The 285321-nt window shown below is 43.7% G+C and overlaps 11 protein-coding genes and 1 pseudogene across 58 annotated transcripts in view; 7 read left to right on the top strand and 5 right to left on the bottom strand.

Moving 5' to 3' along the window:
• TREM1 (triggering receptor expressed on myeloid cells 1) overlaps positions 1-13048 on the top strand; it is a 13311-nt gene extending 263 nt beyond the window's left edge. Inside the window, exons 2-4 of one of the 2 annotated variants that reach the window (XM_007972633.3) lie at positions 3711-4064; positions 5293-5485; positions 10418-13048. In XM_007972633.3, coding sequence (XP_007970824.1) covers positions 3711-4064; positions 5293-5485; positions 10418-10523 — 653 coding nt within the window. In that variant the 3' untranslated portion in view covers positions 10524-13048. The other variant, XM_007972634.3, reaches the window with a different exon arrangement.
• A 28080-nt stretch (positions 13049-41128) lies between these two features.
• Positions 41129-51993, bottom strand: LOC119623506 (trem-like transcript 4 protein). The gene is given in 7 exon segments (XM_073006181.1): positions 41129-41183; positions 41185-41223; positions 47746-47806; positions 48297-48347; positions 48806-49136; positions 49361-49534; positions 51958-51993. Coding segments are annotated over 7 exon segments (747 nt in total).
• Positions 51994-59117: 7124 nt separating this feature from the next.
• Positions 59118-69937, top strand: LOC119626746 (trem-like transcript 4 protein; annotated as a pseudogene).
• Positions 69938-77354: 7417 nt separating this feature from the next.
• Positions 77355-89366, top strand: TREML2 (triggering receptor expressed on myeloid cells like 2). Of its 2 annotated transcripts, none has more exons than XM_007972636.3 (5): positions 77355-78113; positions 80633-80953; positions 84227-84635; positions 86194-86309; positions 86604-89366. In XM_007972636.3, the coding sequence occupies exons 1-5, from the start codon at positions 77864-77866 to the stop codon at positions 86681-86683; spliced, it is 1176 nt and encodes a 391-aa protein (XP_007970827.3). In that variant the 5' UTR covers positions 77355-77863; the 3' UTR covers positions 86684-89366. The 2 variants fall into 2 exon arrangements, with proteins under 2 accessions (XP_007970827.3, XP_072862057.1); XM_073005956.1 differs by having other exon boundaries at positions 78032-78113; positions 79898-80953.
• Positions 89367-122477: 33111 nt separating this feature from the next.
• On the top strand, positions 122478-127349 carry TREM2 (triggering receptor expressed on myeloid cells 2). 2 transcript variants are annotated; one of them, XR_493039.3, is made up of 5 exons: positions 122478-122782; positions 124233-124583; positions 125962-126052; positions 126756-126989; positions 127083-127188. XR_493039.3 is itself a non-coding variant. In XM_007972638.3 (5 exons), the coding sequence occupies exons 1-5, from the start codon at positions 122653-122655 to the stop codon at positions 127097-127099; spliced, it is 783 nt and encodes a 260-aa protein (XP_007970829.1). In that variant the 5' UTR covers positions 122502-122652; the 3' UTR covers positions 127100-127349. The 2 variants fall into 2 exon arrangements, 1 of the variants encoding a protein (XP_007970829.1); XM_007972638.3 differs by having other exon boundaries at positions 122502-122782; positions 126796-126989; positions 127083-127349.
• Positions 127350-131535: 4186 nt separating this feature from the next.
• On the top strand, positions 131536-136658 carry TREML1 (triggering receptor expressed on myeloid cells like 1). 2 transcript variants are annotated; one of them, XM_007972640.2, is made up of 6 exons: positions 131536-131654; positions 131810-132142; positions 134538-134640; positions 135014-135102; positions 135608-135660; positions 136003-136658. In XM_007972640.2, the coding sequence occupies exons 1-6, from the start codon at positions 131612-131614 to the stop codon at positions 136315-136317; spliced, it is 936 nt and encodes a 311-aa protein (XP_007970831.1). In that variant the 5' UTR covers positions 131536-131611; the 3' UTR covers positions 136318-136658. The 2 variants fall into 2 exon arrangements, with proteins under 2 accessions (XP_007970831.1, XP_007970834.1); XM_007972643.2 differs by lacking the exon at positions 135608-135660.
• An 8768-nt stretch (positions 136659-145426) lies between these two features.
• LOC103221530 (adenylate cyclase type 10-like) lies at positions 145427-185388 on the bottom strand. 24 transcript variants are annotated; one of them, XR_493041.3, is made up of 32 exons: positions 184193-185388; positions 183261-183365; positions 180256-180294; positions 179372-179515; positions 176932-177137; positions 176582-176672; positions 176404-176492; positions 175589-175780; positions 174493-174614; positions 168128-168204; positions 167845-168034; positions 167329-167384; positions 166402-166585; positions 166050-166239; positions 164753-164839; positions 163268-163539; positions 162600-162733; positions 161775-161903; positions 159996-160268; positions 158705-159040; positions 155928-155991; positions 153831-154050; positions 153346-153471; positions 151609-151781; positions 150928-151084; positions 148732-148936; positions 148546-148642; positions 147927-148045; positions 147543-147660; positions 146931-147129; positions 146053-146402; positions 145427-145657 (listed from the first exon to the last, which is right to left on the bottom strand). XR_493041.3 is itself a non-coding variant. In XM_007972664.3 (32 exons), exons 1-31 carry the CDS (start codon positions 184728-184730, stop codon positions 146211-146213), a joined length of 5124 nt encoding a protein of 1707 aa, XP_007970855.3. In that variant the 5' UTR covers positions 184731-185388; the 3' UTR covers positions 145427-145657; positions 146189-146210. The 24 variants fall into 24 exon arrangements, 17 of the variants coding, with proteins under 17 accessions (XP_007970855.3, XP_007970854.3, XP_007970856.3 ...); XM_007972664.3 differs by having other exon boundaries at positions 146189-146402; XR_012089153.1 differs by lacking the exon at positions 147927-148045.
• A 2014-nt stretch (positions 185389-187402) lies between these two features.
• NFYA (nuclear transcription factor Y subunit alpha) lies at positions 187403-212423 on the bottom strand. 13 transcript variants are annotated; one of them, XM_073005950.1, is made up of 10 exons: positions 212243-212423; positions 206170-206305; positions 204423-204503; positions 201448-201594; positions 195676-195807; positions 195159-195264; positions 193771-193919; positions 192385-192558; positions 190964-191065; positions 187403-188011 (listed from the first exon to the last, which is right to left on the bottom strand). In XM_073005950.1, the coding sequence occupies exons 2-10, from the start codon at positions 206242-206244 to the stop codon at positions 187958-187960; spliced, it is 1020 nt and encodes a 339-aa protein (XP_072862051.1). In that variant the 5' UTR covers positions 206245-206305; positions 212243-212423; the 3' UTR covers positions 187403-187957. The 13 variants fall into 13 exon arrangements, with proteins under 13 accessions (XP_072862051.1, XP_037861988.1, XP_037861987.1 ...); XM_038006060.2 differs by having other exon boundaries at positions 193771-193898; positions 204420-204506; positions 212243-212416; XM_038006059.2 differs by having other exon boundaries at positions 204420-204506; positions 212243-212413.
• Positions 212424-212512: 89 nt separating this feature from the next.
• OARD1 (O-acyl-ADP-ribose deacylase 1) lies at positions 212513-221411 on the top strand. 9 transcript variants are annotated; one of them, XM_007972648.3, is made up of 6 exons: positions 212715-212994; positions 213642-213721; positions 214008-214152; positions 215144-215202; positions 216268-216380; positions 217773-220446. In XM_007972648.3, the coding sequence occupies exons 2-6, from the start codon at positions 213683-213685 to the stop codon at positions 217873-217875; spliced, it is 459 nt and encodes a 152-aa protein (XP_007970839.1). In that variant the 5' UTR covers positions 212715-212994; positions 213642-213682; the 3' UTR covers positions 217876-220446. The 9 variants fall into 9 exon arrangements, with proteins under 9 accessions (XP_072862056.1, XP_072862055.1, XP_072862054.1 ...); XM_007972646.3 differs by having other exon boundaries at positions 212726-213010; XM_007972647.3 differs by having other exon boundaries at positions 212727-213095.
• A 2086-nt stretch (positions 221412-223497) lies between these two features.
• On the bottom strand, positions 223498-231915 carry APOBEC2 (apolipoprotein B mRNA editing enzyme catalytic subunit 2). Its single transcript, XM_007972645.3, has 2 exons — positions 231712-231915; positions 223498-224041 (listed from the first exon to the last, which is right to left on the bottom strand). Exons 1-2 carry the CDS (start codon positions 231840-231842, stop codon positions 223498-223500), a joined length of 675 nt encoding a protein of 224 aa, XP_007970836.1. The 5' UTR covers positions 231843-231915.
• A 9216-nt stretch (positions 231916-241131) lies between these two features.
• Positions 241132-243982, bottom strand: TSPO2 (translocator protein 2). Its single transcript, XM_007972684.3, has 4 exons — positions 243947-243982; positions 242354-242546; positions 241824-241965; positions 241132-241582 (listed from the first exon to the last, which is right to left on the bottom strand). Exons 2-4 carry the CDS (start codon positions 242524-242526, stop codon positions 241385-241387), a joined length of 513 nt encoding a protein of 170 aa, XP_007970875.1. The 5' UTR covers positions 242527-242546; positions 243947-243982; the 3' UTR covers positions 241132-241384.
• Positions 243983-246183: 2201 nt separating this feature from the next.
• On the top strand, positions 246184-258532 carry UNC5CL (unc-5 family C-terminal like). Its single transcript, XM_007972683.3, has 9 exons — positions 246184-246236; positions 250292-250737; positions 251247-251547; positions 252280-252542; positions 253289-253390; positions 253677-253744; positions 254673-254773; positions 254926-255039; positions 256822-258532. Exons 2-9 carry the CDS (start codon positions 250353-250355, stop codon positions 257042-257044), a joined length of 1557 nt encoding a protein of 518 aa, XP_007970874.3. The 5' UTR covers positions 246184-246236; positions 250292-250352; the 3' UTR covers positions 257045-258532.
• The last annotated feature ends 26789 nt before the right edge of the window (positions 258533-285321 follow it).

Genomic DNA, 285321 nt, shown 5'->3' with positions numbered 1-285321 from the left:
ACCCAGAATCGGGAGAACGTGCAGTGTCTGCCCACAAAAGTAAAAGAAGGAGAGAGTCAGGGAAACAAGATGTCTGTGCATGTCGATGTTGTCAGAGACAGGCAAAGTCTGGCATGGGAATAATGATAGAGTAGATCTCATCATGGCATGATCTACAATGAGTTTATTTGATGTTGAAATTTTTTTCTTATATTCCATCATGATGTTGGATGTTATATTCCATTTGATGTTGACAGTCCGTGAAACCCAAAAGGCAGTATTGATTTAACAAATATTTCCCAGGGGTCTACTATGGGCCAGCAAATATACTACTGCTGAGGACACAGATGTGACCAGAAGAGGCTGGTGCTCATTTTGGTGGGGGTGATCATCCCAGCTCTCCATGGCACGCTGGGATTGGAGGGCACAGTTGCTGAGGCTCAGCAGAGCCGGCCCATGCCCCAGCTCTTCCATGTGTCTCGTCTAATGATCTGCACAGCTCATACCTGCACCCAAACCAGAAGCATGTGAGGCTTTATTCACTCCTCCTCCTAATCCTTATATTTAGGAGGAAGGATTATGATATTATCATAATCCTTATGCATAACAGGAGGAAAGTGTCAATATGAGTTAAAAACGAGGCTTGCCTTAGGAAGGCATGAAAAATCAGGGAGAGTTATTCTCTTGGGCCCTCTACTTTGAGCAAAGTCATGGACAACTGCCTTGTAGAGTCCATGCTCAGATGTTGCTCTGGGGCTTCTTGGAGCTGGGGTGATAATCTAGATGGGTAGAAGGGAGTTAAGTCCTCATGGACAAGTGTATTTCCTTGTGTTTGGTTCATGTTTTTCTGAAGGAGAACTGGGAGACAGCAGAGGGCTGAAGGTTATGTACTTGTGTGAGAGAAAACCAGTGGTATATATTTTATTGTGCCCTGTGGGGATAGGTTAGGGGTCAACCTGAATGCTCCTTGCAACTGGATGCTTATTTACGCTTGGGCCAGGACTGCTTTAATCCCTATCAGACTGTGTTGGGCCATGTAGCTCAGTGCTTTAGATGGAACCAGAGTCCTTGGGTTTGAATCCTGGCTCTAGCACTTAACTATGGTGAGACTTTGGGCAAATCACTTAATCTCTCTGTGCCTCAGTTTCCTTATCTATAAAATGGGGAGAATAATGGTGTCAACTTTTTACATTACAAAGATTAAATAAGATAGTCTTTGAAAACCCTTAGCACATAATACTTAATAGGTAGTATTTGCTATCCTTTTAATTAACATATTCAAAGGAATTCCCTTCTTGCAATGCTGCACAGACAGCTCAGCAGCCTTCGTTTCTTACTGTCTCCTTCCTTCTGCGAGAGACAGGCAAGTTTGCAAACTCAGTCACCTGTAGCTCCCACCTTCCCTGGGGAGCTGGCAAATAAAGGAGATTGATCTGTAACATTAACTTCGGAGGTTAGGGCTTCAGTGGTGACAACTTGAGGATGGAGTCTATGTGTCTTCCAAAGAGCCCAGCACAGTGCCTGTGATAGAGAAGTCTCTCAGCCACAGTCTGATGAGTGAGTGAACAAATGAGGGAACCAGGCGTGGTTTCAGACAACACTCAGCTTCTGCTCAGCTGCCTCTTGGAGGGGCACTCCTGACCGGAGTTTGTGGGAGTTGCCCAGGAGGCCTGTTTGCAAGGTTTCCTTAGAAACTGGAGTCTGCTCCCAGAAGAACTGACTTTCAAGCCTGGTTTCACCTTTAAAATCCTTGTGAGTCCCTGAGTGGAGTCTTCCTAAGGTCAGGCAGATCTGTTGGCCTATCCTGGGGTGGGTGTGCCAGGGGGCTCCATGAAAGGGGCAGTGCTTGTCATTTTTCACCAGGCCTGCAAGGACCTAAGTGTGTGGTATTAATAACAGCAGTACTAGTGTTACTTTGACCCTCACAGTAAACCCAGCAGCACTGTCCAGCCTGTTATTTGGTGCTCCATGGGGGAAGGTACCCTAGGCCTGAGTGGGTAAGCTACAGTTTCTCAGCAACTTAGAGAGCCCCGGGTGTCCAGCTGAAATACGGACCTTGGTCTTCTAACTTCTGCTCTGCTTGGCCTCCCATCAGCAAGGCTCCCTTGGACAAGGCCAGATGAGCATTCTCAATTCTAGATGGTTAACCCGGTTCAGCCTCCAAGAATGTGGTGGAAACCATTGTCACTGTAACCCAGGGGTTCTCAAACCTGGCACTATTGACATTTGGGGTGGGATGATTCTTTGTTGTGGGGGCTGTCCTGTGCACTGTAGGATGCTTAGCCTGGTATCCACTAGATGTTAGTAGCACCCACCTCTCTCCCTGGTTATAACAACCAAAAATGTCTAGATATTGTCCAGGGTTTCAGGGAGAGTTGTGGCAGGGAGCAAAAATTGCTCCCCAGTGGAGAACCACTGCTATGACTCTGTGACATCAAAAATAGGAGGGGGCATTTCTTGGCTCAGGTAACTGGGAAGTACAAGGGGTGCTCCTCTGGAGCACAGCTGAGTCCATGACTCAGATAACGTGGGTTTTTATTTTTCTCTCTCTTTCTCTCTCTTCCCTCCACTCTCCCCTCTCTCCCTTCCTCTCACTCACTTTCTGCTTATTTAGCCATTCTCAGGCAGCCTATTCCCACAAGGAAGAAAGTTTCACATAATAAAGTTTCACATCTCACTGACCTGTGAATCCTAGCAAGAAGCGTTTCTCTTAATGGTTACAGCAGTCTCAGGGAGGATTCTGATTGGTCCAGCTCACCCACGTGCTCCTTCCTAAACCAATCAGCCTGGCAAGGCCCAGGCTGGAGTGCAGTGTTGTGATCTCGGCTCACTGTAACCTCCTCCTCCTGGGTTCAAGTGATTCTCCCACCTCAGCCTCCCATGTATCTGGGACTACAGGTGTGCACCAGCATGCCTGGCTAATTTTTTGTATTTTTAGTAGAGGCGGGGTTTCACCATGCTGGCCAGGCTGGTCTCAAACTCTTGACCTCAGGTGATCTGACCTCCTCATCCTCCCAAAGTGTGGGATTACAAGCATGAGCTACCGCACCTGACCCCGAGATAGGGTACTTGGATTGGCAAAACCTGTGTCCTGTGCCCATCCTTGAGAATGTGGGCAGCCCCAACAGTAGAGCCACACAGGATCGTTCCCTTGGAAAGGGGGGCTCTGCTACCCAAAGGGAGAAAGGAGTGCCAGGCAGTCAGATATCCATGCCCATCATGCCCTCCAGACAGCTTCCTCACTGTTTGTCCAAAGGTCTTTTGAACTGATGTCCTTGCCCTGACTTAGGTGAAGTTCCTCAAGCTGTCCTTGGAGCCACTCTCTTCTAGCACTGTGTCTTTGCATTCACTTTTTATGTCGTACACCCTTGTAATTGTTCCCTCCCACCACGCTGCAGCCACTTGTGGTCTTAGCACAATGTCCCATGTTCTGTCTCCAGTTGGGCAGTTTCTTCCTCTCAAAGTCAGTCTTCCTGTGATCATTTATGAAATTTGATCCTCATGTACCATATGAAGTCTCATTCTTATAGTAAAAAACCTACTCACAGTGGAAAGATCTGAGGTCTAGTGCTGGCTTGCAGGGCAAGTTGTATTTTCTCTGGAGGCCTCAAGAACCTTGTGTGAAATATGGGTGTTTGGACAAGAAAAACAGGGGGCTCCTCTCCTTTTTCCCCACCCAGAGAGAGAGAAATAATTCCTCACAGAACCCGATTCTCTTTCCCTGCTTATAGAACTCCAAGCTGCAACTGAATTAACTGAGGAAAAGTATGAACACAAAGAGGGGCAGACCCTGGAGGTAAAATGTGACTACACACTAGAGAAGTATGCCAACAGCAGGAAAGCTTGGCAGAAAATGGAGGGAAAGATGCCCAAGATCCTGGCAAAAACAGAGAGGCCTTCAGAGAATTCCCATCGAGTCCAAGTTGGGAGGATCACACTAGAAGACTACCCTGATCATGGTTTACTGCAGGTCCGAATGACCAACCTTCAAGTGGAAGACTCTGGACTGTATCAGTGTGTGATCTACCAGCCTCCCAAGGAATCTCTCATGCTGTTTGATCCCATCTGCTTGGTGGTGACCAAGGGTGAGTGGCCTGGGATTGGTGGGGACAGGAAGGCCAGGTGAGGAAAGGGGCGGTGGTGGTAGCATCAGCAGAGCTGGGGTTCAGAATTCCTAGCAGGCTGTCTTCCTCCCAGAAGCTCCTTGTCTCTCATCTGAGGTCCAATAGTAAGTAGAACCTTCCATGTATGAGATTCTCCTTGGATAGCAGAGCCTAATTTGGGGTGCTATGGTAGGAATTGGGGTACAATTAAGGTGAGTGATAGATTTGGGATAATTTAGTCCCATTCTTTGTTCTCCACTTAGAAGTCATGTCCTGACTCCCCCTCCCAAGGATGCATTTGGTGGCATGCCTGTGTACCTCTGAAGCAGCCCCTCTCAGATCTTTCTGTGGGCACAGACCACCTGGAGATCTTATTTCCAATGCAGACTCCAACTGAATAGGTACAGGGTGGGACCCAAGAGTCTGTATCTCTATTGATCTCCCAGGTGATGCCAGTGCTGATGGTCCATGGCTCCCATTTTCGGGGAGCAAGTCTCCAGAGCTCATACACAACTCTATCTCACTGGATAGGAGAGGCCGGTTTACTTACCTGTCCCCTATTAATTTCAGAACTGCTTGCGGGAAGCACCTGTGACTTCCTGGGTTCTGCACCCTTAGCAAATAATGTAGTTTCTGACACGAAGTAGGCTCTCAGTAGATGTTACATTAAGGAATGAATTATAGAAGACAGAGGAAAGGGAGGCAGGTTCAAGTTCCCAGCACCTGGGGAATTCTAAGCCTGAGGAAGACAAGGTGCATACATAATATATTAATAAAAGAAAACTTTTAAAGCAATATGCCATAAGCCAGGTGAATGAAAGGCAGAGTGAATCAAGTAAGCCTGGAATTATTCTTGGAGAAGGTGGGGGCACATGAACTGGTGAAGAACAGAAGGCAAGTGCATTTCCAACAATACGAATGGCAAAAAATTCCTTTCTTCTCTCTTTCTGCTCTCCCTCACTTCCTGCCCTTTTTTTCTTCTTTCCTTTTTTCAATCTCTGACTCAGGTTGACTCCACAGTATTTCTTTGGTTTTAGCAAAAGAAAACTTTGCATTTGGGCCATGCTTATTTCCCTCCTCAGCTTCATTTACCATACCACCTACCCGTCCATCAACTCATCCACCTTTTCATCCATACATCCATTCACCCACCCATCCACCCCTTCATCATTCATCTGTCCACCCATCCATCCAATGTGTCTTCTTGCAGGTTCTTCAGGTACCCCTGGTTCCAGTGAGAATTCTACCCAGAATGTGTATAGGATTCCTCTTACCACTGCTAAGGCCTTGGGCCCACGCTATACCAGCCCCAGAACCGTGACCCAAGCTCCACCCGAGTCAACTGTCGTTGTCTCCACTCGTGGCTCTGAAATCAACCTTACAAATGTGACAGATATCATCAGGTATGGTTTTCAGGCCCTGGGCCCCTGGTTTGGACACTGAGCCCTTTTTCCCCAGTCCGTGTGCTGAGAGGATGTGAAAGTGAGGGAAAGGGGAGGGTGGGGCAGGAGCTGACTTGAGTCACGTTAGTCTGGGTAGAAATGTCCAGGGGAAGAAGGAAGTGGTGATGGAGAATAGGGGAGGCTCTCAGCCAGGCTGTCCTTCTCCCTAGTTCACCTTCCTTGTTTCCTTGCAACCTGAGTATTAAGGAGAGGGAAATGGCATCTTCCCCAAATTCCAATGGAGCTCGTCCAACTCTAGGGGTCTGATGGGTAGTGGGAAAGCACTCTGAGTGAAGGGCCCTGGATCTAGTGTTGGCCTGACTAACTGTGACTCTGGGTGAGTCAGGAACCCTCTCTGGCTTTAGCTTCCTTGACAATTCAGTAGGCATGCTAGAAACCCAGAGCTGGAAGACATTGTCCACCTAACAGCTCTCAGCAGGAGCTGGAGCTGGGGCTAAATGCAGTATTGGTTTTTGCCTTATTGTTTTTTAAATAATATTGTTGCATGTGTCCAATTATAGATCAATAGAATTAGAATTTTTGCAGATGAGGTCCATCTCAGTATTTTTAATAAGATCTTTAGGAGACTTCTAATGTGTAGGCAAACTTAAGAACCACTAACTTAGCAATTTCACTCCTCTTTACAGTTATTACATGTTGATTTATATTAGAATGTGTTTATCATTAAATATTGAAATATCAGGGAGGAAATATTCTTTCACATTACCACTAGTCTAACATGGCTTTTTTCTCATATTCTCTTCTAGTCTTTATTTATGTTTATACATATTTTAATATGGCAGTAGGTCTAATTATACCTGTTTTTTTTCTTTTCCATGCTGAAATTATTCTTTGATGCTGCTACCTAAATTCCATAAATATAATTTCAATAAGTGCGTATTTTTCTATCAATTGTGAAAGCCATAACTTACATAGTCATTGGCCTGTTCTTAGACATTGATATAGTGTTGATAACTCTGAGATAAACATTTTTTTTGCAGATGTATTTTTCTTCTTTTAAATAATTAACTCAAATGAAATTTCCATGAGATAATTTAAACACTGATATCATTTTGTATACAAATAGCATCTACCAATGGTCTTCCAAAGGATTGGAAACAATTTGCAGTGTGATTCATTATGCATAAATAAAGCAGTGTCACTGCAGGCTTACAGACATGGATTTAGTCTTTTAAATCATTAAATAGTGTGAGTTAAATCACATTCCTGCTAAAATGAATGTGAACTGGTGCCTGCCCTAATTTCTCTGTGAGTGTAGACTCCACCTCCATATGGGTAGTAGCAGTGCCTTTTTTTCCCATTACATTGTTTGGGGAACAGAGTGTTCATTAAACCTTTGTGGAATAAATCAAACGAACGATCCACTAGGAGTCAATTCTTTTTTCTCTACTTTCATTTTGCAATACGTAAGTTAAGAGTACATGACCTTTGCCCATATTCCTACTTTTACGGGAAGGAGGGCCTTAAGTGTAAGCTGTCCAGGTTCTGAGCCTTTTAAACAAAGAATTGGACAAGATGCACAAAGTAACAAAGGAAGGAAGCAGTGAAAGCAGGAATTTATTTAAGCAAGAAAGTGCTCCCCAGGGTAGAAGTGGCCCCAAGCAAGCGGCTCAAGGGCCAGGTCACAAAGTTTTCTGGGTTTTAAGTACTCCACATGAGGTTCCTCTCAGTTACCCGTTATCTGTATAAAGCATTTGGTTTGTGGCTACCTAAAGGCTGAGGTGAATTGGCGCCCTCTGCGGATAAAGGGATGGTCGTTTGTGATTGGCACATGACCAATCCAAGGCACTCTCCCTTTCCATCTGAGACGTGGTGGAAGGGGGAAGGCTGTGGGGAGAGTTGCCTTTGATCCTTTGCTGCTGGGGAATGGGGAGATGGGGTTTTTCCTTTTGGTTTAGCTTTAGAAAATTTGTGTTAATTGGCCTTAGGTTCCCTGACCCCAGCACCAGGAGTTTTCCTTTTGATCCAGTTTTGGGAAATCAGCACGAATCTGTTCTAGATTCCTTGCTCCCAGACCTTGGTGTTGCTCCTTGATTCAGCATGAATTGGTCTTATGTTTCTGTCTCCAGACCCTATTCTTCTGCCTCGCTACTAGAGACTGCATCTCTCTTTTACCTGTTAACTTTATCGTCTAATATGAACTATCCTTTCAGCAAAAGTCCAGTCTGGAATCCACTCTAGCTGTTTGAAAAGAAGCAGCTTTTTTTCTTTCCCTTCCTTCTTTCCTTCCTTCCTTCCTTCCTTCCTTCCTTCCTTCCTTCCTTCCTTCCTTCCTTCCTTCCTTTCCCTCCTTCCTTTCCTTTCCTTTCCTTTCCTTTCCTTTCCTTTCCTTTCCTTTCCTTTCCTTTCCTTTCCTTTCCTTTCCTTTCCTTTCCTTTCCTTTCCTCTCCTCTCCTCTCCTCTCCTCTCCTCTCCTCTCCTCTGCTCTCCTCTCCTCTCCTTTTCTTTCCTTTATTTTTTTTGTTTGAGACAGGGTCTCACTCTGTCAACCAGGCTGGGGTGGAGTGGCGCAATCATGGCTCAATGTAGCCTCAACCTCCTCCCACCTTTGCCTCCCAAGTAGCTGGGACCACAGATGCATACCATCAGGACAGCTAATACTTTTTATTGTTTTTGTAGAGATGGGGGTCTCCCTGTGTTACCCAGGCTGATCTTGAATTCTTGGGATCAAGTGATCCTCCCACCTCGGCCTCTCAAAGTGCTGGGATTACAAGTGTGAACCACCACATCCAGCCAGGAAAAGAAGGAATTTAATGCAGGGAATTGTTTGCCCAGGTGATGGAAGAGCTGAGACACTAATGTGGGGATGGAGAGGCACTGCAGATGTAGCCACTATCACCTTATCTCTAGGTAGGTTCCCCAGAAGCAAGCCAGTCTTGTTAAAATGTTTTAGGACTAGGCATCGTGGCTCACATTTATAATCCCAGCACTTTGGGAGGCTGAGGTGGGAGAATCACTTGAGCCCAGGAATTTGAGATTAGCCTGGGCAACTTAGCAAGACCCTGTCTTTACACAAAAATAAAAAAATTGGCAGGGCATGGTGGCATGCACCCATGGTCCCAGCTACTTGGGAGGCTGAGGCAGGAGGATCACTTGAGCCTGGAAGATCGAGGTTTCAGTGAGCTGTGATCAAGCCATTGTACTCCAGCCTGGGCAACAGAGCAAGATCCTGCTCTCTCTCTCTAAAACAAAATGACAAAAAGAAAAATGTTTTAGGAAGTGATTTCTGGCAAAGCCATTGAGGAAGTGGGACCAGGAAGGGAAGGAAGGCAAGCAAGGTTGTCATAACCAAGGAGTATCTCACAGGATAACTCTGGCTCAGTCTTGTAAAGGAGCTCTGGGGACTCCTGGGTCACATTTGGAGTTGTCCCTGTAAGGGGCAGTAACTGAGCAAGGGAAACTCTAACCAAGGCCAAACACATGAATTCCTGGCCCTTCAGGGGGTTAGTAGCTTGTGTGCAGCCTCGAAAGAAATGCAGGTGGTGGCCTGTTGGGAGTGGACATGCCCCGCGAGTTCAGCGTAGGAAAATGGTACAGCACTCAGAGTGGATAAGGCAGAGCACCCGCAGGAGGGACTTGGGGAGGAGGTGCAGTGAGCAGAGCCCAGAAGCCAGGACATTCAGGTTGCAGCACTGGAATCAGGGCAGATGCTGAGGATGCTGAGTGGGCCACAATCATGTGAGGGGTCAGAGAGATGCTGGCTCCCTGTGCCTTGCCGCCTGTCTCTCTGCCCCATCCCTGCCCCCGTCTCTGCCCCCTGTCCCCTACCAGTTGCTGAACTTGACCAGGCAGCCTTGGGAATGTAGTCCCCTGTGCTACAAGTCAGGGCCCTTGACTGGGGGTGGATTTCGGGCAAATAGGCAGTTTTCTGCTTTCTAGCTCCTTTATGCTGTTTCCCTCTTTGCTAGTTTGTGCATGTGGTTTTAAGTTTTGTATACGTGGATGTGTTGATTTTAAATCAGTTGCTTTGCTTTATTCCTTAATGTGTCTTATTCTATTTCCTGGTGACTTTTCTTGGATTGTTTTTTAATTTTATTTAAATGTTTAATCCAGGGGGAAGATTTAGTCTGCCACATGCTGTAAACGGTAGAAAAGGCTACTCCGTTATCATGTTGCTGTCCAGATACTGCAAGACTATTTACTAAATGATCCTCCTGCCTCTCCAAGTAGCTGGGACCATGGGTGCATGCTACCATATCCGGCTTATCCACTGGACCTCTGATTTCCTTAGACGTTACGTTCCCACATGGCACTGGCTCTGCACCTGGCCTTTTTGTTCCATTGCCATCTGTCTGTCCCTGTTTCTTACCATGCCACATCCTTGTGCTCTCATCTGCTTGCATGTCTGCTGATGGAACTGGCCAAGTGCCCTCACTCCTTTGCATCTTTTTATTATGATACCTATTGATGTTTACCCAGAACCCTTAAAATCATTTCACCAAAATCTATAAAATTCATGATGAGATTTTCACTAGGGTTGGATTCTTCTCGGTTTATAGGTGAGGAAACTGAGCTAAAGAGGTGAGATGACTATCCCAGTAGGCAGGGTATGGTGCTGAGAATAGAGAGCGGGTTTCCTAGCTGGGGTCCCCTCTCCCTGCCACATCACAAGGAGGAGGATGGGCTGATCAGCCTGACAGTCTCCCAACAGTGCCTCTCCTGGACAGGGACCTATACTCTCCACTGAATTATTTCTAATCAGTAGTTTTTGGCAGTGAGACAGACCGAAAAGCACAGGGTCAGGCAGTGTGGGAAAGGTGCAGCACGGACCTAAGCAGAGGGGAGTGGGACATGAAGACATTTTCTAGAGGGAACACGTGCATGTGGGGGAGCCTTTGCCAGCAGTAGCGATCAGTCTCCTCTCTCCCGCAGGGTTCCTGTGTTCAATATTGTCATTATCGTGGCTGGTGGATTCCTGAGTAAAAGCCTGGTCTTCTCTGTCCTGTTTGCTGTCACGCTGAGGTCATTTGGACCCTAAACCCACGAACCCACGAGAACGTCCTCTGACTTCCAGCCATATCCATCTGGCAGTTGTGCCAAGGGAGGAGGGAGGAGGTAAAAGGCGGGGAGTTAATAACATGAATTAAATCTGTAATCACAGGCTACTTCTAAAGTCAGCGTCTCACCTTCCTGCTCACTGCCCTCATTTCTCTAATAACCTTGGGTGGGCATTTCCGCCACAGAAAAGAAGTTACAGCCTCAAACATGCCTGGTCCTTCATTCCACCAGCCACTTGGGGTTTGCATGAAGTACAGACAGGTCAATGTTTTTCACTGTAATTCTCTTGTGGGGGCTGTGACATGCAGAAGGCACACCTGATACTTCTGCTCAGTTTTGCCCTGGACCATACAATTTTGGCCTGACCTGGACAGAGCTCCCATTACAGAAGCATCCTGCTCGTCCTATGCTGGGACTTCCTCTTTCTAGCATCAGACACTTGGGTTTCATGCTTATATGTGGTTCTTTCCAACACTCCCAGAAAAGGGTGTTGAAGATTGTGGAGCATGGAGAAATAAGACATCATGGTGAGAAAGTGCATCCTTCTCAGAGAAAAGAGTTAAACCGAGTATCTTGTCCTGAGGAAATACTGGCAGGCTGAGATGGGATCCCTAGGAGAGCATCAATGGACAGTGTCAGACATCTTGTGTGCATTTATCGCTGGAGCCTGAAAATAGCCCCATGAAGGCAGAAATGTATGTGACTGGAAGGAGGCCACATGAGTAAGTCACCGCCCACTGGCAAGAGTGAAAACTGAAGAGCTTCTTACCTGAAGGACCCCAAAGCCATATGGAATAGAATGACCAGGAGTTCTGCCTGTGTCTAAACGCCTCTTTCCTGTATCACACAAGGGGCAGGGATGGTGGGGTAAAAGCTCTCCCCACCGGGGAGGCTTCTGGAGTCTGTCCCCATGTGCTCGCCTAGTTCCCCACTCTGCCCTCCTCCTCCTCTCAGTCTGCTCCTGGAGCACCTGCTTCAGTTTCCATGCTCTCTCCAGTGCCCTCCTCTGTGAAGTAGGTAGGTGTTCAGGCCACCACGGAGAAAATCTCTGTGGGAGATTTTCTTGCAATCTCCCACAGATTTCAATCAGGATTTTGTTATTTCCCACCGTTCGAGATTCCCTTTAAGGGAAACGGGCCTCATGGATGGGGAAAGGATGGTGGGTCCTTCCAGCCCAATTTAGTGATGTCCAGGGCAGATAGTATCCTCAATTCCCAAGAGCAATCACACTTTTCTACACATACAGTGTGTCTCATGTCAGGTAAATGTATTTTCACAATGAGCTGCACTCCTGTGGAAACAATTCTCTGCACGCGGAGGTCCAGCTCCCAGCCTGCTCCATCACATAGGTACTTCCCCATTCCTCTGAACGCTGCTCTGTCAGAACCTGCCCAGGTAACAGTAATGACCCTAGAGAGATGATTTCTGAACCCCAATTTTGGGCCCATTAGAAGATGTGTGGGGGGGATTTATTTCATCCTGATGCTCTGGTGACAATCTTTGCAGAGGCACTAGATCCGGAAGCTGTTAATCTCTGCATTTATTTTCTTACCTAAAAGAATCAAGCAGCTCAGAGGCAGTGACTGTGCAGGATGCAGTGTTTGTATGCTGAGCTTGCTGGTCTGGAACCTGCACTTTAGCAATCCCATTGTTGCTCCTGTTTATGAAGTTGACAAAGTGCCAGGGCAAGGGAGTATTATCATTAAATGTACTCCAGGAGAGGCGGAACACACGAGGGCGGTGTTTCTCAGAGGTCTTTAGACCACCTGCATCAGATTCTCCTGGAGCATAAAGCAAATGCTTAGAGTCCAGGGCCCCTGCAGACCTTCTGTATCCTAGTATACAGCTCCCTCTTAGTGAATCTCAAGCTTGTTTCCAAGAAGTCATTACAGTCCTTCCAAAAGCCCATGACACATTCCTAGAGATTCATCCAGATGTAACCCACTGCATGGTCCAGTTCATGCCTGTGTGCTTAACTTATTATAGATCAAGTGTTATTTAAGTCCAACATATCAAACGTGCCTGAAATACTATATGCATTAAATTGGAAGACAAATGGCCATACTGGATACTCTCCCATTTGCACTTACAGGCCACACCACGCTCCATCCTCCCCATCCGGCCTGGGAACCTGACCAATGTGGCTAAACCAGCAGGCTCCTTGGCTGCCAGTTTCTGGCTGGTTGAACCAATGGGAAACATGAAAGGAGAGCCAAGGGTGGGGAGAGAGTCAGATCAGGGTTTCTGTCCTCAGGGCTCCCTCCCTGGGAGGTGGTGGCAGGAGTGGCTGCATTCCTCTCTGAAGCCTCCTTCAAGCCCCTCACCAAACAGTTCCCATCTCCATCTTCTCTTCTGTAGCCCCCTGCTCCATCTTCTCTTCTGTAGGCCCAGTGGTGGGAATGGCCCACCACTGTTGCCAGCCTTAGCATACTGAAGCACCCCTTACTGCATTCCCTAAATTCTATGCACATGTTTATTAAATACTCCTCAATTACGCAGTTTCAATGAGCCACCGGTGTCTTGCTGTTACCTTGACTGATACAATAGTGTTGTGTGGTTAATGACACAGACCTTGGAGGAAAACAATATCTGGGTTTGAATCCCTGCTCTGCATCCTTGCAGGGTGTCTGATCCTGGGTGACTCAGTTAACCTTCTGGGCCTCAATATTCCTCCTTGCCTTAATGGGCATGATGGTGCCTAACCATGCCAGTGATGATTCTGGACGCTAACAACAGAATCCAACTCTGGCTATCTAAAACAGCAAGGGAATTCTAGAGGGATATCAGTAACTCAGAGTTGATGAGAGGCTGGGGGATTGGGTTTGGAAAATGGGCAGAAGCCAAGAGAGAATGGACAGCAGAGGCCACACGAGACAGTCTGGCCATGTTGCCATCAATGCCACTGCCCCGGACACTGGAGGCCACCATGCTATTCCTAGACTCTGAATCCTAAAATTGCCTCTGAGTAAGTCATCTCCAACTGGCTCTGCATTTGTGTCTCATCTGCAGATCTGAGGTCCTGGGCAGAATCATGCATGTGGCCAGGCTTGGGTCAAGTCACGTGCCTGCAGCATAGCTGCCGGGAGAAGGGTGGGAGGAATAGCTGCTTCCGTCCTCAATAGAAGGGAAAGCAGGGCTCTGCATCTGTGTGAAACTCACACACTGGAGCCTGTACCCCCAAAAGAAAAAGGTGTTTGGTGCTGGAGAGTCACAAGATGACATGCCTCCATTATACCAGCTCCCAACGTTGACAGGATCCAAGGAGATGCCTGAGTAAAGCACCTGGCACACAGTAGGACTTCAATCCATGGTGGTTACTGCTATTACTGTTATAACTGTGGTCTCCATGCCTGTGCCTGGACAGGGTAGCTCAGGGAAGCCCATACCTGGTACTCAGGCAAAGGCCCTGAGCCCCCAAGACATGCTGCAGGGCCCATCTTACCTATACGCAGCTCTTGCAGACATGGTCAGCTTGGACTCTTTGCCTCAGAACCACCTAAGCTGTTGTTAAAATACAGATTCCTGGGCCCCTTCGCAGATCTGCCAAGTCAGAATGTCTGGGGGTGGAGCCTGGGTGTGTACGTGTGCTACACGTCCTGAGTAAAGCCATGTGCCTGTGCTTGGGAACCATGGGGCAGGCTGATATTAAAGAGGGTGGGTTCAGCAGAAAGGCTTGAACCCAGCCTTGTGGGGTGAACAGTATTTGTTTGCACAGTACCATTTCACAGGGAGACTGGGGTGCAGGCTTATGGGTTGTAGGGGTCAGTGGTCAGTGATGAGGAGGTTGGTGGCCTGAGGGAGTGAGTGACGCAGTGGGGACCTCGGGTGGGTGGGTCTAGACTCACCATGGTGCAAAAAGGGAAGCAACTGAGTGTTCCCATCAGGACTGTGACATCATGATGGCAGGAAGGAAGCTGTCACAAGGGTGGTTAGCCTGCCTCTCTTCTGCATTTTCCTGAGCTGTTCCCCCAGTCACATTTCCTCCAAGGTTTCTCAACTATAAAGTAACTGCCCAGCCTCGTGGGGAGATGGTGACCATGTATGTGGGGCAACATCCTGTAGCAAGTAGAAGAGGCCCTGGCCCAGCCGGCAGACAACACATCTAGGTGGCAGATAGAGTGGAGGGGGCAGGGCTCGGGGGGTGGCCCTGGTGGCTGCTGCTGCTGCTCCTGCTGCTGCTGGTGCAGGTAAGGAGAGTGGGTAAGCAGGCTGGGCAAGAGGGCACCAGGGAGAGGGATGTAGACAGCCCAGCATAAGTGCCCACTAGTGGGAGTTTCCTCTCATATCTTTGGGATGGACTGGAATGGGATCAGGTAATGTGGTACAGATGGGAAAGGGAAAGGAAGGCAATGCATGCAGACTGTGCTAGTCCATCCTGACTCAGGAGGGACTGGGAGATGAAATAGATGCTGGAGGTTCCTCTACTGCATCTTGAAGTTGAGAGAATTAGGTGGATCCAGCCAAGCAATTCCCCAGCACTGTGCTGATATCCTGGGAGATGTAAAGAAAAGCAAGGCAAAGTCTCCCCTTAAAAAAGCATGCACTCACTGTGCAGAGGAGGCATTAGTAGAGCATAAGGTAAATAACAGCAAAAAGACAGGTAGTAACATGAAAACAAAACTTCTGTTGAAGTCACTAGCAAGACAACGAAGGGAGTGTGGAGAAGAGGGTAAGAGTTCTGGAATCAGACAGGGCTGGGGCAACAAATCCCATCTCAGCCACACTCTACGTATGTGACCTTGAGTAAGGTTTGTAACCTCTATTAGGCTCAGTTTCCTCATTTGTAAATGGAACTGACTCACAGGTATGTATTTGTAGGTGGTACCTACTTCAGAGAGTTGTCTTAGTAATTAAACAGTGGATGGATGGAAAGCCCTTGGCTCAGTATTTAGGGCCTAATAAGTGCTTAATTTTTTTTTTTTTTTTTTTTTTTTAGATGGAATCTCACTCTGTCACCAGGCTGGAGTGCACTGGCGTGATCACGGCTCACCACAACCTGACTCCCTGGTTCAAGCGATTCTCCTGCCTCAGCCTCCTGAGGAGCTGGGATTACAGGCATGCACCACCATACCTAGCTAATATTTGTATTTTTAGTAGAGACAGGGTTTCACCATGTTGGCCAGGATAGTCTCGCCTCGGCCTTCCAAAGTGCTGGGATTACAGGCATGAGCCACCGCCCCAGCCATGCTTAAAAATTTTATGATGGGAGATGATGATGATGGAACCAGGTGTAGGGTGATCCGTGACATTGAGGGTGAAGAAGAGAGAGACTAGTGCTAGCTACAACTGTTCAGGTTGACTCCCCTCTGGGACCAAATGGGAATATCCCTTCCATTTGGGAGAAGAGAGAAGAGTGGGAAGAGCATGTGTCTTGGGGACACCCGGAGTTAATACAAAGAGCTGTGTGAGGCCAAGTGCTATGGCTCACACCTATAATCCCAACACTTCGGGAGACTGAGGTCAGAGGATGGCTTGAGCCCAGGAGTTCGAGACCAATCTGGGAAACATAGTGAGATCCCTGTTTCTATAAAGAACAAAAAGTTAGCTGGGCATGGTGGCACAAGCCTGTAGTCCCAGCTACTTGGTGGGGGCTGAGATGGGAGGATCACTTGAACCCAAGAGGTCAAGACTGCAGTGATTGCACCACTGCACTCCAGCCTGTGTGACAGAGCAAGACTCTGTCTCAAAAAACAAAGGCAAAGACAAAAGAACTGTATACCAGAAAGCAAAAGGCATGCCTGGGCCACCACAAGTGGAATAGAAAATGGATGGTAAATCTGGTGAAGTTATTTTGTACCTTTTTATGATGAACATTTTCCAGTCTACGAAATGTAGAAAGAGTAGTTACTGTCAATTCATTATCTAGATTCAAACTTCAACCATGATACATATTTGCCTCATTTGCTCCATACAGGTAGGAATCTTTCTGACATATTATACATACATATAATATTATATATATAAAATATCATATCATATATATATAAAATATATCATATATATAATATATAATGTATATATGCAAACAGACACATATATGATTGCAGAACCTTTTAAAAATAATCACAGAAATACTTAATCACTCCTACATGCTTGACGGAGGAGCTAGGAATACTCTTCGTCTGTGGTCCTGTGTCTGTGTTGTTGTCTGAGACTGGGGATGCAGAGGTGAGGGAAGAAATCATGTTTGCTCAGCGAAGTGCTTGACTCTTCATTCCCGGATTCCAAGCTGTAGGTGACATGGAGGAGCAAATGTGCCTTCTAGAAGGACAGACTCTGACCGTGGTCTGTTCTTACATCATGAAATATGCCTCCAGCCTGAAGGCCTGGCAGTGGGGGTGGAGCAAGGTTCCCCTGGAGACTCTGGTGCTCACGGAGATAAGAAACAAAGACCTAAACTGGGCCTGGGCCAGGAGGCACCTGCTGGAGGATTATCCCACGGAAGCCATAATCAGGGTCATGGTGATAGGGCTCTGGAGGCAGGACTTGAGGCTGTATCAGTGCATGACCCACCTGTCTCCTCAGAACCCCTTTGTTCTGCACTATTGGATTTGGCTGGTATTGGTGCAAAGGTGAGCAGCTGCAGGGCCCAGGTCAGCGAAGGGTCTCCTTAGGCACAGCCAATGAGCTGGACCCCATTTGCCCATTCATGAGGGGCTGTTTGGAGAGACAGCACAGAGCAATGGGAAAAGTTCCAGGCCTCAGATCAGGGGACCTGGGTCTTCCATTCTCTTGCTTTGTGACTTTTTTGAGAAAGTCAGTAGCTTCTCTCTGGGCCTGCATTTTCTCACCTGTAAGACAAGGATGTTGGACTAGGTGACATAAAAAATTATCTTACTCTGTGGCAGAGGGCTGCTAGAGAAACTGGTTAATTGAACATGTGCTATGGGCCAAGCACGTACCTTTTTAATCTCTTTACTCTGAAATAAGTGCTGCTGTCTTCACTGCAGAAGAGAAGACGCAAAGAGGTTAAGTTACTCACTATATCATTCTGCAGATAAGTGGTGCAGCTGTGACTTACAGGGATCCATCTGATTGCCTGGTGACTCAATGAAATGGGCCCCATTTGGCCAATGAAAAGCTTCATTGAGGCCAATGAAAGTCTTCTCAGGGATTTCAATAGCAGTAGATGAGGCACAGTTATTAGAGAGGAAAATGAAGGACATTTTGGTGACCTTCAGTTGCTTCTCATTGGTGGAAACACTGCCAGTTCCCCCTCCTTTGTTAGCAAGCCTGCCTGCCTACATGGGGAGGTAGAACTGGGATGGTGGAGCTCAGTGGTTTTGCCTCAAGTTTTTCTATAAAACTATTTTAAAGCTAGTGAATTTGAGAGGCCTCCATTAGCACAGGACATTGCTCTTCTGCTATTTGAATATATGCTAATCTGAATATGTGAATATCAGGACAGGCTGGGGCTGAAGTTGAACTTCATAGCATCTGCAAATAAACAGTTGACCAAGCAAAGGGACAGAGCCATGGGCAGGATGGTTGGAATCTACTGAACCCATATAATAGAATACAATAATTTCCCAGTTCTTGAGAAACATCCAAGGATACCCGGTCACTGACAGGCTGATTACAAATTAATGACGCAAATTGGTCAAGCGGTTCCATCACCCACTGCTCCTGACTCAGGAACATTTTAGTAATTTGGTCTTAGCGTCTCTTTGTTACATAAATACTAAAACTTCAGTCCTTTGCAAAGGTAAGGGCAGCCATCACAGGGCAATAGAAAATTCTGGATTCTTGGTCCCTCTCTGCCTTGATCATACTTAGTGACCTTGGGGAAGCGCCTCACCCTTTTTTAGGCCTCAGCAAACCCCTGGCAGTGGGGCTTCCCCTCTGTGACATTCAGTGGCTCCAACGTTTTGGGTTTGTGGATCTTTATTGAGTTCAGGGAAACAAAGGCCTATATTTCACATGTAGCAAAGTTGGCCCAGTCCAGGCACCAGTGGATGGCTTAGTCCTTGTGGTCTGAATCCATCATTGGAGTTCTGCCCAGTTCTTTAACTTAAGTCTTAAAAAAGACAAGAGAAATGGTTGAGAAAGACTGAGCTCATACTATTAAATGAGAACTGTATCAAGTTTAATAAGTATACACTTAAACATAATTATCTTCATTGAACTATAAAACAAGCAGTGCTGTTTTGATAGCAGCTTCATATTTCTTCTCTCCAGGAACTGGAGAAAACTTGAGGCTAATCTAGCCAGAAAAGCAGCATCCCGTACAGATTGTTCCTGTCTGTCTCCTGTGTGGGCTGCCTGACCCAATCATTTCCCCCGCTTAAATTTGCAGGGAAAAAGCATTGCATTTGGCATCAGAAGGCCGGATGTGGAATCCCATCCTCCCCCACCACTGCACACTGGGCACTTTCGGATAAGTCAGTTCCTCTCCCAGGCTGGAACTCAATCCTTGCATTCATGTTATAAAGGAAAACCTACGTCCTGAAAGATGGCAAGGTCAACTGTAAACAAACAAAAATGCAAACATGCTGTTTTTTTCCACAAAAGATCTTCATGTAACCAAACTGAATTGATAGACTCCTTATTTCACAGCCCACAATCATCAAAGGAAACACTACCACTCATTTGGTTTCATGTGTTTTTTTAATGTGTATTTTTATGTATAGAGATGGAGTCTTGCTATGTTACCCAGGCTGGTCTTGAACTCCTGGGCTCAAGTGATCTTCCCTCCTTGGCCTCTCAAAGTGCTGAGATTATAGCCATGAACTACCACTGTTAGTTTAATATATATATATTTTTTAATCTTTACTACCTTCATCCTGAGCTCCACTCCCTACCCTTCCCTCATAGGCATCTTCTTAATAATTATATTTTGTATTTTCCGTGTTTATTTGTATGCATGTAGATTCTTGAAAATATATAGAATCGATTTTGTGTGCTTTTGTTTTTTTACACATTTCACTCTGTTGTAGAAAAAAATCTGCAATTAAACTGAAACTTCCGCATTATCTATTGCACTCTCTTCTTCATGTTATCTGGTAATCATTTTGTGAGAGGAGTCTAACTTTCACAAATGCAGGTTATTGATAGACAAGCAAACTCTGCCCTGTCTTCCTTCCCCTGCTGAGAGGGAAAAGCAAACCCCAAACTGATATGCTTCCACATACAATTCATTTCAACGTTCCTTTACTTCATATACATTGGTGCTTTTTGACTTCCATTTTTAAACTGGCATAACATCTTCTCAAATAAATTATGTATTGAGTATGAGTTAAATAAAATTTTTAACATGTATTTATTTTTGTCTCTCATGGTTTAAGTTTTATTTTTTTTGAAAATTATAACTCCAGTTATATGTTTTCAGACGGCATTGTTGCTTCTGCGACTATCCCTTATTGCTATATGTAAACCTAAATCTTCAATTTTTTGGCTGCTAGGTAGGATTTCATATAATGTAGGGGCAGTATTGGATTTCATTTTTCCATTCCTCCTAGTGATGGGAACATACGTTGCTTCAGCTCTTTACTACCACAAAACAACACAAGCATACAAACAGAAAAACAAACAAAAAACCTCAAAATAAACATTTCTATTAATGCTCTTGAAGGAGCCATGTAAGAATGTTTTAGAGTACATGTGAAGTTGGCATTAAGCCAAATAGAAAATAAGAACAAAATAGAGGGTTTAGGAACATACCCACACATGGACAGTCACTAAAGGGCCTCTGCAATTTAGTGTGGAAAAGACATTGTTTCTATCAAAGGGTAATGATCAGTTGGATACCTACCCAGAAAAAAAATAGGTTTTTAACTCTTTCACACTGCAAGTGAAATTAATTGAAAATGTATCATAGACCTAAATATAAAAGGTGAAAACAATATAGTTTCTGGAAGAAAATGTAGAAAAAAAATGACCTTGGAGAAGGCAAATATTTTCTAAATAGGACGTAAAAAATAGCATAATAGAGCATAAGTCAGGGATGGAACAATGGGTATGGGATATCCACATGTTTATGCCACATACAGGCTCCAGATTGTTCTCCAGAATGCTGGGTCATGTTGCATTCCCCCTAGCAGGGCTCAAGGATCCCTCTAGTGCCATCCACCTTCCATGTGCTCACTATTCAGATGAGTTCAAAGTGACAGTTCCATGTTTCTAAATTAGTATTTCTCTAACTAACAGGATCAAACATCTATTTATGAGTTTCTTGGGTATATGGTTTTTTACTGCAATGTGTAACCTATTTCTAACCATTTTCTATTGGCTTCCTTCCGCTTGTTGATTTTTAATAAGCCCTTGGTTAGTTTAGATGTTGAAATTATTTGTATAAATTCATGGGACACAAATGCAATTTCATTACATGCATGAATTGCATAGTGTCCAAGTAAGGGTTTTTAGGGTATCCATCACCAGAATGATGTATATTATACCATTAAGCAGTTTATCATCACCCACCCCACTCCCACCCCTTTACTCTTCTGAGTCTCTATTGTCTATTATTCCACTCTCTATGTTCATGTGTACACATATTTTAGCTCCAGCTTGTGAGTGAAAATATGCAGTATTTGTCTTTCTGACTTGTTCCACTTAAGCTAATGGCTTCCAGTTCCATCCATGTTGCTGCAAAATACATGATTTCATTATTTTTATGGCTGAATAGTATTCCATTGTATATATATATCATATTTTCTTTATCCAGCCATCCATTGATGGGACACTTCGGTTGATTCCATATCTTTGCTATTGTGAATAGTGCAGATAAACACACAAGTGCAGGTGTCCCTTTGACATATTGATTTATTTTTCTTTTGTTAGGTATACAGTTGGGATTGCTGGATCGAATGATAGTTCTATTTTTAATTCTTTGAGAAATTTATTTTTTGTAGTGGCTGTACTAACTTACATTCCCACCAACAGTGTATAAGAGCTCCATTTTCTCTGCATCTTTGCCAACATCTGTTGCTTTTTGACTTTTTAATAATAGCCATTCTGATTGTTGTAAAATGTCTGTTCATGCCCTTTGCCCATGTTTTAATGAGATTATTTGGGTTTAATTGTTTTTGTTTTTGTTGCTGTTGAATTGCTTGAGTTCCTTGTATATTCTGGATATTAGTCCCTTGCTAGAGGTATAGTTTGCAAATATTTTCTCCCATTCTAAAGTGTTGCTCACCTTTGTTTGTTTACTTATTTATTTATTTTGCTGTGCAGAAGCTTTTAAGTCTCCTTTGTTTTGTTTTCGTTGTCACTGTTTTTGACGTCTTAGTCATAAATTCTTTGCCTAAAGTCCAGAAGAGTTTTCCCTAGGTTTTCTTCTGTTATTTTTATAATGTCAAGTCTTACATTTAAGTTTTTAATCCATCTTGAGTTATTTTTGTATATGGTGAGAGACAGGGGGCCAATTTCATTCTTTTGCATAGGGACATTCAATTTTCCCAGTACCATTTATTTATAAGGGTGTCCTTTCCCCAATGTATGTTCATGTCAACTTTGTCAAAAATGAATCGGCCACAAATATGTGGCTTTATTTCCAAGTTCTCTATTCTGTTCCACTGATCTACATGCCTATTTTTATACCAGTGCCAGATTGTTTTGGTTACTATCATTATATTAGTGTTGTAATATAAATGGAAGTCAGGTAACACCATGCCTCCAGCTTTGTTCTTTTTGCTTAGAATTGTTTTGGCTATTTGGGTTCTTTTTGGTTTCCATGTGAATTTTAGGATTATGTTTTTCTAATTCTGTGAAAAATGATATTGATATTTTTTATAAAGATTGCATTGAATCTGTAAATTGCTTCGGGCAGTATGGTCATTTTATTTATTTATTTATTTATTTAGAGATGGAGTCTCACTCTGTCACCCAGATTGGAGTGCAGTGGCGCAATCTCAGCTCACTGCAACCTCTGCCTCCTGGGTTCAAGCAATTCCCCTGTCTCAGCCTCCCAAGTAGCTGGGATTACAGGCACACACCACCACGCCTGAATAATTTTGGTATTTTTAGTAGAGACAGGGTTTCACCATATTGGTCAGGCTGGTCTCAAACTCATGACTTCAGGTGATCCACCCACCTCAGACTCCAAAAGTATTGGGATTAAAGGCATGAGCCACCATGCCCAGCCTATTTATTTTTATTTTTAATAGTAATCCTATTAACTGAAGTATGGTCGTTGTAATGATATTACTTTTTTTGATCCATGAGCATGAAATGTTTTTCCATTTGTTTTTGTCATCTACAATTTCTTTCATCAGTGTTTTGTAGATCTTTCACCTCCTTGGTTAAATATATTCCTACATATTTAAATTTGTTTGAAACTATTGTATATGGGATTGCCTTCTTTATTTTATTCTCAACTAGATCATTATTGGTGTACAGAAACACTACTGGTTTTTGTACATTTATTTTGCATCCTGCAACTTTACTAAATTCATTGATCAAATCTGAGAGTTTTGTGGTGAAGTCTTTAGGTTTTTCCCAATATAAGATCATGTGATCAGCAAATAGGAGTAATTTGACTCCCTCCTTTCAAATTTGGATGTCTTTTATTTCTTTATCTTACCCAATTGCTCTGGTCAGGACTTCCAGTACTATGTTGAATAGGATTGGTGAAAGTAGACGTCCTTGTCTTGTTCCAGGTCTTAGAGGAAGTGCTTTCAACTTTTCCCCATTCAGTCTGTTGGCTGTGAGTTTGTCATACATGGCTCTTGTTATTTTGAAGTATGTTCCTTTGATGCCTAGTTTGTTGAGGGTTTTTAATTATGAAGGGATGCTGAATTTTTTTGAATGCTTTTTCTATGTCTATTGAGATGAGAATACATTTTTTGTCCTTAATTCTGTTTAATTCACATATATTGCTTTGCATTGTGGAACCATCCTTGCATTCCTAGTATAAAACACATTTAATCATTGTGTTTTTTTTTTTTGATGTACTGTTGGTTTTTGTTTGCTAGTGTTTTGTTGAGAAATTTTGTGTCTATGTTTATCAGGAATATTGGTATGTAGTCTTCTTTTCTTTGTCGTGTCCTTGTCTGGTTTTGGTATCAGATTTATATTGGTCTCATAGAATGAGTTATGAAGAATTCTCTCCTCATTGATTTTTTTGGAAGTTTTTTTTTTGAGGAGGATTAGTAGAATTGAGCTATGAATCTATCTGGTCCTGAGCTTTTCTTTTTTTTTTTCTTTTATTCTTTTGTCTTTGAGATGGAATTTTGCTCTTGTTGCCCAGGCTAGAGTGCAATGGCATGATCTCTGTTAGGTAGAAACCTAACAGCTTTCACTTGTTTCTAAAATTTTTTAAATTTCTAATTTAATTTCTTCATTGGTCCAGTGATTTTTTTTCAGGAGTATGTTGTTTAATTTCCATGTATTTGTGTAGTTTCCAAAGTTCCTCTTGGTATTGATTTCTAGTTTTATTCCACTGTGATCCTAGAAGATACTTTATATAATTTCTATTTTGAAAAACTTATTCCACTGTGATATGGAATAAATTTTGATGATCATAGAAGATACTTGATATGATTTCTGTTTTTAAAAATTTGTTGAGATTTATTTTGTAGCCTACTCTATGGTCTATCTTGGAGAAGGTTCCAAGGGCTGATGAAAAGAATGTATATTCTGCAGTTATTGGGTAGAATGTTCTCTAGATATCTGTTAAGTTGATTTGTTCTAACATCCAATTATGTCCAATGTTTCTTTGTTGATTTTAGATCATTTTGTGGATAATCTGTCTAATACTGTGAGTGGGGTGTTGAAGGCCTTCATTATTATTGTATTGCTGTCTATCTCTTTAGGTCTAATAATATTTGTTTTATGAATCTAGGTGCTCCAGTGTTGGGTGCATATATATTCAGAATTGTTATATCCTCTTGCTGAATCAATCCTTTTATCACTATATAATAACCTTATTTGTCTTTTTATGTTGTTTTTCATTTAAAGTCTGTTTTATATTACATAAGTATAGCTACTCCTGATCACTTTTGGTTTCCGTTTGCTGGAATATCTTTTTCCACCCTTTGCTTTCAGTCTATATGTGTCTTTATCGGTAATGTGAGTTTCTTGTAACCAGCATATAGTTGAATCACATTTAAAAAAATTAATTCAGCCAATCTATATCATTTAAGTGGAGCATTTAGTGCATTTACATTTAAAGTTAATGTTGATATGTGGGGTTTTGTTTCTGTCATATTGCTAATTATTTTCTAGTTGTTCTATCAAGTCTTTGTTTTTTTCTTTTTCTCTCGTTGATTGTCTTTGTGGTTTGGTGAAATACTGTAGTAGTGTCATTTGATTCCTTTCTCTACCTTCTTTATGTAATTGCTTTACTAGTGAGTTTTATACTTTCATGTGTTTTCGTGATGGTTAATATCAGCTTTTCACTTCCAAGTTTAGGATTGCTTTGGGTATTTCATGTAGGACTGTTCTAGTGGTGATGAAGTCCCTCAGCATTTATTTGTCTGGGAAAGACTTTATTTCTCCTTCATTTACAAAGCTTAATCTAGCTGGATGTAGAATTCTTGGTTACCAGTTTTTTAAAAATTTCTATCAGCACTTTGAATATGTCATCCCATTTTCTTTTGGCCAGGAAGGTTTCTGCTGAGAAATCCACTGATAGACTGATGGGGGTTCTTCTATAAGTGATTAGACATCTTTCTCTTACTGATTTTAGAATTTTTTCTTTCACTTTGACTTTAGACAGTTTGATTTCAATATGCTGTGGCAAACTTTTTATATTGTATTTGCCTGGGGATTGTTGAGCCTCCTCTAAATAGATGTCTAAATCTTTTGCTAGACTTGAAAAGTTTTCATCTATTATTTCATTAGATAGTTTTATTAAGCTTTTGGATCTCTCTTCATCCCTGGGAATACTGATAATTTGTAAGTTCGGTCACCTTATGTAATCCCAAATGTTCAATGGCTTTATTCATTTTGTTTCTTTATTCACGTCTGACTGGATTATTTCAAAATACCTGCCTTCAAGTTCAGAAATTATTTCTTCTGCCTGGCATAGTGTATTATTGAAGATTTTGAGTGTATTTTGTATTCCCTTCAACGAATTTTTTAGTTTTAGACTTTCTGTTTTTTTTTAAGATAGATATTTATGCTTTGGTAAATTTCTCATTCATATCCTGAATTAATTTTCTGAGTGCTTTGCATCGAGTTTGATTTCTTTTGCATCTTTTGCATCTTGAGTTTCCTTAAGATCAATATTTTGTTTTGTATTTTAAAATTAAATTAAATTAAATTTCAATAGTTTTGGGGGAACAGGTGATTTTTGGTTACATTGACAAGTTATTCAGTGGTAATTTCTGAGATTTTGGTGCACCTGTCATCCGAGTAGTGTATACTGTATCCAATGTATAGTCTTTTATCCTTCACACCCTTTCATCCTTCTCCCTGGGCCCCCAAAGTCCATTATATCATCCTTATGCCTTTGTGTCCTCATAGCTTAGCTCCCACTTGTAAGTGAGAATATACAATATTTGGTTTTCCATTCCTGAGTTGCTTCACTTAGAATAATGGTCTCCAAATTCATCCTGGTGAGTCTGCAAATGACATTATTTCATTCCTTTTTAAGGCTGAATAGTATTCTATTGTGTGTGTGTGTGTGTGTGTGTGTGTGTGTGTGTGTGTGTATGCACACACACCTACATACCACATTTTCTTTATCCATTTGTTGGTTGATGGGCAATTAGGCTGGTTCCATATTTTTGCAATTGCTAATTGTGCTGCTATAAACCTGTGGTGTATGTAACATTGGTGTATTTTGAGGTTTTGTTTTGAGACTTAGAGCTCCTTTTGGCAGTTCTTGTAGTGCTGACTTAGTAGTGGCAAATTCAGCATTTGTTTGTCTGAAAAAGGCTTTATCTCTCCTTCATTTATGAAGCTAGTTTTGCTGAACACAAAATTTTTCACTGATAATCATTTTGTTTCAGGAGGCTAAAGATGGAACCCCAACCTCTTCTGGCCTGTAAGGTTTCTGTTGATAAATCTGCTATTAATCTGATGGGTTTTCTTTTGTAGGTTACCCGATGCTTTTGTCTTATAGCTCTTAAGATTCTTCCTTCATCTTGACTTTAGATAATCTGATGACCATGTGCCTAGGTGATGATCTTTTGGAGATGAATTTCCCAGGTGTCTTTTGAGCTTCTTGTATTTGGATGTCTAGATCTCTAGCAAGGCCACGGAAATTTTCCTCAATTATTGCCTCAAATAAGTTTTCCCAGCTTTTAGATTTCTCTTCTTCCTCAGGAACACAAATTATTCTTAGGTTTGGCTGCTTAACATAATTCCAAATTTCCTGGAGAATTTGTTCATTTTTTAAAAAATTCATTTCTCTTTGTCTTTATCTGGATTAATTCAAAAGCCTTGCCTTCAAGCTCTGAAGTTCTTTCTTCTACTTGTTCTAGTCTATTGTTGAAATTTTCCATTGCATTTTGTATTTCTCTAAGTATGTACGTAATTTCCAGAAGTTGTGATTGTTTTTTCTTTATGATAACTATTTCTCTGGAGAATTTTTCACCCATATCCTGTATTTTAAAAAAAGATTATTTAAGTTGTTTTTCACCTTTCTGTGGCAGCTCCTTGAGGAGTTTAATAATCAACCTTCTGAATTCTTTATCTGGCAATTCAGAGATTTCTTCTTAATTTGGATCCATTGCTGGGTAGTTGGTGTGATCTTCTGGGGATGTTATAGAACCCTGTTTTGTCATATTACTAGAATTACTTTTCTGGTTCCTTCTCATTTGGCTAGACTATTTCAATGGAAAGATCTGGAACTCAAGGCCTGCTGTTCAGCTGTTCAGATTCTCTTGTTTCACAGGGTGATACCTTGATGTGGTGCTCTCTCTGTTCTCCTAAGGATGAGGCTTCCTTAGAACCAGACTGCAGTGATTGTTATTGCTCTTCTGGTTGTAGCCATCCAGTGGGACTACCAGGCCCTGGGTTGGTGCTGGAGAATGTCTGCAAAGAGTCCTGCAATGGGACCCACCTTCAGGTCTCCCAACACTTGGTCTGGTAGAGGTGAAAGGGGAGTGAAGTAAACTCTGTGAGAGTCTTTGGTTGTAGATATGTTTAGTGTGCTGGCTTTGTCAAATGCTGGTTATGCTAGCAGTGAAGTTATCATGTGGTGTATTAGCCCATTTTCATACTGCTGATAAAGATATACCTGAGACTGGGAAGAAAAAGAGGTTTAATGGATTCACAGTTCCACATGGCTGGGGAGGGGTCACAATCATGGCGGAAGGCAAGGAGGAGCAATCATGTCTTACATGGATGGTGGCAGGCCAAGAGAGAGAACTTGTGCAGGGAAACTCCCCTTTATAAAACCATCAGATCTCATGAGACTTATTCACTATCATGAGAACAGCATGGGAAAGACCTGCCACCACAATTCAATTCCCAGACCCACTTAACTCTGCCACCATTGGCCTGAGAATCACCCCATCATCCTTCACAGTGGCTATGTCAAGCTCTGCCCAAGGAGAGTCTGAGCCCAGACTCAGGACTTTTGGCTAGCCAGGATATTGCAGGCAGTGGAATTCCACCACCCGATGGTATTTGTCTATGTGCTCTGGTAGCTAACAAAAAAGAAACTCTTGGGAGCTTTATGGCCCCACCCAACACCAAAGAAACCAAAATACTTATCTTGTCCAACTCAGGACATACTTGGATCCCCCTGCTAATACCACAGATGGGGCTCTCTTGAAAGCCCAACCTCTTGTTTGGAGGCCAACCAACACAAGCCATCAGAGCAACTCATGACAGAACAACCCTGATCCCAAGAAAGAGAAGCCTGGATTCTGCACTCTGTCTTGGGGTGGGAGGTAGGATGAAGCTGGGCACAACTGGGTCAGGAAAGCCTATACTCAGACCCTCCAATGGTGAGTGCATGCACCAGCTACTACAGGGGGATGGAGCAGTACTCAGGCCCCTGCAAAAATGCTTGAGTGAGGGGCAACCATTGTTGCACTGAGGTCCTGCCACAGGGAGTGTGGGGGTGGTCCCAGTAGCCACAGATTTGGCAACTGGTTGAGGATTTGCATTCCTCTTATGCCCTAGTCCTGGTGGGGCTCCCTCCCATATCCTGGCTGTCATAGTAAACCCAGTTACAGTCAGATCAAGCAGTTTGCACCTGGCCTGTAACTTAGCCCTGAGCTATAGGAGGCCCTGCCCAGCTCAGTCAAGTCACTGAAGCAAATCTCGTCCTGCTCAGGTTTTGGGGAGGAGGTGTACCCTGTTTCAGCATTGAAGCTAAAGTCCACACTATGCTTACTTCTTAGTCCTGTTTGTGGGAACCTATTCCCCACTCAAGCCCTGGTTCTGCAGGCTGCAGCCTGAGTTCCCCTAATGCCTAAGACTGCCATCACTTGTTCCCAGGACCACACACAATTTTTTAAGAGCAAGGATCAAGAATGGCAGTTTCTTAAGTCTCAGGAAGGGTGTGAAACCCAGGGCATGCTTCCTCCATAGGGAAGTTTCTTCTCACAGTCTCCCAGCAGCTCCGTAAGTTAGATTCAGGGATTGGAGAGTCAAGGTGCTCTCCCATGTCCTGGATTGTATGATTCCCCAGTGGGAAAGTGGATCACAGAAAGACTCTCACTCCTAGCACTTTGGGAGGCTGAGACGGGTGGATCACAAGGTCAGGAGATTGAGACCATCCTGGCTAACATGGTGAAACCCCATCTTTACTAAAAAATACAAAAAACTAGCCGGGTGAGGTGGCGGGTGCCTGTAGTCCCAGCTACTCAGGAGACTGAGACAGGAGAATGGCGTGAACCCGGGAGGCGGAGCTTGCAGTGAGCTGAGATCCGGCCACTGCACTCCAGCCTGGGCGACAGAGTGAGACTCTGTCTCCAAAAAAAAAAAAAAAAAAAAAAAAAAAAAACCTCTCACTCACTCTCTCCCATTTGGAAGGGTCTCTTCTGGTTCCCAGCTGGTCCCAACTACACAAGCTTCCTGTTTTCTTTCTATTTTCTTTGATTTTGGACTTTTCTTTTGCTTTTCTGTTGAACTCTCAAGTTCCCTCTTGGATATTGTATTCAAAGTGTGATTGTCTACACACTATTTGGTTCTTCTAAGCGTATGAAGTGTGGTTAAAATCTTCCAGGCAGCCATCTTGGAAAAAAACTAGATATTATTCTATGTTAGAAATTGCAAATATCTTGTCTCAGTCTGTCATTTGTCACTTGTCGAGCTCATACAAGACAAGGCTGCGCCAAAGCCAAGTCCTGACTGATTTGACTGCTAATAATGCAATTAGCCACTTTTTTTTTTTTTTTCCCGAGAAGGAGTCTCGCTCTGTCACCAGGCTGGAGTGCAGTGGTGCAATGTCAGCAATGAGCCACTTTTACTTTCAGTCAGTTTATTATTTACATAGACAACAAGGGAAAGATTAGGCAAAGGTGCCAGCCTCTCGTGGCTCTTGTCCCACACCCCAAAACAAAAGAGGCCAGACAACTGCAATATGAATTGTGGGACATTCCACTGCTGAGGAGTCCACTCTAGAGGCAGATAAGTGGTTTCATAACCTGTAGCCCTATGCTGAGGTATGGGACAGAGCCTCTGGCCTCATCAGAACTCAGGAGGGCAAGAGGAACTGTCTTTCAGGGGAGACAGAGAAGTTACCGGGCCATGGTTCTCACAAGCCTCCATCCTTTTATGTTCTAGGAGAGTCGCAGGCATTCTGCCATGCTTCAAATTACCTGTACTTCATGTGCCTGCCAGTGTGACCTATGTGGCATATGCAAGGTTGTCAAGGCAATATCATGGAGCTGTTCCCCTAAGTTGCTTTAGTCCACAATATATTTTGTCAGAGAAAGAAATTTTTTTTTTGGGAATAGAAACTGTCTATACCCACATTCAGTCTTGACACTGAGAACTGAAATCACACCTTTGCTGTCTACATTAACATAACTTTACTATTCGGGTGTCTGTGTGAATATTACTTTACTGGGAGTTTTCTTGTCCAGGAAAATGGTTTGCTTGTTCATTACAGGAACTTCCTGAAAGATTCATTACCTCTTTAATGGAAAGCATTAAAAGGTAGTTGGCAACCTAAGATTCTTTGAATCCCCCACTTTCAAAATCCTCATCTTATTGTTTCTACCAATCCAGTACTATTCGATCGTGATCCTTACTTAATCATAGCCCAGCCCTTGCTTTGAAAGACCTACCTTAAATCAAACTGCTCAATAAGTCCTAATCTTGCCTTAAAACACTCCCAAAGTTTTGTCAAGGTGGCTATTTACATTTAAATTAATAAATGATAAATAGAAATTCAGTCCCTCACTCTCACTTGTCTCAGGTCAGATGCTCAATTATCACGCATGGCTAGTGGCTACCCATGTTGGACAGGGAGAGAGAACATTCCACCATCATAGGAAATGCTGCTTTATAGACTTTTGCCTCAACATAGTCAACTAAAAAGCATTCAGTTCCTTGTTATAAATTTAGCTTCTTATTAATACAGATTAAACATTTTATAGCACAATGTGCTTTTATATTTAAGTAGCTTGGATCATAGTTTCCATTTAATTAAAGCAGATTTTCCTCTTAAAGGGAAAAAAATCGCATTAATTTTTTTTATTTCAAAAGAAAGAGTTTTTATTCTTTCTCCTTCCTCAGTCTGTTTGTCCTTTCCTCTCTGAGTTTTTTTCTGAAGTGTTTTAAAAAAATACTGAGATGGGCTTTTTTTCCAGAAATTCTGATTCTATTGGTCTGTGTATGAGAACATACACATCAGTATTTTTTTTAAACTAACCAAACAAGGTAAAAACCAATATTGCATTTAGTCCTAACATGTGGCTCCTGCTGAGAGCTGTTAGGTGAGCAATGTCTTCCAGCTGTGGGTTTCTAGCATGCCTACTGAATTGTCAAGGAAGGTAAAGCCAGAGAGGGTTCCTGACTCACCCAAAGTCAGGCCGACACTAGATCCAGGGCCCCTCACTCAGAGTGCTTTCCCACTACTCATCAGGCCCCTGGGGTTGGATGAGCTCCATTGGAATTTGGGGAAGATGCCATCTCCCTCTCCTTAATACTCAGGTTGCAAGAAAACAAGGAAGGTGACTTAGGGAGAATGACAGCCTGACTGACAGCCTCCCCTGTTCTCCATCACCACCTCCTTCTTCCCCTGGACATTTCTACCCAGACTAATGTGACTCAAGTCTGCTCCTGCCCCACCCTCCCCTTTCCCTCACTCCCACATCCTCTTAGCACATGGACTGGGGAACAAAGGGCTTGGTGTCCAAACCCAGGGCTCAGAGGCTGGGAAATCATAGTTGATGACATTTGCCACATTTAATGTTGATGTGGGCAGGAGTGGAGACATCAGCAGTTGACTTGGGTGGAGGCTGGGTCACGGTTCTTGGGCTGCTATACAGTGGGCTCAGGACCTTAGTGCTAGTAGGAAGAACTGTGGGAATCTGAGGCATGTTTTGGGTAGGATTAACATTGGAGAAAGGGGTACCTAAGAGACCTGTGAAAAGGCACATTGGATGAATGGATGGATGGATAAGTGGGTGATTTAATGGATAAACTATTTGGAAGTGGGTGGATGGATGAATGGGTAGGTGGATAAATAGATGGATGAGTGGAGGGATGGATAGGATGTAGGAAGAATAAGTAGATGAAAAGATGGATGAGTGGGTGAATAGGTAGGTGTTAGGGTAAATGGAGATTAGGAAGGAAATGGATACAGCCAAGAAGCAGGGTTTTCTTTTGCTATAACCTAGGAATAGTGTATGATCAGCCTAGGTTAGAGTCAGGAAGAAGAAAAGGAGGAAAGGAGGGAGGGAGGAAAGGCAGAAAGGGGAAGAAAAAATAAATATTCATGCTATTCACTTTATTGGATTGCACTTGCCTGCTATTCTTCATCAATCCATATGCCCCCAACTTCTTCAGGAATAAATCCTTGATTATTTTACCTTATATTATTCATTCTACCTTGTATTCACCTATGCCTGTGGCATATTGCTTTATAAGTTATCTTTTATTCATGTATTCCATATGTACTTTGTTTTCCTTAGGCTTAGAATTCCCCTGGTGCTAGGAATTTAAACTTCCTCCCTCTTTTCTCTTTCATTATTCTTCCATCTACCATATTTCTCTAATGCCACCTACCACCTTGCATCATAACCCTTCCTCACATGCTGTTTCTCTGGCCCAACTGTGGGCTCCTCCAGCTCAGGATGGGATCTCAAGGCTTTTGAGTCCCCATCCAGGGCCTAGCTTAGCCCTTTGCCCTCCAGGGAATGGGCATTGAGCCAAAGCTTGGGCATTGAAGACTGAGAAGCTTATTGGGGTCCTCTAGGTGCCCATTTGACCAAGTCGCTGGGCACACTCAGCAGTAGGGAAAAAGCACCACTGTTTCTGACCATCACAGAAAAAGGCAGGAGAGCTTGGCAACTCTAATTTCAGGAGGAATGCCCAGGGGTCTAAGGATTAGTGGTGACCCCTAACTTCTCATTTTGAAGCTTAATGACTCTCAAAGGATAAGGGCAGGTCCAGGGAGAGGACCCAGGTCCCCTGAGCCCCTGGCTACTACACTTCCCAGCCTCACACCCTAAGTGTCATGTCAGCCTCATTGTTTAGCTGTCTCCTGTGTCACATTTCTCCCCTGCAACTCCATTACTCAGTGATCTTTCTTGACTACAGCCCTTTGAGAGGATGCTGGGAGTTAGGGCCAAGGGTAGTATGTCTGGAATGGACCATTAAGCCCTTTGTGCTTGAGCATGGGGAAGCTTTAAACTTATTCCAAATAAATTGAGTGAATAAAACACAGCACAGACAGTGCCAAGTTTGAACCTCATCTCAGCCACCCGCTAGCTCTGGGACCCCAGACAAGCTCAGAGTCACATTGGGTTTTCAGGTCTCATTATCTTCATCTGTAAAATGGTGACAATAGTGCCATGAATAGTGCCATAAAGGCACTTTGAAAACACTGCAGTGCAACATGTCCATTGATGGATTATTATCCTTATTATCTCTGATGTTAGTGGAGTGTGGGGCAGGGAGGACTCCCTCCACCCATCCCAGTGCCCCTGCAGCCCACTCACCTGGAGACACATCCAGCTGGATGCCCATCAAGGGGTACAGGGTCCCAGAGGTGTTGTGCATGCACCAGTATCGGCCTGAGTCCTGGAGCCTGAGGGCCACCATGGTGATGTTGACCACCTTGGCCTGGGCATTGTCCTGCAGCAAGTAGCGGGGCCCTTTCACCCAGACTTGGGCAAAGCCAATCTCACACTTCTTCTTCCTGACTTTGCACCAAACCTTGCCATCCATGCGGCTTTTGTAGCCCTTATAGGAACACTGCACAGACAGTCTCCCCTTCAAGGAGCCTCACTTTTGTGTATACGCTGTCAGCAGAGGGGCCTGCGGAGACAAGACTTGTTGAATAAACTCTGGCAAGAGGAGAGGAAGAAGGCATCATGAAGGTTGAAGATCATGGTGAAGGGCGAGGTGGATATTGTGCTGCTGTCATGAAAACCACAGACTGATGGGGAAACATAGCCCCATCCTCAGGGAGCTTTCCCCAGCCTGAAGGGAGGTAAATGGGCCCTGAAAACAGCTAGTTCCCAGTATAACGGGGGACACACAGGCCCCCCTCTCAGGGAGCTTTCAGTCCGATGGAGGAGGCAGGTATATCCTTCAGGGAGCCCCAGGTCTAATGGAGGATACGCAGCACTTACACTCGGAGCTCCCTCAGACACAGCCCCTTTCCTCATGGTATTTTCTAGTCTGATGGGAGAGTGACAAGCTCTGTCTTCAGGGATTCCCAGGAAATTCATTTTTGTTTTGTTTTGTTTTTGAGACGGAGTCTCGCTCTGTCACCCAGGCTAGAGTGCAGTGGCGTGATCTCAGCTCACTGTAGCCTCCACCTCCTGGGTTCAAACGATTCTCCTGACTCAGCCTCCCGAGTAGCTGAGACTACAGGTGCCTGCCACCACACTTGGCTAATTTTTTGTATTTTTAGTGGAGATGGGATTTCGCCGTATTAGCCAGGATGGTCTCGATCTCCTGACCTCATGATCTGCCCTTCTCGGCCTCCCAAAGTGCTGGGATTACAGGCGTGAGCCACCATGCCCAGCCATATTCACTCTTGTAAATAACCTCTTACAGATTTACTTGAAATCTTTTTTGGTTTCCCATAAAGTTTGGGTTGTGGGAGGGGTTCCTATACTCTCACACATGGATGTGAGTGCACATACACTCACACTTACACACAGTCTTGCTTTCTCTCTCTCTCACACACACACGCCTATGCACACAGTCTCACATACCCTCCAGCCGCCTCTCCTTTTCCCTATCCATGCGTCTCCTTTATCCCTCTCCCTGCCTCTTCTTCTGTCATCTCTACTCATCACCAGCTCCCTCTAGAGTCCTAGTCTCTTGGGCAGGCTTCCTAAAGCCACCACAGTGCTTTCCCTCACCCACCTCATCTCAAGAGCCCCTTCCTCCCCTGCCTCCAGCCTTTGTCAGCACGCAGGAAAGCCCCATCAACTTCCCCCTGCTCAACCCTGTCTCGCCTGTGCTGCTTCCAGCTCCAGTGGAAATGACCCAGCACTTTGCCCAAGACCACACCCTTCACTTACCCCAAGGCCTAGAATCAGAAGCATTGATTTCTGATGTCCAGTACCTGTGCCATCTGCTCCTTCAGTGTGTGGGGACCCAGCTGGACCCCCATGGTTATGTATGCTCCCCCTACTCACCAGTGCCACGTTTCTACTCCTTAGATGAGACTGTCAAAAAGTAAACTCAGGCACAATAAAATTTTAAACAGATTATTTGAGCAAACAACAATTCATGAATCAGGCAGCTCCAAGCAGAAGAGGTTGAGGAGCTCCACTGGAGGAATGCAAGGGGAAGACTCCTGCAGGACAAGTAAAGTGAAGAAAATATTTAATTGGTTACAGTTATACAGTTCCCTTATTTGGCCTATCCTGTTGGAAAGACCCTAATTATCTACATAAGCTTGTTGGCTTCTTCTGACTGGTTGAGCTTAAGTTCTGTTCTTCCTTAATGTACACATTTACAAGAAATAGCTCAAGTTAAGTTTCACTGATGTTTGCAAATCAAGCAACGTTGAGGTCACTTATGAGGCCTGTTTTTTTTTTTTTTTTTTTTTTTTTTTTTTTTTTTTCTGCAGGGACTCTTCAGGCCTGGTCTCCATTTTCATTCATTTTAACAGGACTCAGAGTAAAAAGTCCTCAAGCTTTCACGGCCACAATCTTAAACTGACCTTGGACCCCCCAAGCTCCAAGCAAAGTCTATCTCGGCTGACCCTAAGCTTTTATAGTCTCTCAACTCATTCACTCACTTATTCATTCATTCATTTGTTCATTCCCACAACCTCATTGCTATGCATGGGGCTAGGTAGGCACTGGGGGCACAGGAATGAGACATAGTTGTCACCTGAGACCTCTCAGCTCACAGGTGTGTTTTGTTTTCCTTCTTCACCCTTCCTTTTTCCCATCCAGTCCTCAGAACTTCTGGAGCTCCCAGAGTTCAGAGGTCATCTCCCTCCCCAACACACACAGTATGTTCCTTCATCCCTTCCCCCATTAGAACAGTAAGTTGCTTTGGGGGCTTCATGCGCTTGCAATCCATGCTTCTATGAAACTGATACACTGAGCCAGGGATCGTCGAAACAGTGACCCTTGGGATCACTGTGCTGATAAGGGTACAAGGAATCAAACACTCATTCACTGATTGAGGAAGTATGCACAGGATTCAACCTTTCTTAAGAGAAATTTGGAAGCACTGGTCAAAGTCATTAAAGATATGTATACATTAGACTTTTATGTCCAAAATGACTTAACACAACAGTGTATTTTGTCTTTACATTTATTTTTCCCATTAAAAAATTAAGGTCTAATTTACATACAGTACTATTCACCCTTTTTAATGAACAGTTCTGAGAGTTCCAGGTATCCAATGCCATAATCAAGAGAGAAGGGTGCCATCATCCCAAAAGCTTTCTTGGATCAGTAACTTTATGTCTTTGACTAAATTTGAGAAGCTCAGACATTTCTTTGAATAATTTTTTAGTCCCACACTTTTTCTCCTTTGCTGCTGGGACTCTGATGATGCAAAAGTTAGCTCTTGTGGCAATGCTGCACAGATAGCTGAGGTTTTGTTCAATTATTTTCAGTCTGTTTTCTCTCTGTTCAGTCTGAGTAAATTTATTGATCTGTCTTTTAGTTCACTAATTATATCCTCTCATTTCTACTACCCTATGGTGTCCATCTAGTGAGCTTTTAATTTTAGTTATTACAGTTTTTAGTTCCCAAATATCGTTTTGTTATTCTGCTACTGATTTCTAGTTTAATTCCAAAAAACTCTACTGAGTTTGTTCTTTTCTTGTTTGTTTTCTTTATGACTTACTTTGGACACAGATTAGTTTTAAAATTTTAATTTTGGAAAATCTCTCAGCCTTTTTTCTCTATGATTTCTGTCTCTCTTATATTGGCTGCTTATGCCCATCCTTACTAGAATTGAATCCTTAGTTATTTCTTTTAGTTATTTAATATTTTCTCATTTAACACTTAATTCTTTGATCTATTTAAAATTTATTTTAGATTATAGTATGAAAAGAGGGTAGCATTTAATTTTTTCCAAATAGTTAAACATATGCTGTTTTCATTGTTAAATAAACTCATTGATGTGAATGGCTATCTTTGTGATATAGTAAGTGTATCTATATATTTGGACGGTTTATGGCAAACTCATCAACTCTATTTACCTCTGGGGCTTCCTTAGGTGGTGAAATCTGTAGTAATTCACTGATCCTCAAAAAAAAAAAAAAAAAAAGGGGGGGGTGGGAAGGGAATAAAAGATGAGAACAAAAGAAAAATTACCAAATGCTATAAAAGATAACAAATTGAACAAATTTCTTATAGAGAAACAAATTGAATAATCTATTACAGAGAAAGCAGAACCAGTGGGAGAACAATGATTTAAAGAAGCATAGTAGATATTCTCAGAGCATAGTAGACATTCTCAGGACAATATTAGAGGCATACAACAGGAGCAAGCAATAATGAAGAAGAAAAAATTAGAAACATTGATTAAGAAAATGATCATTGTTGAAAGAAAACTCTGAATGCAATGACTAGCTGAAGAATGAGTACATAAGGGAAAGAGTCAAGGAGAGCTCCCTAAAGGCAGTAGGAAGGAATAAGGTGATAGAAAGTGTAAGAAAAACATTAAGAGGTATGGAGGATAGAAATAGAAATGTCAATATCTCCTCAAAGAAGTCCCTAAAGGAGAAAAAGGAGTAAATGGAGTAGAAGAACTACTTGAAAAAAATAATACCAAGGATTTTTCCGAATTAAACAAATATGTAAGACATCAGATTGAATGTGTTCAGAGAGTTCCAAATAGAATGGATAATCAAGCTTTTGGCTTCCCGCTCCCTCCCTCTTTCCTCGTTTTGTCGCTGGGCTTCCCAAACACCCTTTGACTCTTCTCCCCCTTTTCCGCCCACCTGCGTGCCTGCAGGAGCCTGGGACCTCCTCGTGGGGGTCCGCCGCTGCAGCACCACGGGCTGTTGGGGCAGCCAGGGGCCACCGCTGGCCTCTATGGTCATACCACCCTCAACGCGCCCGAGGCATGACCCAGGCAGGGTCGGCCTGGTTAGTACGTGGATGGGATTCCGCCTGGGAATACCAGGTGATGTAGGCTTTTGGCTCTCTGCTCCTTCCCTCTTTCTGCCTTTTATTGCCGGGCTTCCCAACCACTCCCTGACTCTTATCCCACTTTTTCGTCCCCCCCAAAAAAAAGAAAAAGAAAAAGAAAAAGAAAACCGGATAATTACCCCACATTAAACGCATTATAATAAAAATTTCAAAAAGAAAATTATAAAATGTTCCAGAGATAAAATTGGTCAGTAAAGATGAATAACTATCAGATTATTATCAGACAGTTCCATAGCAACACTATGAAGATACGAAAACAATAAAAGATGTTCAAAATTTTAAAGAAAGATACACTTTTTTTAGATGTTAGCTTATGACACAGAATTTACCACCTGCTTGAAAACTGTGATTAAGGGAATTATGACAATTTTGAGGCCAAGGATGTTAAGAAAAAATATTTAAAAGTTATAGCTAAATGCTAGCTCTTAGCATCTGATTAAAGAAGACCTATTTTTATTTAGTCCATTTTTATCCCACTACCAATGTTCTTTAAGTGAAGCTCAATATTTCCATACTACAAGTGAACTTTTCCCAACCCACTGCAGTTGTAAAAGTTCAATAAATCAAGAAAGGATTGGGGTCAGCCACATACGACTGAAAACCAAATAGCAGTGGCTTCAAGACACAATTGTTTAATTTCAGGTATCATTTTAATTATGAAAATTTCCAAGCATACACAAAAGTAGAGAGAATCATATATCTAGCCCCACGTAGCATCACTCAGCTACATTTATTTTTGCCGTCCATTTTTTTTTTTCAATTGGCAATACCATTCCAAGGGTTGTGCTATGTGCTTCACATAGACTCAAAGAAAACACATAATCGCTAGTGTCTAGATTCTTGGTTCAGGTAACACAAGCTGGCAGTATTAATTAGATGTCTGAGATTCTACAACCCAGCTGATGCCACTTGTGTATAAGTCCTAAAGGAAGTCTCACATGATTCCACAAGAAAACCTGAAGGAGGGTATTCATCACAGCATTATTTACGATATAAAGAAATGAAGGCAAAAAAGCACATGCACCCTGGGTTCGGAATGATGCACTATGGGATATGAACACAATGTAATAAGCACTGAAAAAAAGTGGGCTGTGTATATGCACCCAGTAAGGAGTAAGACAAGCATATGAAAAAGGTCTATCACGATTTCTTCTAAGTTTAAACATAGTCACAGAAAAAAAATACTGCATGTTTTATAAGAATACATTCAAATTTAAAGTTACATGCCAAACGCATTAGAGTGGTTGCTTCAGAGAGGAAGGCAAGTGGAAATAAGGAATGAGGATTAAAAAAATAAAGAAACAAAGCAAAAGTGATGCCTCTCACAGATAGGTGATGATCATGTGGCAGGAGCTGAGATATACATGAAGAGACTTTTGTTTGATGCCCCGTCCCCAAAAGAGCAAAAGAAAATGGCACTCTATTTATAGTGGTCTTTTTCAGGGCTGGCATTCAGCTGCTATGCACCAGTACCTCAAATTGGTCGTTCATGGTGGACCCCCATTCTGAGTGGTCAATCCCAGTCTCACAAGATGTTAGTTGGAAAATGACCGTACCTATTCTTGCTTCATAAATGTGTGCTCCTCTTCTGTTCCCTAAAACATTTATCTTTCACCCACCGTCAATTATCGTTAGTTCAACTTGATTTTCTCTTTTAGGCTATGAATCTCACATGTTAAGCAAACAGAATTTGGGCCCCAGATTATCAGATTCCATTTATAGATGAATGTTCTGGGTCCTGTTTTAGGCTACTGAGTCGCCTGCTCATGTCATTTTAACTCATCTTATTTTTTCTTTTACTTCTAGATCTTCTTCAGCTTTCAGTCTGCTGATTACAGCCTTTCTTAGTTTCAATTTTATCATTTATTTTTAAGTCATTTCTCTCTCATTTAGGATATCTGAGGTGGGAGGGGAGGAAGGTGAGGGGATACACCTGCTTTCTTGCTCAGCTGCCCCTGACACATTCCAGTTCAGAGGCTGAATTTAATTAAGCACAAGAGGAAATTCACAGGACTCTCGGGCAGACCACAGGCAACAAACAGGGAAAATGTGAGGGATCCTGGAGACCTGCCGGGGCGGGACTGAGAGAACCACAGAGTGCTGGAAAGGAGACCAGACGCTGCTGAAGATGCTGAGCTGGGCGTTGACCCGGATGCAGAAACCCCCGCCCCAAATCTTCCCAATGGCAGAAGGCAGGGCAGCGGAAGTAGATCTAAGAGGGTTCAGGGCAGGGGTGAGCGGTCGCCACCGGGGAGATAGGGAGCTGAAAGTTCTCCCCAACAGGCTTAGTGCTGGCCTTTCCTCACGGGGAGGTGGGACCTGATGCTTAGGGCAGCTCCCAATAGCTGGGCAGGGGAAGAACTGGAGTTAATCCTGGATCCAAGCTGTGGCTCATGCACCCAAGGGTCCTGGGACAAGACTGTGCTGGGACAATCAGAAACCTCCGTCACTGCTGTCCTCAGACGGGGCAAGAGGGGGAAAGTCATGAATGGAAGTGATGTTTTTCTGATCCTTTGTCTCACCCTGTCCCTGTTACCTGTTACTCCTTTTCCCGCCCCTCACCCCACTTCTCCCAGTCCCCTGCTTCCTTCCCTTTCCTTTCCTGTCTCCTAAACCTTCTACTCAGGCACTCTCAGCTTTGTCCTCCTGGTCTTTTTCCTCTTAGGACAAAGAAAGAGGCAGAGCCCTGGGATGGGACTCCCAGAAAGCCTCTGTCTCTTTCTAAGGTCTGCGTCTGCAGGAAGGCAGAGATTGCAAGGAAACATATTTAAATTGTTCCCAGCTGTCATTTTTCCTGGCTCTGTGATCTGGCTGCTTCTTCCTAGCCATCTTTCTAGGAACAGAATCCGGCCCCAGCTCCATTGCCCCCCAGACCAAATCCAGGCCCCTCTCACCTGTGGCACCTGCAGGTCAGAAACACAAACAGGACTCACAGCATCAGGCCCTTGGCCATGAGGAGTCCACACAGCACAGAGACCAGCAAACGGGCCACCTGAGCCAAGGCAGGCAGGGACACTTGATTTCCTGCAGGGAAGAAGGAGAAAGGAGGATGGACTTGGGCCAGGATGTCACCACCTCCTGCGGTGTCCCTAAGCCAGGCAGGCCCTTTGTGGCTGGAGCTGTTTGTAGAAGGGCTCACCCTGAACTGACTATGACACAGGGGCATGGGGCAGGAGCCACAGAGGTATCTGGGACTGAGAGGGGATCTGGTCAGAAGGAACTTCAAAGTCTTGAATGGAGAAAAAAGCTGGCCAGGGGAAGAACAAGGGATTAGAGTTCAGGTAAGGGGAGGGATAGAGCCCGGGGAGCAGGAACTCTCCCTAACCAGGTCAGGTAGGACCGGACCATCAGGAGCCTCTTAGGAATCAGAGCCAAGTGCATCTTCAAGACAAACCAAGATATCACACCTGAGGGAGTGAGGCCTAGAGACTGCACAGGACCTGACCAGACCCTTAGGAGCAGTGACAGCACAGACCTAGACCTCCTGTCTGTTGGTCCCAGGGGTCCTCCCTGGTCCCCTCTGTGTAGTCCCCACTCCTGGCCTGCCTAGCTCTGATTCTAGGAATACCCTGTCCCAGCAAATCTGCTTTTCTCTTGTAGCCTCAGTAACTTTCTGCTTCAGTGTTACTTAATATATAATAAAGTCAGTGACCTCTTTTTATTTTCACTTTTTCATGGTTGACTTAGCTACTCATGTATATTCTTTTTTTCATATAATTTTAGAGTAAATTTTTCAAGTTCTTTACAAAAGTAAACAAGTTGTGTTTGGGATTACATTTAAAGATATTTTAATTTGGGAGAAAGTGACATCTTTACAATGTTATTGCCTCTTCCAAAGTCATGGATTATTTCTATTTATTCAGATCACGTGTCATTTTTTAGCATTTTGTAGTTTTCTCCAAATAGGTCGTGGTTAAATTAATTCTTTCTAGAAACTTTATAGACTTTGTGACTATAATGAGAACTATCTTATTTTTCTAAATGATTATTCCTCATAGCAATCTATTTGTAATGTATGTCAGTTGATTTTGTCTCTGGCAGCCTTGCTAAACTCTCTTGTGACATCTAATGGTTTGTTGTTTCTCATTCTTTTTCTGGGTAGATGATCCCATCATCTGCAAGTCATGACAGTTTTTCCTCTTCTTGTCTAATCTTCTTTCTTGTAACCTGTTTTCCTTTCCTTCAAGCATTGATCAGAACCTCTAATATTTTAGAAGACATTTATGGTAGCTGTGAAAATCCTTAATTTGAGTTTATACCTCCAATAAGTAATCTTTATTGTAATCATTGGTGTACAATCTTTACCAAGTTTTCTGTTTTTATTTCTATTTTATTAAGAGCTTTTTCATATAACATAAATGTGCTGAATATTCCCAAATGCTTTTTGTGCAGCAGTTGACTTTTTTCCTGTAGTTTATGAATTTGGTTGACTTATATTAATAGATTTTATAAAGTTGAACAATCCTTTTTGTTCTGTGATAAAACTCTCCTCGGTTATAATCAGTCTTCTTTTCAATGCACTCTTGAGTTCAGTTAGCTAATGGTAATTTGGGGATTGACCCCATGTGCATCAGATAAATGAACCTGTAATGTAATTTTTTTGTGTCGCCTTTCATTAGTTCTGAGATTTTGATGACGCTAACCTCTTCAAATGACCTGGGCTGTTTTTGCTTCTTTTCTATTTTCTGCAACATCTAGTATGAGATATAAACCAAATGTTTCTTTAAAAATTGGGTTACCTGAAAACCATGTGAGTCTTGAATTTTCTGTGGGGATGGGTCTCATCAACCATTTCAGTTTTCCTATTTATTAATCTATTGAAATCTGTTTCTTCTTGTGTTAATCTTGGCAGTTCATATTGTTATGAAATTGTGTGCTTCTAGGATTTAAAACAACAAGATTTTATTCGGGATTTATTTATTTTAAAATCTCTGTAGAATGAGTGTGTGGTTATTTTCTTCTTTTTCTTTGATTTGTTGTTTATTCATTATCTTCTTTTATCTTCTTTTGTCTTGGCAAGAACATGTCTATCTTAGTACACTTTTAAATAATGAATTATGAATTTATTTGGTCTCCTTTCTCAATCGTTCGATTGCATGATTCTTTGGGCTTGCTCTGAAGCTCACGTTCCATCTTCTTGAGATGCTTCCTTAGCTCATTAATTTGAATGCTTTCATGTTTTCCAACAAATGTATTCAAAGGTACTGATTACTCCCTAATATTGTATGCCTCATACTTTTTGATATATAGTGGTCATATTATAAAAATATATTTTATTGCATACTTAAACATTCATATATGAATGTATTAGTAAATAGTTTGAAAAGTGCTATTTTATCTTTACTTCTCTTATGCATTCCTAATGTCATTGCGTTAGGTTTGGAGAATATATTCTGTGTCATACTGATTCTTTAGAATTTCTTCACACTTCTTATATGTCCTCATACAAGGTGTCCTTTTGTAAATACATTCCATGTATTTGAAAGAATGTATACCATCTGTTTTTATTATATAGAGGGTTATAAACATATATATGTGTACTTATACACTATTTATATTTGTGACTACTGTATTTTATAAAACATACATAATATATGGAATCTGGCTGCAGAGCAGAAGGGTAGTGGCTGGTGAGCAAGGGAAGCCTCATAGTATTTACAGCCTCCCCATCGCACTCATCACTGCCTGAGCTCCGCCTCCTGTTAGATTAGTGGTGCTTTAGATTCTTATAGTAGCGTGAACCCTATTATATATTATTAAACTATTTAAAACAATGTTTATATAGTTTAGAACATTTTTCAATCTGTAACTACATTTTTATATATTTGAAAATATATGTTTAAAAGTATAGTTTATATGTGTCCTATATTATTATAAATATCTCATAAAATATGTAACATATTGATAAATATATGATGGTATTATACTGGAATTTATTAGTTATTTGGCTTAAAACTTAAACCCCCGTATTTAGTTTTGTCTCATTGGTCTTTGATCCTCTGAGAGGTATGTGAGCCTTCAACTACAATGGCTAATAATTTACTTCTCCTTGCACTTCTGATATTGTTGCTTGATATATTTCATGGCCAAAATGTAAGCATGTACACATTTATGATGGGTCTATTTTCATATTCAAGTGCATCTTTCATCAGTATATATTACATATCTTTGTCTTTTTTATAAACAAACGTTATAGACATAATATTTTACCTTATATTCTATTTTACTCAATATTAAGAGTGCCAGAACAGTTTTTGTTTCCTAATAGTCAAATATATTTTTCTAACTTTTAACCTTTTAAAATCTTTTTGTGTGTGTATCTCTTATAGATAGTATAACATTGCAATTTTTTAAAACTCCAAATGTCCCTGTCCTTATTTTGTGAATTTAATCCACTTAAATTTATTGGAATTGCATTTATGTTAGGACATAATTCTACCTTTTTATTTCACTTTTTCCATTTATTGTGCTTTATTTTAAAAAAATTCGATTCCAGTTTTCCTTTGGCTAGAGTTTTATTTTGCTGGATGAAAGGGTATACATTCTCTTGACTTAACCTGAAGACTCTTATCCACATTGGTTTAGTACAGTTGCTACACTGAGCGTATCAATATCTACATATTGCCTCTCATGAGACAAGTACCCAACCATCCTTTCATGGGCTTCTGGTCTCTCCTTCTCACCCCATGTTGGTATTGTCTAGAACGGGGTCCCCAACCCCTGAGTCACAGACCAGTACCAGTTCCTGGCCTGTTAGAAATCTGGCTGCACAGCAGGAGGGTAGTGGCTGGTGAGCAAGGGGAGCCTCATAGTATTTACAGCCTCCCCATCTCACTCAACACTGCCTGAGCTCCGCTTCCTGTTAGATTAGTGGTGGCTTTAGATTCTTGTAGTAGCATGAACCCTATTATGAACGGGGCATGTGAGGGTTCTAAGTTGCATGTTCCTTAGGAAAATCAAATGCCTGATCATCTGCCACTGTTTCCCATCACCCCCAGATAGGACTGTCTAGTTGCAGGAAAACAAGCTCAGAGCTCCCACAGACTCTACATTATGGTGAGTTGTATAATTATTTCATTATATATTAAAATGTAATAATAATATAAATAAAGTGCACAATAAATGTAATGCGCTTGAGTCATCCCGAAACCACCGCCCACCTCCAAGTCTGTGGAAAAATTGTCTTCTGCGAAGCCAATCTCTGGTGCCATAAAGGTTAGGGACTGCTGGTCTAGAATGTTATTTTTCAATGACCATGAATGTATTTTCTCTTGTTCTTCATTTTGCTCTTAGCTGCCATTTCTATGAATTAAAAAAGATAAAAATAAACTTTCCCAAGATGCTGGGCACACTTACTCCCTCACTTCTAGCAGTGTCTCCATTGTTTATTTTTCATCCTAGCTGAGTCCTTCCTCCAGGACTGTTTTCAATGGGGATCTCTGCATGTGGCAAACCTTCTGAGGCCTTGAGAATCCAGAGATTTTATGATTTCACATTGGAGTGACAATTTGGCTGAATACAAAACACTGGATACAAAGTTTTTCTTTAGTACTTTAGAAATATTACTCAATGGTCTTCTTTTCTCTAGTGTTCCTCTTAAGAAGTCTAATTCGTATTCCTTTGTAGGTGATCTGAAAGCGTTCAGACATTTTCCTTTGCTTTTTAAGTTCTTCCGTTTTAATGGGTGTAGAGGTATTTTTTTGTGTGTGTTGGCTGTTTTCCCCTATTTGGCAATGTACGAATCTTTTCAATTTGAGGTCTTTTCTTCTATAATTTTGAAAAACTTTCCTAGATTCCTTCTTCAAATATTTCTTTCTTTCATCCTGTATTTCCCACAGGGGTTCTTGATACCCATACATTAGTACATCTACTCTTTTCCTTCATGTCTCCTGACTTCTCTTTGATTTTTAAATGTCCAGTTCTTTCCAGGAACTTCTGTGAGAATTCCTCAACTTCCTACAGCTCACTGGCCAGCCACGGCCATCCTTCATCACATATATTGTGGTCTATAATATTTTTCACAACTATGATTAGCATTTGGCTCTTTTTTTCCAATGGATCGTCCTCATGATCCACATAGGTCATGTTTCCCTTCACCCCTTTAGCCAGACTGATCACAGGTACTTAAGTTCCTGGGGAATGGGCAGTTCCCATAGTTCTGCTTCACAGGTTTCTATTGTTGGGTGTGTTGCCGTTCTTTTAAGGTAGTGCGTCTACTAAGAAACCTAGGTATTTTGGCTTGTGAATTCAGATTCCACTGGGCGTATTAGATACGGATCTGGTAATGGGGAAGAATGGAAGACTAAATCCTCTAGCCGTTGAGGATTAAAAATGAGAGGAAAAAGCCCTAAAGCAACAGTCTCCAACCTTTTTGGCACCTGGGAACTGTTTTGTGGAAGACAAATTTTCCACAGACCTGAGAGTTGGGATGATTTCAGGATGATTAAAGCACATTATATTTATTGTGCACTTTATTTCTATTATTATTATGTTGTAACATATAATGAAATAATTATACAACTCAACGTAATGTAGAATCTGTGGGAGCCCTGAACTTGATTTCCTACAACTGGATGGTCCCATCTGGGAGTGATGGGAGATAGTGACAGATCATTAGCCATTCAATTACCATAAGGAGCATGCAACTTAGAACCCTCGCATGCACAGTTCATAACAGGGTTCATGCTACTATGAGATTCTAATGCTGACACTGATTTGACAGGAGGCGGAGCTCAGGCGTAATGCAAGCTGTGGAAAGAGGCTGTAATTCAGATGAACTCCAGTGGTTCGCCACTCACTCCCTAATATATGGCCCAATTTCTAACAGGCTTGGGGACCACTGCCCTAGAGCACAAGACCCCAGGGACCCCCATTAGCTGCCATGCTTGTTCTCTGGTTAGGGTTTCACCTTCAAACTCCCTAAGAGAGAGTCTGTTTGTAATCCACCCGTGCTGTTTGCAGGAGGAGAGGGCTAGGGAGCAAATGCTCTGGCAGTTGGTTGTCTATTTTCATCAGTCGCTCATGGCTTTTGCTGTGCTCCATGGTCCCCTAGAGCACCTGTGACCTAGTCTATTGCAGCCTATTCCTACAGTGAAGGGGAGGCTGTGATGGCCTCAAAACCCATGACTATAGGGATAGAAGCAGAATTTAAGAGTATTCCTCTCATCTTTCTCTGGCTGACTTCTCCAGCCACCATCTGCCCCAGGCTGCAGTCACTCTATTCACACTCACCCTTCAACACACCAGCACAGCCTCCAGTTTCCACCTTTTCTGGGTTCCATTTTGTCTCATTGCAGAAATCCATGTTGAACTGTCTTTTCCATGGTTCCTCCACAATTAACAACCTGCATCCTCTTCCCCTTTCCTCTCTTCCAAACTTGGAGTCATGGCCTGGGGGCTCCACCGCTGTAAACTATGCCCCAACCCACCCAACCCACCAGAGAAGGATCCTTGCGTGCCCTGGACCTGATTTGAAGGTTCAGGAGCTAATCAGGTCCTCCCTCCCCAAGACCTCCCTCCCTCCCATTGTTAAAACCTCTGACCTACCTGGTCTCAGAGCCCTTGATGGAGGGATGGCCAGAGGTCCCCTCTGGAGAATTGATCAGAACTAAGGAGGACACAAAGAAGACAGTGGCTGCCCAGGGGACCAGAATAAAGAATGGGATTGGGTCCCAAAAGTGTGAGAGGAAGGGGAGAGGGACCAGAGGCAGCTCCTAAGGGTCCCTCAGGCTAAGGGTAACTGAGGCCTGAAATCTCCATATCCGGCTAAAGTTAAGTCTGGCAGTGTCCTCTCCATGCTGGTGGGAGGCCAGTGGCAGGAGGGCTGGGACACATGTGTGCAAGGTGTCCCATATAGACTCCCCTCTAGGGACACCTGCCCATCATCGTGAGAACATAGCGATCTTCTGATCACATCAGATAGTGCATGTTTCTCTCCCTGGGAGTCAGTGGGCCCTGAAGGTAGCTTCCCACCAGCCCAGGCCCCAGGAGATCAGTCCTCAGAGGCAGTCCTCCCTGGTTTCCCCTTCCCTGAATCTGAGGCTCCCAAGCTGCCTGGTGACCCTTCTAATCTCCCCCTACTGAGGCCTCCAACCTACCTGTGCTTGTTGCGAGCCAGGGAAAGGTCCACATAGGAGATGTTGTTGGGGCTAAAGAAAAAAGCAGACAATGACTCTCCAGGGGCCCAGAAGAGAGTGGGGTCTACCCCATACATGAGAGGAGGTAGGGGCCCAGAGCCAGACCCTCAGGATGTCTTAGGCCGGGAGTGTCCTGTGCCTCAGATCTGCATAACAGAGCTGTGGGTGTGTGTGTGAAAAGAAGAGTTGTGGGTGTGCCTGTGTAACACAAAGAGAGATGCAGAATGACAGAGAGACTGTGTCTCTGTCCAGGGATCTCTGGGGGTATCTTCCCAACAGTTGAGGCCAGGATGTGCCGGGTGAAGGAGAGGTGAGAGTCCATGTCTAGGGACAGAATCTTTGCTCCCCTCGGGTCAGAGCAGAAGACCTGGCAGGATGGGGGATGATAGAGGCATGGGAGGGGGTGCATGACATTTCCTTCAGGTCCCTGGGGGGTGGCACAGAGGTATTTCCTCAAGAAAAGTGCTCACCTGAAGACACCACCAGATCGATATCTCTAAGAACGGTGATGACTTTTTTGGAAGTGCTGTAAATTCCACACCAGTAGAATCCCGAGTCGTTCTGTGTCAGCTGAATCATGGTGATGTTAAAGAAGCCAGCGTCGGGCTCATCCCAGATTGTGTAACCAGACTTCTGAACTGCTGTCCGGGGCTTGGAGCTGGTGACAAGTATGGTACACCAATCTGGAGATGTCTGCTGACACCAGGTCTTGGACTGATAGGGTCCTGTCTTGGGTGAGTACTGGCATTGCAGGAGGAGGGTCTGTCCTGGGTGTTTGTGAAGTTCTTCAGGCACGGCGCCCTTTACCCAGGAACCTGCTGAAAGATACCGAGGTCAGAGCTCTGAAGGGACCCAACCTCCCCCATCACAGGCTCGGGAAGGGGAGAGGGAACTACTTCTGATGCCCACACATGGAAGAGGGCCCCTAAATTCTGTCCTGTGGTCACAGAGCCACGCTGCTTCCCTGCCCCACTCATTCTTCATCCTACTCCTTATACCCCCTGCCCTCTTTCCTTCCATGTCACCTGAGGCCAGGAGCAGCAGCAGCACAGGTGGAAGCAGCAGGTGTGGACTCTCCCAGGCCATTCCAGCCCAAATCTGTTTCTGACAGTGGAGGAGAGGATAAAAAAGGGAGTCCCCTCAGGAGAGGGAGTCAGATGCTCTGCCTGATTCTGCCCCAGGTTCCCAGTGTCTCTCATCTGGGAAAATTGAGGAAGGTCAATGCCTTGACCGAAATGGTCGGCCTGGGAGGGCAGGCTCTGCAGACCAGGGGAGGAGGGGCAGCCAGGCCTGGACAGCAGCCATCTGCTACAGGGTCTGTCTCTGGGCCTGGTCACCTCAGCCCTCCTGTGTTGCTCTGCTGCCTTTCACTGAACTTCTCCCCGCGTCTGCTGCTTTATGCCTTCCAGCCCATCATACTGCTCCTCTGTTGCTAGGGGCAGCTCTCAGGATGGCCAAGAATAAAGCTGGTGAATAAAGCTGGGTCATCCCTCCTTCCTTCTCTCTATGCACTTCCTATAGGTGGTCAGGGCACTTGGAGGCATAACCAGACCCCTGAGTCCTTCTGGTCTCAACCATGGTGGATTGATGATGAGTTTTGATCCTGGGACATTTTGTAGAGGGCAAATTTTAATCCCAGGAATTATAAGATGTACCCTGGAAATGGTGGGGCCAGGAGAGCAGGGAGGAAAGAGAGTGCTGGTCAGGGATATTTGGAGGGGAAGGCAGGCAGGAGTGGATCAGTTATGGGAGCTTGGGATCATCTCAATCAGTGCTTGTTGGATGAATACATGAGTGGATGAAAGAATAACGTGTGTGTAAAATGTACAGTAGAAGAAAATGGCCAAAGTGAGAACTATCTAGCAACAAAATCAAGTGGTACTGGATTACCACCCAATGTGTATATTAAAACTCTAGGAGTCCATGCTGATGTAAGTAAATGACTGAATAAAGAACTGCGGGAGAATAGACAAATATCCCATGTATAAGGATTCTGCTGTGTTCAGAATGTTGGTGTTCCTCCACCTCGTATATTCAAACTTAATTTTCATGTGCTAGCGTTAGGAGGTGGGATCTTGTGGGAAAATCTGGTCATGAGGGTGTCACCCTCGAGAATGAGATTAATGCCCTTATACCAGAGACTTCAGGAAGCAGATTTGCCGTGTCTGCCATGTGAGGACAGTGTTCACACCTTCAGTCAACTGAGGTTACTGCAAGAAAGCACCACCTTGGAAGCAGAGAGCAGCCCTCAGCAGACACCAAATCCACTGACACCTTGATCGTTGACTTTCCAGCCCCCAGAACTTTGAGAAAGAGATTTCTATTATGTATAAAGTCCCCAGTCTAAGGCATCTTCTCATAGCAGCCTGAAGGAACTGAGAGAGATTGCAAACAACTCTTATAGGTTCTGCTCTCTAGGGGGAGCATAAATTCCCACTGCTAAAGCGTGGGCTGTGCAGGTGACTTTCCTCCAGAGGACAGCATGGGGAAGGAGGAGAAGAGTAACTGTACAGTGGAGAAACTTCACACTTACTGTGGCAGCCAGGCAACCAAGATGCAGACCCACAGGGATAACTCTGGTTGTTAGAATGTGTCACTGACTTGATGTGATGACAGGGTAATTAGCTGTGCAGACTCCTTCCCCAAAGCCACTAGCCCCAGGAGAAAAACATCAAACAAATTCCACATGAGGGACATTCTACAAAATACCTGAGCAGCATTCCTCTAAACTGTCAAGGCCATCAAAACTAAGAAATAATTCCCAGAAACTGCCATGGATAAGAGGAGCCTAAGCATACATGAAGACTAAAAGCAATGTGGTGTCCTAGGTGGGATCCTGGAGCACAGAAAGTACATGAGGTAAAAGCCAGGGAAATCTGAATGAAGGAAGGACTTCAATTAATAAAATCTACCACAGAAACAGAGTAGAATAGCATTAGCAGAGGCTGGGGATTGGACAGACTGGGTAGGTATTGTTGAAGAAACACAATTTAAGTTAGACAGAAAAATAAGTTCAAGAGATCTATTGCACAGTATGGTGAGTGCAGTCATAACTATGAATTGTACACTTGAAAATGACAGAGAGTAGATTTTAAATGTTCTCACCACAAAAAAATTAAGTGTATGTGGTATTGCTTGATTTAGTAATTTCACAGTTAATATACACATCAAGCTATCCTACCATGCACTATAAATGCATGAGTTCTACTCATCAATTTTGTAAAATTATAGTAATGTATCAATATCAACTCATTAATTGTGAGATATGTAGCATACTAGTGGACTAGATTAATAGTAGAAGACATTGAACATAGCACATCAGGGATGTGTGCAATACCTACACAATTCTTCAGTGAATCTGAAAGCATTCTAAGTGTAAAAGATTAATTTTAATATGTATAGAAACGATTTACCCAAAGCATATGAATAATCGCTTGATACATAACAAACAGCAAAGTTTTAAGAAATCTTAGTATGGTTAGGTGTAAAGCACAGTGACTGCAATGACTGTAACTATTCAAGGGATTCGTTCATCCCAGGTCTGCTTGCCGCTCTGCACAGTGGCCATGGATATGTCCCTGTAGGTGTGGAATTCACAGGGCTGGTTTTTCCTTAGTGTTACATCAGCGAGCTCTCCCTCGGTGCGTTCAGTCTTCATGGTGTCTTGTTGAGATAATTGGATCACTTCAACACCCTAAAATGGGCAGGAATTCCGGTCTTCTGAAGACCCACTTGTTCCTGGTCCTGCTGTGGAATGGAGCCCCCAGGAGCCCCAGGAAGAAGGACAAGAGGCAGGAGGAGGTGAGAACCTGGAGTTTCTGAGGAAGAGGACCAGGAGGCCTGCAGCCCAACCTGTCATTAGGCATGGGGAGGATAGTCAAGTAAGAGGGAAAAAAAGGAGCAGAGATCTCCAGCTACTTCCTGCACGTGGCCTTGTGCTCTCGTCACTGTCTGACCTAGCAGCTCAGCTACTTTGTCTAACTGGACTTCTCGGCTCAGGAAAAGGCCTCTGCCTGCATTAAGGTCTTAGAGTCGATGTTTACCACCGTCTCTAGCTTCCTACATGTCTAGACGCCATGGCCCCAGCACTGCCTGCCATGCGGGTCCTGCCTCAGACTGTGCTGGTGCTTGGCCCCCTTCCCAGTAAACTAACCTCACATGAGTGGGGTCACATGGCAGCTCCTCTTGCTGAAGCTAATGTAGATGACTCCAGCCTGCACATCCCCATGCCCATGAGTACTTAGTGGCTGACTGCACGCTATGGCTCCTGAACCTGTGCCATGTTGTACTGCTACCCTACAGTGCACACTCTTCCTTTCCAGCCACACTGTCCATTCCCTGTGGGCCAGGACAGCTTCTCTCACTTCCAGAGCCCTGCCTTGCTCATCCCTGTGGTGTTGTCCCTGCGTTTTTGTTGGTCTGATATGGAAGGGGCCACAGAGCACATCTCCAGCCTCCTTCCCTTTTCACTGTGGAGTTTGAGTTGGAGAGTGCGGCACGGACATGCCCAAGATTTCACAGAGAATGTCACAGCTGTGCTGGGCATTTGAACCTGGTCCTCGAAGACATACCCAATGCATACCCACTGCGGAGCTGCTCCATCCACCCTGACTTCAGGCAGTATGTCCTTAAGGTTTCTGGAATATACTATCCCAAAATATGCCACTTCAGCATAAGGATGATTTTGAGCTGAAGACAAGTGTGAACCAGCAGGTCCAAGCAAAATTCTCTGCCCTCCCCATATCTGCCTATAATCAGAGCATAAAATTCCGTTTTTGGATGTGTCCCCCACTTCTGGAGTAGAACAGCACTCATAAAAGATGGAGAGTCAACACTGAGAGGAGTTTGCATAAACATCTTGCTAAATTAGCCCTTGTCTGTCATTAGTTCCCCCCACAGATTTCCTAGTCACTTCCAAAGATAGGTTGCCCCTTGAAGCCCAGTTCCCCTTTTCAATTGTAAAATGGTCTATGAACCCCTGGTTCTAACTGTTTATTTGAGTTTCATTTCTTTCCTGTGAACTCCCATGCACATAAATCTTAATAAAAATTGTATGCTTTTCCTCCTATTGATCTGCCTTTTGTTAGTTTAATTCACAGGCTCTGAGATGAAGATCCTAAGAAGGTAGAGGATGTTTTGCCTCCCTGACAGTGCCCATCATCTGTCCAAATGGCCTGCACTGGTAGGCCCAAAGATATGACCCTTATGGAGGAGACTCAGGGGATAAAGGACAAAGAGCCTGAGGTGCCCACACACACACACACACACACACACACACACACACACAAAGAAGAAGAAGAAAAATAGCAAGTCTTTCCTTGAGACAAAAGATCAAAAATACAATTTTTTTCCCTTTCAGAGGAAAAACTACTTTAAAGAAATAAAAACTACCAGCCAAAGCACTCAGGAAGTGTCAAAGCATGTTGTGCTATAAGATGTTTAATCTGTATTAATAAGAAGATAAATTTATAGTAAGGAGCTGAATGCTTTATTAGCTGGCCAGTTATACTGAGGCAGAAGTCTATGCCTCAATGAAGCATGCCATCCTATATGTAGCAGTAACATCCTATATAATTTTCTGTGATGGTGGAAATGTTCTCGCTCCCCGTCCATCATTGTAGCCAGTAGCCATGCAGTTGTTGAGCATCTGTCATGTGGCAAGTGTAACTGAGGGACTGAATGTTTATTTTTTATTCAATTTTCATTAATTTACTCTTTACTTTTTATTTGTTTTTGTTATTGACACCTAATAATTGTACATATTTGTGGGAATACATAGTGTTTTGATACACATAATGTAGAGTTTTCAGATCAGGATAATTAGCATATCCATCATCTCAAACATTTATCATTTCTCTGTGTTGAGAATATTCAATATCCTCTATTTGAGAATATATAATATATTATTGTAACTATAGTCATGCAACCGTGGTATAGAACACCATACGCTTCCTCTCTAGCTGTAATTTTGTATCCTTGAACAAATCTCTGCCTATCCCCCTTACCCTTTTCCTTACCATTGTCAGCCTCTAGTAACCTCTGTTCTACTCTTTACTCCATGAGATCAGCATTTTTAGCTTCCACATCTGAGTAAGAACATGCTGCGTTTTACTTTCTGTTCCTCCCTATTTCATTTAACATAATGCCTTCCAGGCTCATCCATATTACTGCAAATGACAGATTTGTTCATCTTTTGTATGGTCTTTTGCATCTCAATTTCCTTCAGTTCAGCTCTGATTTTGGTTATTTCTTGTCTTCTGCTATCTTTGGGGATGGTTTGCTTTTATTTTTCTAGTGTATCTAGGTAGGATGTTAGGTTGTAAATTTGAGATCCTTCTAACTGTTTGATGTTGGTGTTTAGCACTATAAACTTCTTTCTTAACAATGCTTTAGCTGGTTTAACATATCAGCAATTCTGGTATATCTTTGTTATCATTAGATTTAAAGACTTCCCTAGTTTCTGCATCAATTTCATTGATTACCCAAAAGTCATTCAAGAGCAGGTTGTTGAATTTCCATGAAATTGTATGGTTTTGAGTGATGTTATTAGTATTGATTTCTATTTTTATTGCCCTGTGGTCTGAGAGTGTGGCTGGTATAATTTCAGTTTTTTTGAATTTGCTGATAATTGTTTTAAGTTCAATTGTGTGGTCAGTTTTACAGTATGCACCATGGGCAGATGAGAAGAATGTATACTGTGTTGTTTTGGGGTAGAGAGTTCTGTATATATCTGTTAGGTCCATTTGGTCAAATGTTAAATTCAGGTCTCAAATATCTTTGTTAGTTTTCTGCCTCAATAATCTGTCTAATACTATCAGTAGGGTGTTTAAGTCTCCCACTATTACTGTATGGTTATCTAAATCTGCTTATAGGTCTCTAAGAATTTCTCTTAAGAATCTGGGTGTTCCTATGTTGGCCACATATATATTTAGGCTGGAACTGAACCCTTTACCATTAGCTAATGGCCATTTTTGTCTTTGTTGATTGTTGTTGGTTTAAAGTCTCTTTTGTCTGAAATTAGAATAGCAACCACTGCTTTTTTTGTTTTCCATTTGCTTGGTAGAGTTTTCTCCATCTCTTTACTTTGAGCCTATGGGTATCATTGCATGTGAGATGGGTCTCTTAAAGACAGCATACAGTTGGGTCTTGCTTCTTTATCCAACTTGCCACTCTGAACAGACATTTCTTAAAAGAAGACATACAGATGGTCGATAAATAAACAAAAAATGACTTGACATCACTAATCATTAGGGAAATGCAAATCATAACCATAATATGATATCTTCTCTGTCAGGTTAGAATGGCTATTATCAAAAAATAAACAAATAAAAAAATTTTAAAAATAACAAATGCTAACAAGAATGTGGAGAAAAGGAACTCTTTATACACTGTTGATTGGAATGTATACTAGTACAGACTCTGTGGATAAAAGTATGGAGGTAACACAAAAATCTACAAATGGAACTACCATATGATCTAGCAATCCCACTACTGAGTAAGTACCCAAAGGAAGGGAAATCAGTATACTGAAGCAACATCTACACCACCACATTTATTGCAGGACTAGTCACAATAGCCAAGATAGGGAATCAACCCAAATGAAAAATGAATGGATAAAGAAAATGTGGCATAAATGTGCAATGAAATACTATTCAGCCATAAAAGAATAAAATCCATCATTTGCAGTAATATGGATGAGCCTGGAAGGTATTATGTTAAATGAAATAGGGAGTAACAGAAAGTAAAATGCAGCATATTGTCACTCAACATGTGAAAGCTAAAAATGCTGATTTCTTGGAGTAAAGAATAGAATAGAGGTTACTAGAGGCTGAGAATGGTGAGGAAAAGGGTAAGGGGGTTAGGCAGAGATTTGTTAAAGGATACAAAATTACATCTAGAGAGGAAGAATAAGGTCTAGTGTTCTATACCACTGTTGAATGACTAGTTACAATAATATATATTTTAAAATAGCTAGAGAGAAAATATTGAATGCTCTCAACACAAAGAAATGATAAATGTTTGAGATGATTAATGTGCTAATTAACCTGATCTGATCACGCTACATTGTATGTATCAAAACATCACTACATACTCCATAAATATGTACAATAATCATGTCTTAATTACAAAAAAAAGTAAAAAGTAAAGAGTAAATTAATCAGAGTTGAATAAGAAACATTCAGTCCCTCAGTCACACTTGCCACATGACATGTGCTCAACAATCACACATGGTTACTGGCTATGATGACTGACAGGGAGAGAGAACATTTCCACTATCACAGAAAATTATGTAGGATGATGCTTCTTCATAGACTTTTGCTTCAACAAAACTGGTCAGCTAACAAAGTGTTCAGTTCCTCATTACAAATTTAGCTTCTTATTGATACAGATTAAACATCTTATAGTACAATATGCTTTGACACCTAAGTATTTTGGCTGATAGTTTCCATTTATTTAAAGCTGTTTTTTGTATGAAAGAGAAAAAACATCACATTTTAAATATTTATTCTCAAGGAAAGAGTTTCTATGTTTTTAGTGCTTCAGTCCCATTGCCCTTTACCCTGAATCTCCTCCACGAGGGTCTTGTCTTTGGCCTGCCAGTGCAGGCCATTTGGATGGATGATGGGCACTGTCAGGGAGGCAAAACTTCCTCTGCCTTCTTAGGATCTTCATCTGAGAGCCCAAGATCAACTTCTCCACCTGGAAGGCAGTTGGGGTGTCAGGCACAATGTGACTTGTGGCCACACCATGAACTCATATGGAACTTGTCTGGCTTGGGATCTTGTGCCTAGAAATAGCCTGAGGTGGCTCAGGAAGCAGAGAAAGGGTGCCAGACCATTCTCTGGCAGGGAACAGGACCTAAGGCTCCAGGACTGGAAGGAGACAAAGGGGCACCCTCACTGGAGGGGCATCAGTGTCTCCACTTAGACCCAACTCTTTCCCTGTGAGGTTCCATGTTTTCCCGTCAGCAAAGTTGCTGCCCCAGTATTTGGTACCTGCTTCTTCCAGAGAAATAAAGTTAGTTTCTATTTCATGTTTTAAAAAAAATCTATTCTCTTTGTCATTTTCAAGTGTATAATTCATAGTTATAAACTCCAGTCACCATACAGTACGATAGATCTCTTTATTTTTTCTGTCTAACTTAAATTGTGTTTCTTCAACAATACCTACCCAGTCTGTCCAATCCCCCGCCTCTGCTAATGCTATTCTACTCTGTTTCTGTGGTAGATTTTATTAATTGAAGTCCTTCCTTCATTCAGATTTCCCTGGCTTTTACCTCGTGTACTTTCTGTGCTCCAGGATCCCACCTAGGACACCACATTGCTTTTAGTCTTCATGTCTGCTTAGGCTCCTCTTATCCATGGCAGTTTCTGAGAATTATTTCTTAGTTTTGATGGCCTTGACAGTTTAGAGGAATACTGCTCAGGTATTTTGTAGAATGTCCCTCATGTGGAATTTGTTTGATGTTTTTCTCCTGGGGCTAGTGGCTTTGGGGAAGGAGTCTGCACAGCTAATTACCCTGTCATCACATCAAGTCAATGACACATTCTAACAACCAGAGTTATCCCTGTGGGTCTGCATCTTGGTTGCCTGGCTGCCACAGTAAGCGTGAGGTTTCTCCACTGTACAGCTACTCTTCTCCTCCTTCCCCATGCTGTCCTCTGGAGGAAAGTCACCTGCACAGCCCACGCTTTAGCAGTGGGAATTTATGCTCCCCCTTGAGAGCAGAACCTATAAGAGTTGTTTGCAATCTCTCAGTTCCTTCAGGCTGCTATGAGAAGATGCCTTAGACTGGGGACTTTATACATAATAGAAATCTCTTCCTCAAAGTTCTGGGGGCTGGGAAGTCAACGATCAAGGTGTCAGTGGATTTGGTGTCTGCTGAGGGCTGCTCTCTGCTTCCAAGGTGGCACTTTCTTGCGTATCCTCAGTTGGCTGAAGATATGAACACTGTCCTCACATGGCAGACAGGGCAAATCTGCTTCCTGCAATCTCTGGTATAAGGACATTAATTGCATTCTTGAGGGTGATGCCCTCATGACTTAAGAATTTCCCACAAGGTCCCACCTCTTGCTGCTATTACATGGAAATTAAGTTTGAACATATGAAGAGGGGGAACACCAACATTCTGAACATGGCAGAATCCTTATGCATGGGATATTTGTCTATTCTCTCCCAGTTCTTTATTCAGCCATTTACTTACATCAGCATGGACTAGAAATTTATTTTACAAACTGCGTAGTAACCCAGTATCACTTGATTTTGTTGCTAGATAGCTCTCATTTTGGCCATTTTCTTCCTCTACACGTTTTATAGACATGTTGAAATGACAGGGTTTTTCATTTCTCCTCTTTCATCCACTCATGTATTCATCCAACAAGCACTGGTTGAGATGATCCCGAGCTCCCATAACTGATCCATTCCTGCCTGCCTTCCCCTCCAAATATCCCTGACCAGCACTCTCTTTCCTCCCTGTTCTCCTGGCCCCACCATTTCTAGGGAACATCTTATAATTCCTGGGATTAAAATCTGCCCTCTACAAAATGTCCCAGGGTCAAAACTCATCATCGACCCACCATGGTTGAGACCAGAAGGACTCAGGAGCCTGGTCATGCCTCCAAGGGCCCTGACCACTTATAGGAAGTGCATAGAGAGAAAGAAAGAGGGATGACCCCAGTTTTATTTGCCAGCTTTATGCTTGGCTATGCTGAGAGCTGCACCCCGCAACAGAGAAGCAGTATGATGGGCTGAAAGGAGTAAAGCAGCAGACACGGGGAGAAGTTCAGCAAAAGGTGGCAGAGCAACGCAGCAGGGCTGAGGTGACCAGGCCCAGAGACAGACCCTGTAGCTGGTGGCCCCGGTCAAGGCCTGGTTGCCCTCCTCCCCTGGTCTGCAGAGCCCACCCTCCCAGGCCGACCAATTCCCCAGCAAGGCATTGACCTTCCTCAGTTTCCCAGCTGAGAGACACTGGGAACCTGGGGCAGAATCAGGCTCAGTGTCTGCCTCCTTCTCCTGAGAGGACTCCCCTTTTTCTCCTCTCCACTATCAGAAACAGATTTGGGCTGGGATGTCCTGGGGGCAGTCCACACCTGCTACTCCCACCTGTGCTGCTGCTGCTCCTGGCCTCAGGTGACATGGAGGGAAAGAGGGCAGGGTGTGTAAGGAGTGGGATGAAGAATGAGTGGGGCAGGGAGCAGCGTGGCTCTGTGACCACAGGAAAGAATTTAGGGGCCCTCTTCTAGGTGTGAGCATCAGAAGTAGTTCCCTCTCCCCTTCCCCAGACTGTGATGGGAGAGGTTGGATCCCTCCAGAGCTCTGACCTAGGTTTCCTTCTGCAGGTTCCTGGGTAAAGGGCGCCATGCCTGAAGAAATTCACAAACACTCAAGACAGACCCTTTTCCTGCAATGCCAGTACTCACCCAAGAGAGGGTCCTATTAGCCCAAATCCTGCTGTCAGGAGACATCTCCGAGGGTCCTATTAGCCCAAATCCTGGTGTCAGGAGATATCTCCAAATCTGTGTTCCTTACTGGTCACCAGCTCCAAGCCACGGACAGCAGTCCAGAAGTCTCGTTACACAATCTTGGACAAGCCCAATGCTAGCTTCTTCAAAATCACCATGATTCAGCTGAAGGAGGACTCGGGATCCTACTGGTGTGAAATCTACAACACTTTCAAAAACTTCATCACTTTTCTTAGAGATGTCAGCCTGGAGGTGTTTCCAAGTGAGCTCTTTTCTTGAGGAAATAACTCTGTGCCCCCCGCACCCACCGGGACCTGAAGGAAATGTCATGCACCCACTCCCATGCCTCCATCATCCCCCATCCTGCCAGGTCTTCTGCTCTGGTCTGAGGGGAGCAAAGATCCTGTCCCCAGTCATGGACTCTCACCTCTCCTTCACTCGGCACATCCTGGCCTCAATTGTTGGGAAGATACCCCCAGAGATCCCTGGACAGAGACACAGTCTCTCTGTCATTCTGCGTTTCTCTTTGTCTTACACAGGCACACCGACAACTCTTCTTTTCACACACACACACTAACACACACACAGCAACAGCTCTGTCACGCAGATCTTAGGCATAGGACACTCCTGGCCTAAGACATCCTGAAGGTCTGGCTCTGGGTCCCTACCTCCTCTCATGTATGGGGTAGACCCTGCTGTCTTCTGGGCTCCTAGAGAGTCATTATTTGCTGTCTTTTTTCTTTAGCCCCAATGTCTCCTATGTGAACCGTCCTCTGGCTCCCAACAAGCACAGGTAGGTTGGAGGCCTCGGTGTGGGGAGATTAGAGGGGTCACCAGGCAGCTTGGGAGCCTCAGATTCACGGAAGGGGAAACCAGGGAGGACTACCTCTGAGGATTGATCTCTTGGGGCCTGGGTCAGTGGGAAGCTACCTTCAGGGCCCACTGACTCCCAGGAAGAGAAATATGCACTATCTGATGTGATCAGAAGATCGCCATGTTCTCGCGATGCTGGGCGGGTGTCCCCAGAGGGGAGTCCACATGGAACACCTCGCACACGTGTCCTCCTGCCCCTGGCCTCCCATCAACATGGAGAAGACAGTGCCAGACTTAACTTTAGCTGGGTATGGAGACCTCAGGCCTCAGTTCAGGTTTTAACAATGGGAGGGAGGTCTTGGGAAGGGAGGGCCTGATTAGCTTCTGAACCCTGAAATCAGGTCCAGGGCACCCAAGGATCCTTCTCTGGTGGGTTGGGGCATAGGTTACAGCTGTGGAGCCCTGAGGCCATGACTCCAAGTTTGGTAGAGAGGAAAGGGGAAGAGGATGCAGGTTGTTAATTGTGGAGGAACCACGGAAAAGACAGTTCAACATGGATTTCTGCAATGAGACAAAATGGAACCCAGAAAAGGTGGAAACTGGAGGCCGTGTTGGTGTGTTGAAGGGTGAGTGTGAATAGAGTGACTGCAGCCTGGAGAAGATGGTGGCTGGAGAAGTCAGCCAGAGAAAGATGAGAGGAATACTCTTAAATTCTGCTTTTATCCCTGTAGTCATGGGTTTTGAGGCCATCACGGCCTCCCCTTCACTGTAGGAATAGGCTGCAATAGACTAGGTCACAGGTGCTCTAGGGGACCATGGAGCACAGCAAAAGCCATGAGCGACTGATGAAAATAGACGACCAACTGCCAGAGCATTTGCTCCCTAGCCCTCTCCTCCTGCAAACTCCAGCACGGGTGGATTACAAACAGACTATCTCTCAGGGAGTTTGAAGGTGAAGCCCTAACCAGAGGACAAGCATGGCAGCTTGTCCTTGGGTCTTGTGCTCTAGGGCAGTGGTCCCCAAGCCTGTCAGAGACTGAGCTGCAGAGCAGGAGATGAGTGGCAAGCCAGTGAAGTTCATCTGAATTACAGCCTCTTTTCATAGCTTGCATTACCATCTGAGCTCTGCCTCCTGTCAGATCAGTGGCAGCATTAGATTCTCATAGTAGCACAACCCCTGTTGTGAACTGTGCATGTGAACGTTGTAGGTTGCATGATCCTTATGATAATTGAATGGCTAATGATCTGTCACTACTATTACAATGCAATAATAATAGAAAGAAAGTGCACTATAAATATAATGTGCTCCAATCATTCTGAAACCGCCCCTCACATTCTGGTCAGTGGAAAAATTGTCTTCCACAAAACAGGTCCCAGGTGCCAAAAACGTTGGGGACTGCTGCTCTAGGGCTCTTCCCCTCTCACTTTTAACCCTCAACAGACAGAGGATTTAGCCTTTGTTCTTCCCCATTACCAGATTCATATCTAATATGCCTAGGCGAATCTGAATTCACAAGCCAAAATAACTAGGCTTCTTAGTAGAAGCACTACCTTAAAAGAATGGCAACACACCCAAAAATAGAAACCAGTGAAGCAGAACTATGGGCACTGCCCATCCCACAGGAACTTAAGTACCTGTGATCAGTCTGGCTAAAGGGGTGAGGGGAAACATGACCTATGTGTATTGTTAAATATAGTGAACCCCAAGTTTCTGTTATAAGAATCAGCATGTCAGTATGGCCAGCTCTCTTATTCTTTGGTTCTCCATTTTAAAGTTTAACTTCCTGGTTCTCTTCGGGCCCCTTGCTTCTAGTTTCAGTAAAGAACTTTCCCGCCAGCCCTAACTCAATAGTTCACATCTGTTCCCCTGGTCACCTGCTCCATCCTGACTCATCCCTGTTACCTGTTCTGACCTAAGTCACCTTTACTTACCCATCCCTAACCATCCTTCCTGCCAAACTACTCACCCCACCACTCTGGCTCATACCCCTCCCCTCTCCATAGCCAATCGGAATTAGCTTAGAGGGTGCGGTCCAACCCTAGCCACTAGGGGAATGACACAGTAGTAGGGGCTACCTGCATCAGGAATAAGAACTCCTGCCCCTCCCCTGTCCAGGTGTGCTCTTGCTGTTGTTTCATCTGCAAGGAGCACCCTTTCTGCAGCCGTTGTTTCATCTGCAAGAAGTGCCCGCCCTTTCTGCAGAAAGTAAAAATTACCTTTTTGAGAAAATTAATGATCGAATGCTATTTGTTGTGGCACTGCGGAACAAGCATTTTGCATTTCTAACTTGGATCATAAGGAAGATCCATTGAAAAAAGGAGCCAAATGGCAATCATAGTTGTAAAAAATATTATAGACTGTAACGTATGTGATAAAGGATGGCTGTGGCTGGACAGTGAGCAGGAAGAGGAGTGAGGAATTCTCATGGAAGGTCCTGGAAAGAACTGGAGATTTAAAAATCATAGAGAATTTCTAAATATACAATCATGTCATCTGCAAAGAGGGACAATTTGACTTCTTCTTTTCCTAACTGAATACCCTTGATTTCTTTCTCTTGCCTGATTGCCCTAGCCAGAACTTCCAACACTATGTTGAATAGGAGTGGTGAGAGAAGGCATCCCTGTCTTGTGCCAGTTTTCAAAGGGAATTTTTCCAGTTTTTGCCCATTCAGTATGATATTGGCTGTGGGTTTGTCATAAATAGCTCTTATTATTTTGAGGTACGTTCCATCAATACCGAATTTATTGAGCGTTTTTAGCATGAAGGGCTGTTGAATTTTGTTAAAAGCCTTTTCTGCATCTATTGAGATAATCATGTGGTTCTTGTATTTGGTTCTGTTTATATGCTGGATTATGTTTATTGATTTGCGAATGTTGAACCAGCCTTGCATCCCAGGGATGAAGCCCACTTGATCATGGTGGATAAGCTTTTTGATGTGCTGCTGAATCCGGTTTGCCAGTATTTTATTGAGGATTTTTGCATCGATGTTCCTCAGGGATATTGGTCTAAAATTCTCTTTTTTTGTTGTGTCTCTGCCAGGCTTTGGTATCAGGATGATGTTGGCCTCATAAAATGAGTTAGGGAGGATTCCCTCTTTTTCTATTGATTGGAATAGTTTCAGAAGGAATGGTACCATCTCCTCCTTGTACCTCTGGTAGAATTCAGCTGTGAATCCATCTGGTCCTGGACTTTTTTTGGTTGGTAGGCTATTAATTATTGCCTCAATTTCAGAGCCTGCTATTGGCCTATTCAGGGATTCAACTTCTTCCTGGTTTAGTCTTGGAAGAGTGTGTCCAGGAAATTATCCATTTCTTCTAGATTTTCTAGTTTATTTGCGTAGAGGTGTTTATAGTATTCTCTGATGGTAGTTTGTATTTCTGTGGGGTCGGTGGTGATATCCCCTTTGTCATTTTTTATTGCATCTATTTGATTCTTCTCTCTTTTCTTCTTTATTAGTCTTCACAATAGCAAAGACTTGGAATCAACCCAAATGTCCATCAGTGACAGACTGGATTAAGAAAATGTGGCACATATACAGCATGGAATACTATGCAGCCATAAAATAGGATGAGTTTGTGTCCTTTGTAGGGACATGGATGCAACTGGAAACCATCATTCTTAGCAAACTATCACAAGAACAGAAAACCAAACACCGTATGTTCTCACTCATAGGTGGGAACTGAACGATGAGATCACTTGGACTCGGGAAGGGGAACATCACACACCGGGGCCTATCATGGGGAGGGGGGAGGGGGGAGGGATTGCATTGGGAGTTATACCTGATGTAAATGACGAGTTGATGGGTGCAGCACAGCAACATGGCACAAGTATACATATGTAACAAACCTGCACGTTATGCACATGTACCCTAGAACTTAAAGTATAATAATAAAAAATAAATTAAAAAAATAAATAAAAAAAATAAAAATCATAGAGAAGTTAGGAGACATGAAGGAGAAGAGTAGATGTACTAATGTATTGGTATCAAGAACCCCTGTGAGAGATAAAGGATGAAAGAAGGAAGTATTTGAAGAAAGAATATAGGGAAGCTTTTCAAAACTATAGAAGAAGGAAAGACCTCACATTGAAAAGATTCATAAATTGCCAAAGAGGGGAAAACAGCAAACACACAAAAAACACCTCTAGTCCCATATGTAAAAGGGAAGAATATCAAAAACAGGGAAAAGTCTGAAGGCTTTCAGATCACCTACAAGGCAACAAGATTAGATTTCCCTCTGAGTTCTTAAGAGGAACACTAGAGGTAAGAAGACAATTGAGTAATATTTCTAAAGTACTAAAGAAAAACGTTGTATCCAGTGTTTTGTATTCAGCCAAATTGTCACTCCAATGTGAAATCATAAAACCTCTGGATTCTCAAGGCCTCAGAAGGTTTGCCACATGCAAAGATCCCCATTGAAAATACTCCTGGAGGAAGGACTCAGTTAGGATGAAAAACAAACCCTGGAGATGCTGCAAGAGGTGAGGGAGTAAGTGTGCCCAGTATCTTGGGAATGTTTATTTTTATATTTTTTGATTCATATAAAATGCAGGTAGAAGCTAAATGAAGAATAAGAGAAAGTGCATTCATGATCATTGAAAAATAACATTCTAGACCAGTGATCCCCAACCTTTATGGCACCAGGGACTGGTTTCATGGAAGACAAGTTCTCCATGACTAGGACAGGGGGATGACTTCAGGATTCATGTTCATTATTGTTATTATGCACTTCATTTCTATTATTATTACATTGTAATATATAATAAAGTAATTATACAACTTATCACAATGTAGAATCTGTGGGAGCCCTGAGCTTGTTTTCCTGCAACTAGACGGTCCCATCTGGGGGTGATGGGAGACAGTGACAGATCATCAGGTGTTCCATTTTCATTAGGTGCATGCAAACTAGATCCCTGGTATACGCACTTCACGATAGGGTTTGTGCTAGTATGAGAATCTAATGCCACTACTGCTCTGACAGAAGTGGTGGAGATCAGGTGGTGATGCGAATGATGGGGAGAAGCTGTAAATACAGATGAAGTTTCTCTCGCTTGTGCACCACTCAGCTCCTGTTGTGTGGCCCTATTCCTAACAGGCTAGGAACTGGTACGGTCTGTGGCTCAGGGGTTGGGGACCCTTGTTCTAGACAGTATCAACAGAGGGTGAAAAGGAGACACTACAAGGAGACACTAGAAGCCCATGAAAGGATGGTTGGGTACTTGTCTCATGAGACAAGCTCAATGTAGCAATCGTACTAAATCACGTAGATATGAGTCTTCAGATTACATCAAGAGAATGTATACCCTTTCATCCAGCAAAATAAAACTCTAGGCAAAGGAAAGTTAGACATGAATTTAAAAAAATAAAGCACAGTAAATGGAAATATAAAATAAAAAGGTAGAGTTAAGTCCTAACATAAATGCAATTCCAATAAATTTAAGTGGATTAAATTCACAAAATAAGGACACAGACACTCTGAGTTTAAAAAATTCCAATGTTATATTACCTATAAGAGATAGATACACTTACAAAAAGATCTTAAAAAGTTCAAAAAGTTAGAAAACTACATTTGACTATTAGGAAACAAAATACACTGTTCTGATACTCTTAATATTGAACAAAATAGAATTTAAGGTAAAATATCATGTCTATAAATTTGTCTATAAAATAGACAAAGATACATTATATATACTGATGAAAGATGTGCTTGAATGTGAAAATAGAGCCATCATAAGCATGTGTGCCTAAATTTCGGCCATGCAATATATGAAGCAACACTATCAGAAATGCAAGGAGAAGTAAATATTAGCTATTGTAGTTGGAGGCTCACATACCTCTCAGAGGAGCAAAGACCAATCAGACCAAAACTAAATAGAGGGATCTAAGTTCTAAGCCAAATAACTAATAAATTCCAGGTACTATGCCATCATATAATATTTATAAATGTGTTATATATAAGATATGTATAAGAATATAGGATGAATATGTAATAAATTATACTTTTAAATAAACAATATTTTCAAATATATAAATACATAGTTTCAGATTGAAACTGTTCTAAACTATATAAATGTATTATGTATGTTTTATAAAATACAGTATTCATTATATTATATTAACCATGTATAAGTAGATATACACATGTTTATAACCCTATACATAATTAAAAACAGATAGTATACATTCTTTCAAATACAAGGAATGTATTTACAAAAAGACACCTTGTATGAAGACATATAAGAAGCATGAAGAAATTCCAAAGAATCAGTATGACACCAAATATATTCTCCAAACCCAATGCAATAACATTAAGAATGCATAAGAGAAGTAAAGATAAAATAGTACTTTTAAAACTAATTATTAATACATTCATATGTGAATTATTAAGTATGTAATAAAATATATTTTTATAATATGACCACTACATATCAAAAAGTATGGGGCATAGTTAATATTGGAGATCAATTAGTAGCTTTGAATATATTTGTTGGAAAACATGAAAGCTTTCAAATTAATGAGCTAAGGAAGCATCTTAAGAAGATGGACCGTGAGCACCAGGGCAAGCACAAAGAATCATAAAGGAGGGAAAGAATCACGGTAAGGGCTGAAATAAATCGAATGACTGAAAATGAAGATCAAGGTATAAGTCATAATTCATTCTTTGAAAGTTTAAAAAGATAGCCATATACTTGTCAAGACAAATGAAGATAAAAGAAGATGATAACAACAAATTGAAGAAAAAGAAGAAAATAACCATGCACTCATTCTATAGAGATTTTAAAATAAATAAATCCTGAACAAAATCTTGTTGTTTTAAACCTTAGAAGTACACACATTCCTTAAAAAACATGAACTGCAAAGATTAACACGAGAAGAAACAAATTTCAATAGATTAATAAATAGGAAAACTGAAATGGTAGATAAGCCCCACCTTCACAGAAAATTCAAGACTCACCTGGTTTTACAAGTAACTCAATCATTTAAGAAACATTTGATTTATATTTCATACAAGATGTTGCAGAAAATAGAAAAGAAGCAAGAACAGCCCAGGTTATTTGAAGGGGCTAGTGTCATCAAAGTCACAAAACCAGTTAGGGGGAAATAAAAAAACTAAATTACAGGTTTATTTCTCTGACGCACGTGGAGTCAATTCCCAAATTACCATTAGCTAACTGAATTCAAGAGTGCATCAAAAAGAAGACTGTATCGTGATCGAGTACAGTTTTATCACAAAACAGAAAGGATTGTTCAACTTCAGAAAAATCTATTAATATAAGTGAACCAAATTCATAAACTACAGGGAAAAAAGTCAACTGCTGTACAAAAGCATTTGGGAACCTTGAGCACATTGATGTTATATGAAAAAGCTCTTAATAAAATGGAAATAAGAACAGATAACTTGGTAAAGATTGTACAGCAATGATTACAATAAACATTATTTAGTGAAGAAAGCATAAACAAACAAATTCAGGATTTCTGCAGCTACTATTAATGTCTTCTATAATATTAGACGTTAGACGTTCTGATCAATGCTTGAAGGAAAGGAAAACAAGTTACAATAAAGATTAGACAAGAAGAGAAAAAACGTCATGACTTGCAGATGATGGTATCATCTACCCAGAAAAAGAATGAGAAACAACAAACGATTAAATCTCACAAGAGAATTTAGCAAGGTTGCCAGAGACAAAATCAACCGACATACATCACAAATAGATCTCTATGAAAAATAATCATTTAGAAACCTAAGATAGTTTTCATTACAGCGACAAAAATCATTAAGTTTCTAGAAAGAATTAATTTAAGCCAGACCTATTTGGAGAAAACTACAAAATGCTAAAAAATGACTGGTGATCTGAATAAATAGAAATAATCCATGATTTTGGAAGAGGCAATAACATTGTAAAGATGTCAGTTTCCCCCAAATTCAAGTCTTTAAATGCAATCCCAAACACAACTTCAGTTTACTTTTGTAAAGAACTTGAAAAGTTTACTCTGAAATTAAATGAAAAAAAGATGATGCATGACTAGCTAAATCAACCATGAAAAAGTGAAAATAAAAAGAACTCACTAGCTTTACCAAATATGAAGTAATACTGAAGCAGGAAGCTACTGAGGCCACAAGAGAAAAGCAGATTTGCTAGGACAGGGTAGTCCCAGAATCAGAGCTAGGCAGGCCAGGAGTAGGTGCCACACAGAGGGGACCTGGGAGGACCCCTGGCACCAGCAGACGGGAGGTCTAGGTCTGTGCTCTGTCACTGCTCCTAAGCGTCTAGTCAGGTCCTGTGCAGTGTCTGGGCCTCATTCCTTCAGGTGTGATATCTTGGCTCTGATTCCTAGGAGGCTCCTGTTAGTCATGTTCTACCCGACCTAGTTAGGGAGAGTTCCTGCTCCCCTGGCTCTATCCCTCCCCTTCCCTGACCTCCAATCCCTTGTTCTTCCCCTGGCCAGCTTTTTCCTCCACTCAAGACTTTGAGGTTCCTTCTGCCTAGGTCTCCTCTCAGTCCCAGAGACCTCTGTGGCTCCTGCCCTACACCCCTGTGTCACAGTGAGTTCAGGGTGAGCCCTTATACAAGCAGCTCCAGCCACAAGGGGCCTGGCTAAGGGACGCAGCAGCAGCAGGTGACATCCTGGCCCAAGTCCATCCTCCTATCTCCTTCCTCCCTGCAGGAAATCAAGTGCCCCATCTGCCTTGGCTCAGCTGACCCCAAACTCCTGGTCTCTGTGCTGTGTGGACTCCTCCTGGCCAAGGCCCTGATGCTGTGAGTCCTGTTTGTGTTCCTGACCTGCAGGTGCCACAGGTGAGTGGGGCCTGGATTTGGCCTGGGGGGCAATGGAGCTGCAGTCAGATGCTGTTCCTAGAAAGACGGCTAGAAAAAAGAAGACAGATCACAGAGGCAGGAAAAATGACAGCTGAGTCCAATTTAAATATGTGTTTTCTTGCAATCTCTGCCTTCCTGCAGACACAGACCTTAGAAAAAGACAGAGGCTTTCTAGGAGTCCCATCCTAGGGCTCTGCCTCTGTTTTTGTCCTGAAAGAAACAAGGCCAGGAGGACAAAGCTGAGAATGCCTGGGTAGAAGGTTTAGGAGACAGGAAGGGGCAGTGAAGGAAGCAGGTGACAGGGAGAAAGGAGGGAAAGAGGAGGAACAGGTAACAAGGACAGGGTGAGACAAAGGGGCAGGAAAGAGGATCAGGGAAAGCATCACCTGCATTCATGACTTTCTTTCTCTTGCCACATTTCAGGACAGCAATGACGGAGGTTTCTGATTGTATCAGCCCAGCCTTGCCCCAGGGCCCTTGGGTGCGTGAGCCACAGCGCGGATCCAGGATGAATCCCAGTTCTTCCCCTGCCGAGCTATTGGGAGCCGCCCTAAGCATTGCGCCCCACCTCCCCGTGAGGGAAGGCCAGCGCTAAGCCTATTGGCGAGAACTTTCAGCCCCTGATCTCCCCAGTGGTGACCCCTCACCCCTGCCCGGAGCCCTCTTACATCTACTTCCGCTGCCCTGCCTTTCGCCATTGGGAAGACGTGGGGCGGGGGTTTCTGTATCCGGGTCAACGCCCAGCTCAGCATCTTCAGCTGTGCCCGCGCTAGTTTCCAGCACTCTGTGGTTTTCTCAGCCCCACCTCAGCAGGTCTCCAGGATCTCTCATATTTTCCCTGTTTGTTGCCTGTGGTCTGCCCGAGAGTCCTATCAGTTTCCTCTTGTGCTTAATTAAATTCAACCTCTAAACTGAAATGTGTCAGGGGCAACTGAGCAAGAGGGTAGATGTATCCCCTCAACCTCCTCCCCTTCCACCCTAAATGAGAGAGAAATGACTTAAAAATAAACGATAAAATTGAAACTAAGAAAGGCTGTAATCAGCAGACTGGAAACTGAGGAAGTCCTAGAAGTAAAAGAAAAAATCAGATGCCTTAAAATGACAAGAGCAGTGGATTCAGCAGCCTAAAACAGGACCCAGAACATTCAATGGAATCTGATCATCAGGGGTCAAAATTTTGTATATTTAATGTGTGAGGAGATTCATAGCCTAAAAGAGAAAATTAAGTTGAACTAACAATAATTGATGGTGGGAGAAAGATAAATGTTTTGGGGAACGCAAGAGGAGCACACATCTGTGAAACAAGAAGAGGCACAGTCATTTTCGAACCAGGTAACATAGCGAGGCTGGGATTGACTACTCAGAATGGGGGTCCGCCATGGAACAACCAATTTGGGGTACCAGTGCATAGCAGCTGAATGCCAGCCCTGAAAAAGGCCACCATAAAGAGAGTACCATTTTCTGGCCGGCCGTGGTGGTTCATGCCGGTAATCCCAGCACTTTGGGAGGCCACGGTGGGTGGATCACCTGACGTCAGGGTTTCGAGACCAGCCTGACCAACATGGAGAAACCCCGTCTCTACTAAAAATACAAAATTAGCTGGGCGTGGTGGCACATGCCTATAATCCCAGCTACTCGGGAGGCTGAGGCAGGAAAATCGTTTGAATCTGGGAGGCAGAGGTTGCGGTGAGCCGAGATTGCGCCATTGCAATTCAGCCTGAGCAACAGGCTCAAAAAAAAAAAAAAACAACAAAAACAAACAAACAAACAAAAAACAGAGAAAGTACCATTTTCTTTTGCTCTTTCTGGAGAGGGGCATTGATGTGGTTTGGTTGTGTCCCCACCCAAGTCTCATCTTGAATTGTAGCTCCCATAATCACCACATGTTGTGGGAGGGACCTGGTGGGAGGTAATTGAATCGTGGAGGTGAGCTTTCCCTTCCTGTTCTCCTGACAGTGAATAAGTCTCATAAGATCTGATGGTTTTATAAAGGCCAGTTCCCCTGCACATGCTCTCTGCCACCATGTAAGATGTGCCTGTGCTCCTCCTTCACCTTCTGCCATGATTGTGAGGCCTCCCTAGCTATGTGGAACTGTGAGTCCATCAAACCTCTTTTTCTTTGTAAATTACCCAGTATCGGGTATTTCTTCATAGCAGTATGAAAAGGGACTAATACAGGCATCAAACAGAAGTCTCTTCATGTATATCTCTGCTCCTGCCACATGACCATCACCTATCTGTGAGAGGCACCACTTTTGCTTTCTTTTTTTTTTTTAATCCTCATTCCCTATTTCCACCTGCCTTCCCCTCCGAGGCAACCACTCTAATACATTCGATATGTAACCTTAAATTTGAATATATTCTTGTAAAACATGCAGCTTTTCTTTCTGTGACTGTATTTTAACTTACCTGTAAGAAATTGTGATAGACCTTTTTCATATATTCGTTTTGTTCCTTCCCGGGTACATATACACAGCCCACTTTTCAGTGCTTATTCCGTTGTGTACATATTCCACAGTGTATCATTCCAAACCCAGGGTGCATGTGCTGTTTTGCCTTCACTTCTCCATATTGCAAACAATACTGTGAAGAATATTGTCCATCATGTTCTCTGGTGGAATCAGGTGAGACTTCCTTTAGGACTTATACCCAGATGGCATCGGCTGGGTTTTATGATCTCAGATGTCTGAGTAATGCTGTCAGCTTGTGTTGCCCAAAACACGAATCTAGACACTAGAGATTTTTTTCTGAGTCTATGTGAAGTAAACAGCACAACCTATGGAATGGTATTGCCAATAAAAAAAAAATGGAAGGCAAGAATAAATGTAACTGAGTGACGCTACATAGGGGATATATGTATAATTATCTTCAAAAAAAATTTTTTTTGAGTCTGAGTTTTGTCTTGTTTCCCAGGCTGGTGTGCAGTGGTGCGATCTTGGATCATTGCAACTTCTGCCTCCCGGGTTCAAGCGATTCTCCTGCCTCAGCCTCCTGAGTAGCTGGGATTACAGGCACCTGCCACCACCCCTAGCTAATCTGTTGTATTTTTAGTAGAGATGGGGTTTCATCATGTTTGTCAGGCTGGTCTCAAACTCCTGACCTCAGGTGATCTGCCCACCTCAGCCTCCCAAAGTGCAGGAATTACAGGCATGAGCCACCGTGCCTGGCCGATTATTTCTTTTTTGTGAGATACTTTTGTGCCTTCTTGGGAATTTTCATAATTAAAATGATACCTAAAAATAAACAGTTGTGTGTTGAAGCCACTGCTATTTGGTTTTCAGTCATATGTGACTGAACCCAATCCTTTCTCAATTTATTGAACTTATGCAACTGCAGCAGATTGGGATGGGTTCACTTACAGTATGGAAATGTTGAGCTTCACTTAAAGAACATTGGTGGTGGGATAAAAGTGGACTAAACAAAAATAGGTCTTCCTCAATCAGATGCTAAGAGCTAGCATTTAGTTATAACTTTTAAATATTTTATCTTAACATCCTTGGCCTCAAAATTGTCATAGTTCTCTTAACCACAATTTTCAAGTGGGTGGCAAATTCTACGTCATAAGTTAACATGTAAAAGACATATACTTCTTCAAAATTTTGAACATATTTCATTGTTTTCTTACCTTCGCAGTGTTGCTATGGAAATGTCGGATAACAATCTGATGGTTATTCATCTTTACTGACCACTTTTATCTCTGCAATATTTTTATAATTTTCCCTTTGAATTTTTATTATAGTATGTTTAATATGGACTATTTAATTATCCATTCTATTTGGAACTCTCTGAACACATTCAATTTGAAGTCTTAGATATTTGTTTAATTCTGAAAAATCCTCAGTACTATTTTTTCAAGTATTAGTAGTTCTTCTTTCCATTTACTCTTTTTTATTCTTTTGGGAACAGAATAACAATAGAATATGTGGGAATTAAAACCAACAATAACCAAAATTAAAAGCTGACTACGTGGACTCCATAGGAGAGTGGAGATGACAGAGGATGTTATTAGTTAACTGGAAGGCAGACTGAGAAAATTTACTCAGTCTGATCAGAGAGAAAACAGACTGAAAATAAATGAACAGAATGTCAGCTATCTGCAGGACATTAACATAAGAGCTAATCTTTGCATCCTCAGAGTCCCAGAAGGAAAGGAGAAAAAATGTGAGCCTGAAAATGTATTCAAAGAAACGTCTAATCAAATCTGCCCAAAGACCTAAAGCTACAAATCCAAGAATCTGATTTTATCGCAAATATAATAAGCCCAAAGAAATACACACCAAGACACAGCATAGATAGCCTTCTGAGAAGTAAAGACAAAGAAAATATCTTTAAAATGGCCAGAGAGAAATAATTATCTATAAAGGAACACCAATTCTAATTGTAGTGAATTTCTCATCAACAATGGAAGCCAGAAAAAGGTGGCACAATATTGTTCAAATGCTATAAAAGACATACAACACAATTGAATAAATATTTCTCCAAGGGTATACAAATGAGCAAATTGTACATGCTCAAGATGAAGCTGTGCAATATCATTAATCATTAGGTAACTACAATTCAAAACGTAAGTACATTCACTGGATGGCTATAAACAGAAAGCCAATACAAGTATTGGAGAGATTGTAGAGAAATGAGAGCACTCATACATTGCTGGAGAGGGTGAAAAATTTGCAGCCACTTTGGAAAACTATTTGAGAGTTCCTGAAAATGTTAAACGTAGAGTTGCCATATGATCCAGTAGTTCTACTATTGGTTATGTACTCAAGAGAAATGAAAACATATGTCCACACAAAAACTTGTACATGAATAGTCATAGTAACACTGCTTATAGTAGTTAAATAGTGGAAACAAATAAAATATCTGTCAACCGATAAATGGTAAACATATATATTCATTCAGTGGAATATTATTCAGCCTTTAAAAGGAATGATGTATTAATACAACATATAGCACAAGTACAGCTACAACATGGACAAGCCTGAAATACATTCTGCTAAATGAAAGAATCCAGTCACAAGGAACACATATTGTTCAATTATATTTTTATGACATGTCCAGAATTGATCAAGACATTTTTGATTTTTTTAAAAAATAATTTTTGATTTTTTTTGTCTATAAAGACAAAAATATTAGTGCCTGGGATTGTATATATAATAAATATATTGCCTGAGACTGTAGGCATGGGGACTGTGGTAAGCTGATAAATGTCCTCTTAAAAGATATCTGTGTCCTAATCCCTGAAACCTGTGATTGTTACCTTATATGGCAAAAAAAAAAAAAAAAAAAAAAAGATCTTTGCTGATGTGAATAAATTAAACATCTTGAGATGGGGAGATTATCCTGGATTACGCAGATGGGAACTACATACAATCACATGCATCCTTATGTAAGACAGCCAGAGGGGGATTTGAACACAAAGAGGAGAAAGTGATGTGAATATGGAGCAGAGGGAGACTGAAGATGCTGGCCTTGAAGATTGGAGTAAAACAGCCCCAAACCAAAGAATGCTGGCGGCTACCTGAAGATGGAAAGGCAAGGAACAAATTCTTCCCTAGAGTCTCTGGAGAGACTGTAGCCCTGTCGACGTCTTCATCTCAGTACAGTGTGATACTGACTTCAGACTTCTGCCTTCAGAATGGCAAGATAGTAAGTTAATACTGTTTGAAGCCACCCAGTCTGCAGTAATAGGAAATGGATCCAGGGAGTGCCTGCTAATGGGCATGGGGTTTCTTTGGGAGGAGGGGACATGAAAATGCTGTAAAATTGGTGATAGTTGTACAACTCAGTGAATATATTGAAAAGCACTGAATTGTATGCTTTAGGTGGGTCAGTTTTATATTATGTGAATTATAGCTCACAGAACTGTTGAAAAAAGTCACTGTGACCTTGGGTTAAGCAAAGATTTATTAGATATGACATAAAAATATGATCCATAAAAATTATATTTGGACTTCACCAAAATAAGTCAACATAAAGTGCTTCATACTGTACTATTTCCATTCTGGAAAGAGAGAAACAATAGGAAAAAACTCCACCAGATCAATGTTTGTCTGGGACTGAAGGGATGACTAACAAGGAGCAGGGGAGAGCTTTGGGGAATGATGGCACTCTTCTCTGTCTCCATTATGGCATTGGATACAAGTCTCTAGAACTCCCAGAACTATTCATTGAAAAGGGTGAAAAGTACTGTATGTAAATTAGGCCTTAATTTTTTAATGGGAAAAATAAATATAAAGACAAAATACACTGCTGTGTTAAATCAAATGATGGATGTAAAAGTCTAATGTATACATATTTTTAATGATTTTGACCAATGCTTCCAAATTTCTCTGAAGAAAGGTTGAATCCAGTACGTACTTCCCCAGTCAGTGAGTGAGTGAACCCTTCTACCCTCATCAGCACAGTGATCCCGAGGGTCACACTTTTGACAATGCCTGGCTCAGTGCTGGGCACACTGTATCAGTTTCATAGAATCATGGATTCCAAGCCCATGAAGTACCCACAAGAGATAAATCCTCCACTCCTGAAGCAGCTTACTGTTCTGATGGGGGAAGGGATGAAGGAACATACTGTGTATGTTGCGGATGGGAGATGACCTCTGAACTCAGGGAGCTCAGGAAGTTCTGAGGACTGGGTGGGAAATACTGAAAAAGGAAGGGTGAAGAAGGAAAACAAAACACACCTGTGAGCTGAGAGGTCTCAGGTGACAACTATGTCTCATTCCTGTGCCCCCAGTGCCTACCTGGCCCCATGCATAGCAATGAGGTTGTGGGAATGAACAAATGAATGAATGAATGAATGAATGAGTGAGTGAATGAGTTGAGAGACTATAAGGGTCAGTCAAGATAGACTTCTTTGCTTGGAGCTTGGGGGTCCAACGTTAGTTTAAGATTGTGGCCGTGAAAGTTTGAGGACCTTTTACTCTGAGTCCTGTTAAAATGAATGAAAATGGAGACCAGGCCTGAAGAGTCCCTGCGAAAAAAAAAAAAAAACAGGCCTCATAAGTGACCTCAACTTTGCTTGATTTACAAACATCAGTGAAACTTAACTTGAGCTATTTCTTGTAAATGTGTACATTAAGGAAGAACAGAACTTAAGCTCAACCAGTCAGAAGAAGCCAACAAGCAAGATAACTAGGGTCTTTCCAACAGGATAGGCCAAATAAGGGAACTGTATAACTGTAACCAATTAAATATTTTCTTCACTTTACTTGTCCTGCAGGAGTTTTCCCCTTGCATTCCCCTAGTGGAGCTCCTCAACCTCTTCTGCTTGGAGCTGCCTGATTCATGAATTGTTGTTTGCTCAAATAATCTGTTTAAAATTTTATTGTGCCTCAGTTTACCTTTTGACAGTCCCATCTAAGGAGTAGAAACGTGGCACTGGTGAGTAGGGGGAGCATACATAATCATGGGGGTCCAGCTGCGTCCCCACACACTGAAGGAGCAGATGACACAGGTACTGGACATCAGAAATCGATGCTTCTGATTCTAGGCCTTGGGGTAAGTGAAGGGTGTGGTCTTGGACCAAGTGCTGGGTCATTTCCACTGGAGCTGGTGGCTGTATAGGCGAGATAGCGTTGAGCAGAAGGAAGTGGAGGGTGCTTGCCTGTATGCTGACAGAGGCTGGAGGCAGGGAAGGAAGGGGCTCTTGAGATGAGGTGGGTGAGGGGAAGTACTGCAGTGGCTATAGGAAGCCTGCACGAGGGACTAGGAGTCTAGAGGGAGCTGATGGTGAGTAGAGACGACAGGAGGAGAGGCAGAGAGAGGTATAGAGACAGGAGACGCGTGGATAGGGAAAAGGAGAGGCCGCTGGGGTGTGTATGAGACTGTGTGCATAGGCGTGTGTGTGTGTGTGAGAAAGTGAATAAAAGACAAAGACTGTGTGTGAGTGTATGTGCATGCACACCCATGTGTGAGAGTACAGGAACCGCTTCCTCAACCCAAACTTTATGCCCTGAGTCTTACAATTTGCATTTTTGCCCTTGACAAAAGTAAGATTTCAAGTGAGCCTGTAAGAGGTTATTTGCAACAGTGAACACAAGTGACTGTTCTGAGCAGCCAGGAGCCTGGGGGAGAGAGAGAGGAAGGAACAGAAAGAATCTGCAATGAATGAATGAATGAGAGTTTATAAGAACTTCCCTGTGAATGTGTATATGTAGGAAACTAGGGTCAGAGATGCTCCATCTCAGCCTGAGAGCCTGCACCCCTGGGTCTCTGAGCCCAGAAGATTCCAGGAAAGTCTATACCTGAGGTTCCAGAAGCCTCACCCCAGTCCCCTAGCTGGATCCTAGGGACCAGTTTCCAGGGGAGACTGGGGAGGGCGGAGAGCCCTCTGTGAGTCCTCCCTGGCCTGGGGCCCCAGACTGGGTGGAGCAGCCACACCTGCCTGAAGTTCTGAGGAAAAGGGCGGAAACAGCTGCCAGCACCGCCCTCATCATGGGCTCAATGAATCCCTGCGGTTGGCTGGAGGCAGTGGGTCCCACACTGCCTCACTTCCCTAAATGGGCAGCTTCACTTTTAGAACCCCAGGTCCTTCCCTGGCAGGCCCAGGTGGCACATCCTGTGTCGGGTGGGCCGTCACCTTGGATCTCCAGGCCTGACACTGACCAGCTGGATGGAACCATGGCCCCAGCCTTCCTGCTGCTGCTGCTGCTGCTGCTGCTGTGGCCACAGGGTTGTGTCTCAGGTAAGGGGAGAAGGGGCTGCCTTGTGGAGGAGGGAGTGGGTACAGAGGCAGGAGCTCAGGGCCTTTTTCTTACCCTCCTTACCAGCAATTTTCTTGTTTAGTGTTTTGTGGGTTGGGGAAGGAGGAGATTAGGGCTGACTTAGTAGCTCTTTACCCTAATATCAGGCCCCAGGCAAAGCTAACCCAGGCCTCCCAAGCTAAGATAAAGCTCTGGACCCTCTCTGCATTGGCCCCTTTATCTGCTAGGCTTCCTCAGGCTTCAAAGCAGAGCCCTCAATTGCCTCACACAAATAGCTTTCTCTGCTTGGCCTCTGTCAGGACGCCCTGTTTAGTTATGACAGCAATCATTGCATCATGCGTGCTTTGAACTGAATTTGAGCATTTTTCTTGAAATGCTGATGCCACATCCTGTCCCTGCCTCTGTCCTGAAGGGACCCGTGTGTGAATGCCTTTCCCACCTCACAGAAACCAGTGCTCCTTGAGGGACCTCACCCATTCCTGCCCCTCTCGCTGCCATGGCAACAAAGTTACCACTTCCGGTTCAGTTCTGGGCATGGTGGGGGTTGGCAAGACTCACCACTGCCTGTGAGAGGGGTGGGAGGTGTAGACACACATGAAGACAGTGCCTTGGAGACCCATCCCAAGGTCACCCAACTCTGCACCTCCCAGAGAGTAAAGAAACAGCTTCCCAATGCCAGGGCAGAAAGGGGTCTCTCTTGTGCTAAGAAATCCTGGGCTCATCCACCAAATAATGAAGTTGGATCATTCTGTTTAGTCTGCAAGGGACAGAGGGATGCTTAGAGAGGGTGTTGCCTTACGCAGAGCCTCAGCTCTAGTGGCTGCTGGGTGGGACTTGGGACAGATATCCTGGATTTTGGTGGGACAGATGTCCTGGGTTCTGGGCCCTTGACTGTCACAGCTCTGGGTTCCATTAGGGGAACTGGGAGCCCCTAGCATGTGGGAAAAGGAAGCATGCGTTGAGCACGCACTGTGTGCAAAGCACTGACCTGGGGCAGAATTCTCACAGCAACCTGTGAGGGGTGTGGTGCTCGTCTCACTTGACTGATAAAGAAGCAGAAATACTTCTGTATCAGTCAAGTGTCTGTTTTGATATTTCTGTATCAAACAGGTGACCTGATCACACTGCTAAGTGGTAAAAATAGGGTTTCAACCGTTGTTTATTTTGACTCCAAAATGTGTGCTCTCTGTTCTCTACTATGGGGAAGAGTCTTTTTATGTGTGTTTTTGTGGAAGGCTCTGGGGTGAAATTATCACAAGAGTCAGTGGTGAGCTTAGGGCAGGCAGGGGGTGGAGGGACCCCACGGCAGCTTTCTCCCTCTCTCTGTCCCCTGAGTCACCCTGCACACCGCAGTTCTGCTCTCTCTCTACCAGACTGTGGATTATGAGGGCTTGGACCACATCTTACTCCTCAGCATAGAGAGAAAGATATTGCAGGTGGAAAGTGAATAATTGTAGAATCCTGTAGTTCACACACCCTTGGGAGTTTGTTTACATGTACATTTGGACAGGCTTGAGCTATGGGTTTTATGTAACTAGGATATTTTAAAACTAAACACCAGCTAGAATGAACTAAGGAAACTTATTATTTAAAGAGGACTACAGTGAACCTATTTGTGAAATAAATAACTATTAATCATTTTTTTCAAATACTGGATTTTCTTATCTACCTAATTAGCTGGGCACTGAAATTTCAGAACTTAATGACTTGTATTTGTGTCTCTGCATCTGTCTCACTGAGGGCATGACCTGGGTTTTTCCCACAGGAATTTCCTGGGAGGCTGGGCGCAGTGGCTCACGCCTGTAATCCGAGCACTTTCGGAGGCCAAGGCAGGTGGATCATGAGGTCAGGAGATCAAGACCATCCTGGCTAACACGGTGAAATCCCGTCTCTACTAAAAATACAAAACATTAGCCGGGCATGGTGGAGGGCGCCTGTAGTCTCAGCTACTCAGGAGGCTGAGGCAGGAGAATCGTTTGAACCCAGGAGGTGGAGGCTACAGTGAGCTGAGATCACGCCACTGCACTCTAGCCTGGGCGACAGAGTGAGACTCCGTCTCAAAAACAAAACAAAACAAAACAAAAATGAATTCCCTGGGAATCCCTGAAGACAGAGCTTGTCACTCTCCCATCAGACTAGAAAATACCATGAGGAAAGGGGCTGTGTCTGAGGGAGCTCCGAGTGTAAGTGCTGCATATCCTCCATTAGACCTGGGGCTCCCTGAAGGATATACCTGCCTCCTCCATCGGACTGAAAGCTCCCTGAGAGGGGGGCCTGTGTGTCCCCCGTTATACTGGGAACTAGCTGTTTTCAGGGCCCGTTTACCTCCCTTCAGGCTGGGGAAAGCTCCCTGAGGATGGTGTTATGTTTCCCCATCAGTCTGTGGTTTTCATGACAGCAGGACAATATCCACCTCGCCCTTCACCATGATCTTCAACCTTCATGATGCCTTCTTCCTCTCCTCTTGCCAGAGTTTATTCAACAAGTCTTGTCTCCGCAGGCCCCTCTGCTGACAGCGTATACACAAAAGTGAGGCTCCTCGAAGGGGAGACTCTGTCTGTGCAGTGTTCCTATAAGGGCTACAAAAGCCGCATGGATGGCAAGGTTTGGTGCAAAGTCAGGAAGAAGAAGTGTGAGCTTGGCTTTGCCCGAGTCTGGGTGAAAGGGCCCCGCTACTTGCTGCAGGACAATGCCCAGGCCAAGGTGGTCAACATCACCATGGTGGCCCTCAGGCTCCAGGACTCAGGCCGATACTGGTGCATGCGCAACACCTCTGGGACCCTGTACCCCCTGATGGGCATCCAGCTGGATGTGTCTCCAGGTGAGTGGGCTGCAGGGGCACTGGGATGGGTGGAGGGAGTCCTCCCTGCCCCACACTCCACTAACATCAGAGATAATAAGGATAATAATCCATCAATGGACATGTTGCACTGTAGTGTTTTCAAAGTGCCTTTATGGCACCATTCATGGCACTATTGTCACCATTTTACAGATGAAGATAATGAGACCTGAAAACCCAATGTGACTCTGAGCTTGTCTGGGGTCCCAGAGCTAGCGGGTGGCTGAGATGAGGTTCAAACTTGGCACTGCCTGTGCTGTGTTTTATTCACTCATTGCTTCAACATAATTTACTGAGCCCCTATTATGTGGCAGGCACTATTCTAGGCTCTAAGGAGACAGTAGTGAGCAAAAATGCTCACAATCCTGCCCTATGGGAGATGACAGGCACACTTATTATCCAGACAAATAATTGCAGAAAACAAGAGCTGTTCATAAGAAACTGGGAAGTATTTCAAATAATTGCAGATAACTAGAGGTCTTCATGAACTAGGAAGTGACTTGGTGGTGGGGGAGCTAATGAAGTACTGGGGGTCAGAGAACACTTCCCTGAGCAGGCAACACCAAGCAGAGCCCTGAACAGTGAGCGTTCTCCAGCCCCCCATCTGGGTGCTTTGAAGGGCACTTTGTGGCAACAGCTAAATGTTAAAGGTCATGAGGTCAGAAGGAGTTTGGCTTGTATAAGGCTTATTTAGTCGCTCCATATGGAGTGTGAGGCAATGAGCGATGAGGTTGGAGAGTCAAGCAGCCCCAAAGACCATAAGTTGGAATTTGGGTATAAGAGGAAGCTACTAGAGAGCTCAGAGAGCTGTGTCATGATTTGTTTTTAAGAATGTAGTGGCCACTTGTTGAGGATGGATTTGAATGGTATGAACATGGGCAGAGAGGCCATTGTGGGCATCTGGCTGGAAATAACAGTAGCCTGGAGTACAATGTAGGCACTAGTGGCAGAGAGATGTGAATGGGCTCAAATCTATGTTTTTCAGACTTTCCGTTCAGCTCATCTGTTTTGGAGGTAGGACAGGATTTGCTCAGTTGAGAGGTGAGCCAAAAGGGGGAATCATGGATGATCCAAGGTTTTTCTATTTGATCAGCAGGTGGATGATGGTCCCCTTGATAGTGTAGGGTAAATCTGAAAGAGGAGCTAATTTGGAGGAGAAAAATCAAGAGCTCTCTTTTGTCATGTTAAGTTTAAGATACCTCCTAGAACCAAGTGGGGAAATGCAGCCAGCAGTGATATACCTGCCTGGAGCTCAGGTGAGAGGTCAGAGCTGGGGTATGTATTTGAAAGTATCTCTATAAAGATAGTGTTTTAAGTCCAGGGAATTAGAGAAATCTATAGACACAGAAAGTAGATTAGTGGTTGCTCAAGGCTGGGGGAAGGAAAAGGGGATACAGAGTCATAGCTAAATGGTAAGGGGTTTCTTTTGGAGATGATGAAGATGTTCTAAAACTCACTGTGATGATGGTTGCATAACTTTGTAACCATAATAAAGAGCCATTGAGCTTTATATTATAAATGGGATATGAGTTATATCTCAATAAAATTGTTAAAAATATCAAGATCTAAAAGCTCTCCCTTGAGTGTAGGTAAAAAAGCGTGGAGCACCAAGCCATGGGGTCCTTCCACATTTATTAGATAGAAAAGGGAAAGGAGTCAGCTAAAGAGCCCAAAAAAGGCAGCCAGTTATTACGCAATTTACTATCCACCCTTCCCCATTCGCCTAACTCAATTGCATCTCCATCTTCCATGGGGTCTGAACTAGGGAAAATGCTGTCGCTAAAATGTGGAGCCAAATCTCATTCCTCCCCTCTCCAGTTCCGAGTGAGACCCAGGGAAGTTGAAACTGGTTCACTGAAGTCTTAATATGTAGGGATAGAAACATTAAACATTACATGCTTTTATTTTTTCTCATCATTTCCTCTAATCGTGTTATGTCAAATCTCACTTTCTACCTCTTAAGGACAATTTGTGAAGATTTCAACTTTGCAGGACCTTTTCAGTTATCAGGAAATAAGAAAATCCTTAGTCCAACTACAAACTCTAGTCATCTAGCAGTGTAGGATATTCCACCATCCCTGAAGACCAGGTTGTATGGTCCAAGGCACCTAAAGTGGAGAAAGAAGGTTGCTGGCTGCCCAGCTCCCCATCCTGCATCTTGGGCTGTGGAGAAGGCGGGGTTCCTCTTTGTTACCTCTTCTTAGCCCTCTTAGTGTGTTGATGTAGGAATGAGGGAGAGGGAGATGGTTATGTGGCTTAACTGAGTGTTGTAGGAATGCTGTCTCTGTTGGATGTCATTCCTTGTCTGCCAGCCCTTTGAGATCCTCTCTGAGTGTCCACATACTCTCCTAAGGCACTAATGTGTGAGTTCTCTGAAGAATTCTTTAGGGGTGTCCCCACTGCCGAGTATGATGATGTGGGAGCTCTGACTCCAGGTGAGCCTCTTGCTCTATCCCTATCCTCACCAATGCTGCTTGCTCTGGGTCCCCTTCCATAGAAAAATGGGTCAAGCTCAGCCACCTTCCATGAAGACCATTTGGCCCTTAGGAAATTGCCCTTTCCATGCACAGTAGTGGGATGTAGCAGCCTCTGTCTCCAATTTTCTCATTCTGTGCTGAGACAAAACCAACACTCACTGCTAGGTCGATGCCTCACAGCTCCTCAACCTCCCTCCTCATCCACTATCCAAAACCCAGGCTTCTTCTAGAAAATGGAGTGGAAAAGGGCTGGGTTGATGGGTGAGTTTAGCAGGACCAGTTTGATATCTCTTAGTGAGTCCCCAAGGAAAGTGTCTGACCCCAAGTGACTGCAGCTTTCTTTGGAATTTGAGGCCCTTAATGCCTCCTTGTCCTCATCTCTGGACACTACTTGTCAATTATGGAACAGCTGGAAAAGTCCCTGTTCGACATTGTTTTTTGGAAATCTTTTTGGCCCATAGGAACGAAGAGGGCCTGGAAAGTGACAACAGAGAAATGGGGATGGAGAGGGAACAGGTGGCCTGACATGGGAGGGGAAAAAGAAATTGTAGTAGTCTCTCCCTTCTTCAGTATGCCTACTTCCTTCTTCCTGATATTATTTTCTGAACAAATACACATCTGATCACTCAGCAGCCAGAATCCTAGGCCCAAGGTCAAGGAGAAGAGAAGAGGACAGGCCCCCATCCAGGCTTCCAGGCAACTGTGTGGGCTGCCAGGATCTGCTCCCAGCACTGAGGCCCCCAAGTCAGTCTAACGTTCCTCCCTTTCTGTCCTTCAGCTCCCAAAACTGAGAGGAACACTCCTTTCACACATCTGGCCAACATCCTCAAGAGTGGAACTGTCACAACTGGCCAAGCCCCTACCTCAGGCCCTGATGCCCCCTTTACCACTGGTGTGACGATGTTCACCCCGGGACTCCTCACCTTGCCTAGACTCTTGGCCTCCACCAGACCTGCCTCCAAGAGAGGCTGCAGCTTCACTGCCACCAGCACTACCAGCCAGGGACCCAGGAGGACCACGGGGTCCCAGACAGTGACTACATCTCCCAGCAATGCCAGGGACTCCTCTGCTGGCCCAGAATCCATCTCCACTAAGTCTGGGCACTTCAGCACCAGATCGCCCACCACAGGGCTCTGCCTCACCAGCAGATCTCTGCTCAACAGACTACCCTCCATACCCTCCATCAGGTACCCATGGGGCCTGGGGTTGAGTGGCACTAGCACCTAGTGCCCAAACAGACCTGGAGGTGCAAGTCTCATATCTGACCTTCCCCTTTTGCTCCCCAGGAACCCAATGTGGCCTGCTTCTGAATGGGAGGTGGGGGACTGGAAGTGACATAAAGAATGGCAATGGAGAGGAGAGGCAGGAGAGAGGAGGGCCAGGGGAAGGGAGGGTCATGAGGAGAAGGGGCAGGAGAAAGAGGGGTCAGGAGAAAAGAGAGTCACTGGGGATGAGGGTCAGGGGAAAGGAGGGTGGGGAGAGGAAGGGCAGGGAAAAAGAGGGTCAGTGGGGAGGAGGGGCAGGGGAAAGAAGGGTGGGGACAGGAGGGGAGAGGAAAGGAAGTGGGGGAAGAGGATCAGGGAGGAGGAGGGTCAGTGGGGAGCAGAGTTGGGGGAGGAAGGTGGGGAAAGTGTCAGCAGAGAGGAGGGTCGGGGATAAAGGTTGGGGGAGATGAGGGTTGCAGGGATGAGGGCAGGGGACTATGAGAGTCGGGGGCATTAGGGTCAGGGGGATAAGGATGGGGGAAGTGAAGGTTATAGGGGAGGAGAGTCAGAGAAGAAGAAGGTCAGTGGGAGGAGTATCAGGGGAGACAGGGGTTGTGGAGATGAGGGTAGAGGGCAATGAGAGTTGGTAGAATTAGGGCCAGGCGGGATGAGAGTCAGAGATGAGCATGTCAGGGGATGGGTGGCCTGAAGAGTCTATGGATGGAGAGGAGAGGGTGAGGACGGGGCAAGGATGTGCCTCATGGAGTAGGAAGTGGAAAATGGGGGTTGCTTTAATTTGGGTTTCTCTAGAGAAGCTGACTCTGAGGCAAGGATATGCATCTTATATGGAACACTGAAAAAATGGTAGGGTAGTGGAACAGGGCAGGGAAGGCCTCTAATAAAGAGTACTTAACCAGGCAGCTACTGTGCACAAGAGCCTAATCCCAATGGGGAGAGTCAGATCCAGCGTCAAACACACATCTACAGGGCAGAGGAGCCCGTGTAGTTACATACCAACTCCAGCTGGTCATCGGTAGAGGGCTGCCTGCTGTGTGTGGCATGGGGGACTCTAGTGACAAGAGAAAGGCCTCAGTCTCCCGCCCACAGAAAAGGAGGTGCTGATGACCTATATGTGGAAATGATACTGGCAAGGGGATACAGGCAGGGGCCCGACAGCATCTGCTACAGAGGACAGAGTGGGGAAGAGGCATCCTCAAGCCCCTTGAGGAGAGCAAGCATCTTGATCTCTTAGCCACAAATGGGAGTCTCCTAGAATCCTCATCCTCACTGATGAACAGATTTGGGGGCATAATGGAGGAGAGGTACCAAAGTAGAGAGATGCTCCCCTCTACCTGGGGATGTCCTCCTCTTAACTCCGGATGTGATACTTGCTTCTATGGCCGGGTCTGCAAGGAAGAGAGTGGCCGTCTACCCTGAGAAGGGCATGCTCTCAGGGTTTCTGCTGCTGGTCCGAACCCAAAGTGGGTTAGGATGGGGGACCTTGGTGCTCACCCACTTCTGCCCTGTCCCTTCTCCTCAGGCACCAGGAAGTTTACTCCACTGTGCTTGTGGTGGTGCTGACCCTCCTGGTGCTGACCCTCCTGGTGCTGATGCTGATCATAGTCTATGGGTTTTGGAAGAAGAGATACATGGCAAGTGAGTAGAGCCCACCTCCCAGCCTCCTGAGGGCAGAGCTCTGGGTAACTGCACTAAGGGTTATGACCTCAAGTCCCCAAGTGATATGGCCCTTGGCCTGTGTCCAGTCAAAAGGACCGTGAGGCTTCCACCTGGGGAGGAGGGCGGCCAGGCAGAGACCACCCAACACAACCCTAATGTGGTGACCTGGAAGGAAGCAGAGGCAGAGCCAGAAAGGGGCTGGGGCTGGTGGAGGAGCATCAGGGCACTGTGGGCAGGGGAGGGCCCTTCCTCAGCTCTCCCTGTTTCTTGCAGGCTACAGCATGTGCAGTGATCCTTCTAGAGGTGACGCACCTAGAAGACCAGAGCCGCATGTGGAAGTCTGCTTGATCTGAGGCCACTTATGCATTGGGAGGGGAGCTTCTCCCAGAGTGGCCCCAGGGGGCTAGAGGAGGGGTAAAGATTGGGGCCAGTCTAGATCGGATGAAGCTGGAGGACTTGTGCAGTGCTGGACTCACCCAGGACTTCCCAAAACCAGAGGCTGCCATCCTGAGCAGCCCCACAGCCCAGTGTTCTCCTGGGCGGCAGGAACCTGGGGAGGGGCCCAGAGCAAAGGGCATCAGTCAGAAAGTCCCGAGGAAATGTGTCCAGTGGTTTCTGCTCGGAGCTGCAGACCCCAGGGCTCTTGGTGGAGGCAGCGGAACCCTGAGAGTGCTGTTTACAGAGAACCTCAGCTCCCGTCTGCCTCAGAAACCCTATCAGGCTGAGCTGTCCTCCCCACCAGGGCCACTGTGTCCTCTGCTTCCCTCTGCTCTGCTTTAGCCTCCCCTAAGGTTGGGGAAGAAAGAGTCGGGCTCATGATTCCCAGAGGCGGTGATGTCCCATCCTGGAGGAGAGGAAACAGTGACTAAAACCTGGGGACCCACAGAGGAGTTGGCAGCTTCCCTTGTCGGGCCAGGTGTCCTTTGCTGGGCCTCTGGATGGCCCTGCCCTGACTGGGGCTGCTCCTCCCTCCTGTCCTGGTACCCCGCAGAGCCCACGCTCTCACTGCTGCCACCTGCTGGCCGCTGCCTCCTTAGAAAGCTGTGACCAGGCAACTAAGAGCTTCCGGGCTGCAGGGTCAGCCTCTCCCAAGACTGAAGTGCAGAGGCTGGACTTGGGGCTCTCTCCCCCAGCTTCTACACCTAGGTTCCAAGTCTGAGTTCCCACAGGGGACCCAGCAGCCTCCAGCAAGTCCATACCCTGGGGTGGCTGAGACTTTGGCTCTGTATGGAGGGTGCTCACCCCACAGACACTGGTAGAGAGACCATGGCTCAGAGGAAGGGTGGAGCACCCCCACTCCCCCACTCCTACTCCTCAGGGTAGAGAGAGAAGACACACTTGGGACACAGTGAAGACAGCAACTTGGAACTGACCACGGCCTGGAGGACCAGCCCAGGCAGGGGGACAGGAAAATGGAACCCAAGTAGCCTCTGGCCAGGGACCCAGTGGCCCGAGGACTCTGCCTCCCACCCACTGACTCAGGGCTCGGACTCAGCCTTTATTGTCCAGACCACTGGCTTGGGGTCCAGCAGTGAAGGCTGGAGAATGCAGCCTGGATTCCCCTACACACACACACACACACACACACACACACACACACACACACGGGTGTCTACTGACCTGGAGTGACTGGAATAGCACCTGGGGATAAATGTGACAACTGTGCATTCAATCCTGGGTCAGGGACATTCTAATGGCCAGGAGAGTGATACAGCCAGGACCTTGATGGACAGCCAGAGGGGCTACTTCAGGGTGGATGTGGGGAGAGTGGAAGAGGCAGGAAGTAATCCTGGGAGACAGCAGGGAGGAGGCACTTCTTCCCTATGTCCAGGAGAGGGCAATAGAGGGAAGACTGAGGCTGAAGAACTGATGGCTCTGGTCCCAGAACAGACAGACAGACAGACAGACAGACACACACACACACACACACACACACACACACACACACACACGCCCATCTCTGTAGGAAGCAACCTCCTATGATAGCTGTTCTCCCTGTCATGATGGTATAGCCACCATCCTGTTGTGTGCTAGGAGGGAGCTTAACCTACCTGGAGGAAAATAGCTCCCCAAGAGCTCGCACCAGCACCACTGATAAACCTGCTTCCTCTGAGAGTGAGATGCCCAGGGGGAGGAGCCCTAGGGAATAGGTCAGGGACAGGGACCAGGATGCCACTCTGTCACTGTGTGACCCTCAGCATGTCACTAACCCTTGGCCTCATTTTTCCTCTCTTGTGAAAGAGGACAATAATTCCTACTTCTCAAGATTGTTTTCAAGATAAAATAATATTAGCATTGTACAATGATGCAAATGCCTCATTACTATTGTTTCTTAAGTTGTTTTCCAGCTCTAATGTTGTTTCCCACATTACTTTTAAGATCTTAGGATTCTATTTCTTAGTTTTGTCCTATCTGTTCCCAACTGTCATCACTATATGGATGTTGGGGTCCCCCTGATGACAGCCCCTTTGGAAAGGTCCTCTTTTGAGGAGGGGAGGGTACAGGGTGGACTCATCTCAGTGTGAACTTGGCAAGTCACTATCCCTCTCTGATCCTGTTTCCTCATCTGGAAAAGGAATGAGAGAGGAGAAAGGAAGAAACCAGTCAGGCAGGCAGTTAGGGTGGGTTCTCGGTTGAATTCTTTTAAACAAAAGAACAGCCTGAAAAATCAAGCTGCAGGCACAGATACAGGAATTTGCACAGCGGGCTTGCCTAAGACATGCCCACAGCCTCACAGATAAGACAGACTACACAAGTGACTTGCCCAAACATGCCTGCAGTGAAAAATTTCGTCCCCTGACATGTGCAATAAGGGTAACAAAGCAATATGGAGTAACTCAAGCTAAGGGCCCACATGCACATTAGAAGGACAGGGTGAAGCTACCATTTGCCTTATGCAAATGAGTCACCCAGTCCTCATCAGTTTGTTATAAAAACCTTTGCATTCAACTGTAAAAATGGCAACCCTCTTTCAGGCCCCCTCTCTACAGCAGAGAGCTTTCTTCTCTCACTCATTAAACTTTCACTCCAACCTCATCTTTGGTGTCCACGCTCCTTAATTTTCATGGTTGTGAGACAAAGAACTCCAGTGATGCCTCAAACAACAAGAGATGGCTACATTGTGGTGCATTGGTGAGACTGTAACAGGAGGGTGGAGATGCTCTGAAGCCTCTTCTCACTTCATCTGGTATGTGTGTCAGAGGTGTTTAAACTGGAGTGACTCCATCTTGTATAGAGGCTGGGTAAAATAAGGCTGAGACCTACTGGGCTACATTCCCAGATGTTAGGCATTCTAAGTCACAGGGTGAGATAGATTGGCACATTATATGTAAATTATAATGCATTAGCATGCTAAGGGACACTCCCACCAGCGCCATGACAGCTTACAAATGATATGGCAACATCAGGAAGCTACCTTATATGGTCTGAAAAGAGGAGGAACCCTTAGCTCCAGGAATTGCCCACTCTTTTCCTGGAAAACTCATGAATAATCCACTCCTTGTTTAGCATATAATCAAGAAGTAACAATAAATATAAGCAGCTAAGCTGCCCATGTTCCTGCTCTATGGAGTAGCCTTTCTTTATTCCTTTACTTTTTTAATAAACTTGCTTTCAGTTTACCGTATGGATTTACCCTGAATTCTTTCTTGTGTGAGATCCAAGGACCCTCTCTTGGGGTCTGGATCAGGATCCCTTTCCAGTAATGTGTGCAGAACAGTTGCATGGACACAGCTCAGCATTAAGTGAGGTGGGGCACACTGGGAAAGAACAGGAGCCAGCCCTGGCCTCAATCTGCTCACAGCCTCTGAGGGATGGGAAACACGGCGCTGTTGGGTACACCCCAGACCTTACACTGTGTGGTGAGACACCATAGTGCAAGAGATAGGAGGTCCTCAAGTCCGTCCAAGATGGGGAAACTGGGAATCCTGCGGGCTCTGGCCAGCTAGGCAGGCTTCAGGGAGGAGGTGGGGCTCTATCTGAGGCCCAAACCATGGGGCGGAGTCAGGAGGTGAGATCTAGTTGCAGAGACTGCACAGGCCATGGCAGCTGGAAGCTGTGGGGTGGCTTGACGAGAAGGGGCTGTGGAGGGTGAAAGGGGACATGGCCATACACCAGGTGGTTGCTGGACCCAAGAGGAGGCCTTTAGCTGTGTCCTGAAGTAGGGCATGGTAGCTGTGAGGGTGACCAACTGTCCCTGTTTGTCCCTAAGGGGTTCCTGGAACCAAGTGAACCAGCACAATTTGCTCACCCTAGGAGCCTGCTCCCGTAAGAACTTCCATGGTAAGGACACAGGGGGCTGAGGAGTTATAGACCAAGCCTCGTATCCCTAGTCCCAACTGGACACTTTCCTAAACACGCCAGCCTTTCACTTCCTCCCTCCTCTCTCAACCTTCTTCTTGAAGCTCCGGGGACCCAGATCCACAGCAGATCCACGGCAGGAAGATGCAGGGCAAGTGGGGCATCGGACAGGCTGCTCACTTTAGCAGGTGAGACAACAAAGCTTCCAGAGCAACAGGCTGTGGACACAGAACACACACCTGGGAAGGGCTGATCATCATGGCCAATGGAAGAACAAATAAAGTAAATCCAGCACCTCCTGGATGTAGACATGCCTGCATGGAGTCCAGCAAGCAGGCATTAGGTTTACAGTTCTCTTCAATGGCTGCAACGTGCCTTCACTCTGGATCAGATCGAGAGAGTGGATGCCGTGCTGCCGGCTCCTCATGCAGGACATTAAGAGTGGTGAGGGCAGGTCTCCTCTGCCAGCTCCCTTGGAGTCTTCCTCAGCTGCAGAGAGCCGCCTTGCCAAGGCCAGATTCCCCTCCCAGGACACTCCACCTCCCCTGACTGATTGACAAGTCCTCAAGGGCCATCCTATCTTCGGAACTCCTCCCAGGATAGCCTGAGTCTCCTTATGGCCTCTATTGCAACCTGACTTCTCCTTCTGCCTGTGAAAGGAAAATAAATCTCAGAACCCCAAAATCACTAAGCCAGGGGAAAAGTCAAGCTGGGAACCACAGCAGGCAAACTGGCCTCCCATTTTATTCCTAAATAAGATAACTACAAAGATTTAAAAACTATGTACCTCCCTCACAATTTGCCCACAAGACAATTCTTTGTGGGCCTCAAGATCTTGGCCCTAAAACAGTTCTGTTGATTTTCACCCTGGCAATGTAAACTGTTAGCTGATCTCCACAGGTGTAGGACAGAAAGTCATCCCTCTGCTCACCTGGGACGAATGCATATCTGATTGCTTCTCTGCCCTATTGTTTATGTAAAAATGCAGATTCACCAAACCAGAGTAAATTGTGTATTCAGTGAAAAACTGATAGAGGACTCAAAAGAATGCAACCTTTTGTCTGTTATTTATCTACGACTTGGAAGTCACCTTTCCCATTACCCCATCCACACCCACCCTGGACCAAATGTACATTGGTCCAGACCGAGCCAATGTGCATCTTACATATATTGATTGATGTCTCATGTCTCCCTAACATGTATAAAAACAAGCTGTGCCCCAACCACCTTGGGCACATGTCATCAGGGCTCCTGAGGCTCTTGTGGGCCTGTCCTTAACCTTGGCAAAGTAGACTTTCTGAATTGACTGAGGCCTGTTTCCTGCTCTTCTCCCCAGACATTGGTCCCAGAGCGCTTTAAATCTCCAGTGCTAATCCGCACCTGACTCTGTGCCCAGGAACCCAACCTGCAGCACCACAGTTTTACAGTTTTTCTTTTCTTTGTTGTTTATTAACTGTCAATAGCCTGTGAAAATTGATTTTCTATAGTTCATATAAGGACAATTTTTTAAAAATGTGTTTGATTAGTGTCATCTTTCATCAAAGGCTCTGGAGTGATTTTGGCAGCTCAGAGCTGGGGAAGGAGATGATCTGGGGGCTGAGATACCCTTTCCTCTCCTCCTCCCATCCCCATCTTCCCCTCCCAAGGCTTTACTCTCTCCCACCTTTGCCATAGACACCCCCTGCACCTCCATTCCTGGAAGTAAATCTCCATCTCTTTTCTCCTCTTCCCCTCCTGTCCCCATGGAACTCCCCAGCTCCCAGGCAGGCCTGGGCATGAAGTCTCTGAACCCTGGGAGCCGGGGGTCTTCAGGTTCTGGTCAGACCTCCAAAAGGCCCCCACCACTGTCACTCACCATCAGCCTGTGCGTTAGCTGGGTGAGGAAGAGAAACTTCAGGCTGGGGAGGAAGTGGTAGAACAGAGGGGAGAGAGGAGAAAGAGCTTTTTATTTCATCATAGTTTCTTCCTGGACTTTCCCAGCTTTCCCCACCCACAGCCCTAGTGGGAGGGAGGTGGCCTGAAAAGCGGGAAGACGCTAGGGCCAGAGGAGCCCAGCAGGAGCTACAGAGTAGAGGCTGAGGCTTTTCCAGGCCCAGATGTAGACCCTGCAGCTGGAGGGGGTCATATAGGCCAAGGTGTCCCTCTTCCTCACAGGCTTCCTGCTTCCTCAAGGGAGGCTTTGCCTTCCTCAGCAATTCATCCCCAGGGCCAGATCCTGCCAGCGCTGGTTCCCACTCCCCAGGGGTTCCCCACTCCGTCACTTTCCTCCCACCACCCCGGCTCAAGAAGAGGACCCATGACCTTGGAGGCCACACACCCGCTGTTGACAGCCCTGCTGGTACTCCTGGCCTCAGGTGAGGGGAAGGGGAGCAGGGCCAAGGGAGGGGGACAGCAACCTTTGTCTTACAGAGTTGTTGTGAATATTCAAGGAGAATACAGACTTGAAGGGCCCAGTCCAGTGCATAGAATATGACCAGGGCTGTTTCTTTCACCTCTGTCCCCCTTCCAGCCCTTGACCGTGTACCTGTAAGAGCAGGAGAGCTATCCCAGAGTACTGTGGGTCTAGGGAAAGGGCACACTCTGTAGTTACCACAACCTGTGGCCTGCTTTGTTTTCTACCTCTGCCTGATGGTTTCCAGGCCCCAGCCACGGGCACTGACAGTGTCTTCCTGCCTCTGTCGTCCCGTCCCTTCTCTCCATCCACCATCGCTGCAGACGATGAACACTGGGCTCTTGCAAACCATACTTTCTTGCATCAAGAGATTAAATCAGAAACCAACGGGTGCTGATCACCTGAGCTGAGAGATGTCCCTGAACTGCTTGTCCTTCCCCTTTGACATTTGACACCCCAGACATTTTCCCTAAAATCCTGCTCTGGTATAAAACAGTCTACCTTTGTGTTCTTCCTTTGACTTAAAATGGGACCTATTAAAATGTATTTTTTAACTGGGAGAGTCGTTTGTCAATGACATACATCAGTATACTCTGAGAGCTCACTGCGTCTCCTAGAGAAGGGTTGAGCTTAAGGACCTGAGACAGAACTGTTAAGGGAAGGGTACCAGGAGAGCTGGGTGGAGACCCTGCAATAGGGGACCAGATGGAAAGTCAAGGGATAACAGTTGCAAAAGGGAAAGAGACAAGGACTTGAGATAGCACCAACATTCCAGTTTTACAGAGAAAGAAACCGACGCTGAGGTGGAATGACTTGCCCTAGACAACACGGCTTGTGGAGCAGAGCCCCGACCACATGGCTGCCTACTGGTCAGCTGAGCCGAAGGGGACCTCAGGACAGGCTGGAAGCTGGGGAGGGCCTGTGGAGACAACAGGCATGACGGGAGGGATGATTTTCAGGGCAGGAGGTTGGTCTGGGCTCTGACTTTCCTCACCAGGCGGGTCCTTATTCCAAAGCCCCCCAGTCAAGTCCATCATCCTGGGTGTGGCAGTGGCCATTGTGCTGCTGCTGCTGTTGCTCGTCCTCCTCAGCAACCAGTACCTCCAGAAAGCCCAAGGAAGAGCTAGGAAAGGTGAGTCCTGGTCACTGGCTCTGAGCAGGCAGCCAAGTGCTTAGCCATTTCTAAGGCAGCCTGAGAGCCATGAGGACAAGGATTCTTATGCTCATTTTACCAACCAGGAAACTGGGGCCTGAGAGGTAAAGTGGCCAAGATCCCCTGGAAGCCCCAAATGGCTTTCCCCCTTTCTGCCAGAGCAACTGCCTGGGCAGCCCTGAGGGTGGTGGACCCGTCATCTTCTAAGGCTCCAGGTCAGCTCACCCAAAGTCAATTCAACTCAGTGCCAATTTGTCTACAACTAGGTGTGCTAGTATCCATTTTGGATCATGTCTTATTGCCATCTTTTAGGTTAAGACTTTTAAAACAAAAAAAAAAACCCTGCAGCATCTTGTGTAAGATTTATCAGATTAGTCCCCTTTAATGAATGTTACCTCCTTTCTTGCTGTTTTATGTTGGTTGGTTTGTTTGACATATAGGTACCATGAGCTTAATAACCCTATACACTGAAGATGTTTCTGTTGACAAGATTGAAACATGAGAGTGGGCCAGAGTTATATTGGACTTTATTGGTTTTAATTATTCAAGCTATTATTCAAGCTATGAAAATCCAAAGAAATCAGTGGGTTGTAAAATTTTATATATGTATATATATATTTTTAATCAGTGTAAACTCAACTTAATGGATCACAATAGGATTTTTATAAAAACATAATAGAAGAGCATAATGTCATAATGCTTTACCCATTTTTTTGTTAAACTTTTGTTTTAGGAGTGTGTGTGAATATGTGTCTGGGTGTGACAGTGTATGAGTGTGTTTGCGTACGTGGTAGTAGGTAAATTGTGAATCACACTGGAGTTCCTGGTTCAAAAAATTGGAAAGACAGTACTACATATAATTTCATCAGCAAATAGATTATACTCAGGTCTAATTTTAAATTTGGAATTTTCAGTGATCTAGAACTGATAATTAAGTTTATGGATTTTATGCACATTAACCGCAGACAGCCAGTTTGTTTTGCTCCTTCGTATCTCTGGACACCGCTCTTGCTGGGCGCTGGGGACCTCCCCAGTCAGAACATGGCCACTGATCCAGCCCTGGCCTTTTTCCCATCAATGTCCTTTCTGCCCAGCTAGGACCCCAATATCTCCCTCATGTTTCCATAGGAGTTGGGTTGGGAGAGATTCCCTGCTTAACCTTGACTGTCTTCTTTGCAGGCAAGGGTGAATCCTACCATGTTTATGATGACGTCCAAAAGGAGAAAACCACTGTGAGTAAGAATGACCTTTCCCTGGGACAGCAGTACCACAGCTTTCCTGTGCAACTTTATTCCTGTCTTTTTTAATTTCCTGGCTTATACTTACTCATAGTACCTATTTCCTCTAAACCCTGACTCACACTGGCGACTACTCATTCTCCTGCTGCCTCGTGCATGGCTTATCTATGTGTTTCCTTTCTCTATGTTTCCCCATTCAAATTTCCTAGAGAAAAAGAGAAGTTGGCTAAACCAGCTTTGCCATTCACCCCTGTGGGAGGCAGCTTTTCATGTCTCACATGTCATGAACCAGCTTGTGGATTGGCTGCCATTGGTCCAGTCAGCTGTGGGGAAGGGTGTCACATGACAGACAACATGGCTCCCCTAGGATGCTCTCCTAGCGGGTGCTAGAGACTGGGCAGTTTCCCTTGGGTAAGTCTGTCTTGTCTAAAGATCTGAGACTCTTGTAATCACAGAATTGCAGAATTCAAACGATCTAAAGTCATCTTGATCAACCCTGTATAACATCGGAATCAGCTCTACAAATAACACCCCTACCAAGTGCTCATTTAGCTCAGTGCTACTCAAACTTGAGTGTGCATAAAAACCACTTGAAGAGCCTGCTAAAACAGTTTCCTGGGCCTCACCTAAGACACTTTGCCTTAATACATCTGGCATGGAGCCTGATGATGCACTTTTAACAAGCTCTGAGGTGATCTGGTGCTACTGGCCTGGGAACTGAAGGAAGAATTCACTGGACAGTGAGCACTTATCAAGTACTCACATGATCTAGAGCTGCTTTACCAGTGATGGATGACCTCCATGTGGAAAAGACAGCTACCAACCAGCAGGGGCCACCTCCTCCTTAAAGGGATGTGAGGAAGGAGGAGCAGAGCAAAGTCAAGTACTTATCAACTAGAGGGCAGAAGGTTTGAGTCTGAGGCCTGTGATAAGATCATGGAGGAAATTTCTGGACACTAGCCCACCTGTTCCCCAGGGCCTACTAGGACAGAGTCCAGGTAGATAGGGTCTGGGACCCAGTGCCTCTGAGTAACCCAATTCTCGCCTCCCTCTGGCCATCACTTCCTTTCTGACCAAGGGCTATGAAATCCTGACAGATTGTGCAAGTATTTTGTTGGTGCCTATGTCCTTGAGAGACCCCTCCCTTAACTGTCCTCTCAGGACCTCTAAGCCAGGTTGAGGAGTTCCGCCCCTGCCCTAACCCCCAGGCCAGATCCCTCTTCTCTTCCCTGTCCTCCTGATTCAAAATCTCCTCCTACTCATGAGATTCTTATGACCTTGCCAGAAGGAATGCCAGGATGTGGGTAGTGCCTACTGCTCAGGAGTCTCCCTGGCCCTAGCCCTTGCCCTGTCTTTGCCAGGCAGCATGTGGTGAGGGACCTTCCTTCCCTATGGCCATCCACACAGCTCCATTAAAACTGATTTGGGCTCCCCTGCCTTGCACAGGGTCATTATCCAGTCTGCTAGGTGCATCTTACTCAAACAGAGTGGGCTGGGGGCTGCCTCCTGCTTGGCCCACGTATGTTTCAAAGGGCCCTTCTGGAGACAGGGGTCCCCTTTTTATTGTGTATCCCCAAGAAGTGACTTTGAACTCTGGGAACTTCAGGCCAAGTGACCAGAAGTGGTGTCCTGCTATATCAACGGGAAGATTGCTTGGAGTTGCAGATTCATGACTACCCAATGGTGACCTTAAAGGTCCCTGATTCTAGCTTCTAATGGGACACCAAAACCCTCTCTACAAACCTCAGTAAGGAGTCATGAAGTCTCTGCCTCCATCTGTCAAAGGGCAGGGAGCTCACCGTCTCCTCCTTAGGCAGCTGGCTTGTGAATGCTTTTGTCAAATAGGACTTGGCTTGTCCTCAGTCACAGTGAGACATCAGCCTTGTCCACAGGATGAGACTGAGATCGGCTACATTGTGGCCAGTAAGAGATGGGGATGGAGAGGAGAAGGTGGGAGGTTTGAGGTCTGAAGGGCCAGGCTGTGAGGATGAGATCTTCCTCTGGGAGGAAGGTAGGTAAGCTCCTACTACTTCTGACTGTGACAGCTCTGCTGCCATCGTCTACCTTCTAGGGTCCCAGTGTCAAGGATGTGGTTCTGTCCTCAGCCTGTGGCTCCATGGGGACACAAACCATGCAGGCCTGTAGGGCCAGACACTCAGACTAAGGGAGATGGGGAACAAGAGGGAATGGGGTGTTCTGGGTGTCACCCTGACTCCTGAGGTTCCAGTCCTGCCCGGCCTGCCCTAGTCTCCTCCTGCAAGCTGGATCTGACTGCTGAAGGCTAGGCAATTGCTGCACCATGCCTTTCCACCGGACCTAGCTCTGTTTTGAGAAGGTCACTGGCGTTGAACTGTGGCCTCATTTGACCTCTGGTCCTTCATAGTTATAGGCTCTTGACAGTGCCTTCGTGCTTGGTGTATATTTTAGACTACATGCCCACTGGGAGAGCCCATCTCCACCAAATGATCCCTCACTTGGGTTTCCTGTCTGCATGGGTCTGACTGCAGCACCAGGAGCCACCCTCACGAACTGTCAAAACCCAAAGAATTTACCCAGACCTAGAACTCCAACGTTGTTTATTTTTTATTTTTTGAAACACAGTCATTCTGTCACCCAGGCTGGAGTACAGTGGCATGATCTTGGCTCCCTGTAACCTCCACCTTACCTCCCAGGTTCAAGCCATTCTCCTGCCTCAGCCTCCCAAGTAGCTGGGACTACAAGTATGCACTGCCAATCCTGGCTAATTTTTGTATTTTTAGTAGAGATGGGGTTTCACCATGTTGGCCAGGTTGGTCTTGAACTCCTGGCTTCATGTGATCCTCCTGCCTCAGCCTCCCAAAGTGCTGGGATTACAGGGGTGAGCCACCACCCTGGCCAACTCCAACAGTTTTGACTGATCTGTATAAATTATACAAGCATTTAGGGGTGGCTACTGTCAGGCACTGTGCTCAGGGTTGAGGATACAGAGATTAATTCTAGTAAGACAACATTTATGGAGTGCTTATTATGTGCCAGATTCGTTTTCATGGATTAATGGCTCAAACATCCCTGTAAAGTATTTTACATATGTAGATATTGCGGCACAGAGAGGTTAATTCCCTGAATTCACATAGTTAGTAAATGATGAATTCTAGACTCTGAAGTTTTAACCACTATGCTTCTGGGTCCCTGTTCCCTTAAAGATTTTGTGTCTGTGTGTGTGTGTGTGTGCATGTGTGTGTGTTGGGGAGATGCATGGAAAAACAATGACAATATAAAGCAGTTATGGCTACAGCTAGAGGAATGCTGAAGGTGCCAGAGGAGGATGGAGAGGATGGGGGAAGCATGACCTTTCCTGACACAAGCCTCCAGGAGGCAAGAGGGGAGAGCAGGGGTGCAGCTGACTCAGCTGGGGAGTTCAAGGGACAAGATTCCCAATTAACCAGCGGCCCCAGACAGGAGGATGTGGATCCCTCCTCCCCACCCTGCCCCAGGGAAAGAGCTACCCCTGCTACCATCAAAGGCCTGAAGGCACCTTTTCAAAGCTGTGACCTCAGGAATGTACACCTTTTCCTTATCTCAGTACTGGGGCATCCATGTCTACCTCAGTCCCCACAGGAGGGAGATGTGAGGAGAACCAGGACAGGATGGAGAGGAAGAGCTGGCCCTTGACCTTTGGAGTCCCAGGAGGCTTCAGGCCTATTGTGCAAGTCTGAGTGTGTAAGCAGCCTTCTTCTCCCTGTGGGTCGTTCTTCAGGCCACACAATGGGCCCTCCCTGCACTTCATCTGCCTATGCTCTTGACGCATATGACACAATAAGAAAAGATTTTATACACCAACCTGCGTATTTGACCTTTGGGTGGTTGTTTCAAACTACTGTTTTGAGATAGCGCATTACGCAATGATAAACAATCAAAACAAATAGCCAAGACAAATGTGAAGAACAAGGCTATGGGGAAGGGAAATGGCTTTACCCCACCAGAAACCAAAACTTACTATGAAATCATAGTAATTATCATGCAATCCTGGAATAGACAACTGGCAAAGGCAACAGAATCAAGAAGCGAGGAACAGATCCATGTATATGGCAACTAGATATTTGACAGAGCAGGCATTATGAATCAGGTGGAAAGAAGAGAATATTTAATGCTGCTGATACAACAGTCTAACCATGTGAGGAAAAACATAAAATTAGATTCCTACCTTATGTCTTACGCAAAAATAAATTCCAGGTGGGTTATCAACCTAAATGTGAATAGCCCAACAATAAAATATTTAGACAAAAATATGAGTTGTTTATGACTTCAGGGGCCAGAATGATTTCTTTTTTTTTTTTTTTTTTTTTTTTGAGACGGAGTCTCGCTCTGTCGCCCAGGCTGGAGTGCAGTGGCCGGGTCTCAGCTCACTGCAAGCTACGCCTCCCAGGTTCACGCCATTCTCCTGCCTCAGCCTCCCCAGTAGCTGGGACTACAGGCCACCTCGCCCGGCTAGTTATTTTTGTATTTTTAGTAGAGACAGGGTTTCACCGTGTTAGCCAGGATGGTCTTGATCTCCTGACCTCATGATCTGCCTGCCTCCGCCTCCCAAAGTGCTGGGATTACAGGCTTGAGCCACCGCGCCCAGCCCAGAATGATTTCTTAAGCAAGATCAGGAGCAATGGTGCTCACCTGTAATCCCAACACTTTGGGAGGCTGAAGCCGGTGGATCACTTGAGGCCAGGAGTTTGAGACCAGCCTGGACAACATGGCAAGATCTCATGTCTACTAAAAATACAAAAATTAGCTGGGCATGGTGGTGTGTGCCTGTAATTCCAGCTACTTGTGAGGCTGATGCATGAGAATCACTTGAACCTGGGAGGCAGAGGTTGCAGTGAGCTGAGATCACACCACTGCACTCCAGCCTGGCTGAAAAAGCACAAACCATAAAGAGTAAAATAATATGACATATCTGGCTAAATTAAAATTGAAAACTTTGGTCCAAAGAAGATACCAGAAACAAAGTGAAAGGATGAGCCACCGACAGGGAGAGGCATTTGCAATGCATAGAACTGATTAAAGATTAGTGGCCAAAATTTATGAAGAACTCATTCAACTCTATAAAAAGGACAAACCACTTTCAGTTGAGCTATAGGGAGAAACAAAACACAGAAAGTTTAAAAACCAAAGGCACATAGATAATGTGTAACTTCACTAGTAATCAGAAGAATTCAAATCTCAGCTAGATGCAATTATATACGGATTGGTAGGGGGTTTCAAATATGCCTGTAATTATTTATTTAATATACATAATATATATTTATACACAAACACACACACACACACATAGTCAGAGAGAGAGATGACCTCACATTTTCCAATTTCAAGGAGACTATGGTAATAATCACAGAATATATATATATAGTTCCATGGATGCATTTAGGTAGCCCAGTGGCATTTGTTCTGTAAGATGCATATAAAATCACTTTAGGTATGTGTTGATTGATATCAGGTTTCTATTACATCAGTGATTTATGCAACATGGAGGCAATAACACATGGGAACAGGGAAAAATTTAAACATGGCACTATATACAAATTTTAGTGTTAAGTATGTTTACTATAAAATTCCACCTAATACAATGAAAGAGATAACAAACTTTTCATCTCCTAGATTTGAACCAGTTTTGTTTTTTTCCCTTCATTTTCAAATACAGCAAAATATTAAGGATTGACAAAATTGAGTAATGGGTACAAGTGTTATATTATTCTCTATACTTCCCCGTGTGCTTAAAATATTTCTAATTAAAAACAAAGCAAAACAAAACAGCTACTGCAAAAGTCCACACAAGAGCCATAGCCCAGGGTGCTGTAACTTGAGGAAGAGAGAGTGGCACTGAAGAGAGGACTTAAGGTGCCACCACCTGGCTTGAGAATAGAGACGGCCACGAGAATAGCAGAAGCGTGGGGATGGATGTGGGGGAAAGAGGAGTGATGGTCTTCTGTCTGGCGTAGCTGGTGAGAAAGAGGGAAGAATTGAAAACACAGGGGGATGTACTGCCAGTTTGACTAGGAGAAGCCTGGTGACAAGTGAGTGGCAGGAAAGATAAGTTAGGAGAATCCGTTTGGGGAGGAAGAAAATGAATTTGGGTTTGCATCTGCTTGCAATTGCAAGACAGCTAACCTTAAGAAGCTGCCGATGAGCATCTGGAAATCAAAAGAGAGATCAGGACTAGGTCACTTGCTGACCCAGAGGAAAGTGGCCAGAAGAGCTCTGATTCTGGGGGGATACTTTTGTTCAGGTGATGAGAGAAAGAAGAGAATTCCAGGAAGGAGTCAGAGAAGCTACCAGAGAGGCAAAGGACATACCAGTATTCTACAATGTATTAGTCAGAGTTGGCTAGCCTAGCTGCTGTAATAAAAAATGCTAACAAATTTATTTCTCACTCCCATCACACGGAGGTTGGTGAGGAAGCTCTGCTCTGCTCCACGCATCACTCAGGAACCCAAGTTTCTTCCAGCTAGTGGCTTTCTTGTTCTCTAGAATCTCAGAGCCCTCCACTGCATCCTCTGTGTCTGGGCAGCAAATGAGAGAAGAGAGAGAGAACATTCAAGATTGCACAGAAGGCTTTATGGGACAACCCTGGAAGTAGCAAACTTGAAATTTAATTTCTTTCAGAACCCCGTCATGTGGCCACCTCTAAGAGCAAGAGAGGTTGGAAGACAGTCTAGCTATGTTCTCAGGAGGAAATAGTTGGGTGAACAATTACTTGGTCTCTTCCAATAGTCAAAATGTTGTGAAATGAAAGTTCTAAATCCTTTGGGAAGCTTCCCTACAGTACCTAAATTTGGCCTGTCTTCTCTTTCGTAACTGCTACTACTTCTCCTGCCTGAGCTTCTTTCCTCTGAGAATCCTTGCTGCATTTCTCAAAATAAGCTGTGTTCCTCTCCTCTTACAACTATCATATGTGTAACTTATTTGCAAGCTGGACTTTGTAGTAGTCTTGTCTTTCATGGAGTTTCATTCTAGAAAACTCAGTACACACACACACACACACACACACACATCATCATCATCATCATCATCATCATCAGAGTAATCTACAACTTTATTCTGTCCTCCAAGGAAACACGTGAGTTTATGTTCTCAAAGTCCATATTTATCTTGCTGTCAATACCTGGCACCTACCTTCTCACTCACATCTTCCAATCAAATCTCTCCTCCAGCCAGTTTTTCCTGGCTCTTTAATCCTTTGGCCGCCCACTGATAGGTCATTAGTGTTTCCACTGAAGAAGACACGTTTCCTCAGTCAAAACCAGAATTCGCTAAGTTGGGGCTGAGTTAGATGAAAGAGTGGATCCTCCATGTCTCTTCGATCCCTGATATTTTAGGTCTTGTGTTTTAGGAGTTGTGATATTTGAGGCTATGGTGATGGTTTGGAGATCCAGGGCATGAGATTCACTAAAAGTGGGTTTGTTACATAACAGTAGCCTTGTAACACAAAAGTAGCGAATCAAGAGCTAAGGCGAGTAAGCTCACTGTATCTGTTGAAGGATTGAGACTCGCTTCTCAGTGTTTCACAAAACATTAATTTTTCAAGAGATATTGATAAGTGTTATGTGAACTTACTAGGACCATGCTACTAATATATTTTCTCCAAATATTTTTAATGTAAGGAAAAATAAGCCGTGTTTATTACAATTTGCAAGAACCAACTTTTAGAAACCCTTTTAATATCTGTTAATAAGAGGATAATTAAATAAATTGCTATATCCACACCAAGAAGTCACACACAGACATTATAAAGAATGAAGTAAGCCTATATTTGTTGATATGGAAAGATGTCCCCGATATATTAAATGGAAAAAATGCAAGCCCTAAAATGAGCTTATTTGTGTGTGTGTGTGAGTGTGTGTGTGTGCACACTCATGTATGTACAACCACAGAAAAAAGTCTAGGTCAACAAGCACCAAAATATTAGTAGTAGTGATTCTCTCTAGGGAATGGGATTAAAAGAGTGGAAGAAAATTCCTCTCTTAATAAAATTGTTAACAGGTCTGGCTCTGGAGCCAGACTACCTAGGTTTAAACCTAAGTTCCACCTTTCACTAGTTGGGTGATACTGGACAAGTTATTTAGTAACTCTGAGTCTCAGTTACCCGGAAAAATAATATTACCTGCCTCACAGATAATGATGTAATATATTACTCATAAATGTGTTAATACAATATGCATTACAATATTAACACATACTATATCAATATATTAATTAACATCAATATAATACATTGATTTATAATGATGCTCTAAATGCTTTATGTAAAATGTTTAGAACAATACCTAGCACATATTTAACACTCAAGAAATGTTAGTGTTTTCAGTGGCAAAATTATGGACAACTTTTACCTTTTTAGAGTGAATTTTTATGTATTTTTCACAGAAAAAGTCATTAAATATGGTTTTTAAAAGATTTTGAAAATGCTTAACACATGTTATACAGTTAATAGTGTTAAATTAAGCCTGACCAACATGGTGAAACCCAATCTCTACTAAAAATACAAAAATTAGTTGGGCGTGGTGGTGGGCGCCTGTAACCCCAGCTGCTTGGGAGGCTGAGGCAGGAGAATTGTTTGAACCCAGGAGGTGGAGGATGCTGAGATCGTGCCATTGCACTTTAGTCTGGGCAACAGGGAGAGACCTGGGTGACAGCATGAGACTCTGTCTCAAAAAAAAAAAAAAGTACTTACCAAGTAACTATTGATATCATTGATGTATGTCGTCTCCTTAGTAAGTGCTATTATGCCTTGAGTCATAATTTTAACACACAGGTCTTTAAAAATTAGTTAACAGTTCTAAGTTATTTTTAAAATTCTGCTTAAAAGCATTGGAGAATCAAATTTTTATACTAACTGATTTGTCTTAAGGACTATTTTTGCTTTCTACTCTAATCCAGGCATAAGTTATAACTCCAGAGCTCCTGTTGATGTTGTGAAAATTTAGAATAGTTTTTAAAGGGTTTCATGGTTAAATAATATTAGGATGCACATTGGTTTCAGGATGTTTTTCTTGTTTGGTCCCAAGCTGCCCAGTGTGCTGTGGGTGTAAAGGGAAGGGCTCGTGACCTAGCTTAGATGAAGACATTCCAGGGAAACAGCACCACCATCTAGGGGGTCCACCAGTGCTATTCCACTAGTGGGAATCGGACCCTCTGATACAGGAGGTAGAAAAAAGCTATTTAGCATTTTTTCATTTTTTGGTGGGATTGTTTGATTTTTTTCTTGTAAATTTGTTTAAGCCCTTTGTCAGATGGATATTAGCCCTTTGTCAGATGGGTAGATTGTAAAAATTTTCTCCTATTCTGTAGGTTGCCTGTTCACTCTGATGGTAGTTTCTTTTGCTGTGCAGAAGCTCTTTAGTTTAATTAGACCCCATTTGTCAATTTTGGCTTTTCAGAGAAATTCAAATCAAAACCGCAGTGAGATACCATCTGACAACAGTTAGAATGGTGATCATTAAAAAGTCAGGAAATATGCCGGGTGCAGTGGCTCACACCTGTAATCCCAGCACTTTGGGAGGCCGAGGCGGGTGGATCACGAAGTCAGGAGATTGGGACCATCCTTGCTAACACAGTGAAACCCCATCTCTACTAAAAATACAAAAAAAAAAAAAAATTAGCTGGGCATGGTGGTAGCTGCCTGTAGTCCCAGCTACTCAGGAGGCTGAGGCAGGAGAATGGCGTGAACCTGGGAGGCGGAGCTTGCAGTGAGTTGAGATCGCACCACTGCACTCCAGCCTGGGGAGACTCCGTCTCAAAAAAAAAAAAAAAAAGTCAGGAAACAACAGGTGCTGGAGAGGATGTGGGGAAATAGGAACGCTTTCACACTGTTGGTGGAACTGTAAACTAGTTCAACCATTGTGGAAGAGAGTGTGGCAATTCCTCATGGATCTAGAACTAGAAATACCATTTGACCCAACCATCCCATTACTGGGTATATACCCAAAGGATTATAAATCATGCTGCTATAAAGTCACATACACATATATGTTTATTGCAGCACTATTCACAATAGCAAAGACTTGGAACCAACCCAAATGTTCATCAATGACAGACTGAATTAAGAAAATGTGTCATATGGTACATCTAGTTCTAGATCCTTGAGGAATCGCCATACTGTTTTCCATAATGGTTGAACTAGTTTACACTCCCACCAACAGTGTAAAAGTGTTCCTATTTCTCCACATCCTCTCTAGCACCTGTTGTTTCCTGACTTTTGAATGATCGCCATTCTAACTGGTGTGAGATGGTATCTCATTGGGGTTTTGATTTGCATTTATCTGATGGCCAGTGATGATGAGCATTTTTTCATGTGTCTGTTGGCTGTATGAATGTCTTCTTTTGAGAAATGTCTGTTCATATCCTTTGCCCACTTTTTGATGGGGTTGTTTGTTTTTTTCTTGTAAATTTGTTTGAGTTCTTTGTAGGTTCTGGATATTAGCCCTTTGTCAGATGAGTAGATTGCAAAAATTTTCTCCCATTCTGTAGGTTGCCTGTTCACTCTGATGGTAGTTTCTTTTGCTGTGCAGAAGCTCTTTAGTTTAATGAGATCCCATTTGTCAATTTTGGCTTTTGCTGCCGTTGCTTTTGGTGTTTTAGACATGAAGTCTTTGCCCATGCCTATGTCCTGAATGGTACTACCTAGGTTTTCCTCTAGGATTTTTATGGTATTAGGTCTAACATTTAAGTCTCTAATCCATCTTGAATTAATTTTCGTATAAGGAGTAAGGAAAGGATCCAGTTTCAGGTTTCTACTTATGGCTAGCCAATTTTCCCAGCACCATTTATTAAATAGGGAATCCTTTCCCCATTTCTTGTTTCTCTCAGGTTTGTCAAAGATCAGATGGCTGTAGATGTGTGGTATTATTTCTGAGGACTCTGTTCTGTTCCATTGGTCTATATCTCTGTTTTGGTACCAGTACCATGCTGTTTTGGTTACTGTAGCCTTGTAGTATAGTTTGAAGTCAGGTAGCGTGATGCCTCCAGCAGCCGTCCCATTACTAGGTATATACCCAAAGGATTATAAATTATGCTGCTATAAAGACACATGCACACGTATGTTTATTGCAGCACTATTCACAATAGCAAAGACTTGGAATCAACCCAAATGTCCATCAGTGACAGATTGGATTAAGAAAATGTGGCACATATACACCATGGAATACTATGCAGCCATAAAAAAGGATGAGTGTGTCCTTTGTAGGGACATGGATGCAGCTGGAAACCATCATTCTCAGCAAACTATCACAAGAACAGAAAACCAAACACCGCATGTTCTCACTCATAGGCGGGAACTGAACAATGAGATCACTTGGACTCGGGAAGGGGAACATCACACACCGGGGCCTATCATGGGGAGGGGGGAGGGGGGAGGGATTGCATTGGGAGTTATACCTGATGTAAATGACGAGTTGATGGGTGCAGCACACCAACATGGCACAAGTATACATATGTAGCAAACCTGCACGTTGTGCACATGTACCCTACAACTTGAAGTTTAATAATAATAAATAAATTTTTTAAAAAAAAGAAAATGTGGCACATATAAACCATGGAATACTATGCAGCCATAAAAAAGGCTGTCCTTTGTAGGGACATGGATGAAGCTGGAAATCATCATTCTGAGCAAACTATCGCAAGGACAGAAAACCAAGCACCGCATATCCTCACTCATAGGTGGGAATTGAACAATGAGATCACTTGGACACAGGGTGGGGAACATCACACACTGGGGCCTGTTGTGGGGTGGGGGGAGGAGGGAGGGATAGCAATAGGAGATATGCCTAATGTAAATGACGAGTTAATGGGTGCAGCACTCCAACTTGGCACATGTATGCATATGTAACAAACCTGCATGTTGTGCACATATACCCTAGAACTTAAAGTATAATTTTTAAAAAAAGAAAGAAAGAAAGAAAAGAAAAAAGCTATTTAGGCAGATAATGAGGGCAAAGAGTCCTCGGCTGAAGTTCACTTCTAACAAAAAGCAACCCAAGAAATCACTTCTTTTCTAACAAAGAGCAGCCTGGAAGATTGGGCTGCAAACATAGATAAGGAAGCTGGAAGCTGGCACAGGGGGATGGCTGTAGCTGCACAGATAAAAAGGGCTACCTGGGGCCAGGCATGGTCACCATGGGGGTTCTACCTCACGTTTTTTTAAAGCACATGCCAAGTAAGAAAGAAATAAGCAACTTGGAGTAGCTCAGGCTAAGGACCCACCTGCATAATAAAAGATTGGGGTGGGGGCTGGCAGAGATTCGTGCCCTATGCAGATGGCACACCGAGTCCTAACTGGTTTTCCATGCTGTATGTAGATCAGATACTGCCTCCCCACTAGCTCATCGGTAAAAACCCCTGAATTTCACTGTGGGCCAGCAACCCTTTTGCTGGGACCCCTCTCTGTATGAGAGAGTTGTCTTCTTTTCTTTTCTCCTATTGAATTTCTGCTCTAAACCTCACCTTTGTGTCTTCGTGCCCTTGATTTCCTTGGCTGGGAGACCAAGAACTCTGGGTGTCACCCCAGACAACAAGGCCACTTCACCTCCTTGGCAAAACTGTCTTCTTTCTCTTCAGAGAGGCGGCAATTCTCTAACAATCCTCTTTCCTTTTGAAGGTGTTAAAAGCTTCCAGCCATGGCAGGACCCATCTTCATTGGCAGATCTCTGTGGTCAAAGTGTTGGTGCCCATTTGCACCCTGATGGGCATCCTGACTTCTCAGCTCATCCTAAGACCAGAAGCCAAAATAAGCCTTTCTGGCTGGGATGCTCTGACACATATATGTTCCAAATTCCTTCTGGTAACTCATTTGAGGATCTCCTTTCACTTTCCCAACCCGAGGTATTGATCTAGAATTCAGCCACTACAGATTTACAATATCAGCAGCACCTCCATATCCAGCAACAGAGAGGCAGCGCCTTCCTGGCACCAGCATGGTGCCTGGCACATAGTAGGTGCTTAATGGAATAATTGACTGTGTCACTTGGGAGAGCTACTCCAGGCTCTCCCACTTTATCTAGTAAGAGTGAAAAGAATAAGGTAGCTATAGGCCAAGTTTCAAAACAGATGGGTGCACAACGGGTTTAACTGCCGATGATTTAAATGAGGTTCTTTTGAAAATGGGTAAGGATAAGGGAACCAGCAGGGGATGGTGATGCATCCAAATATAGAAAGCTGTTAAGGCCCCTGGGCTTGAAAGAACAGGGAGGGAGAATTCTCTTACTGGAGCCAAGAGAGAGCTGGAGCCATGGAGGAGCCATCAATAGGAGTTGTGACCATAGAGGAAATCAGCCACTGTCTGAACCACATGAAAGCATGGACAATGTAGGGAGAAACAAACACCACAACTTATTTCTCTTCCTATGTTCCAGGCTCCTTTTGATGTCTCTTTGGCCAGGCCCAGCAGTAAGCCTGGTCATAGAGTCCAGAGGTATCAGTCTCCCAGGGACGGAGCAGGACTGAGCAGGGCACAGCATGGGTTGGGGTGGGAGCAAGCATGAAGAACTATGACAGTGGTCACCCATGTTAAAGGCAGAAGAAAAGCTTAAGAGGTGCCAGAGCTGGGAGGAGGCCATTCATGATTTTCTAGGGAGCACATACACAGGAGCAATTGAAGACCATGAATAAAAAGTTGTCTGGGCTGGGCATGGTGTCTCACACTTGTAATCCCAGACCTTTGCGAGGCTGAGATGGGCAGATTGCTTGATCCCAGGAGTTTGAGACCAGCCTGAACAACATGACAAAATCCTGTCTCTACAAAAAATACAAAAATTAGCCAGGCATGGTGGCACATACCTGTAGTCTCAGCTATTCAGGAGGCTGAGATGTGGAAGGATTGCTTGAACCCAGGAGGTCAAGGCTGTAGTGAGCCGTGATGGCGCCACTGCACTCCAAAAGACAGGATTCCAAGAGCTTCCAGCTTGCTGAGTAGGTGGAGGTGCCTCGAGCGTGGTGCGCCCAGAAAGGGCACGGAAGACTACTTGAATTAGCCCAAAGGACTGAAGAACTAACCGCTGGTCACAGATAGAATATTCTGACCAGGCACGATGGTGTGTGTCTGAAATCATAGTACTTTGGGAGGCCAAGGTGGGAAGATTGCTTGAGGCCAGGAATTTGACACCAGCCTAGGCAATAAAGTGAAATCCCATCGCTGCAAAAAAATTTAAAAGTTAGCTGAGCATGATGACACACACCTGTAGTCCTATTTACTCAGGAAGCCGAGGCAGGAAAATTGCTTGAGCTCAGGAGGTTGAGGCTGCAGTGAGCCATAATCACACCACTGCACTGCAGCCTGGGTGACAGAGCGAGACCTTGTCTCTTAAAAAAAAAAAAAAAAAAAGGAATAATCTGAAAATCAGTAACAATACTAACTATAATAGATTGTTATATATCAAATATGTCTTAATCACTCATTTATAATTATACTAAAAATTAAAATCGAATTAGTCATAATTGAAGAGTACTAATGAACTAATGCATAATTTAAAAAACATGTTAATTAAAGAAAGAATAAAGCATTCCTCTTGCCCTTCTTGTACAGGCCAAACGATGGGTGAGAGTAAGTATACTTTCCTTATCCATATCAAAAAGGAATGATCAACTTGCAGCCTCAAATGAATTAGTGGATCTGGGTGTTGAGCAAGAACAGTTGCCAGCATGACAGAAAGAGCACCCCTCCATATCAGGTGCCTCCAGGTGGAAGAATATACCGCTGCTTGTGAAGCATCTGCCAAAAGAAAAAAGTCTGAAAAGCCTCTATAGCTAAGTATCAATTTATAGAAAATGCAGGGCTCAGAGGAGAAAGCTAAGCAATACTGTGGGGATCAATCAGCAAACTTCACATCACAGGAAATTCTACAGGACAAACAATCTGGTTTCTTCAACAAATAAATTGCAAGGGAAGATAAAGATGAAGGGGGAAACTACAGATTAAAACAGACCTAAAAAGCTGGGCACAGTGGCTCGCGGCTGTAATCCCAGCACTTTGGGAGGCCGAGGCAGGCGAATTTCCTGAGCTCAGAAGTTCGAGACCAGCCTGGGCAATATGGTGAGACCCTGTCTTCTACTAAAATACAAAAACTTAGCAGGACACAGTGGTGCACACCTGTAATCCTAGCTTCTTGGGAGGCTGAGGCAGGAGAATTGCTTGAACCCGAGAGGCGGAGGTTGCAGTGAGCTGAGATCGCACCACTGCACTCCAGCCTGGGTGACAGAGCAAGACTGTCAAAAGAACAAAACAAAACAAAGAGAAAAAAAACACCAAAAAACAAATAAACAAATAAAATAAAACTGACCTAAAAGACATATTGACCAACTGCAACATGCAGACTTCTTTGGATCTAATTTATTATTATTATTATTATTATTATTTTATTATACTTTATGTTCTAGGGTATATGTGCACAACATTCAGGTTTGTTACATATGTATACATGTGCCAAGTTGGTGTGCTGCACCCATTAACTCGTCATTTACATTAGGTATATCTCCTAATGCTATCCCTCCCCCCCTCCCCCCACCCCACAACAGGCCCCAGTGTGTGATGTTCCCCACCCTGTGTCCAAGTGTTCTCATTGTTCAATTCCCACCTATGAGTGAGAATATGTGGTGTTTGGTCTTCTGTTCTTGTAATAGTATGCTCAGAATGATGGTTTCCAGCTGCATCCATGTCCCTACAAAGGACATGAACTCATCCTTTTTTATGGCTGCATAGTATTCCATGGTGTATATGTGTCACACTTTCTTAATTCAGTCTGTCATCGATGGACATTTGGGTTGGTTCCAAGTCTTTGCTATTGTGAATAGTGCTGCAATAAATATACATGTGCATGTGTCTTTATAGCAGCATGATTTATAATCCTTTGGGTATATACCCAGTAATGGGATGGTTGGGTCAAATGGTATTTCTAGTTCTAGACCCTTGAGGAATTGCCACACTCTCTTCCACAATGGTTGAACTACTTTACAGTCCCACCAACAGTGTAAAAGTGTTCCTATTTCTCCACATCCTCTCCAGCACCTGTTGTTTCCTGACTTTTTAATGATTGCCATTCTAATTGGTGTGAGATGGTATCTCATTGTGGTTTTGATTTGCACTTCTCTGATGGTGAGTGATGGTAAGCATTTTTTCATGTGTCTGTTGGCTGCATAAATGTCTTCTTTTGAGAAGTGTATGTTCATATCCTTTTCCCACTTTTTGATGGGGTTGCTTGTTTTTTTCTTGTAAATTTGTTTGAGTTCTTTGTAGGTTCTGGATATTAGCCCTTTGTCAAATGAGTAGATTGCAAAAATTTTCTCCCATTATGTAGGTTGCCTGTTCACTCTGATGGTAGTTTCTTTTGCTGTGCAGAAGCTCTTTAGTTTAGTTAGATCCCATTTTTCAATTTTGGCTTTTGTTGCTATTGCTTTTGGTGTTTTAGACATGAAGTCCTTGCCCATGCCTATGTCCTGAATGGTATTGCCTGGGTTTTCTTCTAGGGTTTTTATGGTTTTCGGTCTAACATTTAAGTCTCTCATTCATCTTGAATTAATTTTTGTATAAGGAGTAAGGAAGGGATACAGTTTCAGCTTTCTATTAATGGCTAGCCAGTTTTCCCAACACCATTTATTACTTAGGGAATCCTTTCCCCATTTCTTGTTTTTGTCAGGTTTGTCAAAGATCAGATGGTTGTAGATGGGTGGTATTATTTCTGAGGGCTCTGTTCTGTTCAATTGGTCTATATCTCTGTTTTGGTACCAGTACCATGCTGTTTTGGTTACTGTAGCCTTATAGTATAGTTTGAAGTCAGGTAGCTTGATGCCTCCAGCTTTGTTCTTTTGACTTCGAGTTGTCTTGGCAACGTGGGCTCTTTTTTGGTTCCATATGAACTTTAAAGTAGTTTTTTCCAATTCTGTGAAGAAAGTCATTGGTAGCTTAATGGGGATGACATTGAATCTATAAATTACCTTGGGCAGTATGGGCATTTTCACGATACTGGTACTTCCTACCCATGAGCATGGAATGTTCTTCCATTTGTTTGTGTCCTCTTTTCTTTCATTGAGCAGTGGTTTGCAGTTCTCCTTGAAGAGGTCCTTCACATCCCTTGTAAGTTGGATTCCTAAGTATTTTAGTCTCTTTGAAGCAATTGAGAATGGGAGTTCATTCATGATTTGGCTCTCTGTTTCTCTGTTATTGGTGTATAAGAATGCTTGTGATTTTTGCACATTGATTTTGTATCCTGAGACTTTGCTGAAGTTGCGTATCAGCTTAAGGAGATTTGGGGCTGAGATGATGGGGTTTTCTAAATATACAATCATGTCATCTGCAAACAGGGACAATTTGACCTCTTCTTTTCCTAATTGAATACCCTTGTTTTCTTTCTCTTGCCTGATTACCCTAGCCAGAACTTCCAACACTATGTTGAATAGGAGTGGTGAGAGAGGGCATCCCTGTCTTGTGCCAGTTTTTAAGGGGAATGCTTCCAATTTTTGCTCATTCAGTATGATATTGACTGTGGGTTTGTCATAAATAGCTCTTATTATTTTGAGATACGTTCCATCAATACCGAATTTATTGAGAGTTTTTAGCAGGAAGGGCTGCTGAATTTTGTCAAAGGGCTTTTCTGGATCTATTGAGATAATCATGTGGTTTTTGTCTTTAGTTCTGTTTATATGCTGAATTACATTTATTGATTTGTGTATGTTGAACCAGCCTTGCATGCCAGGGATGAAGCCCACTTGATCATGGTGGATGAGCTTTTTGATGTGCTGCTGCATGCAGTTTGCCAGTATTTTATTGAGGATTTTTGCATCAATGTTCATCAGGGATATTGGTCTAAAATTCTCTTTTTTTGTTGTGTCTCTGCCAAGCTTTGGTATCAGGATGATGTTGGCCTCATAAAATGAGTTAGGGAGGATTCCCTCTTTTTCTATTGATTGGAATAGTATCAGAAGGAATGATACCATCTCCTCCTTGTACCTCTGGTAGAATTCAGCTGTGAATCCGTGTGGTTCTGGACTTTTTTTGGTTGGTAGGCTATTAATTATTGCCTCAATTTCAGAGCCTGCTATTGGTCTATTCAGGGATTCAACTTCTTCCTCGTTTAGTCTTGGGAGAGTGTATGTGTCCAGGAATTTATCCATTTCTTCTAGGTTTTCTAGTTTATTTGCATAGAGGTGTTTATAGTACTCTCTGATGGTAGTTTGCATTTCTGTGGGATCGGTGGTGATATCCCCTTTATCATTTTTTATTGCGTCTATTTGATTCTTCTCTCTTTTCTTCTTTATTAGTCTTGCTAGTGGTCTATCAATTTTGTTGATCTTTTCAAAAAACCAGTTCCTGGATTCATTGATTTTTTGAAGGATTTTTTTTGTCTCTATCTCCTTCAGTTCTGCTCTGATCTTAGTTATTTCTTGCCTTCTGCTAGCTTTTGAATGTATTTGCTCTTGCTTCTCTAGTTCTGTTAATTGTGATGTCAGGGTGTCAATTTTAGATATTTTCTGCTTTCTCTTGTGGGCATTCAGTGCTATAAATTTCCCTGTACACACTGCTTTAAATGTGTCCCAAAGATTCTGTTATGTTGTATCTCATTGGTTTCAAAGAACATCTTTATTTCTGCCTTCATTTCATTATGTACCCAGTAGTCATTCAGGAGCAGGTTGTTCAGTTTCCATGTAACTGAGCAGTTTTGATTGAGTTTCTTAGTCCTGAGTTCTAGTTTGATTGCACTGTGGTCTGAGAGACAGTTTGTTATAATTTCAGTTCTTTTACATTTGTGGAGGAGTGCTTTACTTCCAACTATGTGGTCAATTTTGGAATAAGTGTGATGTGGTGCTGAGAAGAAGGTATATTCTGTTGATTTGGGGTGGAGAGTTCTGTAGACATCTATTAGGTCCGCTTGGTACAGAGTTGAGTTCAATTCCTGGATATCCTTGTTAACTTTCTGTCTCGTTGATCTGTCTAATGTTGACAGCGGGATGTTAAAGTCTCCCATTATTATTGTATGGGAGTCTAAGTCTCTTTGTAAGTCTCTAAGGACTTGCTTTATGAATCTGGGTGCTCCTGTATTGGATGCATATATATTTAGGATAGTTAGCTCTTCATGTTGAATTGATCCCTTTACCATTATGTAATGGCCTTCTTTGTCTCTTTTGATCTTTGTTGGTTTAAAGTCTGTTTCATCAGAGACTAGGGTTGCAACCCGTGCCTTTTTTTGTTTTCCATTTGCTTGGTAGATCTTCCTCCATCCCTTTATTTTGAGCCTATGTATGTCTCTGTGTGTTGGATGAGTCTCCTGAATACAGCAAACTGATGGGTCTTGACTCTTTATCCAATTTCCCAGTCTGTGTCTTTTAATTGGACCATTTAACCTATTTACATTTAAGTTTGTTATTATTATGTGTGAACTTGATCCTGTCATGATGATGTTAGCTGGTTATTTTCCTCGTTAGTTGATACAGTTTCTTCCTAGCATCGATGGTCTTTACATTTTGGCATGTTTTTGCAATGGCTGGTACTGGTTGTTCCTTTCCATGTTTAGTGCTTCCTTCAGGAGCTCTTGTAGGGCAGGCCCGGTGGTGACAAAATATCTCAGCATTTGCTTGTCTGTAAAGGATGTTATTTCTCCTTCACTTATGAAACTTAGTTTGGCTGGATATGAAATTTTGGGTTGAAAATTCTTTTCTTTAAGAATGTTGAATATTGGCCCCCACTCTCTTCTGGCTTGTAGAGTTTCTGCTGCTAGATCTGCTGTTAGTCTGATGGGCTTCCCTTTGTAGGTAACCCGACCTTTCTCTCTGGCTGCCCTTAACATTTTTTCCTTCATTTCAACATTGGTGAATCTAACCATTCTGTGTCTTGGAGTTGTTCTTCTTGAGGAGAATCTTTGTGGCATTCTCTGTATTTCCTGAATTTGGATGTTGGCCTGCCTTGCTAGGTTGTGGAAGTTCTTCTGGATAATATCCTGCAGAGTGTTTTCCAACTTGGTTCCATTGTCCCCATCACTTTCAGGTACACCAATCAGATGTAGATTTGGTCTTTTCACATAATCCCATATTTCTTGGAAGCTTTGTTCATTTCTTTCTACTCTTTTTTCTCTAAGCTTCTCTTCTCGCTTCATTTCATTCATTTGATCTTCAATCACTGATACTCTTCCTTCCAGTTGTTTGAGTCTGTTACGTTTGTCATGTAGTTCTTGTGTCATGGTGTTCATCTCTGTCAGGTCATTTATGGACTTCTCTGCATTGGTTATTCTAGTTGTCCATTCGTCAAATCTTTTTTCAAGGTTTTTAGTTTCTTTGTGCTAGGTTCGTAGCTCCTCCTTTAGCTCTGAGAAGTTTAATCGACTGAAACCTTCTTCTCTCAACTCGTCAAAGTCATTCTTCGTCCAGCTTTGTTCCATTGCTGGCGAGGAGCTGCATTCCTTCGGAGGGGTAGTGGTGCTCTGATGTTTTGAATTTTCAACTTTTCTACACTGCTTTTTCCCCATCTTTGTGGTTTTATCTACCTTGGGTCTTTGATGATGGTGATGCACAGATGGGGTTTTGGTGTGGATTTCCTTTCTATTTGTTAGTTTTCCTTCTAACAGTCAGGACCCTCAGCTGCAGGTCTGTTGGAGTTTGCTTGAGGTCCACTCCCGACCCTGTTTGCCTGGGTATCAGCAGCGGAGGCTGCAGAAGACAGAATATTGCTGAACAGAAAGTGTTGCTGTCTGATTGTTCCTCTGGAAGCTTCGTCTCAGAGGTGTACCCAGCCATGTGAGGTGTGAGGTGTCAGTCTGCCCCTAGCGGGGGATGTATCCCAGTTAGGCTACTCAGGGGTCAGGGACCCACTTGAGCAGGAAGTCTGTCCGTTCTCAGATCTCAAACTCCTTGCTGAGAGAATCACTACTCTCTTCAAAGCTGTCAGACAGGGACATTTACATCTGCAGAGGTTTCTGCTGCTTTTTGTTTAGCAATGCCCTATCCCCAGAGGTGGAGTCTACAGAGGCAGGCAGGCCTCCTTGAGCTGTGGTGGGCTCCACCCAGTTCGAGCTTCCCGGCTGCTTTGTTTACCTACCTAAGCCTCAACAATGGCGGGTGCCCATTCCCCAGCTTCGCTGCGGCCTTGCAGTTAGATCTCAGACTGCTGTGCTAGCAATGAGGGAGGCTCCCTGGGCGTGGGACCCTCTGAGCCAGGCACAGGATATAATCTCCTGGTGTGCCATTTGCTAAGACTCTTGTTAAAGCACAGTATTAGGGTGGGAGTGACCCGATTTTCCAGGTGTTGTGTGTCATGGTTTCCCTTGGCTAGGAAAAGGAATTCCCTTCCCCCTTGCACTTCCCAGGTGAGGCAATGCCTCACCCTGCTTCGGCTCTGGCTCATTGGGCTGCACCCACTGTCCTGCACCAACTGTCTGACATGCCCCAGTGAGATGAACCTGGTACGTCAGTTGGAAATGCAGAAATCACCCATTTTCTGTGTCACTCACGCTGGGAGCTGGAGGTTGGAGCTGTTCCTAATCAGCCATCTTGGCACCCAATCTGGATAACTTTTTTTTAAGTCTGGAATATATATATGACATTACTGAAACAATTGGAAAGTCCTTAGGTTTTATTTTCAGTTTTAAAAAGGAGTCTCTTAGCTGAAATCATTATGGATGAAATAATATTACATATGGGATTTGCTTCAAAATTATACGTGAGACAGTGGAGTGGACCAAGCAAAATTGGCCATGAGTTGATAACTGGTTGAGGATGGCTTATTGGTAGATGGAGTTTATTATACTTCTCTTTTTGTGTATATTTTAAAATCTCCAGAGTGAAAAGGTCGAAACTTTTTCTTTTCTTTTTTTTTTTTAAAAGAAGAAATGTATGGACAGGAGAGAGTGGAGAAATCAAAGACCCTGGAAGAGAGGATTAGGAGAGGATTAGGAGAGAAAGCAAGTTGCCAGGGACCATCCAGGGTAGAGAGAACAGTCACCTGGGAAGAGGAAATGGACATCTGGGATGGAGTGAGGCAGGAGGATGGAAGGAAGATTTCAGGGAGAAATAGAATGAGGAGGAAGGAAAATAACACCGACTACCTTTTTTTTTTTTCTTTTTGCAGTTAACAATATGCCATAACTTTACATACCCAGATAGTGAAACTAGGCTCAGAGAGTTAAGAAACTTGCCCAAAGCCACATAACTAGTAAATAACAGAGCTGGGTTTAAGCGGAGATTTGTAAGAAGCCAAAGTCTATGTACTTAACCCCTACTCTGTATTTTTAGTTTCTTTCACACCCAGGCTTCAGTGCCCACACTTTTCCCTCAGGTGCAGGCTGGATATCCTTCCTGATCCCAGGCAGAATCTGGAGCAGTTCTGATTGAATCAAGAGGCAGGAGAGGTTCCCTTTGCTTTCACCTCAGCCCTATGATGCCTGCAATATCTGCACCAGTCTTAGCACCTGGGTTCGTCTCATCTCCTGAGTGCTCATCCAGCCCTTTCCTTGGTCTAACATCCTGCATCACTTCAGTTGGACCCATTGGCTGCTGCCAGACTGGCCTCCTGTCTGCCTGAGACCTAGTCCAGTGCCATCACATTTTCGCGTGCACACACACACTCCCCCAGGAGATGTCCTGACTTAGAGAGGGGAGTCATTGGCCCTGAATAAGAACTGAGATCTTCAACTTGGAAAATAGGAAGTGTTAAAATGGAAGAGCTGTCTGAGCTGAAAGTGTCAGAGGATGATGGTACAAATACGAAGAGAGAGAAGGGAAGAAGGGTCAAGTCTGAGCCAGATCAGAGGTGGGATAAAGATTGAGACTTGAAGGCAGGGGTTTTGATGTAGGAAAGTAGGATAAAGTAAAAGCAGAACAGAATAAAAAATGGAACTAGAAAAGAGAAGTCTTAAGTGGCTACTTATTAGTGAATGGCATTTGTGAGCTCTTATGTTTGTAGTTTGGTGGCCCCAGCCAAGGGTGGAATGGACACCACCAACTATCCCCTTAAGCCCTGTTCTCAGGCAAGGCTTTGCAGGGGCGGTCCCAGGTTGGGCTGACGATAAGCCTGATCAAATTGGGGTTATTCCAGCTTTGAGAGGCCTGTTCCTATGTCGGCTGTTCCAGTCACATGCCTCCCCAGCCTAGCACAGGGGCTGGCACTGGCCATGGTCCTGACCAACACGTAGTGCTTTCCTGGCTGTTCAGGTTGGCTGGGTGCGGATAGGAAGATAATGGAGGATCTGATCTGAAGAGGGTGAGGATGCTCATACTTGACCGTCTTGATTTACTGCTAGAGAGAAAGGCGAAGAGAGTGAAAGTGTGTGTTTGAGGAGACTGATGATTTGGAACACTAGGACTTACTAGGGAGCCTCCAGGAGTTCTGAAGAGGATGACCAGGCAGCTGTGAGGTCTCAGTTAAAGTTAGACATCAGGAGCATGTCATGTGTCCAGTCGTGCTTCTGGTTCTGAAACTTTCCCCAGCAATGGTCACTATCATATCTAGGAACACAAAGGCTCTGTGGTTCTGTAACACCATGCCCGGCACATGAATGAATGCACACATCGGTGAGTGATGAAGTTCAGATGTAATGATAGAAGGACATAAGCTCTGTGCCCAGATGTGAAGTGGCAGGTATCTTTGAACTCATGTTTAGCAAAGGGAAAAGAAGAATCCTGTGCTTGGGAGCGGGGTGGTTCAGAACTGTTCCTGTGCTGAAATATGAGGATCGAGGGATCAGGAAAATAGCACAATTTTAAGGAAGAGCCTTTGATGTACGTGTGCTGTGAGTAATTGGTAAGGATTTCTTGGTGCCTTCACTTTTCCATGAGGTTTAAAGATCTTTTCCTCATGTGGGAAGGCATGGGGACAAGGGGCCAATATGCAGCTTAAATGGACCAGAAAGTAAGACAAAAACTTATAGAGCTGATGAGTTATGCTTCTGCCTAGGAAACAGAAAGCTAGAATCATGTAAAATAACACCCCAAATCATAAAATATTTAGGTAAAAACTTAACAATACATGTGTAAGATTCATATGCTAAAAACTGAAAACACTGATGAGAGAAATCATAGAAGAAACAAATAAATGGACAGCTGAATTGTGTCCATCGCGTGGAACACTCAACAGTGTTGTCTATTTCCCCCCAGAACTAACCCATAGGGTCAATGCAATCCCAACTGAAAGCCCAACAGGTTTTTGGGGGTGAGAAGAAGAGGATTAGAAGCCCACAAGCTGATTTTATATTTTACATGGCAAAGCAGAGTAACTAGAATAGTCAAAACAATTTGAAGAACCACTGTTTGATTTTAAGACTTACCGTAAAGCTACAGTAAGTTATCATGACAGTGTGATATTGGAGAAAGAATAGACATATGGATCAATGGAACAGAACAGTCAGAACTAGACCTACATGTCAATTGATTTTCAACAAATATACTAAAGTAATTCAATGAAGAAAAGAAAGTCTTCTCAACAAATTATGCTAGTATAATTGGACATCCATATGTTGAAAAAATTGCAAAGTGCATCTTATGCCACATGCAAAACTTAATGAAAAATGAATAATAGACTACAATGCAAAGCCTAAAGCTATAAAACTTCCAATGGAAAATACAGGAGGAAATATTTGTGACTCTGAGGTGGGTAAACTTTTTAACAGAGCACAGAAAAGCACAAATTGTAAAAAGAAAAATCAAGGAATTGGACTTCATCAGCAATAAAATCTACCCATATAGGCTGGGGGCAGTGGCTTATGCCTGTAATCCCAGCACTTTGGGAGGCCAAGGCAGGCAGATCACCTGAGGTCAGGAGTTTGAGAACAGCCTGGCCAATGTGGTGAAACCCCGTCTGTACTGAAAATACAAAAAAATTAGCCAGATGTGGTGGCAGGTGCCTGTAATCTCAGCTACTCGAGAGGCTGAGGCAGGATAATCACTTGAACCTGGGAGGTGGAGGTTGCTGTGAGCCAAGATCTCCTCATTGCACTCCAGCCTATGTGACAAGAGCAAAACTCTGTCTCAAAAAAAAAAAAAAAAAGATGTTGCTAATGCTGCTAAGCAAATGAGAAAAAAAAGTTACACACTAGAAGAAAATATTAGCAAATCACATATCTGATAAAGGACTGCTATCCAGAATATAAAGAATTTTCACAGCTCAATAGTAATGATAATAATAAACAATTACAAATGGACAAAAGTGTTGCACTTTGTCAAAAGTACTTTGCTGAAGAAGGTACAGATGGCAATAAACAATAAAAAGATGTCCAATATCATTACTCATTAGAAAAATACAAGTTAAAATTGAATGAGATATCACCTTAAACCTATTAGGAAGGTTTTTTAAAACCTGACAATATTAACTGTCGACGAGGAAGTAAAAATGGTACAGCCTCTTTGGAAAAGACTTTGGCATCTTTCATAGACTTAAACATACACTTACATGTGACCTAGCACTCCCATTCTTAGGATTTTATCCAAGGATAATAGAAACATACGTCCACACAAAATATATGTACATGAATGTCATAATTGTCCCAAACTGGAAAAAACCCAAATGTCCATCAGCAGGTGAATGAATATGCTACTTGTGGTACAACTATAGAATGAAAGATGGTTTAGCAATAAAAATGAATACATTCTTGAGAAATGCAACTTCACGCATGCTGAATGTATTCTGACAAGTGAATGAAGACTGATCCAAGAGGCTACATACTGTTTAATTCCATGTCTATGACATTTTAGGAAGGGCAGGACGCTACAGACACAGATGTCAGCTCAGTAGTTGCCAGGCTCTGGATTAGAGAGAAAAAGACTGGCTAACATGGGCACAAGGGCTCTCGTGTGAGTGAAATGAATCTTTCTGTATTATGGTATTGTGTTACGTAGACCTGGTGATTGTGGTGGTTGTTATAGAGATGCTTGAGTTTGTCAAAATTTATACAAGCAGACATTTAAAAGGGTTAAATTTTTGTATATGTAAATTATGGGCCAATAAACCTGACTTTTAGAAAAAGACCCTAGAAGAGTACCTACAGAGTGATCTTCAGCCCCCAGGCCCTTGGGGCAAGGCTGGGCAGTTGACCCTTTGAGTGGAGGCCTGTCTTCTCCTCTCTATGAACTCCCCATCTCCAAGCACATTTCCTGTCCATAAGGTAGATGCACCGTAAATATGAGTAAATAAATGAATAAAAGAACAAAGAAGTGAGTGTTTGCAGGAAACTAAAGGAGACCCTGACAATCTACAGGCTCCTGCAGGCTTCTCCAGCTTCTTCTGCCACTCCCAGCACAACTCCATTTCCCACTCCTAGAATTGCCTCAAGCCTCCCCATCCAATCCCTGACTCACCGGGCCATTTCACACCTCTGTGCCTTTGCACATGTGGGTCCCTGTGCGTCGATCACCCTTCATGGGAACCTGTACCTGTAGGAAAACACACCCCTACCCCCAGAACTCTGAGAAATACCCTGTCCCGTCCTGTAGGATAGGATGATCAGGAGTTCAGGCAGGTGTGTGCACAAAATAAACACCAGTGTGAGCTTGTGTGCACAGGAGACACCCCACAGTTCCAAGAAGGCTAAACTTGGGCAGAAAACTCCACGTGGGAGAGAAAATTCTCTGTCTTATAGACAGCCCATTTCCCTTTTCCCTGCTAACTAGGATAATGGTAATAGTTAATATTTGTTGAATGCTGTGTGTCAGGCCCTACTGGAAAGCACTTTGCCTGTAGGAACCCATGTGGTGCTCCTGATAACCCTTTGCACTATCGTTATTCCCACTGTATGGATCAGGGAACAGACACAGGTAGGTTTTGGATGTGTGGTTCCACACCCAGAAAGGCAGGAAGTCTGGCTCCAGAGCTGTGTACTGAACCGCTGCCACACTGCAGGAATGACGGCCCTGGAGGGAAGAACTAAGACGGGCTGGGTGAGGGTCCTGGCTTCTGAGGGCACAGCTGTTCTCCAACTCTTGCAAGGCTGAAACCAGAAGACAGCAGGCATTGCAGCTGGTGGAGGGTCTGAATACTGCTGTGAGGATAGTGATTCCTGGGCTAGGCTCTGCAAGGAAACTGAGCAGTGCAGGGCCTTACCAGCCCCAGCCATCTGGGGGCCACCCTGGCTGGCACCAGCAGGAGGGTGGGCTGGCTTCTCAGAGGTCTGGGAGACTCAGGCTCCTTCTGCCAGGGCTGCAGTGGCCGACTCCTCCTCCCCCTCCCTCCCCACCCTGCACCGCCTCCAGACCCCAGTCCTGACTATTGCTTAATCCCCAGGAACCCAGTTCCTGTGGGCAGCGCCTGACATGCCTGATCCTCTCTTTTCTGCAGTTCAAGGGAAAGACAAGATCTTGCACAAGGCACTCTGCATCTGCCCTTGGCCAGGGAAGGGTGGCATGGAGCCTCTCCGGCTGCTCATCTTACTCTTTGCCACAGGTAGGATCTTCTGCGTGCCCTGTGATGCCTTCTTTCCCTCACTGTGAGTATGTGGTTAGGGACAGGTGGCGGGCCCTGGGGTGAATTATGCAGGCGGTGGCAGTCCTCGGCATGCCTGAGTGCCCTGTTCTGCACTCCTCTCCTCCCCAACCTGCCCATATTCTTCACACCCTCCTTCCCTCCCCAGTATCAAAACCCACCCTCAGACTCTTCCTGTATGTGGACATGTAAGGAGCTGGTGGACTCTGGTTGCATTGGAAGGGAAGGAATGCTAACAGTGGCATCCCAGGCACTAGCTGGCAGTTGGGGGAAGCTTTCGGGGGGCGCTGGCACTGATAATAGCCTCTGAAATTATAAGCCACTAATTATGAGCCCCTGCATTATAAAAGAGGAAAGAACCTGAGGATGTTCATCTGCATCTTTGGGGTACTCTCTCCCCTGCTCTGAAGGTCTTCTTGTCCTCAGCTCCTGATGGGAGGTGAGGGGCCTGGAGATTTCCATCACTGAGTTGCGGGGAATTGACACACCAAATTTTTGTACACAACTGCTTCTTCCCACTGAGGGAAGTGAACCTTTTGCTCCCCCACAGCATTGGACAAACCTGGGCAAGAGGAGAGAGAGTGCCAAATGGAGTCTTGTTCCTGCAGCTTTAGATGGTGTGGGGGCGGGGAGGAAGATGGGGTCCTGAGGCATGGATGGGAGGTGGTAAGGTGGGAGAGGGCCACTGCCCATATGGTCTCTCTAGTTCCAAAAGGCAGGCCACCAGCTTCCCAATCCTATCTTTCAAGCCTCTGTCACAGTAATGGTTGAAGATGGCAGGCAAGGGAGGACCAAGAGAGGAGAAGTCAAAGCAGGGGGCTCTGGGGGCTTCTGCTGCAGCCCCTGCCCCAGCAACAAGCTGGTGCTCTAAGCCCATCTCCCCCGCCCTAAGAAGGGTTCCCAAAATAGCAGCCTCATGTCTCCCCCAAAATATCTCCGAGACGGGTCCTTCCTGAAAGGGGAACAAAGCCACAGAAATAGGGAAGCTGGAAGCTAAAGGTCAGGAAAGTCGGTACCAATGTGGGCGGCTGCAGAGCAAGCAAGAGTGGCGGGGCAGGGAGAGCCAGCCCCAGGCCGAGAGGAGAGATCCTAGTCCCATATGACAGCAAAGAGATGTGCAGAACAGAACTGGAGGGGATTTTAAGACCAAGTGTCTCCAGAATAGACCCAGAGAGGGTCAGTTACTTCTCCAAGGAGGCCCAGCAAGACCAACTGTGAGAAAACCAAACCCAGGTCCCAGGTTTCCTGGTTCCCAATTTCCCACAAACACATGCTGTGCCACCTGCTCCCAACTTGCATAAGAACCTAAGCTCCTTCAGGGCAGGGTTTTTGTCTGTTTAGGTCACTGCACAGAGCAAGTGTTCAATGCGTATTTGGTAAATGAAGGAGTGAATGAATGTCTCCTCCCCAGAGCTGTCTGGAGCCCACAACACCACAGTGTTCCAGGGCGTGGAGGGCCAGTCCCTACAGGTGTCCTGCCCCTATGACTCCATGAAGCATTGGGGGAGGCGCAAGGCCTGGTGCCGCCAGCTGGGCGAGAAGGGCCCATGCCAGCGTGTGGTCAGCACGCACAACTTGTGGCTGCTGTCCTTCCTGAGGCGGCGGAATGGGAGCACAGCCATCACAGATGACACCCTGGGCGGCACTCTCACCATTACACTGCGGAATCTACAACCCCACGATGCGGGCTTCTACCAGTGCCAAAGCCTCCATGGCAGTGAGGCTGACACGCTCCGGAAGGTCCTGGTGGAGGTGCTGGCAGGTGAGTGGGCAGTGGCTGCCTCTCTGGCCTGCCCCTGTTCCAAGCCTCATGTTTTGGGCATCTGTGTGCAGAACCACCCACTGGGCTCTCAGGAATCCTGGGAAAACCCATCGTGTGGGTCTCATCTCCCTACTCAGGGCTACCAAGGATAGTTGTGCAGGTTGCTCACTGCACAAGAGGGCCAAAATCCACTCCCCAGCCCGGACTCCTTTTGCCAGACTGTGTTCCCTGGTGCAGAGCTGCATCACCTGCAAGAAGGGCACCTTTCTCTACTTTCCATTAAGGCACTCTGTGAACTAGCCTGGCCTTGGCCCTGCTTGCCCAAACAGCTTTATCCATCTCCATCCAGTTAGCATGTGAACATGATGGGAGGTCCTTAAGGAGGAGGAGGAGATTAATTTATTCCCTCACCAACCAACCAATGGTCCTATCAACGTAAGTGAAGCACCAACCTGGTACAGAAAATCACCCCTAGAAAAGTACACTGCTTGTGCTGGGCAATGTGCTTCACTTCTCTGGGTCTCCATTCTCTCATCGGTAAATGGAGAGGGTGATGTCTGTCCTGCTGACCCCACAGGGTTCCGGTGAGTTTTTGTTGTGGGGGAGGGCAGTTGGGGGCAGGGTGCGACATGTGCTCCAAGCCTCCTGCTACTGAACTGTCTTGGGATTGTCATTCCAGGTGGGAGTAGGTGGGCCACGGTGTCTCTTTCCATCCCCGAGCTTTGCACAGGGAGCACCCTCCAAGAAGGCTTTCTGCTTGAGTCTTCAGAACACAACTGTGTCCCCAAAGGAGAACAAATCTGGGGCTACAGAGGCCATTTCTGACTCTCCTCTTTTCCAACCCCTTCTCCCAGTATGGCTCTTTAGCATGGAAATGAGGTCAGGAGTAGTATTTGCCTGACGTGGGGAGGTCAGGCGAGACTGCGAGTCCTAGACACAAACCCCACCTCCACCACTTTTCTAAGGATGGCGGGTGGCAGTGAACTCCCTTAGCCAACTCCCAAGAGGGAGACAGAAAAATAAAAGTAACCCATAGCTTGTGTAGATAGCTTGACAGTTTAGATAGGATTTTCAAGTACATCCACGATTGTATTCGGTCTTCTTAGCCCCTGTGCAGAAGGAGGGGGGAGTTGCAGTTACTGAGCTCTGATGAGGTGCTAGACACTGCCCAGAGGTGCCCTCATGGAATCCTGGTAACCCTGCTATTAAGGAAGTGTTCCTAACTGCCCACTTTATAAGTGGGGAAATTGAGGCTTATGGAGTGTAATGACTTGATCCACATAGGACCAGTGCCCAGGGGACCTCACCCCACCCATAAATGTTCTCCCCCTGCCTCAAGGAGGAAGGGGCTAGAGGCTCATGGCTCTGCCTCCCATAGACCCCCTGGATCACCGGGATGCTGGAGATCTCTGGGTCCGCGGGGAGTCTGAGAGCTTCGAGGACGCCCATGTGGAGCACAGCATCTCCAGGTACAGCGTTGGTTCTTTCCTAAAACCCGTGGGCAGACTTCCACCCTGCAGAGCCCCACGGTGGGTGGGGGCTGGGCATCCTGAACTACAAATTACAAGGCAACGAGAGCCTGAAGGGCCCTGGATGTGTCTTATCTAAACACCCCTCCACCAGCTGCTACATGTTAGTTAGTGTGACTGTGTCAGTTGTTCATTTATTGGAAGACTTCTATAATGGTTTGTAAAGAGCAGCTGCTCTAAGACTCCTGAATACCAGCTCCCGCCCCTCCCCTGGCAGCCCCAGACATCCCCATAATTCAGTAACAATGAAGGTTTTAGTACTTTAATACAAAGCTAAGACCCCCAGATCTCCGCTTCTTTGGTAGGACCAGAATCAGTTCTGACTGGTCCATGCCTGTGTACTGGTGTTTAAACGTTGCTCATATAACCACTGAGCACACATGTGTGTACACACACACCCCCATGGCCTAGCACTGTATACAGAAGAAAACTGCTCAGTGAGGGAAGGTGGTGTGTTTAAGTAACCCATAGCTTGTTAGTTCAGGTTAGGGGCAGAGCATGCCTAGAACTCAAGTCTCTTGACTATGGGCTCCCAAAGCCCCCAAAAGACCCATCCCAGGGATAGTGTGGGTGGGGAGGTGTGCTGAGGTCCTAGAAGCTCCTGGTTTCTCCCCATTCCCTGAGAGAAGATTCTAATCTGTAGGCCATCTCGAGGCTCCCATCTGCCCTCTTGTCTCTCCAAGGAGCCTCTTGGAAGGAGCAATCCCCTTCCCACCCACTTCCGTCCTTCTCCTCCTGGCCTGCATCTTTCTCATCAAGATTCTAGCAGCCAGCGCCCTCTGGGCTGCAGCCTGGCATGGACAGAAGCCAGGGACACATCTACCTAGTGAACCGGACTGTGGCCATGACCCAGGGCACCAGCTCCAAACTCTGCCAGGTGAGCTTGGAGAGCACAGCCAATCGAAGGTGGACTTGGCAGGGATGGGAGGTGGTGCTGAGAGGGGCCACATGAGTCCTTGGACTATTGCAGGGCTGAGAGACACGTGAGGAAGACGATGGTAGGAAAAGCCCAGGAGAAGTCCCACCAGGGACCAGCCCAGCCTGCATATGTGCTACTTGGCCACCAGGACTCCTTGTTCTGCTCTGGCAAGAGACTGCTCTGCCTGAACACTGCTTCTCCTGGACTCCGGAAACAGGGACTGTTTGAGGGAGCGGGGAGGTGGTAAGAACACCTGACAACTACTGAACACTGGACATTTTAAACACTCACAAATAAACCCAAGACTGTCATATTTAACTGGATAGTTGTGGGCTTCGTGAAAGTCTCATTTTCTTCCACAGGGGTAAGAAAATGAACCTGGATGAGAAAAAGATAAGAGATCTTGTTCCTTGAGGCCCAGGACCATAGGATACCACATCCCTCCATTCTCACAGGCTTCAATCGCCCAGTCAGTTTTTTTCTTCTCTCTCCTCCCTTCCCTAGATCTGATTGCCAAGTTCTGCCGCCTCTTCTGGGGTTTCTCTAGCAACCAATCTTCCTCTGCTCTCCTCCCCCGCATTCACCCTCTCCATCATCTTCCCCTGGATTATGGGACGTCCCTGCCTCAAGGCCCCCTCCAGCTGACTCAGTTCCTCCCCATCAAGGTCAACTCCTGGCAGACTTATCCATTCATCTCCTTAGAACTCTGTTTTTATCATGTCACTTCGCCTTTGGAAAAATGACAAGGGCTTGATAATGTACAGCATATCAAACTGGGAACTGATGGTTCAAGCCCCTCATCATATAGAAGGGAAACTGAGGCTCAACAAGGGAAAGGAACTTATCCAAAATCCCCAGCCAAAATCCCCAGTAGAGCCTGGAAATCCAAATTTCACTTGGCATTCAAGGTGCTCTTTCCTCTAACTCACTCCTACTTATTTATTCAACAAGTACTAGTTTGAGCAACTAGTCTGTGGCGAGTGCTATTCTGAACACTGGAAATACAACAGTGGATGAAGCAGGCGAGAGTTGTGCCCGCACAGAGCTCACTTTAGTGGGAGAAGAGGAGACAGACAATGCACACAGTAAATAAGTCAATCTGATCACCTGTTAGAGGCAAAACGTGCTGAAGAAAAAATTAAAATCAAGCAGGGTTAGGAGTATGGGTGTGCAGGAGGGACAGGGGATGATACTATCCTAAATGCAGCAGCCAGAAGGTGAGGAACACTTGAAGGAGGCCAGGAAGTGAACCATGAGGACATCACGGGGAGGAGTATTCAGGGCGAGCGAACAGCCAGGGCAGCTCATGCAACCTCATCTCTCTCTTCAACACACACACCACCCTGGCCAAGACTCTGGGGGAAACTGGGAGGAGACTCCCCTGAGGGTGAGCTGCAGGGGAAAGAAGTGAGTTGGCCACATTCTTAGGCTCTCTGGACTGGGCCCAAGAGAAGTGGATGCCTAGGATCCCCTGTGGCCACCACTCACATGGCTGCTTTGCCACCTAACCTGGGCTTGGGCACCTAAGGTTTAAATCACCAGGATGGAGCTCCCGGCATGGCCCTCATGTTCCAGCCTCACTTCAACATGTCACTCCCCTGGCTCCAGCTGTGCCCCAACCCTGCCTTGTCCACTCCCAATGTAAGCTGCTCCACTGGCTCCCTGCCCTGGAGCCTTAGGATTCTGGTCCAGTCTGTGTTCCCATGGCCTGCCTGGCTCAGGGGCACATTAAACTTCCTTATTGTGTCCTGGGGCAGTGCCCCCTTCCTATAGATCCAGGGCACAGGTAGACACCAAGAATGAGCCGAGCCCAAATTGCACGTTCTCCACCTCCCTCCCACCCCAGTTGTGGGCACCAGTTCTGATGACATGGCCTGGGAGGCTCCCCACAGCCTGCCTTGTGCTCGAGGGCAGTGGCTGCTGTCAGCCCCAGCCCAGAATCAGGCTTTCCTCCTCATGGGAGTTTGGCCTTTTCTGTTTCCTTCTCTGCCGTGTCAGAGACATTCCCCTCTGGATTGGAATCACCCAGGCTCCCCTGCCTCAGACTCTCTGGGACCACTCTGGACTGAAGGGGAGTGAGGCCATTTGGCCTCAAATTTCAACTCTGCCTCCTATTAAGACACCTTAGGCAACCTCCTCAATCCCTCTAAACCTCAGTGCCCTCGATTGTAGAAATAAATAAACAAAACACCCACTTCCCCTACTTTGCAAGGTTTTTGTGGGGTTGAAAGAAATAACATTTGTGGCCAGTCGTGGTGGCTCATGCCTGCAATACCAGCACCTTGGGAGGCTGAGGGGGGTGGATTACTTGGGGCCAGGAATTCAAGACCAGCCTGGCCAACATGGCAAAACACTGTCTGTACAAAAAAAAGGAAAGACAAAAATTAGTCGGGCACGGTGGTGCATGCCTGTAGTACCAGCTATTTGGGAGGCTGAGGCAGAGAATCGCTTGAACACAGGAGGCCAAGGTTGCAGTGAGCCAAGATTGCGCCACTGCACTCCAGCCTGGGTAACAGAGTGAGACTCTGTCTCAAAAGAAAAAAAAAAGAAAGAAATAATATTGTGAAGGTCCTTGGCCAGGTGACTGGCACATAGTAGGTCCTCAATAAACATTGGTTTCCTCCATCTAACGCCCAGCAACGTGATGCCTCTGTGAAGGCCAGGAACTTGCCTGGTCACCTCTGTCCCAGCACCCAGCAGTGGACCATATTCAACACTTAGTCCAGCGTTGAATACAGTTCACCTCTTCATACAACGTGCCCGGGTGGCTTGTTAGTATGAAAATAACTTCCCTATAAGGCAATCAGAGAAAGCCTGGTATGCATTGGCAAGACAGATGCAAGCACATCACCAACTAGGGCGACCCGTTCTGCTTTGTTCAGGACTTTTTCAGTTTTTGCACAGAAAGTCCCATGAAACCCCTCAGTCCCAAGAAACCCGTCAGTCCCAAGCAAAAAGGGGAAGTTGGTCACCCAATCTTCCACTTCTACAAGGCCCAGTTTAAAACATTAACTAGTTTTCTTAAGCTCCTGCTCCCAGTTTCCCATTCCTCACTCCCTTGTTCCCAAAGGAAGGAAGGAAAAAGAGGAAAAAAGGAGGTGAGAAGGGAGGAGATGGGAGTGAGGGAGAACGGCCTTTCCAGACCCTTTTCTAGGTCTTACCCTCCAGATTAGAGCAATACTCCCCTCTTAACCATCCCCAGCTGCTGTAGTCTCTTTGACCACTGGTGCTTCCCCTATGTCTGAGGTCAGATAGTTTATTAGGTTTATTACTCACACTTTGTCCCAGTTCCCTGAGCCCATTTCCACAGGGCAACATGAATGAGAGCCAGGAGTCTCCTGTGTAGGCAGTGAGCTTGGATCACAGGAGAGAAACCCCCAAATTATGAGAGTTGGAGTTTATATAGAGAATTTGGTGTATCTCCCTCTCCGGAAGAAAGAGAGAGAGGGGGAGAGGGAGAGAAACCTTTACTGTGGAATGTAAACAAATCTCCGGTGAAGAAGAGGAAGAATGCAAGCAAATCTCTGGATGTTGCACTCAAGGCTTGTTTGCTATTCAATCACCTGCCAACAAAACTTGGCCAGTACCCTTTGCACGGAAGGACTAGAACATGCAGCAATGTGAAAATATTCATGAAGAATTGTCTTCCAACAGAGAAGATAGAGCATTCATGAAACAAAAATAGTATGCCAGAATTTTAAAATGCTCAAAGAACGAGGAATATCTTGTCTTGTAAATTAAAAACATTTTAAAAAACAACATTTTAAAAGACAAAAATAGAAGGATGGAAGAAAAATGAGGAAATCTCCTTGAAGGCAGAACAAAAGAGAGAAAAAGATGGAAAATGAGAGAGAAAAGATATAAAAATGAAATGAACACACGACGTCCAATAACCAACTAGTTAAGGAGTTGCAGAAAAAGGGAGGGGGAGAAGAAAATGGACATGTAATTATGAAAGAAATAATTCGTTTCCCAGAACCGAAGAATGTGGATCCAGATGGAAGGGGTCTAGAGTGTCCAGGACAATAAATGAAGAAAGACCCAGTCCAGGGTTCAGGATCAAGGTGAAACTTCCTGTTTGAGGTTGTACTGCATGCAAGGACAACCTCTTAAAAGCTTGGGTGGTGGGGCAGCACTCCCAAAGAATTGAGAGTGAGAATGGCATTGGGTGAGGTGCAGGGCACTCTACCTTCCTCCTTCACAGCTGTGCACCCTCAGATTCTGTATTAGGAAGATCCTGAAGATCATCTTTCCTCTTTCTCTCTTGTCCTCCAATTGTCACAATCCTCCCATCTCACCCCTTAGCTGGGCCCCAGCCACTGCAGGCTTCTAGCTTTCTTTGGGTCTTCTCATCCTGTCTTGCCCACCCTTACCCTCAGGGCAGTTCCTGAGCACTGAGCCAACCAGGGCTCGGAAGAACTCCCTTTCCCCACTCCTGGAGGTGCCCATCATTTCCTGTCTCCCACCCCATAGTCACTGAGAACCCCACGTGACTGTCTGAGGCAGATGTTTCCTGCCCTCAGGAAAATGTTGTGTCAGTCCCCAGGCAAGCCCAGGAGTTGACATTTCTCTGCCCAGCCATGGGCCCCAACCTGCTCTTGCTGCTGCTCCTGGGACTAGAAGGTAAGGTTCAAGAGGAGCTGCAGCTCCGGGCCCCATATGCTCAGCCCCATGCCCAGGAGTAAAGTGTTATTGTGAACGCCACACCCATACCAGCAGCTGGGCTGGGAGGTGCTCCCAGCTCCTGCCCACAATTCCCACCTCCTTTTCTTCCCCAGGTCAGGGCATAGTTGGCAGCCTCCCTGAGGTGCTGCAGGCACCCGTGGGAAGCTCCATTCTGGTGCAGTGCCACTACAGGCTCCAGGATGTCAAGGCTCAGAAGGTGTGGTGCCGGTTCTCGCCGGAGGGGTGCCAGCCCCTGGTGTCTTCAGCTGTGGATCGCAGAGCTCCAGCGGGCAGGCGTACGTTTCTCACAGACCTGGGTGGGGGTCTGCTGCAGGTGGAAATGGTTACCCTGCAGGAGGAGGATGCTGGCGAATATGGCTGCATGGTGGATGGGGCCAGGGGGCCCCAGATTTTGCATAGAGTCTCTCTGAACATACTGCCCCCAGGTGAGTTATCCTAGGCCAGCTACCACCCCTTGGACCTACCCTCCCCACCCCCACCTATTGCCAGGGCTCTTGGGTTCTTGAGGAGTGGGGGCCCCTGGGGAGGAGGCATTCCAAGGAGATATCCTCTTGACAGCTCTGCAGGGAGCGGAAACCAAACTGGGTGGGAAGTCTGAGATAAATCAGCTGAAAACCATCCCCTTCCGCCTTCCACACTAGTGTGCTTCCCAACAGGAAGGCGTGTCCTTCCCACCCCAGGGACTTGGCCTCTTCTTCCAGCATTTTCAACATACTTGATGCTAATTTATTTTTTAATTAGAAATATTTTAAACAATGTTGAATCTGAGTATATAAAACCAGAATTAATTTTTGTAGTTTTCAGTGTTTTATTCCTGTAATAGTGGGCTTGATGGCTTAAGAATTATGGAATGCATACCTTATTTATTTTATAAGTCTTCACAGGGCATCTAGTATGTCTCACCTACAAGTGGGTACATTCAGTACCTGAACTACTTCAACTCCTTTCGTTTTAAAAATGGAAAAAGTGTCATTAATATTTTAAGCCAATATTCTTGACCCTATTTTCAGTATTAAAGACACTGTTTTTGCAGGTTTCATTTCCACAGCCCATAACTTTTCTAGTATACAAGCATTTATTAAAAGAAAATTTTAAAATATTAAAAAGTTGGGTTTTTTTAAAAGAAAGATAGGATGTTCTAAAAATAAAGTTCTGGAGGGAAAATGGTCAGCTACCTCAAGCACAGACAGCCACTCCTTTTCTTTTATGGAACTGGCCATTTTTTCACCTTTAGGTCTTCTTTTTCTCAAGTATTTTATGCCCAATCCCCAAATAATAAAATTAAGTAGAGCATTTTCCCTTCCCTTGTTTTTTGTTTTGTTTCATTTTGTTTTGATTGAGACAGGGTCTCACTCTGTTGCCCAGGCTGGACTGCAATGGCAGTATTGGCTCACTGCAACCTGGACTCCCGGGTTCAAGTGATTCTTGTGTCTCAGCCTCCCGAGTAGCTGGGACTACAGGTGCCCGCCACCATGCCTGGCTAATTTTTGTATTTTTAGTGGAGACGGGGTTTTATCATGTTGGCCAGGCTGGTCTTGAACTCCTGACCTCAAGTGATCCGCCCGCCTTGGCCTCCCAAAGTGCTGGGATTACAGGCATGAGCCACCGCCGCAGCCCCTTCCCTTGTTTTTTTCCCTCTAAATAAGAGGGTAGACTATGTTGTCATTAGAATCCTTCTCCTCTCAAGCCCGTGGTTATTGTCTTATATTATAAATATATTGTTAATCCTTGTCATTCTTTGCCCTCCTCATTCCTTGACACTTTGAGTTACTAAATTCAGGTTCTAACTCCCTAAAAGGCAAATTATGACAAGATGAGACTCTCTGGGAGGAGGGTCAGGGAGGCAGGGACCTGGGCCGCCGACCTGCTGCTATGGGGCAGGTGCTGTGGAGAATGATGTTCAGGCAGGCAGGTGGCGCATAGCATCCAGAGATGATGTGGCTTGCAGCTCAGGCGAGCATTTAGCTTCAGAGAAGGTGGTCAAAGGCAGCCTAATAGGCACCAGCAGGGCAGGACAAGTGCCACAGCAGCCCCAGTTCCTGGTGTGGCATAGGATGGGGAGTAGGAATGGTGAATCTCTCAAGAACAAGGCAAGGCCCCATTCCAGTCGGTCTGGAAGGACTGGCCAGGTTCCTAAGACAAGTCTCCAGGCCCAGAGAAACCAACCCCAAGTCTTGCAGCCAGAAGTCAAGCACATCCTATGGGTGACAGAAGCCTTGTCTTCAGACTGAGTCTCAGGATCCCAGCAAGGCTCTCAGCAAGGGTCAGTTGGTTAGTGTTGCATCACATGAGGGCCCACCCAGATTTCCTTCAGTCCTGAGGGCAGAGCTTGGGCTGGGGTTGCAGGGTTGCAGGTATGTGAGGAGGCCCCATTTAAGACCCATGAGAGCCAGGAGCTATGTCACCCTGAGGATGAGAACTGGAGAAACCTATTCGGGTGGGAAGGAGAGGTGGGTACAGATCATCCAGTGGGTGTTTTTACACAGACTGAACAGCTTGATAAGGCCAGAGGGGTGAGGGGTAGAGCAGGTAAAAGGGAAGAAATGCAGCGGGAAGATGGGGGGAGCTGGTGGTACAGGGAAAAGTGGGTGTAGTCACAACCAGGTAAAGACATAAAAAGCCAGTGCCATTTCCTGACCTGTGGAATGACAGGCCCCTAAAGAACATCCCATCCTCCCCTTCCTGTGTTTCTTCCTGGGGTCCTCTCCTTCCTTGGCTCCACTCCTCCAGTCCCTCAGAACTCAACAGGATATTGAAGCCTGCCCACATGGGCATGCACTCATTAAATGTTTCCTTCTGACTCCGTTCCTGGCCTGACAGAGGACGAAGAAGAGATCCATAAGATTGGCAGTCTGGCTGAGAACGCATTCTCAGACCCTGCAGGCAGTGCCAACCCTTTGGAACCCAGCCAGGATGAGAAGAGGTACTGACAAGATTGGATTTGGGAGGCCAGGAAAAGGGTGGTAGTGGAGACAATGACTTGTTTAGAGCTCCAAACTAAATTGAAGGGGAAAACCTATGATTCTTCCCACCTCTGGGGAACTTCTGGACAGACGACAGACAGATACATACTTCTCTGTCCTGGTTCAGCAATGGTCCCTTCATGCTGGTGAATCTTCAGCCAGGACACCTTAATGAGTCCCTCTTCTGCCCTGCCTCAGTCAGCCCTCCTCATTCTATTCCATCTCCCTCTCCCAATCGAGAACGTAACCCTTCTGTTGCTGCTCCAGGGCTCCTGGCCAGCAGCTCCCCACAGGCTTCAGGTCTAAGCCTACCTATCCCTTTCTGTTCCTCAGCATCCCCTTGATCTGGGGTGCTGTGCTCCTGGTAGGCCTGCTGGTGGCAGCGGTGGTGCTGTTTGCTGTGATGGCCAAGAGGAAAAAAGGTAGGTGGCTATCTTCCTATCTCAGCCTGGCCCTACCATTCCTGTATCAACCAGTTGTGTAGATAAGGCCAGGAGTCTAGGTCCAATCCCCCTACAAATGGATTTACCTGGGCTTAAGTCTCAAGGCCCCCATATCCTAGAATTTCCAGGGCTGAGGGATGGAGGGGAGGGAAGGAGATTCAATGGGAGCAGCCTGCAGAAAGACAGGAATTAGAAAGGGTGGGGCAATGCTATGGGAGGAAAGGCATTGGAGAAGGTGGGGAAAGGGTTTCGGGAGGTAGGCTGAGTGCTGAGGTGGGTTGAAGGGAGCTCTGGAAACCATAAGTGGGTGAGAAGATTTCCAGCAGGCTGGGGAGATGGAAGGGGTAAAGGTTTGGTGGTGGGAGTGGGGAAGGTGAGTCTGCAGTAGTGAAGAGGTTTCAGAGGCTTCTGAAGGAAGGGAGTGAGGGAAGGGCTCTGAGCTAGCCCTGGAAGCAGACTATGCTGCTGTTGTCTGTTCTGCCAGGGAACAGGCTTGGTGTCAGTGGCCGATTCCTGAGCAGCAGAGTTTCAGGCATGGTAAGAAGCCTCTGCAGGCCCGCAGCCAAATTCCCCAGACTTTCCATTCATCACACTCACTGAGAGGTCCTAGGATGATGGGGTGGAGAAAGGACTGGGACCTAGCTGGGATCGAAATCCTCTTCGTAAATGCTGTAAACTTGACACTAATGGTCTCCCTTGGCATCCCACCCTCCCAGACTTGGGGAGAAACTTGGGGCTGCAAAATCTTCACAATGAAGCCCTCTTGCCCACTGACATACTCAGGATTCAAGAGATAGATCTAGTGTGGTCCTGGGCTTCCCACCAAAGGGAGATCTGGGGCAGAGGGAGGCATTCCTGATTTGCCTGCTTTTGTTTCAGAATCCTTCCTCAGTGGTCCACCACGTCAGTGACTCTGGACTGGCTGCTGAATTGCCTTTGGATGTACCACACATTAGACTTGACTCACCACCTTCATTTGACAATACTACCTACACCAGCCTACCTCTTGATCCCCCATCAGGAAAACCATCACTCCCAGCTCCATCCTCATTGCCCCCTCTACCTCCTAAGGTCCTGGTCTGCTCCAAGCCTGTGACATATGCCACAGTCATCTTCCCGGGAGGGAACAAGGGTGGAGGGGCCTCCTGTGGACCAGCCCAGAATCCACCTAACAATCAGACTCCATCCAGCTAAACTCATCACACTGTAAACTCATGAGGACCATCCCTAGGGGTTCTATGCATCCATCCAGCCAGCTCATGCCCTAGGATCCTTAGGATATCTGAGCAACCAGGGACTTTAAGATCTAATCCAATGTCCTAACTTTACTGTCAGGGAAAGTGATGCTCAGATATGACTGAGATGTCTTGGGGAAGACCTCCCTGCACCCCACTCCCCCACTGGTTCTTCTGCCATTACACACTGGGCTAAATAAATCCTAATAATGATGTGCAAACTCTTAATGGCTGAATGGGAAAGAAAACTGCCCAAGTTTGACTAATTGCTTGGCCTGTGAATGGAAAAGACTCTGGTCTGAATTTTGTGCTGTATGATCTCCTGTCTCTCATCAGTGGGGAAATGGTTTCCTTCCCTGGTCAGAACACTACAATGCAGTTTGATTCAAGGGATGCTGAAAAGTCTTCCTCAAAAGTACTTTTTGCTTCTCTCATGATGCCTCCAAGTACAGATTCATTTGCGTGAGTCAAGGAAGTTCTTCTCCTTTCTGCTCTGCACCTTGTGAATATGTGACATGATGTGACACCATATGATGGGGTGGGGGTGGTGATAGGTTAATGATAGTTAAAAGAGACCCAGGACAAATGGTGTATGAGAAATGGGACTGAAAGGAAACAGGAACAAGGACAGAAATGGAAATAGACACCAAGTCTGTTCCTTGGCAGGACACAGGATTTTCAAGCACTAGAAGACCTTTACAGACATCAGTCTTACCAGAGCTGGCTGTCTCTTAACTAGGTGGTCATCTAGTAGCACTGTTTCCCTTGGTCTAAACTCTGGAGCCTGGGAAGGGCCCCATGGAGAAATGAACTGAGGGGAAGGAAAAGGGAATGGTAAAGGAATGGCCATGGTCAAGTGTAAATGAAAGCTAGTCCAGGCTAGGGGTGAAAGAGCCTTTAAGGACTTGCCAGAATTTCTTCTGAAACTGTTCAATTTGAAAATATAGTCATCCCTCCATATCCATGGGTTCTGTATCCAGATTTAAGCAAGCGTGGATCAAAAATATTGAAAAAAAAGAAATATTAGATATTTCTTTAAATATTAGAAAAAAATGGTTATGTCTGTACTTAACATGTACAGACTTTTTCCTTGTCATTATTCCCTATACAATACAGTATAACAACTATTTACATAATATTTATATTGTATTAGGTATTTTAAGTAATCTAGAGATGATTTAAAGTATATGAGGAGATGTGTGGTTATACGCAAATACTACACCATTTTATATAAGGGACTTGAGCATCCACGGATTTTGGTATCTACAGGGGTCCTAGAACTAATCCCCCCCAGATACTGAGGGATGTATGTATTTGCCCATATTGGGATGAAATGCTCAGTAACCCAGTCTTGTTACAATCACAAATAGCTAGGCATAAAGAGGTTTTCGCCATCTGGAGGGGCCCTAAGCTTGGCCTAAGCACCTCAGGAAGAAGGACAAGCGGTGTGCCCTGGGCTCCAATTTGCCCACCAATCAACTAATGACTAGAGACTGCCTGCTGGGGAGTGGAGAGGTGGCAGAAAAAAGGGCAGAATAAAGACTAAAAAGAACCCTCTGGAAAAACTCACCATGGTCTGAATACATTTAGAGCTTTTTAGAACATGTCAGAAGTAAAAAGTGTATTTTTACTTTTGAGTATAAAGGAAAATACTAAGAAAAATAACAACCAATTGAGTGGTAAGGAAGAGGAAATATAAAAATTCCATCATTGATCATGATAGGAAGTCTATGAATACCAACCAAAGTCATAGTTGTAAAAGTAACTTCTAAGATGAAAATACTGCCATTCTAAATTTTATAAGAAGAAACACATGCAATATAAAGCAAAGCAAATGCAGGCAACATGGTGAGATGACTTCCTCATATCAGAACCTATGGAATTCAGTTAAAGAAGTACTCAGAGGAAAATTCACACTCTTAACAATTAAGCATCTTACTCAAAAAGTTAATTTAATTTAATTTTATTTATTTATTTATTTATTTATTTATTTATTTATTTATTTATTTTTGAGACGGAGTCTTGCTCTGTTGCCCAGGCTGGAGTGCAGTGGCCGGATCTCAGCTCACTGCAAGCTCCGCCTCCCGGGTTCACGCCATTCTCCTGCCTCAGCCTCCAGAGTAGCTGGGACTACAGACGCCCACCACCTCGCCCAGCTCATTTTTTGTATTTTTTTAGTAGCGACGGGGTTTCACCGTGTTAGCCAGGATGGTCTCGATCTCCTGACCTTGTGATCCGCCCATCTCGGCCTCCCAAAGTGCTGGGATTACAGGCTTGAGCCACCGAAGTTAATTTTAAAAGAGAAAAATGATATAACTAATACATAAAAGAACAGATTCTTTAAAATAAAATGAAAGAGACACTGTTAGGCAACTTAGGAGTGAAATAAAAAATGACAAAGGAGAAATAACACAAAGACAATGAAAAATATAATGAGAGTATTTTGTGTCAAAGCTGGGAGTATTGATGGAATGGGAATGATGACAAAGGGACCTGAAATAACTTTTTTGGTTGAAATGTTCTCTATCATGATTGTGCTAGTGATTACATAGGTATATATATTTGTCAAAAACCCATCGCTAAAATGGGTACATTTTCCTAAATGTAAATACTATTTTGATAAAATTGGCCTAAAAAATAGTTGAAAGACAGTTGAGGAATAGTTAAAATAATTTTAGAGAGAAAAGAGCCCTTTCAAGAATGAACCAAACTCAGAAGCCATAAAAGAACTCATACATTAAAACTGATACATGCCAGAGTAAGAACCTGTGAAAACTCTCTCCTCCAAAAAGCAACAAGAAGGCCGGGTGTGGTGGCTCATGCCTGTAATCCCAGCACTTTGGGAGGCTGGGACAGGTGGGTCACCTAAGGTCAGGAGTTCGAGACCAGCCTGGCCAATATGGTGAAACCCCATCTCTACTAAAAATATAAAGATTTGCCGGGTGTGGTGATGCATGCCTGTAATTCCAGCTATTCAGGAGGCTGAGGCAGAAAAATTGCATGAACCTGGGCAGTGGAGGTTGCAGTGAGCTGAGATTGTGCCATTGCACTCCAGCCTGGGTGACAGAGCAAGACTCTGTCAAAAAAAAAAAAAAAAAAAAAAAAAAAAAACAGCAACAAGAAACAACAAGAAACAAGAAAACTGGCAAATATATTCAGAATCAACTTTTTCAGAACTCTGGAAATTAACCAAAGACTTGCATCAATAGAGGGAATGTTTACTTAGGAAAAATGTCTTTCTCCCTATCTATCTGATTTAAAAGAGAACTTCATAGATTAACAATTATAAATCTAAAGTTAAAATTATCTATTTAACACAACATTTAACACAAAAGAAGGTAGTTGATGAAGAGAGGCAAAAAGACATAAATAAATAGAAAACAAATAAAATGGCAGGCATAAATCTAACTTTATAGTAATTACATTAAATGTAAATGGATTAAACATTCTAATTAAAAGGCAGAAATTGGCAGAATGGATTAAAAATACATGATCCAACTACATGCTGCCTATAGGAGAAAAACTTTAGATTAAAAAGACACAAGTTGGTTGAAAGTGAAAGAATATAAAAACATATACCATGAAAACTAGCTAAAGAGAGCTGGAATGACTATACAAATATCAGGCAAAATAGAGTTAAAACTTAAAATTGTTACTAGAGATAAAAAGGACATCATAATGACAAGAAGGTCAATCCATCAAGAAGATACTACAATTATAAATATATATGCACCTAACTATAGGGTTTCAAAAAATGTGAGGCAAAAACTGATAATTAAAGGAAAAAATAGAAAATTAAAGAGTAATAGTTGGAGACTTCAATATCTCACTTTAAAAAATGGATAGAACAAGTAGACAGAAAATCAGCAAGGAAACAGTACACATGAACAACTCTATAAATCAACTAGACCTAACAGACAGTTATAAAACACTCCACCCAACAGCAGTAAAATACATATTCCTCTCAAGTGTACATGCAGCATTCTCTAGGATACACTATATATTAGACCATAAGCAAGTATCCATAAATTTAAAAGGATTGAAATTAGACAAAGTATGTTCTCTTACCATAATGGAAAAAAATTAGAAATTAGTAACAGAGGTAAATTTTAGAAATGCATAAATATGTAGAAATTAAACAACATACTTCTAAATGATAGCTGTGTTAAAGAAGAACTCACAAGGAGAATTAGAAACACTTTGAGATAAAAATATAAACACAATATACCAAAACTTATGGGATGTAGCAAAATCAGTGCTTAGAATGAAACTTATAGCTTTAATCACCTAAATTAAAGAAGAAGATCTCAAAACAGCAACCTAATCTTTTACTTGAAGCAACTAGACTGAAGAGTAAGCTAAAATCAAAGCAAGCAGAAGGAAGAATAAAAATTAGAACAGAAATGAATGAAATGAAATAGAGAACAGAAAAATAATAAAGAAAAATCAACACCACCAAGAGTTGGTTCTTTGAAAAGATCAACAAAATTAATAAACCTTTTAAAGCTACACTAGCCAAGAAAAAAAAAAAAAAGACTCAAATCACTAAAATACAGAATGAAATTGGAGGGACAACTACTGGCATTAAGAAATGAAAAAGGATTATAAAGGAATACTATGAGCAATTGTATATCAACAAATTAAGATAACCTAGGTGAAATGAACAAATTCCTAGAAAGACACAAATTACTAAAACTGACTCAAGAAGAAATAAAAAATTGAATAGATCTATAACAAGTAAAGAGGTCAAATTAGTAATAAAACAACAACAACAACAACAACAACAACAACAACAAAAAAAAAAAACAACGAGAAGCCCAGGCCCAGATGGCTTCACTGGTGAATGCTACTAAATATTTAAAGAATTTTAAAACCTACCCTTTACAAATTATTCTAAAAAATAAATGAGAAGAGAATTCTTCCTAACTCATTCTATGAGGCCAGTATTACCTTAATCCAAAAAACAGACAAAGAAATCACAAGAAAAAACAAAAACAAAAACACTACAGACCAACATCCTTTATCAATGGAGATGTAAAAATCTTCAACAAAATACTAGCAAATGGAATACAGTAACAGATAAAAAGCATTATACACCATGACAAAGTGGGATTTTTCCCAGGAATGCAAAGTTGATTTCACATATAAAAATCAGTCAATGTGATATTATACCATATTAATAGAACAAAGGACAAAAACCACATGGTCACCTCAACAGATGCCAAAAAAACATTTGACAAAATCTGACACCATATCATGTCAAAAATACTCAACAAATAGGAACAGAAGGGAATTTCCTCAAGATGATAAAGGCCATCTATCAAAAGCATACAGCACACTTAAAGGTGAAAGACTGAAATCTTTCCCCCAAGATTGGGAACAAGACAGGAATATTCACTCTTTGCCACGTTTATTCAACATTGTACTAAAGGTTCTAAGAAAGAGAAATTAGACAGGAAAAAGAAATAAAAGGATTCCAGATTAGAAAGAAAGAAAAGCATCTATTTTTAAATGACATGATCTTGCATATGTAAAATCCTAAGGAATCTAAAACAAAAATTTAGAGCTAGTAAGTTCAGCAAAGTTCCAGGATGCAAAATCAATACACATTATCTAACTTGTCTGAGAAAAAAAGAAAACTATATATACACAAAAATCAGTTGTATTTCTATATATACTTGCAATGAACAATTCAAACATGAAATTTAGAAAACAATTCCATTTATAACAGTATCAAGAAGAATATGATATTTAGGCATAATGTAACAAAAGAAGTCTAATATTTATACATCAAAATGACAAAATATTATTGAAATAAATTAAAGAAGACCTAAATATATGGAAAAGATATCCCAGTTTCATGGATCAGAGGACTTAGTATTATTAAGATGGCAATTCTTCCCAAATTAATCTATAGATTTGATGCAATCCCTATCAAAATTACAGTTGTCCTTTCGGCAGAAATCGATAAGCCAATCCTAAAATTCATATGTAAACGCAAAGGACCCAGAATAGCCAAAACAATTTTGCAGAAGAAGAGTAAAGTTGAAAGATTCACACTTCCTGATTGTAAAACTTACTATAAAGGTACAATAATCAAGACCGTATGGTACTAGCATAAGGATAGACATATAGACCAACAGAATAAATGGAGAGGCCAGAAATAAACCCATTCACTTAAGATCAACTGATTTTCAACAAGGGCCTCAAGACAATTAAATGAGTGAAAGAATATTTTGTTTAAAAACAAATGGTGCTAGGACAACTGGATAGCCACATGCAAAAGCATGATTTTGTAACATGACCTTACATGACATACAAAAAGTATCTCAAAATAAATTGAAGACCTACATGTAAAAGCCAAAATAAAAAGTCGATTTTTCTCTCCTGGAAGAAAACATGAGTAAATCTTTGTGACCTCAGATTAGTTGATAGTTTCTTAGATATGACACTTAAAGCACAAAGATCCAAACTAAAAAATAGATACACTGACTTCATCAAAATTAAAAACTTATATTTTGCAAAATGATTTCATCATGAAAGTGGAAAGACAACTTACAGAATTGGAGAAAATATTTGCAAGTCAAACCCAGTAAGGGTCCAGTATGCAGAATATATTTTTAAAACTTGTAATATGCTGCAATAAAAGGCAAAAACTCCAATTAAAAAATGGGCATATAATCTGAAGAGACATTCTCTAAGAAGATATACTAGTGTCCAGTAAGCTCATGAAAAGATGTTCAACATCATTAGTTACTAAGGAAATATAAATCAACATCATAAGATACCACTTCATACCCACTAGGATAGCTATAATAAAAAAGACAAACAAAAGCAAGTGTTGGCTAGGCTGTGGAAATTGCTGGTGAAAATGTAAAATGGTACAGAGGCTTTGGAGAACAGTTTGACAGTTCCTCAAAAAGTTAAACGCAGAATTTCTGTATGACCTGGAAATTCCTGGAAGTGCCAAGATAGGTATATACTCAAGAGAACTGAAAGCCTATGTTCACACGAAAACTTGTACATGAATGTTTACCATAGCATTATTTATAACAATAGTTAAAAACTGGAAACAACCTAAGTATCCACCAACTGATGAACAGATAAATAAAATGTGGCATCATGTGCCACAATGTGGTACAATGGAATGTTACCTGGCCATAAAGAGTAACCCTACACCATAAATAAACCATGAAAACATTATGCTAACTGAAAGAAAAAGCCATGTATAATAATTCCATTTATATGAAATGTCCAGAATAGGCCAATCTTTAAAGACAGAAAATATATTAGTGGTTACAAAGATTGGGGAAAGAGGAAATGGGGAGTGACTCCTAATGGGACCAGAGTTCCTTTCTGGGGTGATAAAAATGTTCTGGAATTAGATAGTGGTGATGATTGTACAGTCTTACAAATATACTATAAAGCACCGAATTGTATACCTTAAAAGGGTGAATTTTTTCTCAATAAAAAAGTGCCAAAAGAGAATGCCAAAAAAAAAAAAAAAAAAAAAAGGATGAAGTACTGCAGGGTGTTATTACCTATCACCACCATTTGTGGGAAAGAAGGATGCAGTAACTATATACTATTGCTTACATGTGCATAGAATAATTTTGCTAGGGTACACAAGGAAGTGGTAACACTGATTATCTCTGGGGAGGGCAACTGGTGTCTGGAAGACAGAGATGGGAAAGAGTTTTTCACTGTTATACACTTGTTTCTTTTGAATTTTCTACCACATAAATGTAACATCTACTTTTAAATATAAAAGCTGAACCAATAATAATAGCTACCAGTCACTGAGTGCTTACTATATGCCAGGTGCATTATAATCATTTAATCTTCACATTGACAGTCTTTTGTCCTATTTTTAGGACAAGGGGATATTTTATCTCCATCTACAGAAAAGGAAACTGAGGCATATAGAAGGATAAATTATATGCCCAAATGAATGCAGCTAATAAGCAGCAGAGTTAGAATTTCAACCGAGCCTATCTGGTTCCAGAGTCCTCGTCTGGATTGCTACTCTGTATTACCTCCCAGAAATTTAAAGGAATGAGGGAGGAGGACAGAAAGTGGGTGAGAAGAAGAAAGGAAGGAGTAAGATGGGAGGAATGCAAGGGGGAAGATGAAGGGAATAGAGGGACAGGAAAAAGAAAGGTAGCAAGAGGGAGAAAAGTGGAAGGAGGAAATGTATAGATTAGATTGCATGATTTGAAGGGTAAGTGCAGGCCTCCCTTTCATAAACGTCTCCCTTCCTGTCCTTAAAGTTCTGATCTTGGCCATCTGAAGAGAATAGTAAAGACTGGGTACAGGAAAGCCCAGTTCCCATGAAAGCCTACATAGCCTAGCATAATCTCTGGAATCAAATCTGAGTTAGAAGCTCAGCTCTATCATTTTGTGGCTATGTTTGTTGGGGTAAACTCTTTCTAGGCTTCCATTTCTTCATCTGTAATATGGGATAATAATAGTACTTGACTCACAGAATTGATATAGGATTTAAACAATGTATTTCAAGCACAAGTAAGTAAATAACGAATTGCAGCTATCATAACATTAGCAAATTCACTCTATGGACACTAGATGATTGAGTTACAAAGTGTAAGAAATCAATGGGAAGATCATACTCAGTGGAAGAAACACCATCAAATAGATAAAGGCCAAAGATGGCAACTCCAAAGAGAAGAAAAAGGGAGAAAGCTAAAGTTACACATACTTTGGCAACTTCGCAATTTTACCTGGGAATGGCCAAATCACACAGCACAAAGGAGAAATGGATTCCCACAACCCTTTGTACCTCTCAAAAGACTCCTTGACTTCTTAGGAGCCCATTATCAAATCTGTGCCAAAAGAGGGCAACACAAAGGCACTCGCACTACCAGCCCTCCTTAAGTAATGGCAGTTTCTTTATTAGGGTCATAGTTTTTCATCTGCTAATGGACCTCACCTTACAAAAGATGGAATCAGTTCATCTTAAAGCCTTCCAGGCCTCCCGTCTATTCCTGGTTTTAACTTCTGGTAGAGTTGTGCTAATGACTTTTAAGAGTTAAAAAAATCTAAGTGGCATGTTTTAGAAAAAAATAGTCTTTTATTTTGATAAACATATAGATAGCAGTAACTATAAAGGCTAGTATACTTAATATGTACACTATATATTTAAAAGGAGAATCTGGGGCATTTCCTTGTGTTATATACAATAAGAGAATCATGGTCCCTTCAGGTTATTGTTCTTTTAACACATACATCTTGAGTTTCTTCTGCATCCTTGTTCTCCTTGACATCAGCCACTCTGTTAAATCCTGAAAGAAGGAACATAAAGAATGTGATAAATACAAAGAATGTCCTCAGCAATTACAAAGTTAAATAGCGGCCCTGGGAAAGAAGGACATTTGCAGGGCTCTGAGGAAAGGAACTATATTCTTTCCTCTCCTTTTCTTGCCTAATGTTATCATTCACCTTCACAGACATTACATTGTGACTTCTAAGACCTTTTTCTCTCCTTAGTGACCATCCAGTTATTCCAAGGAAACAACCCAATTGCTTTGGCTAAAAGCAAGGAGGAACTTTCTATGCCTAAGGGTTACCAATACTGAAACAAAGAGCTGAGAGAAGCTGAAGAAATTGCTGTTTAACAATAGAAGGGATTCCTATCTGTCCAGGCAGGGCCTAGCATTAGGAAGAGGATTATACTTACCTCTGGAGCAAGGACTAACTCCTTACATCTGTGTGTCCCTTTTTACTTCAGAAGTGCAGCCTTTGACTGCTCATGAGTAAGAATCTGAGACTGTCTTTATGTCTCTCACACAAGGGTTCCAGGAAGAAATGCTTACTCTGTATTCCTAAATTTCTTTTCTAAGAGTTATTTTCCTGCAGAAATTCTCCTTTTATCCAAATCCTGGTCAAGCAAGTGTCAAAAGGTCTGATGCTGTTAGTCAGGGACATGAATTCTCTCTTTTCACATCTCATTACAGAGGCCTTAAGCTCAGATACCCACTGGTGATAGACAGGGCAGGTCACACATCGAGAGAAGAACTCCTTAAAGTACTGAAAGGAAAGGAAGGTCCATTAGCTCTGGGATTAGTGCATCATTCTCCTAACATGCCACTTCATCAGAACTTACAAAGGTCCTCATTCAGCATATTCACTCATGGCTGAGGGAACAGGGAGGAGTTACTGATGGCAAAATAGGCCTGGAAAACTGGTTTTGGGATACAGAGGAATTGCAAAGTGTTTTAGACTCAGAAGGGCTGTAGGGAGATGTGTCAAATTACAGACTGAACCATAGAGTACAGGTCCACTGAGCAAGGCTAAATGTTAATATTTTAATGATACTGGGTAGTAGCTGGCAAAGGTGGAAAGAAACCCAGTCCAGAACTAGATGCAATAATATCTGGAAGGATACCTAAGGTAGGTGGAAACTTTCTAGGTGGAGAAACAAAGGATTCAAAGAGTAAAGGGAGATAGAACCAGTAAAAGGGAAAACAAGGAAGAGATGCAGGTGGTAGAAAGAGCATCACAGGGTAGAACTAAGTGAATTAGGTGTTAGTTGAAGGACAGCTGAGAAACAGGTACCTCAAGGGTTTGGCTGCGAAGCTCTAGAGGAATGTGCATGAAGATACCCTCTGGTATTTTCTGTAACATTAGCACATGGCACTCTAGGAATCGGACAAAGCCATGTGCACCAAATAGCGAAGCATTGGTTCTTTTCACCAACTGGCAAGCCTTGGAGAAATAGTGCTCAAACAGGTCCCACTGTGATTCCTGGGCAAACCTGGAGGAAAAGAGTAATAGCTCTCAGCAATATCTGCTGCTTACCAACCATGACTTTTGCTTAAAATTGTCACTTCTTTAAGGCTCTAAGACCTTCTGGACAGTCAGAATTGTGATGCTAGAAAGTGATCAAGGCTACTAACTCACATACAAGGAAACTTAAAAAGAGACCAATTATATTCAGCCTTGCTATGGGTTACTCTAGCAGTTAAGCGTAACCCTAAATGTAACGCTTGACCTACAGGCCAAAACCTGTTAAAGGACAAAAGCCCTTTTAATAAGATGGGAGGGTATGGGAGGTGAATGGTCTTTAAAAGTTGGTTAGACATGTTCAACAGTCCTGTCAGGTGGGGAGAGACAGCTTAAATGACTTAAATGTTTATCCTTTTCCACAACCCTTGAGTAAGACATTACCACATGGCCAGGGAGGAGTGGACCCCCAGCATGACATTGCTCTGAGAGGTCAGAACACGGCTGTGCTCATAGATTTGAACGAAACGCAGACACTCACTAAAGGGCCGAAACAGCAATCCTGTGGACAGAGAAGGTAACCACGCTAGTATATACTATCAGTGTAGGAACCAGGGTATAGAAGGTATGTGATACAGGGAAGGAAACAAGACCCCAAAGGCAGACACCCCTGAATCACAACATGGTTCCCAGACTTTAAGGAGCCAGAGGTCAGGGGCAGAGGCCATGCCTGAGGGACAGGTTCATGACTGCCTGTATTCCAAACCTAGAGCCCCATCTGAGGTCTGAATCCCTCAGGAGTACAGCAGAGACCTGTGCAAGATTTACCTTTTCCGTAGAGCAGCAGATCTAAGCAAGCAGAGTAAAAGCAGGCCAGGCCAAGGACATCATAACCCTGAGAAATGAGCGCCCACTGACTCTCCAGTACATGGACACACAGACCAAATCTGCCAAGAGACAGAGCCACTGGGACCAGCTAGGGAGTGAGGAGGATGGGTAGGAAAGGAAGGGGTCTTACACCTTCAAAGCAGCCTAACATCCTTTAGATCTCTTCATAGCTCTATTTATATAAAGAACATCTATGCCTGGGATCAGACCTATCTCTAGGCAAAGGAGGTGGGAGACTGCCTCTGAGGCAGTTTCCAGGGTCTTCAGCTGCTGCAATTCTCTATCTCCCTGCAGAGTTTTTTTTTTTTTTTTTTTTTTTTTTTTGAAGAAAGTTTGTCCATGAGCCCCCAAGTGCTGAGGAATATATAGTAGCTCTGACTCTGCATTTCCACTCCTGATTCTTCCACACTTAAGATAATGTGTCTGGAGTGGCCAAGGGAAGGATATCCCGGGGTGTGGAAATGGAATAGCATCTCCCTCTCCACTCCAAACTTCTCTGGGAAAATATACACACCCCTCTTAGGAAACAAATACAAATGATAGAAAATGATCTTAATACTTCTTCTTCAGAAATGCAGATCTGAAGAGAACTGAGAGAACCAGATTCTCCAGAGCTGGTTTCTTGAGGTGTCTGCATATCTCACGAGCTTGAAAACCTGAAGAGGTTCAAGAGTACCGTGTGAGGTCCAGCTGTGAACATGTACTCTCTAAAAGCCCTAGACCCACCATCCCTAAGTTCCTTTACCCAGCTTGATGGAGAAGTCAAGATGGCCAAGGCAGAGCTTGGTGTAGGCCAGGGCCTGCATGAGCTGAGCTGTGGCCAACAATCCCTCCCTGGAGAACCAACATAAACTGCTTTTCTGAATGGCCATCTGCTCACAGTGCAGCCACTTGTCCTTGATGCCCATGCTCTGGGAGAACTGAGAGAGCTCCACATAGGTAGAGACAACCTGCAGGGAAACAAACACAGGGCAAAATATTCCCATTGTACATTCATGTAACAGTTCCATTTTGTTCCTTTCCTATGTAAGAGCCTATTATGATGCCTTGCTGCTCACTCAGTCTAAACTCCTGGTATCCCACAACTTGCCTCCAACCCAGCTAGAAAAATATGCTCCTTCTCACCCCTACACTTCTAACTGGATCATTCTCACTGCCTGTTCTTTAAACAAACCACTTTCTCTACATGCTCCTGCTTTTCCTCTCCAATCCATGACTTTCCCTTTCGGAACACTGATTAAACTACCTCTTCTTTGTTTTCTAATTTAAGACCTCTGATATTTGCTCCATAGAGCTCTTCAAGGCTGCTGCCTAGATCTCTATGTAACTATGTGCACATCTGAAATAGTGTTCTATATAACTATGTGTGCACTTGAAATAGTGCTCTCTTCTTGGAACACTGTCTTTCCTAGCTTTCCAGCATGCCAGGCTCTGTTGGTTTTCCTCCTGTCTCCCTGGCAACTTATTCTCAGTTTCTTTTGCTGGTTTCTCCTCGCCACTCTGACCTTTTAACACTGGAGCTGTTAACAAAGTCCGTGGAACTTTTCTATACTAATTCCCTTGGTGTTCTCACACAGTCCTGTGACTTTAAACAGTATTTGCACACTGATGGTTCCCATATGTCTATTTCCAGCTCAGACCTCTCCCATGAACCCCAGGCTTGAATATTCACCTGGACTCATACTCACCAGACTTGTCTCCACCTCGATGTCTAATGGGCATCTCAAATAAAACATGTCTAAAACCTAGCTCCCAAACCTTCCCCCAAATCTGTTCTTCCTGCAGACTTCCCTATCCCAATTAAAGAGCATCTCTGTCCCTCTAGAAGTTTGGGTCACAACTTTTTGGATTATCCTTGACTCTTCTTTCTCTCACATCCCAGAACTGATCCATGAGTGAATCCTATTGCCTCTAAACCCCCAACCTTTTTTCCCCACAATAATCAAAGCCATCACCATCTCTTGCTTAGATTACTGCATTAGCTTCCTAACTGGTCTCCCTGCTTCCTCCCTTGTCCCCTTCATGTTACTTTCAACACAGCAGACAGAATGATCTTATTAAAATATAAGTAGATACTGTCACCCCTCTTCTCAGAACCCATTAATGGCTTCCCATCTCTTTCAGAGTAAAAGCCAAAACTCCCACAGTGGCCTATCTAGGGTCTGCACCATTTGCCACCCCACCCCTTCCCGGTCCTTCTGACCTCATCTCTTGGTTCACTCTCCTCCTCTTCCTCAGTCACACTGTCCTTCAAACACAGAGGATATGCCTTGGGCATTCACTGTGCCCTCTGCCTGGATACTCTACTCCCAGACAGTCTGACTTTCTCGCCTCTTTCAGATATTTACTTCAATGTCACCTGCTCAGCAAAGCTTTCTTTGGCCACATTGTTCAAAACTATACCCCACCCCTCACCTCACAGAACTCTATATCCCCTTGCCTCCACTTTATTTTGCTCCACTGCATTGATTATCACCTAACATACTGTATATTTTACTTATTATATTTCCCTGGAGTCAAGATCAGTGCCTGGCATATAATAGGTGTTCACCAAATGGTTCATTGTTGAATATGTGGATAAGACAGAGAGAAAGGTAAGACACTAAAATGAGGAAGACATATTTCCTTTTTCTTTTTTCCTAAATCAGCAGTTTTAAATCTTTTTTAGATCACAGGCTTCTTTGAGAATCTGATGAAAGCAATGACCTCTTTTCTTCCTCCTGCCAGCCCCCAAAGGTTCTTTTGAATATACACATAAAATTCTGCATTCAGTTCTGGGAGTTCACAGATAATCGCATACCTGGAAACCCAGGTATAAACTGGAAATTGAGAAACCTCACTTGAACACATGATCAGCGTTGTCTGGGTTATTGGAGAACCATGCTAAACCAGGAACTTGGTTTCTGAGTGAGGTCCAAAGGTAAAGCAAGGACCTGCTTACCTGGGCTTCATTTGCAAACTCCTCGGCTGAATTCTTCTGCATAAGAGTAGCCAGGCAGGCAAACCTGTAGCTACTGGCTGTGGCCTCCAGGTTATAGAGCTGCCAGAGTAGGGACAGACAATGCACCTGCTGCTGCAGAACTGCCAAATTCTTCTTACTGTTGCAAGGCACAGGGTGGTTAGCACACCCTTATTCTTTACTAATGCCCAAAGTTCCCTCCCTACAAGAGCTCCAAGTCTACTCATCATGGGGCCATCTACAGATGTCCAAATTCAGAAATAGTCCTTGGTTCCCACTACTCCCAACTGCATATGCCATTTTAATTAATCCCTCTTGATCAGGAAAAGTTCAGAGAGAGGTTTCAAAAAAAAGATTCATTCTTTAAATCCCTATTTGCTACATGTAATTGGCTGGGGGAGTAAGGTGGAAGAGTTAGAACTATATGTTATATACTTATTTGTTACATGCATATATATATATATATGCATGTATATACATATATATGCATGTAACAAATATATATATATGTATACATATATATATATATATGCTGACTGTTATATATCTTGTTATCTGCTTGTCTGTTAGATGCTTGAAGATTATTTGATAGAAAAAGAGTAGTTTTAGGTCAAAAAGGCAAAGCTCAGGCTAGTTAACTACAGTCTTAGGAAGCCTTCTCACTTCTCACTAGGGTTGTTTGGAGGTTGGCTCAGGGTACAGGGATGCCAATACTTTTCCAGGAATGTCTGGAAAAGGACACCAAACCAGGTCCAAGGGAAATTCCTTTTCAGCAGCCGAAGGGCTTTCCTAGCCAATTTTTTGGCTAAAGTGATGTGTCCCATGTTGAAACAGACCTGGAGATGGGAAAATAAGAAGAATTAATGTAAATACAAGGTTTTGGATACAACACACTGGCTCTTTCATTTTGAGTTGTGTAGTTGGGGTTACTGAGGTGCTAAGAGTGAGCTGAGCTAGAGCATAGCCTGGTTAGCAGTCACCCTAGCAAGCACCAGTATGGCCATAAGTGAGTAAAGGGTTGAGAAAGTAGGATTATGGAGAAAGTATCCTCCTTTCTCATCTCCTACACATTTGTCAGTGGGCAGTAGAGGAAGGCTGTGATTTAAAATGTGATGCTGCTAGACTGAGAAGGGATCGTCATTTGAGTGGAGACTCAGATGCTCTCACATGACATAGAAAGCATCTATAATATCACCAAATCCTTTCTCTCTCTTCCAAAATAGGTTGACTCACAGTAGATGTGGGGTGGGAGCTGGGGAACTACCTTGAAGTTATCCTATATCTTCACATTCTAAGGCTGAATCCCTCAAGAAAGTGATAAAGTCTATGTGATTCTAGAACAAAGAACAATCTTAGGAGGACTGTACAATAACTCTCACTTATAAAGGGAAAGAATAATTATTTAACTTTGCTCTGAAGACCTCTTGGTTGAAGCATAAATAACACAACAATGTGACAACTCTAATACTCCCTTTGGCCTTCAAGACATTATGTACCTTAAGTTTACTATCCTAACCAAATTATCTTAAGGTTTACATTAAAATTAGTTTACATATACTCCAATGAGCAAATTAGTTTATATCCACTTCAATAAACATGAATGGATAATTCACAAAAAAATACAAATGACCAATAAACCTAGAAGAATGATGTACCTTATTAATTAAGAGAAACACATTAAAACAATATAACTTTGTCTAGGAATTAGCAAGGTTAGAAAAGACTGGTAGTATCTGATGTTAATAAGGATATGAGGAAATGGGAAAAACTTGAGTTGATATAATATTTTTGTTTGGCAATTTGGTGATGTATTTATGAATTTTAAAATTGTGTCTTAGCATTGCCACCTTTGGAAATTTCTCTTACAAAAACACTCTCACAAGGAGAGAAAGAGATACTTAAGAAGAATATTCACTGTAGCAATGTTTATAATAATCCCCAAAATAGAGATAACCTAAATGCACCTGAAGAAGGAAAGAGCTAAGCTATGATCTAGCCAATGGAGTACTTGGCAGTTGTAACTATGTGGTGGATCGGTATGCACACCAATATGTAAATAGGTTCTGTCTGTACTATTAAGAATAAAAGCAAACTGCAGGAACAAGAAAATGTAGAATATGATCCTATTAAAAAATAATGGAAAACAATGATATGGCTGTGTGTGTACAGTTGGTGGAACATGCATACAATTATTAATTATGGTGGGGGGGTGTAGGATTAGTGGGAGCTCTTTCACTTTCTACCTATTATATATTTCTATATTTTAAATGTGAATAAATCTTTTATCACATTATCACATTTATAATCATACACAAAAAACAATGAAGAGATTTTAAAAGAAATAATAGGGTAATCCTCAAGGAGAAATAGCCAGCACTTCAAGGTCACCCCTGTCCTCACCTCTGACAGAAGACGGCAGAAAGTAGCCTCCTCAAACTGACAGATCTTCACCTTGTGTTTTTTCAAAAATGAAAATGCTGAGGGTTGGCCCAGAAGACTGCTTGCCTTCCTTAAATAAAAGAAGGCCTCCAAACAGGGCAAGGGATAAAGAAACCAGATTAGGATTAGGATGATGCTGGTGTGATTAGGGCAGAGGCTGGAGTAAAGTTATGATGAGGGTCAAGATCAGAATTTGGAACAGATTTGGACTTCAAGCTAGAAACAGGAGCTGGACTGCTTGTGCAAGAGTCAGGGGCAGTGCCAGCACGGGTTGGTGCTATTCCACTACCATATTCCCACTTCATGTTTTTTCCTAAATCCTTTCTAGCTCTTCTCTCTCTCCTACTTTCTTCCACTTTTCACTCATGGTTATGATTGTAAGAGATCTCAATCAAATTCTCAAAGTAAAAGGCTCAGCTGAAGGGCAGATTGCAGAGCCTGCTCACCATATAATTATCTGACAGGTCCAAGGAGGCAGCCGCAGCCTCCAGCAGGTAATAAAATGCACAGGTCGTTTCTCCAATGACCAAGCAATGCTGGGTGAGGGGTGAGAGCACTAACTTCAGGATATCCTTACAGTGACAAGGCTTTGTGGTCAACAGGTCTTTCTCAGGGCTGGTCTGAGCCAGCTTCCTCTTCACTTGATCTAGGAACTCTTCCTCTGTTCTTTGTGGAAAGAAAATGAAAAACTGAGAGTGGCCACCTTTATTGGGGCATTACCAGGTCTCAAAGTCACTTTTTCCAGGAAGCTTTCCTTATCATTCATTAATTATTTGTCTATCCTTCTCCTCAATTACTCCATAAAATTTTAAAAGTCAGGGACCAGAGCTGTAACTGCAAAGCTCTATTAGGATTTTTTAAAAGCTGAAAGCCAATCTAAATAGCTCAATCTAAATGGGGAAATACCACACTTGAATAGTTAAATAACAATCTAAATGTTAAATAAAACATAAAAATGATACAAAGCAATAATAATACATTTTTTCTGATAGCATATTTGAATTTTCTAATACCACATTTTAATATTATTTTATATATCATCATCTAATCCTACAACAACTCTCTCATTCAGGCAGGCAAAAATTACCTCTTTTAGGTCATTGAGGCTCAGAGAAATTACATATAGCTTCGTACTGAGAAGTAGAACCAAAACTAGAGCTTACCACTTTGACTTCTAATCTAGTGTACTTTTCACAGGCACGCTGAGCTCAAAAGTCAGATCTCTCTAAGCTATAATGATCTAAAAAAGTGGAGACTGAGGAGGGCCTTGAAGGATGGTCAACATACTGATAGGTGGAGAGATGTGCAGGTCACTCAGCATTTAACAAGGGAGAATTGTGTGAGCAAAGACACACAGGTTAGTGTGTCTTTTTGTTTGTTTGAAAACAGTAAGAAATTTTTTTTGATTTTTTTTGAAATTTTTGTTTCAAAACAGTTTTTTGTTTGAAAACAGTAAGAAATCAAGTTAGATAAGTGGGATGGGAAACTGTATATAGAGTGGCTGGTGAACTCCAGGTGGGGACATTGAAACTGAAAAGCAATAGAGATCCAGGAGGTACATGGTTAGGAAATGTATGTTCATTTTAATATCATCTGGGCTAAAATAATTAAGAAGACAAATCTATAGCTGGAAATAAAAATGTTACGTATAAAATGCACTTAAAAGCTATTAAAAGGCTGGGTGTGGTGGTTCACGCCTGTAATCCCAGCACTTTGGGAGGCTGAAGCTGGTGGATCACCTGAGGTCAGGAGTTCAAGATCAGCCTGGCCAACATGGCGAAAACCCGTGTCTACTAAAAATACAAAAATTAGCCAGGCGTGGTGGCGGGCACCTGTAACTCCAGCTACTTGGGAGGCTGAGGCAAGAGAATTGCTTGAACCTGGGAGGCGGAGGTTGCAGTGAGCTGAGATGGTGCCACTGCACTCCAGCCTGGCCGACAGAGACTCCATCTCAAAAAAAAAAAAAAAAAAAAAGGAAAGAAAAAAGTGTTTTTAAAAAGTTTTTCTCAACCATTAAGAAATAATTTCCCACCAGGCGTGGTGAATCATGCCCGTAATCCCAGCACTTTGGGGGGCTGAGGCGGGTGGATCATGAGGTCAGGAGATCGAGAGCATCCTGGCTAACATGGAGAAACTCCATCTCTACTAAAAATACAAAAATTACCAGGGTGTGGTGGCACGCGCCTATAGTCTCAGCTACTCGGGAGGCTGAGGCAGGAATCACTTTGACCCGGGAGGCAGAGGTTGCAGTGAGCCAAGATCACGCCGTTGCATTCTAGCCTGGGTAACAGAGTGAGACTCTGTCTCAAAACAAAAAACAAAAAACAAAAAACAAAAACAAAAGAAAAAGAAAAAAAAAAAGAAATAATTTCCCTATAGAGAATCAAAAATTGCCTTTCCAAATATTCTCTGTTAACCTTAATACTGGGCTTAGTACAAGAGTCACCACTCCTCAACTGCAAGTGACATAAGTGGCTCAGTTTAATGGTCATCTTTCTGTCACTTTTGGTCCCTCCATGTTCACCCTCAGCATTTCTGTCTACCTGCAGCATTCACTTGAGAAGGCCTCCTGAGTTCTGGATGGTTTCATCTGGAATGGAAAACTATCTGTAGGGAGAAAAAAAATATGATTAATTCTCCATGTTTGGATGAACTGAGGACATTTTAAATTCTTGACTACCTTTCTTCTGCAGTTTACAACACAAAATTAGGATGGTAGTTTGTAAATTCCTTCACAACTACTTGTGATTCAAATAGTAACTCTCATCATTCCCAAACCTTCAAACAAGTTCTGATTTTGAAGGAGGCACTCAGTATTTTCAAGATGAAGGAAAAATAAAGAATGTGTCCATCCTGGTTTGCTGGCTATTTCTAGTAGTGGAAATCCCTGAATACATATGGATCAGGGTCATGACTAGATCAGAGTGAACTGTAAAGGCTAAAACCAAGTGAAGAAAATTGTGATAGTATAAGATACCACAGTTCCCTAGTCAGTGACCAAGAGAGCTTTCCAGCTTTATGTAGCAGGTTTTTAAATAGCCTTTATCCTACAGATTTGATTCTTCTTCTGAAGCTGCCTTCTAACAGATAACAGCAAATATTAGGAATGATGTTGAGATGTTACCCATTGCAACTCACAGCATGGATGGTGGGATTGATAAGGAGTCTAAGAGGACTGTTTTAGGGAGAACTTGGGTTAAGTAAAAGGACTGGCTTGCTGATGATAATGATGTTAAATCACAGCTAAGATAACTGAGGATATTGGCAGCTCTACTGCAGTACACAACTCCAAGAGGCACCCTCATATCATAGCCTCTGTAATAGTACCCTCTGGAGTCAGGCAATGCCGGGTCTGCAATGGCAATGCACAAAGGCCTCGGGTCTGGGAAGCCTCCTCAGGGTTCTGCTGGGCTGAGAAGGTCTTGAGCCTTTTTCCTATGGATGGACCAGGCTGTCTAATCCAAAGCAAAAACAAACAAACAAACAAACAAAAAAAAACCTGACCTTTTTATTTATTTATTTATTTATTTTTTGAGACAGAGTCTTGCTCTGTTGCCCAGGCTGGAGTGCAGTGGCGCCATCTTGGCTCACTGCAAACTCTGCCACCCAGGTCCACATCATTCTCCTGCCTCAGTCTCCTGAGTAGCTGGGACTACAGGTGCCCGCCACCATGCCTGGCTACTTTTTTGTATTTTTAGTAGAGACGGGATTTCACTGTGTTAGCCAGGATGGTCTCGATCTCCTGACCTTGTGATCTGCCCACCTTGGCCTCCCAAAGTGCTGGGATTACAGGTGTAAGCCAACAGGCCCAGCCAAAACTGACCTCTTAAAAGCAAAAAAGTCACACAGGAAATATGAACAATAGCACAGTTTCTTCACAATACCAGACTTTGGAAAGCACAACAGGTACAAATGCACATAGAGCTCATCAACCAATGACTAATTGCTCCAAGTCACTGGTCCACCTTCACAGTCATGATGTTATACCTAGAAGAAGAATTGTATCATACACCAAATCCCTCATTTTAGCCTTTTGCCGACAACTATCTACCATTTTCCACATACCATCACCCCACCCCCAATACCAAACCAACTCCCTTTTATCAAAGTAGGGAAAGAGGATTTGGTTGGGTCTTGATAGCTATCTTCAAGTATGGAAGAAGGTATAACTATGAAAAATGGGTGAAGCTACAAGGAGGCAGCTTACATCCTGATGAAAGAGAAACTTTCTGACAGCTGGAGATGATGAGTTGTTCTGTAAGGTAAGCTAACTGAAAAGGCTAAACAAAGAGGAATGACCTCATATGTTTAACAGGCTATGGTGAGTATCTATTAACCAATAAAACCTTCTTCAGGTAGCTAACTCCTACTTATCCCTCAAGACGCAATTCTGACATTATCTACTTCAAAGGAGAATCTTTACTGACCTATTTCCCCAGCTGAGTTAATGGCCCCGTCTCATTTTCATTGCTTTTACCATGCCATACTAGAATTCTCTATCTATATGTCTGTAGTAACCCCCAAAACAGATAGCTTCAGAAGTGCAAAGAGCAAGGCTTATTCACACCATATTCCTTGGTATAGAATCTGACACACATAAGGATTCAATATGTGTGTACTGAGCTGAAAAATAATAGTAATAATCAAAACAGTAGCTAAAGGGTATTGAGCAATCACCGTATGTCTGGCACTGTTCAGAGCAGGCTACGTACTTTAACTAATTTAATCCCCACAATGTCCCAGTAAAGTTGATATTATTATTAATTAATTAATTAATTTATTTTGAGACAGAGTCTCACTCTGTCGCCCAGGCTGGAGTGCAGTGGCACAATCTCAGCTCACTGCAACCTCCGGCTCCCGGGTTCAAGCGATTCTCCTGCCTCAGCCCCCTGAGTATCCGGGATTATAGGCGCCCACCACCATACCTGGCTAATTTTTGTATTTGTAGTAGAGAGGGGGTTTCACCATGTTGGTCAGGCTGGTCTTAATCTCCTGACCTCAAGTGATCCGCCTGCTTCAGCCTCTCAAAATGCTGGGATTACAGGTGTAAGCCACTGCACCCGGCCCGTGAAGTTGGTATTGTTACTGTCCCCATTTGATTGAGGTTAAGTAACTTGCCCAAGATTGCCAATCAGAACAAATATGATCTCTAAGGTAGTCTTTAACTCTGAGATTACATTTTTTAAAATCTCTAGTACTTAAGGAATAAATAAGTGGTTCTTTCTACCTGTTTTTCTCCTTTAATCTGATTTCAACTTTTTGATGAAGAATTCCAAGTACATGAATACCCATATATCCTCTTTCTGCCTCCTGGGTTTACCTTGGGGAGAAGGCAGCTGCAATTTTTCTGTGATCACTTGTGTTAGCACTGAGCCAGTATCTCTGTAAGGACAGAATCGAGAGGTCCCCTTGGAATTCTTAGTAGAGCAAACTGCAAAACGATGAAAGGGGACAAAGTCTCCTCCATGGCAGCTCCCACAGCGGCAGGCCAAAACTTGGAGAAAGCAGGCACATTCGAGGTGTAAAGCTATCTGTTGTTCCTTGGGCCAGAGCTCCCAAGCAGCTGCCCGTAGTAGAGGCACTCCAAATTCCAACACCTCAGTTTGAGGTAGGGATAATTCTTCTTTTAGCCTGAGAAGAGAGGCTGAACCACCATCTGAAATTTAGGAAAATCTAAGTGAGATTTTCCCTTATAATCCTTTGTGCTTCAATATGGCAAACTCTCAAGCACATGGCTGCTAGTGTGTAAGAAAATTCTATTTACAACCCTAGGCTAATATTACTGCCTCCTTTGTATAAAAAATTTTGTACCATTCTGAGAGTGATACTGACCATATCTTGTATAAAGTACAACAGAGAAGAAATGATCAGTGGTACAAAAAAATCCTGTACTTCTATACCACTGATTTCTTAATTGTTTCTCCTAAATTGAGATTTTACTTCAAATTATTACAAATGTCAAATCATAGGAAATGCTCTGTTCAAATATAGGGCCCAAACATATTTCAAAGTCAAAGGGAAAGTATTTGTGAATTATATGTGCTTTGGGTAGTCCATGTTACAATCTTTTTCTTTCATGTGGAGAATCTGAGATTGCAAGCTATTTATATCTTGCTTTGTTCATGTCTGTTTCAATTCCACATGTGTTTGTCTTCCTTGTGAGTTTCTAAAATTGGGGATGGTTTATCCTTTTATCTCATTATTTGTACCTAGAAGCCAATAAAAGATTATGTCAATATTTTCTGAACAAAAATCAAAACACAAATACTAACACCTGGGTTAAAAAGGAGCTAGAATTCCTGAAATGAAGACAAGTCTGAAAAATACAGGATATTTTTTCACTATATCCATGTCTCCTTCATGGTTTAAATGATAATTTTATTTCTGTTTCTTAGCCATAGGCTTTGAGAGAGAGACCCTCAAACTGGGTGTGGTGGTATGCACCCATTGAGCTCAGGAGTTACAGCCTGGGCAACATAACAAAACTCCATCTTTAAACAAACGAATGAGAGAACCCCTTGATATATGATACTGATGGTCTTTCTGAACACAGATACCCCCACAGGGACTCTTTGTTCAGACCTGAGTAAAAGGGAACAGCCCTTCCTTACCTAACTTTGTTTTCTTCTCTTTGGTTTCATCAATTATGTCGATAGAGGAAGGCACTAATATGGGTTCAGCAGGAAGCTCTTGGCTCTTGTTGGGCCAGCAGAGCACATGTATATCCACAAGAGCTCTCAACACCTGAAGTAGCTTATTTTTATCCCAGCCAGGCAGGAGGTGCTGCAGCAAATCTATATGGAAGGAGTGCCCAATGATTGCAGCACACTTGACCAGCAACTGTTCCTCTGGGCTCAGTTGATCCAGTTGGCTTACTGCTATTTCTGCCAAAATCAATCAGTCAATCAGCCAAGCAGCAGTGAACAAGATTTCTACAAATCTGGAATATATCATGTTGAAAGTCTGTACAGTTTTTTTAAAAACAAAGATGTGCTTTTCATCTACCCATGTCTACTGCCCCCACCTCAATCCTCCCTACTCCACTTAGCCAAACTTCTTTGCTTATGCTAAGAATAACCTCTGCTTGGGAAACTGAATTTGGACTGGTAAAACTGAATGAACTGGTGGTAAGCCACAGATTTGGGCTTCCTTGGGTATAATCATTCTTGTAAAAGGTCATGCCTCTTGCAGAGCCTGAAAGTGATGCCTGTTTGGGCCATTATAAGAGATACGGCCTTTAGTGGGTCCATGAGGCCTCTAAGCACCCATGAGTCATAGTTTCATTCCCCACAGCTGAGCTATTACTTGAGGCTCCAGAGAATAGCCCCTGGAGTGCTATGTAAACTCCTGTGAAAACTCTCACTGAAGAAGAGTACCTGCTGCTGTCCTGTTAGCATCCTGTATTTCCTTCTGAGTAAGAAAAGCCATTGCTAAGTATGGTCTATCACAGCTGTATCAGTGTAAACTGTCTAGTTGAACCTGAAACCTCCAGAGTAAAGAGCTTATAATATAATAGCTAACACTCATGGAATATTTATTATGTGCCATAATTTATTTAATTTAATCCTCAACTAGCCCCATGAGGTAGGGACTATTATTGCCCTCATTTGACTGATGAGTGAGAAGTTGACTAACTTATTCAAAGTTCCATAGCCAGTAAGTGCAGGAGTCCATGGTGCCCAGGGTTTTCTGACTCTAGAGCCCTGGCCCTTAACTACCATGGTGTCCTGAACTGCTGTTTCATGTGTGTGTCTTATTTTCTCAACAAGACCATACTTTACTTGAAGGTATGCTTGCTCATCACAATATTCCTCAAGAGGGCTTAGTATTAGTACCTTGCCCACCAAACACTTGAATAAAATATTAAAATAAGAAAAATTCATTTCTAAGAAGAACATCCCCTCTCCAACTATGCCTACCCAATTCTGATAGCTTCGTTATTCTTTATGGCATCAGTCATTCTACTTTGCGCTCTTCCTTTTTATTAAACTTTTGCTATGTGCATAACACTGCATCATCACTAACACCATGGATTTTCTTAAATCTTAGCAATATCATCTCCTTTGCTTACTGTCTACTCTAGAACAAGAATATGTACAAAGGGAAACTCAGGACCTATTTTGTATTAAATAATTGGAAAACTTTTCCAGGTCATCAGTCAGCCCCAAAGAGAACAATAAGCTCATTTAAGTAAAACCTTACTCAAGTAGCCTTACAAGTCTTCAAAGAGCTCTTCAGGCAATGCCAGAACTTATTTCTAGAAGGTAGATTCCTTTTTTAGAAGAAATGAAGCCAGAATGATAATGAGAGACCTACACTCAACTACTCACCAAATTACTAATTGCAATGATATCTGTAATTGGTTCACTTGAGGTCTTCAAGGGACTTACCTTTCAGAAAGGGTGGGAGAAGTACTGTATCCAAGTTCACATCATCCTTGACTGTGCAGACATAAAGTTCCTGGCCTTCTTCAGAGTTGGCAGGAAAAATACTATACATTATGGATTTCATGGCATTGGCTATAAAGAAAACAGGCTATGACTGAGAAAAGCACCATTCTCAGTGACTGCAGTTCCAAAGGCACAAAAATATAGTAATTTAGTCAAAAAAAAAAAAAAAAAAAAAACCTAAAGGATGAAGATGACTGGAGTGTACCATGGTTTAAAGTGTTTTACCCCACCTGTCTGCCTGTTCTCTAATTTTCTCTTATAAACTAACAACATTCTCTGTACCAATCAGTATCTTACAACTAATCACTATTCCTGTTCACCTTGTAACAGCTCTTGCTTCTATTATATCACAGCTCTGGGATGCCTTTCTGCTTTTATACATACTTCTACCCTTTATTCCTCTCCTAATTTCCTCCCTTCTCCCATCCCCCATCCAAATCCTCAAGTCAGCCTTCTCATCAATAGTGTACAATTCTTTTTTCTGGATTTTCATGTTTATAAATCCTAATTTCCTAGTCCCACCTCTTGGGCTGCTTATAAAATGAACTATTGTAGATTGACTGGATTAAGTTATCCAAAGCAAGTCTTGAGTATTTTCACCCTAATTGTATAAGATTTGTATAGTGTGCTTATCTGGGAAGGCCTAGTGTGGCCCACAGTGTTAGCAAGGAAAAGGTATGTACCTCGTAAAGGCCAAGTGATGTCATGCTGGAGAATGAACTTCAGCAGCTGGACCAGCGTAGAACTCTGGGAAGCTAAGCTTACCTGAGAGGGTTTCCCACTTGCTGTTTTCCTCTTCCTCCTTTTGTAGGTCATGAAAGAGCAATATGTCCTTAGAGAGAAGGTCCTGGCATAGGACCTTGCAATAAAGGGGATTTCCAAAGCACCTGTGAAGGTAGCTGCAGGGAGGTAAGTAAGGGATTGCACATTAGAGATGACCACTTTAGGGGAGCCAAACATAATGGTACTTCACTCTGAGGAATCTTCTTTTGTTAAAGTCAGCTCTTCATGACGTACACTAACAGAGGGGGACAGAGGCACAGAAATAGAAAAAAGTAACTTCTGATTGGCCTTGAAATGCATTTCGGCAATAACTTTTCTTTCTCAACTATTTTTCTTTTACTGATGTTGAAAGGAACTAACATTCCCTTGCTAAAGGGTCTGGCAGAAAGGGGCCTTATCACATATAACTGACACATAAAGCAAGTCACCCAAGTCCTAATTGTCTTGTGAAAACCTGGGTGGATAGCCCAGGGAGGCAGCCCCTTACTTGATTACAAGAAGACTGTCTCCCTTAAATCTAGTCTTGGGGCCTCATCATGGTTACTAATGCTATTCTCTCTCCCAACTCCAGTAAGACCTGTGCCTTTTCATTTATATTATGGCACTGGTTCCTCCCTTAACGAAGTGCTCAGTTAGTCCTAGCCACTCACATCTGCAGCTCTTGGGGGATGCTCACCACCCCTAGCTCCCAACATGCCATTCTCAACAGCGAGGTTGTTGCCAACTTCGTAATAGGCATAAGGATAGCTTGAGGGCTCTGCAGGAAATGCTGGGCCCAGCCACACAGGGTGAAGATAGGGGTCAACGTCATCACCATGATGATGGGCATACTGGAGAGCAATGTTTCCAAAAACTCCCAGGAAGCTGCATCCATATACTGGGCCTCATCAATGAGGAAAATCAGTGGTGTTTCCCTCGCTGCCTGGAAAGAACAGCAAAGAAACAATAACCTCTGATTAGAAATGAAGTCACCTGGTTTTCAAATCTACCATAAATTTCCCATCAATAATTTAAATAAAATGTTAACACAGGCTAGAGTTTTCGGAGTAAAATATATTCTAAATCCAGGTAATATTTTACTTTATAAATATAAAATCTAGTTCCTAAAAAAAGTACTGGGTTTCTGTGGACAAGAAAATATTCTACCTGAAACATGAAATACGCATCAAAATATTCTCCAAATCAAACTTGAAGCTTTCAAATATTTCATTCTGGCAAAAGCTTCATTTGTGTGGGAACTCATAATACCTTAAAACTTCCAAACCAGGCTATGCACTGGAATCACCTGGGAGTGCTTGCCAGCACTCCCAATCACCAGGCCCCACTCAAACAGACTTTAAAGATCTATTTACTTTTAATCACATTTGGAACTCCCACTCCACTCTCCGCTGCCTCAAGTGACCATTCTAATGTGTTCATTGCATAGTTCTTTGTTTCTATGGTGTTCTTATAAAACATGCATTGTTGTTTTGTCAAGTAATTGTTTTTAATGTAAATGCAACTGTATTACAGATCTCATTATTTCTCTCTCTCTTTCTAACCAGGACTGTGTTTTTAAGATCATTTCATATCACTATGTTTTTATATATTCTCCTGTTTCTAAATTCTGCATTTTATTCCATCATGTTCATGCATGCATTCATGCCGATACCTCCCTGGCCTCCACACTGTTAAGAACATACTTGTTGAGATATATACCCAGGAGTGGAATTACTGGGTCTAGAGGATACATGTTATTAAAATTTGACTAGTTGCTTTTAGATTGCTTTCCAGAATGGTTACATCAGTTTCTACTCATACAGATTTTTGATTCCATAATCCTAGGTTAGAACATGAGTATCTGCATTTTTAACAAATACTAGATAAAATAGCTATATAACTGCATTTAGAAACTACTATTTTAAATTAAACTACTAAAATTTTATTTAGAAACAGGATCTGGAAGAGCAAAGATCTTTTCTTGTATGCCATGCCGTGTTGTAGGATGAATCTAAGCTTAAAAGTAGAAAATAACAATGAAGATATTGGCAAATAGGCAGGCCAAGAAATGCCTTAATCAAAGTGTGATGTGGACAGATTAAACATAAACTATTTCCACATATTAAGAGTTAGTGACATGTAGTGAAAGTACCCACCTCCTGAAGTACTTTAATAAAACATGCTTTAACCTTCTTTTGTCTGGCCACGTCATCCATGTGCGAAACTTTGAAGGACAAAGGAAACTGACCAGGAAAATTATTACATGTTAGCATTTAAAATGAAAATCCAATAAAAACATGCAGGTTCTCCAAAGGGAACACAAGACAATTCTATTTTGACTGAGAATGGGTTTCTGCAAGATTGAGCACAGAGTTACAAGGGCCAATCCAACATTAATATATAGTTCAAAGGATGAGACAGAAAGTTCGTGAAGGGTTAGAGACAGATATCTATCTCCTTTCTATACCAGACTCTAGTAAAACCCTTAAAGGGTTATGACTAAGGAGTAAATGACAGGTTGAACTTAGCAATGCCATTTTGGGCAGCTCCAGTATCCCAGTTATTCGAAGTATACCAGGATGAAATCTGTTCGTGAGACTTGTCAGAATAAGATGCAACAGATATCACGTAACATTGTTTCCTGTGCTAGGCTGAGGCACATGAACTACCAGGAACCTGAGAGCCAAAGTGAGATGACTGCTAATCTATGTAGGCAAGGGTTTAGAGACCCAAGCAAGGCCTGTCTTAAGAGAGGGATATGTTGAGGGATTAGACAGATCTTAGGGTTCCATTCCAAAATACTCTGCAGGGTGGGTAGATTAGGAGAAGTGATAGAGGATAAATAAAAAAATTGTGGACCAGTGAATTTTTAGCTTGTTCACTACTGGATACCCCATAAATCCTAGACCTCTGAAGGCTTTTGAGATCCAGATGCTGGTTTCAAATGATATATTCTGTGGTAAGGGAACAGGAAGGTAGGGTTAAAAAATAAAGAAATTGTAACCAACTCAAGAACACATGGATATAATTCCTGGGGATATGCCACTGGTGAGGGCCACCTTAATGTATTTAACACTTTAAAATATACAATGCAATCTCTTAGATACCATCTCCTTTAAAATTCACATAAAAACATACAGTACTATAATTGTTATTTCACAGATGAAAAAGCTATGACTCAGAGAGGCTAAGTGATTTGCTCTAGGACATACAACTACCAAGTGTCAGGTTCAATACTAGAATTCACTCTCTTCAAAAGGAGAAAGCCTGAGTTTTGGTGTCGAAAGAATTCCAAATCTTGGCCCTACCATATATATATATGTGTATATATATATGTATGTATGTATAAAAAATATGTATATCCTCAGGTTATTAGATTAGAAAACAATCCTAGGTCTGACTTTCCACAAAATATAACAGTAACCCAATTCAGAAAGCCACTGCCTTCATTACCTTCACAAATAAGAGGTCATTAAAAAGGCAGTGAAGTTGTTCTTCCACTATCCCACGAAGGTGTCTTTGTAGGCACTCTTGCCGGTAATAGGCTGGGCATGTATCAATTTCAAAGAAGATGGCCATGAGGGTCTGGATGGCATAGAAGCACTGCTTGGAATCTGCTTCCTTCAGCATCAATGGCAATACCCTGGTGAATATTACTATGGTCATCAAGAGTCCCCTGTATGACATGTAGGTTACTCACTTCACCAGTCCAAGAATGCTGAATCTAATGACACGAGAGTCTTGCTAACAAGGGAAAGAGGCCCCAAGAGAAGTAGGTTCTGACTAAGAAAACAGGAGTCTTTACCTATGCCCTTCCTTCTGTGTCAGGAAGTTTATTTCAGCCAACAGCTGGCTTTTTCCATAGCCTTTTCCACCTTCATACAGAACTGCTTGTCCCTTCTTCTGGTGCAAACACCTTTGCTGTGCCATTTGGAAGGCTTCCAATTCTTTCTCCCGGTCTGTAGAGAGACAGGGAGCACCTAACACTCCTGGATATCAATAATCAACATTAGTGATTGTTCCAGGCTTTTTGGTAGATAATCTATTGATTTGAATCAATTTGCAAAGCTAACTCTCAGAATGGCTTTTTTTCTCCAGAATTCCTGGAAGAATCTCATTCATTGATGGGGCTTCACATCTCCTTCCAGAAAATCAATTCTGAGTTAATATATGCTAGTCTTGAGGGCTTATTCCAGAGCCTAAGTAGTAACATTCAGAAAAATTAGGCACCTTGTGGACACAGGTGTCTCTTAATTTTTTGTAAAAATTTTCTTAGTAATAATTTAGTCTTCAAAATCTGTCACTACTATGTAAAAATAATGGACTAATAAGTATAGACTAAAATAAATATAAAGATAGGGGATATACAGTGTGGGTGACAACAGTCTTGGTGCTATTTTCATTATTCTAAGGATGATGAATTTTTCTCTAAAGATGATCCACAATAAGCTGTCTGATCTTAATAACTAAACTCTAACTTACAAAGATTAGATATTACTAAATGTTGGTGTTTCTCAGGCAGTTATAGGACTTCACCTGAAATCTGAATACTTGACATGGAAAAGAAATAGTAAGTCCTCTTCAAAATGAATATAATTTCACTAAGAAAGTTGCTCTCTATTTTTTAATAAAGCTTAAAAGCATTTAGTCTTACACTGTTTTGTTTTTTTAAATCACATTTAGCTGTCTATAGCTGAAACAAACATGATTTAAGTTACAAAAGAAAACATACCTAACAAAGGGCGATTTTTGTTTCTCTTTCTTGCCAAATGTCTTTTTCCAAACATTCTGGGAAAAAGAACAAAGTGAAATGTATCTGTTAAAAATAGATTACGAACAACTATCTTCATAAACAAATACTTTCAGATAATTAAGAAAGTACAGAGTTCTGAATAAAAAGGTTTTTAAAAACTAAAAATTTGGGGGGAGAGGGAGTAAAGAGGGAATATTATTGATTGTTCCAGGCTCAGGGAAGTAAATGAATGGTGAAGTACACAAAGAAAAAAAGAACAAAGATCTGGGTTAGTGACCTATTGCTATTCTCTTCCTGTTGGAGAACAGGATATTCACTGAAGAACTAGCTAAGAGCTAAACATAAAAGCTAAATCTCTCAGACACTAAACCCTCCTTTTGTGTGTCTTATTTTAGCATGCCAGTACTAGCAGCATCTTTTTTTCCAATTTCATGTAATCAAAAACTTACTGTTCTGTAAGAGATGAGAATGAACCTATCACACAATGATACTCACATACATCTTCTGTGGCCAAGATATTCATATATCTTCCCTGGGTTGGAGATGTTTTTCATCATTTTCTCTGGGAGTTTCTTGAAGTTGTAAGCAGGTAGCATGGATCTTAGATATGTTATCTCATCACAGGACACCAAACCTGGATAAGCAGTTATCATTCTGGCCGCAAGACTCACTTTTGGACCAATAACTGTGTCAGAAAGACAGGTGGAGAATTTTTGGACCATGTCTTCCACCTTCCTCCCTTAACTCACAAAGATAACAGTCCAATGTCCTATTCTACCTGTATATTCGTGTCTTGCTACTGCTCCAACCACGCCACAGAATACTGGTCCATTGGTGATACTGATGGAAACAAGTCTAGGGATCAGAAAAGCAATAATGGATAAACATACAGTCAGAAGCCTCCAAGTCAGGCAGTAGATCTGCCGCTCCCTAGATCCAGAAGTCTAGTTTTAGAGCTTAGAGCTTAGAATGGAAAACGCCAGAGGTTGCTGTCAGTCTATATAACATGAAGGGTACAAAGTACTGAATATTACGGAGAGAACCAAAAGAAACAGAATGGTTCCCCTAATTCAGGAGTTTTAGTTTTAGTTGGGGGTTATAATTAGTAAAATATTTTTTCTTTTTTTTTTTTTTTGACAGGGTCTTGCTCTATCACCCAGGCTGGAGCACATTGGTGCAATCTCAGTTCACTGCAACCTCCGTTTCCTGGGCTCAAGTGATCCTCCCACCTCAGCATCCCAAGTAGCTGAGACTACAGGCACACACCTCCACATCCAACTAAATTTTTTTTTTAATTTTTGGGAGAGATGGGGTTTCATTAGTTGTCCAGGCTGGTCTCAAACTACTGGGCTCAGGCAATACACCCGTCTTGGTCTCCCAAAGCACTGGGATTACAGGTGTGAGCCACCACACCTGGCCAGTAAAAGATTTTTAAAAATTTTACATCTGGGCCAGGCGCAGTGGCTCATGCCTGTAATCCCAGCACTTTGGGAGGCCGAGGCAGGTGGATCACAAGGTCAGGAGATCGAGACCATCCTGGCTACACTGTGAAACCCCGTCTCTACTAAAAATACAAAAAATTAGCCAGGCGTGGTGGCAGATGCCTGTAGTCCCAGCTACGCAGGAGGACGGCATGAACCCAGGAGGCGGAGCTTGCAGTGAGTGGAGATCAAGCCACTGCACTCCAGCCTGGGTGACAGAGCGAGACTCCATCTAAAAAAAAAAAAAAAAAAAAATTTACATCTGTAGTAAGGCAAATATTTAAATACCATTTGAGAAAAAAAAATTGAAGGGGTTAACTTTCCCAGAGTTATATAGCAAAAGCCAACAGTAGAGTCAGAATGAGAATCCAGGCCTCTTGCCTCTTAGACTGATATTATTTCTACTATACCATGTTGCCTCAGATAAAACCGAAAAATGAAAGTAGATCAAGAGATATCAATACAGGGTTACTGGATCAAATAATGCTAGAATGTCATAGTTAAGGAATAATCAGAATGTCAGGACTGCAGACAGAAGGCTTTCTGAAGTAAATTTACATTTGGAACAAAATTTTTCTAATAAGTAATATTTTAAAAATTCATTCATGCATACATACATTCATTTCATTCACTAAGCACTGAGAAGTGTGCAAAGTACTGAGTATTTGGCTGGATGTTTAAAATATCCTGCCCTAGAGAAGTTAAGTCTGGGAAGGAGGGTGGTAGGTTTGAGGGAGGTGAAGAGATACTTACATATTACCAAGACAAATGCTCCATATTAGAGACTGATATAGCACATTAGCAGAGCAAACAGAACAGATGCACTAATTCACACTGAAGAGTAGATACAGTATTCATAAAGGAGAGGACATTTGGTTGGACCTTGAAAGTTGAAGAAACTGATAAAGTCAGGGAATAGTACTATCTGGTGGGAAAAGGTAAAGGCTTTGAGATGCCTTGTATGGTCATGCAAAACTAAGTGCTTCAAGATGGCTACAGCACAGACATGAACAGAGGTGTTTGGAGTAGAGAGAGGTAATGGGAGAAGTAGTCTTACCTCTCTAGGGACGGAAGAGTATTAGATAAATGAATTATTTTAAAAGAGGGCATATACTGTTCTAGGTGAGGCAAAAGCCCAAAGGTGGCAAGGAGCAATTCATACATAACAAAATAAGTAGATTTACTCACTGACATGAAAATTTCATGTGACAGGTAACAAGATATGCAGGTGGAGAAAGATATGCAATGACGCATAGTCTCATATTAAATCTATAAACAATTTTCAGTGGTTCAGAGAGAACATGAAAAGTAGCAATCATGTTAACACTATTATCTCCTAAGCCATCAAAATTATTTGCCTTCCTCAAAAGACAGGATTAAGGGCTCTTGGCTGGGTGCTGTGGTTCATGCCTGTAATCCTAGCACTTTGGGAGGCCAAGGTGGGTGGATCACCTGAGGTCAGAAGTTCGAAAGTCCAGTCTGGCCAACATGGTGAAACCCCATCTATACTAAAAATATAAAACTTAGTGGGTGTGGTGGTGTGTGCCTATAATCCCAGTTGAGGGATTCTGAGGCAGGAAAATCGCTTGAACCCAGGAGGCAGAAGTTGCAGTGAGCCGAGATTGCACCACTGCACTCTAGCCTGGGCAACAGAGTGAGACTCTGTCTCAAAAAAAAAAAAAAGTATCTTACCATTCATTCACTCAGCTCACTGCCCCCAGGGTGAAAAAAAGAGACACTTAAGACAAGAAGACCATGCTGTCAGTTCTGCTGCCATATGAAGAGCAAGACTGAAAATTTTTTAATATTTCATGATGCTTCCTCTGCCTAAATACCCTTTCTCATCTTCTCCATTTGCTGAACTACTTTTCTTCTCAACCTGTCTCAAAAGTCATCTTTATAGTCAAGATTTCTTTGGTGCCTCTGGGGAGAATTAACCATTTCTTCCCATAGCACATCGTTGTAACTCCTATAGCATTTTATTTCTGCACTTCAATTTCATTGTATTAAAGTTAGTTGTTTACTTAGCAGAACTGGTAAAATCTTACTTCTCTTTATGTCCATAGCACTAACACAGTGCCTGGCTCATAACTGTGTCCAAGGAATGCTTGTTGAATGAATGCATTTATGCATGCCAGAAATTCAGCTATTAACAAGTCAATCATGAACAAACAATACTTTTATCATTTAGTTATTTCTTATTTCTTTCTATTATACTTTATAATTCCTCCTTGCTTTTCTCAGCAATCCATATTCCTTCTTTCCTTTAAAACCTTTCTGCATTGATAAAGAATGTATTCTTTATTTGATACATGTAATTGTATATAAAGTATTTCTGGTACTGAAAAACCATAATAATGACATTCTGAGACTGCACTCCCTATGTCTCAAAAATATCCTGAAGAAATACTCAGGGAATCATCTTTCCTCTAAATGAGCTAAAAGCTGAAGCTATTTCTCAGATTAGAAAGAGGAATTCAGAGGATGTCTCAAGGTGAACAGGGTCTTTGAAAAAGAAGACATGGAAAGTAGTTTTGGGTCTGAGAGCTGATGTGATGCAGAGAGAAATGAGCAATGGTATCTGCTACCGAGACCATGTAGGTACCTCTGAAGCTTTAGCATCTGCTCAGCATTTCCAAAATTATCTTCCTTAGAACATTAGCTCCTCTGGATGTTTATAGGTCTTTCTGGAGAAAAGTGTTTGATGACCAAGTAAATTTGGGAAATGCTGACTAAAACTAAATATAACACATCTCTTTCCCATAACACTACTCAGAACCTTTGGTACGTTTTAATGTTCATTGTGAACCTTGAAGAAGGAAATATAATTTGCGACACTTCCCAGACATATTTGATCATGAAAATCTTTTCTTTTTTCAAGAGCATATTAAGGGATTAATAACATTCTAACAAACACACTTTGGGAGATACTGAATTAGTAATTATCTTCAAGGAAAAAAATCACTGACCTTGAAACTTAGCTTTGAGGCTTTGACATCTGTTTGACTTAGCAGCATAACCTTTCTGGATCTTAGTTTCTTTAAAGAGGTCAAATTTGAAGAACTCTAATACCCTGTCTAGTTCTTAACATCTATTATATTCTAAACTAAATAAGATGGAAATGACCAAGTTACAGCCTAAGAGTGACAGAAGACATTCTTAAGGGCATTGTAAGACAGTCTCTAAAGGCCAAAGAAATGACTCTTTTAAGAGTAAGGGCCAAGGGTGGGACCCTTGAAGGCCACAGGGCAATACAAACATCAAGAACAGAACAGACCAGCACTGGAGGGGATGGCCCATGTGATGGTTAATACTGAGTGTCAATTTGATTGAAGGATTGAAAGTATTAATCCTGCATGTTTCTGTGAGGGTGTCGCCAAAAGAGATTAACATTTGAGTCAGTGGGCTGGGGAAGGCAGATCCACCTTTAATCTGGTGGGCACAATCTAATCAGCTGCCAACGAATATAAAGCAGGCAGAAAAATGTGAAATGAGGGAGACAGGCCTAGCCTTCCAGCCTACATCTTTCTCCCATGCTGGATGCTTCCTGCCCTCAAACATCGACCTCCAAGTTCTTCAGTTTTGGCATTCGGACTGGCTCTCCTTGCTCCTCAGCTTACAGACAGCCTATTGTGGGGCTTTGTGGTTGTGTAAGTTAATACTTAATAAACTCCCCTTTTTTTATATATATATATGTTCTATATAATATATAACATAATTGGCCGGGCGCGGTGGCTCAAGCCTGTAATCCCAGCACTTTGGGAGGCCGAGACGGGCGGATCACGAGGTCAGGAGATCAAGACCATCCTGGCTAACATGGTGAAACCCCGTCTCTACTAAAAAATACAAAAAACTAGCCGGGCGAAGTGGCGGGCGCCTGTAGTCCCAGCTACACGGGAGGCTGAGGCAGGAGAATGGCGTGAACCCAGGAGGCGGAGCTTGCAGTGAGCCGAGATCTGGCCACTGCACTCCAGCCTGGGCGACAGAGTGAGACTCCATCTCAAAAAAAAAAAAAAAATATATATATATATATATATAAAAAAAACATAATTATATGTAACTATATATATATATATATATATATTAGTTCTGTCCCTCTAAGAGAACCCTGACTAATACTGCCCAGCATATCCACACTAGAGACAAGACTGGGAGGTAGGATGTAGGAGTATCTGCAGATCCCACCAAACCTGAAAGAAGTGTTAACAGTGTTAACATGTATTTGCCTTGGGCAAAGAGTCTGAGTATCTAGAGTATCTATTAAGCAACTGTAGCATCTTTCTTATTTCTAAAATAAGGCTTGGATCAGATAATCTCTAAATTCCTTTCCAATATTAACATTCTATGAGTGTGTATCTATAATTATATCACATTAATAGCATATTTGATTCTTTTGGGGAGCATTTGCATTTTGTAAGAGGCAGCTGGGGGATAAGTAATGAAACAACACAGGATTTGAAGACTGAAGATCTGGGTTTCATTAAAAGCTCTGCTATACGCTAGTAACTTCTCTTCTGTGACCTTAATTTCCTTAATGTATAAAAGAGGGGCTGGGCATGGTGGCTCACACCTATAGTCCCAGCACTTTGGGAGGCTGAGGTGGGAGATCACTCACGCTCAGGAGTTCGAAACCAGCCTGGGCAACATAGCAAGACCTTGTCTCTACTTAAAAAAAAAAAAAAAAAAAAAAAAAAAGCCCAGTGTGGGGTGTGTGCCTGTAGTCTGAGCTACTTGGAAGGATGAGGTTGAGGATGCAGTGAGCCGTGATTGTGCCACGGAACTTTAGCCTGGGAAACAGAGCGAGACTCTGTCTCTAAAAAACAGCAAAAAATAAAGAGGGATACAAATTTTCACATTGGTAGCATATACTGAAGTATTCTATAAATGTTAAAGCACTATTTACATGTTTGATACAATTTTTATCCATTTTGAATTAAGTTATGGCAAGCAAATCAATCTGATTCAATGTTAACACTGGAAGTAACTATTTTTAAAATTCATTCATGTACACACTTTCTCCATAGCTTTCTATTTTAAAAAGTCAATCGAAAACTTCCAACCAACTTTATCATAATGCAACTAGTGGGAAAATAGATTTTTCTATACCTTCATCTGGGTTAGGTTTTGTGAAAGGTGGTTCGGTGAGGGGTGGATGTGGAAGAGGGAGATCAGTTCAGTTTAAGGGCCAGAAAAGGCAATAAGATCTGTGAAAGACCCAGAATGAAAGCCAAGAGAGCGTTAACCAGCTATGGTTCCTTTCTATCTAGGTAATTTCTCCACAACTTCTCTTGCACTCTCTCTTGTAGACAGGCAGCCTTTATTCTGTATCCTCTCCACAGGGATGTTATTTGCATCATATTAATTTACACATTTGCTTGTTCCTTTGCAGTGTTCTCGAATCTTGGTATATTTGTTCTGTTTCTCTCCTTTTCCTGACCCGCTGAATGGGAATATATCTTTATTTCCCCTGGGTATTCAGTACAGAGATCTGTATCTGGTGATTTCTTAATAGATCCTGTTTGCTCACTTTCCTTAGCATGTTCCCTTCACATTAGGCAAATTCTGGACTACCTGAATCCCTGCCACTTGTTACTGCCTCCTACCCTGCCTGAGGAGCCCCTGGGGCCTGAGAAGCTCCTCTCTGCCCCACCTTCCTCCTTACTTGGTCTTAGCAGGATTCTCCCAGCAGAAGCTAAAGATGCTGAAGGAGCTCTCCAGGGCATGTGCACACTCGTCTGGCTTCTTATCACCAGGAAGGCCGAAAACACAGAGGAACATGCAGCCCTGGGATACATGACAAACAAAGAAATGAGATACTTACCTGGGAAAGGAATATGGCTTGCCTAAACTAAACCAGCTCCCCCGAATGAACCCAGACCCTATCCTTGAACACTCTCCTGTTGGAAATATAGGATTCTACATGATTCATAAAATGGAAACTCTGGGCCACAGCAACATAGACTTTTTTTTTTTCTTTTTGAGATGGAGTCTTGCTCTGTAGCCCAGGTTGGAGTGTAGTGGTGCGATCTCGGCTCACTGCAAGCTCCGCCTCCTGGGTTCACGCCATTCTCCTGCCTTAGTCTCCCAAGTAGCTGGGACTACAGGCACCCGCCACCATGCCTGGCTAATTTTTTTGTATTTTTAGTAGAGACGGGGTTTCACCGTGTTAGCCAGGATGGTCTTGATCTCCTGACCTCGTGATTTGCCTGCCTTGGCCTCCCAAAGTGCTGGGATTACAGGCGTGAGCCACCGCACCTGGCCAGCAATGTAGACATTTTTAAAAATCTTGATTTCACTATTCAAAGAGCTGAAATTTAAAACACAAGAAAAACTGCTATCAAGAACTTTTCAAAAATTTAATTTCTAGTATATACCTTGAGCTAAGTCTATCTGCCCACATTTTCATCACTTATAACATCAAGTATTAAGATTCTGCTTTTTTTCAAGATCCTTAATTATCTGAGAAAGACCTGATTACATTTACTTTACTAATAGAACCAGAAAAACATTCTTTATGCTTCACAAGGATTCTTCAACAAGAATTCAATAAAAAATGACATGGAGAGTAACCCTCAGTAACCCTGAAAATTAAACTAACAAGAACATCCCATTTCTTAATTAGTATTAGTTGAAGTTTTAATGTAATATAGCTTGTTACAAAATAGTAGCAGGGAATTTGACTTACACTTGTGTTATGTGGGAGGACATCACTCCTCACTCACCTTTAATGCTGATTGGTCAAGTTCCCTTGTACTTACTTTCTCAAACATAAAGATCCGACTCAGCTGGCCACCCCCTTTCTCAATGACTGTGGAGATGTATAAGGCAGACTCCTGGATAAGATGACACAAATGCAACATCCACGCTGTCTTGTGGAACTCCAGGCTGACCAAAACCAGAGTCACCGTACGGAATTCAGATACATACTCTACAGGCTGGCCTTCATCAATCTGTAAAGACACATTGAATTACCTACCTGTATTTTCAACTATCAGCATCATGTTCAGGCATTTTAATTATGTATTTCATGGTATATATGAGAAAATAACTTAAGGGTCTCAGCAAAAACTTAAAAGAAATTTTAGTATAGAAGATATACAACCCAATGCACTTGGAATTAAAACTGACTAGGCAGAATTCACTGATGAAATCTGTCAAGATTTACTCTCTAAGAGTTAATTTGACACATCCATTAGTCATTACACTCTTACTAAGGAATTCACATATATTCATATATATATACAATCAGTCAACTTATATTTACCAAACATACACTCTATACCCTTCTTACAGTGTACTAAATTGTTGAAGAACAAACTAAAAAACAAATATGGTTTCTACTTTCTAGGATTGAAAAATCTAGCTAAAGGTTTAAGACATGTTCATCACCGTACTATGTTGGCACAGATGGGTAAATCTGCTGGAATTACAATGGGGTGCTGGAGATTAACTGGATAATACAAAAAAGTTGTCACTTACAATTGTACACCTGTTTATATGCACGCGTGCACACACACACACACACACACACACACACACAGACTATACGAGGATTCAAGAACTAGGAAATAACCTTCTTCAAAAGGTTTTTCATTATGTGTTTCCGCAGCTTTTGGTCAAGATCAGAGTGTGGATCCAATTCCAGTGCAGTTCTTAGAGTCTCTGAGAAAAGTAAAATAAAAGGTCCCTGGCCATGTGGAAAATTAATGTTTAAAATTTGGGGCTTAGGTAGAAAGGACAAAGTAACTTACCAGCACTTGTACGGTAATGTGGTAGATAATCGAGGCACTTGTCAAAATGCTCATCAAAATCAAATGGGTCAATGATCCGCATATCTCTTAACTACAGAAAGGAAACTGCTTAATTCTGTGCCCCCACACAAGAAAGGCTGAGGATTCTATCACCCTTGTTTGCCTTTTATCTCCTCAGCCTCACTGTTCCACCTCATCCATCTTTATAGGAGAATATTCCCAGCCTCCCTCCTAAATTGAGTTCCAATGGCCGTTGGTTTGGCCAGGCAATATGTGAACACTATCAGAGCATTGCCCTGTGTAATAGGAAGGCCTTTTCAGGATGTGAATAGATGAAGCTAGCCTCCTACCTTCACAGCTTCATCCTCCCTCATGATTTCCACTTCAAACATACACTGCTCGCAGAGCATCCAGCAGTTCCAGGATAGGACAATCTCATTTGCCTGAGCCAAACGCTGAGCTAACCGGACATCATCTACATCCCGCCCAATCACCAAGAGGTATTGCTGCCGCTCATCTCCAACAATAACCTGGGAAATCCGACCCGCAGACAGACCTATCCAGAAAAAATGAGATAAATGGAGAATAGTCAAACTCAATTGGGAAACTATGCAACAGGAGGGGTCTGGAATCCCCACATGGCTCTATGCATCATGCCAATCTTGTTACTGCCCTCAGCTGCAGAAGTCTTAGGTGAGCTAACCTTTAAAAATAATACCTTACGGGACAAAAAACCAAACACCGCATGTTCTCACTCACAGGTGGGAATTGAACAATGAGAACACTTGGACACAAGAAGGGGAACATTACACACTGGAGCCTGTTGTGGGGTGGGGGGAGGGGGAGGGATAGCATTATGAGATATACCTAATGTAAATGACGAGTTAATGGGTGCAGCACACAAACTTGGCACATGTACACATATGTAACAAATCTGCATGTTGTGCACATGTGTCCTAGAACTTAAAGTATATATATATATATTTTTAAAAAAGAATGGAAAAACAAAAAACAAACAAAAAAATAACAATACCTTACGACCAGGTGCGGTGGCTCTTGCCTGTAATCCCAGCACTTGGGGAGGCCGAGGCAGGCAGATGACCTGAGGTTGGGAGTTCGAGACTAGCCTGACCAACATGGTGAAACCCTGTCTCTACCAAAAATACAAAAAAAAAATTAGCCAGGCATGGTGGTGCGTGCCTATAATCCCAGTTACTCAGGAGGCTGAGGCAGAAGAATCGCTTGAACCCTGGAGGCAGAGGTTGCAGTGAGCTGAGATCGCGCCACTGCGTGCCAGTCTAGGTGACAGAGCGAGACTCCATCTCAAAAAAAAAAAAAAAAAAAAATTCTTCCCCCAGATTTCCTTCTCTTATATAATACACCTGGAGATGGACATTTTGTCTGTCTGGAGATGGTGAAGGAGAGTAGTGGAAGAAGAATGTACAAAGGGGCACAAGGAGACTTTTTCAGTGATAAGTATGTTCACTATCTTTATTGTGGTGATGGTTTCAAAAGTGTATAAATATGCCAATGTATAGTATCAATTATCCTTAATAAGAAAAAAACCAAAAGAAACGAAAGATGGCAGGACAAAAGAGATGCCATATAAAACAGAATATAATTCTTTACCACTGCTCCTCAAAACATAAAAGAACAGCTGGAGCCAACTTTTGCCCTTAAAGAGGTTTCTGAACCCTTGTGAAGGAGCTTTGTGTATGGAACTTCCCCTCCAATCCTGACTCTGCCGTTGGTGAAACTTTGGCCTCTGTATATAGCTTTTTTTTATTATATTGTGTTATATTTTTGATTCTGTCAAGCACTAACATAGTTCAAAAATAAACTATAAAGAATATATATTTTAAATTCTTGCTTTACCTACATGCCCATCTTTACTATTTTCCTGATATTAGTAATTCTATTAGTTTCTTGTATATTTTTCCAGTGTTTCTATTTTCCTCCTTACACAGATGGTAGCATACTAAACACGCTGTTTTGTATCTTACTTTTTTTCACTTAACTATATCTTGGAGATACTGCCATGTCAAGACATCTTATTTTTTTTAAAGTTGCAGATAATCTTATTGAGTATACATATTATTTACTTAACCAGTCTCCTATAAATAAGTTGTTTTCAATGTTTTAAAATTGCAAACCATATTACAATCAATAACCTTGCACGCGCAACATTTCACATGTGTGTAGGCATACCTATAGGATAAATGTCCAGAAGGATTGTGAGGTTAAGGTATAAATGTACTTGTAAGAGTAAATAGTATAGATGGTATGTAAGTGAAAACAAGACTTTTTAATATATATTTTTATATGGTTTAGTTTTTCTTGACATAAAAAGTACAATAAAGACAATAAAAATAAATATAATAAAGATTGCCAAGTTACCCTTATACCATTGTTCACTCACAGTAAGAAAAAGCTCATTCCTCAGACTCACCAGAGTACATTGTCCAGCATCTGAAGTTTTGCCTATCTATAGGTAAGACAGGTAGTCAGTGTACTTCCAATTGGCATTTTTCTTATTATGAATGTTGATCATCTTTTGACGTGTTAAAAGACATGCGTTTCCTTGTCTATATACAATTTACTCATGTCCTTTGTCCATTTTTCTCTTAAGAGTATTATTCTTGATTTCTAAGTGCTCTTTCCCTAGTAGAGCAATTCACCCTTTGTCTATATGAACTGCAAATATTTTTTTTCCCAGTTTATCATTTATCTTGAGGTTTTTATAGTGGGTTCCCCCTCGCCCAGTTGGATCACTCTTTTAGGAGGTACTACCTATCTTTAACTGCAGGTCCTGGCCTTCTCTGGTGTGATAGATCCCAAATTTCTCCTGTATCTCCAGACTGCATTTTGCCACCAAGGTAATGATGTCACTCAGTTGATTTTGTTCTACTCTCCAGAGTGCCAGGAGCATGTTCCCTGCAGAGACACAGGATAGGCTGACGGGGACCAAATATCTAGTCTCACTTGGTCCAGGGCAAAGTCCCAGTAACGTAGAAGATCAACTTGACCCAGTGTGGATATTATGTAAGTTATCAGGCAAGGTTTCTTGGTTATATACATTATGCTAGGTTAAAATACTGCTTCAGATCCTCAAAATCATCCAGTACATAAAAACATAACTAGGTAGAAGTTTAAATGATCCTAAGGATATTTTTGGTAATCTTCCTTCCACCAGTATACTAACAGGGGAGGAGAGGTACTAGCAAAAGGTTCATAAAAAGTGGGTTCAAGTTCATATCTAATTTGATGGCTGGTTTTATTATGTTTAAATAAGAAGACAGGCCAACTCCAGGGCATACAGCTGTTAGTGATCTTGAGTTATCCAGATAGGACATGCTTGACTCCTCCCCATCTCATGCTTAGCTTCTGCTATTAATGACCAAGTTTCTCATTAGTTTTCTCAAGAATGCTTTATTGGCACTTATTTTGCTGTCCTTCAATCTAAACAAAAATGCAAAGCATGTGAGAGTTTAATTTGGGCAAAGCTTTTCCATTAGACTGGGGGATCCTTTGAAGCACAGACTATGTCTTCCTCATCTTGGTATCCAGTACCTTTTAATCAAACAATGCTGAATAAACCAATATGCTGAATTCCACCTAAATATAGTCCTCCTCACTCACAATCTTTTAAGTATTTAGAAAAACTGAAAAAATACCTGTGATATTTAGGATATCCCCTCCAAAACAGAGAACATCTGAAATCAGGTAAGAAAGAGAGAGGAAAATGAGTCAAAATCAGATATAAATCAGATCAGGGCAGAATCATATATGGTCAAAAGAATGGCCTACTGAGTTTATCCTCATGTCATTCTTGTCCATTTGCTCACTCCAAGACTCAGGTTCCTTCTTCCTTCTTGTCATTTTCTCCCCAAATCTATCTGCACCTACATACATCTTTTCTAAAATGGAAGTATTCCTGCTCTCTTCAAAGCCACCCCATTTGTGATAGGAATCTTACCCCTTTTACCTTCTCGAGAACTTCACACTGTTCCTAATCTCTCTACTGAAACATTCTCATCAATAGCAAAAAACAAAACCAAAACACACAAAAATAACCCACATATTCTTGGCTCTACCTTCTCTTCTGCCTATTAGCTCCATTTTTTTTTCCTGCTATATTCACAACAAACAATACCCCCAAATCTCAAAAAGTTGGCTACATATATTTTCCTCATAAATGTTTTCTCTGCTATTCTTTTTCTCAGCTTACTCCAATCTGACTTCCATCTCCACTACTTCAAATTATCAAGGTCATCAACAGCATTAATCTTGCTAAATTCAATACTTCTCTGACCTCACTGTACTTGACAGCTGTCATGTTCAACCCAGCTAGCTGCAGCTTTCTTCTAGAGACGCTACCTCTCCTTTGGCTTCAGGAACACCACAATATCCTACCTCACTGGCTGTTTGTAGTCTCTTTTTCAGGTTCTTTCTCCCTTATCATAATCCTTCCCTGGAGCTCCTCAAGCCTCAGCCAAAGGTTCTTTCTCTTTATTTACGCTCTTCCAACATGAACTCAATTGGTTCTTAAGTCCCACTTTATGCCATCAACTCACATTTTCATTCCTAACAGGGAACTCTTCTCTGAGCTCCAGGCTCAATCATAGCTGGATTCTCCAATTGAATGGAGTCACTCTCCACTTGAAAGACTTACTGGCATCTCAAACTCAACATATTCAAAACAGAACTCTTCATTTTCTTTCTCAATGTTCAGTCTTTCCTGTCTTGGTAAATGACATGATCAATTCATTTATGAAAGCCAAAAAACTGAGTCCTTTTTCTCACCACTTCCCACTGAAATTTAATGTATTAGCAACTCCTATCTGTTGAACCTGCAAAATATATTTCAGGTTAATCTACCCCACGCAGCTCCCCTGCCATACCTCTACACCAACAATCTTCAGTCTTGACTGCACATTGGAATTGCCTATGAAACTTTAAAAGATCTTATTCCTGGGCCAACCTCAAGAAATTCTGATTTAAATGGCCTGGGGTGAAGCTTAGGCATTAAGATTTTTAGTTAGACAAGGTGGTACGGTACCTGTAGTCCCAGCTATTTGAGAGGTTGAGGCAGAAGAACCTTTTAAGCTCTAGAGTTCAAGACAAACTTGGCAACATACTGAGACCCCAGTCTCTTCCAAAACAAAAAAAACAAAATATAGAAAAAAGAATAAAACAATCAAAAAGCTCCTCAGGCAACCACAGCTGAGGTTGAGAACCACTGCTCTAGACAAAATCTCCATCATCTTTCCAGGACAATTGTCCCTTCCAGCTTCTATTCTTAAATTCACTCTCCACCAGCATTCAATCTCCACACAGTAGCCAAAATCAGTTTTAAAGTGTTAATCAGATCATATTACTCCCCTGCTAGACCTTTCCAGTTTTCCTTTATACAGAAATATATAATTCCAACTCTTTACTATGGACTACAGAACTTGGTGATCTCATAGCTATCAACCCTCAACCTTGCCTCAAACCACTCTTCACCCCGCAAGCTACGTTTTGGCCTGCACTGGCCTTCTATTAGCTTCTGGAGTGTGCCGAGCTTTCTCCTGTCTCAGGACCTCTGCACTTGGTATTCTGTCGGAAATGCTTTACCCCTATTTCTTCACAAGCTGTTCCCCTCATCCTTCATGTGTCAGCTTAAATAATACCTCCTCAGAGGAGCCTTCTATGACCACCCTGTCTCATACACTCCCCTATCCTTATTTTTTTTATATCACTATACTATGTTTATTTCCTTAATAGAATGTAGAAGCTACAATTATTGTTTACTTATTGTCTGTCCCACTAAAATGGAAACTAAATGAAGGTACTCTGTCTTACTTTGCCCTGTATTTCTAGTACCCAGCAGTTGCTGGTATTAGAGTACATACACGATACAGAATTTGTATCTTCCCCTTCATCCAAACCTATGAGAAAAGCAAACACCCTTCCATATGTATTCCTTAAGGATAAGAGGTAAGTCAAATAATCAAATTCTTAATGGAGATGCCACAAAGTAATTATTCTGGTGAATCTCAGAATGATGGATAGAAACATATAGCGAGCTGTCAGTAAAGGATGAGAATGTTACCTAAGTACTAAAAGGTATAAGGTCAGAGTAATTTCTGTTGGGTAGGCCTAACCAAAAAGTCCAAGAGTGGGTTCTTGCCCCGCCTGCACCTATTACAGTCCATCTCACAGAGTAGGTACTCAAAACATGGGTACTGCACAAATGAGTTTTTTTCCAGATACTGGAAATTTGGCAAATATCTAAAAGCTTAATACATGGCAGAAAATAAGAAAACACCTATTCCTTCCTCACAGGATCAAAATATAATAATAGAATAAAAAGATGTTTTATAAACTTGGTCTAAATACACACTTGAGATACATTATTGTTAGAACACTTTATTCTGAAATAAAATACAAATGTGCAAAGTAAATTAGCTCCTCCTGCCCCACCTTTGAACAATGAGTCAATAGAATGTAAGACTGGGTAGAATGGCAGATAACAGGCAAAGGTCTAGCTTTTCAGTGGCAACTTGAAGAAACCAAAGATGAATGATGCTAAAGGAATGACCCTTTAGTACCTGTTTTAAAGTACTTCTGGCCACCTTCTTTTATAAACCCTCAGGAGCCCAGCACCACACCTTGTTACCCTACAATGATCACTCACGCTCCACGATGTCACTAATGTAGTAACTGAAGATGTGGGCCAGTTTGTCCATGTCACGTTCCGACTTGCAGGTCAGGCTGAACCTGTCCATTAATGCTGTAAACCCTGACCAACAAAGCAGAAATTACCATGTTAACTCCAAATCCTAACTCTTGGCCCCTTTCTCCCCACACATCAGCCTGGTGTAAAGGAAACAGATCTCTTCAAGCTGAGTAATTCCTTTATCCATTAACATGATGTAACTTAGAAACTACTAAGGGCCAGGTTGGTTGCCGCTGCCACTGGGAATCCAGAGGACCACCCTCTCTGCTTCCAGGAGCTGGAGATGGTGCCCTTTTCATCTGGAGCCAGCTCTTTCCCCCACCCTCTTAGGCAGCTGCCTGGCTATAGGAAACAACAGGATCCCTCCTCATGTCTGGCCAGAGAATCACTCACACGGTGAGGACAGGCACCTGGTATTACCCATCTTCATATCCCTGACACAGAATAAATATCTGTTAAATGAACAACTCTAGGAGTGGCTGCTAGATAGCTACAGCCAGAACAATGGCAAGCACATACTTAACGACGCCAAGAATGAATTAATTGAAAGAATAAAATAACTGAAACAGAACGCTTAATAGAAATTGCTCGGGGTTGGGAGACACGGGTTCAAAGCCCGCTGCGTGGTCCTGTAAAAATCGTTTCCTCTGAGTTTCAATTTCATCATCTTTGAGGTGAGCTCAAGGGCTGAGCTGGTTCATCCCAAAAGATGTCTTCCCACGCTAAAATGAAGACCCTCAAAGTTTCCTGCGGAAGCCGCGGGACGAAGTTAAACTGTGCCTTAGCTCGCGGGAGGCTAGGTCTGTAACCGTCGCGGCCTCCAGGCGCTTAGACCCAACGGCCGCCTCTCCCGCAGGCCAGGAGGCTGAAGTGCCGGCCATCGCCCTCACCCGTCACATGGACGCCTAGGAGGACTCCCTGGGCCGTGGCGAGCTCGGATTCCGATCCCCGGGGCTTCCGAAAGACCAGTAGGTCGGGAAGCAGTGCCGCCAAGCGGGCCTCCACCGGCCACACAGGCAGCTTCGCATCCCGCCTGCCAGTCACCATAGCTGCCCGCCCAGGTACCGGAAACAGGGTCCAGCTGCGTAGCAACCAATCCGCATGGGAGGCTCTGTTGCGGGTCCTGCCGCCGACCAATCCGCGCAGGCTTCCTTGGGGCAACGACAATCGGAAGCGGCTGCAGTCCCCGCCCCACCACCTTCCCACAACCTTCGCGGGCCGAGTTCCGCGGGGAGAAGGGGCTGGAGGTGTTGCAGTCCGCGCTTTCAAAGGAGCAAAGCGGTCTTTTCTACAGGAAACTGGGGAGGTGTAGACGCTCCTGCGGTAAAGCCGTTGATGTGAGATAAATATCGAGAGGTCTTTCCCCCATACCACAGAGTAGAATCTTGGGTCATCTCTGAATTTGTTAAGGACAGGTTCTACTGGCATAAATCTAAGCCAAACTCAAGCACAGTTTGACTAAATCTATCGAATACTGTCAGTCCTTTTCCTTCATTGTTGTGGTGAGTTTCTCCTCTTATCTGCCAGGGCAGGTCTCCTGCTCTCATCACGAATGCTGTTTGTCTCTCGTGTGTGACAATGGCATATCGGAGGTTTCTAGTCTTTGTTGCTTAGATTACCAGTGACCGTAAGGTAAAACAGTAACAAGGTGAGCATGCTGTGGATTTTTAACCATCAGAAAAGTACTTTTGTTTTGGTCTTCTGCCAAAACAAAATCTAACAAAATGTAAAAAGTACATCTTCACTACCTGTAATTCTACAATACTTAATCAAGGCTGTTTTTGTGATAAGGGCTAATTTTCGTCACATTTTGATAAACACTTTCAGTAGTAGCATCAAATGTATGATCAGCCTGCAATTGACAGAAAATATCTCCTCAACAGGGTGGAAGGGCCAAAAGGGAAGAAATTAAGGGGAGATAAAGCTAAGAGGCCCAGACATTACAAGTTAGATACTGTTTACAGAGACACCGTCCATGCAGACATATCTTGTCGGCAGAGGTCACAATTTCAACATTGGAAACACAACCTAGAACCCAGGAGTTGCAGATTCCCCAAAAGTCACATTACTTTTTGGTAATTTTTATAAATTTATTTTAAAAAATAACAATTGCAATGGCATTAATGATCAATCACCTGTACACCCCATACTGCTGGGGGAAAAACCTTCAATATAGTTGAGTCCCAAAGAAAAATCAAGACATTATTACCAGGCACCCTATAGCCACAAAATGCTCTGTTGGTCCAGTGGCATTGACACTGACATGTTCAATGTACCAGTGCAGTTAAAATATATACACTTTAAATTATCCTGCCAAAAAAAAAGCACTCAAGTTGCATAACTAGGCATTAAACCAATTATTCATTCATCCATTCACTCTTTCTCCATCTGTGAAGTCATCACTACAGTCACAAATAAAAATGAATAAAAGAACTAGAATCAAAGAAAAAATCCAAATGTCAATACCCTGCCCCCACTTTGTGGGCTACTATGGTGTGCTAAAGTGACCACAAGAAAAGGGTCATGAGCTATTTGAAATGCAATGACAAAATGACAACTGAAGCATTTCAAACAAAATTCAAACTCATCCCCCACAAATAAAAAATTCAGCAACAAGGTTGGCATTATTACTATGTACAAACTTACAGACACAAATAAATAGCATCTTCTAACTGTTGGCGGCTTAAGCACTCAGAGTTAGGTCTGAGTAATTTCTTTCTGAACTCTGCATCTTAGACTCCTAAATTAACCAAGGAATATAAATTCCTCATTGTTAGTAATCTATCCTCTGAAAAACTTGGGACTTACTGAATAACATTAATATCCCAAACTCTTGTAGAGAGCCAGAAGTTTCTAGTGAGCTTACCAAAGGATCAGCCCTTTGACATCTGGAAGCCAGGACAGATTACCAGATCCCTGGGACTAGTAAGATTTCACTTCCTGTTTCCTTTGCATAGCTCTGTACCTCTATTTCTATCATTACAATGATCTCTCTTTGTGGTGTTTTTAGAGGGCTTAATTTCTGTCTTAATACAGTTAAGCTGAAGTCAAAGAACCAATTTTTATTCTTGGTATTTGACCCCCAATGTTCCTCAGAATTATTGGGTTTTCCTTGTTTCCAGAGAAGGCAGCCAACTCTTCTGAAATATCATCTTAGTTCTCTCAGGGTTCAACATCTAAAAGAGAAATAGAATTCTGAGGCACAACCCATTCTGGGAACAGTGGCCCAGTTCCTGACCCTGCAGGCATGTTTCTTTCTAGTCTGCAGTTTATTCTCACAGTACGGATGCAATGAGAAAACCTTTCTGCACAAGGCCTATGGAGAAAACATGAAAACTGGCACCAAAGAATCAGCTGCCATGGGAAGAATGAAAATGCTCGCTTTCTAGGGCCAGCATTGTGCTGCGGGAGTGAAGCCAACATCCACCTCAAGCTTTAGTGGGTAACTTGGACTCTGTTCAGGACAGCGTGATGGATCAGTGCTTTCCACAAATTGCCAAGGACCAAATCTCAGGCTTCTTCCTTTCAGTGCTTGTTAAAGGTTCTAGAGTGTGAATTACTCTCTTCATCTTAATGATCCATTCCAGGTATCCATCCACTGGAGAATCGTGCTCTATGATAACATATGGGTGTACATGCTCTCTCTCTCTCTCTCTCTCTCTCTCTCTCTCCCCACCCCACTCTCTCCTCCTAGGATGAAACACATGAACCTTTCAGTTCCCCAAATGCTGTCACAAAGTCTATGATTGAAAATCTCTAGTTTGGCTCTCCCTTTAGGAGTACTACAAATGTCCTCAGTGCTTCAGCAAAGAAGTTGTTGAATAGTCTTGTTCTCTACTTAGGAAAGGCAGTTTCAAGGTTCAATATCCTCTACATTGTCTTAGAAGTAGCCACAGCAAGTACGATGGTCCAGATGACCAGTCAACAGAGGGACAAGCAGGCCACAACTTTTCAAAGCTAGAAAAAGAGATTCGGCAATGTATATTTTTAGTGCTTGAGTCTTTTATCATTCTATCCCCAGAGTTAGCTTTTTCTTGGCTAGAGTCCAGAAATACCAACCTACCATCTAGGCAGACAGGAATTCTTATTATTACCACAGATTAGAAGAATGTATCTCAGAAATTTATTGTTTCCATATCACAAGATAGAACTTCCTTGCTTGGAAGCCATCTCTGAATACAAAGCGTCCATTTCAGTTAGTCAGTGTGAGATTCCCCCACCAGAGGGATAAATACTGTCTAGATTCCATGGGAAGGAGTGGGCTGCTGCTTTCCTGATTGCAGTTTTGGTTGAGAAGGTTGTTTTTCCCTGCTGAGATGGCTGGCTCACGTCACCAGTCAACGTAAGTGCTTTGTGTACTGCTGGGGTGGCATGTGTCTCCTTGCATCATCCGAATCCATGAAATGTCAGTGTGATCAACAGTCTGAAATAGGTCCTGACTGAAAGAGTAAGACAAAGGCTTGCAACTTCAATTTGCCAGGCATTGCTGCAATTGTAATACTGAGCCACTTATGAAAAACTAAGTGGTTTCCGTCCTGTAGAAAAGGGCAGAATGTGATCGTCAATGTCCCATTGGAAGAGTTGATCAATTTCCTGGAACAGTGAGAAACTGGTGAGAAACATGACCTTGATCAGCTCCATCATATGGCCTGGGGTTAGGACACTCGGATGATCTGTGTCATTGCTTCTTCATCGGCTTGGTTTGGATCCTAGAGACAAAGATGACACGATAATTAAAGTCCTTTGCAAAAGCAACAGGACTGATGGCTCACTACTTATCCTCAAGAGAATACGCATAACTTTACCAAGTAAATCAAAGGCTTGTAATACATCTTAAGTCTGCATACATGGCTTAAGTGCAGCCCCATTAGGAAAGAAGAGACAATAAACCCTATTCTTAAAAGAATTTGAAGTCTGGCCTGCGCTCCATGGTGAAACACTCCAGAACTGTTAGTGTATCTCTTTCCTAAGAACCTTGTGTTGTTCTCTATACTTAAGGGTTAAGAGTATTCAGGTGGCTAAGGAAAAGATTCAGAGAAACCATGTCATGCTGTATTTTTGTCACTGTTTTTTGATCATCATTTAAATACTAAGTACTTAGCAGGGCTGGAAAGAATCATTAGAATCTATACACTTTAATGTACTCATTTTACAGATAAATCTGAAGGCCAGATGGGTAAAGTGATTTGCCTGGACTAGGGTCAGGGTCAGAAAGTTAGGAGCCAACTCCCAAATCTCCTGACTCCCATTTAATCTTCTTTCCACTAAACTCTATATGCTGTTTCTCACTTAAGACCTACAGTGTTAACACAAGGATAAATCCTTGGAAGCTTTTTGCAACACTCCACAAGAACCACCTTTAGTTCCCCCATACTAAGGCTCTGAAGCCTTGGTAGGCAGGATCTGAGAAAAAGCTGAAAGACTTCTGGAGACGGAAGACTGGAACTGGGTCTTGAACAATGAGCAAAAACAACTAGCATTTACTGAACTCACCATGCACTAGGTATGGTGCTACATAGATGCCTAATGTGGATTACTGAATGAAATCTCTACAACATTGCTATGAAGTATCAACAGTATTCCACTTTACAGATAAAAATAAAGAGGCTGAATTGACCAAGATCGTATTGTTAGCACAAAGAATGAGGAGAGTTCCTGGCACAATGCCCTCCTATAGCTGTCAGGCCCACATTCATACACTGTATGAATGAACAGCAATGAGAAAGGAGGGGCTCTCACACTACAGGTGAGGACTAATAGCACTGAAAGAGTTGTTAGTGTTCATGTGTGGGGACACCGAGGAAACCTAGTTTGACTGTTGAGAGGGGTGATAAGGCAAAGTTGCTCAGACATTATACAGAAATAGTTTGAGATTTGATGCAGTTAAGAAATGAGGAACTATTAATAGCATGCATTCTTGACCTGGGGACTGGCAGGTTAAAAAACACACTTTAACCGTCTGGCAGTACTATATAAGGTCAATTAGAGGAGATTGGAGATTAATTTAATGGATATTGCAATAGTGCAAGTGGAATGTGATGTTAATATAGAATGGAGTATCAGCAAATGGGAGGAATCTGTTAATTCAAGAAACACTGATTGCTTGGTTCAGAACTGGATACCAAACCCAACAAATACATCTAAGTCAGTACTTAAATACAACTTACTTAAATAGAACTAAGTCCAATAAATATAACAGAGAACAAAACAATCCTATATCCTCTATACAACTTATAGTCTAGTGAAGGAAACAATCTCGAAAAATTCAACAACTTAATTATTATTACACTGTAAAGAAAAGGGCCAAGTGCAATGGTGTGCACTTGTAATCCTAGCACTTTGGGAGGCCAAGGCAAGAGGATCGCTTGAGCCTAGGAGTTTGAGACCAGCCTGGGCAACAAAGTGAGACTCCATCTCCACAAAACTTTTAAAACTTAGCTGGGCATGTGGTGCGTGGCTATAGTCCCAGCTACTCGGGAGGCTAAAGTGGGAGGATCACTTGAGCTGGGAGGTCAAGGCTAAAGTGAGCCATAATCACACCACTGCCTCCAAAAAAAGAAAAGAAAAGCTGTTGTAAGAAAATACTGAGAGAGAAGAGACCTACTCTAGATAGGGTATTTAATTAAACCCGGACCTAACAGATGGGGAGATAGCCATGAAAAAGATAGAGCAAAGGGCATACAGACTGAAAATTCTAAGGACAAAGGCCCATGGCAGGAAATAGACCAATGAACAGTAAGCAGCAGCATAGAGACCAAGAAGTAGAAATGAAGTTAGACAGGAGCTGGAGCATGCAAGGCTTTGCTGGGCATAGTAGTAATCACTTTGGCTGTCAGTCCAAGCGCAAATGGGAAAGGGTAAGCGTTGAAGGAGCTTGAGCAGAACAGTGACTTGATAGGATAAACATTTTAAAAAGATGACACTAGGATGTGGAGAGTAGGCTAGAGGGAGACAAGAGTGGAAGAAGGGAAACGAAATTAGGCAGTTATTTTATAAACCTAAGCCAAAGAAGAGAGGATAAGAGCAGGCTCACATCAGTTAGAAGGGAAAAAAGTAAACATTCAAATTATATTTGTGATAGGGTAATAAAACTTGCTCAGTAAAAATAAAACTTGTTTCTTGAAAATTAAGAAAAGTGTGACTTTCAAGAAAGAATGGATAATAATAACTGACAAAGATGAAGAGCAAAGAAAGACCACTGGATTAAAAACCTTTAGTGCTCTTTCTTTTTGAGACAGGGTCTCACTCTGTCAGTCACGCTGGAGTGCAGTGGTGCCATCTTGGTTCACTGTAGCCTCAACCTCCTGGGCTCAAGTTATCCTTCCATCTCAACCTTCCAAGTAGCTGGGACGACAGGCATGCATCACCAGGCCTGGCTAGTTTTTGTATTTTTTTGTAGAGATGGAGTTTTGCCATGTTGCCCAGGCTGGTCTTAAAATCCTGGGCTTCCCACTTCAGCCTCCCAAAGTGTGGGGATTATAGGCATGAGCCACCAAGCCTGGCCTAGTGATTTTAAGATTGAAGAGACATAAGATTGCGTCTAGTTTAGAGAATGTGAGTAGTCCCAGAGTATGAAAATAGCTAGAGGACACTGCTGAAGTCTTCAACTCAAGTCAATACAAGGTAATAAAGAGAAGAATAAAAGGTATATGTATTCCTACCTGCATATGGGGACTATCCTTTTCCTTTGGAGAGAAAAATCGTCCACCTTCACCACGCTTCCGTGCCATGGCATGACGGTGCCGAGACTCATGCAGGTATTTCTAAAATGAGAAATAAAACCATTTAACTATTAATACCATCCAGAACCAGCACAATTATCTAGTACACAAATTCCATTCTCCAAAGTTTAAGACAGCTGGGATCAAAGCCACAAGGGACAATTATGACTTAGAATGATGATGAAAGCTTTGGAGAAAACACCTAGTAAGTAAGATAGCTAACCATATATAACTAGTAAGAATGTAAGAATATGAATGCTTACAGTATGAATTTTTTAAAAAAAATAACAGATTACCACCTATACTTCCCAATATAACTTTCCCTCTGCTTTAATAACAGGCCAAATTTCATTTGAGCAAATGAGTGTTCAGTAAAAAGACTTTCCTAGCATTAAAGTTTATTATTATTATTATTTTCTAGAAACAGGGTCTCACTCTGACACCCTTGCTGCTGGACTGCAGTGGCATGATCATGAATCACTGCAGCTTTGAATTCCTGGGCTCATGTGATCCTCCTGCCTCAGCCTCCCAAGTAGGACTACAGGCATTTGCCACCACACCTGGCTGGACTTTCCTAGCCTTATCTGCATGTTAAGTGTGATCAGGTAACTAAATTCTGGCTAGTGAAAGGTACACAACTTCTTGAAAGTTTCCTTGAAAGAAAGGGTACCTGGCCGGGTACAGTGGCTTACGCCTATAATCCCAGCACTTTGGGAGGCCGAGGCAGGTGGATCACTGGAGGTCAGGAGTTCGAGACCAGTCTGGCCAACATGGTGAAACCCCACCTCTACTAAAAATACAAAAATAAGCTAGGCGTGGTGGCGCGCACCTGTAATCCCAGCTACTCAGGAGGCTGAGGCAGGATAATCACTTGAACCTGGAAGGGAGGTTGCAGTCAGCTGAGATTGTGCCACCGCACTCCGGCCTGGGTGATAGAGCAAGCCTCAGTCTCAGGAAAAAAAAAAAAAAAAAAAAGAAAGAAAGGATACCTTTCTTGTTCCCTTTCTTCCTAGGCTGGAGTCTAAGCAGGAATCTTGGACTATGAACAGCACACTAGCAATATTAAAGCAGTGAAACAGGTCTTGAGAACTGTGAAAATGTGCTGCCAGTCCAAGATAATTTATCTCTGGACTACTTTTATGTATGAAAAAGAATAACATCTTATTTAAGCCACTGTTTGTTTTTGTTGTTATAACTGCAGCTGCATACAGTAATAACAAATGCTAACTCTTACAAAAGAGATAAGTATCTAACGTCAACTTTTTGGAAGGTACATGAGAAAACAAGCCATATAAAAGATAATTTCAAAAGTAGAACCCTGCTATTCTCCTCTCCTATATCCTTCCCAATGTTATACATACCCTTCTTTCCTTTGGAATTTTCCCTTCTGCCTCTAGTTTAGCCCGGGCTTGCCTCCTCTTAAGAATACGGTGGTATTGTTTGGCATTCACGTAGAGAGGCTCTTCTTCAAGCATCTCTGCTCCAGGTAGAGGGATTCTTTGGATAGCAGGCACAGAGCCAGCCCCAGGAACCATCTGTGTGAACAGGAAACCAGAGCTTATTGGTGGCATGAAGTATGGACACAGAGTTTCTTGGTTTCTCTTCATCCATTTTTTTCTAAATGCCACAAAAAGTAATTTGTATAGGGTACTTGGGTAAATGCAGATCCCTGGAGAAATTTAAGATCTGCACTTTAAACAAACACCCCAGATAACTGTGTCATAGGAGGTTCAGGTGCCACTCTGAGAAACTATATAAGCATGCCCTAATTCATGTCTACCCATGGCTGTAGATATTTCTGCTGCCATCTAATGGTCAGGAACAGTAGTCACAAAAAAACAGCACAAAAATAGATGAGACCAAGTGCTACTAAATGCCTATATTTACAAAAATAATTTAATAGTTAACTTATAGTTCAATCCTAATTTTTCTTAAAAAACACCAAAACACTGTACTAAATGTATGTGAAAACAAGTAACAGAGTCCTGTATCCCACAGCTTTTTCCCAGATACAACCGCTTTGAATAACTATATTAATCTTTTATAAAAATTATTTATTTATCATTTAGTTCGTAGAAACAAGGTCTCTGTATGTTGCTGAGGCTGAGCTCAAACTCCTGGACTTAAGCTATCCTCCTGGATTAGCCTCCCGAGTAGCTAGGACTACAGGTGCCTGCCACTGAGCCAGGCTTGCTTCTGTTTCTTTTCATAGCTTCCTCCACCTCTGTGCAGACTTCTGTTACTCATTCTTAATCTATGCATTTTAACATCCTATTTTGACATATGAGGATTTAGCTTTCACTGACACCACCCAAGTCTTCCTATCTTCCTAATACATTTATATCACACTTTTTTTTTTTTTTTTTGGTTTCTCTATCAATTACAATCTTTCTAATTTTTAGCTTATTTCTTATTTCGTCCATCATGGGCAATACTACTTTCCACTTCTCAAAGATTAATATATTATTCCCTTCATTATTTGAATTCTGAAAAGAATTACATAAAATCACTATTTATCCATTGCTTTATCTCCAGCATCTAGAATAGTCCCTGGTGAATAGTCCCTGGCACACAGTAGGTGCCCAGAATGAATTATGGTTTGTCATAATGTTATTGTAAAAGTAGATTACTGACTGCCTTAAGGATCGATCTCAATCCCAAGAGGTCAACATAATAAATTTTAGGAGGCATCAAGTTGCATGTTCAAGAAAATTTCGAAGACAAAGCTGAAAAATACATTTTCTTACCATGACCATCCCTCCTGAATTGACCACATTGCCTGCCACTGGTAGTGTCACAGTGACAGTCCCTTGCCCACTGCTGGTTGTGTTGGTATTGGCTCCTGTCTGAACAATCTGTGCTCCTGCCAAACTGGCTGCGGGGATAGTGATCATGCCTGAAACAGGGACTGTAACTTTAAGAAAACAAAACATAAAACAAACAAAAAACAGGCACACAGAACAGAAAGAAGGGAACATAGTTAGTCCCTCTTCTATCTGGTACACACTCACTGATCCTGGCAAAACACACTGAAAAACACAAGGGGAGAAAAAGCACTCTCCCACTCTGGTGTGCTATATATAATCCAAGTAATCACAATCTTTGAAATTCTATTAACTCTCTAGGTCCCAGTTTTGAGTAACTCTATCCTTAGCAGTTTTCAAAAGGTGAAAAGGTTTGGTGGTCTCTTCTTCTACAGGTCAGTCTGACTATAGCTGTACCTACTGCTCTTGTACATATGAGCAATCTGCTTCAGGACAGAGATTTTAAAACTATACTTTGTTTATCTCAAACTGACAATGAGTCAGTTGTAGTATTAAAACTTAAAATTAAACCAAACATTCCAAGTCCCCAGACTATCAACAGCAGCACTTCAGGATTTGTTCACCATTCTGTTTGAGCTCTTGCCTGGGCTCAATCCAGTTCAGAGCCTCCCCCGAGTAATACAAGAGCACACAGTGCACTCTCTGGATCTTGTATATTGCAAATTTTCAATCACAAAGTCATGGAATCTAACAAAGATGTCCTTTTTTGATTTAACTATTTGACTAACAAGTGCTTCCAAAAGCCTTCAAGTTTAGTTTGTGCACTCCTCCTCCCAGACCAAACAGATCTCTCTATTATTTATGTTATCTATTCCTAGAACATACTTCCATGAGGGCCCTGCATTGTATTTATTTGTTCACATGTCTCTCTTACTAGACTAGAGGCTCTTTGAGAACTCTTCTAAGTAAAAGTGCTGTATACGTCATAGTCATTTAAAGTAATGGAGTGACCCAGAAAAAACATAAGCAGCAACAGCACTCTAAAGTCAACTTGATTTTTGATCTATTTCTCTCTTTCCCAATAAACTCCCTATTTCTAATCTTCTGTTTAGAAACACTTCTTCCCTAAAAGCTTACACAATCCCTAGATTAGCAACCACTGTAGAAACTACTACACATGGAATCACTGTTGGTCATGGATGGTGACAAGAAACCAGCAATCAATGGAGAGCTAGAGGAAATCTTTTTTTTTTTTTTGTCCAAAAAATATGCGGTGTCAAGTTCACCACTCAAATTCTAAAGGTATCAGTTGCCTCAGGGACAAAAAAGTTGCCCCAAGAAGTCCTAGGGAAACTTATGGGTACACTTACCTTGCTGGAGAATGGTGCCATCTGCATTAACTGGCTGATAGACAATGGTCTGCCCTTCAGCAGTCTGTGCCACTTGCTGTCCCTGGACAGCAATCTGCTGCTGTGTCTGGAGGAAATAAATAACGACCCAATTCAATAGATCCCAAAGATACTAACAAAGAACCACTCGGCTCACTGCAACCTCCGTCTCCTCGGTTCAAGTGATTCTCCTGCCTCAGCCTCCTGAGTAGTTAGGATTACATAGCATGTGCCACCATGCCCAGCTAATTTTTGTATTTTTACGGGGTTTCACTATGTTGGCCAGGATGTCCTCGATCTCTTGACCTTGTGATTAGCCTGCCTCGGCCTCTCAAAGTGCTGGCATTATGGGTGTGAGCCACCATGCCTGGCCAAAAATAAATTTTTTTATGGTTTTCATCCCCTTTTCTATATACATGCTATACATGAAATATCTGACTCAGTTATCTGACTCTTCCAAATCAGTTGTGCTCCTGTGTGACAGAGCTAGTGGAATTACCTGAGACTGGCCAGCAGTGACGGCTGTCTGGGGCTGCTGGATGATGATCTGCTGTGTCTGGCCCTGCTGGCCCTGCACCTGCACAGCCTGTCCACCCTGGATCTGGATCTGTCCAGGTGGGACCAACTGTATCTGCAGAAAAGAACATAAAAAAGGATTGTACTCTACTGACACTGGTCTCCTTTGGTCCTGAGAGTTATCCACATTTCTCTAGAAAGCAGAAAATGTTTTGAAGAGGAAAAAAGAAGTCCTGCTCTGCCCTCCATTATGAAGTAGAGACAATTTATTTTCCATTTATGAAACAATCAGGGAATTTTGAACACTGTCTGGATACCTGATATTAAGAAATCAATCTCAGTTTTCATAAAAGATAGCAGTGGTATAAACATATATATTGAAAAGCATGTATATTTAAAATACGCTCTGGGCCGGGCGTGGTGTGGCTCACGCCTGTAATCCCTGCACTTTGGGAGGCCGAGGTGGGTGGATCACTTGAGGTCAGGAGTTTGAGACCAGCCTGGCCAACATGGTGAAACCCTGTCTCTACTAAAAATACAAAAATTAGCTGGGCACAGTGGTGCATGCCTGTAATCCCAGCTACTTGGGAGACTGAGGCAGGAGAATCACTTGAACTGGAGGCAGAGGTTGCAGTGAGCCGAGATCACACCACTGCACCATAGCCTGGGCGACAGAGTGAGATTCCGTCTCAAAAAAATAAAATAAAATAAAATAAAATATACTCTTAAGTGCTTTATTATTTTTTAACCTTGCCATTTTGGTGAATAATGAAGTACTTTTTTACAGAGGAAATAATATATATATTAAAAATGTTGACAGCCAGGCACAATGGCTCATGCCCGTAATCCCAGCACTTTAGGAGGCTGAGGTGAACAGATTAGGTCAGGAGTTCAAGACCAGCCTGGGCAATATGGCAAAACCCTGTATCTACTGAAAAATACAAAAATTATCCAGGCATGCTAGGGCATGCCCATGGTCCCAGCTACTTGGGGAACTGAGGTGGGAGGATCATTTGAGCCTGGGAGGCAGAGGTTGCAGTGAGTCAAGATCTGCACCACTGCACTCCAGCCTGGGCAACAGAGCGAGTACCTGTCTCAAAAAAAACAAACAAAAAACCCAAAATGTATTCTACCCTAGTCAAATGTGACGACTACAGCCCAGGACAACACCTTGATAAGGGGCTTGAGAGGACCTTGAAAGAATCCAACAAAGCTGTGTCAGAATTCCTAACTCACAGAAACTATCAAATAAACTTTTTTTTTTTTTTGAGACGGGGCATCGCTCTGTTGCCCAGGCTGGAGTGCAGTGGTGTGATCTCGGCTTACTGCAAGCTCCGCCTCCCAGGTTCATGCCATTCTCCTGCCTCAGCCTCCCAAGTAGCTGGGACTACAGGCGCCCGCCACCATGGCTGGCTAATTTTTTTTTTTTTTGTATTTTTAGTAGAGACGGGGTTTCACCGTGTTAGCCAGGATGGTCTCGATCTCCTGATCTCGTGATCCACCTGCCTCACCAAATGTTTGTTGCTTTAAGCTGCTAACTTCTAGGATAATTTGTTATACAGTAATAGATAATTAAGGCAGTGTGACACATTATATTCCTCCTATTAGTTTCCAGTAACCTCACCAATACTTACTACTGTCATTAATGTTTGTCAAATTTTTGTTGATTTAATTTGTATCTCCTATTTGGTCCTAGGATTGGCTAGCTAAACCTTAGAAAGCAATTATGGAAAGCAAGGGATCATGTGCTATCCAAATCTATCTTCTTTCTTTTTTTAATGGCTATAGCCACTTTATTAGGAGTATTATCAAAAACCTGACAAGAATCTTGAAAAATATTTCTCTAAAATTTGGAACTAAAAAACTGCAATACAACCCTTTAAATGTTGGGTGTACAAAATCCTATTTTCATATAACTAGTGGATACTTTTTTTTTTTTAAGCACAAAAGAGAAAGCAGTGAGGAGAGCCCCAGAGCTCAAAATTTCTAGTATTTTATATTCAAGAATACCTCCTAAACTTAAAAGCTGGAATGCATGGCTACTACTAAGTAACCTTTTCTTTACCTCTTTGACCATTAATTCCATCAACAAACTTTTTATTTGAGCATTGCTTCAACAGAGATGGCAGTTTGGAAGGAGGATACTTTCAGAAAGCTAGACTTTTATAGCCAGGTCACTTTCCATCCACAATTTCAACTTGGGACCACCTTGGTCTGATAAGAAGAACATGTCTAGAATCTTAAGTTATCACAAAGTCTACCAGCTGATAGGAAAAAGGACTACTGATGGAACGAAGGTGAAAAAAACAGGTCAATGGGTTCCATGTCTTAGAGACATTCATGGATCCTACTTTGTTAGGGGATAGATTGCCTAGGTTTTCTTAATTATTTTTTCCAAATACTTAGCTAATTGGCATTTAGAAAGTATTGGCAAATAAATAAGTAAACAAATTTATCTGGTTATGTGAACCAACTTCATTTCTAAGTTTATATTGGCTATTAGGATTTCCTCTATCTATTTATATTCTTTGCCCATTTTTCTATTTTTGTATAAATACATAAAAGTTATTTATACATATTCTGAATATAAACTCAGTTATATGTATTAAAAATATATTTTCCAAGTTTTCACCTTGTTTATTTTTATTTGATGTATTTCAATGCATATTATGTTTTAAAATAGTCAACTTGTTTTTAAAAAATCCTTCTCTGTAGCATAAAAATTCTCTTATAATTTTCTTTTGAATTTTCCAAGTTTACTTTTCTACAATTAGATCTTTAATCCACCTAGCAAATATTTTTTAAAATACAGTATGAAGTAGAAATCAATTTCTTTTCTGTATCATTCTTCAGCCATTTCTTCACTGATATGTTTATACCACTTTTATTATATGCCAACTTCCAATATTCTTCTATCTATTTCTTGGCTCTCTCTGGTTCCAGTGTCTTTCTCAGGCCAAGGATTTTAATCTAAAATTATATGCAGAATTTTTCATGAGACTGGACATTTGTACTTTTTCTTAGAGGGTGCAAGCTTTACTAGGATTCTAAAATACAGAATACAATTCAAAAAAGGTTATGAAGTACCCTTCTTTAAAAAATGGCTACGCAAAGAACACTAATGAGGGAAAAAAAAACAAAAAAACTCCTATACAAAGGGGAGTAAAGCCTTAAGCATTATAAGGGAGGCTATGGAATCTCACCTAGAGAGCTTTACTTATGTAACAGAATATATTTTTTTCAGCTTGGTTAGTTATAGCCTTATTGGAAGCAGGGAAATAACTCTTTGAAGGTTCCTTATAGCAAAATAAAACCCCATAAAAATCACAGAATTTAGAGCTAGAATGAACTTTAGCTATCATCTCATATAAATTTTATTTTTAGATGAGCAAACCAACAATTAAATAACTTGGCCAAGATCAGAATGCTTATTTAATGGCAGACCTGGCAATGAAAGCTGGATCACTACACTCACAGTATACTGATCCTAACAATACCACACTGTCTCTACTCAACAGTGGAGAGGGCACAGCAAGCGGGGCTGGAGAGGAAGCAAAGAGAGAAGAACAGAAAGGATATAGCAATAGGGAATTGAGGAAAGCACATGTTGAAAAGATATTTAAAGCCTCATATATTTATGCAAGGAGAAATGTGAAAACTATTTTTAATCCCAAGTACAATTCTGTCTAGGCAAAAATATGCCAATGGGCTCAAATATGCCCTTACCCTTTACCCAAGCAATCCCCAATCCAAAGAAATTATCCTGAGAATTCAGTTGAAAAATAAAACTATTGTGCCCAAATATGTTTACCTACAAAAGCAAATGAAAACCAAAATCCTTGACTATATTTTATAAATTAGAAATTCTGATTCATCAAGGTGACTGAACATTATGAAAGGATTAAAAAACAACAACAACAACAACAACGAAAACACAACCCCACATGCATGGTACAGTTATGCCCAAAAATTATGCATGAAAACACAAGAGAATACACAAAAAGTACAAGTTTGATTTATGAGCAGTGTGATCATGGCTGCTTTTTTCAACTTAAAATTCCTTCAGAAAACTAAGACATTAATATGACTGCTATAACTGTTGAAACAATACAAAGATTTAGATAGAATAACTAATAGTTCTCTCATACTTCCTTTTACATGACTATAAACATATACTCATGAGGGGTTGGTCATGAATTACAAAGATGAGATCACACACTATTTCTCTGCAAATTATTTTCACTAAAAATATTTCAATATTAACCCACCCCAAGTCAACAGTTCATTTCTTTTAACGATGATGCAATATTCCATGTGAATATATTATGATTTATTCCAACCATTTCCTTATTCTTATTAATGGACACTCAGATTACAATTTTATTTTTTGCTAGTACAATGCAATGAAAAGTGTCTTTGTAATTTCTCCCTACTATTGATGCTTTTCTTCCTATAGGACAGATTCTCAGAAGTGGGGCTGCTAGCTCAAATGTTCGTTGTATTTAACAGATAGTGAGGTGCCTTTCCAAAATAACTCCACAGTTTGAAATTACCAAAAATAATGATAATTCTTTTTCTCCACATCCATCCTAGCAGTGGATATAATGATTTTTTTGTTTTTTTTTGCCATCTTGATGAGAAATATCTAATTTAAAAATTTGATACCAGAGTTGTATGTAACATTTCTACATATTTCTGTTAATCTCTTCTTTTTTTCTTTTCTTTTTTATTTTTTTGAGACAGAGTCTTGCTGTGGTGCCCAGCCTGGAGTGCAGTGGCACAATCTTGGCTTACTGCAACCTCTGCTTCCTGGGTTCAAGAGATCTCATGCCCAAACCCCCGAAGTAGCTGGGATTACAGGCGCCTGCCACCACGGCCAGGTAATTTTTGTATTTTTAGTAGAGATGGGGTTTTGTCACGTTGGCCCGGCTGATCTTGAACTCCTGGCCTCAAGTGATCCACCTGTCTCAGCCTCCCCAAGTGCTGGGATTACAGGCGTGAGCCACTGTGCCTGGTCTTCCTTTAATCTCTTCTACATCTTTGCTTACTTTTGTTTTCTGTTTCTCAATCAGTCTTTCAACTGGATTTACCTGTTTTATTGGTCTGCTTAAATAATCTAGATTTTATATATCCTTTCTATATGTCAGTTTTCTACTTAATAAATTTGGACCCACTTTTTGCTCATTTTGTTATTTTTCTAACTTTCTAAATATTCATTTTTGTTTCTTTTATTTTATTTTATTTTATTTTTTTAAATTTATTTATTATTATTAAACTTCAAGTTGTAGGGTACATGTGCACAACGTGCAGGTTTGCTACATATGTATACTTGTGCCATGTTGGTGTGCTGCACCCATCAACTCGTCATTTACATAAGATATAACTCCCAATGCAATCCCTCCCCCCTCCCCCCTCCCCATGATAGGCCCCGGTGTGTGATGTTCCCCTTCCCGAGTCCAAGTGATCTCATTGTTTCTTTTAAAATAAAATATACTATAAACTAGATTCTAACCTCTTTATATACTTTACAGCAATTCAAGATCATGTCTAATATCTTGGTCTTTACTGGAGCTGTCCAATTTCTGCATAGTTCTAGTTTATATCACTGGTACTATAAAGGCAGAAAATCAACTGAATGCAAAATGTGGGTTAGAAAGCAGTCAAATGCATTATCAATTATCAAACAGTTTGTAATAATCTATTCTTTGAAACCTCTCCTCTGATATACTGCTCAACATTTTTAAATACTACTCACCTGCTGCAAACCCTGTGTTCCAGAAACAGGTACTTGCATGATGGTTTGACCTTGTCCACCAGGGACAGCCTGGACCATGATGGGTTGGCCAGTTGATGTGATTAGCTGGCCTCCACTGACCTGCACCATTAATGGCTGCCCTTGGACCTAGAATGAAATAAAATAAGAACAATGAAATAACGTAAGACACAAAATGGTTTTTACCAAAAGACAATCACTGGAACTATTCTGCTGTCTTGCTAGAAAAGGAAAAGGTAGAAAAGACTAAGAAAATATATGCCTTAAGTCCTCAAGTTATCTTTAAATATCTATGATACCTGTTACTAAATGCCAAGCTCAATACTTTAAGGTCAGACATAATGGAGAATATCCAGAGTCTTTGAGAAGTCTCAGTAGATATAAGGCATTTGTCACCAAACACGGGCTAAATCCATAACAAACATTTAATCATAATGGCAAGGTTAGTTGCCTGTTTAAATCAATCCAGGGATGGTCTCTGTGAAGGCTGGAGAGGAGGCAATGAGAGGGAAAGGTGATGGTGGTGATGGTGGTTGAGTACAAATTCTAAATAAAGTGAAGAAGGTAAATCAAACTGTACCCAGCAATGACTCCAGGAGGCTGGGTAGCAAGCAGCTCTGGAAGCTTATGTAGAGGATGACCTTTTTCTCCCTATAGTCTCTCAAGCTAAAACGAAATATCAAATGTATACCTTTACCCTGCTCATTTTACTCTGTGAATTCTAGATATGTGTGTTGTTTAAAGAGCTCACTACTAAAGATTTCTTAAAAATACTTTCTGGTCAGTTTGCAGTCTCCATGGTGGAATTCCTCACACTGACCTCTATAATATCCACATGGTTATTTTAGCTTTATCAGAAGCAACAACAAATATTGAAATTACACAGAGCAGTCACATGTACAAATTTCAACCTCCTATGAGTAAACAGACTACTGTAGGAGCCAGGTCACTACAAGTGCTCTGTCACATCTTAAGTCCCAATACAAAAATACCTAATAGAATGCTTTCTGGAAGTGCTTTAAAAGTGCTTTAGAAGTAAACTGGAATGATCCATGGAATAGTCCAAAACTTTCATTTTCAGACTCTATCTTTGACAGAAATTACTTAGAACAGAATATTCATGACTGAAATATTCACACTTAATGAAAGTATGTGCAAGTAACAGCAATTAGTTAAAAGATCATTCTGTCCTAGATGAGTAGGTTAGATAGTGACGTTCTCCTACAATCACCACCACCACCGCCACCGCCACTAATGTATTAAAATCACCAGGAATGCTGAAATCCTAAGTTTTGTTAAACTGTCCAATGAGAGCCTTTACTTTACTTTTTTAAGGACTTTACAGCCTGACTCTCTCATGCTATCTCCTTCCCTTATTTCCCCATTCCCTTTGCTACATCAAATGCTTGCATATTCGTATCAAGAGAGATTTCTCAGAATACATGCAGCATGAATAACCAAAATAACTATTTAAAATTCTCCCAAAACAATCAGATCCCTAAAGGAAAGGTTTCTATTATTTCCATATTGTTTCCACTTATTTTAAATAAAATCTATGTAAGTAGGAAACACAAGTTTTAAGATACAACTATTAATAATTTTCTATCTATTCATCATCTTAATTTCCTCTCCAACTGATGTGCTATTCGTGCACATGATAAATGATTTGAGACTCCAAAGAGCTCACTGTATTTACAACAGAAAAATGTTACAAAGACACATGCATCAAACAAGAAGCCATACAGTTAAGAGCATGTTACATTCCTATTCCACAAGGGGTTAATGACAATCCAAAATACTGTTTTATATATGAGTAAGATGAAGCAAGCATGAAAAACATTAACAAGCTGTTGGACTGTGAGATTTGAACACAGTTTTGGAGTGCCTACAAGCTCAGTTTCTTTCAGCTTAATTTATTTTCAAAGTTGGTTGTATATCATTACCAAACACTATTGGTGGCAGGGGTAGGGGTGGGACTGAAAGGATAAAGTGAAGTGATAACAATAAGAGGTAGTTATCTGCAGGATGTTTAGCAGCACTAGAAATAAAGTGAGATGCCAGTTCTACATTCTAGATTCTACTTTGAATCATTTCCAATTCAATGGAGGGAAAAAGTAGGGTACCCAAATCTTGCCAATTTTTCAAAAATACAGTCATTTTAATAAAAGTAACCTACAGATACAGAGTAGACTAGTGCTCCTACTCCTATTTCTCATAGGAACTGGTCAAATTAGAACCCAATTTAGGATACTTAACTTAGCCATACACAATGCTAAAGAACTGTATTGATTAACCAAGAATTATCACAGTGGCTTTAATACCTAAGACTTACAGAAAGCATATCCTGCTTCTGCCTAACCAAGAGGTATCTGGGGTAATCTTTGCAGATCTAGTAATAAGACAGGTCACTATTTCCCCAGGAAAGGTAGTGGAAACAATAGCAGTTAACAAGAGATTAACAAGATTCAGTGCTTAGATAAACCTTGCCAAGTGTAATGATTATTTTTCAGTTGAGTTGCCCCTTGAATAAAAATAAAGCACAGCCTAGCCTAGCTTATGTGTGTCTATATATGTATATATTTCCTTCTCCATTATAACGCAAATACACAAAATTTTTACCATGCAATTAACTGGATCAGAGTTTGAGCCCTGAATAAATTCTAATGTCACTTATAAGAATTTCTTCCTGTCACTTACACCATTTCTTTTCCAGGCGTTCTCAAAGAAACATGCTAGTCAAATCCAATTCTCAGAAAGTTGATATGGGGTCTCTATATGACTTGGCACAAAACATTAGGAAACTGGCATCTTATAAGCCTCAAAGACAAGTTAGCGGCATCAAAGACATGCAACTGACTTTGCCATTCCTACTGGAGATCCTAACACAAACAGCACCAGACATGAGGAGAGGAGAAGTTCATGCAGTGCTCACAGAGAATCAGAGAGGGTACCACTACCTGGAGGGTCTGGACTTGCTGGCCTGAGGCGGATGCCACCTGGGCCTCAGTCTGCAACTGCACAGCAGTGACACCACCCTGCTGCTGAGAACAGGAACAGGAAGAGCTTGAAATATGTCAGGAAGGAAATGTGTAGTTCAAGACATGAGATCACCTTACCTCTTGGAGGAGAGGGAGGGAAGCCTGAAGGACTTTCAAAATGTACAGACTCCCTATACTGAAGCTGTTTTGTTGAAGGTAGCAGCATTAAAGATATCAGCCCTTTGTCTCTAGAGTGGACCTCAAAATGTGACTCAAAAACTCAAAACAGTTGTCATCATTAACACAAAGATTTGTAATGCAATCTTTCTCTCCAGAAACAGGAATCTGATACTTCTACTTATACAATTATTTAGTGCTCTTTTTATCTCCTCAAATGAGTTCACAAGAAAAAATGACTAGGTTTTAATAGCCCTGAAACTACCATAAAAAAAATTCTGGGCTTAAATGCAGTCACGAAGAAAGGAGAAGTAATCACTGTGAACCGAATCATCTTCATGACGTCAATGCTCTTATGTTCCAAAACTAAGATTCTTTTTTTTTTTTTTAACTTTATTTATTTACTTATTTCGAGATGGGGTCTTGCTGTTTTGCCCAGGCTGGTCTTGAATTCCTGGGCTTAAGCCAACCTTCCTGTCTCAGCCTCCAGAGTAGATGGGATTACAGGCATGCAGCACCATGCCCAGCTTCAAAACTAAGATTATTTCTACCCAACTGGACTGCTTTAAGAGCCATTTCAATGATTCAACCTTATTTTTACATCCACTAATGGCAAATTCTGAAAGAATAAAAACCCACCCTCCGGAGTACTGGTCTGAATGGAGGGCCCTTTGTGGAATCCCTTTCTCTAAAAAGGCAGTTAAAGGAACCTGCCAGAGCCACAGCAGCTGTATGGAAGGGAAAGCTATCAAGGGAGTTTGTCTTTTAATTAAGAGTAGCTCCTTCCTTTGATCATTAGATGGGAACAACTCATCATCAGTACTTCCTTTGCTTTCCCTACTACCTTTCTATATTAGCTAAATTCCATTTTGAAAACAAAATATTTCCAAAATATCAATCTTGGCCTAAGGTCAAATAGAAGCATAATAAATTTCTTCTAGGGGTGGGAAAAAAGTGAAATTTTACTATAATAAACCCAAGCATAAAGCATCAGAAAATTTAACCTGTGTATAAATTCAAGAAAGCAATCTATTAATTAGGAATAAACCAGCAGCAGGGAATTCCTTTCTAATATGTGCTTATCCATAAGAACGACTGTCTAAGTATTATCCTAATGTTAAACCAGAGCTTTTCTGAATAAAAAATGTGGCAGACCAAATCAAAGAACAGAAGATTTCTTGGAAGCTATATTGGTTTGTCTGTTGTGGCCAAAGCCTTACTAAATCACAAGTTAGCTCAAACAAGAAGAGAAAAAGACCAAATAGAATCCAGAAAAATTTAAAAGTCCAAATTTCCATCTGAAAACCAGACTAGATGTTTTTACTTATAATGAGATAAAAGAGGCAATTTACTATAACTAGGCACCCATGAAGAGTAGATTCTAAGTGGTCATGGGCTAGACATGGCATTTCAGCACAAGCCATCAGACCCAATATTTCACAAGATCTGGTACCTTTCAAATAATTCCCCAGGGAAATAGACCAACCAATTGAGTGGTGCTGTTATCAGTTTCATTGCTGTGATGTTTAAAGCCATTTTACTTCCATACCTGCTGCTGAATCTGTCCTGCCTGGACAACAATCTGCTCTGTCGAACTATTGCTGTTTGCTGTATACTGCTCCATGGTCCCTCCAAGTGAGATTCCTGTCCGCTCTGGAGATCCTAGAAGGCTGTGAGGTACACTCCTATTAGAAAGGTGGGGAAAGAAACTAAAGTGAGATTGTCAATAAAGGCCTTACCAGACAATTAACCTGGATAATTTATCACTGTACTTTATTTGTAAGAAAACAGGATAAGAGAATAGGAAATGCTTATATTCAGTATCATTTTTAACTAGGATTATATGGCACAATCATAACATAGTACTATTTTCACGTTTCTAAAATGCTTTCAGTCATTTCTTATTGACAACCTTACCTTTCAATACTGTCAGAGCACTACCTGCACCTTAGAGATACTCATTAAGCTGCAACATCACTTTGATACAAGGCCTACGTAACGCTGATTTTCAGGTTTGCACATACACTTTAGAGAATAAAGGTTCTTTAAAGTTGTAACACATAATTGCTTCCCACCAAACAAGTTACTCAGGTCCACTACATATGGTAGCCAAAATTTACCCTTCTCATAAAGAGTTGAAGATCCGCTTTCAAAAATAAGGATACAATTAGATAAACTGAATGATATCTGAGAACCTTATTAAAGACTTCATTAAACAATTAAAATGTTATAAATTAGCAATGGGTAACTCATCTTGGAAATATGGGAGGGAGGACAGATATATAAACAAAACTGTAGCTAGGTCTTTCCGATTTTTCAGTAGGCCCTCATAAATTCCAACATCTGAATAATAAAATGACGTGGCCTAACTGAGCTGCTCATTATAGTGGCATAGCAGAGTACCACTCTCCATAAGTCCACACATGCTGGTGGAATTCATCATTTGCAGGGTGTCTCAAGACAGTCTGAAAGAAGAAATCAAAATATGTGCAAGTATATGTCCAACTATTTAGAAAGAAGTGTATTGATATCTAAAATTTACTTTGAAATGCATCAAAAAAAATGGATGAATGGGTGGAGAAATATCTGGTAAGGCAATTATAGTAAGATGTTAATAATAGACCCTAACTGGCAGGTATACAGGTGTTTATTTTCAAATTTCTTTGATTTCACTGCATACTTGAAAATTCTTATTTTCAAAATAAGAATTCTGGGAAATTCTTATTTCCCAAATGAATGTTGGAATGTTGGGAAAAATATAACAAAATTTAATCAAAATAAAAATTAATCAACCCCATTGCTCATAATCAAAATGGATACAATATAAGAATCTATGAGCCATAAATAACAGGCTATGTCATCACAGCGAGAGGACTTGCAGCCATATGGTTCTCCAAAGCACTGCCCTTGATCTAAGGGAATGCTCACTAGGTAAATATCTAACTATAATTTGGATTTACATATAGATTGGCCAACAGGGAGCAAATATAATCAGCAACATGAACAACTGGTTTTCTGATTTTTACACCAGTCTCTTTGGAATTGGTTGACTAAGTCTGCTCCTCAGAGATTCTGGGTATAGAACAGAAAATCAGGTTTTCAGCCAGACTGTGAATCTGTTAGGGACACTAACAGCCTTCCCTAAATTCTATCTTGTCTCTAATACACAATACATTTATGTCTGTAAACTAATGAAATTAAGGTTATGATGTAAAAGAATATATATGATTCCATTTATATAAAATCTCCAAAAGACATCAGTAATCTAGAGACAGAAAATAGATCAGTGGTTCCTTGGGAGTGGAGAATACAGGGAGACAGGAAAGAGGGAGGTTGACTGGCATGGAGCCTTAGGAATATTGTAGGATGATGAAAATGTTTTATATCTTCATTGTGGTAGCAGTTGCACAAGTGTACAAATTTGCCAAAACTCATCAAAATGCACACTTAAAATTATTACACTTTGTATCTAAACTATGTCTCAATACATTTATTTTAAAAATAAGGATCATGAAAGGAATGTCTTTTAAGTTTCAACACCTTCCCAACTCCAAATTTCCTTCTTATATGAGATTTTTTCTTTGACTAATATCCAGAAGTTTACATCTTTACAAGACTAAAACATAACTTGAAGCACATGATAATGACTAATATATGTAACATATTTTCTTCTTAACTAGTTTATCCTGGTAATACAAATGAACCAATATAGCAATATTTAAATCTATACTTTGAAGAGTATAAAGATTTGAAGAGCAGCTTCAAATCTGGCAGCAATTCTCTCTCACATTAATGACAGTGATTTAGTCTGTATCATGATATTGATATTATTAACGGTTAATGCTATAAGCAACTGGCTTCAGTAAAGTCGTATGTTCCTACTACTGTGAGATTCAGTTAGCAAGACTGCAATACAATTCAATAGTCTTTCCCAAAGTGCCTCTTTGCCCAAGATTATGACAAACTTAAGTTAGCCAGATTTAGTCTGTCTAGCTCTTGCTCTTAACACAAAGTTTTGAATGGTTTTTCCTCAAAGAGAGAGAAACAAATAATAAGAGTGTTTATTCTGGCTAGCATGAAAATTATCTTCCTAGTGCATTCTCTTCTCAGTGTAATTCTCTTTGCCCCACTATTCCAAGGTGCAAAAGCTGAAATTTAAACAACCACTCACTAGGAACCCATTCTATGTGGACCTACACACACTCCAAAGCTAAAACCTTCAGAAACTCAACTAGTGTAAGCCTATGAAAAGCCCTAGGATAACCACAGCTGATAATCACTACCAGGCAAAGTCTAGAACAGTAGCTTTTTAACTTTTTTGATCACAACCCTTAGTAAGAAACACATTTCATTATCACAACTCAGTGCACACATAAAGCATAAAATGTAACTGAAACGAAAGTTTCAAGTATTTACCCTTATACAACACAAGATGCACTTTGATATTTTCTTTTTTTTCTTTCTTTTAAGAGAGGGGGTCTCCCTATGTCACCCAGGCTGGTCTCAGACTCCTCAGCTCAAAGGATTCCCCCCCTTGGCCTCCCAAAGTGCTGGGATTACAGGCGTGAGCCATCATCATGCCTAGCAGACATTTTATATTCTATTATTTTAAAATTCCCAGCATTGGCTCACTCAATTTCTTTCACCACTCAACAAGTGGGTCCTGATACATGTTGGATGAAAGACTAGACTACAACAAAGAGCTATCCAGCTTCCCTATCATCCTACAGATTTCTGGATTGGAGCTTTCTAACGCACTTCTCTCCACTAACTATATACCATGTGCCAGACACTGTTCTACAGGTTTTAAAAATAAAAAGAAATCTCTGATGAAGAGTCTAACTTCAAAGAGTCTTTAAGTTTAGTAATGGAGTAAAAACCTATACTGGAATCCTAAGAGATAAAGTGATATGGGAATTTGGAGGACAGAGATTTGTTCCAGCTGGGGATAAATCAACAAGGCTTAAAACAAAAGGTACTATTTGAACTTTTTTTTTTCTTTGCTGTCAGAGGCCTGCAGGATGAACTGGTCTTAAGTGTGAGAAAGATTTAGCTATGTGATGATGTGGAGGAAGGTGAAGTACTACAAATCAAGAGAGCATAAAAACAAGAACAGAAACATTTCAGCATGTGAGTAGCAGACTAAACGGGAAGAAAAGCTTGGGGCCACACTACTGTCTCTAGAAATGTCAGACAAAGAAATTCTTCTGCAGACTGGTGGAAGCTTGAAAGGTACTTAGCAAAAAAGTTACCGGATTAGAATGCCTTTTAGAAAGATGCCAAGCAAAAGTATTTAGTGATTTTGAAGTGACCAGAACATACCTATGTTTAAATACTAAGGTTAAAACATCTATTTCAGGCCAGGACGCAGTAGCTCATGCCTGTAATCCCAAAGTTTTGGGAGACCAAGATGGGAGGATGGCTTGAGCCCAGGAGTTCCAGGTTACAGTGAGCTATGACTGCGCCACTGTATTCCAGCCTGGACGATAGAGGAAAGCCCTGTATCCAAAAACAAATGAACAAAATTTCCAAAGGCAAATATACATGCTTTTTAGACTAAGCCCTATCATCTCTTCTGCTAATGCGGATAATGTGACAATCAAATGAATTAAGAAAATTATTTAAGCAACAATGAAAAACTCATCCTAAAAAGTGAAAATAAAACCTGTCCCCGAAACTTCAGTAATGAAAGAGCACTGGAATACGAGTTTTCTGAAACCTACCAGTTGTATAGCATTAAATGTGAATTTAGAAATGGGCACCAGATACTGAAGACCTCTATGTGCCAGTGAATGCACTAGATGATTCACATGAGTAAAAATAATTTTCAGAGTCCTAGGACAAAAGTCTTCTCCTCTTCCCCAAAGAACTCAGCCACTATCACAGGGCAGAACCCATAAAACAAGTCAGAAACTTGTTTTTTCAATCTTATGAAAAAAATATAGCTCTAGATCCCTTCTACTTGAACCTCCATACAAAATAATGACTGTTTCCAAAATATTCCTTAGCAAGATATACAAGTATTTTACCAACTGGACCTTTCCCCCCTAAACTATCACTACTACTGCTCACTTCCCTATCCCATCTTCCTGCCTCAAACAGTGTAATTTGATTCCTCCGCACATGCTTCTCTTCAAGCAATGCTCTTCCATCTTTCTTGTGGAAGAATTACCATCATTCCTCAAGGCCAGTCAAAAGTGCGGCGGTGATAAAAGCCTTTCACGGAGGCTAGCTCACGCATCGATACTTCACAGCACTGAACTTGACCCCTTTATAGCCATAACCGTTAGGTATTAACTACCTGTTCACCTGTCAATTTCCATCAGGTAGGCACAGTTCTTATTGACCTCTACGGACTCGCTCCCCAACACATGGATTATACCTGGCATATACTGCTGGATAATTGGTTGCCAACAGCAACCTCTCACCCTAAGGAAAACCCCACTACAGTGTTAAAGCTTCTAAACATCTGCTGAGAAAACGTTAACACAGCATTAGAAAGTGTATCAGAAAAATATAAACCAAGAGATGAGTGGACTGGGTCAAGCCTGATACAAAGTAACATAGAAAGGCGAAAGCAAAAACAAAGGAAAAAAAAAAAAAAACCCGAAACTGTACTACATTTCCAACGGAGGGAGATTTCACAAAATGAGCAGTGGATAAGATTAGTAAGTAATATGAACAGCAAGTTGTGCAGCCTCCGGGAAAAAGAATGCGCAAGGGTATCAATCTTCTAAGAGTGAGGTTCCAGGCACCGAATGGACTAGTCTTACAGCCCCGACAAGAAACGGAGACCGCTTGGTTGGGCTCCAAGACGGAGGTGTGCGGTCCTGCCACTGCGAACGGGGTGGGGAGGAGAGGAAATGACGAGCCAAAAGGGGTGGTAACGGCGCCGGGCCGGAGACCCGGGCGGAGCGGGCTGGGAGGAGGGGCGCAGCGGAGCACGGGGAGTGGGCGAACTAACGGCCCCCTCTCCCCACCAGGGAGACAGCAGGGGCGGGCCTGTAGGGCTCCGAGGCGAGGGCGGGCCAGCCCCGTTGCCAGCCGCACTCGGGACCCCGCGGCCAGGGCGCGCACCCTCCCCAGGCCTCCCTCCCGACCTAGTGGGGCTGCAGATAGACAGACTCGGCTCGCGGGGAGCGGGGGGCCTGGGGGAGGCTTCCTGCCCCAAGGGCCGGAGAGTGGAGAGAGCAAGGGCAGGTTTAAGTTTGCGGCCAGAACGACCAGGAGGAAATCGCCGAGGCCCAGGGCGCGCATGTGTCCCCCTAGTGTAGGGCCATTCGTGGCCCCGGGCCTGGGGCCTGAGAACCTGGGCCTAAGAGTCGGGAAACGGGGACGCATTCCCAACTGATCCTGGCACCCTGCGAGGGTCGGAGCCCCGAGGTGCCTGCTCCCCGGGGCGCCATCCCCGCGCGGGGCGGCCCCTGCAGGCCTCGGCCGGGAATGTCCCGAGGCGCTCGCAGGCCCCGGGCCGGGGCCGCTGGCCGCCCTGCTGGGCTAGGCTCAGCTCGACTCCCCGGGCTCGACGGGCGCCTGGGCCTCTCCTGAGTGGTCAGCGAGACCCGCCAATCGGGGCGCTGGGGCCGGCTCTGGGCCGCTGGATATTGGCTCCTCACACTCACCGTGCCTCGCTCCCCCGGTTCGCTGCCCGCGCTGATTGGCTCCAGTACCGGACTCCGAAACCCAATCAGAGGCTCCAGCCGCCGCCGCCGCCGCCACTGCCGCTGCCTAGCAAAATGGCGAACCCGAACAAAGGGGAATCGGGCCTCCCTCCAACCGCCTCCGCGCAGGCGCCTCTGAGACCACGCCCACTAACTCCAGTTCTGGGCTCGCCCCACCCTTTTGGAGGAGCAACGCGCAGGCGTTCCCTGCAGCCACGCCCGCCTTCCTGATTTGACACCACCGCCAGTCGAAGGAATACGCAGGCGCCTTCGAGACGCGCCAGATCGTTCAACTCAAAATGCTTCTTTGAGCTTAGTACTACGCAGGCGCTAACTAGCCCCTTTGCCAGCTGCCCACCCCTTTCCAAGTGGACACTAGGACACACCCGTGCGGCTAATGCGCAAGCGCCACTTTTCCCGACTCGTGGTGGGCGGTTTCGTTACGCATGCGCGGGCGGCGGCGGGACACCGCGGAATTTACTGCCGGAAGTTCGGCGGCCTTCGCCAAAGAGTGTGGGCTCGGCTAGCAAGCTAGAGGGGCTCGTTTCCGCCCCGCTACCGGGCGGGGGCGGCCATCTTAGACGCGTGCAATTAAGGGCTTTGGTGGGATTGGCTCAACGTTTGGGCTGGTCCGCTGCTCCCCACCTACCAGGGTCGGATCCGGAGCCCTTCCCCGCGGGGCGGGGACCGCCAAACAACCGACTCTTTTCCAGGTGAAGGGTGACTTGGGTACGTTGGGGCTTTGAGCGAGCCTCCCCGCACCCTCCCATAGGACCCCAGGACAGACCCTGCGTCCTCGCTGACCCGCCCTAGGGTAGGAGACAGAGAATGGGAGGCTTCTCTAGACTCTTTCCTTCGCACCCCCCAAAAAAGTGGGGGGCTGAACGTTCCTTGAGAGGCGGCCTTCCTTTCCCCACACCTGGGGCTCAGCACGCCAGTACCTTGTACACTCTGTGGTTGCGGCTTAACGGGACTATGGCCAAGTCCCTTCTGTTTTTTTCCTAAGCTGAACCCACTGGGGAACTACTTTTGCGTCGTGCACAGAAAAGGGGAGCGTCCTAAATCCGCCTTGCTCGGGAGTGGCCCTGGAGAAAGGAGGAGGCGTGTCTTGGGGATGGGCTTTGCTTCCGCTGACGGAGCGGGGCGCTCCAGGGAAGCGCGAAATGAGAGCGGGTCGCTAAGCATTTTTCCTCTTTTTTGCCCCAGAAGAGTTTTGTATTACGTACCTGGGACCGAAAAAAACTCACATTCATCGATAAACGTTGGGGGAAAAAAGCCTATTAAGCGGGTGTACAGGGCAATCAGAATATTATATACTAAGGCTGCCTAAGCATTTTTACTTCCTTTTCCCTTCTCATAGCTGAAGAAACACTTAAATTCTGGAAATAGCGACTCACTATCATGGCCAGCAGCCTTAATGAAGATCCAGAAGGAAGCAGAGTGGGTAACAACTATTAACCTATTGGTGAACTGAAATTCGTAATCATGGAGGTCAAAAGCATAAGCACTTTTTAATTAAATTAATGATTGAATTATCTTTTTTTCTCGCTAGCTGATTTACTTAAGAAAGGCTGAAAATTCTAGGCAGGGATCGTTCATTACTTTCCTTTTACACATGCTGTAATTGATTTGGCTTTAAATCAGATTGCAGGAAGGGGTGCCGGGAGAGGTAGTCGTGGGGGACACGACTAATAAAACTTTGTCTTTTCCTTTGCACCTTTTTTAGATCACTTATGTGAAAGGAGACCTTTTTGCATGCCCTAAAACAGACTCTTTAGCCCACTGTATCAGTGAGGATTGTCGCATGGGCGCTGGGATAGCTGTCCTCTTCAAGAAGAAATTTGGAGGGGTGCAAGAACTTTTAAATCAACGTGAGTTTTGGAAAGCACTTACCTGGTTTGCCCTGGCTAGAGCACCTTTTAATCTGTTACACTTTAATAAAGAAAACATGTAGGTAAAGAGGGGATTCCTAAGAACCAAATGTTTTTAGATTTTCCTCCCCAAGAATGGCCTCTAGTTTGGACCTTTGTAATTATCAAACCTGAACTCCTGTGAATGTTTTTAATCTCTTCCTCTTGTATCATAAAACTTTCTTGATGATATTACTGCACTTCTCTAAAACTTGAAATAACTCTGAGATACTTAGTCTATAGGTTGGCATTCAAGATCCCCTCCTTACCAATATTCTGCTTTTTCTTCGAAGAGGAATTTAGAAACCTCTTCTTCCTTACAGACCCCTCCCATCACTTTCTACGGGTGACTTTAAACCAAAAATGTGCACTAGAATCCTATGTAAAGCTTCTGAAACAGTCTCTCAGACCACATTCCAGGCTTAACAGACTCATTGTCCGCAGTAATTCTTAGCCTTAGACAAAAGCAATTCTTACTGCTTTGTATTATAGTTATTTGTAATGATGATACCGTCTCTGGATTGAAAACTCCATAATAATACCTTTTTTCTGTGTCTATATTCCTCTTAATGCCTTATACAGCTCTTTGTATGTAAAAAGATAATTATTGAGTAAATACACATTTGGCAAGTAAAAAACTATACATTATTTCAAGGCAATAGACAAAGTTTGTGGACAAATGAGGTTATATTTGAAAGTAGTAGTGGGATCAAAGGTGGGTTGTGAGGAAACATGATTGTAAGAAAGCTGTAAGTTAAGGAATATAGTATTTGGGAATGCTGATAAAAAGCAGAGTGTTTATGGGAGACAATAGATCTTCCATATTCCCTTCTTCAGTGGTGAAAATTATTTCTAGTTCTGAAGTAAACTCAGATCTGTAAAGATTTTAAAATCTTAGAGATCAGTGTTTGGTTTTCTTTTTCATTTCTACTATTAAATAACTTTTTCTTAGAAAAGAAATCTGGAGAAGTGGCTGTTCTGAAGAGAGATGGGCGATATATATATTACTTGGTAAGATGGGCCAATTCCTTTTTTTTTTCAGGGCCAATACTTAATACATTTTGAGGATTTGTGAACAGATGGGCTGTACTACATTTGTGTTGATCATGATGGTCCATTCTAGACAACTAAGGATGTCAAAAAGCTTCTATCTTATGACAACTCCAGTACAGTGATGGCGGCTACTTGGAGCACTGGGTTAGAAAGAAATGTGAGACTGCATCCCAGCTTTGTGGGAAAGTCCTGTGCCATTTACCATAGGCCTGTTCTAAGACTTGCAAAAGTTAGGAATGCCTGCCATACTGTATTTCCTAGGCAGAGTGAGATAAAAACAATAATGTCTCAAGAGACAGATTTCCGAAAGGAGTTTTTCTCTTATTCCATGTCAACTAGCACGCTGCTAGCAAGCCGGTGAATAAAAACAAAATAAAATAAGTACAGTCCCAAATGATACCTAGCTCCTCTCCTAACTACTGCCTGAATGTGGGGTTCTTCGACAGTCCAGGATGGCATTTGGTTCCTGAAAGGGGGTTACTTCCTTAGTGGTGGTGGTGGGTAACTTACAGCTAACCCACTACAAGCCTGATCTGGATGGCAAACTGAGTGGGGAGATGTCCTAGCCCCTTTGAATTCTGTCCTTAAAGCTTATGTGGCTTCCAGTGTTTTAACTTTGGGACCCTACCAGTTTTTTCTGTTGTTTTATATAGAGAGACAAAAAGCAAGCAAGCACAGTTTCTAAATAAATAGAGGCTTTTAGCAGGGAATTTTCAGGTGGTATGCGTTCTTCCGTGTTACAGATATGCAGCTTATCTCTTGGAAGTCGCACAGAGACTTCACTTACCTTGCTTAAAAATATTGACACTAGGCACCACTAGCTAATCTCATGGGTTTCCTAGGAAAAGGAAAGATTACTACGTGGCGGAGTCTGGGTTTCTCCGTCTCTATTTAGTGGATTTTCTTGAGGCTCTCCCATAAAAATGTGCTTACTCTTTTACTTATCAGGATGTTGGGGCAATGTGATGACTTTTCTTTGGCTATCATTTTGGGATGATGAAAGTTTGAATTCTTTGTGTTCAGATTACAAAGAAAAGGGCTTCGCACAAGCCAACTTATGAAAACTTACAGAAGAGTTTAGAGGCAATGAAGTCTCATTGTCTGAAGAATGGAGTCACCGACCTGTCCATGCCCAGGCAAGGAAATCCAGGCTCTAAATGGAGATTTAATTGATTGGTGGGGTTTACTGTCTTACCCAAAGACAAACAAAAGCTTAACCCAAAATACAGATTTAAAGGTGGACAAAAGTCAAAATTTTGTAAAACCACCAGTGAACCAGTTGTCTGGTCTTAGGCCAAGGCATAGCCATTTTCTAGCTTGAGTTGAATGAATCAGGACAATTACCTTGAAATATACATCTGCCTCAGCCTGCTTAGCCGAGATCGACCGTTGTCATTCAGCCACATTTGTTGAATTCTCAGCACCCTCTGCTCGAAGCTTGGCCTTTATTCCTAAAGCAATATGAGCTAAAGAATCAAGACTGAGCAATGGTGGTTTCCCTCTTGGACCACTTCCCATCTCCCAAACCTATTACTTTGTGTCAAGAAAGTTGTAAATTATCATTCCCTTTTATACTGCATGCTTCTTTTGATCAGTATGGGTAACAGCCAGAGGATCTGTCCCTGATGTAACTTCTTAGACGTTAGCTATTGGGAACTTAAGGGAATGACATTGAGGGTTCGTTCAGTAGTCCCTTTACTTTCTTTTCAGGCAATGGGCCTCACCTCTTTTCTTCCTGTCACCCTGGTAGATTTGAGTCAATGCTGAGCATACATGCAATTTTGTCTCAAGCCCCACATTACTTTGAATGTGGCCTCAATGTCCGTTTACACGGGTCTTTGATATATTTATGGTGTATGTGTCAGAAACTATTTTTTTATCACAATTCCTTACGGACTTAATTATCACATTCTGACATGAAATTAGCAATTTTAAGTCTCTTTTCCCTAGGGTTGTTGAGGATCACTAGAGTAACATCTTGGGAGGTGCCAGGTAGTAGAGTTTTATGACTGAGTTTATTCTCACCAGGGTGTTGAAAAGACCTTACTCCTGGATTGCAACCATTTTGCCATTTCCCAGCATTCCATCTTGACTTTTTTTTTTGCGGCTCCTGTACCTCATTCCTCTTCTCCTTATTTTCATTAACATTCTGTTACCATAAATGCATTTTAAAAATACCAACCTTTCCCCATCCATCCACAGCCAATTTTAGTCAGTAGTCATAGAGGGATAATGAGTCTCCCATGTCATGACGGTTATACATTTCTAAATGTAGCATGAAATAGTTGGAAAGTGGTATTTTATTAGGCAAACAGAAGTGATAGTTTTTGGATGTCAGAGCTGTCTAGGAATGGTCTTAGGTGACTCACAACAAGAACTGACTTCCAAACTCCTACCATGGTTGCCTATAAAGGTGTCAGACTAGATTATTTGTTTTTATGCTTTGAGTGGATATAACTTGAAAGAGAGAAGGAGCAGTTTCCTAGACACTTTCATTACCATCAATGGAGATATTTTGTCTTTTTCAGGATTGGATGTGGTCTTGATCGTCTGCAATGGGAAAATGTATCTGCGATGATCGAGGAAGTATTTGAGGCAACAGACATCAAAATTACTGTGTACACACTCTGATCCAGTGAACGTTTTGGATGTTTCCGTGTTCTGTGTCATCTCTACTGGGCCATAGGACTGGGCAAACCTACCTTAAAATAGGCAGAGGAAAGTTTCATGAGAAGTAGTGTGTTTAACAAGACAGACTTTGGTTGCTGTATTCAAGTATTTGGACTATGACTGTGGAGGAGGGGTTGCTTAGGATATGTTGCTGTGTTTATTTTGAAGAAAAGTAAGGAGTAGGTGGCTTGATAATAGGCAGGGAAACCAGATTGTTGGGACTATGACCTTCTTCTCCAGTATGCTACCTGATTTGTTTGGCTGGCCGCTAGGTGGCAGCATTGGTTCTACTTCTCTGCTTTTTAAGAAATTTCAGGAAGGATGATCAATTAGTTTGACATTTTTTGTCATTTGTGCACCTAACTTGGTGTTATCCTTATGTCATCAGATTCCTCCTAGGGGAGAGTTTTTGTTTTAATTACAAAGTTAAATTCTACATTGTTAAGAAATTTGTGGTGATAAAAATGGAAAAATATTTGGGGGGGGTTAGTGAGGTTCTGTGCTTATGTGTGTGTGTTCTGGACGTGAGTAATGGAAGATTCACCTACAACTTAATTTCAAACAGTCAGACAAAGGGTCCAAGTGGGAGGAGAAACAAAGTGAGAAATAAGAGATAAAACTGGACAAGTCAAAAGGCAGTTTTTTAGAATCTCCTCATGGTGAACTTTTCCTCTCTTTTGTCCACTGCGTGGTTTCTGTGATTGAACCTGTCTGAATTTAATCATGAAAACAAGTGAAATAATATATGTTAAATGCCTGTCAGAGTTCTTAGCACAGAGTAGTGACCCAATGAATCAGTGATTCTCAAAAATCCTTATGAACCTTCTTTAAAAAAATAAAGGCCACTTCCTCTCAAAAAATTCTTACATCTGTCATCCCAGCACTTTGAGAAGCTGAGACTGGAGGATGACTTGAGCCCAGGAGTTTGAGACCAACCTGGGTAACATAGTGAGACCCTGTCTCTACAAAAAAAAAAAAAAACCATTAAAAATTAACTGGGCGTGGTGGTGCACACCTGTAGTTCCAGCTACTCTAGAGGTTGAGGCGGGAGGATGGCTTGAGCCCCGGAGGTTGAAGTTGCATTGAGCTGTGATTGTGCCTCTGCACTCCAGTGTGGGCAACAGAGCAAGACCCTATCTTTAAAAAAAAAAAAAAAAAAAAATTGGTGGTGGGGTGGGATGGCCATTTTTGTGTTTTTAACCTCCATAGAAGATTTGGATGTACAGCTAACTGGGGTCTAAATATTAGTCCTCGTTTCTTCCAAAGCTGCAAGGACCAGTCCTCTATTGTGCTTATGGTAGGAAAATAAAGTTCATGGATTTAGCCAATGGTTCAGTATCAGAGCTATTTGGGAAACTAGACTTTTTCTTTTTTTCCCCTTACTGTGGTGTTGAGGGTTAAAACGCCAGACTTGCTATTGATTTTCTCCCTAGAGTGACTTTGGGTCTGTCACAGGACTTGCTGCTTTCCCAGGTATAAAAGAACAACTGTATTTTAGAAGGGGCTGGTTAAAACACCAGGAAAGTACTGGTTAAATATGATCTTTGTACCTTAGACCGTGTTCTTATCACAAATCAGCCTGATAAGAGGCAACAGTTTCAAAAAAGTATTGCACTTTTGTATTTCTAGGTGGAACAGACAAATTCTTCATGTTGTTGGGGTAGGGGCAGTGGAGGGTCAAGTTCATTATCAGACTTTTAGATTGAGGCTTTTCTTGAAGCACTGCTTTTGTCCACATAAAATTGAAGGGAAAAAGGAAGGAGAGATTGTCTAAATACAAAAAATTGAAAATGAGAGTGGGGGATAAGAAACTTACAGTATTTTGCTTAACTCTGCAATTACAGATGTTCCTCAACTTATGTTAGGGCTATGTCTGGGTAGCCACATCTTAAGTTGAGTTCAGTTGAAGAGTATACTGAATGTGTATGGCTTTTGCACTGTTGTAAAGTCAAAGAATTGCAAGAGAAACCATTGTAAATTGAGTACCATCTGTAAACCTTAACACAAGTCAAAACATGGATTTTCTAGGCTTCCTTTACTTTTTTAAAGAGATTATGGTTATTATTATTTTTTTTTTCCGTGGCGTTTGAGCCTTGATTCTTTAAACAGAACCTAGTCTCATCCAGGACTGGCTGTCAGTGGAATTCTGGGACTCAGCAGGAATGTGATAAAGCACTTCGTCATTTGCCGATAGTAGTCTTGGGTCAAATTCCGACGACTTATCACACTAGAAGCCTGGGGAAAGGAGGCATGTCTTGGTAATCAGGGTGAACACATTATTCCTGGAAACCTAGTTAGAGTTTGGCAAACACCCAGAAATTCACCTGTGAATTTTGCTTCCACATAGGACTCAAACAAACCTTTAAAAAAAAAGAGAGACTTGACATTATTCTGCCATTACCATCAAACATCATGTATTGAATACTTTTAAATGAGCGTATATCTGAACATTAAACTACTACTTTTCACCCGCTCCTCTCTAATAAAGAAGCTAGTTGCTTTTTAACTGGCATTTGGGATGTGGCTACCATAGATTTCTCATGCTTTTTGTTCCACCTTCTGCCAGATTACTTGCCTTCAGAGAAGGGAAAGGCCTTCATTTGATTGTCGTAAGAAATCTGTATGGGAGAGTTATTCTACATTGTTTAGGCAAGTCCTGGTCTAAACCACGGCTTGGTTCATAGCCTGGGGTGTCCCCGTGTCTGGGACTGGCTCACTGGTCTGTGGCAACTTCCAAATGTTCGAATTTCTTAAAAATCTGGCCATGGGAAAAACACACCACTTCTTTTATTAATGTTGCTGTTTTTCTTTTTTTAAAAAATACCCAACTTAACATAAACTGCATATTTCAGAAATCTAAACCTTGGGTCTGAGGCTGTTTGTGTTAAGCAGCCCCCTTGGTTGAGCAATTAGGACCTTCAGTCCCATAGTTGACTGGAGCCCATGGATGGTTGCATTTCTCTCCTTGCAGGTCGCTTTCGTCCTTCCCAAGAGCAGCATTAGAGAGAGAGGCACAGTCTAAATGAATTACAGCATGAGAAGTATATTTCAGGTCCTCTAAGGGCCTTGTCCAGTATGATTGGTTGGTGTCAAATGTTGTCCAGCTCCAAATGATATTAGGAAGACAGGCATGTCCCAGATGGCTATACATGTCACTGCTGTCTCTTGGTGGCAACAGGAAGACCTTGGTAAAACAAACAAACAAAACGTCTTACTGAGAGCCCTGCTGATCCCCAACAATGACTCGTTTCTTTTTGAACTAAGGCTTCAGTGTGCCCTTCCCAACAAGTCCCTTAATTTCTCCTCCAGAGTTTCCTTTGGTTTCTGATTTACCCAGGATTGACTAAATCAGAAGCCAGTCTTTCGTTCATGTTTTGATGTAGTTTACACAGAAAAAGCCCCAGAAGAGATCTGCTTTAACTCTGGTCTTTTGACTAAATATAGGATTAAATACTATTTTGTCATTTTTTAAAAAATACAAAAGATGAAATAAGAAATGTGTAAAGACACTTTATTTAACAAATGCTCATTTCTCAAGATTAAGTAAGCAGGGTTGTTCTTTTGGGCTTTTAGATTACAACTGTATCTCATGCCAGTTCCTTTTTTTTTTAACTTGGTATATCTCAACCTTTCCCTTCAGAAACATGAGCAATTCAAATAGAAGACAAGGAAGCATGTTAATGGGTCCAGATAATATAGTTCTGTTTGATGGAAGGAGGGTTATAATTGAAGATGTCTAGTAATATTTTATTTAAAAAGAATCTGACTTATTTACTTTTTCCTCAGTGATTTATTTCTTTTACTTCTGTTTAGATTAGTATAAGATACAACTCTCAATCCAAAATTTAAACATATTTTAAATCTTTGAAATGCTTAATTTTAATGAAAAAAAAATCACTGAAAAAAAATTTTTAAAAGCCCTAAGGACTTGATAGTTAGGCAGCTGGGTCCTTGACTCTGAAAGCTGTTTGAAAGGAAAGTATACTGGGATTAAATTTTAAGCTGCCGGTTAAGTCTGTAGAATCTATGTTGAGTTTATAATTACAGTGATAGTGCATAACACTAAGAACATCTTCAAGGAATTCTAAAAGTTAAGTTTTATATTTTCAGAGGGCACCCTGAGAAATCTGTTTTGACTACTGTTCACCACTACCAAGTGTCTTATTTTATGTGAGCAGAGTACCACACAGTATACCCTACCATAGGCTCACTGACTTCACTGACTGAGTCCTGCTTTTTTAAAGAAATGGCTGAAAGTTGTATCTTCATGGGTTGGCAAATGCTCAGCTTGAGAATGATCAGGTGCCCATGTGCATGTCTGATAGAAAACACCTGTCAACATCAAGCCCTGGAACACTGATATTTCCTAAACATATCTATGTAGTGACATCTTCTCTTAAGGGTGTTAGGAGTGAGAAAGACCAAAAGTAAGTTATCTTCATGGAAGCGTGTTGTTTTCATGTTTTAGTAATATGTGAGTTGTTGCAGAATTAAAGTCGGGTAAGAGTGTCGTGAGGACCCCTCTATTACTGGAAGATTTTGATCAGTAACTGGGACCTTGCAAAGGGGGCTTAGTCACAGCATTTCTGTAGGCGCAAACTCCATCACACTAAATGCAAAAAAGGATAGTAAAGGATCGTTTAACCCTCTTTCCTGAGGGTAATTGGCCTGTTTCTGTTAGAGTTTAATTTACCCTCAGCAAGGGGCCAAATTGGCCTTAATTGTGTCCTAATTATTTGCTTAAATAGCTAATCTTTCTCCTATCACCTCTTGATATCTGTGAGAGGTTACTTCTGAGCTGCTGCCTAATTTACAAACATCTTTTTTAACTCTTTAAATATTCCTGCATGGACCAGCTTGTTACTGTATTATCCCCATTCCTGCATTCAACATCCTTCATGAATTCTGCTGAGGTCTTCTCAACATAAGAAAAATGTTCTCGTATTATATTTTCACTCAGCAATTATTGGTCTCCTTCAAAGTGTAGCCATTTGTTTGAAAACATGAAAGCAGGTCTTGCTAAAAAAAAGTTAAATACCAGTACATTTGGGGAATTTCAAAATTACCGTAAGTGAAAAAATTGGCCCTGAAGGACTGAAAAACATTCATTAGAGAAAAATGGAATGGTAAGATTGCCAGTGGATATGGGAGCAGGACATCTAGAAGGTGTCTAGAGTTAGTAATCTCTGACATGTACACGGGGGCATACTCAGAGGATTTCAGTATCTCCTCTGCTGTGGTTCAGTAGCAGGTCCTTGCACATCTCAATCTTACCAAAGAAGGTCATCTTGTCTCATGAAAGTTTTAGGATTCCTGTCAACCTTGAGTATTGTAAGTTAGGGGAAAGTTACTTTGATACGGAAGTGTGGGAGGGAAAAGTTTAGAGAGGGGTTCAGAGTAAAGAGACATGATGTTCTAAACTATATTTACAACCAGTCAAAAGCAGAGAAATGAAACCCTTCCAAAGGAAAATCAGATGTATCACTCATTCTACCTGACCTCACACCTTCTACTGGAGTTAACATCATAAAGTGATGGTGCCATGGCACCAGGAAAACTCACGTGAGGCCGAGCCCAGTTGCCCTACTTCAGGATGTCTGCCAGCTTCTCCTCGTAGTATAGGAAGTTCTCCTGAACGTCTTCCCAGGGCTGAAAGGCCTTGGATTCACCCTCTTCTTGCTCCACAAAATTCTGCCAGACGTATTCGAAGTCCTGGGGCTTCATGATGCGCAGTTTACAGCCAGCCTCCTTCAGCTTCTTCAGAGCAGCCTGGATCTCCGGCTCCTCCCACATGAAGAGTCGCCCCACCAGAATGAGCAGACGCAGGTTCTTGGTCTTGCTAAGGGTTTTGGTAATGCGGTCAGCGCATGCCGCACAGGGGCTGGAGGACACATACCAGGTGACATTGTACCGCAGGGCTGGGTCAAAGGCTGGCAGGATGGTGTTGAAGAAAGCTTCCTCTGCATGGGCAGCTGCATGTTCATCCTCTAGGTATCCCCGAGATGCCTGCACTTGGCCCCCCTTGCCCTGTGCTTCAACCACATAGCAGAGGAAGGTCTTGTTCCTCCCGGAACTGTACTCCACATTCCGGAACTGGAATTTAAAGAAGTTGGCAGGCAGCCGTTCTCTGTAGGTCAAGGAGACAGAAGGACAGGAAAGAATAATAAGTTCTTGTTTCTAGAACCAGCCTATAGTAGGTAGCTCTTCCAGATCAGTACTTCAGATATGCATTCACTCTTACTAGAAATAGGTCTTGCCTGTGGTAACATGAATGACCAAAAAAAAAAAAAAAAAAAAAAAAGTATTAAAAAATCCAAAAGGGTCTATCTGAAGGAGAGGAGAATTTGGATTGAGGTGTGCATTCTGGTCACCCTACTAGGAAGGGTCTCCAAACATTGTCTCCACCATCTCTCTTCCAGCACAACACACCCCTACATTTCTAAATCGTTGATCTTTAACCTGCCTATACCTTAGAATCACCTAGAAGACTAAGAATGTTAATGCCTGGGCCTCATGCCAAACCAATTAAATCAGAACATGTGGAGAGTTGGTCCAAGCATCAGTATTTTTAAAAAGCTCTTTGGATGATTTCAATAAGTGGCCAGGTAAGTAGCAAGCATATAAAATTTCTCAAGACACAGCAAGACAAAGATTTTGCAGGCATTTTATGCTTTCTTTTCTCTTCCTTGTAACTCATGTAAATTGCATCTTGGCGTGAAATGGCCTAAAACTTGCAATACCATGCTCTCCTAGTGACTACTTCTCAAGTCTGTGTTAACTTTCAGGTAAAGGGATTGTCACATGGTAAATGTCCAAGAAATTTTGTCTGTGAGGCCAGACTACTCAAGGGTATCTTGGGATAATTAAGCCTGTATTTAGTATTGAGTCACTTCAAAATCTTAAAGGACTTGGTGTCTGCCCTCCAGATGCTTATAATTTAGCAGCTAGATTGCAGCTGGACAGAGAAGATGTCAACGAAACAGCTGAGAACATTACAAGACTGCTAAAATTGGATAGGTACAGTAGGGGAAGTATTATGAAGGTTCTCGAAAGTATAGCCTTGATTCAGGAGGCAGTAGAGAATTGTTACAGGTTCTTGAGAAGGAAAACAATAAAAGTGATGTCCATGCAAGATTATTCTGGTGGCAATAGGCATATGGTGTGAAGCTAAGGAAAAGCCTCAAATTGAACAAATTCAGTAGGTGTCTTAGGACACTAGACTCGGTGATGAATTGTGTGGGTGCCTTTGAGGAGGAGATGGATGGTTAGGAAATGAAAACAGCAGGATTTTTTTTTTTCCAGAACATTCTACCATCAGATTTGTTTAAGTAGCATGATAGGTGTTTAACTATAGCGGGGAAAGGCCAGGAATTTTGAAACTTTTGGTAATAACAAGAAGAAGAAAAAAGAGTTGAAGATTGTTTTTACTTTTATGTGTATGTGTGTGTGTTTTTCTAAAATAGGCAAGATTTGTGCAAGTTTGAAGGCCAAAGAAAATGAAGTTTTAATGGGAGAGATGAAAAATGTCAGGAGAGGAGGAGATGAATACCAGCTAGAAAGACTCAATGTTTTCCTTTTTAAAAATGTAATCTCTCTGGCTACCCCAAGAGATAGCTATGGCACCATTGATTCTACTATTGCCTATCTCCACCTGTTCTCTTTACGCAAAGAAGTCACCAGACTCCTTGGGCTGCAGGGGAATCCCTGGTATCCCAGGGCCTTGGCTGCCTAGGGATAAGCAGCAGATGCCAAAGATATGAGTAAACTTGACTTATTTCCCTGCAGGATTCCCTCACCTCCGCCCATCACCAAAATGTATCCACCACCCTTTCCATGTCCCTTGCTGTCAGGTTCGTTTTCCACTGTGGAGATGGATGTGTTTGAGGACCCAGCCCCAGGATTCCTTCAGGTACTATACTTAGGTCTCTAAGCCCCTCTGTCCCTAGTTGGAGGTGTTTATTGTTTACTTAACATTTTAGGAGAATGGATAGCCTGATGTTTCCCTGCTCCTCTTCTCAGTCCGTGTTAGGCATTCACTTACAGTGAGTGCTCCCTAAAGGTAGTCACCCCACCAGACCACTCCTGAACTTTACCAGTTGCCAAATGGTCCCTTCAGTCCCTGGAGTGCCGTTTTGCTTTTGAGAAGCACAGAGCTTACCTTTCCTGCCCAAACTTGGTCTTCAAGCCCTTTTGCTCCCCTCCCCAAGTCTAATCCAGGGCCACCTATATGATGGATTGTCAGGTGGAACCCTTGCAAGTATTCATGGCTACTCAAATAGCTTGGAGGCTTGAACAGTAGTTGCTGTGTGGTCCCTCTTTTCCTTCTGAAGCTCCCAAAAGCATGGCTCCAACTTTGCTCAGTATAGCCCAGCTGAAAGTATGAATTTAGGCCAGTGTGAATTTGGCCCAGCATGCAATTGCAAATTGGCTTGGATGGTTGTGAGGTGACTGTTTCTTTCTGCCCTCCTTAAGCTCTGACATTTTCCCCTTCTCCTCTTCCCTAGGCAAGAGGAGAAGACCCAGAGAAACTTGAAACCTCAGGGAGAGGAAGAAAGGTCATCTCTATAAATACCTGTTTCCGACCCCTCTGGCGAGCAGCCCTAGAATCTACTCTGTCCCTCAGCAGAGCCTTCTGGACTAGATGCCTCAGGAAAAGAAGTGCTTTCAAGGAGCAAAGGAAAGGCAGGGAAGGTTTGGTTCCTAGTCGTTCCCTTGGGTTTGCTCAGAGACTAAACTTGCTTGATTTCTGAATGGGTTTCTTGGTCTTCTAGAAGGAGCAAAAAGGTCAGATGAGATTCTTTAGGTCTCTCACACACTGAAATAGCTAGGTCCTGGGGGAAAACCAGGAGAACAGAGGTAATAGAGGTCTAGAATTTCTACAGGGAGCTAGACAACATGGCCATCTCGGGCAATTTTGTAGACTCACAGAATAAATTAACACTATTATGCCCACTAGTGAAAGGAAGTAAATAATGACACCTGACTTGTTAAATAATCACCAGCAGATTTTTTAAAGTAGCATGATAGGTCTAAGTATCATATTTAACTATAGTCCTTTACATTTAACCCAGAAAATATTTTACCGGTAGAGGTGTATGTGTGTGTGCACGTGTGTGTGTGTGGTGTTGGTGGGGTGGGGGTGGTGGTGGTGGTCAGGAGAGAGATGCTGGTAGTAGATTTCTTTCCCTGATCCAGTCACTTCCTCATGCATAGAAACCTACAGCCTGATTTCTATTCCCTCTCCCCAGCCTCTGATAGCACCTTGTTAAGCACCGTTTCCTCATACTTTTTCCAAACAAGCCTGTCACACTTCATCTACTTAGACCTAGGCTTCTTCCACTTGGGAGGAAACAGAGAGTCCAAATATCTAGAAAAAAAAAATGGGAAGATAATCTGCTTGATGGAGGGAGAAGGAATGTGAGTAAATGTAATACTTTTTTTTCAGGTTCACGTTCAAAACATTTGAATTTTCTAAGCATAAATCTATATTGTGAAAAGAAGCAACCCAGAGGGCAGTTGAAGCTGGACTGAGATTAAACATTTGCTCCAGAATAATCCATGAGTGGAAAAATCTACTCACGGGTTATTATGTGTTGAGTTGTTTCAGCTTTCCCTCACTAGACCTACTGGTGAAGCGTGAAAGAGGGAGGATTGCTGGTTTCATTGGCCTTCTCCTTTTTCAGAGCACTTTTCAAAGTGGATACCAAGGAGTGGGCATAATCAGAAAGAGTAGTAAGAGCAGGAGCAGAGCGTTCTAGCAGCCTGACTCCCTAGAGCTGAGAAGGGAGCTCCGGATTGTGGGACTGGATGGGATTTTGCCCAAGGGAAGCCCTGGACTTGCCTGTTGTCCCTGGGAGGCATGGTCTTTACACCTGAGCTTTGACCTGCCCCCAACCCACTGTGGAAGGCAGGTTGGGCAGAGTCAGTGGATCACCTTTTTTTCTTGATGACACACCACCCAGCGTGCTCCAGAGGCCAGGGTGAGGGTAAAGGGCTGTGTCTGGTGTTAACTGGTGTCGAAGTCCCCTCACTCCTTATCTCGCCCTTCTCCTCTGTACACTGCCTCTCTGTGTTCCTTACATGGCCAGAGTAAACTACTGGTAGCTAAAGAAGTGGTTGGAAGAAGAATCACTCTGTGTGCCATTTATCTTTGTTCCTTAATAATCCCTTGGATAGGAGGTTCTGCTTTCTGTAAAAACATACACAACATAACTAAAGACAAAGCCAAGCTCACATCAAGGGTGTTGCCAGGCAGAGTCACAGTCACTTCTCACTGGGTTGGAAAGCTGGGGAGCAACCAGCTCTGGTGCCCCAAGGCTCCACTAAAACGTGCTGTGTCCGGAAGCAGGCATGAGCCAGGGGGATTCTTACCTAAGCCTCGTGCTGCTGGATCTTCATACACACTGAGCTGCTGTCCTCAAGAAACCCTCCCCCAGTTCACTCCCTATCTTGTCTGACAGAGAGCCTAAAAACCACACAAGAGGTTCTTATTCATTAGGTCATTAATTTATTCAACAAATACGTATTGAGTGCCTATCAGGAGCTTGGTGCTAAGGATAAAGCAGTGAAAAAGACAAAGTGCTATCCTCATAGAGGTTGAATACTAATGGGGGAAACAGGCAGTAAATGATCAACTCCTATCCAGTAAATATAAAAAGAATCCTCTCTGGTTTTTTGGATGCAGTGTGATGATTTGCAGTCAGACAGTCCTGGGGTTCACATCCTACTCCATCTACAAGCTTTGGCCATATGACCTAATCCCTCTGAGGTTTAGTTTCCTCACCTGAAAGAATGAATAATCCAACTTCTAAGGTTTTGGACAACAGTAAACACTCAAAGCTAGTCTGGGCACAGTGGCTCATGCCTGTAGTCTTAGCACTTTGGGAGGCTGAGGCATGAGGATTGCTTGAAGCCAAGAGTTTGAGACCAGCCTGGGCAACACAGTGAGAACCCATCTCTATAAAAAATACAAAAATTAGCTGGACATGGTAGCATTCACCTGTAGTCTTAGCTACTCAGGAGGCTGAGGCAGGAGGATCACCTGAGCCCGGGAGGTTGAGACGACAGTGAGCTGTGATTGCACCACTGCACTCCATCCTGGGCAACAAAGCAAGAAGCAATACCCCATCTCCAAAAAACAAAAAGGAAATTGATGTATGATACATATGATGCCTTCTCCAGGCCTCAAATTGTATCCTTTGGAGCTCCATCTTAAGCATTACCAAACTCGATCCATTTTCCACTGCTCTTCTTCTCACTTTCAGAGGTTTCTGGTTTTCAGTGGTGTGCTGGTAAGTGTAACGCTCAGCTTTCTGATAGAAGGAAGAATCCCTGATTTCTAAAGTTTGCTGATTTCCATAAGGTAAGTACTCCCATTATGGAGATTTCAAGCTCCTGAGGTGATATCACTGGATGCAGAGTTGGGAAGAGACTTGTGAACCAACAGGAGCTGGCTTCAGCACGCTACGGCAGTCTTAGGCCCTTTTCCAGAACATTCTACCATGTTATTTTGTTAATGTGCTCAGTTCCACTTTCTATCCTGAATGCCCTATTCAACCATGAACTGGGCATCTCTCCTTCCTACCAGCTACCCCCTCCTCATGTTGGACTGTTTCCTGAAAAGCCACCTGCTCTTCTGCTAGTTTGTGGCCCAAATATAAGGAGCACTAAAGATCTTCACTATTGGAGACCAGGCTAGAAAAGGAGTTGCTTTGGTGACCCCCTTGACTCCAGGAGGGAGTCCTGGGGTGAATGCATCTCAAGAGGGAAGGAGAGGAAAGCTGTTCCCTCACCCTGTCCCTGTACAGACCCAGCTGCACCTCTGGGCTATTTTAAGCCATCTGTTTACCCAGAGGAGCCCAGGAGACAGCTCTCCACAGCCGTTACTTGTGGCCAGGAAACACTCAGGGCTCTACCTCCCACCTGAACTGCTCACAGAATGCTGAAAACGCTGCCCCGTCTGTGCCTCTTTTTCTGAGCTTTGGGTCCTCAGAAGCCTCTGATCCTCTCTACCTCCCAGATGGAGGTAACGTGGAGCTCTGGGAAACCTGGAACCCAGAATGAATAAGAGACCAGTAGAAAGGATACTTTGCTGGGAGTCAGAAGATGTGCCTGGTTCTGTGGTTTTGGACATATCATTCAATCTCCCTGAGTGTCAGTTTCACCCTCTGTAAAGTGGCAATAATACATCTCCTTCTCCTACCTTTGTGCTGAGTGTTGAATGGTCTCATGTTCATGAAACTATGTTGTGATTATAAAGCCCTGGACAAATAGAAGTTATATCAGTGGACTTAACCCTTCAGGATCCATTGCTCTGGGACCCCCAAAGCATGTTTAGCTCAACAAACAGTCTAATTCTGTTCTTGACTCACCTTGCCTCTGTGTTGGAATGCCACACAGAGTGTAGTGTGCACACGTGTGTGTGTATGACTAAGGATAGTGTGTACCAGCATGCTTGAGTGTTAGAAAAAGGCTCTCCTTCCATAAGAAAGCCACTGGAATTGAGGACTGTCCTGGCCAGGCTGCCCTAGGCTTTCCCTGTGTCTATATTAATCTGTGCCCAGCTGCTCTCTTAATCCTAGGATGAGGGTGAGATTAGTTGGGTGGGCATGGGCAAATGGAAGTTCAGGGGCTACTCTTGCCTCAGGAAATAGGATGCATTTTCCCTTAGGTTCTCTTGGAAATCAGAAAACATCTGAGCTGGAAGGGACCTTACTAGTATAGGTTCTTCATGTTATAAGTGCTAAAACTGTGGCTGACTGGAAAATCACTTGCCAAGCTTGAAATACCAAGTCCAAATTGCCATTCAGGGCTTCCTTTCCCCCATGAAAGCATCATGCCTCCTTTCTTCCTGAAACTTCTCTTAGTCTCGCACCCACTCTGCCTGTGGGCATTGCTGGACACCCCACGAGGAAAACGTTTGGTTCAGGGAGGAAATGTGGCCTCATAGATTCCCTTTATTCTTTGCTCAGGATTTAGCAGGGTCTTCCACTACAGGAATAGAAAGGGAAGAGGAAGAAGCCTACTTAGTTTTCTTCCTGGAGATGGCATAATCTGGATAAGACAGAGGTACCCTGCACACAGCCCGCTCCTTGCAATCTGTAGAACCTTTTCTTTGGGTCCCATTTCCTCTAGGCAATGCCTGAACATGTTGGAACAGCTCCTGTGTCCATAAGCTCCTGGACTGCATTATCTGCATGTAATTTCCCTGTTTCTCTGTGGAACAGCCCCTGAGGAGGCTCAGAATAGATTTAATAAGAAAAAAGCTGCTTCTGAGTCTTAGGAAAGGATGGATCTATCTTTCCTGTCTTGGGAGCTTCTACTCCAGGAAGAAGCTCTAAAGAAAGGGCTAGAGGCCTATGGCTAGCGGAGAGACCCACTCAGGAACAGAGAGAGAAGTTGAGGGGAAGGGGTGCTTTGACCGGAGCCACATATAGATGTGCCAGTTTCATCCTCTGTCCTCACCAAACTCCCTGGGACTAAGCCTCTACCCAGAGAGGCAGGTGGCTGTCCCAATACCAGGAGGCCTGAAGGGTGGTTTTATTTTCTGGGCTCTTGCCTCCAAGGAGCTCCTCCTACCTCTCCCTGATTAGAGAGCCCAAGGTGTCACCCTAAGAAGCCATGAGAATTTGCTGCTGGGTCCCCTACCACCCCTGCCGTGCCCACTGGTGCACTCTCACTGCTGCAGGGTTGTAGCTGGCCCTGACGCCTAATAAAATACCATCCTGAATTTCCACAGCCTACCCCAAGCCTGCACTCTTCTAGGGAGCAGAACCCTGGCCCACATCTGAGGCTTACCCTGTGACAATCTCAAAGGGTGGCAGCTCAATCAGCTCTTTCAGCTTCTCAGGGTCGTCCAGGTTCTCCAGATCCTCCCCATTCTGGGAGGCAGCCTCAGCGGCTGCAGCAGCCTCTTCCTTCTGGGCCATGGAGGGTCTGTGGCTCAGGAGTCACTGAGAGAAAGGAGAGGCAGGCAGATCTGGGCCAGGCTCTGGCGGCAGAGTCCCAAGCAGCTGTCAGCAGCTAAATCTGGCTGGGGATGACGGGAAAAGGACCCAGCAGGCCAGACTTCGTGCTCTCCCCACTTAGCCACAGGCTTTATAGCCAAGGCCTCCTGCCCCTCCCCCAGGCTCTCTCCCTCTATCTTTTTTTAATTGAGTGACGGCGGGTGCTGGGGTGGGGGAATGGAAAATCTGGCCATTAGTATCCCCTATTTATCAGTAGGCAAAGACAGGAACCTGGCAGGTGGGTATGGCTTGGCCTGCTCTCCTCTCCCTCTCCCTTTCAGCTCACCTCATGTTCTCCCCTTTGTTTCCCACCCAACTTCCCTAGCTCCACTGGGGGAGAGTGTGGAAGGGGCCCCAGGGCAGGCATCTTGAGATTTAGGAGGGTGGCCTTCTGAGATTTAAGCAGGAGGAGATGTGTGTTGAAAGGGGATGACTGCAAAAAGACCCAGGCCATTTCCTCTGGGGGAACGTGGGTTTAGGAAAGGAGGGGCCCGGGAAGAGGTGGGATCAAAACTGACAATTTGGGGAGAAAGTGTGTGAGTTGTGACTGAAAAGTGGCGGGTGCTGATTTGCCTATTACGAAGCCATAATGTAATGTCAAATCGATCAGGAGCCTCTCTGAGTAACAATAGCTGCCATTTACTTAGCTCAGAGATTTTGAAATAGGCCAGGCCGTGGGTTTAGATGAAATCAGATGTATGCTTGCCACAGCCGTGGGAGGAGATGTGTATTATCCCACATTACAGGTAAACTGAGACTCACAGAAGTGTGCAGAGCCAGGATTAAAACGCAGGCCTTTGTACTTCAGGCCAAATATTCAACCTCCGTGCTATGTGGCCTCACAGTCAGTCTTTTATTCATCTTAACAAATATTTATTGAGCATCTACTCTGTGCCAGGTGCTGTTTCAGGTACTGGGAGTATGGCAACAGAACAAAGCAAACGAAAATCCCTGCTGTGATGATTTGTGGAGCTTGAGGGACTGGACAACAAATAAGATAAGTAAAATACATGGTCTATTTGGTGCTGATAAGTGCCAAGGAGAAAAGACAGGAAATGGAAACAGGAAGTGCTAAGAGGTGGGGTTACATCCTTATAGGATGGCCAGGGTGAAGGACTTTGAAAAGGAGACAATTGAAGAAGGTGTGACAGAGGCAAGGGAACTAATCATTTGGATATATAAGAGGAAAGCGTTCCAAGGAAGGGAACAACGTGAGCAAAGGCTCTGAGAAGGGAGCATTCCTGGGGTGTTTGAGGAACTAGTGAGGACATCTGGGTGACTGGAGAGTTCTAAGAGATCAAAGAGATAACAAGGGTAAAAGGGACTGGGGCCTTATGGGCTGTCATAAGTACCTTGCTTTTTCTCTGAGTGAGGTGGGAAGCCTTTGTCTCTGAACAGATGAGACAGGTGGTCTGAGCACTTGGGAAGAGCAGAGGCTGGGGACCAATGAGAAACCTACTGAGGCTGGAGAGAGATGATGGGGTCTCCTAGAAAAGACCCTGAGCTGGAACAGCAGCAGAGGATGGTTAGATGATTTTTGCAGCTCTCATGATGGGTACTTAGCAGGGGCAAAAGTCTTTGTGTTTAGAGCAGTGCAAACACTCTAGGCCATTCTCAGGGAAGCAGAAGGAAGGGGTCGGGGTCACTTGTAGGTTGAAAATGAGGAACCTAAGAACACTGGGGAGTGGATCTGAAAACAGCTCCAAATGCGTTTGGCTGGTGGAGATGAGAGGGTAGGGCACCCTTTAGAGGGTCTGACTGGAGAAGAGGAGTCAAGATGGCTTGGAAGATTTGGGCTCCCTCCTCCAGAGAGTGAGCAGCAGAGTGCTCCGTTACTGTGATGCCCAGCATTTTGTTTGCCAGGGATGCTCATGGTTTCTTCCTGTTGTCCAGACATAATTACTAATAGCACCCCTTTACTCCCAAAGGTGTCATGCTGTGAACAATAAATTATATGGTCCCCTACCGTTTGGATTTACTACTAAAAGCATTTTTTTTTTTTTTTTTTTTTTTTTTTTGAGATGGAGTCTCACTTTATCACCAGACTGGAGTGCAGTGGCATGATCTTGGCTCACTGCAACCTCCGCCTCCCAGGTTCAAGCGATTCTCCTGCCTCAGCCTCCCAAGTAGCTGGGACTACTGGTGCGTGCCACCACGCCCGGCTAATTTTTGTGATTTTAGTAGAAACAGGGTTTCACCGTGTTGGCCAGGATGGTCTCCATCTCCTGACCTTGTGATCTGCCTGACTCGGCTTCCCAAAGTGCTGGGCGGCATGAGCCACTGCGCTCGGCCACTGAAAGCATTTTTATCCACATCTTATTTTTTCAAACATTTTTCCAGGAGAATAAAGCACAGAGTAGAGGTAATAGTTCCTGTGTCCACAATAAAAAACAGTGGCAGCTGATAAACTACAAAGAATGTGTTATGACACAAACATCCCACGTTTAAATGCAAAGAGTTTACTTCATTTTCTTGTTCAGTCAACATTTATCAGAGGTTCCTATGTTCCAGGTGCTATGGTAAATACCAAGAGTACAGAGATGAATAAGGTGCTGCCTCACCAGGGGCTCCCAGCTTTTATCATATTTGGGGCATTAATCGAGCACTCAAGCATGCATTATCTCATTTAGTCCTTATACCAGTCTCACATGGGTGTGAATTATGGACCTCATTTTGCAAGTTAGGGACTTGTGGCTGAGAAAGGTGAAGTGATTTGTATAAGATCACATGGGCTTTGAGTTCAGGTCTTTGGAGCCCAAGTTCAGCCTAGTCCCAGGGCTGCACACAGCTACCTTTGATAAAACATCTCTGAAGCATTATAAATGTGCATCTGTCTCCCACTTCCCAGGCCCAGCTACGGTGACATGCCTGGATCAACGGAGGAAGAGCAAAATGTCTTGGGGAGGAAAGCAAGGAGGATGGATCCTTTCAGTTCACTGTTCTCCTGCAAGAAAGACTTCCTCCCTGAGGACAGGGCCTTCTATTTTGGCTGTCAAGTATAACCCTGGATTAGGAGGCAAAAAATATTCTATGTTCATATCCCCATCTTAGCCCCTGATTCACTGTGTGATTTTGGACAAATCACTTGACATCTCTGAGCCTCTGTTTTCCCATCTGTGACACAGGCTGTGCTATTGATTTCTATTTCCAAATGGTCAAAAAGCAGAAAATAGGGCGCAGAGTGGGCTTGTGAAGACCACAGGTGAATGGTGTGGCGAGAATTTCCTGCCTCTCCCAACAGGTCAGAGTGAATGGTGCACAGGTGGTCTCAGCCTGGTCCTTTCTTAAGAGTTGACCCCTTTCTTCTATCTTACTTATAGACAATTTTCCCTTTGACCTTTGGGAGAGGTCCCTGGGTCTGCCCCCAGACTGATGACTGACAGCTTCCTTTTTCACTGCTTCTTTGAGCCTTCCTCGTCTCCCAACCTGCCATCCCTGGAGGCCCTCTGATCTGCTCTGGCTATTTATGGCACCTCCTGGGGGCCTGAATTCCTGGCTGGTCTCTGGCTCTCCTTTCCAAGTCATACCAGTTTACCCTGCTCACCCCAGAGTGCAACAACTAATCTGGGGGATCAGATGCCAGGAGCTTGACTCCTCTCCCTACAGCTGCCTCTATACTCTTTAGGACTGGCACACCCCATCCCCAGTGTTAACCCTATTGGGTAAGGTTCTATCAATAGTCTCCCCCCTGCACAGGAGGATATTGGGCAGTAAGGTATTTCATTCAAGGTCACACGTGGAGTCGGGGGGGTGCTGGGATTTGAACCCAAATCTGTCAGCTCCCAAGTTCCATGCTTCTCCTACTGTGTCATATTCCCTGGAATTTAGTAACAAGGAGAGCTGACATCCTGACATTGCCCTAAAATATTATGTAGGTTAACTCATTTATTCCTCACAAGGATGTTTGGGGTAGGTACTACTATTATCCTAATTTTTCTGGTGAGGAGATTGAGACCAGAGAGGTTAAGTGACTTGCCCAAGGTGATGCAGCTAGAGAGGGCAGAGCCATGTGCTTCCAGAGTCATGTTTTACCTCCTTCACCATTCAGTCTCAACTGCTGCCAGCACCCCTGAGGCCCAGCACTGGGAGAAGGGAAGGACAGAGACCAGTGGGAGTTGAAGGGGCTGAGAAGGAGTTCTTGCAGGAAGAACAGACTCTAGGAAGTAATTGGTACATGAAGGTGTGTGTGTGTGTGTGTGTGTGTGTGTGTGTATCTCTGTGTGGTGGGGGTACAGGTTAAGAGACACCAGACAGCTAGTATCTGGGGATGGAAACCAAAATTGGAATCCTCCCATCCTGTCTCTGCTGGTCCTTGCCCCCTTCTTGTTGGGATGGCAGGGGCTGGAAGGAGCTGCGTTAGGCCTGGGATACACTGCAGCATGCCTCTCCCTGTCCCATTTCCCACGGTCATTTCAGAAAACATTCAGAGATTCCAGGAGGTGGTTGAGAAGGAGAGGACAGGGTCAGGCACGGTTGTTCCTTGGATCTTGGCCGGATGTGGAGCTGCCCTCATTGGGAAGGGAGCAGAGAGGCCAGGAGGGGGGCTGGTGGAAAATAGAAGCCTCACCAGAGGAAGGTTTAAATTCTCACTCCCTGAAAGAGGATACGTCAGGGGTGCATTGAGTTGGTGCTTTATGTGCAGGGACAGCTGGGACCCCAACACTGCGTTGCCCAGAGACCCAGCCCAGGCGTGCCTGCCCCTCCGGTCACTACTGAGACAAGGTACACAAACAACAGGCCTCGGGCACCAGACACCCCTCTGGAGGGCAGGAGGCTGCTTCCTCTAGCAACTGCTCTGTTGATATAAACACGAGGTGTCCAGGGCTTTGAGCAGCCTTGGCCAGTGAAGAAGGGAGGGGGCCAAGGGTCTCCCAGAGTCTGAGGCTGGGATTGGAGAAGGCACCAGAATCACAGGGCAGGGCAGGGTTTACAGTCTTCTGTACAGGACACAATCCTTGCCTTGCCATGTGGGACACGCCACCCTGGGTAAAATGGTGACTCCCGGGACTTTAGTCCTGGTCACCATGGTTTCCATTCCAGTAGCTACTCCTGGCACCACCCAGCTACTGCGGCTGGCACTTTCAGTCTTTGAAGAAAGTGATCTAATAAGGATCATGGACATTAAGGTGACTAATAGTATTCCTTTTTGGCACGGTGGCTCAAGCCTGTAATCCCAGCACTTTGGGAGGCTGAGACGGGCGGATCACGAGGTCAGGAGATCGAGACCATCCTGGCTAACACGGTGAAACCCCGTCTCTACTAAAAAAATAAAAAAAAACTAGCCGGGCGAGGTGGCGGGCGCCTGTAGTCCCAGCTACTTGGGAGGCTGAGGCAGGAGAATGGCGTAAACCTGGGAGGCGGAGTTTGCAGTGAGCTGAGATCCGGCCACTGCACTCCAGCCTGGGCGACAGAGCGAGACTCAAAAAAAAAAAAACAAACAAACAAAAAAAACAGACAGAGCGAGACTCACAAAAAGACAGAGCGAGACTCAAAAAAAAAAAAACAGTATTCCTCTTTGAAGGGGTGTTTGCAAGGCCAAAGAACCTACTGGGAGGAAGTGACAAACTACAGTCAGCTTTTGAGAGGAGAATTTCCGCCCTTAAGATGAGAAATGTGTTGGAGTAGGTGCAAGTGGAAGAGCTAGGGGGATTTTCTGGTGCTTCTCTTAGCAGATAATCTCTGTGTGGGCCGTGGGACCCTGGAAAGGGATAAATGAGGCCCTGATGAATATGACCGAGGCCCTGGTATGACCAGGGATAGCTTCCCCTGGCTTCCATATCAGAAGAGCCTAAATGTATGGCGTGTCCTCGACTTTGTAGGGGTGGGGGGAGAAGGAGTCTGGGAGGTGGGCAAATGTTTTGGTGGGCTCTACCTGAGGATAGAAGAGGCAGGTGGAGATCTGAGGAAGTTCTCAGCAAAGTTGGGCTTTGGACTGAGTACTTTGTGAGCTGCTGATGAGAATCAGCGGTAAAATCCTTAAAAGGATTGTGTGCTTGTGTTCTGGAACTACAAGAAAGGGGACCTCTGGGAAGACTCTGAAACTGGGCTTGGGGTGCAGGGGAACCCCAAGAGAGAGAGCAGATGGTGGCCGTTCACAAAAGAAAAGAGACTTTGGAGCCCTGGCCCAGGACTGACAACATTCAGGGGCCTCCAGGCTTCTCCTACGCAGCAGCTCTACCTGCCTGTAGGTAGGAGGGGCCAGAGATGTGCAGAATAAATACATCCTGCACTCTGCCCCGTTCCTAGCCCAGCTGACCAACCTTTGTCCACTGGGCATACACCTACTAGTCTGCCATCTCACCTAGCCCCTCTATGTCTCCATTCTGCAGAAATTGGCAAAGTGAGGAAGAGTGAAGGAAGAGTGAAGGTTTAGAGGAGGAAAGGATGGACTAGGATACAAAAGAATGAGATATGACACCTCCTGGATCTGCTGTTTTACCTAGTACCTCTGCAGCCACTGGATGGGAGATCTGCAGAGCCTTATGATCTTGTCTCTCTCCGACTCACCAAATCAGAGGCAAATGGAAAAATACTGCCTCAGAACAAAAATGTGCACACAATCTGAATGGTGGAATCCTGGGACACACTTGCAAAGAGAAGAGGCAGCTCCAAGTCTAGGCACAGCTCTTAAGTAACAAGAGGGCCAAAGGCAGGTGTCCACTAGGCGGGGCTCTGAACTGGGAAGTGGGTAAGGGGAAAGACAAGAGTCCCAGGAAGGTTGGGAGACTGTGGGATTAGAGGCTCCCTTCACCCAGGAACCAAGGAACTGGGGCAGAGGGGGATTTTAAGGACAACTCTGGAGTCAGAGGATAAGAGTTTGGAGTTGGGATTCTGCCCTTTCATGCTGAGTTTCTGCACATGGCCAAAAATCTCTTTAGCTTGGCTCATGCTGTATCAGGCAGTCATGCCAGCCCAGGGCTTGGGACACTGCCCAAATTAAGCTTTCTTCTAGGGCTAAGTCCAAAGCTAGAGGCATGGGTTAGTGGTTCCAGCTTGCCTTGGGGAGGTCAAAGTAATACCATAGGCATCATACATCTTCATGGAGGTTCCACCTAACTTCTAGAATTAGCTGGTAATGAATAAAATTGGTAGCAAATATTATAATGCATATATTATTATGAGATGATAGTAATGGTAATGGAAGATAAAGTCTGGAGTACCCACTTGCCAAGATCACACAATGGTAGTAGAGCTGGGGTAAGAACCCATGTATTGTGGGTTCCTAGCCTCTCCTCTGTCAATCAGTATTTATAGTTAAAAGTTGCACCAGGTTACCAGTTAAGAGAGAACAGAGTCAGTATCCAACCCCAGGTTGGTCTGACTCCACGAACAGAACTGCAAATCACCATGCCCTATTGCTCTCACTCCCCAAGATGATCTGATTTCATGGGTCTGGAGTCCCAACAAGTGTCTCAGGAGGTCTCTGGGGGCACATTTTGAGAAGCAGTGTCCTGCAGCAACGGGTCTCAGTTTGGTTGCACATTAGAACCAGGAGTTTCCAAAATGATTTAAGCCTTTCCGTTCTTTTTTCAGTTGTTCCAGAGTAGGGGTGGGGGTAGGGGTGGCGGGAGGGTGCTGGTCAGCATTTGTTTTTGAAGTATGACAATGTGTTCATGTATTCATTAAATTAATCAACAAATAAAAACGTACAAGCACCTACTCTGTGCTCTGCCCTGCCGTGGGGCTGGAGATACAAAGGTGGGTGGGACACTGTGTCCTGGGGTGCCTGTGACCTGACCCACTGGGCTGAGCATGCCCTTGGTGGAGGAGGGGAGGCTGCAGACTCCCTCTCTTGGGTGAGCTCTGGAAAGAGCCACTCCCCTTCTCAAATTATGCTGCCCTGCTGGCTTCTCACCTGAGAGCACACAGTTTGTTTCAGCTCTAAAACTCAGCTCACGAAACCTCAGATTGTCAAGGCTAAACGGGTCCTGATAAATGATCTGTGCCCAAAGCACTCAAACTAGCTAGCAGCTGACAGGAGTGCTCAGGAGGTTTTAAATCTAAAGATGCCAAGAGCCCACCCACAACATTCTCATTTATGGGTCTTGAGTGGGGTCTGAGGAATATGCATTTTTTAAAAAGCTCCAAACAGCTGTGGTTCTCAGCCTTGGCTGCACCTGAGGAGGTTTTGGGACGTTTTAAAAATGTTGATGCTCAGGCCTCCTCCCTGGAGAGGCTGATGAGGATTTTTAAACAGTGCTGGTGATCCCATCATGCAGCAGGTGGAGACCCCCTACTGCAAGGAGTCTGGGTCTTCCAGTTGACCTTGTTAAGATTTGAGGAGGCATACTCAGGGGCAGTCACTCCTTGCCACCATCAGGGCTTTGAAACAAGGACAGAAGAAAATCAGAGAAGGGAGGAGACAAAAATTAAAAAGCCACTAAGAAGGTTTAGAAAAAGAGAAGCAAGATAGAAGGCTGAATAAGAAACTCCTATGAATTCACCTGTCAGCACTCTGAGGCTTAATCTCTTTTTTTTCAATGTTCTTTGCCTTATTCTAATAGTGATTAATTGATGTAAAATAAGAAAAGCATAGGAATGTATGAAAGCAAAAAAGAGGGTCATAATCTTATTTATCAGAGATGCATCACATATATATCATACAACCATAGTATATGTTATAAGGGGATACTGCATCATAAATCTGATATATAAATTAATGTATAATATATACTATATAACCTTAACATGTATAATTAGTACCCCCACTTTTTTTTGAGATGGAATCTCACTCTGTCACCCAGGCTGGAGTGCATTGGCTCACTGCAACCTCCGCTTCCCCGGGTTCAAGTGAATCTCCTGCCTCAGCCTCCTGAGTAGCTGGGACTACAGGTGCGCACCACTGTGCCCAGCTAATTTTTGTGTTTTTAGAGACAGGGTTTTACCATGTTGGCCAGGCTGGTCTCGAACTTCTGGTCTCGTGATCCACCTGCCTTGGCCTCCCAAAGTACTGGGATTACGGGCATGAGCCACAGCGTCTGGCCCCCTAGTACCCTTTTTATAAAGTGTATTTTTCTGTTTTGGCTTTTTTGTCAGTTTAAAAGCCTTTTGTTTTTCAGGCAATTAAACATCTGAGTGCTAAATCTTTATGTCAGGTGGGGAAGCATGTGAGTGGAGGTGAGCTGGTGTGCCCACCCCTCCCCCATGGGCCTTCACACATTCATTCACGCACACACACTCACACACAGGTCCAGAAGCTTCCATCCCACTCTGCCGCCCTAGGCATCATATTATGCATTCAAATACACACTTCACATCATACCTTCAGAGTTACTAATAGGATTTTATTATTTAAGTGTGAAATCGTTTTCCCCCCTCTTTCCCATTTCTTTGATTTCTAAGGAAAAACGGCACCAGGGAACCCAGGAGCGTGGCCTCATTGGGGTGAACCCTAGCTCCATAGCCCTGCTTGCAGACTCTTCCTCCCCACCCTGGCCGTCCCTCCTCTCCCGTGCCCTAGGGCCTCAGTCGCTCTTCTCCGTGGGTTGAGGCTGGTGCACTGGACAAAGGCTATCCCTCCACAGGTGGTAGGTGAGGGCTGAAGTCACGGTGAGCCAGGCTAGGTAGGGCAGCAGTAGCAGGGCAGCCAGTTTGTTGATCGGATGCCAAATCAGTGCTGTGCTCACCACCAGCCCATACAGCAGCAGCAGGTGCAGCAGGGCCTGGGCACAGGGGCCGGGGGTCAGCTGGCTGCCCAAGAACCAGCCCCTCCACCTTTCTGCAGTACCCAGCCCAGCCACAAGCTAAGTCCCTGGGGCTCTGTGCATACTATGGAAGTGCAGAGAAGTCTGCCCATCCATTACCTGCCTGCACTCAATTGCTCTGCCAAATTATGTGCTTCTGGGGCCAGGTGGTTTCACCCTCTCCCACATTACTTCTGCTACTGATCCCCGTGTGCCTTACCAGACCAGGGTTGTGGACCGTGAAAAAGAGAACCAGGACAGCCCAGCTGATGGTGAGCTGAACAGCATAGAGGCCGAGAGGCAGGGCCAGGGGCCACCCCAAGCCCCCTCCCAGGGCCTTCCACACCAGGTAGGAGGCATAGCTGTGGAGAGATGGTGGCAAAATCATTCAATGGGAAGTTCCATGGTGAATGGAGGAGGCTCTCTGGCATAAGGACTCTCGGATACCCTTGTGGGCTGAAATGGGGGCGAATGGGTCTAGCCATCATTTAAAGGCCAGGGAGGGAGTTGGTGGGAGGAGCTGGGCACGGCGAGGTTGGGGAGGGGCTGGGAGACTTAGAGAGGGTGGAAGAAGGGCTAACTGGAACCCCAGGAAGGCATAGAGGATTTCTTACTTTCTGGAGGACCCACCATAAGAGGCAAGCCAAAGTGCCTGCCTTTGGAGGCCAATATATGGGAGTAATTCAGATACAGGGGACTTGTTCCCACCCCACTGGGTACCAGGGCCATGTGTGAGAAACAAGTACTCACCCCACGACAGAGTAGATGGCTGTCTGTACAAGCAATACGACTTTGTGGAGTGGGCACCAGGACAGCATCCTCGGGCCCTCACACCAACCAGCCATGTGATCACGAGTGAACAGCCAGACCAGGATGGGCCCCAGGTGGGGCAGGAGCACAAAGATGGCCCCTTGAAGCTGCATTCACCTTGAGGAGGCAAAATCTGGGGAAGCAGAGAACACGCTAGTGATGAGCCTTCCCCTGCGGCTCCTCGTCTGTCTCTGCCTCCTAACCTGACTCATTTCCTGGCCTGAGCCCCTCAGAGGAGGTCTAGTCATGGAGGTCCTTCCTCTCTCCCTGGCCCAGCTCCAGTCCTGTACCTCTGAGCTCTCTCCAACCCCAGGCCCCACATTGCCCATCTCCTGGCTTCCATGGACTTCTTTTCTCCACAGCATTCCTCTGGCACTTGGAGGACACTGCCCAGCACTGGTAACTGCTTCTGAGTGAAAGACCTTCCTCCAAGTGCTTCTGACTCCTGGAGATAAGGTCCCGGGTGACCAGCTTTTCTGCCTCCCACAGTGGGCAGCACTTAGCCAGGTGTGTAGCTGGCCCTCATTGAGAACTGTTCTACCTAAGCTGATCTATCAACCTGGAAAGATCACAATCTGAAGGCAGGAGCCAGAGATTCCTGGGGCTCTTTTCTAGTCACAAATACGGCAGCCCATCTGTCCCAGGCTTATCTCACCATATTAGACTGGCACACTCATGGGGCACACCCAGGCTTATCTCCTGCCCAAATTCAAACTTGGCCTGTTGACACTGTGGATTCCTTTTTCTGAACCTTTAGCTCTCTTCTACCCCTGGATCCAGGGGGGATGAGCTTCCTGCTCCATCTTTCCATTCCCAGAGTGTCAGGATGTAAGCACAAGTGTTCAGGTTTCTTGTGGCCTGACTTTTCAAGGAAACAACTGCCTGGTCTTTGATTAAAAAGCTGCCATGCTGATTGGCATGTTGCTTTGCATGTCATTTGCATGTGGGACAATGTACAGACCTTCCTACAACCAAGGCCCCTTTTGACACAGAGTTTCATTCTTGTTGCCCAGGCTGGAGTGCAATGGTGCAATCTCGGTTCACTGCAACCTCCACCTCCCAAGTTCAAATGATTCTCCTGTCTCAGCCTCCCTAGTAGCTGGGATTACAGGCGTGCATCACCATGCCTGGCTAATTTTGTATTTTTAGTAGAGACGGGGTTTTGCCGTGTTGGTCAGGCTGGTCTTGAACTCCTGACCTCAGGTGATCTACCCACTTTGGACTCCCAAAGTGCTGGGATTACAGGCGTGAGCCACTGTGCCCGGCCCTAATCCATCCTTTTCTGTCATGGGTCAAGGACACTGGTCCTGGAGGATCTGGGACACAGCTGAGCAGCGTGCCCACCTGTGCATATTTCTACTTGTCTTTCTCTGCTCCTCACTGTCCACTTGCTCATCTTCTGCCTTCCTGTTTTTCTACATTTCTGTCCAGTGGTGGAGGCCCCCTTCCTGCCCCTCCTTGCCCCCATCCTCTTTTCTCCTGACACCTGCCTCTCCCAGTACCTCCTCGTTCCCAGGCCTTTGCTCCCCTTACCTCTGGCAGCACACCTTCCTGGTGGGGGGCCTGATGACATATGATGTGTGGAAGGCAGAGGAGGGTGGGGCTGGGAAGAGGGTGGGGCTGGGAGGAGGGTGGAGTGGTGCTCCCAGCTGGTCTGCTTTTCTCAGATGAGAACGGTGGTGACACTGGCTGGGAAGTCCAAGTTGCTGTTTCATGGCCCCAAAGAATTCCTCTCAGGAGGAGCCCCCCCGGCCTACTAGACCCTCCTTGGTGCCTGGCCTCTGGAGGCTACCCCTTGATGGAATGTTTGAGAGTTTGTGGTAAGGGTTTGACACTGAGAGACCTGGCCCTACTGTGACAGCCCAGCCCCCAGTTATAATGCTATTGATGCCTGTGGTCTCTGCATCCCATGAAGCAGCTCTGTGGCCATGGGAGTGAGTGGTATGAGCCTTCAGATTTCTCCAGGAGCCTCCTTATAATTGGGATTGTCCCCAAGAGTGGCAAGCACCAGCTTTGGAAGTGAGTTCATAATCCATGAACACAGCCCCTGGTTATAGCCTCCTGGTTGGCATGACCTTCCTGGCTTAGAACCCTAGCTCGACAGATCTTTCACAAACCCCTAGGACTTTATGACTCAGAGGAGAAGGCAGCTGACAAGTGGAGGTGGGTGGGGAGTCAGGGAGGAGTGACCTGGCGCCCTGGCAGAAAGTCCTGCCTCCCAACCTCCCTAAAGAGGGGTAGGGAAGAGTGTCCCTATCTGTTGGCAAAGTCCAGCCTCCTGTGTGACTCAAACAGAGCTTTGTTAAAGACAAACACCCCTACCCCACTCCCTTCGTTCCCTCTCAAAGTTCTGAGCAACCCTTCCTAGCTTGTCTTTAGGCATGAGGTCTGCTTCCCAGGTTGCCTGCTCTCTACCCATTCCTTTGATACATGTCTGCACTTTGGGGTACTGGGCTCCTGTGGGAGGTTTATTCCACCCTCTCACCTCCACCAGGGAAGGAAGCAGAGGGGAGGGGATTGCAGTCAGAGACAAGAGGCTAGAGAATTATTAACTGAGACAAAAGCAGAGGAAGTTACTTATTTTCTATGGGAGATGATAACTAGTGGCCTGGGGGCGTTCACCACAGCCTCCTCAACTGCAGGAGGCCAGACCCCGGTGATAACAGTTACCATCTATTTACCATCCATTCATTGGTGGGCATTTTACATTTATTAGCTCAATAATAACAATTATTATCTCACACAAGGTAGATATTCTTATCTGCATTTGACAGACAAGAGAATTGAGGCTCAGAGGACTTAAGTAGCTTGCCCAATATTACATAGCCAACGTGTGGCTCACCTGGGCTCAGTGTCGGTCACTTGGATCCAAAATGCATCCTCTTCCCTCTCAACTTCTTCACTCATTCATTCAAGACATCTTTATTGAACACCTTCTATCTATCAGGCTGTACCAGGAGCTGAGGAGACAGCAGAAAACATGGGAAAAGTTCCTGTCCACAAGGAGTTTTCATTCTGTAGTGCCATCGCTCCTAGATAGAGTTTCTAAGAACTCAGAATGGCAAATGGCCCCAAAGTTCAGCCGTCTCCCAAGCGGTAGTGTTTCTGCCAACTTTGGGTGGGGGAAGTAGAAAGCACCTGGTGTAAGGAACAGATATGGGTACATCTCAGGTACACCAGCAACTGGTGAGTCATTTATCCTCTCAGTGCCTCCATTGTCTTCTCTGTGCAGGGAGCGGGTGGAACTAGATGCTCTCTAAGCTCCCTGGACCGGTTGCATTGGCATCAGCTGGGAGCTTCTTTGAGCTGCAGAATCTCAGGCCCCACACTAGACCGACAGATTCAGAACCTTCATTTTAACAAGATCTCCCAGGTGACTGCGGTGCACATTATAGTTTCAGAAACTCAGATGGTTCCCTCCTCCTCCTGTCTGCCATTTTAATTTAATAATAGCCTCTGGCTGGGGACAGCCACTCACCAGCAGAGGGCACTGTAGGGAGGAGTTTCAAGGTGCAGCACCTACACCCAGGTTGTCTCACTCCCTCCCTCCTTCCTTGCAAACCTAGACTGGCAAGTTCACTGACTTCTGGGATCCTCAGCTACTCCCTTACCTGGGCTGGACTTTGCCAATAGAGAGGGACATTCTCCCTCACCCCTCTTTAGGGCAGCTGGGAGGCAGGACTCTGCCAGGAAATGCCAGGCCACTCCTGCCTGGATTCCCCGCCCACCTCCAGTTGTCTGCTGGCCTGTCGACTGGGTCTGGCTGATCCGTTTCTCAGAGAAGGAATTGGACCAGCCAGCAGCCTCTAAGAGCACCTAGACGGTACGGTGAGCACCCCCTTGGGGCAGCTGGAGAGGGGATGGGCATTGCGATGGGGTTACCTGGGGCTCCAGGGAGGAGCCAGGCCAGCTCAGCCTGCCTGCTGGAGTGTAGGGACCCTCTGCTGGAGGAGGGGAGGAAAATGGGACTTGGCCAATGGGTATGAGGACCACTGGGATGATCTGTGTCCTACGGAAATGTCTACTATACTAACAAATGCTGTTCATGACTTGTGTTGGGACCATCCATCCCAGTACTTGTTATGTTCTGCAGTAACTGGACATCTATCAGGCATTGGGGAGGCACAGGGAGAACCAGTGAAGTGGAGGAAGGGTTGAGAGTTTTCTTAAAGGGTATGAGCAGAACTTTGCAGCAGGAGTTTGGATCTTTGTGCTGGAGGATGCAACTGCTTAGGGACAGGTGATGGCAGCATTCTAAAGAACTCTTGTTTCGGGGACCCGCTATCCAGGGTGATCTGGGGTCTGGGGCAAGACAAACTGGAGGAGTGGGTAATGAGGAGTCCAGCATGGGGTTGGGAAGCTCCAAGTCACACTCAAATGGCTGCAGTGCTATAGATGCCATTCAACCAGACTCGGGACCTTTCCCCATTCTGGGGCCACAGGGAGGATGGAGTGAGGGCCAGGGCAGCCTGGAAGAGCTGTCAGCCTGGGAGACCTGGGGCTGGCCCAGGAGGAGTTATCCTGCTTCAGGCCAGGTAAAGGAGGGAGCTCCTATGAGAGGCCCAGTGGGGCTTTGGGAGTGGTGCGTGCCAACTTCTCCAGGGTCAGAGGTTGAGCCATCTGCTGCACCACCCAATGAGGTGCACCTCACTGGGGATCTGGACTCTGGTCTTTGGTGGCCCCAGGAAGGTTACTGCTGTGTAACCGAGGTGGGGTCCCTCCTTTCATCCCTTTAGCTATTCCATCCCCTGCCACTGGTGCCTTGGTGGATGGGGATGTGGTGTGATGGGGTGGGTATTACCACAGAACTGAGGATGTATCTTTAGGTCCTTCTATTTGTTTTTCCTTCACTTTTGCTTCTTTCTCTTCCAACTTTATTTCTTCTGGAGAAGGAAAGGAAGATACTTGGGGAAAAAGAAGGGGTGGAGAGAGAAAGGGGGTTTCTCTGGAAGGGTGTTCATCTTCGCTCCTCCTTCCTGCCTGTCTTCAGTTGTTTAGTAATTCCCTGTCCATCCTCACTGTGGGGAGAAAGCTCGGATTCCTTATCTGTGAAATGGGGATAAAAATAACACCTCGCTCCTAAGGCTCCTGTGAGGATGAGATGAGACAAGCCGTGGAGAGAGCTTTAACACAGTGGCATGGAGTAAAGCTCTGCCAATGTTAGCTATTGTTATTACAGTTGGAATTATAATTATTACTAATGTGAAAGAACCAAAAGGAATAATGGGACATCAAGGGTAGCTTGCTGCTCCAACCCCCTTCTCATCAGCTTTGGGGCACTGCCAATTTACCTGGTTCACCTGTGTGCCCTCTAAGAGGCCTGGTTGAAAAAGGCTAGTGCGTTGTCTGTTGGGTTGGCTCTTTAGGCAAAGAGAACAATGCCAATCCCCTGCTTCTTATTCATGCTTTCAGTGAGGACATGGAGGAAACAGGTACTGCCCCAGTCTTCAATCCTGAGGATACGGTGGAGGTTCTTCCCCAGTCTAAGAGGCACTAGGAAGGGGCTTTAGTTTTCATGGTCCTGGGGATGGAAGGAAGAAGGTGGGCCAAGCCTCAGTTCCAGGTGGGTAGTGTGAGTGAAGGGCACAGGGAGGACTGGACACTGGAAGCTCTTCCATTGCAGTCTCTAGTGAGTTATCCAGAGGGGCCTCCCAGGGCTCTGAAGGAGGACATTGTGCCTCACAGAACTCAGCTACCAAGCCAATGAATTCCATTCCTGCAGAAGCTTCTTGAGAGCGGAATAAGACGTCATCTTTGGCAGAATTGAACTTCCCACAGTGTCCGATACACAGCCAGTGCTTAGAAAATGTTCGTTTGAGTGGGAAAATCACACATGACAGCACATAATCAAGAATGACTCAGCATGGTGGGATGACTGTGGAGAGAGATTTTGCAAGCTGGAGGCTGTCAAAGGCTGGTGTGCCAGCGGGAGGCGCTATTGAATGGGAGGGTCCACATAGGGAGAAGAAACAAGTGGGGAGAGCAAGTGAGTGGAGAAACAGAAAACAGCATGAGCAAAAGCCAGAGGCTAGAATTAAGCAGGTGTGGGGAGCCTGGGCACGCTGCAGGGCAGGGGTGTTGGAAATTGTAGGGCCTGGAAGAGGGGAAGTAGGAGGAGGTGGAGGTGGGTTCTGGAGGGCCTCAGGAAGAGCTTCTGGGAAGTCTCAGCCTGTGGCCTGGCTGGGTAGCCAGGTGAGCAGGAGGTGAGTGTTTGCTTTTGCCCTGCCTCATTCAAGCTTCACTGTAGGCTCGCATCTTTGTTTTTCTTCTTTTTCTTTTTTTTTTTTTTGCTTCCAGTTTTAGCTTTTGTTACTCCTGTATGTCACCTGTCCCTGTGAGCTACCTTCAGGCCTTTCTGGCGGAAGGAGGGGCATAAAGAAACACATACATTTGGACAGTGCTTTCTCATCTACAAATACTTTTCACATGACCTTATGCCATCCTCATCATTACCCAAAGAGGCACTTTTTCCCCACTTTTAATAGCTTCAGAAAAGAATTGCAAAGGTAATACAAACTACATGCTTGATGTGAAAAATTCAAAGTACAGAGAAAAGGATTTTTAAAAATACAAAGTTTTTGTTCACACCTTCCACCTTCTCAATTTGTCATGACTCATGGGAATAGTTTGGGGGTGTGTCCTTCCAGACCTGCACAGTCTAAGACCAGACTCATTAGTACACGTGGCTACTGGGCACTTGAAATACAGCCAGTCCCAAGTCAGCTGTTCTATTCATATAAGTTACACATGGATTTCAAAGACTGGGTATGAAAGAAGAAAGTAAAAATATCTCATAATTTTATATTGATTGCCTGTTGAAATAACATTTTGAATATATTGGGTTAAATAAAATGTATTAATTTCTCCTGTTCTTTTTAATGTGGCCATCAGGAAATTTAAAATTACATGTGTAGTTCACATTATATTTTTATTGTACACCACTGCCCCAGACCTTTCTCTATACCTTTATATTTACATATATAACCCATAAATACATATTTATATGCAGTTTTGTTTTTCACATTAATGAGCTCAGAATATTTTATCTCTCTGCGACTTGCTTTTTCCACTTATAGATTTTTTTGTATCAGCATTTGTAGATCAAGGTAGATATTTGGACAGATGAGGAAACTGAGGTACATTAAGCAATATTGAGGCAGGAGGAGGAAATTGATTCCAGGCCAGATGGAAAACTGGCTGAAACAGGGAAGAGGCACCAAAAGCACCTCTCCATAAGACATGCCCACCAGTGCCATGACAGTTTACCACTGCCATGGCAATGCCTGGAAGTTACTGCCCCTTTCCATGGCAGTGACCCAAAGCTACCATCCCTTTTTCTAGAAATTTCTGAATAACCCGCCCCTTATTGCATGTAGTTAAAAGTGGACATAAATATGATGGCAGAAATGCCCCCAAGCTGCTACCCTGGGCACACTACCTAGGGTTAGCCCTGCTCTGCAAGGAGCATACCTCTGCTGCTGCTATATGCTGCCACTTCAGGGAAAGTTGCTGTCTAACACCACTGACTCACCCTTGAATTCTTTCCTAGGTGAAGCCACAAACCCTCCCAGGCCAAGCCCCAGTTTTGGGACTGTCCTGCCTTACATCAATATGATAAAACTTACCCAGCCATAGTGACCAAGGTGGCATTTGAACTCATGTTCTCTAACTGTAAACCCAAGCTCACTCTGCTTCAGAGCAGTTCACAGAGAGCCAGGGTAGGTTCTCGAGTAAGAGAGACAGGTTAAAAGAATTGGTGTGACTAAAGTGTGCAGGGTGCGATGGAATGAAGACAACTTGCAACTATGTGGAAGTCAAGCCTTGACCTCCACAACTTAAAAGGGCTTACCCTGACACTGACCCCTTCTTCCCTACCAGGCCTTTGGCTTTGGCTGGCACAGGGGTGAAGGAGAGCCAGCAGCATTGAGTGACCGGGCTAATGTGCTTCCAGGAGAGTTCATTCCAACCCTCCCAGTTCCTACTGCTGGTGGGGGTCCCAGTGGCAAGTGTCCTCCTTCTGGCCCAGTGCCTTCGATGGCACTGCCCTAGAAGGCTACTGGGGGCCTGCTGGATGCCGAATGGTCAAGAGGAACCAGTGTCCCAGCCTACCCCTCCACCAGAAAATGAGGTCTCAAGGCAGCACCTGCCAGCCACACTGCCAGAGATGGCTGCCTTCTATCAGGAGCTGCACACACCCACTCAAGGCCAGACCATGGTCCGCCAGTTGATGCACAAGCTGTTGGTGTTTTCGGCTCGAGAGGTGGATCACCGCGGCGGCTGCCTGATGCTCCAGGATGCAGGCATCTCCTTGCTTATCCCACCAGGTAACAGCTCCTGGCTCTCTTCTCCACATACAGTTGCTCAGACTGTACATTAGGTCACCACATCTGAGGGAGCAATGTTCATAGACACTTTTTACTTCTGATAATTGTTGTATTGTGAGTATAGTTTTATTGACTTCAGGGATGGACATATTACATATCTTTTAGGACAACTTCCTGGCAGGTGGAAGTAAAGTGCCTTGTTCTAATGAATCAGTATGCTGTGACAATTCTCCAGTAAAGGGAGGCAAGAGCACCATTTACAAATTCATACTAGGCACACTATGGGCTAGCAAAAGCCTGGGTGGAAAGGGGAGTGTCTTGCTTAGGGTTACACTACAAGTCAGCTCCACAGTCATCTTACTCTTGTTCATACCACCGCCCTGTGTGCCCTGCTGGGGACGTCTCTCCTGGGCTCCTGCCCCACCTCCTTTCTCTCTGGCCTGGCCTCTTTCAGGGGCAGGGGTGTGCCTGCCTACCAGGCCCATCTCATCTCTCCCTGTCCTCCCCAGGTGCTGTGACTGTGGGCCGCCAGGAGCGGGTGTCTTTGATCCTGGTGTGGGACCTTTCGGACGCCCCATCACTGTCCCGAGCCCAGGGGCTGGTAAGCCCTGTGGTGGCATGTGGCCCCCATGGGGCCTCCTTCCTGAAGCCTTGTACTCTCACGTTTAAACACTGTGCCCAGCAGCCCAGCCATGCTCGTACCTACAGCAGCAACACTGCCCTGCTCGATGCCAAGGTATGGAGGCCCCTGGGGCAGCCGGGGGCCCACGCCTCCCGGGATGAGTGTCGCATCCACCTCTCCCACTTCAGGTAGGCACATGCCATTGGCCTGTCTTCCCACACCCATCTCTCTGGGGACTGTCTTTCCTGCCCACTTTCTCTGTCTGCCTTATCTTCAGCTCTCTGTATAGTAGATGGTCTGCAAATCCTTTATACCCTGGTGACCCTTTCTGGCCCCTCTGTCCTAATGTCTGTAGCAGTTTTTCTCACACTAATCATATCCAGGACTGCAAATCCCACCGCTGTATCTGTCTGTCTGGAAGTGTCTGACTCAGCCCTGTCTCTCCACCTAGAAGGGACCTGTCCTTCTCCACCTCTCTCTATCTCTCAAATTATCTCTCTCTACTGTGTGCCTCTTTCAGGACTGTCCCCAAACTTAGTGCCAGTTCTCTAAGACTCCATTCCATCTTTGTCCTTCATCTCTTTGTCTTTCTAGAGTCTTAGGTCCTCTGCCTCCCAGCCTCCTTCCTAGCCATTGACAGGAGTAGAGCCATGTGCAGGTGCCCTCCCAAGCATGGTCACCCTGAGCCCACTTCCCCTCTTTCCCCTGCCAGCTCTCCTCCCCATTCAGTCACCAGTCACCATGATGTACTCACTTTTCATCCCCCCGCACCAGTTCCTCCCTAAGTGCTCCCCTCGAGTGCTCTCCGAACCTCCCTGAAGGCCCCACAGAGGCCCCTCAGGTGGCAGGAGGCTGGTGGCAGTGTGCTGGTGTCTTAGCCTTCCCTGCACATGAGTGCCTGCCAATGGCTCCCTCTGCAGCCTCTACACCTGTGTGATGGAGGCACCTGTGGGGCGCGAAGCCCGCAAATGGCTGCAGCTGGCCGTATTCTGCTCACCGCTGGCACCAGGACAGTCCCACCTGCAGCTGCGTATCTACTTCCTCAACAACACGCCCTGTGCTCTGCAGTGGGCACTGACCAACGAGCAGCCCCATGGTGGGCGCCTGCGTGGGCCCTGCCAGCTCTTCGACTTCAATGGGGCCAGGGGTGACCAGTGCCTGAAGCTCAAGTACATCTCAGAGGGTGAGGGAGGCAGTGGCCTGTGGGAAAGGATGATTAGGAGCCCCACAGGAATGAAGGGTTCTGGGGCTCCCCTGGACATCTGGAGATCTGGGGACCCCAAGTCTCTTTATTTTTTTTTTTCCCTGAGTCGGAGTTTTGCTCTGTTGCCCAGGCTGGAGTGCAGTGACATGATCTCGGCTCACAGCAACCTCCGCCTCCTGGGCTCAAGTTATTCTCCTGCCCCAGTCTCCTGAGTAGCTGCAATTACAGGCGCACACCACTACAGCTGGCTAATTTTTTTGTATTTTTAGTAGAGACGGGGTTTCATCATGTTGTCCAGGCTGTCTCGAACTCCTGACCTCAAGTAATCTGCCCGTCTCGGTCTCCCAAAGTGTTGGGATTACAGGTGTGAGCCACCGCACCAGGCCCCAAGTCTCTTTGTGACCTCTGGGCCAGCAGTAGCCTCATGGAGCCCCCATGACTTTGACCACTCTGCTGTCTACTGAGCCCTTGCCACTCACTCCTAGGACAGGGTGCTGCCACGTGGGAGGCGGGAAGGAGAGGGGTTATACCCCACAGAAGCAGGAAGGGATGGAAGGCTTTTACAGTGCAAGGGCCCTCTTGGGGTCCCTGCCCAGGCTCTGGGGATTCCCATCCCCTTGAGACCCTCCTGCCTTTGTTCTGTCCTCGTGCCTCCCCACAGCCCTCTTCAATACTTGTGGAGGGCCCCACTCTCTGAGGCCCTCTCCTCTCTGCCTACTCGCCAGGTTGGGAGAATGTGGATGATAGCAGTTGCCAGCTGGTTCCCCATCTCCACATCTGGCATGGAAAGTGCCCATTCCGCTCCTTCTGCTTCCGGAGAAAAGCAGGTAGTCCGGGAGCCCTGTGTGTACCTCCTCCCCTCTCTTTTCCCCTCCCGTCTCCTCTTCTCCCCTCCCAGTAACCCTGGAGCTCTGCAGACCCTCATGCAGCCATGCACACAGACTTTCCCTGAAAGGCCAGGAGCCACACAGATCTTTGCGAGAGAAAAATGGAGTGTTGGACCCCAGCTTCTTCAGATTTTCCAAGTCTTACTATAGAGTCCTTTACCTTCTCCTCCTCTTACCCCAGGCCATTTCCTCACTCACTGGCCATGCTCGCACCTTCTCTTTATAGCCAATGAGAATGAAGACTGTTCAGCACTAACCAATGAGATCATTGTCACCATGCACACCTTCCAGGATGTGAGTTGGAGCTGAGGGGCAGAGGAAGGGCAGGGCCTGGGGGGACTCCTAGGCAAAGTGGGCGCAGGGTATGGTGTCCAGTAATTATGGTCTTAATCACATAGGTAAAGATGGCATTTTCCATAGAGACCCTATACCAGCTCTTTGAGGGCCTCAGATCATCTGGCCTCCAAGTTACCCTCATCCCTGACTCTCCTTGTCTGTCGGTGGATGAATCCAGCGGGAGGCTAAAAGAACCAAACCCTAGTTTAACCCTTTCTCCCAACTCAGAGAACTGGGGCATCAAGTTGATACGGTTTCTTTCTAGGTTGATTGTCTACATTTGAGAGATGATGTTTTATATCTTCATTGTGGGATTTGAGAGACGATGTTTTGTATTTTCAGTGTGGGAAGTGGCCAGGAAAAAGGTCTTGAGTAGGCGAGATGGGAGTTAGGTATCTCTCCTCTCCTGCTGCACCAAGGGAAGATGCGAAGAAATCAGAGTTGAGAGTCTTTGGGGAACCATAGTGGCACCTTATTGGAGGGCAGGCAGATACCCTGTTGTCACTTGGAGAAGAGGCAGGGAAAGTTGGAATGGAGGAAGGGAAACATATGGCTGAGATCAGTGTCTCTATGGTTGGATGACCTCCCACTGCACCATGGCCCCTCCCAGGATTTCCACTGGTGGCTCAGGATGCATCCTGTTTGGTCTTCATGTCCCAGTTCCCAAAGAGCTCAGTGGGCAAACATAAGGCTGAAGGTGGGGTTCTGAAGTCAGGGAGACAGCGGGTAGAGGGTGCTGGGTGGAGGGGGGTTGTATCTCCTGGTAAGGTAGCTCAGAGTGACAGACTGAAGGAGAGACATGAGGAATGGAGGTAGGACTCCAGCTTCTTACTCAAGGGGATGCCTTGTGACCCCTAAGTGTGTTCCCTGCCCTGTGTTGACTCAGGGCTTGGAGACCAAGTATATGGAAATCCTCAGATTCCAGGCATCAGAGGAGGAATCCTGGGCAGCGCCGCCCCCTGTCTCCCAGCCGCCCCCATGCAATAGGTGAGATGGGGGTTGCTTGGGCTGTTGCCTGGGGGATGTTGGGTTCCTACCCTGGCATCCACAGGGTGACTACAGCATTTACAGTGTATATGGGAGAACCAGAGTGGGTCTGTTTGTCCCTTTCTTCCAAGAACACCTTTTCCCTGCCTCAGACTGCCCCCAGAGCTCTTTGAGCAGCTGCAGATGTTGTTGGAGCCAAACAGCATCACAGGCAATGACTGGCGCAGACTAGCCTCTCACCTGGGGCTTTGCGGCATGAAGATCCGGTAGGAAGAGGGGTGATGTCTGTGGATGGTAGAGGAGGGTGGGCTGGGGCGGGGGTCCTCAGGACACTCTGGAGACTGGATCACAGGCAAGGGAGTGACTTAAAAGTCAGAGAATGGCTACTCTCCATCCTATTTCCCATAAAAGGGCAACTCTATTAATCACTGTATCATCAGTACCTAGAATGATGCCTGGTGCATAGTAGGTGCTCAGTTAACATTTAACAGTGAATCCATTAACATGGAAGTTATTTGGTATATGTTGAGTGCTTGCCATGCTATGCCCTGAGGAGGAGAAAGACAGATTATAGGATAATGTGTGTAAAGTATGTAGCGGGGTGCCTGACACTTGTTAATTCAATAAATGTTAGCAATAATGGTGACAGTGCAGTCATGATCCCTGTCAAGGAACTCAGAAAGCAGTAGAATACCGAGCTAAGCTCCAGAAACTACACTATGAGTGCAGCAGTCAGGGAAGACTTTATCCAGGTGATGGGGCTACAGCTGGACCCTGAAAACAGGGTGGATTTTTATTTATTATTATTATTTGAGATGGAGTCTTGCTCTGTTGCCCAGGCTGGAGTGCAATGGCACAATCTTGGCTCACTGCAACCTCCGCCTCCCGGGTTCAAGTAACTCTCCTGCCTCAGCCTCCCAAGTAGCTGGGATTACAGGCATGTGCCACCACGTCCAGCTAATTTTTGTATTTTTAGTAGAAACGGGGTTTCATCAGGTTGGCCAGGCTGGTCTCCAACTACAGGGTGGATTTTTAAATCATTCATTTAAGCATTTATCAAGTACCTATTATGCCCTGGAAACTGTACTAAGCACTGTGATACAAAAGGAATGAGGCATGGTCCCAGCGCCTAGGAGCGCACACACTAGTAAGGGGTTCAGAGAGCTTGAAAAATAAAGGCAAGTGTTCCTTGTGCCTTCCTGTAAGAATCCAGTATTGTATAACACATCGAAGAGAGACAGAAAACAGCTGAAGCAAGAATAATAATGAACTGTGGGCGTTATGACCAGAAGTCTGAATTGAGGGGTGCAGAATGGTCTCTTCCACCTGGGAGGGGTGAACTAGAAAAGGCTTCAGGGAGGAAGTGATGGAGGAGATCAGCTATTCTGTTTTGGGGAGCAGCAGAGGTGGCTGTGGGTGTAGTGTTTGCAAGACGAGAAAGGGAGAGGCCTGAGCTAAGGAGGTTCAGGATGAGAGAAAGGAGAGAAAGCATGAAGACAGGGCAAGGCCAGGTGCTGGATGAGCCGGAAAGGCTCATGGAGCATGGACTGGTTAGGAAGTGAGAGACTCTGGAAGGTTTTTGTGGACGGGAGGATCGTGATAAAAAGCCATGGTTTATGGCAACTGTTTCCTTAGTAGTGAGCAGGATGTTGTGGCCTAGGAGAGAGGAAGGAGGGAGTTAGGAGACTAGGGGGAGGCTAGGGCTGTATTTGGAGTGGGAGAGGCAGAGAAGGCAATTACAGAACATCAGAGCTGGAGCAAACTTAGAGGTCCTCTTATCTAAGCCTTCAGTTTAATGAGAGGCAACTGAAGCCTAGAGAAGAGTAGGGCTCAGAGAGTTAGCCTCCAGGCGAGGACAATCTCAAGTTTCAAGGGCCTGGGGCTTCCCACCCCCTGTCCCCTGAAAGGCAAGCAAGAGCAGGACGAGGACAAAAGCTACAGGGTGGGGGAGGGATGGACCTCGTGCTGCGCAGCCGAGGGAGCCTGCAGCAGGGAAGGAGCCCCTCCCTGCTCCTTCCCTCTTCTCCTCCTCCCCTGCCTCCGGCCAGGTTCCTGTCCTGCCAGCGCAGCCCCGCAGCGGCCATCCTGGAGTTGTTTGAGGAGCAGAACGGCAGCCTGCAGGAGCTGCACTACCTCATGACCGTCATGGAGCGGCTAGACTGCGCCTCCGCCATCCAGAACTACCTGAGCGGGACCCACGGCGGCAGCCCAGGCTCCGAGCGCGGGGGCGCCTGGTATAACCAGGGCTTGGAGCTGGACGAGAAGCTCTGAGCGCCCAGCTTGCAGGGCTGGAGGAGGTGTGGGGGCGAGAGGGGTTGTTCCCCCACGCCTATGAGGAACACAGCAGCTGTGCCTGGCTGTGCCCACCACCCTTCCCAGAACCCTCGGACGGTGCCCGGGGCTGCCCGCGAAGCCGGAGCGTCCTCGCCAGCCTCTCAGCAGCAGGCGCGCCCTTCGGGCCGCGATCTGTCCCGCGTGCGGGTCCCCCCCTGGCCGGCAGAGGGCGCAGGAGCCCAGGAGATGGCCTCAGCGTGGCCCGGCTGCCGAAAATGACCAGGGGACGGCCACGGTCCCCGCGTGCACTTTAGGGCCAGTCAGGCCCGGAGTATTCACTGAGCGCTCAGGAAGACCGGACATTGGGCTGGTGTCATGAAGAATACTGGAATATAGGAGGCAGGGACTGGAGCCCTGACAAGCACACAGTTGTTTTGCAGGAGTCAAGATGTTCTCATAGCAGCCAGGGGCAAACTCGAAAACAGCCCTGACCTGTGGTGGGGGTATGTGTGTGTGGCTTTAGGAGCTGAGAGGGGAAGAGCTGAGTGCGGGCTGGAGCAGCGAGAATGCTTCACGGAGTATATTGGGGAGAGAGGATTTGACTTGCTGAGTGGTTTGTAGATCTTTAGGTGGGGGGGGGTGGGGGAAGAGGGTGGCTGGACTTGGGTAGGAGCCGAGAGTGGGCATGGGAGCCCAGCCCCATGGGTGTGAGGCCTGGGTAGGACGGGGCTTCCCGGCCAGGCACGCCTGGCTGTCTGCCTCTGCCTCTACTAACTTCGTTTGTCTCTGTATCCTCCTGCTCAGGTCTTGTCTTCCCCTCTCTCTGCCATTTTCTCTATCAGAAAACATTAAAGCTGAGTAGAAACTTCAAGATGATAATTCTGGCCCAATCCTTTTATCTCTTTATCTCCAACGGTGTGCGTTTTGAGTCTCTCTGACTTGGTTTTTCTGTCCCAATCTCCCGCAGTTGTTCCATCTCTGCACCTGTGTTTCTGTTTCTCTCTCTCTCTTAGATCTTTTTGTTTCTGCCTAGTCTCTGTGCCCTGTCTTTATTTCTTTCTCTGTCTGAAACCCTCCCTGTTTTCCCTTCAGGCATATGTCTCTAAACCAATGTTATGTGTCAAAGACTGTTGAAAGAGACAGGGCTACGCTAGGAATGGATGGGTGGGGATATTTTCCTTCCCCATGGATTAAGATCCAGTTTAGGGTCAGGAAATAAAGGATAGGGATGAAAGAGCACCCTATTCAGTCAGCAGATACTTATTCAGCACCTACTATGTGTTAGATACTGTATACAAAAGACATGAATGGGCTGGGTCCTGAACAGAGAATAAAGGGTTTGACTCCATTCTGGAAATGCTTTTGTTTGCAAACAGGTGTTGTTAATTTGTTCAAAGGCAGGCAAACAATCTCTCTGGCAACACAATTTTCTTCTGTATTTAATTAAAAAATATTAAAGCTTTTTTTCTATGATGAATGATAAAATATGAAAATTGCCTTTCTTTGTTACTAACTGTATTTTGCTCAGATTGGCAAATTTGGATGTGAGTATGAATGATTTTATTTGGTAAAATTGTACCTATGGGGATGGGTTGGAGGGAAGCATTTTGTAGACTGTGCTTCCAGTATGAAAATTATCTGGGTCCCGCATGGTAAGTCAGGGAGGTTCCCTTCTTTTCTGTTAGATGCAAGCCTTCAGAAGCAGGCCTTTCCATCCCTTCTCTGTTCCCCCAGCGCCCCCCATCCTCTCCTACCCTTCTCATCTGTCCTCCTTACCCCACCGGGGACTGCCAGTTATGCCAGATTAGTGCCTCGGCCTTTTCCCCCTTCACTTAGCTCAGGATTGAACTGTGCAGTAGACTGGCACTGTTTCGCCAAAGACATCATTGTGTTCCTTCCAACCCTGGAAAAAATCATTTTAAGAGTTTCACGTCTTCTGGAGTTGCAAATAGAAGCCACAGAGATTCCTGTGATGGGAATAGAATGCTTTCTGGCCCCAACTCCAATTTCTCAAAATGGGTTTCCAGTGCTGGCAAAGGGAGGCTTGGAAATCCCGGGGTAGTTGCAGGCTGAGTGATTCCTATAAGGCAGACCCTTCCTTTCTCACATCAAATGCAGTTGGCACGTTATGTATTGGCACCTAATGCTGAGAGATGGTGTGTCCCACTGGGTATCAGGAGACTTAACATTTAGCCCTGACTTATACTAACTAGAACAGCTCTTCTTTTGGGCTTTAAACTCTTCCTTGGAATGAAGCTACCATGTTAGAGGCTGTCCCAGGGCCTTTGGTTTCACAGGCTTATGCAGAGGTGGCACACTGGTCACCCAAGGAACGTTCACTTGGGGAATTTTTTTTTTTTTTTCTTTTTGAGTTGCCTTCAAATAGAACAACTGATCACTGCTTGTGACCTTACTTCCAGCCCTTTCCCTGATAAAGAGTTGCCTAAATCATCTGCCTAAAAACACCACATTTGTGACTTCTGCACTTTCACATGTTGCAGAGGCCCACGTCTACACTTCCTCCCACTGGATTTGGAGTCTGGGGAAAGGGGTTGGGGAAATGAAAGGGTAAGGTTGGGCCTAGGTCTGTGGGGTTGGAGCCTCTAGCGCTCAAAGCAAATATGTGTCCTTGGCATCCCCTTTGACCACTGAGCAATATTTATGCTAATGTTCAGATCTGTGCTAACAGAAACTCAATGAAAGCCACATATATAATTTTACATTTTCTAGTAGTCACATCAAAAATTGTAAATAGAAACAGGTGAAGTCAACTTTAATAAGTTTCGTTTAACCTAATATATTCAGAATATTATTTCGACATGTAATCAATATAACATTAATAGTATATTTTACATTCTTTTTTATATTAAATATTTGGAATCTGGGGTATACTTTGCAATTACAGCACATCTCAATTTGTATGCTAATTTTTCATTGGAAAGATTTCATCTGTATTCAGCTTTTATACAATTTATAACTAAAACGTACATTTACAGACACAAATTAGACAAGCCAAAAGTTTTCCAAAAATGGAATTAGGTATCAGTTTTTAAATTTTAGTTCACTGAGATAAAATAAAAATTCAGTGCCTCAATTGCACTAGCCACATTTCAGTTGTTTAGTGGCCATGTGTGGCTAGTGGGTACTGTTAATGAACAGCACAGATCTGGGTTAGGAATCCAGCTGGGTATAACTTTATAGTATACCTGACCATTCACTTATTTGTTAATTCATCAAACATTTGCTGAATACCTACTCTGTGCTAAGCCCTGCACAAATTGTTGGTGATAAAAATCCAATGAAGAAGAGCATTCTTGTTTCGTAGGAGCTCCTGAGAAGCTGGGAGTCAGAAGGAAGGACACTTTCCTCCCATCCTTCTTTGTACCTGACTCAAGAAGGTAATGGGAGATGAGGTTCAGGCCAATACTCTGTGTTGCAGAAATGGCTCACACTGCAGCCTGCTGTAGAGGCAGCAGATTCAGGGTCAGTGTTCCTGGCTTACCTAGTACATCAGGTGGGTTATTGGTTGATGACAACAGGATTCACTCTAGCTAGTTGAGGCAGATGGGATTTATTAAAGGAAACTGAAGGAAAAACAATCATTTGGAGGGCGGAGAAATAGATTTGGGGTAAAGTTTCCAGGAACAATGCCCTAAACTGTACTGTAGGACTAGATCATGGAGGGAAACTGGTATTACTATGGCTGCTGCTACTGAGCACTGGACACCAGGAACTTGACTTTATTACAGCCGCTCCTGCTACCACCACTGATGCCATCTCTGAGTCAGGAACCAGACTTCACCACCAGTTCTTTTTTTTTTTTTTTGAGACAGAATCTTGCTCTGTTGCCAGTCTGGAGTACAGTGGCACGATCTTGGCTCACTGCAACCTCCGCCTCCCAGGTTCAAGCGATTCTTCTGCCTCAGCCTCCCAAGTAGCTGGGATTACAGGCGTGCGGCACCACGCCCGGCTAATTTTTGTATTTTTACTAGAGACGGGGTTTCACCATGTTGGCCAGGATGGTCTCGCTCTCTTGACCTCATGATCGGCCCACCTTGGCCTCCCCTAAAGTGCTGGGATTACAGGTGTGATCCACTGTGCCTGGTCCCTCACCACCACTAATGAAAGCTAAGGCCTCTTCTGCCTTCCATGCCAGCAAAAACAGAAGCTCCATGCACTGCCTGCTCTTTACACTACTCACTTCTGAATCACATCTTTAGTGCTGGCCTTGGGTTGTGAGAGCTCAGACCACATGCCTGAATCCTAGCTGCAAAGACACCTGGAAGCTCTGAAATCTGACTGGAACTCTGACTTCAATATCAGGGAAATGGGACTTATTACATGAGAATATCCCCAAATATGGGAAAGCTACTCAAAAGTTGATGAGAAGCCACAAATAAGACAGATGTCTACTACAGAGTGTGGTCATACTGTAGCCTCAGGCAGCAAATTCCCTTCTCAAGAATAGCCATGCACTCAGTAGGTGCCGTATCAAGGTTCTGGCAGAGAGTAGACTGAGGATGTGCTATGGATCGAATGTTTGTGTGCCCCCAAAATTCATATGATAAAATCCTAACCCTCAATAAAATGGTATTAGGAAGTTGGCCTTTAAGAGGTAATTAGGTCATGAAAGTGGAGCCCTCATGAATGGCATTAGCGCCCTTATAAGAAGAGACCCAGGAGAGTTTGCTTCCTTTCTCTCTGCTTTTTATCACATGGTCACACACAATGAGAAGATGGTGGTCTGAGAACCAGGGAGAGGGCCCTCACCAGCCACCAGTCAGAACCTTCATATGGTGCCTGTGTAAGACCACTGACCTTCAGAATCTTCTCAGTAAAGCATGCCTGCACACGTTCCTTAGGATGGCTCTCATGCCAGTACACACAAATGTGATCCCGTAACCCAGGTTTAGACCTTGACATGGTTTAGAAGTGCTATGGTCTGACAACAAGCTCATCAACAGTGGCAAATTGGTTCGTTCCATGCCTTCTCCAGCCCCTGTGCCTCCCTGTACTGCAGAGGCTGAAAACTAAAATGATGTTTCCCAGACTTCTTGGCAGATGGGGATCTAGATATGCTTAGGTTCAGCCAATCAGCTGGACTCATGCAGGACTTTGATTTGGAATATGGAGGGATGATTTGGAATAATGGAGGGAGTTGAACAGGGCATGAAGCTGGTGCTCATTTTGAGGAGCTAGAGTGGTCAGCAGCTGTGGCAGCAGCTCCCTTAGTGGCAAGTTGCATGCATAGTTTGGGGTGTTAATATGGAATTCAACTTGGAGTATATCCCTACAGCCTTTCCAGTGATTTGTGAACTATCTATCTGGGCTCCATAATATATTGTTTGTGCTTAAACTAGCCAGAGAGGGACTACATAGTATAAAACAAAGACCTGTATCCGGTGTGCCAATGATTTTTTCACTGCAAAGACTGTTCTTTATTCTGTGATCATATACTTCTTACTTTGCTTGTGTTAACAGGCCTATTGTCTTATGAAAGGATGGTAAAGCAATGATAGCTTTATTAAAATGTCTACTTGGTAAAGTAAAAAGATAATAATCCTATGTTGATTTTCTCCTCCCCAAATTAAAAAATAAAACACAAAAATATTGGTCTGTAAAATACAAAAGCCTGGAAATGCTTTTTTTGTGAGACCTGTCATCCTGATCCTTTTGAAAGCCTTACACAGATATGTTTATTCATCTCCTCTGCACATATTTGACTATTTACTATGTGCTTAGAAACATGGTGGGCCTTCATTTATTTTCTTATCTTCAGGTACTCTTTCTCATGCTGACTTTAATCCAGCCTATGCTAGTTTCTTGTTGGCAGAGATGTTATGCCTTCTGGCCAAAAAAAAGCTAAGTCAATCCTAGCTGGTTAGTGTCATGACATCATAAAGATATTAGCCCAAGGACAGGAATATGCTTCATATTAGCTCTCAGCCTTCAGGTGAAACCAGATTTCATTTCCAAATGAACTAGAAAAGACACAATTGGAAAATGAAGAATAATATTTGGAAAATGCTGAATAGGGTGAAGACGGGATTATAGAAAAGTTCTTTAGTGGGGCAGAGAGTATAGATGGGGGTGGGGAAGGGCACACCCCTCCCAATCTAAGGGAGGAGCTGACCATCATTTCCCTGGGAATCTCAGATAAATATGAAGAAGGCACATGACAGACAAGGGGACCCAGTGGCTTTGGTTATCTTGGAAATCTACCAGGAAAGTCTTCACATGTGGCTTGTCCTTGCTGCATACCCACCCACAGGGTTTCATCACAGTTGGGCTTCTTGTGCTCTGGCTGAGGAGACCATCTGTGGCTAGGTGGCAGAAGCAGACCATGTTTAGTACACAGGGTGTAAGCCCTTGGGAAGTTTCGAGTTCTGGAGACTGCCCGTCTCTGTGAGCCTGTGTTGTCCTTCCTTTCTGCCTGTGACTACCCTCTTCTTTCTGGGTCAAGCCCGTTAGATATGACTCAGGCACATTCTTCCTTGGGAGAGGATCAGGTGAATCCTTTACTTCAGTCTCCGTCTCTTTCCCTTAATAAACTCTTTTTAATTTATTTGACTTCATCAAAGCAAGAATGTGGTTCCATTCCCTTGAGGCCCTTCTTGGAAGCCTGGTTATATGGGACAAGTAAGGATTCTGGAACCCCACAGACTTCAACTTAGAAGCCAGCTTCTTCACTTTCCACGTGGATTCTGGCAAGTTACTTAATGTGTCTGAGGTTCTGCCTCCTTGTCTGGATGATGGGAATAATATCATCCTCCTTTTAAGATTATTATGAGGATTAATGACTATAAAGCCCACAGCCTACACGTAGCCTGGTTCAATATTATGCAAGGCCTTCTTCTTTGTAACACCTTGTAATGATCACTGGGCTGGACATTTATTGATGTTGGCTGCAGAGCATCCCATCCCCTTCTTTAAGAGCACCATGACTTGCTTTCAAGAATCATCTTTCCCTAGTGGGATTGTCTCAGAGGGAAATAATACCAAGGGGCAGATGCTTTCTCTTGCCCTTTGTGTAGCCAGGGGGCTGGAACATGATCAATGTCTCTGTCACTCTAGACCCTGAATCCTCTGTGAGTAGACTGAGGATGTGCTATGGATTGAACGTTTGTATGCCCCCAAAATTCATACGTTAAAATCCTAACCCTCAATAAGATGCTATTCAGAAATGGGGCCTTTGGGAGGTAAATAGGTCATGAAGGTCGAGCCCTCATGAGTGGCATTAGTGCCCTTATAAGAAGAGACACAGGAGAGCTTGCTTCCTGTGTCTTGAGCATACAATGAGAAGATGGTGGTCTGAGAACCAGGAAAAGGGCCCTCACCAGCCACCGTATCTGTCAGAACCTTGATCTTGGACTTCCCATCCTCCAGAACTATGAGAACCAAATGTTTGTTGTTTGAACCACCCAGTCTGTGGTATTCTTTATGGCAGTCTGAACGGACTAAATCAAGATATATGGAATGATTAGTGGCTCTTTGGAGCCATGGAGGTGTGGACACCTGGCTGTTCCTCTCCCTGAACTGGAACTGGAGTTCTGTTGCCAGAGGATCCTACACTGGAGTCTCCTGTCTTTTCTTGGATTTGCTGAGCCCTGATGCCCTCCCTGAAAATTCCCCTTTGGCTTACATGTACCAGAATTCGTTTCTCTTGCTTGAAAACTAGAATTTTGATTAATACCCAATAACCTTGTACTTAAGTCATAAGGTATCATAGGTGCTATATGAATTATCTATTGCTGTATTACAAATTACCAACCCCTCCAACTTAGTGGCCTCACACAGTAGTTGTTTATAATCCCTCACTGTGTCTGTGGCTCAAGGAGTCAGAAGCAGTTCTTGGTTCAGGGACTCCATGAGGCAGCAATCATCTGAAGGTTTGACTGGGGCTGGAGGATCCACTTCCACAGTGAACCAGTCAATGGCAAATTGTTGCTGATTATTGACCAGGGGTTTTTAGTTTTTCTGCATGTGGGGCTCACCAAAGGACTTCTTGAGAGTCCCCAGAGCATGCCACTACATTATTGATACCTAAATATTCTGATAAGGCGATTGGGATAAAAACAACTGTGAGCTCTTAGGCTTGGAACCATTCTCTGCCAGGCAAATCAACAATTATCCTTCCTCTAAAGTTGTTTCCAAACAGAGGAGGCTTACTTTAATCTTGGTTGCTGGTAACTGTTTTGTTCTCTAGATGATACTAAGGTAGAGTCATCTTAGCAAAACTTGGAGCAATATGGTTTGGTTCTTTTGCATTAGGTTTTGTAAAAGTTCACAGTGTACCTTGGCAATCACTTCTCAGTGGATCCTTGCAACAGCCCATAGGGCAAGTAGAGCTGGATGTAGTGGTTCCATTTCACAAATGAGGAGACTGAGGCCTATGGCCAATAAGTGTTAGACATGGTGGTTAGGTTAGGAATCAGACAGGCCTGAGTCTGCAGTTTACTAGCTCTGTGACCTTGAGTGAATTGTTAACATCTGTTTGCCTTCATTTCTGCACCCATAAAATAGGCTAACAACAGTCACAATAATAGTACCAGTTCTCAGGGTAGTCAGGGTTAAATGAGATAGAATATATAAAACACTTAGTATAGTGCCTAGAGCTTAGTAAGCACTCAGCAACATGAGCTGTTGTAGTGAATATTAGCTCAGACTAGGATAGATGATAGATATAGGATAGATGATAGATATAGGATAGATAGTCTAATAATTTGCACAATCAACCGATTGTACTCATTGGTGAATGGACCCACTGGTGCTTGGAAACCAGAAGGACAACCAACCCTCCTCCTTCTCCTCTAACCCACTTTCCCATGGCTCCTCCTTCTCTAGTGTTTGCTCTTCCTTCCCCTTACTCCTTACTTATCTTTTATATTATTCCAATATTTGAAGAATGCAGGGTTGTAAAAACTTATAGGGTTCCTGTATAGCTTCCAATTTACTGCAGGCCTTTGCAAAACTGTGTTCAATAAGTACTTGTTAACTCAATCAAAAATCAAGTCATCCATATGAATAAATGACTGGCTGCCCAGCTGGCTGAAGCTGATCATGTGCATTTGCACACATACACACACATGCACACAAATGTGTGCACATAGACACAAACCAAACATGCACACAGATACACACACACACACCTGCCAAACTCCTTGCAGTTCACCTTGGGAACCTTGTTCATTCACAGCCCAGACCTTGGACAGGGTCACCTGTTACCTTCCCAAAGGGCAGCTTTGGTGGTGGGACGTGCAGATCCCCTTAGATCAAAAATAACCTCCTACATGTGACAGCCCCTTGCAGCTCACTAGGCTGTGCCACATCCATTATCACCCTGGATTCTGTCTCAGAGAGAGCCGAGGGCTGAGATGTTTAGTGGTTTTCCCATGCAAAGGACCTGGACTCATTCAAACTTCCCCATTCTAAAACCTGGACTATGATGCCACTCAAAAAGTCCTAGCTAGAGCTATGCTTCTGGGTTAAGTTTTGCATCTCCATTAGATCCCTATTGAAACACACAAAACACATATTTTATCTGAAAGGCGTCCAGCTCTACTTCACTGGTTAAAATTAATTTATCGGATCAGATAGTTATTACCTAGGGCAAGCGTTGAACCATTCTGAACATCTTTGGTCATACCTGTGAGGAAGTGTGGTGGAGGGACAGTGGTCCAGCAGAACACATTTTCTCTTCTTTCACTGTAAAAGAATTGCTCGGGCACACATATCCCCGTCTCCCCAGGTTCCCTACAGTTAGGTGAGCCTGTGTAACTAAGTTCTCACTTGCAGAGTGTTCTCATGAGCAGAATGTGAGTGGAGTGATGTATGAGAGTCCCAGGCCCAGTGATGTGGGGCGATCAGCATGCCTCGTGCCTGCTGTCTCTCTCCTCCTGGTCTGCAAACAGGCATGGCAATGACCCAGCTGCCACCATGCTGCTGAGGACGTTTTGGGGGATGGCAGAGAAACAAGATGGAAAGAACCTGGGCTGTGGACTCTGCCTGAAGCAAAGCTGCTGCTGATCAGGGGGACTCCCTCAGATGATGTGAGAGAGAAGTAGATTTCTATCTTCTTTAAGCCACTGGGTTATGATTGATGCATCTCTTTGTGGCAGCAGCTTACCTATCTATCAGAATTAGACAAGTTTACCCATGTGAATTGCTTCATCTGGCACATAGTAAATGCTCAGTAAATGTTAGCTCTTACTGTGACTGTATTTGTGTTTCAAAACCTTGCACACATCTCTAAGCCTCAGAGTGGAGGATTTGGGAGCAGTTTTCATGAGCGTTCTGTTGGACATGTGCTGTCCTGCTTTGGTGCCAGGCAATCAAGATTGACCTGCAGTGGGCATCCATCCACTTTCTGTGTGGAATGCAGAGAGGCTTCAGTCCAGGGGAGTCCAGTGGAATTGGGTTGGGGTTTGCTAAAATCCAGAGGCCATTCTTGGGCACAGACCCTAGTCACCTCTGTGCCTGGCACAGGGGCCCTGCTGATGCAACACCCTGGAATTTCCGGGCACAGAGGGCACCTGCAGACAGGGTAGGAGGTGAGCAGCAGACCACAGCCTCTGGTCAGTAGGCTTGTGTGAGACACCTTCAGAGGACCCCAGCAATGACTGGGTGGGTGAGGTTTGGGGTGTTCTGGAAGCTCTGTCATAGCAAGGAGGGGAAAAATTGGTGAAACATGGGTGATGTCTGTAAATGTGAGCCCCTCTGTAGCCAGGTGAATCTGGAAAACTTGGGTTACCCTAAAATAAAGCTATACAAGAGTCCAGCAAGTGAGGAGGCAGCTGTATCATTTTGTAATTCTTATGTTTGGGATGAGGGCTCCTACTGCCCTGGTAATGTCCTGGTGCTGTTCTTTATTCATTAGGAGCTGTTGAGTCTCCTTGGTCCTACTCTGGCCCTGTTTGTATTTTCAACAGGAGATTTCTACATGTATGTTTTCCAGATTTCTACTTTGAAAAAAGCATAGACGCACAAGAAGTTGCAAAAAGAGAGCTTCTGTAGACTCATCACCCAGCTTGCCCTAAAGGTGGCATCTGACTAACTACAGTGCATTATCAAAACCAGAAAACAAACACTGGCACAATGCAATTAACTAGATCATAGATCTTCCTCGGATTTCCCCAGTTTTTGCAAGTACTCATTTTTCTTGGTATGCCTTGCATGTAATTCTATGACATTTTATCACATGTAGAGATTCATATACTACTGCTGCCACATCTGCATTTATTTTGCTTCACAGCAGCAAAAAGCATGTTCAAAACCTACAGCGAAGTGAGAAAGAGCAGGAGTGTTTTCATCAGACAGACCTGGCTTGAATCCTGGCTTCTCCCCTGGCTGGCTGTGTGACCTCATACATGAATGAATCTTTCTGAGTCGGCTTCCTCATCCACAGAAGGGAGGAATGAAAAATGGACCCCTGCTCCTGGGTGGTTCTGAAGGATCTCATTCCCAACAGAGTAAGTGCACAACATGCTATTATCAGCATCCTTTTGTGAAGGCCTTTTGACTTTATGATTCAGGGTTGTTTGTTGACTCACTCTCTGGAATAATTAAAGTTCACAAGAAAAATAAAGTAGGAAAGCAGGACTTGCATGTGTTGTTATCAGCACACCTGGGGCCGCAGTTGTCAGCCCCCTCCCTAAGATGTTTGCTGTGGTGCCCTAGGCCCAGGTCCCTGCTTCAGCCTTTGTACACAGCTCACTGCACTTCCTCCTCACCAATGCCTCCCAAAGGAAACTCCTTGGAGGCTCCATTTGACTCCTCCCCATCTTCCTTTATCGTGCACGGATCTTTGCAAACTTCTCCTCTGCTTTGCATCCAGCCTTCCCACCCTTCCACTCCTTGACACACACCTCTTGATTTTTTAAATCATGGCCGATGGGAGCACCCGGCACTACACCTATAATGAGGCCATGATAAACAGGAGTACACTTGTGTAAGCCGTATTTTTATTTAGGGGGAACGTTATTGAATAGAGACGATCTGTCTCTCTCTTTCTCTTATTAGACTGTGAGCTCCTTGAAGGCAGAGATTCTTCATTTGAGTGGTTGAGGCACTTGTGGGGGTATACAGGCACACTGCCTTCCTCCAGTCATAATTCCACACAAATCATCATAGCTTCTATTGACTGAGCTTTCCCATGTCTTTGTCATAGTGCCTGAAGCTCTGGTTCACATGACATTTTGCAGTCGGTGTTATGATCTCCCTTCTGTGGCTGCAGGAGCTGAGGCTCAGAACAGTTAAATGGCCAGGCCAGAACTTGTTTTCTTCCCAGAACCCATGCTCACTTTACACTGACTTACTGCCTCTCCACTCATGTCTGTTTGATTAATAACATTAGGCCCATCACGCAGTTCCCTGGGAGAGCTTATCTGTAAAATGGTGCCACGAGTCTCCAGCTTGTTCATGTCATAGGGTCCTTAGTGAGGATCCAATGACCTGGCGAAGGGGACTGCCCCCTGCAAACCCTGGCATTATAAACAGTGAGCTGGGTGGACTCTTCAGCACATGTGAGTGATGCGAATTCCTCAGCACACATGCACTGAGGGAACTGCCACCCTCCACTCCTTGTAAGATAGATAGTTACTTTCATTTCTCTTTATTCTGTCTACTGGCAATCCTGAACCTTACCTTATAATGCTCTCCTAGGCATATAAAAGGGAATAAATCCAGATTCATCATACATTTATTAAAAGTCATCTTTGCTGTAGCTACCTCCACATTTTGTTTTGTTTTCTATTTTGGACGGCCTCACTCTGTTGCCCATATTGGAGTGCAGTGGTGTGATCTTGGCTCACTGCAACCTCGAGCTCCTGAGCTCAAGCGATCCTCCTGCCTCAGCCTCTTGAGTGACTGAAATTATAGGTGTGAGCCACCATGCCTGTCTCCACATAGGATATTTTTAAAAATACCATCTCAGTGAATGCTCACAACCACCCTGTGATATAGGGTTTATTCTCATCCTTGCTTTACATATGGGAAACAAAGCTCAAAGAGATTAAAGTGATCTGAAGTGACCTGCCCAACATCACATAGCCAGTAGATCTGGGTTTTGAACCTGGGTCTGTGTGACTCCAAGTCCAGTGCTTGTAAACAAAACGTAGTTGTTTTCGGCATTTTAAAATTCAAAATGCATGAAAGAAAAGTCAGGGACTATCTTGTCTTTGGCTTCTTGGATCCCTTCTTCAGAGATCAATATCATCATCTGTTGAGTTGATATTCTATGCATTCTATTCTCTTTTGTTGTTATTCTATGCATATTGAATATATAGTCTATGCATATTGAATACATATTATTCTTTTTCACTTTTTCTATGTTCTTCTGTACCCTGCTGTTTTACTTAACAATGGATCTTGGAGATCTTTTCATAATCAGTTTATAGAAATTTCTTCATAGTTTTCCACTGTTGCATAATATTCCTTTGTATGGATGGACAATAATATATTCAGTAAAGTGTGAACATTTAGATTTTTTCCCAGTCTCTGTGTCATTACAAATCCTGCAGTGAATAACTTTGCATTTACATAATTTTGCGTGTATGGGGGCATATCTTCACAAAAAAATCCTAGAAACCAAAATTTAGGGTCAAGGGGACACGCATTTAAAATCTTGAGTTATGAGCACATTGCTGTCTGTAGGAGTTACACCAATTTCTGTCCCCAGTGCTCCTTCCTCTGCATTAGGCCAGCTTGGAACAGGTGCCAAGGTTAAGGAAAGCAGCATATGCCACTGGGACATATTCCTCTCGTTCTGCTCCATCAGGGAGAACCAGGTTTCTGGCCTTTCTTGTACTCCACCCTTTTATCTCCCGGGAAGTCACCAGATGTTCTGCCATTGGAAGAAGGGGAGATAGTGTCTCCAAACAGAACACACCAATCTATCTGTTTACAATGATTCACATCCAGAGAATCAATGAACTCTAAAATCCTTGGCAGACTCCAACTCATGGCTGGAGGAGCTGATGGTGGAAGCAGGTCGCAGACTTCAGTTAAATATTAATAATAATATTAAACATTTACTGTGTGTTTATTCACTTCTGGGAACTGTGCTAAGCTCCTTGCATGGATTACCTCACTGAAGCCTCAAGATCACCCTTCAAGATGTGTACTGTCATTCTTCCCATTTTAAGGATGCAGACACGAGGACTGAGTAATTTCCTAAGCCACAGAATTAGCAAGTGACACCACTGGGATTTGGGCCCTGGTTGTTTGATTTTCTTTTTTTCTTTTTTTTTGAGATGGAGTTTCGCTCGTCACCCAGGCTGGAGTGCAGTGGTGTGATCTCGGCTCATTGCAACCTCCACTTACCAGGTTCAGGCAATTCTCCCGTCTCAGCCTCGCCGAGCCCACCACCACACCTGGCTAATTTTTGTATTTTTAATAGAGACGGGGTTTCGCCATGTTGGCCAAGCTGGACTTGAACTCCTGATCTCAGGTGACCTGCCTGGTGGGACTACAGGCATGAGCCGCTGCGCCTGGCCTGGTTGTTTGATTTCCCACCCCCAACCATGGTACCAAACCAGAACTCTTAGGAGAGCAGAAAAAGACCCAACTCTTTCCCTCTTCCATGCTTGGCTTCCACCCCTTCAAGAGCCTCTACCTTTCCCTCTTCTGCACTATCCTGGCTGCCTTTTCTTTGGCAAGGCTCAGCTTGTCTCAATTCCTTTCCTCTCCACCAGCACAACTGTTCTTTCTTTGGTCCTAGTCCTTCAGTTTTTAAACTCCAGCTTCCCTGAAGTGCAGTGAGTGTACACATATTGATAAACATAACAAGTACTCCGGTCTCCATAGGACCTTAACTTGGCAGAATTTCAGGTGCTGAGGTGAGCCAGTGGGAGAGATTTTTTGAGAGAGAGTGTGTGTGTGTGTGTGTGATGAATGTTTGCGTGTGTATATGTATGTGTGCGTTTGTGTGTGTGTGATAAATTTTTTTATGTCCTTTTAGATGACACTTCATGAGCAGCTGCCACCATGAAATGTTGGCTAAGGGGCTTGATGTGGTTTGGCTGTGTCCCCACCCACATCTCATCTTGAATTGTAGCTCCCATAATTCCCATGTGTTGTGGGAGGGACTCGGTGGGAAATAATTGAATCATGGAGGCTTCTTCCCCCATACTGTTCCATGTTAGTGAATAAGTCTCATGAGATCTAATGATTTTATAAGCGGAAACCCCTTTCGCTTGGCTCTCTTTCTCTCTTGCCTGCCGTCATGTAAGATGTACCTCTCACCTTCTGCCATGACTGTGAGGCCTCCCCAGCCATGTGGAACTGTGAGTCCATTAAACCTCATTTTCTTTATAAATTACCCAGTCTCGGGTATGCCTTTATTGGCAGCATGAAAATGGACTAATACAGGGCTACTGACAGGGTCAGGAAATCTCTGCCTACTTAATGACAATGACTAAGGAATAGGAAAGTTCGGTGGTTGCTGACCCCAGCCCAATACCCATTGGCCTCAAAGTCCCACCAGCCAGCGAAAGTGATGGTGGGAAGGGCAAAGGGAAATCCCAGGTCAGCCTGGTGTCAGTGGAGTTGAAGTCGTGGAAGGAGATGCTGCTGCTGGGGGTAGCTTTGTCTTTAGCCTTTGCTATTCCTACCTTCATCTCTCCTTTCTTCAATGGCAAATCTTCACACAGTGGTTGAGGAACACCAGCCTTGGAACTACTGTGTATGTGGCCTCAGGCAGCAGGGTAACTCACTCTAGGGTGGGGTTTGCAGCATCTCCCTCACCGGGTAACTGGAGATGGACTGAACTGGACTGAGATGAAAGACAATGTCAACAAACGGCCTGCATTTGGCCCAGTGTCTGCTACAGAACAGGAGATCAATAAATGGTTGTTATTGGAGTTGCTGTTATTTTGTTCAGTGATTTCAATTCCCTCCTCCACTTCAGCCAAGTTCTCCCTCTCCGCCTGAACATTTATTTCTTGTCCAGAGAGCCAGAAATGCCCACATGACTCTCTTCTTGTGTGAAGCCATCAAAGGCTCTGCTGAACACATGTGCTGTTATTTCCTGAGAGAGAAGGACTCTTGGGGAGGCCCTGTGGGCTTGCCAGCTATCCCTGGAGTGTCAGAGGCCTGCAGCAAGGGCCTGAGAGGTAGGGGAAATCTCCAGCCTTTGCCTCAGCCATAAACAGGACATTTAACTGATGCCAACTCAGTAGATTTTGATTGAGAACCCACTGTGTGTTGGGGAGACCCAGAGATAAAAGAAACATGGACATGCCGTTTGGGTCTTCTCCTTGCAGTTGGGATGCTGACTCCCAGGCACACACTCCAATGTAGAGGAGCTGTCCACACTGCTCTCTCCTGACCTCTCTTCCCATTTCCCCTCAGATCTTCTGCATTGTGGACTTCTAGGTTGCCCTCTCCCTCAATCTCCTATCACTAGCTGTGACCCCTTTTTAGAGGTCCTTCCTTGTCTCCTCAACCTCTGAAGGTTGGAGCCCTGCAGGCTTCAGAGGTTCTCTCTGTCTGCAATTGCTCCCTCAATTATCTTATCTACTTCTGACTTTAAAGGCTGTCTTGACTCTGATGGTTCCCAAGTTTATGTTTCTGATCTCTTTCTCCCTCAGCTTCCATCTTTTTCCATCCCTTTCATCCCTTTCCATTTATCTGTCCTAGATGAATCTGGACTGCAGATTCATCCACTCTCCTGCCTCCTCTGGCCTCCTTTCCTGCTTCTGTTAGAGTCTGTATTAGTCAGGGTCCTCCAGAGAAGCAGAACCAGTAGGATATATTTAGATGCAGATGTTCCTTGGCTTACAATAGGCCTACATCCTGATAAACCCATTGTAAGTAAAAAATATTGTAAGTCAAAATGTATTTAATATCCTGATAAACTGCTTGTAAAGTTGAAAAATCAAAAGTCAAACCATTGTTTAAGTCCAGATGCTCCTTGACTTACGAGGGGGTTACACCCTTATAAACTCATTGTAAAGTTGAAAAATCGTAAGTTGATCCATTGTAAGTTGGGGGCCATCTGTACATATAAGAGGAAATTTATCATGGGAATTGGCTCACGCAATTTGGAGGCTGAGAAGTTCCACAGTCTGCTGTCTGTAAGCTGGAGACCCAGGAAAGTCAGTGGTATAATTCGCTGGTAAATAATAATTCACTGGTAAATCCAGTGGTGTAGTTCTGAGGCTGAGGGCCTACAAACCAGGGGGAAGGAAGGATGGTGGTGTAAGTTTTGGAGTCCGAAGGCCCAAGGACCAAGAGCTCTAACGTTCAAAGGAAGGAGAAGATGGATGCCCCAGCTCAAGGAGAGGAGGGAAATTGCTCTTCCTCCACCTTTTTGCTCTATCCAGGCTCTCAAGGGATTGGGTGATACCGGCCCAGATTGGTGAGGTCAGATCTTCTTTACTTAGGCTACCAATTCAAATGCTAATCCCTTCCAGAAACACCCTCACAGACATGCCCACAGAGCCTGTGTTCCCAAAGATCTGGGCATCCTTTAGCCCCATCAAGTTGACACCTAAAGTTGACCATCACATAATGTCACTTTCATATTTATTTTGATATCTATTTTTCTGTTAGTTTTCTCAGGCCATGATATAAGCTTCTTGGAGGGAAAAACTGTTTTATTCACTCCTGCATCCCCAGTGACTACAGCATAGTAGTTATTCAATAAATACTTGTTGAATGAATGAAAAAATGGGAAAGGTGGGCGGGGGGAATGGAGGGAATGCAAGGTAGGCAGGAGAGAAATAAAGATGATTACCATTTACTGAACAATTACTAGGTGCCAAACACTTGAAACTCATTTTATTCTAACCCTTATAATGCATCCCCATTTTACAGGAAAGAAAGCTGAGGCACAGGGAAGTTATACAGGCTATGAGTGTTTGCCAGAATTCTAGCCCTTGTCTATGCACAGCCTCTTTGCCTTTTCTCCCTCTTGACTGGGGCATCTGGAAAGGCCCACAAAAGAAGCATTTGGGTGTAACTTTGTGTACAGATGTGGGGTCTCTCAGAACCTTACCCATAGCAACTAGGAGTTCTGAAGGTCACCCTCCCTACCCAGCCCACTCTTAGGAGATGCTGCCTTGGAAAAGAAAGCCAGGCACCACTTAGAGTTCCTTAGGTGGAATCTGGCAAAACCCAGAAACTCCAGTGCGAGGTACTCATCTACTAGCTGTTGTGGATGAGTGGGTTTCTGGAAGAATAGATAGCCTTCTCCCCTTGGGCATCTCAGGGACCAGGGATTGAGAAGAGGGATTTGGCTGCAAGTAAGGTATTCAACTGCTGTGGACTGAACTGTGTCTACCCAAAATCCATATGTTGAAGCCCCAATGTAGCTGTATCTGGAGATAGTCTTTTGGAGGTATTTAGGGTTAGATGAGGTCATGAGGATGGGGCCCTCATGACAGGATTAATGTCCTTTAGGAAGAGACGTTGGAGCATTCTCATGAGTGCACTTTCTCTTTTTCCCTGTCTCTTGATTTCCCTCTTTTTCTTACTCTTTCTCCATGTGCACACACCAGGGAAAGGCCACATGAGCACATGCTAGGCAGGTGCTTTCTACAAGCCAGGGAGAGAGCATTCAACGAAACCAAATTGGCTGGCACCTTGATATTGGAAAACTGTGAGAAAGAAATTTGTCTGTTGTTTTATTCTATCTATGGGATTTTGTTATGGCAGCTCAAGCTGACCAAGACATTAACCATCTCCCTTGACTAGGATTGAAGGTTGTCCCAGGATGTGGGACTTTCAGTGCTAAAATGAGGAAAGTCCTGAGAAAACTGGGATGAGCTGGTCATTCTAGCTATGAGTGCCACTACCCCACAGTCTGTTGAGTTGTGGGGGGTAAGCCTCAGACTTTTCTGCCTCTGCTTTCTCATCCCCCACACCCCACCTCATCATCTGCAGAAAGGCATGTTTTTCACATGTTCAATAGTTGAGGTCTGTCTAGAAGAACTCAGGGTTCTGGCACCTCCTTGAGGGCAGCACAGTGGAAGACTCACTTCTCCCTACAGAAGGGAGGTTCTGATCCCTGCAGAGAGATGTCTGGTAACAGAACAGTTGAGGTGGTGGGGGTGAGGAGACAGCAGGGCTTTTCCAGGGAGGCCAAAGTCTGAGAGACCTTGCTTCCAGATCCAGAGACCATCCCTTACTGGCAGCATAGCCCTGGGCAAGTCACACTTGATCCTGAGTTGCACAATTCCAGAGATTGCCATTCATACAGAAGGCAACGCAGATCGTGATGCCTTTTAGGCTTGTTCAACATGATGGAACGGAATCAGTTTATCTCAGAGTGCATTTGCTCAGCTTCATCAAAAGAAGATAAGATTGACTTCACAGGGCTGCAGAGAGAATTCAACAAGATCATCTCAGTAGGCGCCTCATCAATATTGGCTCTTGCTTTTCTTCTCCTCCGTAAGTCCTATGTAGGCAGTCTAACACCATGGCTAGAAGTGTGGGCTTTCATCCCAGACTGCTGAGGTTCCAGCTGTGTGATGCTGTGGACACATGGTGTGAAGTGATGATGACACTATGACCTACCCCATAAGGTTAGGCTGTCGATTTTATGAGATAACACAGATTCAGTGCTGCCACAGCACCTACACCTAGCAAGGGCCCAGTGTGAGGTGCCATGACTCTGTTCTTTGTAAGAGACTCTTCCTTCCCACTCTCTTTTCTTCTTTGACGTTCAGCTTCTGCTTTTTTTTTTTTTTTTTTCTTTTTTTTTGGGGACAAAGTAAAACTCTTTGCCCATGTTTGATATGGGCTTTTCCTCCTCCCCCCGAGGGTGACAGTGAGAGGCACAGTGTGAGTGAGCCCACCTCGGCTCACCTGGCACTCATTTATTGAGGGTGTGCCATGTAAGGTCACTCGCTGGAGGCCTCATGAACACGGGAGGAGGAAGAGAGGCCTGAGGTTTTCGGAGTCAGCTCGAAGGGGCAGAATGAGGGTTGTCTCAGAGGGGCCTCTGAGAAGGGAGGCCTGGCAGGAGGAAGCCAGAAGGACCTAAAAGCAGTCAGGGTTCCTATGCTAAGCAGACACTTCTACGAAGACTCTTTACTCCTCCTCCTCAGCCTGGGCTACTGACTCAGGGCTGCAGGGGCCTGCTGGAGACTCGGATGCCCCTGTGACCTTGAAGAGACTTATTTTCAGGGTCCTTGGGGGCTGAGGCAGGTTCTGAGGGCCCAGACATCATCATGAATCAGGTAGGCCAGTAGTTCTCAACCCTGGATGCACAGTAAACACTTCTGGAGAAATACTATAAAATATTGAAACTTGGGCCCACCCCTAGAGATTTTGACTTAAATGGTTTGAGGTGAGCCAGAGCATTCTCCTACTTCAATTTCTAATTTCAAAAAGTTTCAAATCTATGAATGAGTTGAAAGAAGGGTACGATGAACACCTCGAACCTTTCACTTACGTTAGCCACCTCTCTCTCTCTCTGCCTATGTCTATGCCTGCCTGTCTGTCTGTCTATCTATCTATCTATCTATCTATCTATCTATCTATCTATCTAATCTATCTTTCTATCTATCTTTTTTTTTTCTTGTTTTTTTTTTTTGTTTTTGTTTTTGTTTTTTTTTTTTTTAAGATGGAAGTTTGCTTTTGTTGCCCACGCTGGAGTGCAATGGTGTGCTCTCAGCTCACTGCATCCTCTGTCTCCCAGGTACAGATTCTTCTGCCTCAGCCTCCTGTGTAGCTGGGGTTACAGGCATGTGCTACCATGCTGGGCTAATTTTTGTATTTTTAGACAGGGTTTTGCCATGTTGGCCAGGCTGGTCTCGAACTCCTGACCTTAGGTGATCTGCCCACCTCGGCCTCCCAAAATGCTGGGATTACAGGCATGAGCCACCACACCTAGCATATATATATATATATTTCTAAAAACTGAATCATTTGAGTATAAGTTAGAGACATCATAATCATAATACTTTCTCTTAAACACTACAGCATGTCTCCTCTAAAGATACTCTCCTTCACAACAATACCATATCACGTTAAAGAAATATAATACTGATACAGTACTATTTGATATACTATCCACATCCAAATATCCTCCGTTGTCCCCACAATGTCCTTTGTAGTTCCCTCCCTGATTCAAGGATCACGCATTGTATGTGTCTTTACTATCCTTGAGTCTAGAATAGATCATTTTTTAAAATCCTTCTTGACTTTCTTTTCTTTCTTTTTTTTAAATTTAATTTAATTTAATTTTTATTTTTTATTGACAGGATCTCACTCTATTGCCCAGGCTGGAGTGCAGTGGCATGATCTCGATTCATTGCAGCCTCCGCCTCCGAGTTCAAGCGATTCTCCTATCTCAGCCTTCCAAGTAGCAGCGACCACAGGAGTGCGCCACCTCCTGGCTAATTTGTGTATTTTCAGTAGAGACCAAGCTCACCACGTCAGGCTGAGTTCACCATGTCAGGCTGGTTTTGAATTCCTTGACCTCAAGTGAGCCACCCGCCTTGGCCTCCCAAAGTGCTGAAATTACAGGCGTGAGCCACTGCGCTCAGTCCTTCTTGAGATTTTTGAAGAATCCATGCCATTTCTGTTGTGGAGAAATTGGCTGCCATTTCATGTTAGTTGGTCCCGTTATCAGATGCTGAGTTTGATCATTTGGTTAAGTGGTGTCCACCACTGTTCTCCATTGCACCCTTGCCCCTTTTTAATTACTAAGTAATCTGAAGGGGTTATATTTGAACTGTATAAATATCTCACCAACCTTTCATTCAATGGTAATAGAATACACCGATGATTCTTAGCCGAGTAACTTACTACGTTGTAAAATGGTAATTGTCTAATTCTATCGTTCTACTTCATTAACAGGCATTCTTTCATGAAGAAGAGTTTCCCCACCCTTTTGAATATCACCATGAACTGGGGGACTTAAAAAAAATCGATGTGTCGTAATTCATTACAAATATTAAAACTCAAATTGTCCAAAATTTGCCCGGTGGGAGCCCTTTCAGTTTGACTCCTGTGCTCCTTTGACATGTCTCCATTAGAATTTGAGGACTTTCTTGATTGTTAGCATAACCTGACATCCTAGGCTCACCTTGTACTTTCTCTGCTCCAGAATCAGATCAGTCACTTCTCCCAAGGCTCCTGGCTCCTTTTAATGGAGAACACTATTAAAAAACCAAATTCTGAGTGCTTGGTGCACTCATTCCGTTGGAGCATTGCTATTTCTAGGCTTTTTCAGTGGATAGAGCTAGCAAATACTTTTTCAAAAAAAGAAATCTTGTATTTACTTTGATACTTCCAATTCAAATCCAACACCCCAGGGTCTTCCTTCCCTTCCCACAATCCCTATTGATGTTTTTTTTCTCTCACAGTGAGAACTTGGTTCTCAAAATGCCAACATATTCATTAACTTTCTCTATTCTACAGCACACGCAAGTCATTTCAGAGTTACTGTACCAGTTATACTACTAACAACAAACCTACTAAGTCAGGTTTAAGGTGTCTTTGTCGTGCTTATTCTCTTTAGAATATATTCCATTAAGGGTGTAGAGTCAGGGTACTGTGTCCCAAATTCTTTGAATTAGAATTTTTCTATATGATTTGATACAGAATTAGATTTCATTTGCTTTTGTTAAAACTGGTCTTTAGGTTTAGTGTTTTTTTTTTCGCTCTTGGTGATTTAATTTTGTTTCTGAACATGTAAAAACATTTAAATGATTGAAAAGTCAAACATATATAAGAAGGTATACTAGAAGATGTCTGCCTCCCATCCCTAGCCCTTTTGCTACATTTCTACATTTCTACTCACACCCTGCAGATAACTATTTTCATTAGATTCTCATTTACTCTTCCTGGTATTGTTGTTATTTTAAAATAGCGTTGATCCAGCTGAAGAGGAAAATGGAAGTTTAGCTAAAGAAACTAAGTGAATCTCTCTTATAGCTAGATTAGAAAAAAAGAGTACAAGAATGGAAGGGAAAGTTGTAGTAGGAAATGAGGGACGCAAGAGGCTTAGAAGCCAGGGAACCAGGACATCTTCTGGGCTTGCGAGTCTCAAAAATTTGATGACCCTAAAGGCAATTGTTGGTGGCTAACCTTGCAGAAAAACGTTACTCCCTGAGGATGGGGCAGGGTGGTCCTTCTCTTAAAGTGAGGAAAAGGTGTGATTTCTTGAGGCCTGCCCTCAGGAATAAAAGCCAAGAGAATTCAAAGTATGGGCCAGGGATTATAATTAAGAACTTTTAGTCTCTTGCCAGGTGCGGTGACTCACGCCTGTAATCCCAGTACTTTGGGAGGCCGAGGTGGGCAGATCTGAAGATCAGGAGTTTGGGACCAGCCTGGTCAACATAGTGAAACCCCATCTCTACCAAAAATGCAAAAATTAGCCGGGCATGGTGGCACACTCCTGTAGTCCCCACTACTCGAGAGCCTGAGGCAGGATAATTGTTTGAACTTGGGAGGCGGAGGTTGCAGTGAGCTGAAATCATGCCACTGCACTCCAGCCTGGGCAACAGAGCGAGACTCTGTCTCAAAAAAAAAAAAAAAAAAAAAGAACTTTTAGTCAGGCTCTTAAAGAGAGAGGTGGCTGAGAATAAAGGAGTGACAGCTGTCAGCAAGAGAAGAAGCAACCTGGGTCCCAAAACAGTTGGCTTCGGATTCAGAAGTGGCCATGAAGGTTCACATTGTGTAAAACGGCCTTCAGTGTCCCCTAAGTGACAGAGGGCAAGGGCTGAAGGCTGAATCCAGCAGTGTGGCCCAACCTGTAAGAAGTGGGGTAGGGAAATCTACTGTCTCAAGTGAGCTAGGGGTTATGAACTCTCTGAAGAATCCCATTGTTCTCTGTTCTGCATGCAAAAATTAAGGGAAAGATTTGCGTGGAGAAAATGATTTAACATTCGCCAAAGATAAAGTGAGGGCAGTGCCGCATAACTACGATTTTACCTCCTTCTTTTCCAATAAGGAAAGTGGTCTTCCAATTGGAAAGGGTAGAACAAACATTGCAAAGAGGGGATTGAAGTCAAGGACAGGCATTGAAGCAGTAAAGCCAGTAGCAGCAGCTGTAATAAACTCAGGGTTCTGAGCCTGATGAATTATGTCCCGCAGCCCGGGAGGGACTTGACATGCGATTTCTGAGTCACTGTCATCAATCTTTGATAAATTATAGGGGAGGGAATTTGTGCTCAAAGACATGAGATGGGCATATGAGCTCCTGACATTCGAAAAGGGGAAAGGAATGCATTCTGGAAGTTACAGAGCAGTGTTCTGGGATGTTCTCACCAGCGGATGATGGGAAGGTGCACACCTTCAGCAAAACTGGTTTTGAGTTCCAGTTCTGCTTCTGGACCAGGGCAGGACCTGGGCAGATAGTTAGAGGGTAAGTTTCTACATTCAGAACCAAGCTGGTCTGGAGGGGGTCCAACCAGGGGGATGATGGACACGTTTGGGGTCTTCTCTTCATTCCTTCTCCAGTAATTCCTGATTTACCACCATGGACTTCCAGCAGCCATGGTTTCCTGTTTTAGGTTGGTTTCCAGAAGCAGATCCTGAGGCAAAGGTTTGTGCGAAAGTGTTAGGAAGCGTGTTCCTAGAGAAAATCCAAAGGGAGTAGGGAAGTGGGAGAGGGAAGGGAAAGAAGTGAGTATGAAGCAAAGTCTCCCTGAGGGTAACTTTGGAAAAGTCCCACAGGGGACGTCTGTTAATAGTGTAAGTTTCACTTCAGAGTTGTTTGATCGTGGAGAAGGTTGGAGAATGTTTACCCCTTACGTTGTCAGTCATATTGATTGAGGGTTGTCTTAGGGGATGTGAATTCCCAGGGCTGAGGCTGCCCGAGAACTGTCCTCTGACACAGAGACTCAGGTGCTGGCTGACTCAGGTGGAAGCACACCAGGACGGGGCCAAATGCCCCGAGGGGACACCAGGAGGGCACCGACAGCCTTCACAGCACTGCCTGACCCCGCAGCCCTGGCAAACTAGCTGAGGCTGTCTCTGGAAAGCACCCAGTCCAAGGTCAACCCTCCTGGTTTCCTCTCTTAGGAGCTTGGAGAAGGGTCTGAGAACTGTAGGATGGAGCCTGGGCTCAGTGGGGCAGCCATGTCCCCCCACCATTTGGGCTGTAGGGACATTTGTCACGTCTGGCCGCTTGGCACTTTTTGAGCATCATTCTAATCCTTGCTAGAGTTCCTGACATATGGGAACTGCTGCTCCAAGGCAGAATCCAGAGAACTGAGATTTTTAGTATTCTTTGCAGCTGGCGCCAGTCATGTGACCCAGGCTCCACCGGTGAGGAGAACCTACATTAGACTTTGATTTGGAAACACATAGCTCTGGGTGGTGTATTCATTTTACTCATGCTGCCGGCAGCTCAGGCTTCTTGTTTTTGGGATCCAGTCTCAAATTTCCAGTGCAGAGGTGGCAGCCACACAATTGCAGTACAGTTGAGTTCCTGGCATCCAGTGTCAGCCTACTTCCTTTTGGGGAGCGATATTAAGAGTAACAGGTCTAAGGAATGCTGTAGGCAGAGGCTCCTTGGTCAGAGAGGTGTTTGACCAAGTAGCTTAGCCAGAAGACAGATGGTAGAAATGTGGTGGACTGATCGCCGGTTCAACCATATCAGAAGAGAAAGGTGATTAGTGCATTGATATTGGCTGGAAGAAGGTCTCTAGTGGTATACCTTAGGGGTCTGTCTTAGCCCTGTTCCATTCAACATTGTTATCAATGACTTGGATGAAGACATGGGAGGTATGGTCCTCAACACTATGGATAACACAAAGTTGGCAAACATGTTGGGTTACAGAATCAGTTTTCAAGATGATCTTAATATCCCAGAAAACTAAGAAAAAGGTAAAACCTAACAGAATACATTTTAGCTGTGCATTGAGTTTAAAAAAAAAAAGAGCAACTGCATAAGGACAGACTTAATAACAGTGGGTGGAAAGAAAACTTTGGAAGGAGAGGTAGTGTTCCTCTTTACATATTTATACCCCACACATTCCACAAAGGATTGTAGGGGGGCTTATAAACATACATGAAATGGGAAAGAGTTAAGACACAGTTGAGAGAATTGGGGCAAAGTTAAAAGTGGAAAAATATTAAAAGCACAGATAAGGCAAAGTCCCAGATATGCATATGGTCCAGTCCTGTAGATGTTACAAAAGGTGCCCTGAGCTCCCCTGTGGCTGAAGCAAAGAGGGAAACTTGATCTAATTTGAGATGTGCATAGCAAATCTCATAAAAGATAAAACATAAAAGATAAACAAACCATTTATCCAGGAGAAGCACTGCTTTTCTTTACAGTGAAACCTGAAAGCATGTTCTCTTCTGGTTCCTTATGAAAAGGACACCTTGTGAAGCAGAAGATAAAGTCCTCAAAAGGTAGGATATCAAAACAAATTCAGTGAAAGCAATATACTGGGAGCCAGAAAAATTTTATCCCAACACCAGTTCTGGATCGGGGTTGAATGTTGTGTTTCTCTCTAACTCAGTGTTTCTAGATTTTTCTTCATTATTGTTCTCCCAAGGAAAAAAAATTCCCTTTCTTTCATTTTTCCCTATCCTAAACACTATTTTAAATAATAACATAAAATAATATAAATGTATAGAGATATAACATATGTATTGATAAATAAATGTATAGTAAAAATAAATTAAGAAATAAATACTATTTTGTTGGATAGGGTTAAACTTTGGAGGGTCATAACACTTTGAAACATCTAAGTTTTTTCACATCCCCACCCCAGCCAATTTTCACCCCCTTGGGAGCCCTTGGAAGCATTCACACCCTGGAGAATGCATACTCTAATGAGATGGAGAATGGAATGTCCTTGGGCAGTTCTCCTCAATCATAGCTGCTCAAGGTGCACACTCTCTAGACAGCACTTCTCTCTGGTGAATTTCTCTCCTATTGTAATTGGTTTTTTGACTGATGTGACTCAGTGGAGTACAATTAGGAGGTGGCTTTATTTTTCTCCAACTATTGTTTTCTAGCCCTCTGTTGCATTTCTCTTCCTTATTCCTGGACCATCCCTTGACGTTATCTCAGGCACAGCCCACAGCTTTTTGGTCACCTTCAGTTATAATAACTAGTTTTATTTTGGCTGCCTCACTTCACTTTCAAGCATTGAAAGGTCGTGGCCAGGCTAAATCAAACTCCAATCTCATACCCAGCTCTACACTTCTCCCCTCCCCATCCCTCAGTTCAAGCCTGAGCTAGGTCTGCCTTGGAGAGGTGGCCTAGTCTGCCTTTTACCACCTTCCCCCACACCTTGCCTCTAGTTCCTGGGCTTCCCTTTTGGGAGGAAGTCTTATCAGACCTAGAGTAGGGACACATTCCGTAGTGGTCATGTGGCCCAGATGAGAGGGATGCCCACCTCATGCCCTTTCTGTACTTGCTACTGCAAGACAGCCCAGCCAGCTTCCCACATTCCTTTACAAGTCTCCGGACAAAAAGCAGGTGCCAGCCTCCCTGTTCCAGAACCTGGGGGCAAGGGCAAGGACATTCCCCAAACTCCTGTCTGGGGAGCACCATGTCAGCCTATTGGTTTCTGTGGCTCAACCAGCACCCAGCTGGGTATTGGACTCCCTCTCTCCCTCTCGAAGGCCTCCTGACCTCCCTGCTGTTCTCTTGGATCCTCGTGCCTGGCTTGAGGATGGGAGAAACATCTTCCTCCTGCCTTCATGGGGAAAGGGAGGGATGGAGAAATACCCTAGCCTTTCCTACTAGGCTGACAACTCCCTACTCCTTAGAAATGCGCCTATTTCAATGGACTCACAAATCTTCTAGTATTCTCTTGGGGTGGTGGAGGTGGGATGGCAGGATTGGATCACTCATCTTTGAGTAAATCCTGCAGGTATGCTCTGATCACTTTCTTTTTAGACTGTGGGACACTTTTACTTATTGTTATTCACTTTAATGCTTTAGCAGAAGTTCTGAGACTGCAGGGAAAATCCCATTTGATGTCCAGTTAAGTGTTTCAACTTCCTCTTTGGCTTGGCTGCCTTGCCAGGGATCTGCTTGCCAAGGGCTCTCTAACCTTGACTCAGCACAGCCCCCTCTAGTGGTCTTAGGACCCAGATGTACAGTTGAGGTCACAGCTTTGCCTTTCCACAGTGTGCTGGGAAGCAGCTCTCCTCACCTCCTCTCTGCTGTGGAGGCTGACATCCTTCCCATTTTGCTGTGCATACCACATTTGTTAAGGGAAAGAGGAAGGAATAATGGACATTTCTTCAATAAACAGATGTTATTTCCTTTGGCTTTGGGAGTCAGTTTTTTGTTTGTTTGCCTTTTTTTTTTTTTTTTATATATCAACACTCTCTAAAGTTCTAAAGGTAGGAAT

Source organism: Chlorocebus sabaeus, chromosome 17, assembly GCF_047675955.1.
Source record: "Chlorocebus sabaeus isolate Y175 chromosome 17, mChlSab1.0.hap1, whole genome shotgun sequence".
Lineage (NCBI taxonomy): Eukaryota > Metazoa > Chordata > Mammalia > Primates > Cercopithecidae > Chlorocebus > Chlorocebus sabaeus.
This window is presented reverse-complemented; position numbering and strand designations above follow the sequence as displayed.

Excerpts from the sequence above, each read along its gene's own strand:
- OARD1 (XM_007972648.3), top strand. The coding sequence starts at position 213,683 with ATGGCCAGCAGCCTTAATGAAGATCCAGAAGGAAGCAGA. Across the intron at positions 213,722-214,007 it reads AAGATCCAGAAGGAAGCAGA|ATCACTTATGTGAAAGGAGA; the intron begins GTGGGTAACAAC and ends CACCTTTTTTAG. Across the intron at positions 214,153-215,143 it reads GCAAGAACTTTTAAATCAAC|AAAAGAAATCTGGAGAAGTG; the intron begins GTGAGTTTTGGA and ends ACTTTTTCTTAG.
- LOC103221530 (XM_007972663.3), bottom strand. The coding sequence starts at position 184,730 with ATGCCAGTAGAACCTGTCCTTAACAAATTCAGAGATGACCCAAGATTC. Across the intron at positions 177,138-179,371 it reads GGACCTGCAGTTAAAGATAG|GTCTGTCTGCGGGTCGGATT; the intron begins GTAGTACCTCCT and ends TTTTCTGGATAG. Across the intron at positions 162,734-163,267 it reads ATCCCCCAAGAGCTGCAGAT|CTACCTTCACAGGTGCTTTG; the intron begins GTGAGTGGCTAG and ends ACCTCCCTGCAG.
- TREML1 (XM_007972640.2), top strand. The coding sequence starts at position 131,612 with ATGGGCCCCAACCTGCTCTTGCTGCTGCTCCTGGGACTAGAAG. Across the intron at positions 131,655-131,809 it reads GCTGCTCCTGGGACTAGAAG|GTCAGGGCATAGTTGGCAGC; the intron begins GTAAGGTTCAAG and ends TTTCTTCCCCAG. Across the intron at positions 135,103-135,607 it reads GATGGCCAAGAGGAAAAAAG|GGAACAGGCTTGGTGTCAGT; the intron begins GTAGGTGGCTAT and ends CTGTTCTGCCAG.
- TREML2 (XM_007972636.3), top strand. The coding sequence starts at position 77,864 with ATGGGCTCAATGAATCCCTGCGGTTGGCTGGAGGCAGTGGGTCCCACA. Across the intron at positions 78,114-80,632 it reads GCCACAGGGTTGTGTCTCAG|GCCCCTCTGCTGACAGCGTA; the intron begins GTAAGGGGAGAA and ends TTGTCTCCGCAG. Across the intron at positions 86,310-86,603 it reads GAAGAAGAGATACATGGCAA|GCTACAGCATGTGCAGTGAT; the intron begins GTGAGTAGAGCC and ends TGTTTCTTGCAG.
- TREM2 (XM_007972638.3), top strand. The coding sequence starts at position 122,653 with ATGCCTGATCCTCTCTTTTCTGCAGTTCAAGGGAAAGACAAGATCTTG. Across the intron at positions 122,783-124,232 it reads CATCTTACTCTTTGCCACAG|AGCTGTCTGGAGCCCACAAC; the intron begins GTAGGATCTTCT and ends TCTCCTCCCCAG. Across the intron at positions 126,053-126,795 it reads GTGGAGCACAGCATCTCCAG|GAGCCTCTTGGAAGGAGCAA; the intron begins GTACAGCGTTGG and ends TGTCTCTCCAAG.
- APOBEC2 (XM_007972645.3), bottom strand. The coding sequence starts at position 231,842 with ATGGCCCAGAAGGAAGAGGCTGCTGCAGCCGCTGAGGCTGCCTCCCAG. Across the intron at positions 224,042-231,711 it reads CCCTTTGAGATTGTCACAGG|AGAACGGCTGCCTGCCAACT; the intron begins GTAAGCCTCAGA and ends CTTGACCTACAG.
- NFYA (XM_007972659.3), bottom strand. The coding sequence starts at position 206,244 with ATGGAGCAGTATACAGCAAACAGCAATAGTTCGACAGAGCAGATTGTT. Across the intron at positions 195,808-201,447 it reads GAACACAGGGTTTGCAGCAG|ATACAGTTGGTCCCACCTGG; the intron begins GTGAGTAGTATT and ends TCTTTTCTGCAG. Across the intron at positions 191,066-192,384 it reads AAATTCCAAAGGAAAGAAGG|AAATACCTGCATGAGTCTCG; the intron begins GTATGTATAACA and ends TTCTCATTTTAG.
- UNC5CL (XM_007972683.3), top strand. The coding sequence starts at position 250,353 with ATGTGCTTCCAGGAGAGTTCATTCCAACCCTCCCAGTTCCTACTGCTG. Across the intron at positions 251,548-252,279 it reads ATCCACCTCTCCCACTTCAG|CCTCTACACCTGTGTGATGG; the intron begins GTAGGCACATGC and ends CTCCCTCTGCAG. Across the intron at positions 255,040-256,821 it reads CTTTGCGGCATGAAGATCCG|GTTCCTGTCCTGCCAGCGCA; the intron begins GTAGGAAGAGGG and ends GCCTCCGGCCAG.
- TSPO2 (XM_007972684.3), bottom strand. The coding sequence starts at position 242,526 with ATGCAGCTTCAAGGGGCCATCTTTGTGCTCCTGCCCCACCTGGGGCCC. Across the intron at positions 241,966-242,353 it reads GCCATCTACTCTGTCGTGGG|CTATGCCTCCTACCTGGTGT; the intron begins GTGAGTACTTGT and ends ATCTCTCCACAG. Across the intron at positions 241,583-241,823 it reads CGGTCCACAACCCTGGTCTG|GCCCTGCTGCACCTGCTGCT; the intron begins GTAAGGCACACG and ends CCCTGTGCCCAG.